Here is a 210,125-nt window from a genome sequence, read left to right on the forward strand (position 1 = left end):
ATCTATATATTCTCCTTCTTTTACTGGAGGGACCTGCACTCCCAGTTCCGCCCGTGGTTTGAGGCTAATTTAAATGCATTCTTCCTTAAAAGACTGAAGTCAGTATAAGGAATGAGGGCAGTCTCATTTCCCAAACCTCCCTTAGTTATGAAGGACGTTACCGGTCTCACCCGGGTCTTTCTGGGCACCGTCTTCAATAGACATCAGGGAAAACTGCTGGGTCGAGGCTGGGTTAAGCTTCTGTGTTGGGTCCATGGAGATCTGGCGCGGCTCTAGAGTCCTCCGAGAGCTTTGGGTCCGAGTAGGAAGTTGATGCTAAAGGTCCTCAAACAGCTATGAGATAGTCTGGAAAGAAACCACAGCCCAGAAAGAGTACAAAAATCTGCACTCCAACCAGCAGTGGTGAAAGAGAGAACTGGTCAAAGGTTTAGGCCTGCCTTCTTACTAAACTACTGATAAACCAATCCACGGGGCTGTTTTTATGTAAATGATCCCATGATTGAAGGAATTAGGTGAGTGAACGTAGATTGACCTGCAAGATAATTCTTTATCTGCCCTGCAGGAAAATAGTCATACCCTCTGTTAAGTCTGCTGGAAAGGTTATGAAAAGTCTCTTTTTTGTGTGTGATTGTGTCTCACTAAATTTATCTGAAAAATCGGTTTTTAAAAAAAATTTTACTTCCAGGAATGGCTACTGGTTTGTGAACTGGTCTTCGTGTCCCAGTGCAGAGAGGAAAATATCAGTTTTCCCCCAACTAAGTTAATTGAGAAAGCTCCCTTAAAATTTTCCTTGACTAACTCATCTTAAACCTCTGGAGCCAGTTTGTTTGTTAGTAAGAGAAAGTAGTGGGAAAAGAAACAAATGGTTGTTATAAACAATTTAATAGCTTGATATTTTAGGGCATGTATTTTGGATCTGTAATCTTATCTTATATAGACTTAATTTAATTGCATTTAACGTTTCTGAGCAAAAAAATTAAATTAATAAATTGCTCCCCCACCCCCAGTCCCATATTTGAATGAGTTCTGGCAAAAATCAACTGCTGATTATCTGCAGGAGGTGAGGGCAAGTTCCCAGCTGCCCCAACTATTCTTTTTCTTTTCTCCTATTTGATGTGCACCAGTCCCTCCTATTTCCCCCATAGCTTGAAACTGAGAAAATACTCAAAGGCAATTTTGTCTGGTTTTGATAAAAAGCAAAGCTGAAGCTATAATCAGCAAATATTTTTGTAGGTGATGAAGTCGCTATCCTTTATACAAGTGGTTTTTGAAAGTGTGTTCTTCCTAGATGGCTTCACGTGAATTTTACCAAGCATTCAAGGAAGAATTTGTTCCAATCCTGCTCAAACCCTTCAAAAAAATTGAAGAGGAGGGAAGGCTACCTAACTCATTCTATGAAGTCAACATCACGCTCATACCAAAGCCAGACAAAGATACTACAAGAAAAGAAAATTACAGACGAAGCTCTCTAATGAATATGGATGCAAAAATCCTCAACAAAATACTTGTGAATAGAATCCAGCAGCACATTAAAAGAATTATACTACAGCAAAGCTACTAGAGCTGTAAATGAATACAGCAAACTGTAGAGCTATGCTCCAGTAGCCTTGTTTCTTGAGGATGACTGTGTGAAGATACAATGTTTTCAATGTGACTGTGATTGTAAAAACCTTGTGTCTGATGTTCCCTTTATCTAGGTATGGACAGATGAGTAAAAAATATGGATGAAAAAAATAAATAACAGGGGGAACAAAGGCTAAAATATATTGGGTAGATGGAAACACCCTGTAAGGGGGATGGTATATATGAGGTTTTTCTTTTTTTTTCTGGAGTGATGCAAATGTTCTAAAAAATGATCGTGGTGATGAATATACAACTATGGGATGATATTGTGAGCCACTGATTGTATACCATGTATAGAATGTTTGTATGTTAAGAATGTGTTTGTGTGTTTTGTTAATAAAAATATTAAAAAAAAAAGTGTGGTCTCCAGTTAGGTTACCTGGGGGTGGGAGGGGGTGGTGGAGTGTGTGTGCATAGGGGGAGGGGGTGTTGAGTTGGTGAACAACTGTTTGAGTTGATGAAAAAAGCCTGGGATAAAAGATACTAGTGATAATGGCATAATATTGTGGATGTAATTGATATCACTAAATAAGTGGTTGAAAGGGGAAGTTAAATAGTTAAAATGAGAAATTTTGTTATACATGTTACCATAATAAAACTTTTTTTAAAAGTGTGCTCTCTACACAAGCAACATCTACATCATCTGGTAATTTGTAAAATACGTAATTCTACTGAATCCAAGTCTCTGGTGGTGGAGCCCAGTCATCACCATTTTAACAAGCCTCTACCTGACTCTAATTTGTGCTGAAGTCTGAGCGGGCATGCTTTATGGTACTATTAACTACCTACTCCTGTTCTGTTCTCAACTCCTCTTCCTTCTGCACTAGTATCTGAGGAGACTCCCATTAGAGAAGCAAGGGCAGGAATTAAAGGGAGATAAAAACAGCAAAAGGTGTAAAATAGACTTTCATTCAAGAAATTCAGGTTTAAGAAAGAGGTGATAGGACCATAACTATGGGAAGGTATGGTAGTCGATGGCAGTTTCCATTGGCTTAAACATGGGAGGGGCTGAGCCAAAAGAGAGATGAGATGGCTGAGAGAACATAATCCCTAAATACACTTTAAAAACTGGGGTCCAGAGCCAGGCTTATGCCAGTGGACGTATTCTTCCCTATGTTTCAGAACACTGAAGTGAACTTGCAGTACAGGAGAGGGGAAGTTCAATAGCCTCTCAGGTTATTTTTTTATGCCAAAGTGAGAGGATTTTTCTCCACCTCCAATAAAAAAAGTGGTGACTACAAATAGCTGGGTTCAATTGAGATTATGATTTTAATGAGGGGGTAGGATAAAATGACAATGGGAGGTGGGAGTAGAACAGGTGATGCTGTTATCGGATTAATGCATATTGATTACCTGCTTAGTCACAGAACGTGTGTAAGAAAATGGCGGACGGCTATAGGTAACTTGTTGGCGAATGCCTAAGCTACTGCGCATGTGAAGCAGGCCCATTTTGGTTAGATCTAGTCTCGGTTATCAAGGTAATTTTAAATTTTGGGGTGGATTTGTTCTGGGTTGACCCAGGACCCTTCATCAACAAACACTGGGGGCTATCTTTAGTAATTGCAAGACTCCAAAGGCTAAGGTTGAAAAACTGGATGGCTGGGTCAAATGAATGCTAGTCACAAGGTTTTTACAACCACAGGGCAGAAGATAAGGGCTATGCAATCATTGTCAGAGATCAAGGAAGCTGGATTGCAATTTAGAGATTTCAGGAATTTCCCTCTTCGACTCCAGTATACCAGAAAGCAAAAAGTTTTATCATTTAAAACTGAATCATCATATTATGATTCAGTAATCAAAATCATCCCTTAAATCCTGATTTCTGAGCTACAGTTTCCCAATTTTGCTGCAGACTGGAATCCCTTGAGGATCTCTAAAAACAAACTGATGCTGGTTCCCACCCAGCCAGTATTTAATCAGTATAGGGAGTAGACTGGACAATGGAATTTAGAAAAAGCTCCCCAGGCAGTTCTTCTATGCAGCAAAGTATGGAAACCACTGGAGCAGAGTATGAGGAAATGGAAGTAGATGAAGAAATGGAACATGAAATTTAATTGTATGATATTGTAGGGGCCAATAATAGGAAACATTTATGGAGGTCCTACCAGGCAGTGTTCTGAGTGAGTGTTCTGCGTGTATTGTATCTCTTGCATCATTTAACCCTCATAATCTTATAAGTGCTATTATCAGCATTTTACAAATAAGAAAGAGTTAAAAGTTTAACTTGCTTGTCAATCCCCAAATTACAATTAACAATAAACACAAGATGAATATTTAAAATAATTAAAGCATGTTTCTATTTGGCATGCTCTTTCTTTATAATATGAAGAGGAGACAAAAAAGTCAGAATAACAGAATGAAGCAACTTGAAAAAAAAAGAACAGGTCTATACAAGAACACTTCAAGAAAACTATTGTTAGGTTAAGAAATCCACCAACTCTGTGATTGTGAAAACCTTGTGTCTGATGCTCCTTTTATCTACCGTATCAACAGAAGAGTAGAACATATGGAATGAAAAGAAATAGGGGGAACAAATGTTAAAATAAATTTAGTTTGAAATGCTAGTGATAAATGAAAGCGAGGGGTAAGGGGTATGGTATGTATAATCTTTTTTTTCTCTGCTATCGTTTTATTTCTTTTTCTGTTGTCTTTTTATTTCTTTTTCTAAATCGATGCAAATGTTCTAAGAAATGATGAATATGCAACTATGTGATGATATTAAGAATTACTGATTATATATGTAGAATGGAATGATATCTTAATGTTTTGTTTGTTAATTTTTTTAAATTAATAAATAAAAAAAACTTAACATAAAAAAAAAGAAACCCACCAACCTCTTAGGAAAACCAGTGGATTATTTTAAGTTAAAGAACCACAGTGTAAATAGGTGATTCAAAGAGTTTGTGTCTGCAGAGTCGGGGATCTGATTCTTGTCCAGAATTCGATACCCCTAAGCTTTTCTATTCCAGGTTTATATAGTCTTGGGTAGATTGGGGCTGGGTGTTTTACATAAAACTAGCATTATTTGCATCTATAATTATCTGTTGACTATTAATTAATAAACATGTCCCTAGAGTTATATAATCCTATGTTGATTACATACTATTTCATACATTGTATGTTCAAAAATGGCAGAAAGTTTCCACCTCTGGGTGTGTTTTTTACTATGTTAATAAGGTAACCTTAAGAACAATTTGGGGGCTTCAGCACCTGTGCTTGCAACTGGTTAAATCTAGTGTCTCTCCTTGACCAGAGAAGCAGAATGCAGTTAACTGTAAGTGCAAAATGTTGGCCTGAGTATAAGTTTTAAATTTATGTAATTTATATATATCTTATTAGTTTTGAATGCTGGGCTCTTGGTTTCCTTTGTTCCATAGCTTTTGCTGGCTACTAACTTCCTCCATGTAATTGTAACAGGTTTTTGTAACCCTAATAAATCCACTGTCATCCTTTACAACTATTCCAACAACCCCCCCTTTTCTTCAGAACGAATGAAAAGTCTGTCAATTTACGGTTGCAGAGGGATGGCAGTCTTGAGACTTCTGTAACTTATTCTGGCTGAGTTAGGATGGAGATGCAGGGAAGAGGGAGCAGGTTGGAGAGTGAAGATCCAGTTGCCCAGGGCTGAAACTTGCACGTGAATAAATTTTGGAGACACATTGTTAAGGGTGGGACAGCAGTGCAGAGCAGGATAATGAGGATGAGAGGCCCAACGAAGGGCAGAAGCCACTTAGCAAGCTGGGTATCCAGGAAGTAGTGATTGATAAAGGTTTACTAAAGGTTATATAGTTTTGGCTCTTTGCTTTAAGTCGTTGAGTGATTCCTGAACCACTCCAGCCTAAATACCAAAGATTCCAGGGAGTTACAAGCTGACACCAGTGTTCTAGGAGCAAAGAATGTTGGATAGGTGTTTTGCAGGGGAAAACACAGCTAACAGTTGGTGATGTTTTGTGTTCACTGAGTTCTTTGGAGGGTGGGGATTAAAGAGGAGTGAGGAATTTGTGGGGTAAAGAAGAACAGTGAGTAAACAACAACAAAAACCTCTGGGTACTGAATTGGCTCACCAGATAAAGGCTTTCTTTTTTTTTTTTTTTGTATGCTGTATGGCAGGGTCACATTTCCTTATTTTTCCATGTGAATATCCCATTACTGCAGCTCCATTCGCTGAATTTTTATTTGGTTTTTGTTTGTGTTGCTTGCTTGTTTGTTTTTTTGGGAAGTGCATGGACCGGAAATCAGATCCAGGTCTCCCTCACAATAGAAGAGAATTCTACCACAAACTACCCTTGCACCCCAATAAAGGCTTTCTTTTGAACTATTTTAGCCATTCTAAGGGTTTAGTAATATATTATGATTTTTTTTTCTTTTTTCTTTTTGCAGGAATTTTGCGGTCTGCTGTGGTCCACAGCTTCACTGAAGTATAGCAGACTCACAGCTTGACACCCTGTAACTTGGGGAGAGTGAGTAGTTAATAAAACATAGTAGGGGCCTTTCCACTTAAGTTTAGTCTGTTCCTCTGGCAGGCCTTGTTTCCAAGTATTTAACAGAACCCAGTCTCCTGCTTGAATGTATGCAGAGGAATATCAGCTGGAAAGACAAGCCTCAGATTGCTAAACTGACAGAGCACTTTGAGGGTTTTATTAAATTCTAGGGCCCACTTATGGAGGGCCTCTTCTATAGACAAGGGCACAGGGCATGGTTCTTTGCATCCACTTAGAAAGAGACTCCTATGCATTAATTCAAAGAGGCTTAAGCCCAAGCCACTGCATGGGCTCACTCTGATCTTGAGAAGTGCCATGGGCAAAGCTTGAGTCCATGACATGTGGGCTTCTTGGCAAATTTTGCTGATGGTTGTCTTTAAGGGATGGTTCATGTGTTCCACTTTTCCTGAAGACTGGGGCCCCATGCAGCACAAAGTCTCTGCTTGTTTTCAAGAGGGGAGCTAAGCTCCTGCACTATTTTGGAGATAAATGCAGGTCGATTGTCTGACTGGAGAGAAGCAGGTGGCCCAGACTTTGGGATGATTTCTTGTAGAAGAAGTTTACAAACAGTGGCATACCTTCCTTCCAGCCAGGGAAGGCTTCAGCCCATCAGGTAAAGGTGTCCAAGAAAACTAGAAGATACTTGAAATTCCCTTGGGCTCTTGGCATTATGGTGAAGTCAATTTGCTAATCTTTGACAAGGCAGATTCCTCCATATTGAATTGTAGAGGGAGGTTTTTGCACTCATTGTGAGGATTGTTTTGTTGGCACTTTTGGCAAAAGAGGGCGGCATGGAAGACAGCTTGGGTTAGATGAGCCCAGTAACTGTTCTTGAGACGAATTTTGTAAGTGCTTTAGCTCTAATGTGAATGGTTTCATGGTACCACTTTATGATGGCCCAAACAAGTTTCTCAGGGAGCAGGGTCTTGTTTTCAGCCTCGCTGTGAGATTTTCGGGTATAACACCAGTTTTCAGCTTGGCAAATTTCTAGGTTGAGTATTCAAGTTTGAATATATCTTGGAGTTTCTGTGTACAAGAGGGTACATTTTATGTCTGTGGTATGCAGTTCTTGCAGCTGCCTTGGTGGCTAACTTGGTCTCTTGATTTATTGAGGCAATGTATGCATCTCCTTTCTGATGTCCTTGGCAATGGATGACTGCAGACGGAGTTGGCAGTATAACAACTCTGAGTAAATGTGCAATTTCTTCTGGGAGTTTTAGAGTCTTTGCTACTTGCAGTAAGCAGCCCATGTTCTTTCCAGTTGGCTTTGTGTGCATGGAGGATGAGGAAGGCATATTTAGGGTCTGTATAGATATAGCTCACTCCCCTTTACTTTTTCCAGGGCCTGAATTAGGGCCAGTAGCTCTGTCTTTTGGGCTGAGGTGGCTAATGTAAGGATGTAAGTTTCAATGATTTTTCCAGCTGTTATGAGAGCATAGTCAGCTTTCTGCTCCCTTTTCTCCAAAAAGATACTACCATCAGTGATAATCTCTAGTTCAGGGATTGATAGTGGTGTATCTAATAAATTCTCTCTGGCTGAGAACTTTCTAGACAAGACTTCCAGGCAATCATGAGAGGATTTAGAGCATCTGGGTCTCATAGTAGTGAGGCAGGATTTAAAGGAGGCAAAATTTACATTTTTGGTTCTGAGTTATTAAGTAAGAAGGCTTGGTACTGAGCTTTTCCTCCCATTAGGGTGAAGACTTTGTGAGGGAAATGAATTATCATGGGTTCCTCAAGAGGAAGTTTTTCTACTTATGAATCAGGCTGCAGATGGCAGCCTCAACTCTTAAGGAAGGGGGCCAACATTTTTCAGTGTTATTTAAATTTTTGGAGAAGTAAGCAACCTGTCCAAGATCAGGACCCAGCTTTTATGTGAGGACATTTAGGGCTACACCCTTCTTTCATGTACAAACAGATCAAAAGTTTTTTCAGACCTGGGAAGCTCAGGACCTGTGCACTTATCAGCACTTCTTTTTGTTTTTGTAGGGCGTTTCTGCATTTTGCTATTCAATTGAGGGGCTCTGTGTCCTCACCCTGTAAGGCATGATATAGGGGTTGTGCAATAAGCCCAAAGCTAGGAATCTAAATTCTGCAGAATCCAAACATGCCTAAAACACCTGTAATTACCGTCTAGTCTTGGGTGGTGCAATGTGGATGATTGCTTGAACCTGATTTTCTATTAGAGAAGTCTCCCTTGTTCTATTAATAAAACCCAAGTAGTTCCTTTTTTCTTGCCTTCCATGCTTTATTTTTGAAACTTTGTATTTGAGCTCAGCTAAACAGTATCCTTTTCATATATATCCTTGGTGGGACTGGCAATAAGGATGTCATCAACATTTTGCAAATATGTCCTTTTAGCTAAGCATGTTCCTGCAAGTCTTTGCTTAGCGGCTGGCCAAAATGAGTGGGGGAATTTTTAAACCCCTGGGGTAGAACTGTACAAGTTTATTGTTTCTTTTGTCCCATGGTAGGTTTCTCCCACTGGAAAGCAAAGAGGGGCTGACTTTCTTTACTTTAGAGGGTTGCAAAAGAAAGCATCTTTTAAATCTAGTACTGAAAACCAGAATTAGCAAGGTGTATTAGTCAGGTTTCTCTAGAGAAACAGAACCAACAAGAGATATCTGTAAATATGAGATTTACAAAGGTGTCTCATGCAACCATGGAAATGGAAGAGTACAAAATCCATAGGGCAAGCTGTGAAGCTGGCAACTCCAATGAAGGGTCTGGATGAACTCCACAGAAGAGGTTTTCTGGTTAAAGAAGCAGTGAAAAAGTCTCCCTGCTTCCTTAAAAGTCTTCAACTGATTGGATTATTTCATTGTGGGAGACAGGCCTTAGCTGATCGCAGATATGATCAACCACAGATGTAATCAACTGACTGATGATTTAATATACCAGCCTTCTGTTTTATCAACCAGCCAAAAAATACCCTTGCAGCGATGGTCAGGCTGATGCTTCCCTGAGCAGGCAAGTGGGCATGCTAGCACTGTTTGCATCTATAATTATCTGTTGACTATTAATTAATGAGCATGTCCCTAGGGTTATGTAATCCTATGTTGACTACATACTATTTCATACATTCCATGTTCAAAAATGGCAGAAAGTCTCCACCTCTCTTATCATGTCAATAAGGTAGGGGTCACCTTAAGGACAATTATGGGGCTTCTGCACCTGTGCTTGCAACTGGAAGAATCCATCTTTCTGCTTGACCAGAGAAGCAGAATGCAGTTAATTACAAGTGAAAGATGTTGGCCATATTATTTATTTATTTTTTGTCTTTGTTTCCTAACTCATCTGTGCATATACTAGATAAAATATACTAGATAAAATCACATGGTCACACCGTGAAAGCTATATACTTATACAATCATCTTCAAGAATCAAGGCTACCAGAGCCATGTTTCTTGAAGATGATTGTATAATGATACAGCTTTCACAACGTGACTGTGTGATTGTGAAAACCTTGTGTCTGATGCTCCTTTTATCTACCTTGTCAACAGATGAGAGGAACATATGGAATAAAAATAAATAATAGGGGGAACAAATGTTAAAATAAATTTAGATTGAAATGCTAGTGATCAATGAAAGGGAGGGGTAAGGGGTATGGTATGTATGAATTTTTTTCAGTTGTCTTTTTATTTCTTTTTCTGAATTGATGCAAATGTTTTAAGAAATGATCATGAAGATGAATATGCAACTATGTGATGATATTGTGAATTACTGATTATATATGCAGAACAGAATGATCATAAGTTAAGAATGTTTGTATTTGTTTGTTATTATATATATTTTTAATTTAAAAATTAATAGAAAAGAAGAAAAGAATCAAGGCTACTGGATTACAGTTCAACAGTTTCAGGTATTTCCTTCTAGCTACTCCACTACACCAAAAATTGAAAGGGGATATCTATATACTGCATAAGAATCACCTCCAGAATGACCTCTCAGCTCTATTTGAAATCTCTCAACCACAAAAACTTTATTTTATTTCATTTGACTTCCCCCTTTTGGTCAAGAAGACTTTCTCAATTCCATGATGTCAGGCTCAGGCTCATCCCCAGGAGTCATGTCCCATGTAAGGGAAGGGCAGTGAGCTCACCTGCAGAGTTGGTTTAGAGAGAGAGGTCACATCTGAGCAACAAAAGAATTTGTCTGGGGGTGACTCTCAGACATAATCATAGTAGGCTTAGCTTCTCCTTTTCAAGAATAAGTTTCATAAGGGCAACCCCCACAGTATTCCACCTGTGGAATACTTGAAAGAATATTGAGTATTCCACAGGTGGGGAAGTCTAATATTTCCAAATTTTTCTCTAGTACCCTGAGGGGATTTTGCAAATACTTTTTAATCTTCTGCCCAGATTATGCTGGGTTTTCATGTGTTTTTTTTTTTTCTTCAGAAAAGTGCCTGTCCAGTTCTTTTACCCATTTTAAAATTAGGTTGTTTGTCTTTTTGTTGTTGAGTTGTAAGATTTCTTTATATATTCTAAATATTAAATCTTTATCTGATATGTGGTTTCTGAATATTGTCTCCCATTGCATAGACTGCCTTTATACTTTCCTGACAAAGTCCTTTGATGCACAAAAGTGTTCAATTTTGAGTAGATCCTATTTATGAATTTCTTCTTTCATTGCTTTTGCTTTGAGTGTAAGGTCTAGGAAACCACCTCCTCCTATCACAAGATTTATGAGATTTCCCTACATTTTCTTTTAAAAGTTTTATGGTCTTAGCTCTAATGTTTAGGTGTTTGATTTATTTTGAGTTAATTTTTGTATAAGGTGTGAGATAGGAGTCCTCTTTCATTCTTTTAGACATAGATATCAAGTTCTCCAAACACCATTTATTGAAGAGACTTCTCTATCACAGTTGAATTGACTTCACTGCTTATCAAAGATCAATTTTCCATAGAAGAGAGGGTGTATTTATGAGCACTCAATTCTATTCCATTGATCAGTATATTTATCTTTATGCCAGTACCATGCTGTTTGACTACTCTAGTGTTTTTATCAAGAAAGGATGCTGAAGTAGGCTGAGCCCCCACCCTTGGGGTTTGTTCATATGAACTTAACCCCACAAAGAATAGGCTAAGCCTACTTTAAAATTAGGCCTAACAGTCACCCCCAAAAGAACCTGTTTTGTTGCTCAGATGTCACCTCTCTCTCTCTCAGTCAACATGACAAGGAAACTCACTGCCCTCCCCCTCTCTACATGGACCTTCCTGGCAATGTGGGATGGAGATCCTGGAATGAGCTGGGACTCAGCACCAAGGGATTGAGAAAACCTTCTCGACCAAAAGGGGAAAGAGAGAAATGAGACAAAATAAAGTGTCAATGGCTGAGAGATTTCAAACAGAGTTGAGGGGTTATCCTGGAGGTTATTCTTACACATTAAATAGACATCACCTTTTTTGTTAAGGTATAATGGAGAGGTTGGAGGGAACTGCCTGAGGATGTGGAACTGTGTTCCAGTAGCCATGTTTCTTGAAGATGATTGAATAATGACATAGCTTTAGCAATGTGACTGTGTGATTGTGAAAATGTGTCTGATGCTTCCTTTATCTACCTTATGGACAGATGAGTAGAACATGTGGATTAAATATAGATAAATAATAGGGAGAACAAATGTTAAAATAAATTTAGTAGATTGAAACGCTAGTGATCAATCAAAGGAGGGGTAACGGTTATGGTATGTATGAATTTTTTTTCTGTTGTCTTTTTATTTCTTTTTCTGAATTGATACAAATGTTCTAAGGAATGATCATGATGATGAATATACAACTATGTGATAAAAAAGAATGTTCATATTGTATGTTGATTGGTTTTATTAATAAAAATTAAAAATAAAAGTATATCCCCCCCAAAAAAATGCCTTTTCTGCATCAACTGAGATGATTAGGTGTTTTTTTCCCTCATTCTGTTAATATGGTGTATGACATTAATTGATTTTCTTATGTTGAACCACCACTGCACACCTGCAATAAATCTCACTTGATCATGGTGTACAAAAAATAAAATAAAATAAAGGATGCTGAATTTTTCCAAATACCTTTTCTGCATCAATCTAGATTATTGTGTGGGTTTCCATCATTAATGCACAGATGAGACGTATTACATTAATTCAATTTCTTGTGTTGAACCACCCTTCTACACCTGGGATAAAAACTCACTTTGTCATGATATATATAATTGTTTTAATGTGCTGCTGAATTCAATTTGCAAGTATTTTATTGAGGATTTTTGCATCTATATTCATTAAAGAAATTGTTCTGTAATTTTCCTTTCTTGTAGTATCTTTGGCTTTTGTATTAGGGTCATGTTGGCTTCATAGAATGAGTTAGGTACCTTTCCCTCTTCTTGGATTTACTTGGAGAGTTTGAGCAGATTTGGTACAAATTCTTGAATGTCTGGTAGAGTTCACATGAGCCATCTGATCCTGGGCATTTCTTTTTGGGGAGTTTTTTGATGACTGATTCAATCTCTTTACTTGTGATTGGTTTATTGAGGTTTTCTATTTCTTCTCGAGTCAAAGTTGATTGTTCATACTTTTCTAGGAATTGTTGATTTCATCTAAGTTATCTAGTTTGTTAGCATATGGTTATTCATATTACCCTCTCATTATCTCCTTTATTTCTGCAGGGTCAGTAGTTATGTTCCCCTTCCCATTTCTTATTTTATTTATTTACATCCTCTCTCATTGTTTCTTTGTTAGCCTAGCTAAGAGTCCACCTATTCTATTGATTTTCTCAAAGAACCAACTTCTGGTTTTATTGATTCTCTCTATTGTTTTCACATTCTTAATTTCATTTATTTCTGCTCCAATCTTTGTTATTTCTTTTCTTCTGCTTGTTTTGGGGTTAATATGCTGTTCTTTCTTTAGTTTCTCCAGGTGAGCAGTTAATTCCTCAATTTTTGCTCATTCTTCTTTTTTAATATAGACATTTAGGGATATAAATTCCCTCTCAGCACTGCGTTTGTTGCATCCCATAATTTCTGATATGTTGTGTTCTTGTTTTCATTTGCCTTGTGATGTTTACTGATTTCTCTCATAATTTCTTTCTTTACCCACTGGTTGCTTAAGTGTGTGAATTTAGTCTTTGTAAATTTGTGAGTTTTCCAGGCTTCCACTTGTTATTTTACTCTTTTTTTTTTTTTTTAACATGGGGCAGGCACTGGGATAAGAACCCGGGTCTCTGGCATTGCCGATGAGAGCTCTGCCTCCTGGGTAGCTTCATAAAATAGGAAGCCAAAAGAGAAAGCTAGCAGATAATGCCTTGCTTGCCATGTGCCCTTCCAGCTAAGAGAGAAACTGTGACTGTGTCACAGAGGGAGAAACCTTCTCACTTGAGAGAGAAACCCTGAACTTCGTTGGCCTTCTTGAACCAAGGTATCTTTCCCTGGATGCCTTTGATTGGACATTTCTAGAGACTTGTTGTAATTGGGACATTTTCTTGGCCTTAGAACTGTAAACTAGCAATTTATTAATTTCCCCTTTTTTAAAGCCATTCCGTTTCTGGTATATTGCATTCCAGCAGCCAGCAAACTAGAACAGGGACTTTCTCCTAATCTACGATATCTAAGAACAAGTCTATAACTTATACTGCTTGCCACCTTGATTCAAGAGTTTCACTGACATACCAGGATTATCTTCCTATTGACAGTTTGCCAGGTAAATACAGTCTTGCCTTTGAGTGGCTGTTTCCTTCACTTCAGCCAAGTGGATGGCACCCACTGAGATTCAGTATCAAGTTTATTAATTAACCTAAGCAACTCCTAATAGGCCTTATTAAGACCTAAATTTAGAATTGCTGTATGGAAGTAGTGGCCATTGTTCTGCTCCATCTCTCTAGTTTTCTCAGTGCTTTCTTTCAACTTTATAGGTTTTGGATTCTTGCTCTTTGGCCAATAATGCCCAAAGTCTTTCTTATAAGGAGGGTGCAATGAAGATAGTATGATTTCAAGCTGAATTCCATAGGGTCCTCAACGACTGTGTTCAAAGACTTAAAATTCATATTTTGCCAGAGTTGATCACTTGCTGTACAGAATCTATGCTAGTTCCATATACATTTTTCTCAAATTCACATTTGAGAAACACATTCATGAACTTTCCAGATGTTACATCTACCTTGAATGCTTGCCTTGAAACACAGTGGTAGTCTCTTTCAGCTACTTTCATGGTCTCTCCTACTTCAAGTTGTATGAGGAACTACAGATGCAAGGCAGTCTTTTTTTTGTTGTTCATGAGTTTGATATAACTCATCCTGGCCACAATTCTGTGGACCAGTTAAGATGGTAGCTCTTTTCCTACTTGCTGGTTGATGATAAAGCGACATTTCTTCATAAGTTAAGATCTCCTCATTGTCATAGTCATCATTTTCACTGACATTATATAAAATTTTTTCCTCTTGCTTTTATTTTTCCTTGCACACCACAGTCTTCCTGATTTTTCTGGCTCCTTTTCTTCTATGGTTTGTTTCATGGCTTCCCTTTGCTGCTGAAAGCTTTTCCCTGGAACCAGCCTAGATAGAGGCTGATTCTCTTCATCCCCTTCTCTGTAGGCTTGCCACCAATTTGGATCTTCTCGACTAATCACATGACATATATCCCTTTTTTGAAAAGATGAGCTAACTCTCGACATGGAATATATGAGTCATCTGAGGGGTCATAGTCAAAATGAGCTTTTACATGGATCAATTTCTTTGGCAGGAGGTAGCTTAATCTGTTGATTGAGAATCAGAACAAATATCAAAGCACCATGTATATCAGATAAGTGAAAAACCTCACTGATGTCTTTTCCCTGAATTTCAATGCCATTTATCTCCAGAACTATATCTCCTTCATGTAACAGACCACTTTTCTGTGCAGCACCTCCTTTTACTACCTGACTAATTTTAACAGAATTAATTCAATTGTGAACTGTACCACCCAGTGGGAAAACATGAGCCTTTTTATATGAACTATCTTTACAATTTCTCCTCTGATACTGGCCAGTACTTTCATAAACTCTCTCATCTGTAGTGGGATCTAGCTGCATTTCTTGTTCAGCAACCTTATTGTGGGCCAATAAAAGTGCCTGAACATGTGAGTCATTCAGCAAAGCAGTTCTTTTCTTCCTTCTGATGGATTGGCTTCAAAACAGTTTGTACTCAGATTAAGTTTCCATCTAAAATTATACAACTGGTTTCAGAGCTGGAGTTCTGCAGCATTTCTACATACAGCAACTGTTGTCCAAGGTCTTGTGCATTGGAGATAAGAGGAAATGGAGGGCTGGCCTTGTTCATGTATACTGTCATAGCATTATGTATCTAAAATGTATTCTGGAAATATTTATTTTGCACAAGTTGTAAAAGCAGTGAAATATCCTCCTGGCTCTGAGAATCTCCTAAAGTATGTTGGAAATGTTTAAGTGAAGAAAACAAGTTTTCCACTTCCAATATTTTCACAGCATAATGAGAACTTTATAAGACAATTCCTTTCTCTGTATCAAAAACAGTAGTCTATTCCAGTTTTTGGAGGAATTTGGAATAGTTTCTTAAGTCTCATAGAAGAATCGAGGTCAACTTTTTGTTTTTTCCCTTCTTCCTGTTACCTACGCCTCATATCTTCCTGTTGTTGCTGAATATGCTGCAACTATGTACTTTAATGTACAAGCATCATCCTGGTGCTCAAATCTCCTGGGCAGTCAACAACAATCTCTCAGTGCTTCTGATGTTTCTATTAGGCAAATTAGAAAGGCCATTTCTACTGTTTTTCTTTGGGTTTTCACAAAATTCAGACTTTCTTAGTCTCTGCACCATGGTGGCACCTGAACACTGTAGAAGCGACAACCATCTGACATTCCTCAAAATGCCAGGTCCTTGGGCAGTGCAATGGTGGCTCAGTGGCAGAATTTTTGCCTGTCATGCCAGAGACCTGGGTTTGATTCCCAGAGCCTACCAATGCCAAAACAAAAACAAAAACAAAACAGAAAAAACAGATCCTTGTAGCAGATTCTGATGAGATTTTGTACTGTCAATGACATTGAATTGCATTTGTATTGTTCCTGAAATGGTTTAAAGCTGTTGTGATATTGTGATGGAATGAATGTACTTTGTATATGGAAAAAACGTCTTTTTTGGGGTTGAGAGGATGGAATGTGCTGATTTGAAAATATTATGTACTCCAGAAAAGAAAAGTTTTAATCTTGATCCAATTTTGTGAGGGCAGCCATTTCTTTTCATCATGAGTCAATATTTTAGGGTGGAAATTTTTTTTTTTTTTCACATGAACAGGCACCAGGAATTGAACCTGGGTCTCTGGCATGGCAGGTGAGCACTCTATCTGTTGAGCTACTGTGGCCTGCTGTGGGGTGGAAAATTTGATTAGATTTTCCCCATGGAGATGTGGCACACTCTATTCTGGGTGTGGCCTTTTTTATTAAAAGTTTTCTGTAAATATTTTGTTTGTTTTCCATATTCCTTAAATCAGAAAGAAGCATCTTGTAATAAAAATGATAGTGAATTCTTTTCTTCAAGTCCATGTTGACATGTAACCAGTCTCCCCATCTTCCAAGCTCTGCTTCCCTTTGTACAGACTGGACCCTCACTTCAGGACACTTGGGGAGTTTGAATGTATGACTGCAGATCATTAATATTAGTCTTCTTAGCAATTTATAAATATATTACACAGCAAAGAAGGACTTTAATGATAAATTCAACCAGTGATAATGAGCAGGTATGGCATTTTGATTGGATGAAGATGTGATTCCACCCATCCCAGGTGGGTCTTGATTGGTTTATTAGAATCCTTTAAATATATATATATATATATATTTTGGAGATTGCTTAGAAGAGAGACACAGATGTTTGGAGTGCTTAGAGCCCAGCAGATGTTGCCATGAGCTGTTAAGCAAGCCAGAACCTGGAGAGACCCAAGTGAAGCTAACAGATGAAAGCCAGTCCCAGAGAAGCAAAACGAGGAACCCCTACAGGAACAGAGGTTGAAAGCAGCTGAGTCCAGGAGCAAGGGACCAGCAGATACCAGCCACATGCCATCCTAGCTGATAGAGCTGTTCCAACCCCACTGGCCTTTCTTGAATTAAGGTATGTTTTCCTGGATGCCTTAGTTTGGACATTTTCATAGGCTTAGAACAGTTAACTTGCAACTTACTAAATTCCCTATATAAAAGTCACTCCATTTCTGGTATATTGTATTCTGGCAGCTTAACAAATGAATACACCCCCCCCCCCCTCACCAAACAGAAAATCTAAACTTCTCCTTAACTGTCATCCCTCTTCTCAATTATTTACCCCTGATATTGCTGTGGTACTGTTGATGTCTTCCTGTTAACTAAAGCCATTGCATGTAATAATAATCCCCCACACCCCTCTATTATTTACTCCTTATACAAGATTCATACCTTTGAAGTAGTTCATGCAAGAAATTATTTATATTTGTGGTGTTAATCAATGGGATACATGGCTCTATACAATCCCTTTCAATCATATTCACCTTCATTATGGCAACAGTACTTATAACCCCGCTAATGAACTACCATCACTTCTATCCATTCCCTTACATCTAAGTTCAACCTCATTAGCTACCTTCACCCATCTCTAGCTTCTTTGTATCTCTAGGTCCCCTATATCCTACATTATAAGCCTATGAGTTTACCTTTACCAAGGTCATACTAGTGAAACCAAACAATACGTATCCTTTTGTTTAGTCTGGCTTATTTCACTCAGCATTATGTCCTCAAGTTTTATCCATGTTGTCATATGCTTCAGGATCTCATTTTATCTTACTGCTTCATAATATTCCATCAAAGGTGTATACCACATTTTGTTTGTCCTTTTGTCTGTTGCGGGGCACTTGGATTTTTTCCATCTCTTGGTATTTGTAAGTAATGCTGCTGTGAACAGTGGTGTGCAAATATCTGTTCATGTTAACTGGGTATATATCAAGTAGTGGTATTGCCAGGTCATAGGGTAACTTGATATTTAATTTTCTGAGAACTGCCAAACTGTCTTCCACAGTGGCTGTACATTATACATTCTCACCAGCAGTGAATAAGTTCAATTTCTCCACATCCTCTCCAACATTTTTAGTTTTCTGTTTGTTTAATAGCAGCCATTCATATAGGTGTGAAGTGATAACTCATTATATTCTTTTTTTTTAACTTTTTAAAATTGTATATTATAACATATATACAAAGCAAAGAAATAAACAAACAATAGTTCTCAAAGCACTCTTCAACAAGTGGTTACAGAACAGATCCCAGAGTTTGTCATGGGCTACCATATGATCCTCTCAGACTTTTCCTTCTAGCTGCTCCAGAATACAGGAGGCTAAAGGGCTTAAATACTTTTTTGTCATCATAATCGACCTTTTTCCTTCTTTTTTTGTGAAAAATAACATATATACAAGCAGGCTATAAATTTCAAAACACAGCACCACAATTAGTTGTAGAATATATTTCAGACTTTGACATGGGTCACAATTTCACAATTTTAGGTTTTTACTTCTAGCTGCTCTAAAATACTAGAGACTAAAAGAGATATCAATTTAATGATTCAGCATTTATATTCATTTGTTAAGTCCTATCTTCTATGTATGATTCCACCATCACCTTTGATCTTTCCATACCTCTCTTTAGGGTTGTTTGGGCTATGGCTATTTTAAATTTTTGATATTGGAAGGGTCTGTCACTAATATGGGGTAGGGGGATGGAACTATCTGATGTTCTAGAGAGGCTGGGCTAGGTTTCAGGACTTATCTGGACCAGGAACCCATCTGGAGGTTGTAGGTTTCTGGAAAGTTACTCTAGTGCATGGAACCCTTGTGGAATCTTATATATTGCCCTAAGTGTTCTTTAGGATTGGCTGGAATGGTCCTGGTTGGGGGTTAGCAGGTTATGATAGGTAACTTGCATAAGAGTAACCTCCAGAGTAGCCTCTTGACTCTATTTGAACTCTCTCTGCCACTGATACTTTATTAATTACACTTCTTTTCCCCCTTTTAGTCAACATGTAGTTGTTGATCCCATGGTGCCAGGTCTGGATTCATCCCTGGGAGTCATCTCCCACATCACCAAGGAGACTTTCATCCCTGGATGTCATATCCCTCGTAGGGGGGAGGGCAATGATTTCACTTTCAGAGTTGGGCTTAGAGAGATGGAGGCCACATCTGAGCAACAACAGAGGTCCTCCAGAAGTAACTATTAGGCATGCCTATAGGTAGTCTAAGCTTCTCCGCTATATATATAAGCTTCACCAAGAGTAAGCTTCATGATTGAAGGCATGGCGTACATCATTTGCCAATCTACTCCTCCATCAGTGCATCCTTCAGCTACCTGCATTCATCAGGAATCATGTAGAAGGCCCAAAGTCCACAGTCCAACAACATTCTCAATTTTAGATAATTTCAATGTTTCCAAGAGACAGAAAACCAATAAACACAACCTCAACAAATAGGAAATATAAACCTCCTCTCAACTCTTGTCCCTCACCCCATTATTCACCTCTGCTGTTGCTGTGGTAGTGCTGATGGTTTACTTTTGAACATAACTCATAGCATGCAATAGCATTTTCCCCCCTGTACCCTGGACTTAAACATCTTTATACAAGAATCATATCTTTGAAGCAATTCTTATGAGAACTCATTCATTTTTCTAGTGTGAATCAGTGGGACACGTAGGTCTATACAACCCCTTTCAATCTTCTTGTTCATCTTCAATATAGTGATATTACTTCTAGATCCACTAGAGAATCACCTTCGCTCCTATCTATTCCCATTGATTGGAATTCAACCTCATTAGCTAATGGTTCACCCATCTTTAGCTTCTGTGCATCTCTAAGTTCCCTATATTCTGTATTATAAGCCTCTGATTATACCTTTATGCTGGTCATAAAAGTGGAATCATATATTTATCCTTTTGTGTCTGGCTAATTTCAAATGACTGATTGAATCTCTTTACTTGTGATTGGTTTGTTGAGATCTTCTATTTCTTCCTAGTCAGTGTAGCTTGTTTGTGTGTCTCCAGGAATCTGTCCATTTCTTCTAAATTGTCTAGTTTGTTGGCGTAGACAACTGTATGAACAGTTTAGTTGTTCATAGTATCCTCTTATGATTTCTTTTATTTCTTTAGGCTCTGTGGTAACACACCCCTTTTCATTTCTGATTTTGTTTATTTGCATCCTCTCTCTATTTTGTCTTTTTATTTTTGAGGCTTCAATATTTTATTTGTTTTATTTTAAGTGATTTCAATTACAGCATTTGAAAGAGATGCTATAATTCCACACAAAATGGAAGACTCTAAAATGTATCCATTAAACGGCAACAAAATAGAGTTGTGAGAATACAACAGAAGTCTAATTTAGATTCCAAGTGTTGTCACCATATGATTACAGTCACAGAGACTCTGAAGCTCCTGGAAGCTATTTAGTAGTAGCTATTTAGTAGTTGCATAAAACCACAACATGAGAAGGAATTAAGTCCTGAATTATTGTCTTTATCACATCCACCCTTTTTGCCCCAAATGACACAAAGAAACAGCTACCATACCCTGCAGACTACTTTTGGTGTAAAAGATGTGGTGGACTGGGGTAGAAACAGGTCACGAAAATCTGCCTAAAAAAGTCCTTGGAGATGAATTTGTATGCACCATCAAGCAATGAGCCTCTCCACAACCGAAATCACAATTTAATTCATTTATTCAGTAGGAGTTTACAAACTGCCTACACATTATAGCCTCCATTTGCAGCCATTTCTAGATAAAAAAGAAACCTGACATCTCTAGAACACTAAGTTCCCCCAAAGTCTACAGCTTAAGTGACTTTTATTGGAATTGGGTTTCTTCTGTAATTCTGAAAGAATAACACTTTAAAGCTGAATCATCTTTAAACCTGAAGGTCTAACATGGTATTTAGCAGTACTTGCATCCCAGACACACAGCATTAAAAGGTACGCTAAATTCTGAAGTTAGCTGTGCTACAAAATAGTTTAAAAGTAAATGATTGCGTAGTATTCATTTATGATTGAAATTCCAGTCCTAAACTAAGCTTGTGGCCACCCGTATTGATGTTCTTGTATCCAGCAGAGCTGACAGCATCAATTTTTTAAATTTAAAATATGTGTTTTATTGCAGATGCATATTATTTAAAATACATGCTTAAAAACACATATTAGTAAAACAATACATTACTTTAGATTGTATTACTCTTCCCACTGCCACAGCCCAAGAAGCGATTTTTTTTCCCAAACGTTCCACATATCTTGAACATTAGTGAGTTCATGGGTCACTTGACGCAGTTTTCCAGAACCTGTCACCTGCCTGGAGTACTTTTTTTTTTTTTTTAATTTTTTTGAAAAATAATTTGACAAGAAAGAAACACAAACATTCTTAACATAGATCATTCCATTCTACATATATAATCAGTAATTCACAATATCATCACATCATTGCGTACTCATCATCATCATCGTTTCTTAGAACATTTGCATCAATTCAGAAAAAGAAATAAAAAGGCAACAGAAAAAAAAATTATACATACCATACCCCTTACGCTTCCCTTTCATTGATCACTAGCATTTCAAACTAAATTTATTTTAACATTTGCTCCCCCTATTATTTATTTTTATTCCATATGTTCTACTCATCTGTTGACAAGGTAGATAAAAGGAGCATCAGACACAAGGTTTTCACAATCACACAGTCACATTGTGAACGCTATATCATTATACAATCATCATCAAGAAACATGGCTACTGGAACACAGCTCTACATTTTCAGGCAGTTCCCTCCAGCCTCTCCACTACATCTTGAATAACAAGATGATATCTACTTAATGCATAAGAATAACCTCTAGAATAACCTCTCAACTCAGTTTGGAATCTCTCAGTCATTGACACTTTGTCTCATTTCACTCTTCCCATTTTTGGTCAAGAAGGTTTTCTCAATCCCTTGATGCTGAGTCTCGGCTCATTCTAGGGTTTTTCTGAATTCCTTGATGCTGAGTCTCAGCTCATTCTGGGATTTCTGTCCCACATTGCCAGGAAGATCCACACCCTGCAGTCATGTCCCACGTAGAGAGGGGGAGGGCAGTGAATTCTCTTGCTGTGTTGGCTGGAGAGAGAGGCCACATCCGAGCAACAAAAGAGGTTCTCTTGGGGGTGACTCTTAGGCCTAATTTTAAGTAGGTTTGACCTATCCTTTGTGGGGTTAAGTTTCATATGAACAAACCCCAGGATAGCTTTGGTTGTCCACACTGCTTGTGAGAATATCAAGAATTCAACTAAGGGAGATTGAATTTTCCCCCGTTCTCACCATTCCCTGAAGGGGACTTTGCAAATACTTTTTTATTCACTGATCAGATCACTCTGGGATTTATCGAGGCATCACTCTGGATAAACCAACAAAATCTCATGTCCTACTCAAGGTTCCATGTACTTATGGTGTTCAATTAAGCTATCTACAGAAGTTATATTAGGAAATGCTCTAGTAAAAATATAAATTTTGACAGCATCAATTTGATACCTTTAGGGTCTGAGTGTATCCTAAACCTATCAGGCTGGAGTTGTTCACTTTAGCTGAGAAGCATGCATCACGGTTGATCTGATTCTTGGCCACTATTCCAAATGCGTGTTACTATTTCCTGCCATCCAGGCAAGATTGACAGCAGTCTCCAACTTCTTGTTCACATTCTGGTGAATGGAGCCACCAAACTCCTGTCATTCACATTAGTGTGAAGCTGGAATTCATCAGTCTTGTACCCAACTGCAAACTAGAGATGTGTCACTGGGGATTTTGCAGTCTCAAAATTCATCTGGTAGCCAGATAGTAGCCCTCATAACCCAGCATCAGAGCACTCAGATTAAAGGCCCAGCAGTGTCAAAATCCATGTCACATCCCAGGTTGATGTGCTTGTTTGTACCTTGTCTTGATTTTAGCATTTTTTTCCCCAATGTTAAGTGGGAAGGATGAATCAAAGATCAGCTTCAATCAACGTGCGAGCTGATTTTCCACCATAATCTCAGTGCCTGGTGCGTTGTCAGTGTTTCATTTCTCTGTAAATGTCAGACCATATTCAGTCCATGGGCACTTGGTTTCCAGACTGTCCATCACTTTGGTGGTCTCAGTGTTGGCTGAGCCTGAGCTTGTAAATTCCAATCCATTCTCAGATTTTGTTTTCAAATCCAGTTTTATTAAACCAAATCCATAGCCCTGAATGAAAACATCTCTGGCAGATTTTCCAAGATCAACATATGTAGGAAGCACAGCTATTTTCTGCTTCTGTGCAATTATAGATGTGCAGCTGTCTGCAACATCTACCTCATGTGCTTTCAAATACAGGTCTCTAGGCTGCGCATGAGGCAGGGTGCAGTCTGACCTAGGCAAGGCAACCAGCCCTCAGAGACAGTAGCTATGAGCTCCGCGGTGGCTATGGCAAGGGCTGTGGAGTGTTTCATTATAGTCTCGATTTGCATTTCCCTTATACCTAATGAAGATGAGCGAGCATCTCTTCATGTGCTTTTTAGTCATTTATATTTGCTCTTTGGAAAAATGTCTATTCATATCTTTTGCCCATTTTATAATTGGGTCATTTATTCTTTTGTTTTTGAATTGTATGGTTTCTTTATTTATGCAGGATAGCAAACCCTTTTCAATAGGTGGTTTCCAGATATCTTCTCCCATTGAGTTGGCTGCCTCTTCATCTATTCACAAAGTCCTTTCAGGCATAAAAGTATTTGATTTTTTTTCTTTATATAAACAGTTTATTTACTGTAAACAACAGCAAAGACAAAACACCGTAGAAACACAAAAGAAGGGCAGAAATGAGGGGCTGGCTGGCTTTGGCTCTGAGGCTCATAAGCAACACAACCTAGGCTCTGAAGAGAGTAAACAAATGTGGGGGAGTGGAGAGTGATTTTCCTCATAGCCAGCCAGAGGCTAAGAATAGCGCTAAACTTCCGGAAACATGCCTGCATTACAGAGCAAGGAAACTAGCTCGTAGGAGATTTATCCAAGTATAAACGTTCATAGTTTTACAGCAGCTGAAATACTGATATCAATATTAAAATAAAAGCAGGTCATTTTTGTTCCACCAATAATAAATTGCTGTAACACCAATTACACAATTGGTATTATTGTGCAAAACCAATAATACACAAGCCTGAAAGAAAAGACACTGTAAGAAAAACTGGGGCATGTCAGCTAATGGATAGTGGACCACCAGTTGCAAAAATGAGGTGGCACCTCTGTACCCTCAGGGACTAGGACTTGCATAGAACAGCATTAGATTTGCAAAAAATGTTGGAAACAAGTTCTTGCCAAACCAATCCCTTCCTCTTGACAATGCCACCAGGTCACTGTTTATGAGAGTGCAAACTTCTTGGCTTGTGCTGGGATACTTTTTCCATATTCCATTCTGTTTTGGCAGTAAATTGTGTATGCCTCTGCTTGATCTGGGTCCTGGATATTTGGTTCATTTAGAAATTCTTGTATTCCCGTTTAATTGTGATGGTTGGCCTCCAATCCTTGTCTTCTTCTAGGATAAATGGATACAACATGCCTGAAGGATACATATTCAGGTGAAATAGCGCCTTTTCATATATACGTTTCTGTGAAGAGGATGGGTAATCATCTTTGAAAAGCACTGTAATTTAAATAAGCCTCCTTCCCACGGAGTCCCTTTGTTTCCTGGGATGGCTGATTCCCAGTTCACCAGGTTCTTGGGGTCCTTGATCAGCACTGCAATGAAGCCAAATGGGTGGGCTTTCCTCTGAGGTTTCTGCTCCTGGGCAAGTCTGCTAAGCGTGATCCCAGACATATTCAAAGTCCCCCAGATGGCCATTGCTAGGTGAGCATAGCAGACTAGGCAAAGGAGCAAAGTCCCTTTGTCTCAGGACTTCCTTCTAGAACCCATTCCACCCAGCCCGAGCAGCTCCAAGAATCCCAGCCAGAGCATTTGATTTTGAAGAGATCTCATTTATCTATTTTTTTTCCTTTCATTGCTTGGGTTTTGAATGTAACGTTTAAGGAGCTACCTCCTACTATTAGGTCTTAAAGATGTTTCCTTATATTTTCTTCTAGTAGTTTTATGGTCCTGATGCTTATATTTAGGTCTTTGACGCACTTTGAGTTAATTTTTATATAGGGTGTATTTAGAATCTTTCTAAATTCTAAAGAATCTTTCATTCTTTTGGCTATTGATATCTAGTTCTCCCATGCCCATTTATTGAAAACACTATTCTGTCCCAGTTCAATGGATTTGGAGGACTTGTCTAAGTTGACCATAGATTCGATGTTCTATTGCCACACTTTGATTTGATTTTGATTTTTTTTTTATTCTATTCCATTGGTCAATTCTTCTGTCTTTGTGCCAGTACCGTACTGTTTTGACTACTAGGGATTTATAATAAGCTTTGAAGTCAAGAAGTATTAGTACTATTTTCAGGATATTTTTAGCTATTCAAAGTCTCCTTCCCTTCCAAATAAATCTGATAACTAGGTTTTCCAAGTCTTCAAAGAAGGTTGTTGGAATTTTGGTTGGTATTGCATTGAATCTGTAGATCAATTTGGGTAAAATTGACATCTTAACTATATTCAACCTTCCTATCCATGAACAGGGTATGTCTTTCCACCTATTTAGATCTTCATTGTTTTCTTTTAGCAATGTGTCCTAATTTCCTGGGTACAGATCCTTTATATTCCTGGTTAAGTTTATTGCTAGATACTTGATTCTTTTTTTAAAAATTTATTTATTAATTAAAAAATTAAGAAACAAAATAAAATATCAGCATACATAATCAGTAATTCACAATATCATCACTTAGTTGCATATTCAACATTTCTTAGAACATTTGCATTAATTCAGAAAAAGAAATAAAAAGACAATAGAAAAAGAAATAAAACGAACACAGGAAAGAAAAAAAAAGATTATACCTATCATACCCCTAAGCCCTTGCTTTCATTGATCACTAGCATTTCAAACTAAATTTATTTAATCATTTGTTCCCCCTATTATTTATTTTTATTCCATATGTTCTACTCATCTGTTGACAAGGTAGATAAAAGGAGCATCAGACACAAGCTTTTCACAATCACACAGTCACATTGTGACAGCTGTATCATTATTCAATCATCCTCAAGAAACATGGCGACTGGAACACAGATCTACATTTTCAGGCAGTTCCCTCCAGCCTCTCCATTACATCTTGTATAACAAGATGATATCTACTTGATGCGTAAGAATAACCTCCAGGATAACCTCTTGACTCTGTTTGGAATCTCTCAGCCATTGACACTTTGTCTCATTTCCCTCTTCCCCCTTTTGGTCGAGAAGGTTTTCTCAATCCCTTGATTCTAAATCTCAGCTCATTCTAGGGTTTATCTCAATCCCTAGGGTTTAGACTCAATGCTGAGTCTCAGCTCATTCCAAGATCTCTGTCCCACGTTGCCAGGAAGGTCCACACCCCTGGGAGTTATGTCCCACATGGAGAGGGGTAGGGAGGTGAGACTGCTCATTGCGATACTTGATTCTTTTAATCACTGGTTTGAATGGAATTTTTTCCATAATTGTCTCAGTTAGGTCATTACCAGTGTATAGAAACAGTTTTGATTTTTTTTTGTACATTAATCTTGTATCTCACCATTTTGCTGAATTTGTTTATTAGCTCAGGTAGCTTTGTCATAGATTTCTCAGGTTTTTCCAAATATAGGATCATGTCATCTGCAAATAATGAAAGTTTTACTTTTTGCTCTCTGACTTGAATGACTTTTATTTCTATTTCCTGCTCATTGCTCTAGCTAGAACTTCTAGCACAATGTTGAATAATGGTGATGACAGAGGGCATTCTTGTCTCATTCCTGATCTTAAGGGGAAGTTTTCAGTCTCTCACCATTGAGTATAATGCTGGCTATGGGTTTTTCACACATGCCCTTTATCATATTGAGGAAGTTTCCTTTGATTCCTATCTTTTGAGGTGTTTTAATCAGAAAAGGATGCTGAATTTTGTCAAATGGTTTTCAGCATCAACAGAGATGATCATGTGATTTTTCCATTTTGATTTGTTAATGTGCTATATTACATTCATTGATTTTCTAGTGTTGAACCACCCTTGCTTTCCTGGTCTAACCCCCCACCCCTACCCCCTTGGTCATGGTATATAATTCTTCTAATGTGTTGTTGGATTTAATTTGCTACTATATTGTTGAGAAATTTGCATCTATATTCATTAGAGAGATTGTCCTGGGCTTTGGTATAAAAATGATGTTAGCTTCATAAAATGAGTTAGTGTTCCTCTTTCATCAATTTTTTGGAAGAGTTCGAGCAGGATTGGTATTAGTTCTTTCTGGAATGTTTGGAAAAGAAAAAAAACTCCCTTGTGAAGCCATCTGGCTCTGGGCTTTTCTTTGTAGGAAGATTTTTCATGACTGATTAAATCTCTTTACTTGTGACTGGTTTGTTGAAATCTATTTCGTCTTGAGTCAGTGTAGCTTGTTTGTGTTTCTAGGAATTTGTCCATTTCCTCTAAGCTGTCTAATTTGTTGGCATATAGTTGTTCATAGTATCCTGTTATGATTGTTTTTATTTCTTCAGAGTCCATGGTAAATGAACCCCCTCTCATTTATGATTTTATTTATTTGCATCCTCTTTCTTTTTTTCTTTGTCTGCCTAGCTAGGGGTCCATCAATTTTACTGATTTTTCTCAAAGAACCAACTTTTGGTTTTATTGATTCTTTCTATTGTGTTATTATTGTTGTTGTTCTCCAGTTCATGTAATTCTGCTTTAATCTTTTTTATTTATTTCTCTTCTATTTGCTTTGTGTTAGTTTGCTGTTCTTTCTCTATTTCCTCCAGTTAAGCAGTTAAGTCCTTGATTTTTGCTCTTTCTTCTTTTTAATTTAGGTATTTAGGGCAATAAACTTCCTCTCAATGAATCTTAAGGACTGTATGTTGAATGAAATATCAGAAACAGAAAGACAAATATTATTATGCTTCACTCATGTGAACTAACTGTAATATTAAAAACTCAGTGGATTGAAGTTGAGAGCATGGGTTATCAGGCTGGGCCTATTGTAAAGGGTCCTCGATCAATTGTAAGTTCTTATAGCAGTCACATATATTCAGGACTTTTAACTGTTATTTCTAAATTCTGAGATACTGAGCTGTTTGTTTATAACCTGGTTGTTCCCAGAAGCTTCAGATTTATGTGACACCTGAGACTCAGAGTTAGAGCTCTGAAGCTATGTAAGTCAGCAGTACCCCATAAAGGAACTGTTTAAAAAGCTAAAAAAGGGGGTGGGTCACAGTGGCTCACGGTGGCTCAGCAGGTAAGAATGCTTGCTTGCCAAGCCTGAGGACCCAGGTTCAATTCCCGGTTCCTGCCCATGTTAAAAAAAAAAAGACTGAAAAAGGGATCTCACTTCAAGTAGAGATATGAATGAAGCTGATCTGAATAGGACTAAGGTAAATCAGAATTCAGGGTATAAGATGATATTGTCCATATTCTAAAACTTCTTTGTGAGACCAAAGGGAGAGATGTTTATTTGGTGCAAAATGTATATTTTGGAGAGCACATTACCTAGTTTCACTTGTATGGTTAGTTTATTTGAGCACCATAATTACATGGAATCTTGAATAAGGTATGAGATCTTGTTGGCTTGTCCAGGTTTGTGTGATGCCCTAATATATCCCAGGGGAATTTGGGCAGAGAATAAAAAAGTATTTGCAAAGTCCCCTTGGAGGACTTGGGAGAAAGGAGGAAATGTTAAACTTCCCCATCTGGGGAATTTCAGATATTCTCGCAGGCAGTGGGGACAACCAATTCAATAGGCTGAGCCCTCAATCTTCGTGTTCACACCTATGAAATGTATTCCTACAAAGGATAGGGTAAGCCTGCTTCTGATTATGCCTAGGAGTCATCCCCAGAGAGCCTCTCTTGTTGCTCAGATGTGGCCTCTCTCTCTCTAAGTCAACTTGGCAGGTGAACTCACTGCCTTCCCCCCTACATGAGACATGACTCCCAGGGGTGTAAATCTCCCTGACAACTCGAGACAGAAATCCTGGGATAAGCTGGGGCCTGGCATCATGGAATTGAGAATGCCTTCTTGACAAAAAGGGAAGAGAAAAATGAGACAAAATAAAGTCTTAGTGGCTGAGAGATTTCAAACAGAGTCCAGAGGTTATCCTGGAGGTTTTTTTTATGCATTATATAGATATCTCTTTTTAGTTTATTGTTTATTGGAGTGGCTGGACAGAAGTATCTGAAACTGTTGAGCTGTGTTCCAGTAGTCTTGATTTTGAAGATGATTATGTAATGATATAATTTTTCAATGTGACTGTGTGATTGTGAAAACCTTGTGTCTGATGCTCCTTTTATCCAGGGTACGGACAGATGAGTAGAAAAATACTGATAAAAATAAATAAACAATAGGGGGAAAGGGGTAAAATAAATTGGGTAGGTGGAAATACTAGTGGTCAATGAGAGGGAGCGGTAAGGGGTATGGGGTGTATGAGTTTTTTCTTTTTATTTCTTTTTTGGAGTAATGCAAATGTTCTAAAAATGATCAAGGTGAAGAATAAACCACTATGTGATAATATTGTGAGCCACTGATTGTACACCATGTAAGGAATGTATCTGTGTGAAGATTTGTCAATAGAAATATTTTTTAAAAATCACATCATCCTGGCAGAAGGAGAATTGGGGTATGTAGTCTCTGGTGGAGCTACCACTTCCCAATCATAACTTTATAGTTTTCTATCCTTTATTCAGATCTCTATCCAAATTATCCCTTAATAATTTGATACTTCTTGACCATGGAATCTATTATATAGTCACCATGTATCTGATTATGCTCATTTAGGATTATTAGTTTGATACATCACTGCCTGGCATATTATACAGAAATTTATTTGTCTGTTATCTCTACCACCACCATAAGGCAGGAAGTTTATTTGCTCACTGCTTAGTTCCCATCTCTAGAACAGTGGATTTCATTTTTAATGATTTATGAATATTCTGAATTAAATAATAGAAAAATTAAAAGATATTTTTGCCTACTATAGTAAAATTTAGAAAAGTACACATCCTACATAAAAACAAAATATTCCACATAAAAGTATATACCAAAACAAAAACAACTATATACTAAGAGAGAAATCTTACTTTTAGTTTGATGTATACACAGAGGTAACATTGATGTACATTTTATATTTTTTATAAGGAAAATAATAGAGATCTTTCATTCTTTTAATGCCTAAACTAATAAATATAATTGGAATTTTTATAAAAGTGAGAGTGTTGATGGATTATGGATTTTGGGCATTATACATGATGCCTAATGAATGCAAGTGGCTGAAGGATGCACTGAATGAAAACTAGATTGGCAAATGATGATGTATACATATGACTGAATATTGTGCTGCTACAAAAAGGAACAAAGTCATGAGGCATGCAATGATGTAAATGAACCTGTGGGAGATTTGGTGAGCAAAATAAGTCAGAAAGAACAATTATTGCATGGTCTCCTTTAGAAAATGCTTATAAGAAAACAGAGGCCTAGATTGTAAACTCTTATAGCACTGATAAATTGGTAATTATTATTTCTAGATAAGCCTGTTTATAAGATATTTTTTAAAAAGGCTTTTGTATCAAACAATGTATTCATACAAAACTAAAGTTTAGTTTTCTCTCTGTTAAAATATCAGAATAATGTAGATTGTTAGTCTGCTCTTAATCAAAACTTTTTCAAAAAAAGTTTTCTTAATCATCTGAGTACTTTGTCTAGAAAACAAAAATTTTACATCAAAATACTATCCTTATCTTTATTTCAAAAGATAAGTTTTCTAACTTTAAAGGGAAAAATTGTTTGCAGGATGTTCTTTCACCTTGTACAAGTAAGGTGCTAAAATAGTTTGACGTATTGCATAGAAGGCGTTTAAGAAGTATTACAATGGTTAAAAGAGATTTTCTATCCTGTCAACAAAATTTCTATGGGCACAATGTTATTAATACATTTAAAGACTGTATGAAAATTCCTTGTCAATGACTTGGCAATGTTCTGGCTGTCCATGTTATAGCCTAACACCAATGTGTATGATGTTATACAGTGGTATGATGTTGTTAGTCATGGTTTTAGTTATTTTTAGAAAAAGGCTACAGTGCTAGGCATGCAACGTGCGATCAGATGGCTTATCGGCCCCAAAATCCGTCTCCCTGAACTGCTGTAATTCTGATAGTTTATAGTACCAAAAGATGGGCAAGTTTTAGGATAATGAGCAAAATGATTCCAGATGATATAATTAGAGGTGAGTTAATTTGGGGGCATGCTCAGATTGATTACATGCTTAGTCACGGAACATATGTAGAAAATGTCAGCCTTAATATGATGATGGGCATGATTTTTAGTATTATAATGGGAGTTATAATGAGGTATAGGGGACTTACAGGTTAGTCTAAGCTATTGTGCATGACAAGTGGGCCCATTTTGATCAGATTCAGCTTCAGTTATCAAGATAACTGTGGGCTTGGGGGGGGATGGTGAGTTCTGGGCTGACCTAGGACCCTTCACTAACAGACATCAGGGACTATCTTTAGTGATCACAAGACCCTAAAGTTGAAAAACTGAATAAAAGGGCACAAGTGAAGGTTAGTCACAAGGTTTTTACAGTCACAGGGGTTCAAGATAAAGGCTATACAATCATTATCAGAGAGGAAGGCAGCCGGATTACAATTTAGAGATTTCAGGTATTTCCCTCTGTCTACTCCAATATACCAGAAAGCAAAAAGGAATATCTATATAATGGTTCAGCAATCAAAATCATCCCTTAAATCCTAATTTCTCAGTTAAAACAGATTCATAAGAGTACCGACCTTGCAGATGGTAAGTGGCAGGAAATGAAGGTAGATGGATTCCAGACAAAGAAAGTCCTTAACTGCCAAGCTAAAGAAGTTATATTTTATCCTGTAAGTGATGGGAAGCTATTGCATATTAGATACAATATGTTGTTTTTTTCTTTGGGGGAAACACGTTCTTATAATAGGCAATATAACATAACGTGTAACAATAAAGTTCTTGTTCTCAAAAAACTTGAAAATAGTCGGGTGACAAGCAAGCTAATTCTTCCATAGGATTTGAAAACCTTGTAATAGTTTGGTCAAAAACAAAAATGAAACAGAAATTGATAAATGCTGCCATACCTTAATGTGTCAAATACCTCCATGCTTTTTCACATGTACTTCCCTCAGCTTTGAATGCCTGATTGTCTGACTGAAAAATGTCTGCTTAAACTTTGAAACTGTCTCTTCTGTGAACATTTTGTGTGCTTATACTGTGGCAGGCTTTGTGCTGAGCACTGTAAACAGATCTTCTCTTCAGATTCCCATGGTTAAATTAGACCAGTTTTTATTCTCAGTCGAGAGGGTAAGTGACTTGCCCAATGTCATACAGCTAATAAATGACTGAACCAGGATTAACCCAGTCTGACTCTTGTCTTTTAATCGGGAAGGGCAAAGTCAGATAAACAAAATTCAGTCTCTCTTAGAGCTGAAAATAGTTGGGGAGTGTAGATTAACTTCCTTGGAAAGTTTCTCCTTTCCTTGATTTTTTTCCGATATCAATGTGGATTACCTCTAGTAGGAAGCAATTTATATATTTGTCTAATTAGACTATGAATTTTAAGGCTATGAATTATTCATTACTGTACTCTATACATGTAGATGCACAATAAAGTTTGTTAAATGAATAAAGGTGTGTCTCCTTTCTATTCTGTCTCTGAGAAACCCTAGGTTTTTGTGGAGTTGAATGTCCACGCTTTGGTAATCTGCGTTTCATGAACTTTTTCTGGAAGAGAAGGGAAGAAGAAAAAAAAGTGTTATGTTTTGTCACATCCAATTGCCTTTGAGGGACTGGGAAGAGAGCAATTCACACTTGATTATCTTAAATAAGATAAATTAGCAGTCCCAGAATTGCTGGGCAGTCTGGCGCTAGAATTCTACCAAGCTTGACCTGTGAGCTTGCTTTCACCTCACAGACCATGCTATCCTTCCTTCCAGGCTCGGCTCTTAGCCTCCTGCTAACTCTGGCATTGGGACAGCCATTTCAATTTCAGGAACATGTCTTTCTCCAATTTCTGGGACTAGACAAGTTGCCTTCACCACAGAGGTTCCAGCCGGTGCCTTACATCTTGAGGAAAATTTTCCAAGTTCAAGAAGCAGCAGCAGCCGCTGGGGTCTCCCAAGACTTTTGCTATGTAAAGGAGCTGGGTGTCCGTGGGAATGTATTCCGACTTCTCCCAGACCAAGGTAAGGAAGTTCGAGTGTTTTCCAGAGAAAAGTCTGGAAATGGGGTTTGTGGAGAAAGGAAAGAAGGGAAGTAACAGTTACTGAGTAGCTTGTAAAAGAACCTCTGCTGGGTATTTGATGTATTTTATCTCATTTAATTCCTACCACATTCCTGAGAGAAAGGCAGATATTCTTACCAAGTTTTTAAAGATAAGGAAATTAAGACTCAGATTAGATACTTATGTAATCTATTCAAGATCAAAGGGCATTGTGTGAAGTTAGAATTTAAAATAGGTTTTTCTGAATCCACTACTTTGTGCTGCCCTTTAGATGGAAAGGGTAAGGGTAGAATTAGGGTTCAGTTTCCCACTTTTCAGCCCACAACATACACATCCAGGTATCTGGATGGCAAGCAGGGGATGATAATTGTGACATCAGTTTCCCATGAGTTCTGCTTTCCTTCATCATAGTTCCCATGTTTTTGTTGGCTAGAAAAGGCTATTTTTGATTTGTGAATACTAAGGATAATATGTCATTTTTATACCCTTTATGTGAGCATTTGAGTGAATGGATTTCAATAGTTCTCCAAACTCTCCAATATCACTCAGGACACTGGTTAAAAATAGGTTCCGCAGCCCGGTTCCTGCCCCCCACTCTCCTACCCAATTCTTATTCAAAGTCTGAGATGTGAGTAGACAATCTGCATTTCTATACAGCCTTCCAGGTGGCTCAGCTGTAGAATGGAGAGTCCTATTTGATTGGTTTTACTGCAATTGGAGAGAAGATTTGGATATCTAGTGAATAAGCATTTATTGGATATCTACTATGTGCTTGGAATTGCCCACTGCCTATCACCTTGAGAATACAGAGATTAAAGTCCACCTTGAAGAGTTTATAGAAAGGAGATAGCTATTGTGCTCAGTGTAATGAGAAGCTCTGGAGGCCTTAGGGTGGGGGTGGGTGGGTGGGTGGGAGGGTGAGGGAACATTCCTGGAAGTAGGTTAAGAGGTAGAGGTGCAGTGTGAAGTGCTTTTTGAAGAGTTTTCCATGGAGAGAGTAGAGGTCAGACCTGAGGATACAAGTTTAGGGAATACTTCCCCCACCCCGTGGAAATAACTTTGATCATTGTCCTACAAAATCATATAGAAGAACATGACCTCACCATTCTCCTTCCCTAACATTATCCCTAGGGAAAAACACCATTAAGAACTAGTAATGTATACTCTCTCAGATTTTTATTCTTTTTGTATATATAATATAACCTTGGAACATTTTTGCAGAATTAGGATCATATTATACATACTCCCTTTTCACCCTGTATATCGTGACCTCTCCTATGTCCGAGCAAATAGTCAACATCCTTATTTTAATGATTGCATGATATTCCATTGCATGAATGGACTGTAATTTGTGTAACTAGTGCCCTGTTTATGAGCATAGACATAGTATAAGTAGTGCCCATTTTTTTGCACTAAAATCATTTCCTGAGGATAAATTCTTAGAAAGGGGTTGTTGGCTCAAAGAGTAGGCAGATTTAAACTTTTGATATATAGCAAATGCTCTTTAAAAGACTGTACCAATTTACATCCCCACCAGGAGAATTCTCACTTCCCTACAACTTAGAGAGTGATTTTTTAAAAAGTAGAAACTTATTGAAGTATGCCATGCATTCAAAAAAGTTCATAGATTATAGAGAGCAACTCTGAATTTTCAGAGTAACCAGCTTCCAGGTCAGGAAACAGAACATGATCACCAGAGGATCCCTCATGCCCCCTTCTGGGTTGTCACTACTCCACAAAGGTTAACCCCTCTTCTGAGATCTAACATTACCTATTTGTCTCATTTTGCCTGTTTTTGAACTTTATGTAAATGGACACATGGAATGTATACATAGAGGTTTATCTATGTGTGTGTATTTTTGTAGTCCATTCATTCTCATTGCTTTATGGTACTCCATTCTAAAATACATTATGATTTATTTATACCAGCTACTCTTGCAGGCCGTTTGAGTGACAAGCTTTTTTTTTAAACATGGGCAGGTACTCAGAATCGAACCCAGGTCTCCAGCATGGCAGGTGAGAACTCTGCCTGCTGAGCCACTGTGGCTCACCCTCAGTGACAACACTTTAACCTTTAATAAAGGGGCATGCATTTTCAAATAAGAAATGAGTCGTTTTTATTTTTCAAGTAGTTGCCTATTCATTTGGACCATTTTTCTATTGAAGATTCAACTTTTTCTTAATGATGTGTAAGTTCTCTTTTTACTTATTTTAAAGAGCTCTTTATAATGTGTTTTAACTCAATCTATTACAAGTATTTTCAGTTCTTTCTTTCTTATTTTTTTTCATGGTATTTTTTTGAATGTAGAAGTTTTTTATTTTAATGCTGTCAAACCTGTGGATTATTTCTTTTTTGGCTTTTGGGTTTTCTTGCATGCCTAAAGAATGTGGTTCAGTAATATGGGTAAAAAGGAGGACCAATATATTAGAATTAGAAACCACAAAGAGGAGAGGATCAACTGTTTTCAGGGACCTTACCTCAAGGGTGAGGACTATAAAAACATCCCCGCATTTGACAGTTAGCCAACCTTGAAGAAGACAGTTTCCATGGAGTAGTAAGGGTAAAGGGGTTGGAAAGTAACAGAGGAGTACATGGTAAGAAGTGAAGACAGCAAATATAGACTGATCTTTTTAAAAAGACTGGCAGTACTATGATTACTTTCCAGAAGTCTACAGCCTCCTCATGGGTTCCTGAAACCCAGAGGGACCAGCCTCTCTAGAACATTAACTAGTTCCATCCCTCTACCCATATTATTGACAGACCTCTTCAATATGAAAAAGTTAGAATGGGCATGGCTCAAATAACCCTAAAGAGTGGAAGAAAGATCAAAGGAGATAGTGGCCTTATACAGAGAAAATGAGTATGATTCCTGAATCATTATATTGATATTTCTCTAAGTCTCCAGTATCTTGGAGCAGCTAGAAGGAAAAACCTAAAATTGTGGAATTGTAACCCATACCAAGCCTTGAAATCTGTTCTACAACTAATTGATATGGTGTGTTTTGAAATTTATTGCTTTTTTGTATATATGTTATTTTCATAATTAAAAAAAAAGACTGGCAATGAAAAGAAAATGAGAGATGATATAGTGTGCTTGAAGAGGAAACTGTAATGTTAAAGGCTTTAAAAATGGCTTTATTGAGGAATGTAGTTTGCATCCGATAAAATATACACATTTCAAGTGTACAGTTTGCGTTCTAACAACTGTATATAACCACGTAACCACCATCACCAGTAAGATATGAAACTATTTCCATCAACCCCAAAGTTGACCTTTTATACTTTCCCAGTCATTCCCCCCAGCCTCCAGACAACCACTGATCTACTTTCTGTCTTTTTAGCTTCATTTTTCCTTTCTAGAATTTCTTATAAATGGAATCATATAGTGTGCCACTTCGTTACCAGTTTACTTCCTCAATAGCTGTGCTATTGGAGCTTGGGCCTTTAAATCTTCTTTTACCAGCTGTCATGATAAATTTTTTCAGTAGAGGGCACTAGAGAGGCATTGCACAAGAAGGGGGTTTGCTTCCAGAGAGCTCTTCCTGCAGACTCCTGCCTGCAGGGCACCGAGGGGCAGTTTCTCTAGCATCCAGCTCCTGCAGTGTATGGCATTAGTGGCATCCTGCAGCCAGCAAGACCCCTCACCTTGAACTGTTTTCCCCAGCATCCAAGAGGATGGATTCCCACCAGGTTTCAGAGGGTGGATTTTTTTAAAAACTTTTTTTATTGTATAATATAACATATATACAAAGAAAAGATAGAAAAAAGCAATAGTTTTCAAAGCACTCTTCAACAAGTAGTTACGGGACAGACCCCAGAGTTTGTCATGGGCTACCATACCATCCTCTCAGATTTTTCTTTCTAGCTGATCCAGAATAGAGGGTGCTAAAAGGAATAATTTTTTTTTTTTGTCATCACAATTGACATTTCTTCATTTTGTGTGTGAAAAAAAAATCTATGCAATAAATTTCAAAACACAACATAATTACTTGTAGAACAAATATCAGAGTTTCATACGGGTTACAATTCCACAGTTTTAAGTTTTTTCTTCTAGCTGCTCTAAGATACTGGAGACTAAAAGAGATACCAATTTAATGATTCAGTAATCATACTTGTTCGTTAAACTCTACCTTCTCTGTATAACACCACAATCACCTTCGTTCTTTCTGTTCCACTCTTTAAGAGTATTCGGGCTATGGCCACTCTAACTTTTTCATGTTGGAAAGGGCTGTCAATAATATGGGGTAGGTGAGTCATCACTCTTGGAGTTTGTTCATTGAAACGTAATCCCACAAAGGATAGGCTAAGCCTACTTAAAATAAGGTCTAAGAGTCAACCTCAGAAAACCTCTTTTGTTGCTCAGATGTGGTCTCTCCCTCTCAGCCAACACAGCAATCAAACTCACTGCCCTCCCCCTCTCTACATGGGACATGACTCCTGGGTATGTGGACCTTCCTGGCAGCATGGGACAGAAATCCTGGAAAGAGCTGAGGCTCAGCATCAAGGAATTGAGAAAAACTTCTCCACCAAAAAGGGAAAGAGCGAAATAGAGACAAAATAAAGTGTCAATGGCTGAGAGATTCCAAACAGAGTTGAGAGGTTATCTTGGAAGTTATTCTTATGCATTATATAGATATCATCTTTTTAGTTAAGGTATAATGGAGAGGCTGGAGGGAATTGCCTGAAAATGTTGAGCTATTTTCCAGTAGCCATGTTTCTTGAAGATGATTGTATAATGATACACTTTTAAATGTGACTGTGTGATTGTGAAAACCTTGTGTCTGATGCTCCATTTATCTACTTTATTAACAGATGAGTAAAACATATGGATTAAAAATAAATAAATAATAGGGGGAACAAGTGATAAATTTAGTAAATTGAAATGCTGGTGATCGATGAGGGGTAAGGGGAGGGGGTATGGGATGTATGAATTTTTTTCTTTTTATTTCTTTTTCTGGATTGATGCAAATGTTCTGAGAGGTGATCATGGTGATGAATACAAAACTATGTAATGATAATGTGAGTTATTGTTTATATATCAAGAATGGAATGATCATATGGTTCATATTTATATGTTGTTATGTTTTAAAAAATTAAAAATTAAAAAAATAATAATATTGGGTAGAGAGATGGAACTAGCTGATGTTCTAGAGAGGCTGGCCCTCTAGGTTTCAGGACTTAGCTGTTCCAGGGACCTATCTGGAGATTGTAGGTTTCTGGAAAGTTATCCTAGTATATGGAACCTTTGCAGAATCTTATGTATTGCCCTAGGTGTTCTTTAAGATTAGCTGGAATGGTTTTGGTTGGGGTTTGGCAAGTTATGATAGGTAGCAATGTCTAACTGAAGCTTGCATAAGAGCCACCTCCAGAGAAGCCTCTTGACTCTATCTGAACTCTCTCAGCCACTGATGCTTTGTTAGTTACACTTCTATTCCCTTTTTTGGTCAGGATGGAGACTTTTACCCTGGATGTCACATCCCATGTAGAGGGGAGGGCGAGACCAGAGGGTGGATTTTTAGCAAGTTCTGCTGGCTAAAATAGCGCAGCAAGGATGCCTTTGCCCTTTGGTGAGCCAAAGCTGTGCCCTGTCCAGGGAGGTTTGGATCTGATCCTGGGGCTGTCATTTTTTCAGATCTGGGGGGTAGTGACTGCTCTTCTTATGTATCTCCCATTTCTATACCCCTTAGAGTTCTCTTAACTTCTTAGTAGCCAATCCTGCATCACTTCAATACCCTGTTGTAGTTAATAATTCTCTATATTAAACTTTCCCTGTTCAAATTTCTGTGTGGTTTCAGTTTCATGATTAGACCCTGATGTGCTCCTAGCACCTAGTTTCTTTCCCTCAACATAATGTCTGTGCTATTCATCCATGTTGTTGCATATATCATAATTCATAGATTTTAACTGTTGAGTAGTAGTCTACTAAGCAGATAAGCCACAAGCAGATAAATGTTGAAATACATTTATAAAAACTAAGCAGTTTATCCATTCATCATGATGAACCTTTAGGCTGTTTCCAGTTTGGGGCTATCATAAATAAAGCTGCTATGAACATCCATATACAAGTCTTAGTGTGAACATACATTTTCATTTCTCCTGGTAAATACCTAGGAGTATAAGTCTTAAGATAGGTGGTAATTATATATTTACCTTATAGGAAATTTCCCAACAGTTTTTCAGTGTGATTGTGCCATTTTATATTTCTGTTAACATCTGCCAGCATGTGGTATTGTCCATCTTTTTAAGGATAGAATGGCTTCCCTTTCATACTTTCAGAAGATTTTCCTCTACCTGACATTTTCCTTATTAATTTTAATTCTTTGCTCTTAAACTACAGTGCCAGTGTTGTTTTTAACCTGGCAGCCTGCACAGGCCATGACAGGCTTAGGGTCCCTTTCCCCTTCCCCTCCCCAGTGTTAGCCCTGCCCAGGGAGCCCAAGAACTGTGGCCTGGGTAGTTGGTCTCCTGGGGATAGAGGAGTCAGTGGTGGCAGCAGCTGTAGTCCTCAAAGTCTTTTTGATTTTTTTAAAATGAGGCCTGAGAATGAGGAGGCACTGTGGTGGGATGATCAGAAGGCTTGGGCTGGGTTCTGATTTCTCTCCTAGCTGAATGAGCTTAGAAAATCCCTACTGAGAGTGGAGCCATCCTACCAGACAAAACAGTGGCATTACACAAAAAAATTTCTTTGTGGAGAAAGTAGAAATTGAAGGTCCTCCTAGAGGAAGAGGGGAGGTGTGAAAATCCAGGTAGGGAAGTTAGCTACGAAAAATATACAACTTCAAAGGTACAGGGAAAAGAGGTCTCTGGAGAAGCCAAAGAATCATGTTATACCTCTATAATCAGGGGACGGGAGAGAAAATATACAGAGATCCAGGGATGGAAATTGTTGACATCGACAGCTGTGGGCCTTAGATAAGGAATCACCTAAGTTTAAAAAGTACAGCAGTCCTGGAGGTCCAGTCTAGCCTCTGGATGACAGGAGTTTGTATTGAAGTGAATCTGAGTGGTTGGATTTTGGCCAGCCTTGCCCAGGGAGTTTTATTTTATTTATTTTTTTGCATGGGCAAGCACCAGGAATTGAGCCCAGGCCTCTGGCATAGCAGGCGAGAACTCTGCCTGCTGAGCCACTGTGGCCCGCTGCTAGTTTGGTAATCTTTTGAAACTGATAAACCCCTTCTTCAGAATAAAGACTTACATGCATTAAATAAAATGTTTAGGATTTCAAGGGAAACCAATTAAATGTTGAAATACATTTATAAAAATATTTTTAAAACAAATGTATATATGGTAATGTGTGTGACTTTTTATTAATGCCATAAATAACAAGATCAAGGGCAGAGACAATTGTAACTATTGTAAGTTCAAAGTAGTGTGAATGTGTCATTTTTTGAGCATGTCACTTTAAGATATTTATAACAACTTAATGTGATATGAATATATCTATTACTCATTGATGACAGTGTCACAGGTCCTGATAATATTACTGGATTTATCACCTGTATTCATAATTAAAAGGAATGCAAATTTTATTTAGAATTTAGCAAAAATAAAGATATAATTTTTTTTCCCATCCAAGTTTATGGGCCTTTAAATTTTTCCAGGACCCCTTGGGGACTTGTAGAGGGGCTGGGAAAACAATTCTTCCCAAATGGTAGGGTTTGAGAATAATTGATAATTCTTCACCCTTATTTTGTATATGTGGATATTTAACACTTATATAGAGAGATATTAAGTAGATATTAAGTAATACAATGACTCGTATCTATCTGCTCCCATCTAGGTTTCTTTCTTCATACCAAGAAGCATTCCCAGACCTCCTCTTGCCTACAGAAGCAACTGTACTTTAACTTGTCTGCCATCAAAGAAAAGGACCAGTTAACAATGGCCCAACTGAACCTGGACTTGGGGCCCAACACTTATTATGACCTGGGACCAGAACTGGAATTGTCTCTGTCTCTGGTTCAGAAACTCTCCGAGTGGGGCAAGCCCAACAACCCTAAGCCAGGTAAACTCTTTGCATTGCAGTCAGTGCCAGGGCCTCAAGGTGCCCTTCGCTTCAACTTGCTGGATGTGGCTAGGGATTGGCATATCAACCCCCAGAAGAACTTGGGTTTGTTCCTGGAGATACTTGTCAAAGAAGACAGAGATGCTGAGGTGAACTTTCAGCTTAGAGACACCTGTGCCAGGCTAAGCCAATCCCTTCGTGCTTCCTTGCTGGTGGTGACCCTCAATCCTGAGCAGTGTCACCCTTCTCGAAAAAGGAGGGCAGCCGTCCGTTCCCCTGCGGTTTCTTGCAGGAACCTCTGCCATCGTCATCAGCTGTACATCAACTTCAGGGACCTGGGATGGGACAAGTGGATCATTGCCCCAAGGGGGTTCATGGCAAATTACTGCCATGGAGAGTGTCCTTTCTCACTGACCACCTCTCTCAACAGCTCCAATTATGCTTTCATGCAAGCTCTGATGAATGCAGCTGACCGAGAGATCCCTCAGGCAGTCTGCATCCCCACCAAGCTGTCCCCCATTTCCATGCTCTATCAGGACAATGATGACAACGTCATTCTAAGGCACTATGAGGATATGGTGGTTGATGAGTGTGGGTGTGGGTAGGCTACCGGAAATTAGAATAGAAGTGTTCTTCTAGTACAACTAGCCTTTTGGTTTAGGACCTCTCGGACCCAAAATATCAAAATGTCAATTTACTTGTCTTCTTGGAATATCCAGAGTTGAGAATACTATGATTAATGATTTTCATAATTAAACACACACACATACACACAAAACACATTTTTGAGCCTTAATAATCTTAGTTAATTTCTGCTATAACCTACTCATTGTGCACATGGCAATATATGAGACTTCAGAAGGAAACTGGCTTTTATTGATGACTTGTTATAAGCCAGGCATTATTCTGTTTACAAACATTATTTCACTGTTCTTTGAGGTAGGTGCTATACGTTCTTTACAGATGAAGACACTGAGGTTCAGAGAAGCTAAGTAATTTCTGGAAGGATACTAGCTCTCCCTATTCATCTATTGATGCTGTTACTTTAAAAAAAACATTTTGAGAAATACGACAACATAGAAAAGTACAATAAAATATTACCCAATATTATACTTTTCTACATTTCCTCCTAGTCTTTATTCATATTATATAATTTCTGATAGTTTAGGTCACACATATGTCGCATATAATTTTGTATCTTTTTTCACTTAACATTACATCACAGGACTTTTTTTCAAGTCACCAACATCTACATAGTCAGTGACTCTACTAGATACCACTGTTTAGGTTCACCACAATTTATTTAAGAGACTTTAACATTGGAAACTTATGTTGTTTGCAATTTTTCAGGATGTAATAGTGTTGTAATAACTCTTCATTCATATACTGTTGCCCATATTTTGTTTTACTCTTTTAGAAACATTTCATGCACGGAATTACAAAGTCAAAGTATATAATTACTATAAGATATGTTGATATTAAAACATAAGTTAGAATGCAAATTATATATAAGATACATTGATAGTAAAACAAACAGATTTTGAGGGGTTATGTTTCATATGAACAAACCCCCAGATTGAGGGTTCCACCTATTGCTTTGGTTGTCCCCACTGCTTGTGAGAATATCAAGAATTCTCCACTTGGGGAAGTTGAGTTTTCCCCCTTTCTCGCCATTGCCCCAAGGGGACTTTGCAAATACTTTTTATTCACTGTTCAAATCACTCTGGGATTTATCAGGGGATCACTCTGGACAAACCTACAAAATTTCATGCCCTCCTCAAGGTTCCATGTACTTATGGTATTCAGTTAAGCTGTCCACATAAGTTATAGTAGGAAATGTACTAGTCAAAACATAAATTTTATATCAAATAAACATTTTTTGCTTTAGTCTTACACATAAGTTAAAGTTTTAGAATATTAATTACCATCTATTTTCAACACCCTGCAGTATTGGCATTCCTTTGTTCTTCCTCATGCAAAAACATTTTTAAATTAAAAAACATTTAGTCGCTATCATTATACACTCTACGCATTCCTAGATTATACCATCTCAGTCTTTATACATCAAGAATGGAATGATCATATGGTAAGAATGTTTGTGTTTGTATGTTTTATGTTGAATAAAAAAATATATATTATAGGGTTGAATACAAAAGTAACATGGGCTTCAAATATAAAAACCTAAACTTTGTAGAATGCTTTGGGTTTACTTGGAGGTATGAGAGTTTTTACTTCTGTTGGCAGAACTAAAGTGGAAAGGTTTGTTGATCACTGCTCTTTTTTAGTCCTTCTCTAACTCCAGTTATCATTACCTCAAAATCAAATTCATCCATATTAATCATATTGTTACAACTTTTAGCCTGATTTTTTTTACTTATTATTTAACTATATTACAAATATATGTGAGCACCCTGCCTAGTTCCCTTCCTCATCATTTCAATGAAACCCCCACCCTGAATTTGTTGTGTCTTTCCCATTCATTTCTTTATACTTTTACTACATGTTTGTATCCATAAATAGTATAAAGTAATGTTCCACAATTATATAAATGTCATATAAACAATGCTGGAAACTCAAGTATATATTGCAATTGTTTTTTTTTCTTTCTCAATTTATTATTTTTGAGATTCATACAGGTTGACAAGTATAGATATAACTTATCTATTTTTCACTGCTGAATAATAAGCCATTACATGCATATTCTTGATATAGCTATTGTGTTATTAGACACTCAGTATATTCAAAGAAACTGCTACAATCATTCCTGTAAAATGAACACAAAATCTCTTTGCCTAAGATCTTTATCTATAGCTAATCCTTCATTACAAAGTAATAGTAAATATGGGAAATCTGTAAAGAGAATGAAGAAGAGTTTACAGAGCTTACCGTTACTCTGAATGTGCCTCTTTGAATGCAAGCAGGGGTCTGGTTCTTAAAAATCACTCGCCTTCTCTCTCTCCAGCCAACACAACAAGCAAACTCACTGCCCTCCCCCTGTCTATGTGGGACATGACTCCCAGGGGTGTGGACCTTCCTGGCAACATGGGACAGAAATCCTAGAATGAGCTGAGACTCAGCATCAAGGGATTGAAAAAACCCCTAGAATAAGCTGAGACTCAGCATCAAGTCGTTGAGAAAACCTTCTCGACCAAAAGGGAGAAGAGTGAAATGAGACAAAATAAAGTGTCAGTGGCTGAGAGATTCCAAACAGAGTCGAGAGGTTATCCTGAAGGTTATTCTTACGCATTAAGAAGACATCACCTTGTTCAAGATGTAATGGAGAGGCTGGAGGGAACTGCCTGAAAATGTAGAGCTGTGTTCCAGTAGCCATGTTTCTTGAGGATGATTGTATAATGATATAGCTTTCACAATGTGACTGTGTGATTGTGTAAACCTTGTGTCTGATGCTCTTTTTCACATGGGCAGGCACCGGGTATTGAACCCGGGTCCTCTGGCATGGCAGGCAATCATTCTTGCCTGCTGAGCCACCATGGCCCACCCTCTGATGCTCCTTTTATCTACCTTGTCAACAGACGAGTAAAACATATGGAATAAAAATGAATAATAGGGGGAACAAATGCTAAAATAAATTTAGTTTGAAATGCTAGTGATCAATGAAAGGGAGGGGTAAGGGGTATGGTGTGTATGAACTTTTTTCTGTTGTCTTTTTATTTCTTTTTCTGAATTGATGCAAATGTTCTAAGAAATGATCATGATGAATATGCAACTATGTGATGATATTGTGAATTACTGATTATATGTGTAGAACGGAATGATCATAAATTAAGAATGTTTGTTATATTTAAAAAAATGTAAAAATTAATTTTAAAAAATCCTAACTGAACCACTTACTACATATTTTAAGTGATTTGGGGCAAATGAAAGCCTTCTAATCTCTCCAAATTTTGCTGTTAAATGACCTGGCACACTGGGAATACTCAATAAATGGGAGTTGGTTTTGTCACAAAAATATTATAGTCATAATAATAAAGTATTATTGCTATAACAAAATGTCCAAAAAAAAAATCACTCACCTTGTCAAGTACATCATTTGACTAAGAAACTTTTAGTGAGCTTTTACTGAGTTCAGTGAGACATCAAGACTTGGGATAAATCATTTGGAAACAAATTAAAGGAGCAATCAGGATGAAACCAACAATAATAATCCACATCACTATGTTTACAAGGCATTTTCAGATTGTATTTGCTGAAGAAAGAGCTCAGAAACTGATGTCATGGAAGAAACGTAGGTGGTTCTATGGCAAAGGTGGCGAGCTTTGGTGGGGTCCCTGTGGCCCCAGCCCTGGCCTCTTTCTTACAAGCTCAGGTTTTTTGATAGTGCACTGAGACTTGAAATGAGGGAGTCTGACAAGCATGAACAAAATTCCTAAAACTTCATCTGTATACAAATTTACAATAAGCAGCCAAGAGAAGAGGGCATCCAGCATACACCTTTGATAGAAAAGTGCACGTGGAAATGAAGTTATCTGAATGTCTACTGGGAAATCACAGGAAGGGAATTAGTTGAATGCTCTAAATGTCAATTTTTATTAACCTTCAGGTCTGGATATTGGGGCAATTCTAGTCAGTTCAGACTATATTTATACTATTGACATTCTTCCATCAGGTTACAATAAGCTTGATTTGGATCCTGGCTTTCTTATTTATAATGTTACTTGTCCAGTCTGTGTCCATGAGACTATAAGCTGCTCATGTTGATTGGGTGATCCCGAACATTACAAGTCATCTGCTAGGAGAGCTCATTTCTGAGGTAAATTATCTCCAAGGTTTTGTTTTATGTCCTTCAACAGGTATTATTTATGTCTGTTACATTGCCAGTTATGAGAATCAAATAAATGTGACTTTTATCACAGAGCTTAAAATCTAACATATTTGACTATAGTATACTATATACTATTTGAATATGCACAAATGAAAAAAATTAGCACGCACTCCAAAGTATGCATAATTAATTATTACAACACATCCACAGGAACTACTATATTATTATGCATATTTGAAAATGTTCATTATTGTTTTATTTTAGATTAAATAATTATAAACAGAGGTTCTAATATTTTCTTTCTGCATCACAGTGTGACGATTGTGGTAGACTGAGCTATGTACTCTATTACACAGAGCAACAACCACAATTCCTGAATGTGCATTTGATAAATTTACTTCAACTGAATTGTTATTGCCAGATTTCCTTAGTCAAATAAATAGATTTCGATTTGGGGGCCTATGTGTTTTACACCATTATATCCTTAAATAATGATTACCATTTAAAAATATAGCTGTTTTTTTCTTTCAGTAGCTCTGTGGTTGGCAGATTCCTTCAGCTAAGTTGATCAGATTATTTCCTAAGACTATTATCAAGTACAAGGCTAGAGAGGAGCATGTGTCACTGGCTTATTGGCTTTAGGAGCCCACATTACAGTATTTCTTAAGTAGAACCTTACATGTCTGTTAGAACCATTCTGTGAATAGGCAGAATATATGCCCTGGTCAGAGAGCAAAAAAGTACTTACAAAGTTCCCTTGGGGGACTGGAAAGAAAGGAGGAAATATTAAACCTGCCCATCTGGGGAATTCCTGATATTCTTGCAAGCAGTGGGGACAACCAACTCAGTAGGCTGAGCCCTTGAGTTGGGGGTTCACCCCTATGAAACGTATTCCTGCAAAGGACAGGCTAAGCCTACTTAAAATTAGGCTTAAGGGTCACTCCCAGAGAACCTCTTTTGTTGCTTAGATGTGGCCTGGCCTCTCTCTCTAAGACACCTCAGCATGTGAACTCACTGCCTTCCCGCTTATGTGGGACATAACTCCCAGAGGTCTAAATCTCCCTGGCAACATGAGACAGAAATCCTGAGATGAGATGAGCCAGGACCTGGAATCATGGGATAGAGAAAGCCATCTTGACCAAAAAGGGGAAAAGAGAAATAAGACAAAACTTCAGTAGCTGAGAGATTTCAAACAGTCAAGAGTTTATCTTGGAGGTGATTCTTATGTGTTATACAGATACCCCTTTTTAGTTTTTGGTGTATTGGAGTGGCTAGAGGGAAGTACCTGAAACTGCTGAACTGTATTTCAGTAGCCTTAATTCTTGAAGAATACTGTATAATTAGCTTTTACAATGTGATCTGTGATTGTGAAAATCTTGTGTCTGATGCTCCATTTATACAAGGTATGAGCAGATGAGTAAAAAAAAATAAGGAAAAATAAATAGATAAATAATGGGGGGGATAAGGAGTAAAAAGAATTGGGTAGATTGAAATACTAGTGGTCAATGAGAGGGAGAGATAAGGGTATGGGATGTATGAGTTTTTTCATTTTTCTTTTTATTTCTTTTTCTGGAGTGATGTAAATGTTCTAACAATGATCATGATGAGGAATGCACAACTATGTGATAATGTTGTGATCCACTGATTGTATACTGTGGATGGACCAAATGTTTGTGAAGATTTCTCAATAAAAATATGAAAAAAAAAAAAAAAGAAGAATATATGCCCCGGAAGTGACAATGTATGCTGTAATTTGGGCAAGATTGGGCAAGGTTGGACTCATTGCAAAATATAAATAAAGTATGCACAGATGTGTATAGCATAGCTATTTCACAGCATTTTAAGACTCATGATCTTATTTAATGGCAGGGCTGTTCACTCACACATGCACCAGTTTGATCAGAAGTTTCATCATCAATTTTATTTATTTCAATTCAATTTGACATTCATTGAGTAAAAATGGTGCTTTCCAAAACCAGGTTAGGACTAATTAGTGTTTGTTTTAAAATAAGAAAAGGGACATAAATATCAGGAACAATCAAGAATTATTTAAGGGTTATTCTCTCACCTCTTTATTTTCTACTCAAAATAATAATAATGCAGTGCTCTGCCTGGCACCAATAACCTTCACTGGACCACTTCCTCTCTCCTGAGGGAGAGAATGCTCGGCAAGGCCTGTCCTGTCAATGGACCCTCGAGTCAGGCTGCCCAGCTGGTCTCTGCAAAGCCCTGGCCTGAGAGATGGGCCCATGACATCTGCCCCTCCAAGATGGAGTAGCATGGGGGAGACCAGTTCTTGCTAGGAGGGTTGGGATGCTCCCAGCTCTGGCAGGGTGGCAGGGACCTGCCTCTCTGCCAGCTCCACACTCAGACTCCCGTGAGCCCTTGGGCCTGGACTGCACAAAGTAAAGACGCTCTGGAGGATGGCACCTCTCCATGGTCTCAGCTACATAGACAAATGTAACACAGGACAAACAGAACCACCTGAAGTACTCTCCTGGCTGGGAGCACAGCCCTTGGGGGCCACCAGCACACACTGTCCAAGTCTCACCACTTGGCACACTGGGCTGCCGTGGGGGAAAAAGCCAGCTGGGTTTCCATCAGGAAAGGACCTCCAGTCAAAATCACTGTCCCTTGGCCCCCCATACTCCCCACAGATCAGCAACTGACCACTTCTAGCCCCAGAGTGAGGCCTCTGTCCCCAGGGAGCTCATACCAGTTGCTTTAACCCTGGTTGCCTTTTCTTGCCCTTCCTGGCTGAGTAGCACCCCATCTGTCCAGGAGGACCCTTTCCTCCACCTCTCCCAGGCTCCTTGAGGGCTCCCAGCCCACCCTTCCCAGAAGCCCACAGGGTCCTAGGAGACCCAGCACAAAGATGTCTGCAGGCCTTGACCGCAGACCTGAGCATCCAGGGCAGGGTCAAGGCCCTTCCTGCTTGCCATGGCCAGGAGGGCACACTTGGTGACCAATTCTCAAAAGAAAAGAGATAAACAGAACCAACCCATCTCTGCGGGCATCTCCTCTGTGCCAGGCAACAGCACAGGGATGTGTGCACCAAAGGCCACCACTGGCCTGTGAGAATGCACACCCAGAACCCACAGACATGCCCATTGGGTGACCATCAACCCCACAGCAGGGGAAGCACAAGCAAGCCACAGCTGTCCTTCTCACACAGAAACTTCCCAACATCTTACTGCCAGGAAAAAAATGAGTTGTAGAAAAGCACACACTCTGAGACGCATGCATTATTTAAAGGTACTTGACAAATCAGTTCTTGTGCTCACACCTGGAAAAGGAGGGCTGCCCAGCTGCTCACAGAGGGGCCTCGTGGCCGGGGGGTAGGGGAGGGTCTGGGATCTGCTCTGTTTCCAAACTGTGAGAAATGACAATGTGCGCTCAGGGGACTCACATGCTCTTCAAAAACTGTCATGAGGAGACAAGAGGTGGGTCCTCAGGCCCGGTCCTTGAGGGTGTACAGGGCTGCCAGGCAGCCGGCTGGGGAGCAGAGGGGAGACAGACCCCAAGGTCGGGCCCACGGTCCTGCCCTCACTCACCTCCCCCCCAAACCCCCAGATGAGGCCGCATGCCCTGGGACCTGCCCTTTGCCCCTATGGCCCTCCTGTCTGACCCCGCCCTAGTACCGCAGTGGCCGCCCCTCAGCTCCTCTGTAAAAGAGTTAGTGAAGCTTCTTCACATGTAGTGAATTGTGCTAAACATACTCACGTGCTGGAAGCCTGGCCTGGAGCACTGACAGAGGCACGGGTGGAGGAGGTGCCTGCAGGGGGTCCCTGCAGCAGCAGCCAGGACAGCATGGGGTGTGGCAGGGCCGTCCTGCCACCAACAGGCTGGGAGCCCCTGTCTCTGCCTCACTTCATAAAAAGGGGTGCGAAGGTCTGTCTGGCCTTTGTCCAGAGAGGAGCACCTCCAAGAGAGGTGTTGAGAAAGTTGAGACAGCCAGGACTCTGGCTGCAGCGGCTCTAAGAGAGCTAAAGCAGCTGGTCCCTGGGAAGCCAGGAGGAGCAAACCACTGACCTGCAAGAGGCAAAGCTGCTGAGAAGGCCCACACAGACCAGGGGGCCATCACCAGGCCGGGCCGGGAGGTTTTACCGTCCTGTCGTCCATAAGCACAGCCTCGGCAGCCCTCCCGCCGTGGAACTCATGCTCCTTGCTCCCGGGCAGGGGGATAGGGGGCAGGGGGGGCGAGCCCAATGGGGCACGGCGACGGCCTGAACTATACCCCTGTCCCAAGGTCGCGGGGTGCCGCAGAGCCGGGGAGAGAGGCCCCTGAAGTGCCGGCCTCCCTAACTTCCTAATTAGGAAGCCTCATCCCCTGAGGAAGAAACTGAGGCCGGGTGTCTCCTTCCAGGCCCGCGGCTTGTCTTTCAGGTCAAAACACCAACAATCAGGAGAGGAGGAGAAAGACGGAAGCTATTTTCTTAAGCACCTGCCATGTGGTTGGTCCTGTGTCAGGAACATGATTACCCCGTTATCTAACCTAGTTCCAACAATTGCTTTTCAAGGCAGATGATGGAAGCCCTTTTTTGTTTTGTTTTGTTTTGTTTTTTCTTTTTTTAGCAGCAATTTTATTGATATATATATATACCATTCAATCCATCAAAAGTGTACAATCAGTGGCTTTTAGTATAATCATTCATCACCACAATCAATTTTAGAACATTTTATTTTTCCAAAAAGAAAAATCACATACCCCTTAGCAGTCACTTCTTCATCACTCTTTCTCCAACCATACAACTATTAATCTAATTCTATCTCCTTTTTATATGTACATTTTATAACAACGGAATCATTCAATATGTAGTACTTTGCCAGCTGGTTTCTTTCACTTAGCATAATATTAATTTAAATTATTGCAATTTTTAAAAATAGAGTAGTTGTAGGTTTAAATAAAAGTCATGTAAAAAATACAGTGTTCCCTTATACCCCCCTATTGTTGACTGGAAACCCCTCTTATAAGGCAAGTTCCATAGGAGCTCAGCAAAAGTAAGCAACTTTGCCTGACTCTAACTTTGGTCTATCAACTGCAGAGAAAGAGGTTTGCAAAACATTGATGGAGAACTCATTATATAAAGAGTTCTTACAAATTAATAACAAAAGGACCAACAGAATAATAAACGTAAATAGAAATTGCATGGGAAGGAAATTAAAATTGTTCGCAGGAAAACAACAATATTAAGCACTGCAACTATTAACAGTCTGGTTTCTGTACTTGCCTTGTGAGTGGAATCCATTGAAATCTAAATTTTTTGGCTTTTGAGGAGAGTTTTGAAAAAAAGCAGTAATCTGCTTCAATGGGACAAGGACATATTCTATTGGCTTTATCACTATTTTGCGGGCAGAAGAAAACAACACAACTTAGTCATTTTACAGTTGTGGAGGGCAAAAGTGGACTAAAATGAAAGCAGGACAGCCTTCCTTCTGGAAATTCTCAGGGAGAATCTGTTTGCATGCTTTTTATTATTATTATTTCTATTACAGAAGTTTTGGGTTTACAGAACAATTATGCATAAACCACAGGACTCCCATACCCCTCCCCACAACCCACACCTGCATTGGTGAGGAAGAATAGTTATAATTGATTATGGCACTTTTAAAAAAAAATTCTACTATTTTTTAACAGTAATTACATTTTTTTTACAACTGATGAAATATTATTAAAGTAATACTATTAATATTTATGTAGAAGTTTTTTTCCCTCATATTCCCAGCCTATTTTTTCTCCCATGCATGTTTTGTTTTTCATTACTCATCTACCCATACCCTGAATAAGGGGGCTGTCAGTCACATGGATTTTACAATCACACAGTCGCAAGATAAAGGCTATATAGTTATGCAATCATTTTCAGAGATCAAGGTTAATGGATTACAGTTCAACAATTTCAGGTATTTCCTTCTGGCTGTTCTATTATTCTAGAAACTAAAATGAAATATCTATATGAGTCAATAGTCATAATCATTGTTAAATCCTAATTTCTCAGTTACACCCCTCCCTCCCATGTGATCTTTCTCTCACTCTTCAGGCATATCTGGGCAATGACCATTCTAACTTCTTCATGCTAAAAAGGGGTGTTGACATTATGGGGTAGAGGAATGAAAGTGGTTCATGTTCTTGGAGATCCTGGGATCTCTGGGTTTCAGAGCTTATAGGAGCCATCTGGAGGCTTCAAGTTTCTGAAAAAATGAACTTAATAGGTAATTACAGGGTCTTAGACAGAGCCCAAGGTATTCTTTAGGGTTTTCAATTCTGTTGTTTGGGGGTTGGTATACCACGGCAATTTGCAGTATCTAGCTGAAGCTTGCCTCAGTGTAACCCTCAGAATGACCTCTTGACTCTATTTGAACTCTTAGCCACCAAAACCTTATTTTGCTACATTTCTTTACCCACTTTTGGTCAAAAAGGCATTGCCAGTCCCCACAGGACTGTGAGGACTAAGAAGTTGGTGGCTCGAGAATGACCCAGGGTTCAGGAGACAGAACCCAATAGCAATAGTGAAGGGTTGTACCATTTAATCTTTCAAGGGGGATAAAAAGCAGAAGCGGACTTGGCCATATGCTTAACTTTTAACTTCAGAAAAGAAGAGAGAACACCAAAGACCTGTACACTAAATACTTGACTCAGAGGCCAAAGTTCTTATGACTTTGCATCTCCCAGTGCCCCTCCCCTTCCCAATGGGTTTGGGGCAAAGAGCAAATAAGAGGAAGTTAGAAATAGGTGAATAACAGCTAAAGGGCAAGGCCCTAGAGACCCCCCACCCCCACCCCAAGTCACAGCGAAGATTTCCAGATTACAGAAAAAGGTTAATTCTCTCTTGTTCTTCCACTCTTCTCTCCAACAAAGAAAGACAGGTCCGTCTTAACCTTAATTTTAAGGAAAAGGAAAGGTTACTAAATTCAGATGTCATGAGGGAAGAACTTTGTAATTGCATTACCTACCCCCCCCCCCCCAGAGAGCTACACTACAGGATTAATGTTATTTGCATCAGATGCTTTCTTATCAACCAAATTCCCCTCTTAATCTGCTACGTATTCATATAGTCCAGATACCTAGTAACTCAGGAATGAATCATCCTCTGTCCAAGCAGGTGGCAGTGGGCACACCTGAAGAAACAAAGTTCAGGTATGTTGTAGCAGGAACAGTCAGGGGAAGCAGTCCAGAGACAGAACACCATGACCTCTGAGACAGGTAAAATGGATCAGGGGCCTGGAAAGCTCCATATTCATGAATAGTGTAAAGACTGTTTGTGTGGAGAATGCAAGATGTCACTATTAGGGTGGTATATGGGAACTCTGTATATTATGCATGATTTTTCTGTAAACCTACAACTTCTTTAATTAAAAAAAAGTGCATGTGGGGGTTTGCAGTATTCTGCTTGTGCTTGTTTCCTTAGATGTTTTCCAACTTTCCTATTATTAATATGTTAAAATTATTCTTAAGCAACATTTATTATGTTGATGATCTATTCACATCACCAAATGATTTTGAGCCGATTGCACTAAATCAATGCTTATTTCACCATGATTTTAAAAATCAAGTACTGTTTAAATAACAGTTTAAGATCACAGAAGTGATAGCTTAAGGACATACTTACTGATAAATTAATTTTACAGTTATTTAGTTATCTAGTGTTATAGAAATTCCTGGGCATGTGAGATCCTTTCTGACTGTGGAAAGAAATGATTTTTAGGTGAGGTGGAATTTGAGTTTGCTCCTAAAGGAAGGGTAGGATTTGGATTGGCAAAGAGGAAAAGGCGATTCTAGGGTTCATTCAATTGCATTGACCAAAAACCCTGAGAGAATTTACAGAGACTTGTGTTTTGGAATATAATGGGTAAATTGGTTAGCCTAGAGAAGAAAGCTTGTGGAAATAGTCTGCAATAAGATTAGAAAGCAAATATGAAGTGATATTCTAGAGGGCCTTGAATGCCAGGCAAAGGAAATTGAAGATTTTCTGAAAGATAACCTCCAGATTCTCACAATGGAGAATTTGAGAGTAGCACAGAGATATGATTAAAATGGTCTGTTAGACAAATTCAGCATTGGATGAGTTTTATAGACTGAAAGGAGAAAAGATTGAAAGCTACTGTAGTAGGGTAAGCATGGCAGGGGGTAATGTAGATGTCAGTTTTTGGATATTTTTTTCCCTCCATATTTTCTCCGACTATTAAACTTTCTTTGGGAGTGGTGTGTTTGGGAAAGACCAGATTACATTATTTAGTGGCAATATCTGGTTCGATGAATCCCTGGACCTTCCTTCAAGGTGGTTTGATTTATCCCTTTATCCCTCCTGTATCACGCAGCTAGTGGCCTCATCTTGCATTCTGGGGCAAGTGTGGATCAGCCTAGGTGGTAAGCATATAGCTCACTCCTCTTCCTGAAGTTCTCCCTGCTGATTCACCTCCTTCATCAACATCACTTTCTCTCATGGGTAAGCCTCTGTTTCCACAAGGCCTTGAGTGAGTGGATCAGCAGATTCAAAGGCCCAATTTCGATGAAAGTCTAAGAAGTGCCCATTGCAAGGTGCCGGCCATCCATTCCATCCTCCTCCCTCTCAGTGCTCTAACTATTTTTAGGGTGAGAGATTTATTCTTCAGGTCACCCTTTGCATAAGGTTTTCTACTCTGCCCTCTTTCTTAGATATCTGATAATTTCTCTTTTTAGTTTCTCACCCCAGCTAGAATCGTTTTCCATCTACAGGATAAATGCCATGCATGCCACCCTCTGTCATCTCTCTATCATCCAGTTCCTATCACAAACAGACTTCACACACATGGAGCTGGGTAAAGCACCTCCTGTTTTGGAGGAAGTGTCTACCAGACATTGTGACTTTTCTTGGTTCAAAATAGTACCGAAGACATTAAAGTCGCAGTGCACACAGACTAGGGGCTTTCAGAACCTATGAAAATGTTTTGAGACCTGAAAAACAGACAAGACAAAACATGATGGCTCAAAAATGAAACACTTTTTTTTTTTTATCTGTATAATCACCACCAAGAAAAACTTGATACACGCTACTCTAGAAATGCCAGTAACCTCCATGGTATAATCACACTTCTATCATTGCATAACATATTGCATTAGATTTTCTGTCTATTATAATTATCTGTTTAACCTAATTTCACAATTTACCAGCTATATGGCCTTGTGTGAATTTTTATCCTTTCTAAGCCTTAGTTTCCTCATCAATGAAATAAGGATAATAACACCACCAATTTCAAAGGGTAATTGTAAAGAGTAAATGAAATAATGCCTGTAAGATTGTCAGAACAATGTCTGGCATATAGACAATGCTCAATAAATGTCTTATAAACAAAACAAAGGGCACCTAAGCTTTGACCAAGATGCATTGGAGGTTTGGCATCTCCTTAGAACCACTTCACTCTCAGAGGTAGGAACAAACTTTGCATTTCTCTGATTAACTGAGAAGGGATTTCTTGTGGGGAACCTTATGCCCTCCATCTCAAACTTCATGTATCTCTGCTTCTTTGGATAAGAGGGATTGGTGCCGATAACTGTGCCTCTCTGTTTATGGGCTTTCTTTTCTGCCTCCCCAGAAGAACTTTAGCTTCCGAATAAGCAGGGCCAAATATTTAAGTTGTGTTGCCAAAATAAAGGCCCATGTTCCCCAGAATGAAACAAATGAGTAGCATTTCTGCTCTCCAAGCTTTGGAATTCTGAATCCAGGCCTAGTCAGTGCCTCTTTCACAGCTGGCGCAACACCAAGACCTGAGAGGCCTGGGTCTCTGAAATATGGTACTGTTACTTGAATCATCCCCATACTCTCCAATGTCTTCCATTACACTTAGAATAAAGTCCATGGTTCGTCTCCTACCAACAAACATCTTAATCATTCTGACTTAGCCATGCAACCTCCCAACCCTTCCTTGAACATGCTAAGATCTTTGCACCTCAGGATCTTTGAACTTACCATTCTCTCTGCTTGGAATGCTCTTTCCTTTATGTCCACATGTTCTGCTCCATCATTTTACATTCAGGTCTCTATTTTTTTTTTTTTTTAATTTTTTTTAATTTTTGGGGAGTGCATGGTCCGGGAATCAATCCTGGGTCTCCTGCATGGAATCAAGTCTCTACTTAAATATGCTTCTTCAACGAAACCTTCCCTGACCACCCTCTCCAGTATAATACCCCCACCCTCTCCTTCATCTTTTATTCCCTTCCAATACTTCACTTTTATTAACCTTTGTTGTTATGAACTTTATATTATATATGTATTTATTTTTTATTTTCTCTCTCCCCCTTTAGAATATAGGCTCCACTTATTTTGCTCATTTATACTTAGTAGGTTCTCAATTAATGTTTGTTGAAAGGTTAAATAAATGACAGCCCCTCACCACCACCCCAAATACAGACTGCCGTTTGCCAAATTCCAAAGGTAACTGACCTATTTGCTGGTTGCTGGGATCCTCTTCTTACCTGTTTTGGTATTATGCTCCTATGCTGATAGAGAACTGATGGGCACAGCAGCCAACCAGGGCTCTTGGCTATTTTAGGGAGTCTTCTGACTAAAAGAGGGACAGGATTATTCCTTTTCACTTCTCATAGATCTGAAGTTCAGAAGTCCAAGATTAAGGTGTGGGCAGGCCTGCACTCCCACCATAGGTACTAGAGGAGAGACTTCCAGGCATCTTCTAGCATTGGGTGGCTCCTGGCATTCCTTGGCTTATGACTCTATAACTCCAATCTCTGCCTCAGTCTTCACTTGGCCTTATTCCCTCTGTGTCTCTGTGTGTTCTCTCCTCTCCTGATAAGGACAGCAGTCACATTGGATTTAGGGACCACCCTCATCCAGAACCCTGGAAGATGAGATCAAAGTGACAAATGGGTTCCCTGAACATTTCACTAATAGCTATAAAAACATGTCATTTAAAGAGAAAAGAGTAATAGTAAGACTATGACATAGAAGTCGTTTTAACTAATTACATTTGCAATGACCCTATTTCCAAATAAGGACACACCGGGGACTTCCAGGTAGACATAAATTTTTTGTATCAACTAACATGTTTCAGGCAGCATGATATGGTCTGGAAAAATATATACATAATCCCTATCCAACATAATTTATAATCCAGTATTACTCCAATCATAATATGGCATGATGACTATGGTGGGGGGAGGGGGTGTGAGGGAGCTATGGAAACACATAGAAAGTACACCTGGAAGTCTCTGAGAAGTGACTTTCCCATGTACTTAGTCATTCTTGTAGAAGCCCTACAGAGGGTTTTCTGGTTTGGGATTAGGCACCTGGGCGAATAGATTTGAGCAGCGCTCTTAAAATCCTGCTTTGCTAAGATGCATTTTCTGACATAGGTGGCAGGTTTGGAAGAAAAGAGCACTTTTTTTCAACAGCTCAATTTGATTTGGGTGCGATTTGACATAATCATCTCTTGGTCAACAGGTACTTCAACTGGAGATGCCACCTTGAGGTAAGAACGATGCTATCAAAGTCCCCTTGGGGGATGGGGGAGAAGGGAGAAAATATTCAACTTCTCATTTGGAGAATTTCTGATATTCTCGCAAATAGAGGGGACAAAAAATCAGTAGGCCGAGTCCTCGATCTTCGGATTTACCCCTATGAAACTTATTCCTGCAAAGGATAAGCTAAACCTATTCAAAATTATAAGAAGAGTCACCCCCAGAGAATCTCTTTTGTTGTTCAGATATGGCCTCGCTCTCTCTAAACTAACTCGGCAGAACTCACTGCCCTCCCCCCAGGGGTGTAACTCTGCTTGGCAAAATAAGACAGAACTCCTGGGATTTGCCGGGACCCGGCATCATGGTATTTAGAAAGCCTTCTTGACCAAAAGGGGGAAGAGTGAAATGAGGCAAAATCAAGTTTCAGTGGCTGAGAGATTTCAGAGTCAAGAGATTATCTTGGGGGTTATTCTTATGCATTATATAGATATCCCTTTTTAGTTTAGGGTGTTTTGGAGTAGCTAGAAGGCAGTACCTGAAACTACTGAACTGTGTTACAGTAGCATTGATTCTTGAAAATGATTGTATAATGGTATAGCTTTTACAGTGTGACTGTGAAAACCTTGTGTCTGATGCTTCTTTTATCCAGGGTATGTACAGGTGTGTAAAAAATATGGATAATAAATAAATAAATGATAGGAGGGATTAAGGGGTAAAATAAAGTGGGTAAATGGAAATACTAGTGGGCAATGAGAAGGAGGGGTAAAGGGTATGGGATGTATGAGTTTCTTCTTTTTATTTCCTTTTGCCTTCTCCAACTTCACTGTCTATGATTACCACTTCCTTCATCTTTGCTCCTATGCCTTTTGGTTTCTCTTTGAATAAAGTATCTTCTAGTATACTTCTATGTCATAGTCTTACTATTACTCTTTTCTCTTTAAATGACATGTTTCTATAGCTATTAATGAAATGTTCAGGGAACCCATTTGTCACTTTGATCTCATCTTCCTATTTTACAATCTACCAATTTTACTGACATATCATTAGAGCAAGGAGACCATTTTTGAGGGGTATATTATTTCATTTGAGTGGAAGGATTAATATATGTAATAAAAAATGTGATACTTTAGGGATAAGTGGGAACTACAAGGAGGTAATAAGTTTATGACATAACCATTTTGCGAAGAGTCTGTAGCACAATCCTGAGTTTTCCCTGAACTACAGCTTTGCAACACAGAGAGAGCCATCAAGAGCGATTTGAATTTTTTCCCTCATGCAAAATTTTTAAAAAGATTATAATATGGAAGAATCCTGAGACTAAATAATTCTCTTCTTAGACTTGACAGTAGAATCTTGTTGATGATTTAACACCTGCAAAAATCCAGTTGGAATGATGAAGATTAAGGATTGGGGCATGGCTCCTCTAAGTGTGAGAGAGAAAGATTAGAATTTAATGAGAAACCTCTAAAAGAGAAACAGGGATATACTAATACCAGAACTGAAGACTAAAAAACAGTGGTTTTTATATACAGTGGTATATAGAGAATGGTACCCAATAACTCAACTGGGAAAAACTTCTTCACCAACTTTGTGAGAAAAACTGATCATTCAAATAGACCTCTCCAGGCAACTTTGAAACAGAATAGAAAAAATGTTCACTGAGATACCATGATTTAGGCTTTCCTGGTAGAAAAGGAGAGCATGAAATGGTTTCTTAGTACCCTCTAAAGATCACATGATGACATGGGGGTGCTTTTTATATTTCAGGAGAAGGATCCAACCGTGGGAATTTGAAGTCTTCTTCGACCCCAGAGAGCTCCGTAAAGAGGCCTGTCTGCTCTACGAAATCAAGTGGGGCAGGAGCCGTAAGATCTGGCGAAACTCAGGCCAAAACACCTCTAAGCATGTTGAAGTTAACTTTATAGAAAAGTTTAGTTCAGAAAGACAATGTTGCCCATCTGTCAGCTGCTGCATCACCTGGTTCTTGTCCTGGAGTCCCTGTTGGGAATGCTCCAAGGCAATTAGAGAATTTTTGAGTCAGTACCCGAACATCACTCTGGTTATTTATGTAGCAAGGCTTTTTTACCACATGGATCAACAGAACCGGCAAGGAATCAGGGACCTCATTAACAGCGGTGTGTCTATCCAGATTATGACATCTTCAGGTAAAAACAGTAAACAGTAAACAATCTCTGTTTCTAAGTCAGAATTGATGATCCCAGACTGGATGTCTCACAAGTAAAAGTCCATATAATGTAAGAAAAGACCAGATGTGAAATTCATGGCGAAGGTAATATGACTCCTTTTTCCACTCTTACCACTATGGCCTCTCAGCCATCTTCTAATGAATTGCTCTGTTCTACTTAGGGATTCTGGGGAAGTCTACCTTATCTCCAACAGCAAATTGTCCAGAAAGTTATATACATGATTATTTTTAAGTGGAGGATCTCTTTAAATAACTTAATCCTGTGCTTACTTGTTGAGTGAATCAAGATCTGTGTTTTCCTTAGAGTATGGTCATTGCTGGAGGAATTTTGTCAACTATTTACCTGGGGAAGAAGCTCACTGGCCAAGATATCCCCCTCTGTGGATGATGATGTATGCACTGGAACTCCACTGCATAATCCTAGTGAGTTACTTTAAAGGTCAAAGATTCTTCTGCAAAAAAGAAGAGAATTTTGACACCTACTCTACCCACCATCTCTTTCCCATTTAAAGTGAGGTTTGGTTATTAAACTAGGGATTCATAAAGGAAATGTGAGAACAAGACAATCTCTTTGTGGAATAAGCAGGAGAAGGGAATGCATAAGCTGGTCTAAGACATATGTGGTTCCCATTTTAATTCCATGTTATTATTATTGTTCAACATGTACTGACTCTACAGTATTTCAGATTTCCTCTTTTCCCTTATTGGTGTGTGTCATCCAATTTAAGAAATGCAGGTGTCTCATTTGGATTCTCTTGAAAGTAATCCATTGGTCTTCCAAGTGATGTTTTAAAGTGTTTGTGTTAATAACAGTACTAACCAAAATATTACCATAACTTCTTTTTTATTCTAGAGTCTTCCACCCTGTTTAAAGATTTCAAGAAGATGCCAGCGTCAGCTTACATTTTTCAGTCTTAATTTTCAAAACTGCCATCACCAAATGATTCTACCCCATACCCTTTTTGCTATGGGGATGATACAACCTTCTGTGACTTGGAGATGAAAAGAATGATTTCTTGTATGCTCTGTTCCAAGAACAGGCAATCATGGCCCACTGAAGAGTGAGTACCATTAGGAATCGGGAAATTTTCACAAGCTGCAGTATCAAGGACTGTATTAGTTATCTATTGCCATATATAAAATTACCCCAAACTTTGTGAATTAAAAGAGCAATAAATTTTTTTTTAATCTCTCTGGGTTTCTGTGGGTCAGGATTTCAGGGGCAATTTAGCTGTGCATTCCTAATTCAAGGTCTCCCCGGACATCTCCTGGCAGTCAAGATGTCTGCTAAGGTTACAATCATCTGAAGGTTTGACCGAGGCTAGTGGATATGTTTCCTATATAGCACACTCACTTGGCTGGCATGTTAGAGCTGTGGGTCAGTGGGAGGTCTCAGTTTCTCGGCATGTAGACCTCTCCTTGGAGCTGCATATCTGTCTTTATGACATGATAGTTGGCATCTTACAGAGTGAGTGGTCCAAGACCAAGGTGGAAATTGCAGTGTCTTTTCTGACTTTCCCTGGAATTATACTTTGTCTCCTTACTATATTCTATTGGTCACACATGCCAACCATGATTTGGTTTGGAGAGGGAACTACACAAAATCTTGAACCCAGGAGGTGAGAATCATTGGGGATTATCTTGGAGGGACTTTGGCACTGTTTCCACATATACAAAGTTACATGGAGCCAGTTTCTAAGAAACAGCTACAGGGAAACAAAGTGCAAAGTAGCAGCTATTATTATTTCTGAATCATAAGATTTGATAGAAGATTTATTAGTTAGTATTTATTAGATAATTTGCTGCTGTAATAGCAACATCAAAATTTTAGCAGCTTAACACAGGCAAAAAGACTAATGTTCACATGCTGGTCTGATGGAAGTTGGGTTGCATGCCCCATGTAGTTATTCAGGAACTCAAATTCCTTCCACCTAGTGATGCCACCGTCTCCTGTGGCCCCTGAGTCCCTACCAGATTCTCTGCATTCAGCCAGCACATGGGAAACAGAGAGAACATGGAGCAGTGTGAAAGAATGTTGTTAGAGACAAGAATGGGGAATGGCAAGTGCCACTTCTTTCCCCATCCTATTAAAAATAGACAAAAATAAGTCATGGAACTCCACCAAACTATAATATAGCCTGAGAAACAGAGTCCAGCTGGATGCCTAGGGAGAAATGAAAATGGGGTCTGGTGAACACATGGTGTGCCTGCCACAATGAAGAAACTTGGAAACTGAAGTTAGGCAGCTTTTCCAAGGTGAGATAGAGAATACTATGGTGGGAATGGAGCTGAAAATCTTTGTGCACTTTTCTTTTCCCGAGTATTCAGGATATGCCAGGAACCAATATATCATTAATTTTCACAATGGAGTCAGATTGGTTTTGTTATTTGCCTGGCTTGCCCTTCCTGGATTGAATGGTGCCAGTCTCTTTCTGGGACAAAAATAGGCCCTGGGACTTTATTAAGTGTCCAGATGGAGTCTATGAGGTTTAACTGCAGTGAAGGATACCATTTATCAACGTTCTTATAAAAAAACATATTAGGAAAAAAAACCTCTCAAAAATAATAGAGTTTCTCTTATGAGCTGATATGTGGGACAATGTAAAAATTCTCATTTAGTTTGATTCTCAGGATGCTGAGAGCTATGTTTTATGTTCATCTGTAGCCTTTCCATATATTGATCATATTCTTCCATATTCCTGTTACCTCCTGTCATTTTATTCTTGTTTTAAATTATTTTGTTAACCTTAGCCATTAAATTCATGATCTAGGGAGTTATACAGATAAATCATAATTATGTGATTGATAAGTAATGCAAGAACTATGTGAGAAATAAAGTTATGAAGCAATATAGAAAGGTCCTAAAATAGAAATAAATAACTCATTAAATAATTATATGCCTGGGATAATCATATATTTAGAAGAAGGATAAGTTTGAGTCAACTTTAAATTCTGTGGTAGATGAAATTTTTCTCAACCTCTTCAACTTTTCTCTGGCCCAATTCTGATGCCTTCACTTTCTATGAGCCTCTCACATTTTCTCCTCCCATCAAACTGATACTTCCAGTCTCCCACCATCTTATAGCTCTGCTTTATATTAAATCCCCTAGATTTGCCTAAATCCTCTTTATATCCCCAGTGCCCATCTTAGTGGCTAATGTAGGACCTGCTTATCCATAGAAGTTACTTTAAAAATGGTGAAAATACACATTACTTAGAGTTATTAAAGGCAGCATGGAATGCTGCAAGGAACACTGTCATTATGTTAGAGGACTGAAAGATGTATCTACCCCAGAAAAACATGTTCTTTAAATCTAATCCATCCCTGTGGGTGTGAACCCATTGTAAGTAGGACCTTTTGATCAGGCTGCTTCAGTCAAGGTGAGACCCACCTCTTTTAGGATGGGTCATAATCCTATTACCAGAGTCCTTTATAAGACAGTGAAATTCAGACAAAAAGTGAAAAAGCCACAGAAGCAAGAAGCAGAAATGAGTGAAACTTAGAAGAGAAGGGAGAGAACAGAAGACACTTCCATGTGCATCGCCGTGAGACAGAAGAGCCAAGGATCACTGGCAGCAGGTTTTCAGGAAGTAAGCATTGCCTTGATGATGTCTTGATTTGGGTACTTTCCTGGCCACAAAAATGTAAGCTATTTATGAAGCTTATTTATCTTAGCATAAAAGCTTAACCTACCTACAATTATGCCTAAGAGTTACTTCCAGAGGACAACTTCTGTTGCTCAGATGTTGCCTCTCTCTTTCTAAGCCCAACTTTACAAGTGAAATCATTACCTTTCATGGGATATAACATCCAGGGGTGAAAGTCTCCTTGGCAACCTGGAATATAACTCTCAGAGCTGAATCTGGCCCTGGCGCTGTGTAACTGATGATGACCTCCGGACAAAAAAAGGGGGAAAAGAAGTGTGACAAAAGATGTCAGTGGCTGAGAAGTTCAAATGGAGTTTAAAGGCTACTCTGGAGGCTACTCTTATGCAAGCTTCAGTTGCCTATCATAGTTTGCCAAACTCCGACCAAAACCATTCCTACAGATGCTAGGGATAGATGAAAGCGAGGGGTGAGGCGTATGGTATGTATAATCTTTTTTTCCTGTTATCGTTTTATTTCTTTTTCTGTTGTCTTTTTATTTCTTTTTCTAAATCAATGCAAATGTTCTAAGAAATGATGAATATGCAACTATGTGATGATATTGAGACTTGCTGATGGTATATGTAGAATGGAATGATATGTTAATATTTTTGTTTGTTGTTAATTTTTTTTAATTAATAAATGAAAAAAATTAAAAAACAAAACAAAACATTCCTACCAACCCTAAAGAATACCTAGAACTTTATATGAGATTCTATAAAGGTTCCATGCACTGGAATTACTTTCCAGAAACCTACAACTTCCAGATGGGTTCCTAGACCAGATAAGCCCTAAAATGCAGAGAAGCCAGGCTCCAGGATATCAACTGTTTCTATCCGCATATCCACATTATCAAAAGCCCCTTCCAACATGAAAAAGTTAGAATGGGCCTAGCTCAAATAACCCTAAAAAGTGGGAAGAAAATCAAAGGAGATGGTGGAGTAATACAGAGAAGGTAGAGTTTAACAAATGAGCATGATTGCTGAATCATCATATTGATATTTCTGTTAGTCTCCAGTGTCTTGGAGCAGCTAGTAGTAAAAACTAAAATTGTGGAATTGTAACCCATACCGAACTCTGAAATCTGTTCTAGAACTAATTGTTGTAGTATGCTTTGACAGTTGTTGTTTTTTTTTTGTACATATGTTATTTTTCACAAAAAAGAAGAAAAAAGTCAATTGTAATGATGAATGCACACATATATGATAATACTGTGAGCCATTGATCATACACTTTGGATGATTACATGGTATGTGAATATATAATGTATGTCAATAAAATGGCTTTAAAAATATAAGCTAATAAATTCCTATTGTTTAAGTCAACCCATTTCATGATATTAAACTTTCCCATCTGGGGAATTCCTGATATTTTTGCAAGCAGTAGGGACAACCATCTTGAGCCTCACCCCTATGAAATGTATTCCTGAAAAGGAGAAACTAAGCTTACTTATAATTATACCTAAGAGTTACCCCCAGACAACCTCTTTTGTTGCCCAGATGTGGCCTCTCTCTCTGAGTCAACTTGGCAGATGAACTCACTGCCTCCCAACTAGTTGGGACATGACTCTGAGGGATATAAATCTCCCTGGCAATATGGAACAGGACTTCCGGGATGAGCCAGAACCTGGCATCATAGTACTGAGAAAGCTTTCTTGACTAAAAGGGAGAAGAGAGAAATGAGACAAAATAAAGTTTCAGTGGCTAAGAGATTTCAAACAGAGTCAAGAGGTTTTCCTGGAAGTTTTTCTTATACATTATATAGATATCCCTTTTTAATTTATGGTGTTTTGGAGTGGCTAGAGGGAAGTACCTGAAACTGTGTTCTAGGAACCTTGATTCTTAAAGATGATTGTATAACATATAGCTTTTTCAATGTGACCATGTGATTGTGAAAACCTTGTGTCTGATGTTTCTTTTATCCAGGGTATGGACAGGTGAGTAAAAAAAATAGGGATAAAAAATAAATAAATAATAGGGGAGGATAAAGGGTGAAAACGTGGGTTGATTTAAATACTAGTGGTCAAACAGAGGGAGGGGTAAGGCATATGGGATGTATGAGTTTTTTCATTTTTCTTTTTATTTCTTTTTCTGTAGTGATGCAAATGTTCTAAAATGATTATAGTGAGGAATACACAACTATGTGATGATATGTGAGCCGTTGGTTGCATACTATGAATGGACTATATGTGTGTGAAGATTTCTCAATAAAAATGATTTTTAAAAGCTCAGTTTGATGGTGAGCCAGCCGCATGCGGAGGAACGAGGAAGCTGCTCTGTTGTGACAGAGGCCGAGCTGCGAGGCCCAATAAGTCAAGGCTCCCTGAAAGAACAGTAAGCCACCCCTGTGGTTCATCATCATGCCCTCTGACCTGGCCAAGAAGAAGGCAGCCAAAAAGATGGAAGATGCCAAAGCGCAACAGCAGCTCAGAAAGGGGCATGAAGAAAATAGAGATGTTGACACAGAATCACAAGTGGCAGAGGGAAAAAATGAGGAGGCCAATTGCAGAGAGACAACAGAAGTGGATTTGCTGACCAAGATGTTAGAGGACTTTGAAATGAAAAAAGTGAGCTGTTACTGGTGTCCTAGCCTCTCACAACAACAGTATTGATGTCCACATTATCAACCTCTCACTCACCTTTCACGGTCAAGAGCTGGAATTAAACTCAGGCCACTGCTATGGTCTTATTGGCTTAAATGGAATTGGAAAGTCTATGCTGCTTTCTGCTATTGGGAAACGTGAAATGCCCATCCCTGAGCACATTGACATCTACCATTTGACTCGGGAGATGCCCCCTAGTGACAAGACACCCTTGCAGTGTGTGATGGAAGTTGATACAGAGAGGGCCATACTGGAGAAGGAGGCTGAGCAGCTGGCTCACCAGGATGTGGAATGTGAGAAATTAATGGAGCTATATGAGCACCCGGAAGAGCTGGATGGTGACGAGGCAGAGATGAGGGCTTCACAGATCTTGCACGGACTGCGTTTCACACCTGCCATGCAGCGCAAGAAGCTAAATGACTTCAGGGGAGGCTGGAGGATGAGGGTTGCCCTTGCCAGAGCCCTCTTTATTTGACCTTTCATGCTGCATCTGGACAAGCCAACCAACTACTTGGACCTAGGTGCTTGTGTGTGGTTGGAAGAACTCAAGACTTTTAAGTGCATCATGGTCCTCATCTCCCATTCCCAAGATTTTCTGAAAGGTGTCTCTATCAACATCATTCACAAGCACAAGAAACTGAAGTATTTATTATACGGGTAATTATGATCAGTATGTGAAGATGTGACTGGAGCTGGAGGAGAACCAGATGAAGAGGTTTCACTGGGAGCAAGATCAGATAGCTCACTTGAAGAACTACATTGCTAAGTTTGGTCATAGCAGTGCCAAGCTGGCCCAACAGTCCCAGAGCAAGGGAAAAAGTGCTACAGAAAATGATGGCATCAGGACTGACAGAGAAGGTCTTGAGCAACAAGACACTGTCATTTTATTTCCCACAATGTGGCAAGATCCCTCCACTGTCATTATGGTACAAAGCATGAGCTTCAAGTATAAAAAGATGGGCCTTGCATTTACAACAATCTAGAATTTGTTATTGACCTTGATATATGAGTGGCTCTTGTAGGGCCCAGTGGAGCAGGAAAATCAACTCTTTTGAATCTGCTAACTGGAGAGCTGCTATCCACAGACAGGGTGATACAAAAATACTCTCATATCAAGATAGGGCATTACCATCACATTTACAAGAGCTGCTGTACTTAGATCTGTTGCCTTTGGAGTGCATGAAGAAATGCTACCATGAGATCAAAGAGAAGGAAGAAACAAGGAAGATCCTTGGGCGATATGGTCTCACCGGGAAACAGCAGGTGAGCCCAATCTGGAACCTTTCACATGAGCAGAACTGCCAAGTGTGTCTGGCCTGGCTGGCCCGGCAAAACCCCACATACTCTTCCTGGATAAGCCCACCAACCACCTAGATATTGAGACCACTGATGCACTGGCAGATGTCATCATGAGTTTGAGGATGGCATGATTCTAGTCAGCCATGATTCCAGGCTCATTCAACAGGTTGCATGGGAAATTTGGGTCTGTGAGAAGCAGATAATCACCAAGTGGCCTGGAGACATCCTGGCCTACGAGGACCACCTCAAGTCCAAACTGGCAGATGAGGAGCCCCAGCTCACCAAGAGGACCCACAATATGTGAGCCCTCTGCCCAGGCTTGGGTCAGGAGCTCCATCTGGGGACTAACAGCTGCTATCCTGACCAGCTGCCCAGGACAGGATCCTGGGGCTACACTTCTGCATTGCTACAATATTGCCTCCCCATAGCCTCTCTTCCTACTCCCCTCAACCTGTCTTAGCTACCCTATATTATTTTATCTACAGCTGGACAGTACTTGTCCATTTCCTATTTTCCTTCCAGTTACTTTTGTCCAAGTCTGGACTCAGTCCCTTGCTGACTACCTTACTTGGATAGTGATGTAGCCGGAAGTACTTGAGGGTTAGCCCAAGGGCCCAAGCCCTGGATCTGGCCCATAAGGAGCTTAGGATCTTCATTTTCTGGGTTCTGGTGATGTTGGAGAAATATTCCCAGCCCCACCATCACCATTCCTTTCTGCTTCTGGTTTGGAGCTGAGGACCAGGGTGTTAGGCCTGGTCGGTTTTTTAATAATTATTAAACAATGTAACATCTACAAAGTGTCTAGTAAAGAAAGAAGAAGCAAAAAACCAAGCAAACAAAATCAGCTTGAGAATAGGAGAATAACAATAAAGAAAATAAAACACATAGGAAGGAAAACTCTTTCTGTGGAGATGATACAGGTTTGAAATATTAATGAAAGCTGCAAAAGTTTGATTCAGGTCTGTTGTAGCTGCCAAAGTTTTGGAGCTATGTGTTTTATGGAAACATGTAGGGATCCAGGGCCTGACATTATCCATGTTTTATGGAACCAGGTGTAGGGATCTAGGGCCTGGAATTCCTCTCAATAGAGCATTCCACTCCACACTGAGAGCAGGCCATTGCATGTAGCCACCTACGTGACCAGGACAGATATGAAAAGTCATCAGACCACCTCAGGGGGGAAAGAATGTACAAATGTCATCATAAACAAGGCATTGAAACTCCCCTCCCTGATCACTGCTGATAAAAAGCCTCCAAATACTGGTCACCCTGCCGCAACTCTGCCTTTTCCTAAACCCTTATAAACCCTTCTACTCTTCCATCCCCTTTGTAGGGCACTGACTTCCATTTTTCTACTGGCTACCATAGGGAAGAATCCTCTCTATTCCTAAACCCTAATGAAAATTCATGTCTAACTCCATGCCTGGTGAATTCTTCGGTCTTTCGGCTACCCCAACACAAGCCCTTCATCCTCTGCTTCTAAACTCCATGAAATTCAATCCAAGCCCTTTAACGGCTAGGTTAGAACCCCAGGGAACACATGCGCATTATGCATGTTTAATGGAAATCAGGAAATATAACAACCATTTGAATGGCTGGAATAAAGTTTGTTTCTTTAATAGACAAATATTCCACTCTTATCACACTCCCTGCAGTTATGGTTTGGCAAATCGCTCTGCCATCAACTGGAGTAGGCAAACACTGAGGTAATTCCAGCACCCAGGAAAGTAAAATCCCACTGAATTCAGTGGAAGATAGATGGATATCATCACAATTACCTGAGATATTAGGGGAATTGGGATTACAGCTGTCCTGCAGTAAAATGTGTAATTTTCTCCCATGAAGACAACCAAAATCTAACTTATTCTCAAAACCTAACTCTAAAATGACGTTACTTAATTCTTATGACCTTTTCAGTATCTTCTGGGTTTCTGCTTATTTGCTCAGATTGAATTTCATGGAGTTTAGAATCAAAGGATGTAAATTTACAGACTTGAATGCATCCACCCAGTGTCCAGCGATCTGGATAAGAAAAAGGTTCACTCTAAGGCATATCCACAGAATTTCAAACACAGATTTATTTATTTATTTTTTTAGAATCTTAACAGCTTCCTGGGGGGAAGGGTGGAGTCATACAAAAGATTGCTATCAGACTCCTCAAAAGCAACATTGAACCTAGAAGACATGTGGCCAGTATCTGATGGAAAATGTTTTTCAGCTTCAACTTCTATAGTCAGCCAATCTTATTTAGTGTGAGTGAGGAATAAAGACATTTTCAACATGCAAGTTCTCAAATAAATTATTTCCCATGCATCCTATCTCTACTCAGAAAGCTACTGGAGAGTTTGCTATACCAAAATGAAGGACTAAAGCAAAAAAAAAAAATCCTAGAATCCAGGACACAAATGATTCAATACAGAAGGAAAAAAAAAAATCCCCAGGATGATAGTGAAGAGGATCCCAGGACAATAATATTGAGCAGTAAACTCAGAAAGTAATCATTCATTGTAGAGCAAGAGGATAGAGAGACTCAGAATGAATGTATACAAGGAAAAAAAAATTTCCAGATTCCTCACATTCGTGCCAGCACTGGGTAAGATCAACCTCTTAAAATCTTTAACAATCCGGTGAGTGAAAAATGATACAGTAATTTCAACTTCTTTAAATATTAGTGGGATTCAGCATTTTGTGTGTGTGCCTATTGAGTCTTTTTTAGGTCTACTGGAATTGCTGATGGTTAATTGGGTTTAAAGTTTTGCCAGATGGGAACAATGAAAAGGCAAAAAAGCCCTTATCCTGAATTGGATAAGAAGAAAAATGAAGAAAGGAGAGGGCTGGTGAGTTGGGGGAAATTAGAAAGGTCAATGAACCAGAAATCTTTTTTTTCTTTTGCCAAAGAGAGAAAAAGTTTATTATTAGATGCAGGAAATCAGATGTCATATTGGCCCAAAATCTGTCTCTCTGAACTGCATAATTCTGACTGTTTTATTAGAGAAAAAAGATGGGTAGGACTTAGGATAATGAGCACAGTGGCCCCAGATGATGTAGAAGTGCTCTGTTTATTGAGCATGTGCAGATTGATTACATGCTTAGTCACAGAACGTATGTAAGAAAATGGGGGCCTTAATATGATGATGGGCATGGTTTTTAGTATTATAATGACATATAAGTGACTTGGAGGTTAAAGGCTGAGCTACTACACATGTCAGGCAGGCCCACTTTGGTTATATCCAGTCTTGGTTTTCAAGATGACTTTGGATTTGGGGTGGGTTAGTTCTGAGCTGACCCAGGACCCTTCACCAACAAACATGAAAGGCTGTCTTTAGTGGTCACAAGACTCTAAAGTTGAAAAACCGGACAAATGGGTACAAACGAAGGTTAGTCACAAGGTTTTTACAATCACAGGGGCAGAAGGTTAGTCACAAGGTTTTTACAATCACAGGGACTAGACAGTCATTACTGGAGACCAAGGCAGCTGTATTACAATGTAGAGATTTCACGTATTTCCCTCTGTCTACTCCAATATACCAGAAAGCAAAAAGGAATATCTACATAATGATTCAGTAACCAAAATCATCCCTTAAATCCTGATTTCTCACGAACTACAAATCTTGAAAACGTCATTAACTAACTACAATGGGGGTAGTTGAACAATAAAGCTGAAAGAGGAGTCTGTTATGGTCAGCAAACAAGATGCTTAACCATTTAGAAAGCAGAGTAGCTATAGTTGATAACAACGTCAATGGTGTAGCCAGGGCAGTCTGTGGCTAAGGTAAAGTGGAACCATGGAAATGAGGAGGTCAAATAACTGAAAGGTAAGTCCCATTAATGGTTTTAATTTTCAGAATGCTCTTGATGTTCTCATATGCTTTTCCTACTAAATGAAATTTAGAATAATTTTATGGAGTAAAAGGTCTACAGAATTTTCAAAATGTCATGAATAAAAGTCTAAATGCCAGATGAAAAAGGCAACCCTTCCTATGCCCTGCTCTCACATATCCTGTCTTCCCAGCTAAGTGTCTCAAAATACTAGTCTATACACATTGTTCTACATCCTTATCTTCTTCTCAACTCCATTAGAAATCCTTTACTGAGGATATTGATGGGCTGTCTTCAATCTTTATCTTCCTTTACCTGTTTGCAGCATTCGCAGGTTAGGCTATATTATTATTATTATTATTTGCATGGGCAGGCACTGGGAAACAAACTCGGGTCTCCGGCATGGCAGGTGAGAACTCTGCATGCTGAGCCACCATGGCCCTAGGCCATATTATTATTATTATTATTTTAATTTTTATTAATTAAAAAAAAATTAACTAACACAACATTTAGAAGTCATTCCATTCTACATATGCAATCAGTAATTCTTAATATCATCACAGATGTATGATCATCATTTCTTAGTACATTTGCATCGATTTAGAAAAAGAAATAGCAAGACAACAGAAAAAGAAATAAAATGATAATATAGAGAAAAAATAAAAATAAAAAATACAAAAAATATATATAAAAACAAACAAACAAACAAAAACCTATAGCTCAGATGCAGCTTCATTCAGTGTTTTAACATAATTACATTACAATTAGGTAGTATTGTGCTGTCCATTTTTGAGTTTTTGTATCTAGTCCTGTTGCACAGTCTGTATCCCTTCAGCTCCAATTGCCCATTATCTTACCCTGTTTCTAACTCCTGATGGTCTCTGTTACCAATGACATATTCCAAGTTTATTCTCTAATGTCGGTTCACATCAGTGGGACCATACAGTATTTGTCCTTTAGTTTTTGTAGGACATATTATTTTTGAAACTCTTTGCCATCCATCACATATTGTATCCTGGACCTCTTCTTAGTTTTCTTCACGAACTTTTCTTATTCTGTCCTCCCCTAAAACACAAGCTGCCGATTATTTATTCATTCAAGAGATTGAGTAAGCCAACTTTTTGTGTGTGTGCAGTTTTCTCTCTCTTTCTGTATTCATTCCTTTTATGAAGGACTCCAGTAAGAGGCTTAAGTCCCATCCTAAATGAGGTGGGTCACACCTTAGCTGAAGTAGCTTCATCGAAAGGTCCTACCTACAATGAGTTCACACTCACAAGAATGAATTAGATTTAAGAACATGATTTTCTGGGGTACATACAGTTTCAAACTATCACAGATGTCGTCCAGCACACTCTGGTAGAGAAAAGAACAGGAGTAAAACCACCAGACCACTCAAATTCTAGCTCTTTACTTCCTGCTGTGTGAGCTTGGGCAAGTTATTTCATCTGTTTATGCTTCAGTTACTGCATCTGTAAAACAGAAATAAGAAAGTGCTTACATCAGAGAATTATGAGAATCAAATGGTTCCGAGGTACTTGGTATATAAGAAGCACTCAATAGCTGATATCTATTATTTTTCATTTATTTCAGATCTAGGTGAAAATGTCAGAAAGAATCCTGACATTTTTTTCTGAGCTCCAAATTTATAGATCAAGTGAGTTCTCCTACTATACTGTGGGTGCATATAAATATGGAACTTTCAATGTAGTTAGAGGAAGCAGACTATAAACAAATATGGGCAATCAAAGTTTATATATACTGGGCTGAATGGGGAGAAATAGTAAAAAATAGCAAACACATTTATGGTACTCATGTACCTGGTCCTGTTATACATGTTTCATGTGTGTACACTCATTTACGCTTCATAACAGCCCCTTTGTGTAGATATTATTGTTATCTTACTTTACAAATGAGAAAGCTGAGGCATGGGGGTTCAAATGATTTGACTGAAGTCATATGGATCTAAAGTTTTAAACATTCTGCCTCTAATGTTTGTGTTCATTGTCACTTCACTATAATGCCTCACTAAAGAAGAAGCAGTCATTTGTGACAAAAAGAGCATTTCTTTACAAGTTTCTTTATATATCAGATTTATTTCCCTCCAGATCTTTACAATTCAAAACTATCCCCTGGAGGAAACAGGCCATGGACCACTGTGCTGCCAGTTGATATAAAGCAATATGTCCTCTCATTATACTTGGAATCAACACCCTAATTGTAACTTGTGGTAGGGAGCAGCCCTAGGGTGGCCTGCTCACCTCTTCTTGGGGCCCACAAATACATTTTATGCTCAAGACTTGGTGTGTCAGCCTGGCAAGTTAAACACAAACTCCCTGAAGAAGGAGACTGCTGGTACATTCCTTCCCCTATTTTCCTGAGCTTATGTAAATCTTCACTGGAGACAGTCAGACTCTGGTGGGAGTGTTTTATGACATCCAGCTCCAATCCCCAAACACAAGAGAGGGGTGTTGTGCCTAGAACATCTCCCTGCACTGGCCACAGATTGAGACCCACTGGCCATGGGAAACCAACACAAGCTAGTGGAGCTGACCTTGCTCTGTCTCACCAGAGCTTGTATGAGTCGTATTTTGCTGGCGACCCTGACACCTGTATTGGAGTGGGCTGCTTTCTCTTTAGGTGTGTATCCTGACCGACATAACTTGTTTCTTATTTGATATTTTAAAATATCTGGTCCTCCATCGTGAAATAAATATTCCTCACTTTAAAGTATAAAATGAGTTTTCTGAGACAATCTCTGTGAGCCTGCTTCACTAATTACTAAAGAGTAAACAAATACCATGGCAGCCAAGGACAAGAGCTGGAGACAGAGGAACCAAAATACAGGAGTCATTTCTTGAATACCTACCTTCTTATCCCCAGGACAAGTGAACACATACCTATGTGTACATGTGACAGACCTGGATGATGGGTTTTGACCTGCTCACATGAATCACATAATTTTTACAGACCATAATAAGGAGTATGCTATTTATGTTTCTAAATGGTAATAATGGTTATTTAGCTTCACTGACTGCTTGCTGAAAGCTGGCATCCTCTCCAATTGGCCAAGAGAGTGTTTCTCAAAATGAAGTTCATCAATTCTCAGAGATAAACAACCACCATTCATATGAGAATATACCGGATCAACTGTCATAACATAAAATTATGGGACAGCTGAGTGATCCTGGGATACACAGCAATGTTGAAATTCTCTGTGCGAATGTCCATTGCTATATAAATTATTGCCATATTTCTTCTGTAGTGTATATTTATGAAATTTCATTTTTGCATGAAAAATGTGAAAACATTTTATTAAGAATAGTCATTGGAAAATTTTTTAGTTAGAAAAAAGTGTAGGAATTTATACTAGAAGTAGATGATCACCACAGGCTCCGTCTATTTTTACCTTTCTATCATTGACTGATTTTGTATTCTTAAGACCCTTGTGGAACATCATCCATCTCTGTGACAGCCTTTGCAAACTTCCATAATTCACTGATTTCAATGTAGTTTATCTTCCTGACTTAAATTCTGATTCACATCTCATCTATAAGAAAGGGTACACAAAGCTCTCCTGGGACTTAAAGCAGAATAAAGAAATCAGCCATGGCCCATGGCAACTTTAAAACCCTCGGGGCAGATGTTATTTGATTAACACTCAGATGTGGTTATTTGTGCTGTGCAGATTTCATGGTCCAATGGTTAGACCAACTTGCTATGCGTCAAGCTGGTCAGCCTTCATGCTTATTTCCCAAGCCTATGACTTCATAAGATCTGCCCTGAGGTGGTCGTATCTCTACAGCTAGTCCCTCTGGATCCTAGTAATAACATCTTCTTTTAGGCCAAGGAAGGGTGACAGCCCCTGAGCTGCTACTAGCTCTGGGACATTTCACTATTTCATTTTGGTTTCCTTAAATCCTGCCCTTATCTTTGTAAATAGCTCTTTTATTGAACTCCTCTCAAATTTTCTAGGCAGAATATGCCATCTGCTCCTGCCAGGATTTTAAATGTTCTATAAAATTAATAGGAAACATATTATTGTTTTGCCCAGATTATGTAGGCATTCATAATATATGGCAATTATCTAAGGACCTGTATGTGGACGCTTGTGTTAATGTTATCATAACTTAAATAACTGGGAGGTAAGCAGACACCACTCCCTCAACTTGGACACTAAATGGAATTTAACCTAGGTGCAACTTTTGAGTACTACACAATGGAGTGCCAGCACCCAGAATCTTTGTTTGAATCTCACCTCCTTCCCATTGCACCAAGTATTAGAGATGGCCAAGGAGTCAGAGAAAGACTAGTGCTCACTCAAGTGTCTTTTAAGATCTATAGGCCTTATGGCAGTTCTTTTGGGGATCCTACCTCACATCACATTGGTTGCCTGCTGTTCTAGTTTGCTAGCTGCTGGAATGCAATATACCAGAATCAGAATGGCTTTTAAAAAGGGGAATTTAATACGTTGCTAGTTTACAGTTTTTTATTTTTTTTTTTTTTTATTTTTTTTTAAATTTTTTTATTAATCAAAAAAAAGAAAAGAAATTAACACAACATTTAGAAATCATTCCATTCTACAAATGCACTCAGTAATTCTTAGTATCATCACATAGATGTATGATCATCATTTCTTAGTACATTTGCATCGATTTAGGAAAAGAACTAGCAAAACAGCAGAAAAAGATATAGAATGTTAATATAGAGAAGAGAATTAAAATAATAATACTAATAATATATATATATATATATATAAAGGAAAAAGAAAAAACAAAAACAAAAGATACAAACACACAAACAAACAAACAAAAAACCATATTTCAGGTGCAGCTTCATTCAGTGTTCCAACCTAGTTACATTACACCTAGGTATTATTGTGCTGTCCATTTTTGAGTTTTTGTATCTAGTCCTGTTGCACAGTCTGTATCCCTTCAGCTCCAATTGCCCATTATCTTACCCTGTTTCTAACTCCTGCTGGTCTCTGTTAACAATGATATATTCCAAGCTGATTCTCGAATGTCGGTTCACATCAGTGGGACCTTACAGTATTTGTCCTTTAGTTTTGGGCTAGACTCACTCAGCATAATGTTCTCTAGGTCCATCCATGTTATTACATGCTTCATAAGTTTAGTCTGTCTTAAAGCTGCATAATATTCCATCGTAGGTATACGCCACAGTTTGTTTAGCCACTCGTCTGTTGATGAACATTTTGGCTGTTTCCATCTCTTTGCAATTGTAGATAATGCTGCTATAAACACTGGTGTGCAAATGTCCGTCTGTGTCTTTGCCCTTAAGTCCCTTGAGTAGATACCTAGCAGTGGTATTGCTGGGTCGTAATCCATTCTGCCATTCTATGTCTTTTGATTGGGAAATTCAGTCCATTAACTTTTAGTATTATTACTGTTTGGATAATATTTTCCTCTACCATTTTGGCTTTTGTATTATATATATCATATCTGATTTTCCTTCTTTCTACACTTTACTCCATACCTCTCTCTTCTGTCTTTTCATATCTGACTCTAGTGCTCCCTTTAGTATTTCTTGCAGAGCTGGTCTCTTGGTCACAAATTCTCTCAGTGACTTTTTGTCTATAAATGTTTTAATTTCTCCTTCATTTTTGAAGGACAATTTTGCTGGATATAGGAGTCTTGGTTGGCAGTTTTTCTCTTTTAGTAATTTAAATATATCATCCCACTGTCTTCTAGCTTCCATGGTTTCTGCTGAGAAATCTACACATAGTCTTATTGGGTTTCCCTTGTATGTGACAGATTGTTTTTCTCTTGCTGCTTTCAAGATCCTCTCTTTCTCTTTGACCTCTGACATTCTAACTAGTAAGTGTCTTGGAGAACGCCTATTTGGGTCTATTCTCTTTGGGGTGCGCTGCACTTCTTGGATCTGCAAATTTAGGTCTTTCATAAGAGTTGGGAAATTTTCAGTGATAATTTCTTCCATTAGTTTTTCTCCTCCTTTTCCCTTCTCTTCTCCTTCTGGGACACCCACAACACGTATATTTGTGCGCTTCATATTGTCATTCAGTTCCCTGATCCCCTGCTCAAGTTTTTCCATTCTTTTCCCTATAGTTTCTGTTTCTTTTTGGGATTCAGATGTTCCATCCTCCAGTTCACTAATTGTAGCTTCTGTCTCTTTAGATCTACCATTGTAGGTATCCATTGTTTTTTCCATTTTTTCTTCTTTGTCCTTCACTCCCATAAGTTCTGTGATTTGTTTTTTCAGATTTTCTATTTCTTCTTTTTGTTCAGCCCATGTCTTCTTCATGTCCTCCCTCAATTTATTGATTTGGTTTTTGAAGAATTTTTCCATTTCTGTTCGTATATTCAGCATTAGTTGTCTCAGCTCCTGTATCTCATTTGAACTATTGGTTTGTTCCTTTGACTGGGCCATATCTTCAATTTTCCGAGCGTCATCCATTATTTTCTGCTGGTGTCTGGGCATTTGATCAGATTTCCCTGGGTGTGGGACCCAGCTGGTTGAAAGCTTTTTCTGTGAAATCTCTGGGCTCTGTTTTTCTTTTCCTGCCCAGTAGGTGGCGCTCGTGGCGCTTGTCTGTCTGCACGGCAGTCGGCCCGGGAAACCGCGCGTGGAGGTGGGGGTCGCTGGCCGCCGCGGCTTGGGAGAGTGCCGGTCCCAATTGCCCAGCTGGCCCGAAACGCCAAGCGTGACTGGAGGGCCCCGCTATCCAATGTTCCCAGTCAGACTGGGGAGCCACGTGCGTGGAGGGGACCCCAGTCACCAGCCGCCCCGGCCGGGAAAACGTGCGCCCCTCGGGTATCTCACCGCAGCAGATTCTCCCTGCCTGTTCAGCTGTTCCAGAATGGGGTACGCTGTCTTTTTGGTCTCTGTCGTGACTCCGGGAGCTGTTTCGTATTGTTTCTGTTTCTTTAGTTGCTTTTCTGGAGGAGGAACTAAGACCCGTGCGTCTTACTAAGCCGCCATCTTCTCCGCATCTACTTACATATTTTTGACACAAGGTGGGGCTATGGCCATGCCTTGAGGCATGACTTTCCACTGATATCTTTTCATGGGCTCCCAAAAATTAACGGACAGGAGGCTAAATGCAAATCGCGGTTGATCCGCAGGATGCAGAGGAACAAGGCGTTAGCAGCGAGGCAGGTTCCCTCGTGGCGTCCTCTTTCACTTTTCCTTTCTTCTTGCCGGCCTTCGCATCGGCGTTCTTCACGGAGCCCCTCGTGTTCTGGTCCCTGTTCGGGCGCCAAATGACCCGTCCTGCAGGCCTATTGAACTAGGACCTGAAAGAGGGAGTGAGAATTGGGGGACAAGAGGCGCGAGAGATGGAGACAAGACAGGGCTCTAATCAAGTCTCGTTTACTGAGGGTAAGTCCAGGGTAATTATACCAAGGGAGGGGAAGTGGGTATGCCGCTAGTTTACAGTTTTAAGGCTGATAAAATGTCCAATTAAAACAAGTATCTATAGAAATGTCCAATCAAAGGCATCCAGGGAAAGATACCTTGGTTCAAGAAGGCCAGTGATATTCAAGGTTTCTCTCTCATCTGGAAAGGCACATGGCGAACGCAGTTAGTTTCTCTCTCAGCTGGAAGGGCACATGGTGAGCAAGGCATCATCTGCTACTTTCTCGCCTGGCTTCCTGTTTCATGAAGCTCCCCGGGAGGCATTTTCCTTCTTCATCTCCAAAGGTCACTGGCTTGTGGGCTCTCTGCTCTCAAAGCTATGTTATTCTTCTCTGAGCTCTCTGAATCTCTCATTCTCTAAAATATTTCCTCTTTAATAGGACTCCAATAAACCAATCAAGACCCACCCAAATTAATTGGAGCTGATGGGATACAGACTGTGCAATAGGACTAGATAAAAAAACTCAAAAAATGGACAGCACAATAATACCTAATTGTAAAGTAATCATGTTAAAACTCTGAATGAAGCTGCATCCGAGCTATAGGTTTTTGTTTTGTTTTGTTTTGTTTTGTTCTTACTATTATTACTTTTATTTTTTTTCTCTATATTAACATTCTATATCTTTTTCGGTTATATTGCTAGTTCTTCTAAACCGATGCAAATGTACTAAGAAACGATGATCATGCATCTATGTGATGATGTTAAGAATTACTGATTGCATATGTAGAATGGTATGATTTCTAAAAAAAAAAAAATGGACAGCACAATACTACCTAATTGTAATGTAATTATGTTAAAACACTGAATGAAGCTGCATCTGAGCTATAGTTGTTTTTTTTCTTATATATTTTTGTATTTTTTATTTTTATTTTTATATTTTCTCTATATTATCATTTTATTTCTTTTTCTGTTGTCTTGCTATTTCTTTTTCTAAATCGATGCATATGTACTAAGAAATGATGATCATACATCTATGTGATGATATTAAGAATTACTGATTGCATATGTAGAATGGAATGATTTCTAAAAAAAAAAAAAAAAAAGAGGGGACCATTTTGGAAAAAGCTTCAGAGCCATGAGAGCCACCAGAACTGACAGAGCCAACAGTACTGACAGAGGCCTGGGGAAGCCATTGAAGAGAACGCTAGCAGATATCATCATGTGTCTTTCCAGTTGGGAGAGAAACCCTGAACATCACTGGCCTTCTTAAACCAAAGTATCTTTCCCTGGATGCCTCAGATTGGATATTTCTATAGCCTTGCTTTAATTTGGACATTTTCATGGCCTTAGCACTGTAAACTTGCAACTTAATTCCCCCTTTTAAAAGCCATTACATTTCTGGTATATTACATTTTGGCAGCTTGCAAACTAAAACAGTCCTTATATCCATGACAATAAATGATCATTGTCTTGAAAAAAAAAAAAAAGACCCACCCAAATGGGTGGAAACATGTCATCACCTAATCCAGTTTAACAACCACTCTTGACTAAATCACATCTTCCAGGGAGATGATCTGATTACAGTTTCAAATATACAGTATTGAATAGGGATTATTCTACCTTTATGAAGTGGGATTTTGATTAAAACATGGCTTTTCTAGGGGGGCATACATCCTTTCAAACCAGCACACCTACATTCATATCCAACATTAAATTTACATATGAGTTTAATAACACTTAAATGTTTTGTTTTGACAACATTTAATTAAATGTTTATCTACTTTGGTTTTGCAGGAATTTGGTAATGGTAACCTGGGCATTTGGGAGGTGTTTGTTTTAGGTTTCAATAGTTTTTGGCCCTTGAAGACCTCATAGGTCCTAATGTGGCTCAAACTTCAGGTTTCAACCTAGTTTATCAAATTGCCTAATGTCTCTGATTCTATCTTCATACTGCTCTTCAACTTTGGTGGGTATCTCACCACCTTTCCACTCAGTAAACACCAGACAAATTTACAGTTGACTAATGGACTCTAATCCCCTGACTACTCCAATACTAGGCGCCAACTGAGCTGATCTACCAAATAATATGCCCTGCCCTTCATGAACCAGCAGTTTCGTACTTGTGGCCACCCAGGGAAGTGAAGCCATGGCCTGGTCCCAAGCAATATCAGTAAAATTAATTTTTGATGAATTTGATCTTATAACCTAGCCTAACATGCTAAAACAGTCAATCAAAAAAAGATGTATATTGAGGGTCTATTATGTTTCAGATGTAATCTTCTAAAATAATAATAGACAAAACATAAAATGAAACAATTTAAATTCTATATTTCTTTTCTATCATACAGTCAAATTTCATGGAACAACAGTTTCTGATTGTTGCTATCCATCTTCAGTTCCTTACCACCCATTTATTCTCTTTTTTTTCCTTATTCATTTCTTTACTTAAACGTTTACTGTTGTAACATATATACAACATAATATTTTAACCACTTATAAGTATACAATTCAGTGGTGTTAATTTCATTCACAATTGTTGTGCTACCATTACCACCATCCATTACCAAAACTTTTCCATCTACCCAAACATAAACTTGGTACCCATTAAACATTAGCTCTCCATTCCCTACCGCATCCCTACCCCTGGTATGCTATAATCTTCTTTTTATTTCTATGAATTTTTATATTCTAATTATTTCATATCATTGAGTTTATAGATTTGTCCTTTGGTGTTTGGCTTATTTCACTCAACATGATGTCATCAAATTTCATCCATGTTGTAGCATGTATTTGCACCTCATTCCTTTTATAGCTGAATAATATTCCATAGTATATATATACCACTTTTTGTTTTATTAGCTTCTCTATTGATCAATAATTGGATTTCTTCTGCCTTTTGGCTATTGTGAGTAATGTTGCTATGAACACTGGTGTACAAGTTATCTGTTTGAATCTCTGTTCTCAGCTTTGGGCTGTACACCTAGTAATTGAATTGTATTCATTTATTCTTCAACCCTCTGCATTCACCTTTCCACTGAAACCCTTATTATTTACTTCCATATTGCCAAATTCAATTGATACTTTTTATTTTATCTCCTCTTATCATTCTCTTCTTCTTTATCACTATTTATACTACTCTCTTGGTTTCTCTTTTCTTTCTGAGAGAATGTCTCTTTCAGGACTCCTTCTTGAATTCTTCTTTCTTCCACACCTTAAATATCTGTACTGCTCAGTCCTTTATTCCTCTATTCACTCTGCCCCTTGAAGAACCTCATATATATGCATAGATTCATTTAGTGAAAAATAAGGTCGATGATTACTAAATCTATTTTTTCCAACCCAAACCTCTCCATATAGTTATTTACCTGTCTTAAAATGTCCCAAAGTAGACTCATTGTCTTAATTACTCTGTTCATTTTTTCTCTCTGGTGATTGTGATCACCATTAAGCCATTATTCAATTGGAAACTGCTAGTTTTCTGGCTGCTAAAAGAAATGCCATGCAATGGGTTAACGTAAACAATAGGAATCTATTGGCTGACAGTTTTCAGGACAGAAGTCCAAAATTGAGGCATCAGCAAGCCAATGCTCTCTCCCTTAAAGTGTGGCTTTCTGGGGAAAGCTGCCGGAGAAACTTGAGGTTCATTGACTTTTCTGTCATGTGGTAATGTTTTCTCTTTTGTCTTCTGGGTTCTGTCAACTTCTGGCTTTTAGTTTCTGTGGTTTCTCTCTCCCTGTCCAATTCTCATTGCTATAAGGACGTCAGCCAATATTGGACTAAGGCCCACCTTCCTTCAGTTTGTGCACACTTTAATAACATCTTCAGAGGTCTTATTTACAAATGGGTTCGCATTCATAGTGTTACCGGACAAAAACAGTAGATTCTTTTGCCCGATGCACTCATATGACCAATTCCTTAGACACCAGGGTTTTAAAGAGAAAAAAAAAGTTTATTTCTAGCTCCATAGCAGGAGCTCAGATGACCTATTTGCCCCAAATCTGTCTCCCTAACTAACGTAATTCTGATAGTTTTATAGAATTAAAAAATGGGCAGGTTTAAGATAATGAGCATAGTGGCCCCAGCTGATGTAATTAGAGGTGATCTAATTATTAAGCATGTGCCAATTGTTTACACGCTTAGTCACAGACTGTATGTAAGAAAATGGCAAACAATATGAAGTTGGGTGTGATTTTTAGTATTATAATGAGGTATAGGTAACTTGTAGGTAAAAGTTTAACCTACTGCATATGTCAGGCAGGCTCACTTTGGTTATATACAGTCTTGATTTTCAAGGTAACTTTGGACATGGGGTGGGTTAGTTCTGGACTGACCCAGGACCCTTCATTAACAAACACTAGAGGCTATCTTTAGTGGTCATAAGACTCTAAAGTTGAAAAACTGGATAAATGGCTACAAGTGAAAGCTAGTCACAAGATTTTTACAATCACATGGGGCAGAAGATAAGGTCTATACAATCATTATCAGAGATAAAGGCAGCTAGATTACCATTTAGAGATTTCAGGTATTTCCCTTTGTCTACTCCAAGATACTGGAAGGCAAAAAAGGAATATTTATATAATGATTCAGTAATCAAAAACCATCTCTTAAATCCTAATTTCTCTGGTACAACAGGACCAAGGGTTAACACCTGAGCATGTCTTTTGGGGGGACATGATTTCATCCTCCACAGAAACCTAGAGCAATCAATTCTAATCTTTTCCTCACTGTGCACAATTGATCAGACAAAGGTAGATGCTACCTGCCTAGTATTAACAAGCTTATTCATGAGTGCAGAACCTGCCTTAGTCAAAGCCTTCACTCCTTTTGTCCAGGCCTAACTGCAATATATTTTCAGAAATCTTCCAGCCTTCAGTTGATCCTCTCCAATCCCTCTCCATATATATTTATGAATTGCAAGTTTGATCAATCTACTGCTCCTTTAAAAAAAAATCCTTTCACATATTCTACAGAGCCTTGAGTTTAAAGATCTAAGTGAGGGTCTTTTGTGATAAAGTCCTTACTGCTGGAGATCAACTTTTCTTTCTACTCTCCCCTTCTGCCCCCACCACAGTTGGTTCCCGTGTCTTGAATCTTCTGCACTACTTCCAGCCTCTCAATCTTCAAACATGCTATTTTCTCTGCTAAGTATATCTTTACCCCTTTTTACTTTTACAAAGTTCTTTAAAATTAAACTCAAGAGGACTGGGAAGGGGCCTGAGGGGGTTCTTCTGGGATGTTAGTAATGTTTTATTTCTTGATCTTAGGGTTTGTCATACAAGATGTTCATTTCTGGAAATTTGTTCAGTTGTCATATGACTGACAAATAGTAGTTCCAGCAAAGATCTGTGATACATAAATGAAAAGCTCCTCTCTCCGTGCTTGAGGGAGGTAGGGCTAGCCTCACCAGCCAGTGACCAGAAAATGGGATTAGATTCCACAAAAGTTGTTCTATACAGTTCTGCTCCTACTGAAACCAGGGGACTGAGCTAAACCTGAGTAGGGGAGAACTGAAATTTAAATTCTGGGGATAGACATAAGTATCAAAGTATAGAACAACAGAGATGAAAACTGAGATAAAGATCCCTGAAGGCTAGAGATTAGAGCACAGACTCAGAAGAAGTCTTCCAGCACAGAGAGAACAGAAACTAAAGGGATTCTGGGCTTAATATGGTGACAAACACAAGCCCGTATTGGGCTTTGAGTTTGCTGTCAGGCACGTGTTTATGAGTCACTCTGGCTTATGGGACCAGGGGCAGAGTGGAAGTCAGTTAGGCAAGGGGCTGGAGCCACTGTGTGAGACACAGGGCCTTGGACACAAGATATTCTCAATGATAACTGTTGTCCAAGAGCAAAGTTCTGCTCAGTGTAGAAATTCTGGTTTGCTTTTAATTCTCTCTCCCTTTGCAGTGCCCATATTTCGTCCTTCATTTCTTTAATTTTTTTAATGGACTGTCTCCTACTTCTCACTTCTAATTCATTCTCACTGGTACCATCCTAGTGGTAACATATTTTGCACAGTCTAAAAGATTAGTTGGGCCAATCAAAATGACCCACTTTGGGGAAACAAATACAATTTTTAAAAAGTCAGTTAGCCATAAGAATTAAGCCAAAAATAGAAGGAGAAGAGGGGCAACCCTGGTAGGTTGTAAATAAATTACAGAGCAGAAACTTTGGGTATGCAATGGAAGCTGGTCAATGAAAGAGGTGGTGGACAGAGGAAACTCTTGGAGAGAAAAGGAAACACTAAGGGAAATAGAAGTCATGCGGTTCCTGAAAAAGAAACAAAAAAACCATCATTCACTAGAACCATCTCAGTTTCTGACATTTCTCCAGCTACTGTCTAATTTGCCCTTTTTATGGCTAAATTGAGGTCTGTTATTTGCAACTAAATGAGCTGTACTAAGATCATATAAAAACATCAGAGTTAGATGGACTTAAGTTTAAATCTTTCATTTACCACTTAAGAGCTGTAAGACTCTTAAGATAAACTTGAGATTTCATTGTAGTGACTGCAAGAGGTTAAGATCGTAAATCTACCAACACTATGACAAGCATATATATAGTCTGAGCTCTAAATTTTTAACTCTCTGTGATGGTTTTATATGTCAGCTTGGTTAGGCTGCAGTCCTGTTATTCAATCAAATAGTAATCTAGGTGTTATCATGAAGGCAAAAGTACTAAGTCAGTTGACTTTAAGTTAGGGAGATTCTCCTAGATAACATGGGTGGGCCTTATTCAATCAGTTGAAAGGCTTTAAGAGCAGAACTGAAGGTTCCCTAAAGAAATTTTGCCTGTGGACTGCAGCTTCAGCTTGTGCTGTAGAGTTCTAGCCTGATTTCTTCCCGACAGCCAAACCTACGAGTTCAGATTTGCTAGCTTCTACAATAATGTAAGTAATTTCTTTACTATATACTCTTACTGGCTCTGGTTTTCTAGATGAATCCTGCTCTGTCTTTCCTGCAAATCATCCAACCCTCAAAAGTCACTGATGGAGTCAGGACTAAAACCACTTGAGGCCATCCTGACCACGGTTATTTCCACAGTCATGGAATGCTGTAAGTTGAGGGTCCTACACGCATAGTTTTATGGTTATTGTTATAGATTATTGCACAAAGAAAGAGATAATTTACTCAAAGAAAGACTACTTGCTAGGCTTATTCTACTGGAATTTTTTTTAAGTCTTTGAAGTTATGGGATATTCCATGTTAGTAAGTAAACACCAGAGAATGTAAGATAATGAAATTCTTATTGTCTTAGTTAAATAATATTATTTAATTTTAATTATTTAAAAGCTACAAGTTACACCTTTTTTTTATAGATGTATATATGGAGTGCAAAGTAAAAGTTCCTTTTCCTCCGCTGTCTTCCTCTCCCACTTTTCTCCCAGGAGATAAGATAACTATGGCTAACTGAGCATGTATGTGTATGCGTGTTTGTATGTATAAATATACATATCCCTATATACACAGTACATGAGAAAGCATAAATGAGATCAAACTATAGAAATTGTTTTACAACACAAATTTTCTCACTAGTTAAGGAATCACCAGTTATCCATTTTAGCCAAGTGTTTGGTATTTTATATGTGGCATAGTGACCTTGTTTTTGTCAGTGCTTAGGAAAAATTGTGAAGTGTCTTTCTTCCTCTCGTTTCATTATGGTCTTAGAGAAAACTTGTCTGTGTTCTGAGATTTTTGTGTCCAACTGGGAAATAATATGATTTAGCTGAGTGTCAGGCCAGCTTCGACTGTCAGGGCTGCTCTTTTCTTTTCTTTTTTTCTTTCTCAGGGGTTGGTAGAGAAGACAGAGAAAAGCGAATACAAGAGATAATTAGAGCCCAAAGAGCACGCAGCAGGCTACAAAAGCGTGATATCTGTGGTGATTTCTAGGTTTCTGTTCTGTTAAGGGGAAGGATGGCAATTCGCTAAGATGGTACCAGCTTTGTCGTATCTTCTAATTTAATCCTTAACAAAATATGTGCAAAGGTAATGTACCATACAGATATTACAGATTGGATATTTGGGCTTTATTCCTTGTCCATTGGTTAAAGGCTAAATACTTTGTTCATTGTCACATGGAAACATGATGCAAATTCAGATTTGCCTAACTCCAAGTGGAAATCTTATAAAAGAAAACTTTTGTAAAAAAATTTAGATAAATTAAGCTAACATTTACATAATATAAAATTCTCCATTTTAACCATTTTAAAGTGTACAGTTCATTGGTTTTTAGTACCTTCAAAATGTTGTGCAGCCATCACCATCTAATTCCAGAACATTTTCATCGCCTAAAAAGGAAAACTATACCTATTAAACAGCCATTCCACCTTATTCTTTTCCTAGTCTCCTGCCAAATAGTAATCTAGTTTCTGTCTCTATGGATTTGCTTGTTCTGGACATTTCATATAAATGGAATCATACAATATGTGGCTTTTTGTGTTGCTTCTTTCACTTAACGTGTTTCACTTAACATCAATGTTATAGCATAATTTTTTTAAACTTTTTTTATTGTATAGTATAACATATATACCAAGCAAAGAAAGAAAAAAAGGCAGTAGTTTTCAAAGCACTGTTCAACAAGTAATTACAGGACAGATCCCAGAGTTTAGTATAATTCCTTTTTATGGCTGAATAACATTCCATTGTATGACTATATTGCATTTTGTTTATCCATTCATCAGTTGATGGATAGTCAGGTGTTCCCATTTTGGGATGGAATAATGCTGTTATGAATATTCATGTATAAAATTTCACTTGCACATATGGTTTCAATTCTCTTGGCTATATACCCAGATGTGGAATTGCTGGACACTCAATTCTAGTCCATATCTAATTTTACCTTTAGATAAACTATTTTTGGATTAATCTATTGCATATTTTATCCCCAAAACTTCTGAAATTTATTTATTAATTCAATTGGTTGAAATGAGACAGAGCCAAATTTGTTGGGGGGGGGCGAGAATTTACTAAAAACCAGGAGAATAGTAGCCTCATAGCAATATTTTTAAGATATTGTCACTGTTATGAAGAGACTATGTTTCAATTATGCCCTCTGCTATTAGAATCATTTCTAAAGGTATGCATTTATGAGACATTAGGAATCCATCTCATTATACCAGAAAAGGAATTATGATAACAAAAATATGATTAGACACTATATAACATAATAAAATATGAACACATAAACTAGGGATTTTTAATATTTACTCTTTCAAAATGTACAATAAGATTATAACAGTATAGCTGTGGGTACATTGGTGGTTCAGTGGTAGAATGCTCCCCTGTAATGTGGAGACCTAGGTTTGACTCCTAGCCTACGCACCCAAAAAAAACCCAGACAAACAACAAACAATACAGCTATGACTACTACTTTTCATGTGGATCTATTTCTCTGCATTGCAAGAGTTGCTAGCTAATCATTGTACAGGGATGTGGTTATTCTATATTCTCTTATGGTGAAGGATGGTCATTAGGGGCAAATTGGCAAGGTACTCTCTGCCATTCATTTTGCAGGATAAAACACTGTTTCCTTGCAATGATCTCTTATCCTTTCCTCCCTAATAGTCTATTTTGTCACAATTTCTTTGAGAGACTCATCATACATACATAGAAAAGATAGAAAACCTTTCAGTTGGCATTATTAAGGTTAAAGGACCCATCATAGAAAATAGGTTTTTCTCATCTCAACATTCAACATTCAAGCAACTCTCTTCCAAGCATTTATTTATAGTTGTGGTTGTTTCTAAAATATGGACTTTAAAAAGGATCTGTTTCCAGAGGATTTATTACTTAAGGCATCAACTCATTGTTAGAGTGTCTTCTTCACAGCCTTCATCCATTTTAAGATCCTTTATTAAAATAGCCTGAAAGTGGTCATTGTCTATTTCATAACAAAAACAAACAAAAAACATTTATATACATACACACAAAAAACCATTCCTCAGACTATTAATTTGTAGCACAGGCTTGGATAGTAATGCTTTGGAGAGATAGTTTAGAGTTACAATTGCCAGATTCTCTCATTAGGAGGTTCCATAGATCATGGTCTGATGGGAGAGTTTACTTGAAATCAAGCCCCAAAGAAAAAGAGTAAGAAAATCTATGATTAATACCATCGAAAACTAATGGCTCAAATAAGAAAGGATACTTATTTTAAAAACATCTGATGTTCTCACCATGCTTTTAACGATTTACCTTCCGTTCTCACCCTGCCTCAGAGGTATAAGAGAACCTTTAGGATGCTCCCAGGCCCTGCAGTTCTGTGGCTTCCCAATAGGAGATGTTTTTGCATTCCAAACTGCACCAGTTGTAACATTAAATAGGTGGACCTGTGTTCCTTCTCTATTTTCAACACATATTTTTAGAAAAAGACATATAAAAATATTTTTTTCTCTAAACTCAAAGAAAGTGAGAGTTGAAGAAAAACAGAGAAGACTGGGAAGATTGCTCTTCCATCCACTGTCTTCAACAGGGTGTCTCAGTGCATGTGTCCGTCTTTAGGGGTTGGCATCAAAGTCCCAACGTACGAAATGCGTCTCGCAAGTCGTCAACTTCATATAGGGGCTGTGAAGAAAGAGAAATAGAGTGTATGGCTTCACAATGGAATGTGGGGGTGGGACTTTTAAACAGTAGGTATTTTTATGACATGTTGGAATGTGTTTTGAAAGAAGATAAGGTGGGAGGGAGTAGGAAGAGGAAATACAAGAGGAAGGAATTGTGACCAGGAAAGAAGCACAATCCTGGGGACAGACTAACAAAAAGAAGGCATGTGAAGCAATGAAAGAAAGAGGGGGGAACAGAAGGGATTTAGCAGAGGTCTGAGGATGAAACAAAAGAAGGGCGACTGATTTGCAGGGGAGAAAATGAAGGCAAAGAAGACAAAGAGAAAAGTTTTCATCAGAAGAGTAACTGAGGAGGAATGATGAAGGAATAGAATATAGTAAGAAGCTCCAGTTAAAGTCTGTGTATAGGGAAAGAAAATGTGAAGCTGGGAAACCCCTTACCAAGAGAATGCGACGAAGCTGTCTGGACAGACGAACTGAATTTTCATGTAGCCCCTCCCAGGCCTTGAAAGTCCTTTCATGATTTGCCACAAAAGTATTCCAGCAATAAAAATAATCTTAAAAAAGAAATGGTAGAAGATAGTTCAGATCATGAAAATCAAACGGGGGGGGGGGGAACCCTAGCATTCCTCCCCCCTTAAAAAACAGGTACAAATTCCATTTTATTTTTATTGTAAGCACAGTATTAACTTATTAAAGGCAATTTTGATGAAAGAAATATGTCTCCCCTAATGCTAACACTACTTTTTCCATGGATGGAAATCACTTCTCCGTTCCCAGTCTAATGCATGCATAGATTGATTACAGGGAATTTTACATGCTGTATCCTATTTTCATTTATCATTTTAACAAAAACTTACTACCTTGCTGTTAAATATTCTTCACAAATATCATCTCTTACTGACTACATAATATTGTACCATATCCTGGCCGCTTTTTAATTCTCATTTCTCCAGGGTCTTGTCTCCATACCATTGATTCTTTTCCTCCAATATTAGCTGATAGCTTTGACTCCAGATGTGAACCAGTACCCTCCTGCAATTCTTTTGTACTGAATTTCTCCAGTGATTTGTTCTCTGCCTAATGGTGGCTACTTCGCTGAGCCCCTGCAGATAGGTCCCCCTTCCCACCTTTGAAAGTCATGATGGCGATTTGGACCCCCGCACGGTGCAGCCGCCGCAAACCCTCTGGCTCAGCCTTGCGATCCTCGCAGAAGTAGAGGCGCGCCGTGAAGATCCTCAGACTGAGGTTGGGGTTCCCTCTCAGAAAGTCGGCCACGTGCCGGGCACAGTCATAGCAGGGGCTCCAGGAGGTGAACCAGGTGACACGGTAGCACCGGCCGGGGTCCAGGTCCCAGTCTGAGATGTAGCGAAGAAACAACAATTCCACGTGGCACCCGGACTGGGGAGACATTGAGCATTCGGCTGGTGTTTATTCACTGTGGTTCTGGTAACTGCACACTTAATTCATCTCCTTCCCACATTGATTTTTGGGGGGACATTTGCTGTGATGGTCCTTTTGTTACAGAGAGGTAAGGCAAGTAACTTGTCCAGAAAAGCACAGCTAGTAAGTGTTAAGCTGAGGGTCTCAGCCCTGCAGAATGGAGTAAGGCTTATGATTTTGGGTGAATGGAGAGGATGAGTTTTGGAGGACATGGCTTCACACTAGCTCAGTAGAGATTTCATTTGTGTTTGTAAAGTTACTTTTTTACGCCTTTGGGGAGAAGGAAAATGACTCCGACATGCCTGTTGATGTAACATTGTGGAATTACACCCCACACACTGGGGAGGGGGTGTGGGAGTTGGGTAGTGGTAGGTGATCGACAATTTGTGAGAAGTGGTTGGGAAGACACAAAGGGAAATAGATTATGGCAAGGCACAGAGGTGTGTGTTGTAAGAGATATTATACACTGCTATGGGCTAATAGCAATGAAATAATATTGGCTCAAAATAGGACCTCTGCAATTGTACTAATTGTGAGTTTTCTGGAATTCTATTCTGGATGTACTCATTGGCCTATGAACTATGCAACCAGGAGAGAACAGAAATTATTCTGAGTTACTGTTGATTTTTCCTAGATTCTTTTTTAATTTTCAAAAATTGTAATGGCACAATTTGTTTTATTATATTTGACATCTAGCACCACCCCTCCCTCACCACCAGTTCAAATGTTCTCAGCATTGTTTTCTTCCTTGATCTCAAGGGAAATTCAGCTGCTGGGAAAATGGGAGGCAAGCTGAGGGCAGTCGTCATTGAAGCAAACTGAGGTGTTAGGATGTCTACCATGCTCAGTGAGGACATTAAATGACATCCCTTGGTGTGTGTCCAGTATAGGTGCATGGACATGTTTAAAAAAAAAGGATTTAGGGACCTAGTGGAGACAGCTGAAAGTAGAACGGTCAGCAAGTGGCTCTAAAAGCCTTTAGGGTTGGGCTTCATCTGTGCAGGTAAACTTTAATTGATACCTTGTTGCGAAGGTGACCAAAGTCCAGCGAAAAGGAGGTAGCACTATCTCGCCGCTTTACCACATAGCACAGGTAGGTCTCATGTCTACCCTTGGCCCAGCGAACATTTTTGAAGTGGTAAAGAAACTTCCTCTGTTTCATCAGGAGGCTGCAGTAAGAGAAGGGAGAAGATAAAGTAGTGCATCCAGTTCATTCTTGGATCTTCCTGGCTTACCTTTATATCTTTTTTGTCCATATCTACTTGAGCCAAATCAGAGCTGATGGTGAAGATGCTCTTGATTCCTTTGCTGAATACCTTAGAGCCACTGAGCTTGGAAGTCAATGTGAACACTTTTTCCTGCTTATAAATAAGACTTATTGAGAGCTACTCAGCAAGAATTTCCAACTCGTATTAAACTCCCATGACAGCTTTCTCCCGTGGCTGCCTTATAGATGCTGATAACTTGCAATTTACAACCCCCCAACTTGCTCCTTAGTCCTAAAATTATATTTTTGGATTTCTCCTCCAATCCTTACCAAAATGTTCCACATGTACCTCAAACCTAACATGGCCCAACAATATTCCTAAACTGCCTCCTGTCCTAAATGATCTCTCTTCCTCACTTCTCATATTCATCATTCAAATTCACTGATTCACAGCCTCAAATATTCCTTCCATTTGCACCTTCTCTGTTCTCTGTTTCAGTTCAAGCCCTCATCTTCTTTCACTTTCTCTGTTGTGGTGGCCTCTTAACTCTCATCTTGCCTCTAATGCCCCCATAATAACATTCTCCATGCTGTCATCAGAGTGATCCTACAAAAACCACGTGACTGTATCATTCTCATGCAGAAAAATCCCTGCTGATCCTCTTCTGCCCACAGAATAAAACCCAAACTCCTTATCAAGGTCTTCAGGCTGGTTTTTACAGATGGTCTTCCCTCAAGCTATATTTCTAGCCCTGTTTCCCAGTACCTTCTTCCCTACCTTTCCCCACTGCTGCAGGCCCCCCGTGCGGCAGTCCCCTGGTCTAGGCACCTTTCCCTCAGCTTTTGCTTTCCAGTTGCCTGGACACTGCTTTTGCATATCCCTCTGGCTGCATTGCTCCTCTACCTTTCTCCCCTGGGAAAACCTACATGTTCTTTAAAATCTAATCCCAACTTCAGCTCCTAGGAAGATCCTTCTCATCACTGCTATCCCAAAATCTCTAGCTAAAAACTTAACAATAACAACCCCAAAACCCTCTAATTATACATTGTCAGCTTATCATTGTCATAGCAATATGTCTTTTGCTATCAATTGAGTGCTGACACACCTGTCTCCCCTCACTTGACTTTCTGCTCTTTGAGACAGAGAGTATCACCTTATGAATATATATTTAAGATTTTATTGTAGGAACACATAACAAAATTTCCCATTTCAGCCACTTTCAACTATACAATTTAGTCAAGTTAGTTATATTCACAATATTGTGCCACCACTCCCACCATCTATTACCAAAACTTTTTCGTCATACCAAACAGAAACTTTGTGCTCATTAGGCATTAACTGTCCACTTCCTTCCTCCTCCTCTCCTAGTCCTGGTTATTTGTAAGCTACCTTCTGTCTCTAAGAATCTGCATATTCTAGTTGTTTTATATAAGTGAAATTATACAATATTTGTCTTTTGTGTCTATCTTATATCACTCAATGAAATGTCTTTAAGGTTATGAATATTCTTAAAGTTTAATATATTTAATTACTGTTACATTTGAATAGTACAGAAAAGTAAAAATTTTAAATTTAGACTATCACACATAGTACCACTATTTGGTGACAATTACTGGTAAAATTCTGATACTCTTCCCTCTAGTCTTTTTATAGGTATGTATTTACATGATTTCAATTATATTGATAAATGTAATTTTGTATTCTGCTTCTTTTTTTACTTAACAATGTAACCTAAATAATTTGTCATATTATTCATGCTCAGGGACTGATTTCTGTTCCACTCTTTCCCAGCACAGTGTCTTGTATATCATAAACACTAAAATGAATTAAAAGTTTTGGAAGTACTCTATGCTGGTCCAAATCTGTTTAAAGAAATTAAGAATAACATTACAGTTTTAAGCATAGTAACACCAGCTATATACTAGTGTGATTACTTAAGCATGAGTTGTGTCTCTGCCCTTTGTCATTTTCAGAAATGTATTTGCTTAACATGTGGGATCAGCGTTGCAATTTCATGGCATCGGGAAGAAGTGCAAAAAATTTATAAAGCAAAAGCATGGTAAGGAATTTGAATGCAGTTTGCTGGCAAGAAATTGAAGCTCTTCACTTACGATCATTATTATTTTTGCATTGCGGTATAAACAGTAAACTTCGTGTATTTAAAATGAGAAATGAAAACACCCCAAACTGCTACCACAATCAGTATACAGACCTTTCCAGTTCACTCTCCCCCCACCCCCTGCAATCAATTCTCTTTCCCTCATATCACTCATCTGTTTTCTGTAACTAGATTAGTTTTCATTGGCTAGAATGTCATGTAAATCATACATTATCTACTGATCTACTCTTTCTTGTCTTATGCTATTTCACTCAGTATAAGACACAAGGTTCACTCATGTTGTTATGAGTACCAGCAATTTTTTCCTTTTAAGTGCAGAGTAGTATTCCATTACACGAATATAACACATTGTGTTTATCCATTCACCTGTTGATGGACATTTGGATTGTTTCCAGTTTGAGATTATTGTGAATAAAGCTGCTTTGAACATTAGTGTACCAGTCTTTGTGTGGATGGATATATATTGAGAACTGACATTTTCATAACTAGATATAGGTGATAGTCTTTGACTTTAAAGATCAACTACCAAAACGTCAACTTGATTGAATAAACAAGAAGGACAATGGCTCTTTATAGCTTTTTCAATTCAAAGGCCTCTTCTCACACACATGAAGCTTATTAGAAAATACCTTAAACTCTGAAACAAAATTGAATTTATTGCCAGTATATATAATATACATATCAAATAGTATAAAAATGAGTCAACCATATTGTTCCCTTCTTTAAATTTAAAAAATTGCATCTTTGGTAGGAATCTAAAATAGATACTCACAAAAATCTAATAATAGTTTGCTTTATTTTAAAATGATAATTTATGGTAATCTCCATAGCTCTACCACAATTACTATGAACTATATTACATAATTAGCATTTAATAACCCTTAGCATATATAATTAGCTGAATAGATAATAGATGCATGATAAATGCTCTAGAGAGAGAATAAAATAAACATATTCTCTCTTTGGGGCCCAGTCAGTTTTAAACAGATTAATCATCATCTTTAACAATAAATCAGTTATACATCTAACCTACCCTCCTGGGCTGTATGGATGAGAAAGGGAGAGCAAATATATATCTTTTTTATTGCAGGAAAGGGGAGAACCTGTTAGCATAAAGAAGAGAAAGGTTCCTGGGAGTATAGAAAAGGGCATGACCTAGCTAAAGCAATTCAGATGGACTTTACTTCCTACCCTGCACGAAAATGCAATAGTTCCTTGCTTTTTCTGTCCCAGGTAACCAGGCACAGGGAAAGGAATTTCGTGATCGTGATCTGTTATTTTTCTTGCTTCTCCTCTAGCTAGTACCCTGCTGCCAGCTCCCCATTTGTCTCAGTGGAGATGTAAGATGTTTCTCTTCTGGGTACAAAGGATTTTACAGAGACAGTTTTTCAGGCCCTCATGTTGACAGCTGCTCTGGACAGCTGTGTTCCCTGAGGCAGAACAAGAGCTGCATCCCCAGCAATGCAAACCAGAGACAAATGGGTTAAAAATAATCCTGACATTCATCTCCACTGCAGTGCACCATCGCTATTGAGTTCTGCAGACAGCATTTTCTTTAATGATAATGATAGATTTCCCTTTTCTCCTGTTGAATTTCATCTTTCTCCTTTTTTGGTCTTTCTCTGAATTTTGACTACTGATTTTACTGTGGCTTTGTATTTCATCATGTGCAAGGATCTCCACTGGTCCCTCCACCTCTGACCACAGAGGATTGTTGACTTATACCTCACATTCATTTTTAAAATAACCGCCAAACAAAAAAAGATGTCATTTGTAGTGAAGAGATATTCAACAGTGCTTACTCTCAAGAAAACCTTCTGAAGAACAAGTTTATATTCTATGTAAAAGCATTAAATTGAAATAAAGTATGTGGATTAGGTATGATTCTTATATATTTTAGTAATCAGAAAAGTAGGAATAGACTAAATTCTACAATAAAATTTAAATTATCATAATTTATAGGTGGACAAACTGAAAAGCTTACAGAATCCTCATTTATAAAATGAGTTAGGCCATGTGTACGCAAATTCAAAGTCTGGTTAAAAAGTTAAAATGCCTAGAGGTCTGGCTTCCAACATTAAATCACCTATTTGAAACTTTTTCTCTATTATAAATCATAATGACTTTCAGGCAACTAATTTTGAATGTTTGTTATTTTCAAAAAAAAAAAACAAACTTTCTTACTATGTAACTAAATTTTTCTGTAAAGTTTCCCTAGGAAACTGTCTTCAAGTGGTTTGATTTTTGAAATGTGTACAAAATTGTTTTACAATTACCATGACTGTGTGTAGTATAGTATTACTTTTACTTTTTCATGATATGAGTCTTTAAACATTTGCTTTGCTGATATTACCATAAACCACTTGTAACCAAGTCAAGTCAGTATATGCTGCATAAAAGTTCTTTTGCAACACAGAAAAGAGAGTCACTTGGAGAAGCACTGAGAATTAGGTTGAGAGCAAGGCAGGTTTGAACAGTAATGAGACAGATCCAGAAAAATAAACATGTATTTTAAACAAGCAGATTGTGTCAGTCAGATAGAGAAACAAGAGAAAGGGTTAGCTGCCAATTCATTCCACAGATACTCTCTGAGAGAAAAGCTGGTAAAACCAACCACCCAGGACACGCGAGGAGACTGACCCTTTACCTGTCCATAGCAGTTTCCAGAGTGGCTCTCTTGACTCCCTGAAAGTCTTAGGCCAAGGAAAGCTTGCCTCAAGCACTGCTGCTTCAGTGTCTCTGTCAGATTTGCCCACATTCAAATCTGAGTTTATCCCTTTGGGCTCCTCCCCTCCCCACAGCACTGCCACCACCAGGTACCACAGAGCACCTTCCCCCTGATTTGGGTCCCGTGAAGATGGGAGGGGTTGTCAGGGGCAGAGCCACACGGGGTAGATGACTGAGGGCAGCTCTGCTTAATGCCTAGGTTCTCCTAAGACTATTTCTTTAAAAATCCAGTCCATCCTCCATAGGTATCAAAGATCCAGAGACAGTGGATACTACTTAAATTGCCATCATGGTAACAAATCATATCTTTAACTTTAAAAGCATGATGATGATGATGATGATGATGATGATGATGTTCATTTGAATAACAGCTTGTGTTCTGTGAACTAAAAGAATCCATTAACTCATTTAATTAGGCAATATCTATGGATCTGTATAGAGACAAGCACTAACAGCCACTGCTTTAATGCTGAGCAAGTAAACACAATCAGTTACAGGACCTACGACCCAGAAATTTTGCCTCCCAGATCACTGATTTTTTTCTTTTGGATTGCACTACCACAATTGCTAGAAGACTAGATGTTTGTACTAAAGAATGATTTTTGCCCAAGTTATCGATTCCACAAGATCATATTTTTATTTTGAAGTCAGAAGCAACAAAATCCCAAACAATACAAAAGTGCATATCACACCAGACAGATTCAATATCTAAATTGAACTTGTAAATAGGCTGGACTTTTCAAATAAGAGGCTTTAGTTCCTGCCCCAATGCAACTGGTATATTAAAGATTTTCCTTCTCCCTTCTACCCCACCCCTTAAGCATTGCATAGAATTTTAGTACCTACTATATGCCAGAAACTGCCTGGTATTGGGGATGCAATGATGAGCAAAGCAGCCTTTGTTCCTGCCCTCTTCCTTCTTCGGATTTAAATACCAATGATATGCTGATGATTCCCAAATCCATATTTCTAGCTTTGACCTCTCTCTTGAACTTGAGATGAATGTGTTCAGCTTCCCTCTCAGCATCTGCATGTCTGATGGTAATCTCATACCTTTCTGATGGGATGTCTGATGGGAATCTCATACCTGTCTGATGGGATGTCTGATGGGAATCTCATACCTGTCTGATGGGATGTCTGTTGGGATGTCTGTCTAACACTGAGGCCCTATTTTCTACCCCCGTACCCAACTACTCTTCTTGCCCCTTCCCCATCTCAGGAATGGCAGTGTCATTCTTCCAACTGTTCAAGCCCCAAACTTTGCGTTCACCCTTGACTTCTCTTTCTTTCATGTCCTAGTCTTCTCTTTCCTTTGCAGCCATTAACAAATCCTGTTAACTCTACTTTCAAAATTTACCCAGTAACTGCCATTTGTCATCATCTCTAGGTCTAGAAAGCCGGGTTATTGCATTAGCCTCCCAGCTGTCCTTCTCATCTCCATCCTTCAGCCTACTCTCTACAAAGTGGTCCAGTAGTCCTTCTGAAACACTGCAGGTCATGTCACTGTTAGAACTCTCCAGTGGCTCCCCTTCTCTGAGTATAAGACAACATCCTTGCAGTAGCTTACAAGACCCTATACCATCTGTCCCTCTCTGACCTCATCTCCTACTCTCCCTTGCATAGACAATGAATACACACTCCTGCCTCTGTCTTTGCACTTGCTCTTCTTCCTGCCTAGAATTCTCTTCCTCCATACATCCTTATGCTTGATTTCCTCATTTATTTTATGAATACCTCTTTCTGGTTGACACTTTGTTGATCACCATATCCAAGATTGCATCTGAATCTTATCATCCTGAAACTTTTTATCCCCTTTCCCTAACTGATCTCTCTAGAATCTGCCATTCAAAATACACTGTAGTGATTTGGAGCTGTATGTACCTCAGAAAATTAAAAAAAAAACATGTTCTTAAACTTAACCCATTCCTGTGGGTATGAACTCATTAAAGTAGGAATTTTGATGAAGCTACTCAATTAAGGTGGGGCCCAACTCAATCAGGATAGGTCTTAATCCTATCATTGGAGTTCTTTATGAGCAGAATAAAATTCAGACATAGAGCCAGGGAAAGCAGGAAGCTGAAGGACAACAGAACCTAGAAGAGAAGGAATAGGCCAGGAGAGGCTACCATGTACATTGCCATTTGAAAGAGAAGCCCAGGACCAAGGATCACTGGTGGCCCGCTCCAAAATCCAATCTTTACAAACAACACATTGTCATAATGACACCTTGATTTGGACTTCTCTTAGCCTCAGAACAATAAGCCAATAAACACTCATTTTTTAAGCCAACCCATTGCATGATATTTGCTTTGACAACCAAGAAACAAAATCATGCACTATTTTACCTATCTGTCTTGTCTTAGGTCCATGAGAGGAAAGAATTTTTTTCCATTGTGGTACCCTCAATGCTTAGTACAGCGTTGGCACATAATAGACATCTCAAAAAATGTGCTGATTAGTTAATAAGGCTCTGGTGGAACGTATATCCCAGTGGGAAATATGCAATAATCAAGTCACCAGACATGTAAAAATACAATAAAAACTGTGATGCTTGCTATGAAAAGTATACATCATATAATAAGAGGTTCTTCTTGTTCTAAGATTATTTGGTGATAGAGCTATGGAAAAAGGTGTCTCTGTGCTTCTTCTCAACACGCCACGTCCTCACTCTGAAACTTTCAGACCACACCCTTTGTTAAAGCTGCTCTAAACCATCGAAGTTTAGATTATTTTATTCACTCTTCTCTTTGCTTTCTCTTTCCCTTCTTCCGTCTCTACCCCATCAGTTATGATACCTCAAGGGAAATTTCTAAAGTATGTTTATTCAGCTAAAATTTTTGAGTCATAAGCACTTTAAATATCAAAGTAAACCTGTTGAAAACAATCTGGCAATTCTTCAGAAAGTTAAGTATAGAATTACCATGTGAACTAGCAATCACACTTCTAGGTTTATCCTCAAAAGAACTGAAAAGAACTGAAAACAGGACTCAGATATTTTCACATCCATGTTCATAGCAGCATTATTCACAATTGCCAAAAGATGAGGAAGCAACCCAACTATCCATCAACAGATGAATGGATAAACACAAGGTACTATATGCATACGATGGAATATTTTTCAGCCACAAAAAGGAACAAAATTCTGATACATGCAACAACATGGATGAACCCTGAAGACATTATGTTGAATGAAATAAGCCAGACACAAAAGGATAAATATTGCATGACCTCACTGACATGAAATAATTAAAACGCATAAATTCATAGAGCCAGAAACTTGAATGCAAGTTACCAGGGGCAGGAGTGGGGGTGGAGGTGGGGGATGCTTAATTGGTATAGAGTTTTTTGGGGGGGGTAATAGAAAAGTTTTTATAATGGATGGCAGTGATGGATGGCAGTGATGGCAACCCAATATTGTAAATGCAATAGAAACCATTTGATTATTTATTTGAATGTGGTTGAGGGGAAATTGTATATATGTTGCAGGAATAGAAATTTTTAGGATAATCAATAGGACTATACAACATCAACATTGAATCTTAATGTAAACTATGGACTATATATAGTTAATAGTATAATTATGGTAATATTGTTTCATAAATTTTAACAAAGGTATCACACTAGTGCAAAATGTTGAAAATAAGGAAAAGCATGTGTGTGATGGAGTGGTATATGGGAACTCTATTTTCTATATGATTTTTCTTAAACCTCTCAAATAAAAATTTAAAACCATAATTTGAATTTAAAAAAAAGCAGAGCAAGCACATTTTGGAAAGCTCATGTTATGCTTATGTTGCCTGCTTCTATGAATTGCACTTTCTTTTTTTTTTACCACACCCAGCATTTATCCACAAGCAACATTTATTGTCATTTCAAGCACACTCCTCTTTACTTTGCTGTGGATACCTAGTTAAGTGTTCAATGCTTGGTGTGATGCTACTTCACTCCCACGGTCCCTCTAGGAATGTGTGATTTAATGTGGTGCCTCACTTCTGTTTACAATGCCACCTCCTGATTCTAATATACAACCACACCATGTTATAAAGGTATATCCTATTTTGCTGAAGTGTTGTAGAAACCCAAATAGAATAATACATGTGAGAGAAGCCATATATCTATATCTATATATATATGTATATATATATATGTATATTCATAGGTTAATTATGATTTATTGTTCAAGAGAAACCATGAGATTATTACTCTGTTTAGAAAGCATGGATCCTTGCAAAAACATCCCAATCTGTGGTCATCTATCCTCGATTTAGATCTTTAGGAATATAGGGCATGTATCACCTACTTTGTGTCGTTAGAGAGGAACCGAAATAGAATCACCACAGAAAGAAGTCATCAAAAGCTTCGTGGTGGAGGCAGTATTTCATTGAGACCTTGATGAATGGGTGAAATTTGAATAGAAGGATGGGGCTGAAGATTCCTAGAGGACAGTAAGATGTAATTAAGCCAGCATGGTCTTTGACAACTGGAGACGTGTACCTTAGATCCAGCTCTTGCACACACTCAGTGCATGACATTGGGAGAGAAATCTCTCCTCACAATGCTGTCCTGAGGGTTTCTAATATACCTACCGTGTGTGAATAAGAAAGCACAGTGACTGGAATCTGCAAAGTGCTTGATGAAGGTGACAAACAGCATGAGCTGTGGGGACCTGCCTCACATGTTTTAGTAGCGATGAAAGGTTTAGTTGGTTTGAGTGCTGGCTCATGACAAAGCAATGATGACCGAGAAAACTGAGCTGTTATTCATATTTCACATAACCTCCTTAGGAAAAAATTTCTAACAAAATCGAGTAGAATAACTTACATAATGGCTTTGCTACTAAAAGACTTGATTTATCCAGTATAAGAAAATACTTGAATTCTCAGAAAGCTATATTCCCTGTTAACCTTTTCCTTTTTAAAGGAAGGAAATTACGTCTTTTATTACAATAGTATTTTTCATTCCTGCGGATTTGGAGTTAGAGATTGAAAAAAAACAATCTTAGGGGCTTTCATTCAACACTACCCTCTCCCCTCACCAACTTCTAATGAAAAACCACTGTACAATCTGGTCAGTTTATTTTTAACGAAAACAACATGAGTTGGAAATTTTGCTTCTGAGCTGAGCAAAGTTTTGGACATCTGGACCTCACCACTTGCTAATCTTCACCACGAGAAGCACAGAGCAAAGTTTCATTATGGCCAGTCTCTGAAGCCTGAGGCCCCTTGGAAAGTCTCCAGGGTATACATTCCTGTGTCTGAGAGCAAGATGCTCAGACAATGACTTCCCAGGCCACTATTTTTGAACACCAGATAGATTGTTCAATATGATACTTTGTTGTTTTTAAGAGCCCCAAAATGGCTCCGCGTGGGTGAAAGTGTGGTTTTTGGAGTACTTTCAACTTCTGCATTTCCTGATTTTTGTTTTTCTCAGTTTACTGCCTGCCATGTGCTGAAGTTCTCTAGGTTATCTAGAAGTTGAAGGACAGGTCTTTAAACATATACAGGAATCACTTATTCAACTTTTGGGGCGCAGTTGCCCAGGACTCATTGAGGATGAGAGAATGATAAAGTATTTATTAAAAGTCTAGACTAGGCTATGAGTTTAAGAAAAAAAAATTGTTTTTGATAGGAGAACTAAGTAAACTTATTGGTCACTCGAAAAACTGTGGAATAATGGGAATAGTTTTGAAATCAAACAAATACAGATTTTTAGCCATCTTCGCCATTTCCTAGCAAAGTGCCTTTGAGTATGCTGCCTCAGTTTTCTCCACATGCAAAATGTGAACAAATAATAGTAATATTAGCTAACCTCTATTGTGTAACTTACTTTATGCTAGGTTCTGTGCTAAGCATGTTGAATATATCGTCTCATTTAAGTCAAAGATAGGTGCTATTATCCCAATTTTCAGACTTGAACAACAATGTTGTGAAGCTGAAGCAACTATCCTGAAGGATTTTTAAAGATAATGTAAGCAAATGACTCAGCAACGTTACCTAATTCATGGAAGATACTTTACAAAGAGTAACTTTTTATATTCATAAATTGATATGCTTAGATGTAAAGATATTTTTAAAACATAAGTTGTGCCCATTCACAACTTATCCTCCCATGGCACGAAATTCTTCTAAGTAATAAAATGTGAGTGAGCAGACCTGAGGTTCTCACACTTGGTGTGAATGGGTGTATTAAAATCGCAAAGCGCAATGTTCAATTCCGACAGATTTTGATCCAGTAAACTGGAGTGCTGCCTAGGACTCTGCCTTTTTGATAAGCATTCCAGTAATTTCAAAGCAGGTGGTCAGCCTGGAATAATTGTTTGAACAAATATTGGACAAGAAGACCTATAAAGTTTCTCCCAGCTCTAAAATTCTTTCATTGTGATTTATTTGGGCGGGGGGCGGGGGGCGGGGGCAGGTGGTGGTCCATGGTCTGGGAATTAAACCCAGGTCTCCCACATGGCAGGCGAGCATTCTACCACTGAACCACCCATGCACCCCGTTGTGTGATTTTGTGTGTGTATATGTGTGCATGTGTGATTTCATATACATTGAAAAATGTGTGTTTGCTTGCCTTTTTTTTTTTTTTTTTTTTGGTGTGCTTCTCTTCAGCTACCACTGTCCTCTTCCTTGGATCTTTTTCCTGACTTCCTACCTCAAGACCTCCCACAAAACTTATTACTCCCCAGTGAGGTGTTGGATCATAAGGTTAAACATTTATCCAGGATTTTGCATTTTGACAAAATTCTCTTGGAACTGAAAACTTTTAAGGCCCAAATGAATCAAGCTTGAAAAGAAAAGAACGTTTGTTTTGGAAGGTCTAGTCCAATCTTTCACATCTTTCATAAAGGAACCTGGGAGGTTTCATAGTCAGAAGCACTGCCCAAGCTGTGTGGGGAGCTGCTGAGTGAATGTGCAACCATACACGTCCACCTTTGCAGGGTTAGGTGCAGGCAGCAGCAACCTTTGCATATTTCCTTTGTAGAACTTATCATGCAAAAATGAAATTGTTCATATGATTTTTTTTTCCTTATCAGAGTTTCATCTACTTGAGGGCAGAAACTGTCCTGTTGATCTCTACTACTGCCCAACAGGACATAATAGTTGGTAAAGAGAAGATTGCTTGCTTTTTTTTTTTTAACACTTTTATTCACACACTGTAAAATCCATTCTAATGATACAATTAGCGGCTCTCTGTATAATCACGTAGTTATGCATTCACCACTGCAATCAATATGAGAAAAATCCCATTTCTAATGAAAAAAAAAAATCCCATACCCTTCCCTTATATCCCTCCATTACTGGCGTTTAGCTTTGGTGTAATGCCTTTGTTACAATTAAAGAAAGAATATTCAATGTTACTATTAACTACAGACCTTAGTTTACATTAATTGTATTTTTTCCCAAATACTACCCCTTATTAACACCTTGTTATAGTGACATACACTTATTCTAGTTCATGTATAAACTTTATTATATTTGTTCAATTAACCACTGTCATGGTCTATTCTGGGTTTTGCTAAGTTATACAGTCCCAGTTATCCTCTAGCTTGCCTTCTTAGGGTAGACAAAACCCTATTCTTCCTCTTTCAGCCATATTCATACTCAACTTTGTTCATTATACTTACAATATTGTGCTAACATCACACAATATTGTGATATCCATTTCCGAACCTTTACAGTCTTATTAAACCTTCTGTACTCCTTAAGCATCAACTGCCCAATCTCTGCTCTTTTTCTATCTCCCAATAGCCTATGCTTTCGCATTTAACTCTGCTTGCTCACTGTAGTGAGTTCATATTAGTGAGGCCATACTGTATTTATCCTTTTGTTTCTGGATTTCGCTCAACATAATGTTCTCATGGTTCATCCACATTATTGCATGCATCATGACTTCATTCTGTTTTACACTGCATAATATTCCATCATATGTATATTCCACAGTTTGTTTATCCACTTGTCAGCTGATGGACACTTGGGCTGTTTCCATCTTTTGGCGATCATGAATCACACTGCTATAAACATTAGTGTGAAAATGTCTATTCATATTCCTGCTTTAGGTTCTTCTGAGTATTTACCTAGTAACGAGATTGCTGGATTATATGGCAATTCTAAACTTAGCTTTCCGAGGAATCCCAAATCTGCCTTCAGCATGGCTACACCATGTTAGTGAATGAGTGTCCCTATTTCTCCACATCCTCTCCAGCGGTTATAGTTTTCTGTTGTTGTTGTTTTTTTATAACAGCTGTAGGTGTGAAATGGTATCTCATTGTAGTTTTGATTTGCATTTCCCTAATAGCTAGTGAAGTTGAGCATCTTTCCATATACTTTTTAGCCATTTGTATTTCTTCTTTGGAAAAGTGTCTATCCATGTCTTTGGTTGCTTACATTTTTTAAGAAAATATTTTTATTGAGAAATCTTCACACAAATACATTCCATACATAGTGTACAATCAATAACTTGCAATATCATCAATAGTTGTGTATTCATCACCGTGGTCATTTTTTAAAACATTTGCATCACTCAGAAAAATAATTAAAAAGGAAAAAGAAAAATGTCATACTTAGATATACCTTACCCCGCTCTCTAGTTAACCATTAGTATTTCCCAATTTATTTTACCCTTTGTCCCCCCCTATTATTTATTCTTTATTTTTACCCTTTTTTTTTTAAACTCATCTGTCTATACTCTGGATAAAAGGAGCATCAGACACAAGGCTTTCACAATCACACAGTCACGCTGTAAACCTTATATCTTTATACAATCATCTTCAAGAATCAAAGCTATTGGAACAAAGCTCAACAGTTGCAGGTAGTTCTCTCCAGCCACTCCAATGCACCATAAACTAAAAAGGGATATCTGTATAATGCATAAGAATAACCTCCAGAACAACCTCTGGACTTTGTTTTTGAAATCTCTCCACCACTGAAACTTTGTCTCATTTCTCTCTTCCCCCATTTTGTCAAGTAGCCTTTCTCAACTCCTTGATGATGGGTTCTGGCTCATCTTGGGACTTTTGTCAGGGAGATTTAAACACCTGGGAGTCATAGGGTGGGAGGGCAGTGAGTTCACTTGTTGAGTTGGCTTAGAGAAAGAGGCCACATCTGGATTGTTTGCTTTTTAACACATTGAAATGCCAGGGGAAATGAGATCTTTCAAATAATACGGAACTCTTCAGAGGCCTTTTTCCTCTCTGTAGGTAGGTGCATTTCCAAAGACCAAATTTCTCATCATTTGCCCATTGATGCAATATAAGGAATTTGGTTCCAGTAACTGGTGGAGATTATCTTCACAAAAATAGCTCATAAGTGGAGACAGGCAAGTTCCAAAGAAAGAATAGCATGTTAGAAATGATGTGTTATCTGTAGAATTGCTATTATCCACTCTAATGACATTCCCATTTAAATAATCCCTGCCAGTTATTGGAATTGGATCACCCTCTATGCTAGGAAATCCTGGGACCATATTGGCAAATTCCTCCTTTTTGGTTCTCTTTGTTTAGAGTCTCTACTGATCATTGCCTTTACTTTGTAATAAACATTCTGTTATAGCTAAATTTCAACCCATCTTGATGTAATTAAAATTCAGTATCCTTGATGACACTTAAGAAACAACTACTTGACGTCCAGCTAATTGACAAATAATTTAGGAATCTGTTTGAGAATGGTTTCCGCCTCACCTGACTCCTCTTCTCTCCCCACCTGCACACTGGCTAAAGGTACCAATAAGGATCTTTTCATATTTTGATACCAGAGGAGGATAGGAAGAGTCAGCCACATCAGCACAATTAGATAAAACACCATTAACGCATTCTGTTCGCTGCAACACTTTGCTGAATTTATTCAACATAATCCTGCCTCCCACACATATTGGTTACTATAAGAGGTTCCTTCACGGAGGTATGGCTGCAACATAAAAAGTGAAATCAGAATGATTCCTATTTTGACAGTTATCCTGGATCTGTTCTGAAATTAGTTATTTATGCCCCATACAGGTAACCTTAAACAGCCCGATTAACTGTCAGGGACTGAACAGCCCTAAAAGGATGTGTGATTGGGGTGTTCTCTCTTTTTGCTTAAGCAGGGGAGAAATCCACACGTAAGGGCAGCAATGGTGATATGTGCCTTGGGACTGAGGAAAAGGGAGAATAGACAACAGGAGTGGGAAGAAAGAACCCACGATTAAATAAGAAGTTCACTTGACTGAAAGTTAGGGAGCAGGTACTTATGGGAGATTTGAAGGTAGGGAGGGAAGGGTCTCTTTGTCCCCGAACAAGAGGAAACACCAATAAATGTGTAGCATAATTTAGACCATTACTTTATTATCAAAAATAAAACCCAAGCCTATGTAAATAAATGTATGTATAGTCATCATGATAGGAGGCAAAAAATGTTATCCAAAGCAGAAAGAAAAGTTAAGTAATAAAGTGACTCTAATTTCATTGAGTGTAGAAACCATGTCTCAACTTTGTATCCCCACCACTGGTCTAGGCACCAGGGAGGGTTCAAACGTTTGGTGACTGGAGGATAATGACTCATACTTAACATGATGCCAAGTACTATTCTAATCACCTTACATATATTCATTTAATCTGTAGAGCCCTGTAGGATTCATACCATTGAAATCCTCCTTCTACAGGTGAGGAAACAGGTTTAGATCACAGTGGTAGAGCCAGAATTTGAACCCCTAGCTCTGAAGTTTGGCTCTGACCAATAGGTTGTATTTCCTGAAAGAATAAACTAGGGAAACCATGGCAAAAAGACATACTGACTCTTTAGTCTTTGAGAAGAGGAACCTCTTTGGCATTTCTTGTGTTCTTGCTTCTGATCAGATTCATAGCTGACAGCCACCAGCTGAACCTCCGTAGAATTCTGGAGTTGCTGAGTTCCTGGGTGGTGTATGTAGTGTGTGAAAGCAAAACAGACACCTGCACGTGCTTTGATTTTGAATAAGCAATCACATCAAATTCTTCAGATAGTGGGCAAAAAAGCATCTGCACCCCAAGATAAGCAAACAAGCAGGGTCTACATACCACTACATCTAAGTCTCTAAAATAATTTTTTTTTCTGTGGAAAACAACTGTATCCCTGACTTTGGCAATGTGATGTCTGAAGGTAACTAATGACTTTTAAGAATATGATAATCATGTGAAAAAATTGCTCTTTTCCAACCGCGAGCAGACTAATTGTAAATTTGATGATCTTGGTAGCCTTATTTTTATTGCATTTTTAATTTTTTGTTGTGTATATATATTTTTAGGTTTTCTAAAGTCAAGACTCCCTCTTTGGAAAGCAAGTTAGCTACTTTTGTTTTCTAAACGCCTGTCTCTGAGTTTCCCTTTTGCAGTGAATGAGCATTAAACTAAGTTTCAGAATTCACACATCCAGGCAGGGTTTTGTTGCACCCAACTTTGTGAACTCAGCCAGATCTCTCCACTCTCTAAACATTGTTCTCTGACAAATATGAATACTTGTGCTGCTTTGCTCCCATGGTCTCTCTGAGAATGATATATAATGTTTATAAAAAAGGAGTTTATATAAAAATAAAATATAAAAGTACTTTGAAAAGTATAAAGTACATGATGTAGATGGTATTGTCTTCCATATCTCCCCAGTCACTGGAGAACCAGCCAGGCTCATCTTATTTTGTTAAAAGGGAAAGAGAGGAAGGGCCAGCCTACTTACGGCAGTTGGGATGAAGCCAGCCAGCTTAGGAGAAAGAATGTCTTTTAGTCTTATTATATTTTAACAGCTACCTAATTGGCAGGCACAGGTGCTAAGGGTTTTGAATACATTGATCCTGTCCATTCTCAGAACCACCCCATAAACCAGGTACACTACTGCCAGTTTATAGCCGAGAAGTATATGCTCAGGATTACACACGTCAGGATTGGCACCGAGACAATATAGTATAGAATTTCTATACTATTCTATACAATAGTATAGAAATACAATTCTTCTATATGCAAATGAACAGGATGATATAAATGTAGGTTTTATTAAGCCTGGAAGCATTTTGGTTTAGGGCTGTAAATGCCCCATTCCTACCTGATATAATATTTTAAAATTCCTGCAAGGCAAGAGAGAAATTACTCCTGTTTAGAACATCAGGGCACAATGTCATTCTTTCTGTGTACATGTACTTTAAGGGGGATAAGGCAACAAAAGTAAGGATTTATCAACTATACTAGATCAGATCTTTCTATTTCACTTTCTATCAGATATAGGCAAGGAATGAGCCACCATACTAACAAGCACAGTTGTTACAGATTATCTTCCAAGATCCTCTCAGTAACAGAGGATCTATTGTTCATGATTTAATATGAACATTTTGGAAGTATTTTTTGTTTTCAATACCTATTGATTTTGATTTTATGATAACACATTTTCAAAAGCTTATTTAGTATTTATGCTACTTTATTTCTCTCCCCCTAGAAGATCTCATCCATTTTGAAGAATGAATGAGTATAGAGATACAATTTGATACAATTGGAAGACAGGTCTTTTTGTGCAATTCTCATTAACCTTTCACTGTAATTCCTAATACTTGACCATCAGGAGCAGAATAACATATTAAGACATGATATATAATGGGTCACATTTGGGTCACAATTGATTCCACAATGCTCATCAATCTCCTAAATATAATTCAGGTTATTTTACCTTAAGATGATTTCATTAAACTGGTTTAAAATTCATTACTTTTTTGGGGGTGGTGGGGGTGGGAATCACACAAATGTATGAAATTATCCTGAAATCAATCCCTATATATATTATTGCATAAATTTAATAGTGTAGTCCATAAAGCTATGTAGTACAGATGCATGTCTAGGTAAAACATAGAAGAAACGAAAGGGGAGAGAAAGAGAAGAACCCCAGAGAAAGGGGGGAAAAAAGTGATTGGGCAAATTGAAAATTGAAAAAAAAATTATCAGCTATCAAAAAAACAATTGAGAGTTTGAGGTGAAGAGAAACTCAATTTGTCAACAGGAAGCTATGGTTTCTGCACCTCTATTTATATAAACAACATTTGCTTTTTCCATCTTGGGTTCTGCCCAGAAATTGGTGTCTGACTGCTGCTTCTGGTTTTGCTTGACTGGTTTTTAGAAAAAAAAAAAGAAATTTAAACTGTGGCCACCTGTTTTTCTCCACTACAGGGAAACCTCAGCAAGTCACTTTCCCTGATGTCTGACTGCTAAAAATGCTAAGAGATAAAGATCTCAACTTTTATTGGAGCATTGGATTGTGGAACAAATCTTTGGCTTCCCAAGTGAACTATAATTATACTCCTCCAGTGTGCTCCTGATGGATTTCCATTCTGTCCTATAAATTTCCAGGTTTATCAGGACCCCTTAACCATACTTTCCAAATCCCCTTCTCCCATACAGATGTGTGGCTTCCCATCTTCTGACCTTCCGGTTCTCCTGCCCCATGTGAATCTGTCTTCACTCTCTTACCTCCTTATTCCCCTTGTATGGTGCTCTTCTTGTTTGCACCCTCTAGTCAGGTGTAAATGATCTAAACACCCTACTTTTGCCATGAGCACCCTGAAGTGGAGTAGGGAGGAGCTTGTGACTAGTACATATACTGTCTGATGTCATTCAAAGGAAGGCCCAGGAGTAGGGAGACCAGCTGGGGGTTGCACATTTGCTTGTGAGTCAAAATAATACTAAGAGAAAGTGTACATGGAACTCTAGAGAGAATAGTTTCCAGAATTTGTTCATTCGAAGAGAAAGGAGAATTTTATTTTTCAGTCATAAGCATGGAAAGTGGAAAAATTTGGCTCAGGGCAGGATCAACTCATTTTGGGAAGAGAAAGCAAGGGTGAGTCCTTTGGGTAGGTAGATGAAGCTTTTTCTACTATATGATTTCAAGGTACCAAGAAAGGTTTCAATCTCAAAAATGGCCTAACCATACTTTTACCAAGTCCTTATATTTCAACATAGAAAATCCATTATTTTGGTTTAAAGAACGATAAATAACCAGACTACAGGCAACTCTCTTCTGAGAAAGAAATTGGAAAAAAAAATTTTCAAATGTTTAATTTGCTGTTAATTATATTCACAATGTTATGCATCATCGCTCCTATCCATTACTAAAACTTTTTAAAGCTCTGAATTATATATTTGAATGTGTTTAGGTTATATATATGGTTCTAGAATAAAAATTAAAAAATAAATCCATGGAACTGCATAACACAAACAGTGAAGCCTAAGTTAAAGCATGGACCATAGTTAATAGTGCAATTATAAAAATATGCTTTCATTAAAAAAAATTAATTTCCATTATACACACTACTGGGATTGAGATGCCCTCTGGTGGGAATGCCACCTCGTTTAATATGCAATTGGAGAGTCAAGCCCATAAAAAGATTCCTGGAAACCCTGCACCTATGAGTTTTCCCTGCATTTAATATGACTGTTTATATATGAGTACACGATTCTAGAGACTGTGGAGCAGAGTTTACATGCTTTGGACTTTTAAATTAGTAGTTTTCTTTAATCCAAAGTGTAAATCACATTAAACTTAATTGTTCCTCCACAGCAGGTGTCTGATCATCATGTAGCTAGTTTTTCCAGCAATAGGAAAGGAATCCCCACCCTTATAGAGTGGGACTCTGTCATATGTAATTAGTTGTCTTAAAGTCCCCTTAGTTCCTATTTGAATTCCATTCACTTTTATAGAAAGTTATTGAGTTATTCTAAGCAAAAGTGTCCATAATATATAATTTGTAATTTATTACAATGGCATTTTATTCTATGACATTGTGGATTCATGTCCTATTAAGGATATTTCTTCCCCCTATAAAGCAGACACAGGTCGTTGTGAATTAGAGTGCATCTGTGCTCCAAGGAATGTGAATAATGCATTTAAGTCTAGAGATCACGGAATTAAAAGAAATCTTAGAACCAATACAAATTTAATCTTCTCATTTTAAAGATGGGGAAATTAACCCAGGGCCTAAAGAGGGCAAGTGACTTATCAGAGGCCACATGGTTACTGCTAGAGCCAGGATAAGAATGTGGGTTTTCTAAATGTCATGTTTTATCTGTTCTTTCTTATTAACCATTAGGTAAACTTTCTGCCTACATATTAAAAGTGAGATCTGAATTCTCTTCTTAGGCCCAAATTTAGGGTATTCCAGAAGTAATCTACACAATAGTCTCTACAGATTGTGGTGAGGGTTGAGGAAGAAAGAAGTAACAACTCAAGCAAACTCAGCCCAGTGGTATAGTTTCATATTCAGTTGTCTAATTTGCTTTGTGTAGATGGGTTAAACTCCAGTACCATCAAACATGAATTTGTGGATGAGACCTACTTTCCAGCCCTACTTCTAGATTGGACAAGTGCATGAAAAATTTGATAAGGAATCATAGGTTCAAATTCTGTACCCGGCATACACATCTCTCTTTAGCTCCAGCTTCTGAGGATTTTATATGTCCTGGATTTTTTTTTTGGAGAATTTTCTAGTACCATAAAAATTACCATGACCTGTCTCAGAAAGAAGACTCCCAGGCAAACACTAAGACAATCTAGCAAAATAGTAAAATAAGAGTAAAGAAGAGCACATAAATGAATGGGGAGTTCATCTAGGAAACTTGGGAAAAATAAATGAATGGTTAGTCAAAACAGACAGTGGTATTTTCTTCCACCCTAATCTCTTTCTCATACAGATTCAAAAGGTAAAGATTATTAAACAGAAGTCCAAACTCCTCTAAAACTGAACGTAAAATATTTGTATGTTAAGCCACATGGTCATCATTTGTTCACTGTGCCTGTGATATTGGGAAGCAGCAAAAATTTGCAAAATAATAAGGATCAGTCTGAGTCAAAAATCAGGGCGTAGGGGCAAAAGGTGATTTTGAAAAGGATTGGGTTAAGAAGCATTAACGTCTATGAGTTAGTTTACAATGTTACCTGGGCAAGAAAGAATTCCCTTTTTCTAGAGCATTCCTTTCCTCCCACCCATACATTCATTCCTTGCTCTTCCTTGATGATCACAGACCATTGGGTCTCTGCAAATCCACATTTTCACAGGGAGGAAGTCGGAAGTAGTTGGAGCGTCGGAGTCGCCTTGGGGGCAGACCAGCCATCTGCCGGCAAAGCTCATCTAGAAAAGAAGCAGAGCAAGGGATGAGAATACAGAAACATAACAAGGGCTCATGTTTGAAGGGGGAAAGACTTTGCAGACTGGTAATGAAAAGATTGATAAGAAATAGATTTGGGTTAGCATCCCAGCTCTGCCACTTACTGCTTATTTACCTCTCCTTAACTTTTCTGAATTTTACTATCTCCTGTAAAGTAAGCCTTAAAATACTTACTTCAACAGTGTAGTTGTGATCATTAAAATGAACTAATAGACACCAAGTACCTAGCATGGTATATGAAAGATAGCAGGTGGTAAGTAAATGTTAGGTTCCTTTATAATCTAGCTTCCAGTTCTTCTAATCATGGAACTACTGAATAGAAAAAAACGAGGTTCAGTCATTCAATACACATTTATGTGTTTACTAGGTGCAAACAGCTAACTTTAGTAACTCCCCTGAGACACTTCAGTGCCTAGAGTCCCGAATACTCATCCTCAATCTCAAGGTGCTTCCCTTGCAGGTGGCTTACACAGAGCCAAGGGGAATAAGCAGAAAGTTTCCTTCTGCGAAGTTAACTACAGCTCTTACTCAGGACCTCACACAGTGAGCACACAGTGAGCTGGTGAGTCAGAAGTGACTGTGTCTGTGGTTCTTTCGCCAACCATAATCATCATTTGGGTTGGCTGTGGGTAAAGTTGAGAAGTATGTCTGTTCCCACCAGGCAGGGTTTATAACCACTCATACTTTGGACCCTTGTAATTGCCTTTTGCTCTTGTGAAGTCTTATCTTCCTCAACCTCTCAAATTTCATAAGAAGTACTCTAAATGGTTATAATTGGTGGACTATGTTTATAAGGTAGCCAATTTCTAAATGTCCATTCTATTTTTACGTATAGGTCCTATTCAAACTTTAGTGTCTCCAAATTAGTAGCTTTTTCTTTTTCTTTTTAGTTATGAACATAGTTGCTGACTAGCAGTCTTTTTCTGTAATGGCTGACTTGGGTTTTTCACCTAGAACCCCAGTAAATGATCTCCAAAGCAGCCAGAATGCCAGAAAGCCTATTTGTATAGGAGAGGTTAGGGGTTACAATCTAGTTTGAAATGGATCTAAGACATTTTCCATGGTATTTTCTGTATATGAGCACAATGCTTTCCTTTCATTAATTTGGGGGATAACAGGGTGAGGCACGGGTCAATGGAGCTAACAGGGTAGACTAAAGCCCTCCTCCAAAGCCAGACCTAGGCTCTGTCCCTACTTCATAGTGGTGGATCCATTAGCACAGTGTCCCAGTATACCTCTCTATCCCTTCCCACTAACCACCCAGATATCATCTTACCTTTCATAGCCTCATGTTCTTTACAGACAAGGCGAGAACATATCTCCTTGTTGATGATGTACATACGTCGCAAACTGCCGCAGCCCCAGTGTCATGGTAGGGAGACAGAAACAGGCATTGAGAGGGAGAACTAACCTCAGCCTAGGATGTCTCTTCAACTCCCGTATTCCTCCCTTTTCCCAATTGGTTCACCCCCATTTGGACTTCCTTTTTGGATTTTTATTCCCCAGAGAAGTATAGGGTCTCCTTAGCAATGCTTTGCACACTCCTTCAGCTAGAGTTAAGTTTAACATCCCTCCCCTTTATGTGTTCTACCTTTGTAGCTGGGATTTTTGCTTCAACCCCTTTTCACTAGGTAGTAAATACAATATGCCAGCATTTTGATCTCACAACCCCCCTCCTCCAGCCCACACCTTCCCTTGTTTTCTAGCATCTAGTCTTGTTAGTCACGCTACTCTCTGTATTCAACCAGATTCCAGGTCCTAATAGACATCTTCAGGAAGAGCTAGAAAGATTTAGGCTTAAAACTTCTGCTCTGTCAAAGACTGAAGTTCCTCTAGTGGGTACTCATTAGCTACTCATATGAAAACACTGCATGAAACATGTTCTCTGGGTATTTTGGGGTCCCTTACCTGGTGAAGCATGACTGATGAATGCATTGCTTGACTGGCTGATGTACAGAGTAGAGTCTTGTGCAAGGAAATTTCTCATCCCGGCATTCTGAAGAAGCCCGACACGAAAAAACAGGGAAGACCCAATAGAAGAGGCATAAACCAAGGTTAAACCAAAGGGAGGGAGGAAATAGGATTGGGAAAAAAAAAGAGTAGTATCTACAGAGGATCACTGTAAATTGGAGCATATCCTTCCTACAGAGTAGGAAAAAAATTGGCTAAAATGAAATTTAGATGTCTCCCTACCTGGAAGCAGAAGTCTGATAAAATAATCTGAGACCTCTTCTAATAAAAAGTCCTTCTAGGATTTTCCAGGAAGTAATACAAAACATCAAATTCAAATGCTGATGATTGGATTTGGAGGGTGTGAATTCTTAGATGGGTCACTATATAAGGGAAAGTTGTTTTTAGCAATGACATCCATGGTAATATCCAGTCAAACTGATTTGCAGTCAAATTGATTTCATCTTCCAACCCATAAGCATCAAATAGAGTCACAAACAGCACGTCTTCCAGAGGGCTGGGGTCCCATCTCCTTCCCATGACTTTTAGGAGAGGAGCTCATAAAGAAAACAGGGAAGTGAAAATACTCTTTGAGAAAAAAATGGAAGTAAACTCAATATCAAGTATTCTCCAATCCTCCAAGGAATAAGAGATAAGGAAAAAACAAAAAAGATATGAAGTCACAGAAAGAAGAAAAAGCTTAAAGAAAAGACATGCAGGAGGTAATCATTACCTGTGGAGGTGTTTTTATCATTGGGTGAAGCTGAAAGGCAGACATTTTGTTCAGTTATTAATAGCTCCAGAAGTCATTACCTCTGTGTCTGTCATGTTGCCTCATTCAGAACCCACTTGGGGCTCCATGAATAGGGAACAAGTGACTTAATAACTTAGCAGTTTCTAAAAGAACCTGTTTTGAGCCACAAAATTGAAGAAATAAAGGAGGTAGGATGCTTTTCCCCCTTCTCCAGGAAATTCATTGTACTGTAAGCATCTTTGTCTTGTTGAGAAGGAGCCAATTTAATAGGAACACAAGACAGATGGCCATATACCTAGAAGGGTTTCATCCTATCGCTATTACCCTGTAGGAGATCCTCCCTCAAAAGAAAAACTCTTCTCTGTAGATTAGGTACATCATCAAGGGTTCATTGATTAAATATGTTGGGTAAGGGATAGTGAAGGTTAAAGCTATAGCCAAACCTAAGCTAAAAATGGGCAAGTTAAAAATGGGCCTAGTTTGTAGAAAAGGGAACAGGTCAAGGAGTTAGGTGAGTGATTGAGGGAATAGACTAATCAAGAGTTACCTAGGAAAATGTCATTGGAAGAGTTGCTAACAGATAGGATACTAGGAAGTAGATGAGGTGATCTCATCTAGTCCATGATTTTAATTACAGATTTATATGCTGATTTTATATATATATATATACCAGATCTCTCCCCAAAGCTCCAAATTTATAAATTCAACTGCTTTTAATGAAAGAGTTCTTGGATTTTTTAAAGATCTGTCAAGTTCAATGCATCTTAAATTGACTAGATCATCCCTAGATTATCCTTCGCTTCATCAGTTCAAATTCTTTTAGTGAACAGTACCACCATCTACTCAGTAGCCACATCCAGAAATCTGGCCATCATCTCAACAATCCCCTCTTCCTGAGGGTCCACATTCAATTTTCACTGCCTCTACCTTTATTCAGACCATCATCTTTTATTGGGACTATTTCATCAGCCTTTCGTTGTTTTTCTTGGTTCCAACTTAGCCTGGCTAAATTCATTCTCCACACTGCCAAGGCACAAATCTGATTAGAACCTACCCCTGCATAGCACCTTTCTACTTGGCTTTCATTTCCACCCTAACCCTTTGCTAGTATTATTTACTTCACCTGAAAAGTTCTTCCCTCTTCTATTCACCTTGTCAACTTGTCCTTAGGAGGCAGTTTAGTCAATGTGCCCTCCAGGAAAAGCCTTTCCTAATTCCTTAAAGTTGAATATAGTGGAAGCCTCTTTCTATGTGCTTCCATAGCTTCCTTTGCTTTCCCTGATTGTAGCATTTTGTGACACTGTTCACTTGTCTACTACGCAAAAAAGACCAGTGGAAGAAAATGAGTTTTGTTCACCTTTATGTCCCTGCTAGCTAGTCTAATGCCTGCCGCATAGCAGGCTTTCAATAAATATTGTTAAAATAATCTACTTTTTCTACTTTCTCACATCTCCCCACTTGTAAGCTTTTCTCTAGCCATTACAATCAGTTTCCCCAACATGCCAAAGCTCTATTTTACCTTCATATCTTTGACCATTTTATTCACTCTGGCTGGAATGCCCATCCCCCCGTGACTGTGGGCTTAGACCAGTTCTTTTTTTGAGAGTCACTGAGTTCAAATATTACTTCTAGAAAGTTTTCTTTTATCTTCCCAAACATATATTTGTCTCTCGCTTGCCCCACCCACTCTTGAAATCTTTGAAAGAAAGACCATATCTTGGTATGTGGTATATCAAACTTCTAGCACAGTTCTGCATGTTTAGGGTTCAAATGTCATCTATCTGTAGCCCTATCTGTTTAGGGTCTTTCACCAACTGCACTGCCTTCCATAATGGGTTCTAGGGAAAGCCTAGAATGGATCTGGCAGTCCTGGGACCCCAGGACTGAACTCACCCAGGTCAGCTGTGGAAGGCTCGATGTCAGCCAGAACTGAAAGGCACAAAAAAGCACAAAAAATTAATTGAAGTTAATTGTGAATATTTATTGAAAAATATTGCTTCTATTGACATTATACTAATTTTTGGAAACCTTTATTATGCGGACCCTATTTTAGCTATTAATCCACTTTGTTTCTTTTTCTTAGATGGCTACCAGGCATATCTTTCTTTATATCCCATCATCACTGAACACCCCTTTATCCCTTTCCCAGATATAAAATTATCAGATTAATTCCTGAGCTGTGAATGTTAGCAAGAATCATGCCATTTCTTCAGAATTGCAGTAAAACTTACCTGTTTCATCGGTAGAGGGCTCATTCACCAGATCTGAAAAGATATGAAACAGGGAATGAAAATGCGGATAGTAAACATGGCAAAGGCAAGCAGAATAAAGAAATGATTATTTAAAAGGACATAAGAAAAATTGAAGTCAAAGAATGACTTTTGGGCAAATATAAGGATCTACCACAGAAAGAACTGGCAGAAATAATAAGAGTAGGTGATATATATAAGATGGAACACAAAGCTCTGCATGAACTCAGAGAGCCCATCAATCTCTTTTTCAGTCTGTATTTTTCCTTGTATGGAAAACACCCTTAAACCTTTTATCCCCAATGAGAAAACAAACAAGTTGACAAAAGAAGGTGGCTCACTAGGATCTTCTGTGAATGTTTCTGGAGTCACTTGAGTCACATCATCTGAAAAAAAAATCCAGAAAATCTTTTCTGAGCAATCCCTGCTTTCTCACACGTTTGCACTTCTAATAAATGAAACTGTATAAGCACAGCATCCAGCACACACCTGGTATCCCACAATTATTCTTCCTTGCTTGCTTCCCCATCCTAATTCTTTTTTCCTTATAACACTACACTTTCCTGCTTCCATCATTTTGCTGCTAACAATCCTAGCGTAGAATATCCTCTTTCCTCTGCATGCCTAATTTGGTGGGAAAAAATGAAGTCCATGCCCATCGGGCCTCCTCAGACATCCCCTTCTCAAAGACACCTCGGATAAGCATTGCACTGCAAGAATTCACGGTGTATTCTCTGATGAGAGTTTGGAAAACTCAGGAAACTCTCAATATCTCTTGATTTCTTCATATTATTACAGCTCACTCGATAAACCATTATAAGTTATCCTTTAGTAAATTTATGTTCTTTCATTGTACTAATAAATAATAATGACCATAGCTAATTTGGGATTATTTATGATGTGCAGGCACTGTCTGAAACAGTTTATCTATATTAACTTACTTAATTCTCCTAAGGTCCCATTTTGCTTTGTTTCTTTTTTTCACTTGTTTTAAAAATATTTTTATTGAGAAATGTCCACGCACATATAGCCCATCCATAGTATGCAATCAGTGGCTCACAATATCATCATATAGTTGTGCATTCATCACCATGATCATTTTTTAGAACATTTATATTGATGGTTTCTTGATGCTTAGTGGGAGGCATGATGAAGAGAGGAAAATGGAAATACTAATGTAGGTAGAGAATGTTTTGCAGTTGATCATCAAAAAATAAAGGCAGGAGGTAAAGAAAAATAAAAGTGGTTCAGGTTTTAAGGTGGAATCTATTAGGATAAACCAAGACAAATATCTGAAACTGTACATATAAGCCCTTCTAAAAATAATTATCTCTACCTTAAAAAGCAATACAACAAAGCAGTGTTTACATTTAAATAATTAGTGAATATTTTATCTTAATTACCCTTCAATGAAGGCTGCTTATATTCATAATCTATTTTATCCACTAGGTGTCAGTATATTCACATACTTTGCTTTGACTTTTTTTGTTGAAAATTTCAGATTCTAAATGTCAGCTTTAAATCTGAGGAGAATAAATATTTTATGAAGCATGTCAGAGTTATTGATAAATATAAGAGAGGTGAAATACAAATAAAGCATTTGTAGGAGTTTCCCCTGCTTACTTCACCCTCCCCACCCCCTTTATAAATTCCAGATAGAAATTCATCAGCTCTGACAAAAGAGCCTCTTTTCTTTTCATATTCTGTATATACTTCCTTCTTTCAGAACAAAATTTGATAAAAAGAATCCAAGTGATAGATATCCACACATGTCCAATCCCACAGGGCATATAAAACCATTGACCTGAGGCATTCCAGAGAGAAGCGGAATCTCGCTAGGGTGTAGCCCAATCCTGCCCTGTTCCCTTTCCCCAGAAGCCTTGCTATATTCCAGCTCAACAACTTACAGAAGCAGAGGAGTGAAGCAATGGGAGACAGAGTGTCCTAGCTTCTCGGGATTTCAGGGCCAAGGACTGCTTTTCTGCATTTACGCCAGTTTACCTACCCTTTCCATGAGCTACCACCTATAAATGCTTTATCTAGGATTCACAGAACATACTCTGAAAAGGAATCTTAAGGAGACATTTTCATCATATTTCATAATTCTGCAAAAAAAGGAAGCATCTCTGACTGGACTTTAACCTTTCCAGAAAAATAAATTCAGATTTTTAGTTTTTCTTGTGTTGAAATCTGATTAGCTTCAGGAACTCAAGGGATCAGACATCTTTTAACAACACTAGGGGAAAATGTTTTTATTATATTTTTATCTTCTGTACCTGAACCCACAGTTAGAAACAGTTATCGTGTTATGTATGCCCCAATTTACACATACATTAAACTGAAACTATTTTTATAAAATAATCCTTTACTCTTGCAATGTGCATGTAATATACTCTGATATTTTTATTTTAATGTACTCTGATTCATTACAAAAACAGCATTCGTGACCCAATAAATTGATATATGACCTATTAATGCATTGCAGTGCTCTCATGGGTTGAAAGCAAGAGTTAAGTTATAATTATGTTGCATTTTTGGAGGAAGGGTGGAGTTCTACAAGGTTTCCTTCATTAAACTAAAGGAAGTGGTCCTCTAGGAGCCAAAGCTTTTGGCTTCTGTCCAGTTGTGTCACAATTTCACTTTATTACTGAAATGACTTACTCTGTCTTTGTATTTTAGTTTTTCTGCTGCTACACGGGTAGAAAAATGCTTTCTGCAAAGATTAGTGAGCATTTTCTGAGTTTAGAGATGCATATATGACAGTAGAGGCAAGCAATGAGCACGAGAGGTGTTCTTGGGAAAGGTGTTTCAGCGGATTAAAAAAAAAAAGACAGGAAAATTTTATGAATGGGGGGATAAATGGATTGTGGAAACCAAAGTGGATCTTATTTCCTAAACCTTAGCAATCTAACTCTGTGTCACACCACAGATTCTTTAAGTCTGACGCTTTGTCCGGGTTATCTTGATTAAGAACCCCAACAGAGCCCAAACTCAAGGGTTCACTTACCTCCTCGCTGAGCAGTGACCCCTAGGGTTATCCAGTCTGTACCAAGGGAAGAAGAAAAGGGATTGATTTACTCCAGATCCAGACCCATTACTTTTTTATGGAATGAACCAGAACATAATGGAAAAAATAGTTGTGCTTTCTCTTTCTGTGTTTTTTACCCCTTTATAGCTCAAGACAAAATTACTTAGATTATTAGTACTCCACACAAACCTGGTTGGAATACAAGCCCCACAAAAAGACAAGAAATCCCTGAGAATAAAGTCCTGCTCTGCTACGCCCTAACTCAGGATGTCCTTTTCCCCTCATTCCCAAGCAGCAGAGTAATAGGGTCATTTCCACAGAGAGAACCAGCAGCCTCTCTAGTGTGTGCTGTTCTGCTATCCCCACAGCTCTCCCACCAGCTACGCTACTGAATGAGGTAGGAGAACTGTGTTCTTGCAGTCTGTATGTGGTAGAATGAGAAAAAAAAAAGTAGGTTTTCTTAATATCTGAGATCCACTTTCTGTGGCCAATCTTGTAACTAGTTTCTGTGAAATCTGTGATCATTTTCTTCTCATGTGTAGGTATGGCATATATATTTTGTGTGCATACTAGTCGAAGTGTTTGTCAGGTGTTAGTGTAAATATACCCACTGTTTTTCTTCAGGATTTAAATTTGGTCCAGTTTCTTAATAGGTAGACTTTATGTGTTTGTATGCATTTGCATATTAGCTCTCCTATGTTTACTTGTGTATGTGTGGCTCTTGTTCATTATGCATTTGTGTGTCTCCCCTTAATCTTACCTTATTTTCATAACCTTCAGAATACCTTTCCCAAGTCTAAGGCCATCTCTATTAACATTCCTGCCTTTTCTTCTTTGACACAAAATTTATTCACTTCTTGTTTTTGAAAGCAATTCTAGAGCTCAACCCTAAGCATCTCTCTTCCCATTTTCCCTGCAACCTCTTTCCAGCCTGTCATCTAACACACACATTTCCACCCACAGGTAGCAGCAGAGCTGACATTTTAGGAAAAAAAAGAATAAAGATAAGGACTTACCAGAGGGAAGAATGAGCACAGTGAGAAACAACAGCATCTTGGGTCCCAAGAGGAGCATGTCTAATAGGGACAGTGGGTAGAGTAGACAGTGTAAGACATATTAGCATTTCAGTTCCAGGGAAGGGTGCCTCTAACTAGGTCTCTGACTCTTTGTCTTCCCAGGAATCTTCCTGCTTTCACCTTCTGACTCAAACCCTTTCTCTTTTCTTCTCCTCTTTCACCTGCCATTTATTTCTACCTCAAATTTGATTCTTGCATTATTCTTTTCATTCCTCTTTTCCGCTACATTAGAGGCATTTTTATATTCTCAGCAGTCTGGTCTTGTCCCTACCCTGTGGCCTTTTACTTCTAGAGTCTAATCTTCTTTTTTGCTATCTTCTGCCCACTTTGGTGTCTCTTCTTTTTTGAAGTACATGGATAATTGAGGGAGAGGGAAATCTGCTCAGTTTTAATCAGTGACTTTCCCCATTTTCCCTTTCCTATCTGCCAACATGCAAATGCAGGCATGCAAACACACACACACACACCCCTCTGTCTATTTAGAGTTTTATACAAACTACTCACTATCTGTGCTTCTCTGCTCTTTTCACCGAACCTTTGGCTGCTTGAATGTGTCTCTCTCCTTCTCACACTCTCTCTACTTTGGCTAGAGAATAAGATGAATAGGGCCACTCCCAGGAAAGGACTTCAAATTTGGCCTAATCTGAAATAGTGAGGGAGAGAGAGAAAGCCAGGCTAGAGGAATAGAATGCAGTTACAATCAAGATGGAATGGGAAAGGGACTGAGGATTTACAGTTACTCACACCCTCATTCCAAAGCTTATGACCACACTGCTGAGATCTTGCTGCTCCCTGCAAGTGTTGGTCCAAGCTCATGTATGCCTTTGTGCCAACACCCTAATTTCCCTCTCAAAATCTGTCCCTAGCTTCTTTTCCCTTGAGTTCCTTCTTACCTAAGCAGTGTGTTCTACTGCACACCCCTAGATAGTTTCTGTCTCTCTGGCTATCTTCCACATTTGAATCGTTTCTCCACCCCCCTTTCTCATTTTGTTTTTCAATATTCATCTCTTCAACAAATTCCTCTGTCTCTATATTTCTCTTTCTTCTTTCTTGATCTTTCTTAATCTACAAACTCAGACTTTTCTCAGTTTCTCCCACATTGGATTCCTGCTTAATCCCATGTCCAAGCAAACAGATATACCACATGAGTTTTTTCTAAGAGGAAGGCTGGTGGTCTCAGGGTTAGGGAAAGCTGAGAAATATAGTATCCTCAGAAACCTTCTCAAATGTATGGCAGCTCCATGGAGGGAATAACCAACTTTATTCTGCTTTTGATGTTTGTTTAAGCTTATGCTGAGCATCTTGGTTTCTGAAATCCTAACAACAAAATGCCATCAGAAACTCAAAACTGGGGGCCAAATTCATTCTACTTGCCTTCTTTTCTTTTAGTACTTTACCTCAGATCATGTGACAGACAACACTTTCCCTGATCCAGGAGTTTTAAAGACTGTATTTGCTCTTATTCATAGAGACCCTAGGGGTTAGACCACTAAAACTGAAACTTTGGAGGGAGCAAATTGAATTAGAGGCTCTCAAGTCTGAAGAATGGTTGATTTTATGTTCAATAGAAATGGGCAAATTTCGAGTTATCGGTTTGCTGGCTTAGTCTACATTGCGTATTTAAATAATGGGCAGAATTAGAAAAGAGTACAAGTAGTCAAATAGCAGGTAGTATTAATAGATTACAGACTGAAAGAAAGATAAAGAGTGAATAAGAGATAGATAGAAGAAAGGGAGGGAAGAGTTAGGGAGGGAGAGTGTGGAAGGAAGGAAGCTAGCTGTCCAGTTGGGCAAAAGGGATGGCAATGGACACAGTCAGAAACATCCCTTCATAAGTAAGCCCAGTTTCCTCTGAGGGAGCTAGAAGTGTCCCATCTCTGAGATACGTGGAAGCTGGTCAGTCCTCAGAACAAAGAACACAAAACATAGCCTTTCCTGATTTGCCTGGCCCACGATTCTTTCTTCTTCCATGCACTCCACTGTGAGACGGCAGAGGCTGGAAAACAGATGTCATTCTAGTCTGGAGAGAGTCAGGGAAAGAAAAGGCAGGAATGGGAGGAGGGGGGAAGGCAGATGAAAAGCCTTATTTTTAAGGCAGGGCACAGAATAGAGCCGAGAGTAATAATCATGTTTTCCATGAAGTTCAGACAGATGGAGAAACTGAACTCAGGCCAGTCATTTGGCAGAGAGAGTGCTGACCTCAACCGCGCTGGCCTCGCTGGAGACTATGGTTTGGGAAAGCTGCCTCCCCAGGCAGTGGGAGGGTGTGCTCTCCTGGGGTGCGCAGGATGGAGTCTGAAGTTAGGAGCAGTGAAAATGAGAACAGAATGTTCAGAGCAAGACAGAAGGAGAGGACAGGGAAGGAGCACCCCTCAGAAGGAAAGGGGAGTAGCCAGACAGGAAGTGGTGGGAGAGCAGGAACAACCATATATTGTTGTTGGGCAAAGACTTTCAAGAATGCAGTTTGTTTCAAGGTAGTTTGATTAATTTCTTCCTTGTGGCAACTGCAGTGGCCTCTTTCTTTTAGCACAGCTCCCTGTTTATGTCCGGAGCCCCAGGCCTGGAGATCCTCAATTGGGTCATTTGGTCAGCCTCCCTTCTATTACATCATCAGTTTATCATCTCTTAATCAGTTAGCCGTATCAGCACGAATGGTCAGAATTGGTGTAATGTAGAAATGTAAGCCCATAATTTTCTGAGGTTCTCCCTGACACTGGAGAGGAACTCTTTGGCCAGCAGTCCATACTTCCGTCCTACCCAGACTGGATCTACACAGAATGTGGTAGACAACACATTGTCCGGCAGTAGAAAAGCCTGCCCTGAGATTGACCAGCAGGCCCAGAAATGACTTCTGTGTTTGGGTTACTGAGGAAATTTTTAGTTTTCGAAAGATCCCTAATCAGTGGAAGATGGGTAAAGTATGAAGAAAGAGAAGGAAGACAGAGAGGCAAGACAGCAGGCTGGCTTCATTCATCTGTTTATTGGCCTGTAAAGAATACACCCATTAGCTGAAGGCCTCTGGGCAAATGTACAGAAACATTGTTACTACAGTCCAAACCAACTAAATTAAACCCAGGGGCTAAACCCACACACAAATTCCCATAAAAGGAAGGAAGGGAAGAGGGTTATATGAGGTGGGGAGGGAGGAAGGGAGAGGGAGCAATGTGCGTAGAGGAGTGAAGCAATCAAATAACAGCCAAACTTAAGATGGACTTAACCGTAAGACTTAAGAGCCAGGACACATATATCCTCAGAAAATTGGGCTAGGAGAAACTTCCCACTTCTCAGTAAACCCAACTTATAGTATATGCCCATGCCTCTGTGCATTGCATTTTCTGTTCCCTGCAAATAAATGCCTATTTGTCCATTAGAACCCAGGTTATAAATCGTCTCCTCCCAGAAGCCTTTTTCTGGTCCTTTCTACCCCTAAAGAGTTCATTGTTTCCTCTCCTTCTTTGTATAATTATATCATCAAGTTTATTAAACTTTCTTTTACATATCTTTCAGCCTTATTAGGCTGAGTTTCTGTCTTTTTTTCACACACCATAAAATCTAGCCACAGTGTCCAAGCAACGGCTCCCAGTGTAATCACAGAGCTGTGCTTACATTGCCACACTCAGTTTTAGAACATTTTCATAGCTCCAAAAAGAAAAACTTCATGCCCCTTATACCCACTATGGTATGGTACCTTTGTTACAATTGATGGAAGAATATTAAGCTATTACTGTTAACTATGGTCCATAGTTTGAATTAGGTGCATTTTCCCCCATATACCACCCTATTAGTAACACCTTGTAGTTGTGGCATATGTTTGTTCAATTCATGAAATAATGTTCTTGTATTTGTACTACTATAAGGTGAATTTCCTGATGGCCAAAGCTAGGTCTGACCAACATAGTGGCTAGCACTAAGTACTGGTGAACTGAATTGAGTTGAGGTGAAGATTTGATATAGTGACTTCCCATTTCCAAGATACAAACATTCAAAAGCTGAGTGAAATGCAGAGGGGTGCTAATCAGTCTGAGGATATGAGTGAGTGGACAAGTAATAAATGTTGAAGTGTTGTGAGAGGGGGGTAGATGGAAAAGAAATAGGTCACCCCAACACATAGAAACAGGGCAACACTATTCCAAGAACAAAGGATACTTCAGGGTTACCATGTTGGCCTTAGAAAAATTGACAAGTATTGCAAATAGTATGACTTCTATTGCTTAGAAGACAAGGAGTTTAATCCTCAGAGCTTACTTACTTCCTCTAGAGCTTTGTGAATTAATACTAATTAATAAAGGCTTTTTTTTCAATTTCTAAAAAAAGAGCAAAGGATGCAATGTCAGCGCATGCAAACAAATGCAATTCATAACTACCATAATTACTGCTGCTGTCTTATTGTTTTGTTTTCTGTGAATTTTGGCTTTACACTGTTACATCCATACTTTCTTGACCAAGCAGATATAAAATGGTTGATCCAGGTTCAGGGATCTGTTAAAGTTTCTGAAAACATTTGGTTATACACAAACCAAAACAAGTACTAGAAATTCATTTGCGGAAGGGAAATCTCCACCTTCCTATTCCACCTGCCAAAAGAAGACGATGGATGACGATGACTATGATGACAGCAAAACTCTAGAATTTTTATAAAAGAAAAAAAATTGCAAGTAAAAGTAACTATTAATAAAACGAATATAATTTTAGTTAGAACATTGTATAATGTACTTTTATTATAATTTTAATTTTAAAGTTAATTAGTACATTAAAAATTAACGTACTTTTAATGTTCTCGGCATTAAAAAGGGCCCAGTGAGCTCCACTTTCTGGTCTTTACCCAGTTGTTTAATTCCTCCCTTAAATATGGGCTGGAAGACTCCTAAGCAAATAGAATGCAGCAGAGATTATGTGGTGTAACTTCCAGATTAAGCTACAAAAGACTACAGCTTCCATCTTGCTCTGGAAAAAAATTAAAAAACAACCAAAAAAACAGCTGCTGTGTTGTAAGCTATAGTGGAAAGGAACTGATGTCTCTAGCCAACAGCCAACAATCTGAGGCAAGTCACAAACCACATGAAAATTGATACAATTATATTAATATGAAATACCATAACAAAGGGTTATTATATATTAGCTGCTAATAGAAACAATAAGATAGCTAATGCATATGGAAGATTTGCCACATGGTAGGCACTGTGTTAAGTATGATTATGCCACTTTAATTCTACATCTCCTTTTGAAATGAGTACATTCATAGGAAAGCAGAAATAAAAGGAAGGAGTGAATTGGAAAAAAAAAGAGGATACAGGAAAAGGAGCAGAAGAGAAGTAAGAGACACAGAGAAGAAGGAAAAAGGGAAGGAGGCACAAAGAGGAAGCAAATGATAGAGACAGAGAAAGAGAAAATATGTAGAAATCATAGAATCACCCTTTAATATGCACTGTGAGTCAGACCTTTACACCATCTAGTATTACAACTCATTTGAAATGTAGAAAACCCAGTTAGTAAGAAAAAACTAAAGAAATTCAAGTAATTCTGCCTGGAGAGGAGAAAGCTGAAGTTGACGATTTTGATGTTTGTATTTACCACTTCCAAAAAGTCAGAACAGAAAAAAAAAAAAAAGAATTCATTTCAGAACTGAATTCAAATTATATCTTAGAATGTAATTCCCTGATTTAGGATAGCTATGGAAATTCTTCCTTTGGAGATAGACAGACTTTTATCCCAGTGACTTGGTGTTGATATATTTCTAGAGGTAGGATGGTGGATTAGATGATTAATATGGGTTGGATCTGAGTCACATCATCGGGAAATTAGAATTCATTTATTCTGTGGGGTCACCTGCATCTCTTGCATTTTCTGGTACAAAAGTGAGGGGAGACTATGAGAACTGTCCCAAGAAGTTTGATGGGCAGTACAGCACTACATCATCAAATGTTATTTATTGATTTATTATAAATCTATGATACTTTTCCTCTTGAAGATCCTTCTTCCCAATACAAAGACTTATTATTTTCATGATGTCTGTGTGACTAGGCAGCAATTTTGCTTTATTTGGTGTTGGATGGGGCACAGATATGGGTGAGAGATCAAAAATATCCTCACCAGAAAATTCAACTTCCCCAAGTTGAAGTCTTGATATTCTCATAAGCTGTGGGACAATCAAAGCAATAGTCTGAGCCCCCAATGTTGGGGTTTGTTCATATGAAACTTAACCCCACAAAGGATAGGTCAAGCTTAATTTAAAATTAGGCCTAAGAGTCACCCCAAGAGAACCTCTTCTGTTGCTCAGATGTGGCTTCTCTCTCCAGCCAACACAACAAGCAAACTCACTGCCCTCCCCCTGTCTACATGGGACATGACTCCCAGGTGTGTGGACCTTCGTGGCAACGTGGGATAGAAATCCTAGAATGGGCTGAGACTCAGCATCAAGGGATTGAGAAAACCTTCTCAACCAAAGGCAGAAAAGCGAAATGAGACTAAATAAAGTGTCAATGGCTGAGAGATTCCAAACAGAGTTGAGAGGTTATCCTGGAAGTTATTCTTAAGCATTAAATAGATATCACCCTGTTAGTCAAGATGTAATGGAGAGGCTGGAGGGAACTGCCTGAAAATGTAGAGCTGTGCTCCAGTAGCCATGTTTCTTGAAGATGATTGTATAATGATACAGCTTTCACAGTGTGACTGTGTGATTGTGAAAACCTTGTGTCGGATGCTCCTTTTATCTACCTTATCAACAGGTGAGTAAAACATATGGAGTAAAAATAAATAATAGGGGGAACAAATGTTAAAATAAATTTAGATTGAAATGCTAGTGATCAATGAAAGGGAGGGGTAAGGGGTATGGTATACATGAATTTTTTTGTCTTTTTATTTTTTCTGAATTGATGCAAATGTTCTAAGAAAGGATCATGATGATGAATATACAACTATGTGATGATATTATGAATTACTGATTATATATGTAGAACGGAATGATCACAATAAAAAAAATATGGCAAAAAAAAAAATGCCCTCACCAAATGGCTAGCAGCAGGTGCTAGGTGTTCTCCGAGGAGTCGGAAGGGGTTGCATCAGAGAAGTTCGATGGTCTCTCCACCTGACTCATTTGGGCTTCCCGCAGCACTGGCTACTGAAAGAAGAGGCATTCTAGGAAGCGAAAGTAGATTTCGCAGAACTCTTACGACTCAGCATCCATCCTTCCTGTTCTACCGGTCAAAATAAGTCACGGGGTCAGTTCAAATTAAATGCAGGGGAAATAGACTCCACCTCTTAGTGAGAGGAGTGGCAAAGAGTGAGAAGCCCTCTTTCATCAACCACTGTGCCCCTAAAGTTAAACTGAATATTTTCAAAAGTCTAGGGTAAGTGCCAAGCCAGGAATATTTATATTTGCCCTTTCCCTGGAGCCTAATTCACCTCTCTCCACAGTTCTAAAATAAATAACCTGTCAGACTAAGGCCCTCTTCGTTGCTCAATATCACAGACACAGCACACTTATTTTCTTGTTTTCTGTGGGATGGGCTCCTAACCCTCCTTTTTGCAATGTACTTCCCTTGGCATCTTGACATCACATTTCTTCATTTTCTCTTGGCTCCTCTCCAGTGTTCTTTTACATTTAAATGTTGCTGGCTATCAAGGTTCTGGCCCTGGTCACTTCTCTTCGTGCCATACTCTCTCCCTGATTAATCATATCCACTCCCATGTCTTCATTTACCATGCATTGAATGCACAGGATGTCTAAAAACTTGCATAGATCTTATGCTCCAAGATCTATACCTCAGTCTGACTTATCTATCCACTGAACTTAGTTTCTTCAATTTCTTTTCTCTCACCTTGAGTCTCAACATGTGTACATGCACCCATTTTGTCCAAAAATCCTTTTGATGGTAGCTCATCAATATCTTTCAAATCCATCCATTCTGTCCATTATTTCATTACCATTTTAGTTCAGTCCAATCATTAATCTAATAGAGTCCTAATTGGTTTCCCATTCTGATGTTTTCCCACCCCCATTCATAATACAAAACAGCCAGATTAGTCTTTCTAAAGCACTAATCTGATTAAGTCATCCCCTGGCTTAAAACATTTTAAAGACTACTTAGGATATGGATGGAATTCCTTAGCATTACATACATAAATGGCTCTTATTAATAGTTTTATTTCTAATCACCAGTATTCCAGCCCACCCAGCCGGACACTTTTGCAACTAGCAGTTCTGTGAACACTCCAAGCTCTTCCATTTCTAAGTTGTTTCACGTTACACTCTGGGACCTGTTCACTATAGTAATTTCATTTTCACAAATTTCTACTCATCCTTTATATACTTAGTTTGGTCAATATCTTCTTTGGATTATTTTCTTGAGTGTCTCCCTCATTTCCATGTGGACTTTGGTGGAAAGATGCTTTGTTCACCGTTTTATGCCCCACACTAATTAGACATCTTGTGCATCAAAAGATGTACTGAATTTAAAGCTGGAGAAATCTTAGGTTTTATGAGCGTGGAGGAGAAAGGTTGTATTTCCTAAACGTGGACGAGAGAGGGCAGCAGATAACCTCTAGACCAGTCTTGCTGTCTCATTGTTTTCCATCCATCCCACTTATTTTTCCAACCTCTGTTGTGTAGTTCCTATAGGAAGAATACTGAGCTACGTTTGAGAGGATGGAAGACTCCTAATGACACAGAACTGTACTTCTCTTATAGTTCTCTAAGCGCCAGTATTGTTAATTGAGAGATTAATCAGTCCCAGTTCCTACATTAAGGAGTCAAGAGTTCATTGGGAAAGAGAATCTTAACTCAGTGTTTCTCAACAAGCTTTCTACCCCAACATATGAAGAAACAAATGATCTGACCAATTTTATCAGTAAGTTGTTAGGATGACAGCTTTGGGGTATAAATAAAGTTGGATATCAGAAACTTAGAATCTTCTGAAAGGTTAATGTTTGTTTTTGTACCACACCCCCCCACACACACTCTACCCCAGAAAATTCTCGGATAGGGGAGGTACTTATCCCATTTAAGCTATATAGTGTGACAGATGCATATATAGATGCATATAAAAAAAATGCAGTCAACTCAATGCAGATTTACAGAGGACTCCACAGAGGAATTGTGCGTAGTCAGCAGTTATTGAACTTTAGTTATCAAAATCATGCAATGAAGATTCTTGGGCTACTTCCTTTGGGATTTCTATTTCTGTGATGGGTACAAGAATCTGCACTTTGCAGCCACCTCTAGGTGAATCTGATTCAGATGGTCTTAATAAATCATGCTTTCCCACTTTATGCAAGAGTTTCTCATACTCAGGCATGCATCAGAATCCCCTGGGGGCAGGGTTGCCAGATAAAACACAAGATGCTCAGTTAAATTTGAATTTCAAATAAACAATGAATAATTTTTAATTGTAAATGTCTCAAATGCTGAGATAATTGAAGCAAATCATCTGTTTATCTGAAATTCAAATTTAACTGGGTGTCCTCTATTTTTATTTGCTAAAGCTGGCAACACACCTGGGGTGCAGATTACTGGGCCCTATTCCCTAGACTTTATGATTCAGTAGGTAGGGATGGGGCCTGATAATTTCCATTTCTAACAAGTTCCCAGGAAATGCCCATGTGGCTGGTCAAAAGACTATACTTTGAGCACCACTCCTTTACAGTTTATATGAACTTTCTCTGTGTACCTAAACACCATCAGTATCATAATCTTTAATGACCATATAATATCCCATTGTATGATGTAACATGTTAAACAGAACGGTTGTTTAATATTTTCAGACTGTTTATGTTTTTTTCTGTTATCAACAATGGTGTTACAAACATTCTTGTACGTATAGTTTATTTTCCATTGCCCTTAAATATATTATTGAAACATATAAAACATAAATTGCCATTTCAACAGTTTTAAGTGTACAGTTGCATGGCATTAATTACATTTGCAGTGTTGTGTTGCTATCATCATGAACCATTGCCAAAGCATTTTCATAACTCCAGTGGAAACTCCTTACTCATTAAGCAATAACTCCCCCATTCTTCCCTATCTCTGGCCCCTGGTAACCTGTAAATCTAACTTCTATCTCTATGAATTTGCTTATTCTATGTATTTCATATCAGTAGAATCATATAATTGTACTTTTGTGTCTGGCTTCTTTCATTTAGCATAATCTTTTGGCTTTGTGAATAATGCTGCTGACAACATTGGTGTAAGGGTATCTAAGTCTCTGTTTCAATCCCTTTGGGTATAAATCTAAAAGTGGAATTGCTAGGTCATATGGTAATTCTGAGGATCTACCTAAATGTTTTCCATAGCAGCTTCACCATTTTACATTCCCACCAGTACTGCGTGAGAGTTCCAATCCCAGCTCTGCATGCTCCTCATTTATTCCACCTCCTCGCCAGCAAAATAGATCCCTGCTGGCCAGTGTGGAATAGTATCACTTTGTGGTTTTGATTTGCATTTCCTTAATGTCTAATAATGAGGAAGATATTTTCATGTGCTTATTGGCCATTTGTATATCTTTGGAGAAATGTCTATTCAAGTCCTTTGCCTATTTTTAAATTAGATTTTTATAGTATATTCAGATATTAAACCCTTACTAGATGCATGATTTCCAAGTATTTTCTCCTATTCCGTAGGTTTCACCTTCTTTTTCTTTTTTTTTTTTTTTAGCATGGGCAGGCACTGGGAATCGAACCCGGGTCTCTGGCATGGCAGGCAAGGACTCTACCTGCTGAGCCACTGTGGCCCGCCCAAAATTGTATTTTTTATTTCTGTGTCCCCAAGGCTGAAGCATTTCACATGAGCCCATCTTTCCTAATTCAGTTATGTCCTCTAAAGAGCCTCAGCTTTGTCCAAAGTGGTCCTGAGAGAGTTTTTTTTTCTTTTATATGGGTAGGCACTGGGAATCGAACCTGTGTCTGCAGCATGGCAGGCGAGAACTCTGCCACTGAGCCACCGTTACACTGCCCGGTTTCACCTTCTTGATAATGTCTTTTAATGCACACAAGTTTTTAATTTTGATGAGGACGACTTCATCTATTTTTTTCTTTTGTTGCTTGTGCTTATGGTTTCATATTCTAAAGCTCCATTGCCTAATATAAAGTCCTGAAGATATTTCCTTATGTTTCTACTAAAAGTCTTGTGCTTTTTTTTTTAAAGTTATTACCTATTTTGAGTTTTTTTCACATTAAAAACAGCATATATTTTATTTTCAAGCACACGATAAATACCAAACTTATCCAATGACAACTGTATCCTCTTTGGATTCTTCTCATGTGGAATTGGGTATGTTGGAAGCAAATTGTTTCCAGTAAAATTTCTGGTGATCAGGAATCAAAGCACAGTAGCCCTAAAGGTGATAGCTTTGTAGCCAACATACTCAGTATCAAGACATATTTTACTTTCAAAAGTAAAGGATAAATATTTTACCATCCTTTAATCAGTAAAGTACTTTACTCTGGAATGATCCATGTTGACTGCTTAATTCTGTTCACACACAATTCCCTTGATGTGAAATGAGGTACTGTCTATAAAACATGCAGTTTTGAATGGACTTTGCAATATTGGTAATATTCAAGGATGAAACAGTAGAATTATACAACTTAAATGAAAAGAAAGTCAAGTTCCAGAAATTTTTATTGTTTGAATAACAGAACACAAAACGACAGAGAAGTCCCCAAGAAAATGTTTCACTGGCCCTTTGGTCCTTCAACTTCTAGGCACTTATTAGATTTCCTTTTTATGATATCAGACATTTATTTTGATCACAAATGCAATTCAATTGTGAATAATTAAATGTATTTTTTTTTAAATGCTGCTCTTGCTCACTATGATCCTTTAAATAGGAAAAAAGTGTTAAATGTCTCTCCATAGCCTATTTGGCCATAGTTGTCCACCTATGGCTTTAAAAATCATGACTCTAACTTGGTCTTTCTAGATCTTTCTTGAAATACAGCTCATTCTTTTTCTTTTTTTGGTCGGGGGCGGGGGTGGTGGTGGTGCATAGTTCGGGAATCGAAACCGGGTCTCCCACATGAAAGCTGGGCATTCTAACCACCAAACTACCTGTGCACCCTCTACAGCTCATTGTGTTAAAGAAATTCTGGAGGACCAGTCCTATTGATATTGTCGATAGTCTCCAAAAGGTGAGGATAGTAACTGGGTTGAAAGCAACTGGGAGGGATCTTCAGCAAACTGAGGACCATTGGGAAACTGTGTAGAGGCAAATCTTGTCAACAAGATGGCAGCTCCTTCGATTAAAACTGGGAGAATGCCACCCATTGCAGCAGACCCAACCATGGCCACTGGTTCATTTCTTGGCTGCCAGTGTGGGTCCTGTTAAGGCGCCACTTGTGATGGAATTCCAGGGATCTTCTTTCCCTCTGACTTGAACCATCCTGCAGTCATCATGGAAAACAGACCTCCTCAAACTGCAAAGCTACCTTCCAACTGTGGAGCCCTGGTTTTACTAGCCATCAAACTCCCTCACAGTCTGTGGTTTACTCCTACTGGAGAATTGCAAAAAGCTTTGATAGCTTGAAAGATACCACCACCTGTGGCACCTATGACCCCACCACAGTCATCCACAATTCGCCAGGGGCAAGTTTCCTGTGTGTACTCCCCCATCTTGACTCATTTTGAGTTTTTTATATGGTACGAAGGAGGGATCCAATTTTCATTCTTTTGCATATGGATATCCAGTTTTCCCAGACTATTCTTTCCCCCTTGAATAGATTTGGCCCTTTGTCAAAAATCAGCTGGAAATAGATGTAGGTGGGTATATTTTTGAATTCCCAATCCTATCTCATTGATCTATATGTCCATTCTCATGCCAGAACAAAACTGTTTTGTTCCTGTAGCTTTGTAGTAACTGTGAGTCCTCCAGCTTTGTTCTTCTTTTTCAAGCTGCTTTTTGCTATTTGGGGCCCGTGCTCTTCCATATGCATTTGATGATTTGCATTTTCATTTCTGCAAAATGGCTGCTGGTATTTTGAATAGGGCTGACTGAGTCTGTAAGCTGCTTCAGGTAGTAGTGACATTTAACAATTCCAATCCAGGAACACAGGGATTTTTGTTGGAACTCTGTCTTCTAGAATCCTGGGTGGGTAATAGTCTGACAGTCAGGTTCTTATTCCTTTTGAGTATTCATTATCTTGCTTTTTTTTTTCTTTTCCATGTTGTTTATAAAGCATCTTAAAGAAGTAGAACTGACTGATTGGGCTATTCATTATATTGGAGGTATAGAAGACGATATACATGATTTTGAGGTTTCAAATCTAATGAATCTAATTTAATGGGTTGCACTGGACAACCTGAGTGGGAGCTACTCCTGAGACAACCATGTGTAGGTGTCCAGTGAGTTTAGAACTTAAGAAAATTCTTCCTTGTGTTTGAAAGTTCAAAAAGACAACTTGTTAATTGAATCTGTGAGAGTGAATGAAATCACCAAAGGAGAATTTCTATTTTGATAAGAGAAAATAGACTTCATCAATTTTATTGATTCTTAATAAGGGCCCTCAAATCAAGGGTACCTGGGATTTCAGAACCTCCAAACTAAATCAACGCCGGTCTGCTCTTGAAAAGAAATCCATCACTGAACAAAAACACAATAATTGACTGTTGCTAAGAAAACTCTTGTTCTTTTAAATCAAGTTGGCTCTCTCTCATACCTTATTTAACCTAAAGCAATTCAAATCCACATGCTCTTTCAAATACCGGTGATAGTGAATGGTTCTGAGAAAAACACCGAGTCCCATGCATAACAGTATGATTCTAGGTACGCCAATGTGAGGATAGTTTTAGAAGGACCTCTTTCTCTGTGTTTTTGTTCTTTCATGTTTTAATAGCAATTCTATGTAGGCATGGCATGTTCCTGAATAAGTGTAATATTACCATTCTGTACACTTTACAGTTGAGGTGACTAAGACTTGGAGAGGATTGGTTTAAAGGACACAATGCTAGTTAGTGATCAGTATTCAGGATTCCAGACTCAGTCCAGTGCCTTTCTGAGATGCCACGTTGCTTCTTTGGCATGGATTTAGCTCAGTGCTCTAGAAACAGCGGGTACTTTCCAAAATTATGTGGTCTGGAAAATAAGACTGTGAGCAGAGTCCAGGATTATTCTATGGACCTGTTGCTGTCTACTATGCATGCAGAGTGACATATGTAATATAAGTATCTATTCATAATCCCTGTGCATTTTTCCCTGTGCTTAGTAATAAGTGCTCAATGACAAGAGACAACTGGAAAGCTTAATTAGGGGCACAGGCAGCTATAGTATTTATATATTTCGGAGATTTTGTCTCTTCAACATGTACTTTCTCTACAAGCATCCCTAAATACTTGCAAATTAGTAGTTTAAATTAGTATTTTAAATCTCCCTGGTAAAAGATATTTGTGATGAGTATCTAGTTTGTCCTTTTTTTTTTTTTAAAGGAAATTTCAAATGTACAGTCTTCCAGTAACTTTTTCTAAGAATCTTCTCTTACTTCTGGGGTCACCCAGTAATACAAAGCTCAAGAACTGTTAGAACTTATCTTTCATACTTGTACCTGTTTCTTCATTTCTCCATTTATACCCATACCTCTTGCTCCATTTCCTTTCTTCTTTCTTTAAACTTTTATTATTGTGAAAAATAACATATATACAAAAAAGCAATAAATTTCCAAATACATTTTAACAAGTAGTTATACAACAGATTTTAAAGTTTAATATGGGTTACAGTTCCACGATTTTTCATTTTTTCTTGTAGCTACTTCAAGACACTGGAGACCAAAAGAAATATCAATATATTGATTCAGCAGTCATATTCATTTGTTAAATCCTATCCTCTCAATTATACTCTTCCTTCTCTTTTTTTCTTTGTGAAAAATAACATATATACAAAAAAGCAATAAATTTCTAAGTACATTGCAACAATTAGTTGCAGAACTAATTGTTTTGTATGGGTTACAATTCCACAATTTTAGGTTTTTATTTCTAGCTGCTCTAAGGTACTGGAGACTAAAAGAGATATCAATATACTGATCCAGCACTCATACTCATTTATTAAACCCGACCATCTCTATGTAATTCCAGCATCACCTTTGATCTTTCTCTTACTCTTCAGGAAGAAGAGTATTTGGGCTAAGGCCATTCTAACTTTTTCATGTGAGATGGGGCTGTTGATAATATGGGATAGGGAGATGGAACTAGTTGATGTTCTGAAAAGGCTGGCCCCTCTGTATCTGCTGGTCCCTGGCCCAAGACTTATCTGGTCCAGGAACCCATCTAGAGGTTGTAGGTTTTTAGATGTTACCCTAGTGCACGGAACTTTTGTAGACTCTTATATATTGCTGTAGGTATTCTTTAGAATTGGCAGGAATGGTTTTGGTTGGACAAAGTTATGACAAGTAGCAATGTCTAACTGAAGCTTGTGTAAGAATGACCTCCAGAGTAGCCTCTTGACTCTGTTTGAACTCTCTCAGCCACTGATACCTTATTTGTTATACTTCTTTTCCCCCTTTCGGTCAAGATGGCATTGCTGATCCCACAGTGTCAGGGCCAGACTCATCCCTGGGGGTCATCTCCCGTGCTACCAGGGGACTTTCATTCCTGGATGTCATGCCCCATGTGGGGGTGGAGGGCAATGGTTTCACTTCTCAGTTGGACTTAGAGAGAGAAAGGCCACATTTGAGCAACAAAAGAGGTCTTCTGGAGTTGACTCTTAGGCATACCTATAAGGTAGGCTAAACTACTGTGCTATAGACATAAGCTTCACAAGAGCAAGGCTCAAGATCAAGGGCTTGGCCTATTGATTTGGGTGTACCTAATGTTTGACGCAGTACCTGGGATCTCCCTGTTGGTAAAGTTTAATAGTTCCATACTGTTTCTTCCAACCCTCAAGGGACTTTGCCAATATTTTTTGATTATCTGCTTTATACACTCTGGGATGTATCCAGGCATTACATTAAGCTATACAGGATTAAAGGTTCTCATTCTTATTATGGGTTCCCTGTGTTTGGATTGTTTAAATGATCTATCCAGACAGGTTGAGTTAGATTATGTGCTACTGAAAATTTAGGTTCTGGACAAAATAAACCTTTCTTCCTTTGGTTTCAAAATGTAGGTGAAGTTCTAAAATATAGGCAATGTCTTCTTTACCCCTGTATTCTGCATTACCTTAATCCTGACCTGATTGGCTTTGGTCTTATTTCTAAATAACAGGTTATACATATATGAAACAGCCCCCCAAAATCCTGAAATAACAATTATCACTCCCCACTAACTGTGACTGCTATAAGAGCTTACAGTCTAGGCCCCAGTTTTTTATAGGTGTTTTCTAAATGAGATCATACAATATTTGCTTTTTTATTTCTGGCTTATTTTGCCTCACCAAATGTCCCACATGTTCATTCACATCGTTGCATGCCTCACAATTTCATTCCTTTTCGTAGCAGCACAATATCTGATCATATGTATATACCATCGTTCACCAATCTACTTCTCAGTCAGCATGTCTTTCAGCCACCTCCATCTGCTGGGCCTCGTGTAACGTCCAAAGTCAACAGTCCATCGATTTTAGATCATTTTATGTTCCCAAGAGGAAGAGCCAATAAACACACCCTCACCAAACAGAAAATGCAAACCTCCCCCAACTCTTGTCCCTCCCCCCATTATGTACCCCTGGAATTGCTGCTGTACTCCTGATGTTTTCCTGTTAAACATACCCATAGCATGCAATAGCACTTTCCCCTGTACCCAAAATTAATACTCTTTGTACAAGATTCATACCTTTGCAGTAGTTCATGCAAGAATTTATTTATATTTGTAGTGTTAATCAGTGAGATACATGAGACTATTTAACTCCTTTCAATCATGTTCACCTCTAATATGGTAATATTACTTATAGACCCACTAGTGAACCGCTTTCACTTCTATCTATTTGCTTATAATTAAGTTCAACCTCATTAGCTATCTGTTCACCCATCTCAAGCTTCTGTTAATCTCTAGGTCCTCTGTATTCTGTATTATAAGCCTCCGATTTTATCCTTAACATGGTCATAAAAGTGAAAACATCCAGTATCTATCCTTTTGCATCTGGCTTGTTTCATTCAGCATTATTCCTCAGGCTCATCCATCTGGTCATGTGGTTCAGGATGTCATTTCCCTTCTTCCTTCCTCTGCTTCTATGATTTTGTCCTAATTGTCTTTAAAGCAATTTCTTCCAGCACTCTCTCTCCCCTTTCTTTCCCCTTTTTCCCTTTGCTTTGTTTTGTTTTCCCTCCCTTTAGATCTCTTGGCCTTCTCCTTGTGGCTTTCATATCAAAATTTAAATCTGCAGAAATAAATTAGGGTACTAGAGACAAGCCTACACTACTGTGTTCCTGGAGGAGATTCTGTTCTAGCAGTCCTTTCGCTAGAGTAAGTTCCCAGTAAGAGAAAAAAGGAGCTTCAAGAAACAACCATCGCTTTGCCTGAGAATCTGTTGGGGGAGTGCTGGATGGCACTGCAGTTAGGACTTGGAGAACTGCAGGAAAAGGAGGGGAGTCTTTACCAGGCAGCATGAGGGGAGGAGGAAGTGGCAGGCAGTAAGAGCCAGTCAGGAAGAGTTTATGAAAGGGGTGGAGAATGCACTGCCTGCGTATGCTGCCTGCAGGACCTCTCTGCAGACATTGTGTCTTTGTGAGCTGCTGCAGAGGCCACGTGCATGCAGAATGTATGTGAATGTGTGTTGCTTAATCACATGGGTCTGTGTGAACTGCTGACTGCAAGAAACGGGAATTTATTGTTGAAAGGATTTTGCAGTCAGAATGCTTCTTTGTGGTTGTGTGGTATGTGTGACTGACTTTTTGCCAAATGCACTGTTCTGATTCCAGCTCTGAAAGTTTAGTGGAAACCTGGCAGACTAAGCCGACACAACAAAGTCAGAATTTAGAAGGAAAACATGGGGCAACATGAAAAGGGAAACAAGGGAGAGAAGCTGTTCCAATAAGAGAAAAGACAAGGAAAGGAGATTTGGAGAAAGAAGGAATGAGTTAAAAAAGAAGATAAATCATACAAAGAAAGAGGGGGAGCGAAAAGAAAAACAACGCATTCTTCCAGATATAGGCATGTCCTTGGTTCCCCTGGTCCTGGGGTAAAATATTTCTTAGTCTTCTACCCTTATTTCTTTCTAGACCCTTATGTATATCTGTATATAGAGATATTACAGATATATTTTGCTTACATCATGGGAATACAAAATGTTAGTAATTATCCAGAAATTATTTGTTTCTTAGCCAAGAAAAAAAAAATTTTTTTTTATTAAAACAATGTGAATTGCAAGGCCATTGAAACACACCCTATCTTCACATTCCAAAGATGATTATTGTTGTTACTTTATTAACAAAATTTAACAGGGACCATCTACACCTGGAATGAGATATTTAACTTAGTAATGAGAATTCTTCTAGATCTATATTGGGAGTATCCCAGTTTTGCTTTATAGCCAATACACCTAGTACATATTTTTGGTTTTTCTTTCCCATTTTTTTGCTCACTTCATTTTTTTTTTAGCCTAAACAATTAGCAATTTGTATGTCTTCCTCTCAGGTTTTCCTGAACTTGATTAACATTTTCTTTCACTTCTTTCTTTTCCATTCCTTTATGGAAATCATTCTTATTCCTTTTCAGTCACTTCCTCCTCATTTCTTTTTCCGGTGTCTTTGTCTCCAGCAGAGGGGGTCCGATGGTGATGCAGAAACAGGGAATGAGGCCTGGGAGAAAGCAGGCTGGGAGTGGGGGAGGGGGGCATTGGCGCTTCAGCTGTTTCTGCAATCAGCCTATAAAAGGCAGACTGAAAGCCCTCCTGCATATTCTCTTTCTCCAGCCCCAACTGCTCTCCCTCTCAAACGTTCTCTCCACGTCCCCACCTTAAATGCCGCACCACCATCCCCCCTCTTCATGTCTCATGACATCACTCTCCACCAGCTGTGACAGCCAGGGACACTGACCTACTTTTGGTCTATTAAGCACTAAACTCTGTTTTTTCTACTGTTTTGTTCCAACATGTCAGTGGGCCGCTTTTTAAATACCAAAACATTTCACAATCTTCCACAAGATAGTAGTTATAGAGAAAATGCATAGTGATAAAAAGCTACTATGATTTTAGCAATAGCAATAATTATTGAACTTTGTAATTATTTCTTGGCTAATGGACGCTTGAATTCTTTGAAATTGTTCTGAGGCTTCCCGAGTGCAAAGGCCTACAGATTTAGGCCTTTGTCTTCAAATCAGTTCCCTTCCTTTTCATTTTGTCTATTTATTTCTATGTGGCTAATTCTAATGTTTATGTACTATTATTTTGAAATGTTATTGGAGACTTAAGCAAAAACAGCAGAACCGATATCTAAACAAAACTGTATTTACTTAGGCATAGAGAGAAAATGTGGACAAAATCAACTTTATGGTCTTTGGAGGGCTTGGACTGCTTGGATTCAAATCCTGGTTCTGCTACTTGTTAGCTGTGTGATTTCAGACATGTTACTTAGCCGCTGTGCTTCAGTTAGCTCATTTGTAAAAAGAAGCTACTCAAACTCTGTAGGGTTGCTAGGAGGATTAGATGGCTCAATATATGTAAAAGCTCCTTAGGTGTATTATGAGACTGGGGAGATACATAACTATAACTTCCAAATACGTAAATGGTGTTCGTTTTTCTTCATTCACCATTTATTTACTAAGCAGGCTAGTAGGATAGATTCTCAGTCTAAGATGTCTGCTCTATTTGTCCAAGAAAATTCTGAAAAATATGCAAAAAAGATAGGAACCTGTGTATTAGACATTTTGTCATTTCACTGTTTCACTCTCCAGTGATTTTTTTATTGTTAGGATGAAATGCAAATCAAATGGCACTGAAAGAGGAGAAAATCAAGGACAGAAAGGTGGGGAATTCAGGTGGTGTTGATGAGAAGAAAGGTTAAACAGGAAAAGGAGGGGAAATAAATCTAGCTCAATGGCTAATGTTGATGCATAAACAAAGAGGGCAAAAGGTAAGATGTTAACAGAATAGGTATAAACTGCTTTGTGTCTTTGTACCTACTATAAATACATTGATTTAGACTAATGAATGGGGTTTCCTAGTCTAACTTTTTCATTGCGCAGAGGACACCCAAGAAGACCAGGATAATTAGCATGGTGGTAGGCCATTCCTGAATGCATTCATACATTCAGGAATATTCAGATATTTATTGACCATTCAGGGTGTTCTGGTAGCATAGAGACTGATCTGAACAACCCTTGCAGTGGTTTGAATATTATAATTTCTGTGGTTGGACGGCACGGCTACCAGTTATATTTCCCTGGAAGGAGACAGAACTGAGTGTGTGTGTGTGTGTGTGTGTGGTGGGGGGTGGGCATAAATAAGGGAGGCTTATTTATTTTTTTCTTTTTCCTTTATTACATGTTGCTTCCTCTATTCTTTTGTACACCTTCCCTTTTCACATTTACTTGGTCCATTCTTCTTCCTTTCTTCCCAGCTTGATATAGTTTTAAGACACTCTAGTGGATAGACAATCAGATGATCATGAAATGACCACCACTGAATTAATCGATCTTCTCTTTTTGTCAAAGGGCACTAACAATGTTTGCTCATAAATGTTGAGGACTTTAAATAAAGAACATTCTACAAATGGTTATTCCAGTCTCCTTATTGATACTATTCTCAAACTTTCATGGGCACTACAATCAGCTTTTGGCCAATTCAATAAACTTTTCAATAAACAATTCAATAAAAAATAAACAATTCAATAAAAAAGTATGGCTCAAGAAATGCAGTTTTGCAGACTTATTCAGGTCAGAGATGAGGACCAAGGATTCTGTATTTTTGACAGGCATTCCGGGTTAGTCCTAAGTGGTAGAAAAAAAGAAATCTTACTAACAACCAGATGTAATTAAGACGGGGAAACACTTACACTACCCTCTTTCTATTTTTCCTACCAACCTTTTTTCGATTCAGCCAATTTACTGCCTTTCCTTCCTTTCCCACCCCATCTCCTTTGTGTCTGGCATCAGCATTTTGTTAGCATAGTTAGAGAGGCTCTTAGTTTAATGTGCCGAAGGGAGTGGAGGAAAAGGAGGAGGGATGTGGGTGGAGAAAGGCTAGCTCAGAGTTGAGCTATTCTAACTGCGAAGTCTGTTGTTGTCGGGCTGGTTCTAGCCGGCTGGCTCCGGGAGAGGAAGCAGCCGGCGGGAGAGATAGATCTATTGCAGCTGCTGCTACTGTTGCTTATTTGCTAGTGTTGGTTCTGATATAAGAAACCCACCAGCCACATGAATTTTGCAGCCATCACATTAGATACCGTATAAGGAACACTTTTTTCGGTACCGATAACCAGCCTGGATTCAGAGATTAAGTTCCTGTTTATAATTCTCATCTTTACTTCTTTGCGGCCTGTAGTTTTTATCAAATCCCAGCTTGCTTCCCTGTCTTTAAACCCAGGAGGAAAAGATTTGTACCAGATGGTGTCTGCAGAGTACGTAAAGATCTTTGCTTGACATGTAATGTCAGTGCAACTTCTAATTATTGCTGCATGAGTGAGTTATGCTTTTCCAGCCAATGTACATATATATCTATGCACACAAGTAGAATCAGAGACATGCAAGGTTTTTTGGACCCTAACTTTATTGGAGGAGATAATTGTCTTCATCAAACTAGCACTTAAAAAATGCCCTCCCCTGGTATCTTCGTATTATTTTACCAGGAGCTTAAAAGAATGTTTCTTGCTGCAAAGTAAGCTATCACATTCTAACCAGCCAATCTGATTGACTAATTGAAATAGGTAGTTACATACACATTTCAACAATGGCCAAATATAGATAATTTTAACATTGCTGTGTCTAAACCAGTGGTCTTTACCTTGATCGCACAATGGAATCCCCTGGAGCACTTGAAAAGTTACCTATGCCTGGATCCCAATCTCAGATATTCTAATTTAATCTGTATAGGTATGTGTGGTCATCCAGTTTTAAAAGATCCCCAATTGATTCTAATCTGGGAATAAGGGCAAAAATCTGGAGTTATTTTGGTTTAGGCAAAGGACACACTTCAACTCTGTTTCAACTCATAGGATTGGTCATACTCAGGACATAGTCAATTCGTTTAGTGGGTCAATATGTATAATTAGTATTAATTTTCCATGAATAATAATTGCTAATATTTACTGGGCACTTGTATGCTGTGCATTATATTCAAGTTAAGTTGTTAGCTCTTAAAATCTAAGTAGTGTTAATACGATCTTCGTTTTGCTGATGACAAAACAGGCTTTTTTTAAGGTTAAGCAACGTCATGCTGCTAGTAAATAATAAAGCTGGGCTTTCATATCCTATTTATCAGAGTCCAGAGATGATAAAGTCATCTATAGCATGTCTTCCCAAGGAATTTTTCTGACCCTAGGGCCTCCTAAGAATATTAATTTGCTAGTTAAAAATGAATGATGTATGATTAAGACAAGCTATTTATACTTTTGAGCGTATATTGTTACCAAAAGGAGGTCTGAGCCCATACCTGCTTAAACATATTGACTACGAAATCTCAAAGATTATGATTGACTCTAAGTAACAGCATTTCTGGACCTTGATTTCCCAGTCTGGAAATGCTAAAAATAAATTCTCCTTTATTCACTCATAGAAAGTATGAAGTGTGAATTTGATCACTATACATGTTGCGTGAGCTCCAAATGAAAGATGTATAAGTTGTCAACTCATCTTGTCTGAAACTACGAATTTATATCATATTACCTTATATATTTAACATATATAAGGCACTTTTTTCCAACTAGCTTAAGTCAAAAGTTGATTTTGAGGCGTTTTTTTCCAACTAGCTAAGTCAAAAGTTGTACACATTAGAAATTTCTTAGGATGTGTCTGGCACACAGTAGCAGTACATTGAATGGTTAGGTAGGATTGTTTTTTCTAATGGCAAGTTAAGAGTCTAGAACTCCTATCCATAGTCTCAGCAATACAACATACTTTGGGTGGGAGAGGTTGTATACTGTGAGGAAAATTTTATCATGAGCTGGATTCCTTAATAGTGTGATTGAAGGAGTAGGCAATGTATTATTGATCACTGGCTGGGCAGAGCCATGGAAACTTTTCCCTGCATCAGTTTCCCTACATGTATTTTGCCAGGTTCATAGTGTTAATATCTCTGGAATTAAACTTCCCATGATCACAAAATGCTTCTTAGTCTTTGGGTTGAATACTTCATGTCCTAGGAGAATGAATATCAGAAAGGAAATAAATAGCAACATTTTAGTTCTGTAGGCCTTGTCCTCTTTCTTCTAAAGGTAATACATCATATAATGTATATGTTCCTCTAAATGTACCCTCTATGAAAAAGTTCACTATCCTAGGTGATTCTCAGTGTGATAACTTATTAGTAAACACTTAATAGCACTAGCTCTCTGCCTAGCACCGTGTACATTTATTAACTAATTTACTGTTTATAATAACTCAATGAAGTTGATAATTTTAAAATCATTTTTTACAGTTCGGCAAATAAAGGCACAGAGAAGTTAAGTTCTGAAGATCCAAGCCAGGCAGTCTGGCTCCAGAGATTATCACTCTAGGTTATGTTAAATCTCTTAAAGGACTCTCAGTGCCCCGAGGGAATGACAGCCAAAAAAAAAAGGGCAGACTGATAATTAAGTTAATTATATTAGCAATAGATTGAGAAATAAGCGCTGAAAAGAAATTGTTGGCAAGATGAATGAGAAAGCGACATAACCTGTAAAAAGACAAACTAGTTAGGGATCTCTGACGTTAATGAAGTCATTTGGAAATGAATCTTCCAAGTAAGGTAGGACGGGCATCTGCTACCTTTGGTTTTACTTTTTATGATGATCTTCTTAACAGAGTAATAGCTGAACATACGCATATTCTTAGAATATTTTGGACTATAATTTTACTTTATTGTATGTAGTTCTGTAATTCACAAAACGTTTTTAGTTGCCTCATTTCATTCTCATAGCAGCGCTGAACTTTTCCTAACAAAGGTTCGAGGAAGACAACTTGTCCAAGAAGTTACACTGCTTTCTAAGCGGCAGAACTGGCGGTTTGACGCTACCCATCCCTTACCTCTAAACCTGCTTAAAGCCTAGAGAATTTATGGTGTAGTTTTAAAATCTGCCTCACAGTATACAAAGGCATTGTCTTTACTCCATACACGAGTAAGGACCCTATAGATATTAATGATCTTTGTCCCCCAATTTTTGTCTCCAGGGTGGGGGAAGACCACGGTAAGAGAAGATTCTAGGCGATGGCCGAAAGGCTGGGTGGGAGGTGGGTTGGGCTGGCCTGGGCGGAACGCACTGGCGTGGACAAGCATACGGGACGCTGGTGGGCTTGTGTGCGGGTTCAAAGTGCGGATGAATAGGCCCGAGGAGGGACTGTGAGGGCGTACGATGAAAGGGACTAATCTCGCGGTTTCGAGTTGGAAACAAACCTCGTCCCCTGCCCGTTTCCCTTTCTCAGTGCGGACGGTTTGAGGGCGGGTGGGAAGCGCGTCCTCAGAGAGTTCTCGTGCTCCCATTCCCCTCCCTGCGCGCGCGCTCCATCACCTCCCACAGGCCCAGAGGCGGCGATGGCTGCGAGTGCGGACCGGGGGCCGGGAGGGGTGCTCTCCACGCAGGTGTCACATCCGTAGGGCCCGCTTCGGCCCACCCCCCCACGCAGTAGTCACCCCCTGCCCTCCCCGCTGCGGCGTCTGGAGGGCGGGGCGGGGCCGGGCAGTGGGGCGGGGCCGGGCGCGCGGGCGGGTGCTCTGCACGCGGGCTGTCGGCGCGCGGCACCTCGGTCTGGGGAACGCGGGCGGCCTCCGCAGGCGTCGCGCGCGCTGTGTGTGAGCGGGATCGTGCGCGCGCGCGCGACGGCAAGTGAGCGTGAGGGAGTGAGGAGCGGTCGGCTGGGAGTGTGTGTGGGAGTGAGTGTGTGGGGGGGGTAGGGGTGAGGGAGAGCCAGACCGCGAGGCTGTGAGAAAGTGAGCGAGTGTGCGAGGACGCCCGTCCCGGCCGCGGTCGCCGCGGTTGCCGGAGGAGAAAGGAGGCGGCTCCCGGCATCCAGACCCCCTTTCCCCCTCCCCCTCTCCTTCTCCGACTCCGACTCCTGCCGGGCCTTCTGTGTTTCCCTCCGAGGCCTCAGCCGGGCTCCGCCGGCCGAGAGCCAGGAAGGAGCCGCCAGATCCAGGTGAGCGGTAAGATCTTTTCCTTCCCTCTGGAGGTAGGGGCGGGAGGCGGCGGCGCGCTTCCCCCCGAGGGGGTGAGTTCGGCCCAAAGGACTCCTCGACTGGCGGGGCTTGGCCCGGGGAGGGAACGGGGCGGTATGCACCCCGGGCCGGGGGCTTGTGGAGGCCGGTGGTCGCTCGAGTGCCACAGGAGGTGTGGGGAGCGAGTAAGAACCTGGGCTTCGCGTCTGCGCAGGGAGGAGGTCGATATTGCCGTGGGGCGTGTGACTGTGTCGGAGGGAGGCAGCGACCTCGGGGTGAAAATACGCTTTCCCGTTTGTGAGGGTGTGATAACCGTGGAACGCACGTGGGAGTGGAAAATGCGGGTTCTTAACCTGCCCTCAAGAGTATGGCAGTCTCTACCTCTGCTTCTTTCAGACATTCCTGTGGTGCTTCCGAGGGAGGAGAATAAGGTGGTGTTCGTTCTGCAGTTAGTATGTTAATTCCAGGTTTCCTCCTTTTATGTAAATTTTAGAGAGTGTGACAGTCATTCCTCTTTTCCCTTTGACAGTCCTCTGAAAAAGACTGTGGGGGACTAAATGGTTGCTTTTCTTGTATGTTTTTTTTTTAAGCATTTGTCCATGATGCAAATATTAACTCCTTCGGGAAAAAAAAAGAGGGGAGAACTTCCTCAGTTATTCCTTATTACCTCTTATAGCAGATTGTTATCCCAGTATTTTATTTGTGAATAGAAATGAGGTGTTAATTGTGTTCTGTGCGTGGGGTTATTGTACTCGCCATTTTTATGTAACTTTGATATTCTTTCAGTGTGCTGTTATTTTCCCATTAATCACATAAACTTTCCACATCTTTGTGGACTTGGGTTAAATTCTGAATCTTAATCGATGATAAACTATGGACAGCCTAATATAGAAGATTTTTCTTATTTGTGGACTTGTTACGTTTATCATATTTATGCACTGTTCTTAGCTGCTAACCATTAAGATGTTATTTAAATTTTATTTTCCTTTCGTAATATTGAGTGACTTAAAGGCCATTTCTTGTATTTAAAAACAGTTTATTTTTATTCCTGGACCATGCACACACACACACACACACACACACACACACCCCGCAAAAAAAAGAAAAAAAAAAAGGATATGAAAAACAGTTCATTTGAAATAAAACACTCTGAAATTCCCAGGGTGGAGATTGCTAAATTTTGGAGAGTAGATCTCTAATTTAAAACATTAACATTCATATTTACATTGTATGTTATTTGGTTAGTATGTCAAAGGGGAGCAGCCTATTTTGTTTTGAGGTTTATTCCTTTCTTTCTTGGTTAGTGCAATTAATTACTTCTTTCATTTGATTTTTTTTTTATTTAGTTGTTAGCTTGACAACATGGCTGTTGATGTTTTTATCTTTCTGTCTCCTTTTTTCTCTCTTGTCCTCTCTTACCCCCACCAGGTGCTGGAGTCTGCTTGTCAGGGAGGGGGGCAGTCTGTGATTCTGAGAAAAGAGCCAAGAAGGGGAACAGCAAATTCTGTCATACAATCCTCCACTCAGTCAAGAGCTGCTTTTCTCTTCCCACCTTTCTCCCTGCCAGGATGAAGGAGCTGAGCAGCTAACCTGTAAACTATTGGTTACCAGCTAAAATTCCACTTATCTTATTTTCTAGTGAATATTCTTCCCTAATGTTTTCTTAGAGTCTCAATTGAATGCACTCACTTCAGTAGGGAGTGGAGGGGAGAGTGACAAATTATCCCTTTTTCACTCTTCTCATTCCAGAGGAAAATTACCAGCAGAATCTTACAAATCTTCTAGCCCTTTTCAGCCATGTTGGGAAACCCCTGAAGTGGTTATTCTTATTTCTTTCTGCCCAAAGAACACCAACCAAGCCTCAGACATTAGTTTGTTGGGGCACTGGAAGAAACATATCTTTTAAAATATCCCCACTTTCCCCTTTTCCCAGTTTGCATTCACCTGGGATTTGCTGTTGGATAAGACACTAGCTTGATTTCTCAGTACATCTCCCTTCCCTATGAGCCGAGAAGGCTGATTGATCATGAACACAGGAAGGGACTGGGGAGAACAACACAGTGAGTTGTTCCACACTTTGGGAAGCAAGAGTAGATTTTATCTTCCTTTGGGGAGCAGGCATAGAGACCTAAACTGAGTGAAAAATGGGTGGAGGAAGAACTTCTATACCCAAGAACTTCATGTGAAGAGTGAGAGAAAACCAAACATAAAGTAAGGAGGGTGAGTTACATTGTATATTGCTTATTGACAACTGTTTTGGGGGCACTTCAGAGATTTGTAGAGAGACTTTACAAAGAGTATTCTATTCTGCAAGTGGGATTAAGTAATAAGCATATGAGAAAAGAGCTTTTAGCACTTATAATAGTTAATGTTATTTTAAAAGCAGAGAAGGGGATTATGTAGGAACAATGAAAAGTATTTTTCAGTGTTAGCTGTATTGGCATGCGCAATTATTTCAAGAGAAAGTGGAGTATGGAGATTAGGTACAGATGTTGGGGGAATTGTCTTTCATTGCTTGGAATTTTCCTGCTTGTCATATTAAGGCTTGTTAAGAAATAATACAGTATCTCAAAATAATCTGTGCACAACACAGTTTGGATTCACATGCCATTATCTATCTGTATGCATGTTAGATTTTCAGGAAAGGACTTTCTGGCTTTGTGGTAGCTAATGACATGGTGTTATTTTTAATGTTTGCTTTTCCAATGTTTTCCCTCTCAGAATTGGCTTGGAGGACAAAAGCAACAGAGCTGGCCAGCTGTATTCTCTTAAACGCTGGTCTTCATGAACCCATTTGCTTATATCTTTTTTTCCTTTTACTGAAATTAGGGGTTTTGTTTTTTCCCTAACTTTAGTCATAAAGGTAATTATTTCAGGATTGAGTGTATGATGATGTTGGGAGGTAACATTAGGCATCTTTTCTGTTTTTTTTTACTTTATAAGAGAAACTGAAAAAAACAATCTGACAGCTACAATTAGATTTCATGGGGATCCGCAACTGCCTGGTATTTAATTTTGAAGTATTGGTTTTTGGTACTCTGTGATTCAATACAGCAAACTCTTTTTAAATAACGAAATCCTTCTCAGTCCGTTATGAATCAGGTTCTATGTTTGCCACTAGGGTTAACAACAGTGAATAAAACAGATCTAGTTCTTTCTGCCTTCTTGGAGTTTACAGTCTGGCTAATTTCATTGATCCCTGTAACCTTTCACCTGTCTATCAGTTCTCCTGGCAATGATTGGAAGAGCTTACTAGATTCTTGATGAGTACCACTTTGTTAAGTTAGCAAAACAAAAATTTGCTCAGGCACTGGCATGCCTAATTAATTTTACTACCTGTCTTTCGAAAGTGGCAACACATTACAAAGTTGCGACAAAAAAATGGTAGTCCAAACTTTATATTTCTACCCCCTCTTAAATGTTTTTAGTCTGTTTTAGGATCCTTATATTCCATATCTTTTTTCTTTTTTTGTGAAACATAACAATTATAGAGAAAAGCAATGGAGTTCCAAGTACATATTTTTAGTATTTTATTATTTTTTTTTACTTGGGCAGGCTCTGGGAATCACAGGGTTCCAAGGACATTTTAACAAGTAATTATAGAACAGATTTTAAAGTTTAGTATGGGTTACAGTTCCACGATTTTTTTTCCTTCTAGTTGCTACAAGACATTGGAGACCAACAGAAATGATAATATAATGATTCAGCAGTAATATTTATTTGTTAAATCCTATCTTTGTTATACTCCTCTTTAAATAATATATATGTAAAAGCAATAAATTTCAAAGTATGTTGCAACAGTTAGTTGTAGAACAGATCAGAGTTTGGTATGGGTTACAATTTCACAATTTTATGTTTTTATTTCTATCTGCCCTAAGGTACTGGAGGCTTAATTCCATATTTTTTATAAAAAAGTTCTTTTCCCCCTTCTGATACTAGTGTTGGCTACATATTCTTATGAATTTAGCAATAAGGTTTCCAAAATAGAACACTGAGTCGCTATACAGGATCAGACCACTTCTGTGTTACTGTTCTGCTATCACATCTTTAGCAGCATTGCAGACTGTGATGATTTATCAGAAAACTGCGTCTTGAAAATTCATGCAGGTTTGCTCAAACAGCATCCTTGGAATTCTTCTCTGGTGTTTAGGATTTTCAGTTGCTAGCTTACCCCTTGGCACATGTGATTTGATTAGCAATATCTATAAAGCCTTGAGCATGAGTAAATTAAGTTTCTCAACTCCTTTTCCAAAGTAATTTCTAGAAGGAAAATGCTGAGGGAAGGCCTGACATTTAATCATCTTAACTTTGAGGTATACTGTGCATTGTTTCTCAGGATCTTTTTACAGATTTTGTGGCATGGTTTAAGAGTTACTTAGTATAACTTTCCTTTAAGTGAAATCATCAGAAATTTATTTGAATTCTAAATACAACTTTACTTTTTATTTTAATAGCTTTTGTATGCCACAGCCTGTTTTGGGAATTTTGTGGAAGATGATAATCTTAGTGTGAAGAGAAAGTCCCACTTGTGAACAGTACTTACTTTATAAACAATCCAAACAATACCACTTAGTAACAATACTTGCTGATGTATACAAACCTTGATGCAAGGAATTTTTTTCTATAACTTTTGAGCAAGATTTGGTAAGAGTATAAATGTTGGAATAAGGTTCAGTGCATGTAGTAAAGAATCTCAAAATATCATTGACATGTAGCTCTAATTCACTTAAAAGAGGTAGTAGGCAGTTGAAGGCCTATGCAGTTGTCAGGGGTTCAAGTTCCTTCAGCTTATGGTTGTGCTTTTCCTAGGGTTGCCCCCTGTTCTTACAATTTAGATAGTTGCAAGATCTGTTGCCATAACTTCCATATTCCAATTAGCAAGATGGAGAAAAGGCTAAGTAAGGAAGAGTATACCTTTCTTATGTATGCTTCCTAGAAGTTGTGATGCAGTACACTCAGATCTCATTTGGCTGAATTTAATTAAATGGCTACATGCACCTGCAAGAAAGCCTGGGGGAGACAGTCTTTTAGTTACATCACATGTGCTTAGCTAAATAGCAAGTATTTTATTATTACTAAGAAAGAAGTGGAAAATGAATATTGGGAAGCAAATGTGTGACTTTAGACAAGTTATCTAACCTCTCTGTGTTGTGATAGTTCCCAGATGCAGACAATAATAACTCAAAGGAATGGTTGTGAGGTTTGAATGAGAAAATCCAAATTATTTAACACAGTATCTGGTACATTCTTAAAATGTGAATTCATTTTCTTTATCCAGATTGCCTTTGATGCTATGTTTAAATATAGTAGAAAAGAGTACAAAGAAATCAGAAAACCTGAATTCCAGTCCCTATTTGGTTATGTCTTTCTTTAGAATGGGGAAGATACTTATCTATGTTCCTCACAGAATTATTATATACAGATTCAATCAGAAAATAGATGTGGAAAATGTTTAAACAGTCACTTTTTCTGTTTATTTTAAACAGAAAAAAAGAGATCATTTTTCTTCAGTCTTTTGAAAGAGGGACCATATTGAGTTGGGACAGGAAAGTGATTATACCCTCATTTTCCACCCACAATCGTGTACGTTATCATGTATCTTATATATAGCTGTCTGTTATATTTTTTTCACGGCTATTGGAGGTGAAAGTTATCAGGAGAAGGTTAGAGGGATTGTGCCATGATAGCTTTAGAAAAATATGTTTTCTCTGTTTTTGAGCTATACCGTTTGAGAATAAAGAGAAGACTATGGGCTGTCATACATTCTTTCCTGTCACTGCTTAAGCCATCTTTGATTAATACCTAGCCTCCTGCTTCTACTTTGATAGCACTCTAGGCTACCTTCAGGTTAATGTGGTAAAGAAAATGGTGTTTTATAAACTCAGAACACTTAATGCAGAGTGAACAGCATAGCTAAAAGATGAAATTGTATAGGAATTATCTATATGGACTTTCTTTTGTGATCATTTACTCCAGAACATAATTAGTGGATTCTGGGGTAATGGGGCTAACTATTATTATTTGATCATTATCAATTTTTTATTGTTTGAGATTCTTCTTTTTCATCTTATTCATTTCTTGTATCGTTAGTTAAAAGTGCCAGTGGGTCATTCTTGTTTTCCCCATCCTTACTGATGTCCTTTTCCCTTTACCCTTACTCCTCTTCTTGGTTTTTTTCAGTCTTTATCAGATAAAGTCTGGTAGACTTTTGGGTAGAATAAGAGAAAGGAAAGGGAAAACTAATCATGCATGTCCAAAATTATGTTTTTGGTTTGTTGTTTTTTTTTGTGGGGGGGATTGAAAATAATTGGAAGTATTAGAACTCATTGAAAAAATGCCTGGATATGCAGATCTTGGTTAAAAAAAACCCTGAAGCATAAAGTTGGTATTGAGGTGTACAATTTTATTGTCAGTTAATAGGATATTGCGTGATATGGAGGAAATTCATTGGTCTTAGAATCAGAACATGTCTTGAATTCCAGGCTGTTCTGCTTACAATTTTTTTAAACTTTAAGAAGTCTCTTAATTTCTCTTAAACGCAGTTTACTAATCTGTAAAATGACTGTAATACCTGAGTTATAATTGGAATAGGATATATAGACATGCTCATTAAATTAGTCATTCCTCTATTTGAATTTTGATATCATGCAGTTAAATATTTACAAACATCGGGGGTTTTTTTTATGTGGCATTTAATATCTTAGAAATGCTAGGTTCTAAGGATACATAGACAAGAAGTCCTAATTCCTCTCTGCAGTGCCTTCTTGACTGGGCCTATTTTAAACTTGGATTATAAAGACCAAAAAGAAAAAAGTAAACAACAATAAAAATGTTCATGGCCCCCTGAATATGTTTGTGGACTCTAGTTTGAAAGAAACTGCCTTATATTGGACTTATTCTGTGAACATGGCTTTCAACTACGACTTAAACCTACATAAAAAGAAATGATCATCTACACAATAACATAGAATTTAAGAATTCATCTTAATAGCTCTGGCAACCCTAGTTAAGAAAATCCATGCAAACCCTGCATTACAATATAGTATAATAATGACTAGGTAATGTAGACCCATAGGGGAAAAATGACCTCAAGACTCAGAGGTACATATTTTAAGAAAAAGGAAACATGAGAAAATATATGTTCAGAAATTTGAAAGTAAGAAAGAATGGAGAGTAGAAAATTAGTTTGTATGGTTTTTATAGTATTTCAGGTATCATAATGAATATTCTGGAGATGGAAAGAAGGGCAGGGTTGAGGTGTGTACAGTGTGTGTTAAGTAGGAGGGAGAGATAGAAGTCAGGAACAATTCCCAAATTTCTGGATTCAGTGCATGGTGGTGACATTAATTAGTATGAGTAGAATAGGTGATGAAAGATAAATAAATAACAAGTTCAAATTTTTGTGTGCTCAATATAAGGCAGTGTGAATGACAAGGATGCCTGTTAGGCAATTGAAATGAAGTCTTAGAACTTTTAGTTTGAAAGAGACATTTGATGGATCAATGATATATTCAGGTTTTAATGATTATTGTTGAAACTGAATGTGGATGACATTTCTAGAAAGGGGAGAAAATGGGCTTAAAAATTCGGGGGTTTTATGTCTAGCTTAGTATGGGAACCATCAGGAGAAGAGTTATTGAAAGAAACCGAGGAGTGCCTAAAACTTAAGATATACAAATTTGTTCTTTTTCTCCACAAGCCTACTCCAATATAGATGATACCATTACAGTGCATATTTATAAAAATTGCCAGATGGAGTTTGTATATTAGTATACAACAATGTTTTCTTCACTATTTCAGCCTTCTGAGTTTATATAATGTGGCTTACTTGGAAGAGTAATACTACTACTTACTAATGGTAAGAGGTACCTTAGTAGTTCCAGGTGGTAGATTGTGATTTTTGCTTTTTCCTTACTAGAGTATTTACCATTGGGTAAATAAATACCATACAAGAAAAATGAGGTGAGAGAAAAGGTCTCCTCATGTGTTCATTTGAACATTTCTTCTCTTATTCTAATGTAATTAAAAAAAATTATCCATTTATCATTCTGCAGGAAAGAATAGATTGAAATATATTTTTTATATATACATTTGGAAATTCTAAATATTCATAATGCATTTTGAGGTTTTGAATCCAAATATTGAACATTTTGTTTGTTGAGGAATCTTGAGCTGATAAAACTACTAAGCTTTGGATCCCAGGAATGTTTGCTTGAAAAATTGTCGGGTAGAAAAATTAAATTCTTCTCAGAATTGTTCTATTATGGGGATTAACACCAAAAGTTGGGGGAAGTAATCAAAGTAGTACATTCAAAGTAGTACAAATTTGTTCATTTCCCAAGTCAGAGACTGAACGAAGCACTTTATTTTTGAATATATCATTCCCAACATTTCAAGTAACCTTACCTAGATTATTTGATGTTTCCTGTTGGTGTGTCTGTCCAGAAGCTTGCAGGGAAAGATTTTCTCTTTTTTCTTTATCAGTTTATGGGAAAAAAGAAAAGTAGACGTTTTAGTATTATGTTTTAAAGAAACAGTAAGAACATTTATAAGAGCTTGTGGTCCTGAAATGAACATTTTAGTGAATAGACATAGGTCATTATTTTTTCCTCACTTAAATCTTTATACCACATGTTGCTCACCTACTAATACAGGTATTACTACCTCACTTTTTCTATATAGTTATAAATATATTTATAATAAAATATACATACATGTAGCAAAGTGAGGAAGGAGAATTGAATATGAAACTACAGATATAAGAATTAACGTAATTGGGATTTCTAGTGTTTGGAGGAAGATAGGGATATATTGTTGATTATTGGAATCTCATCTATTTTATATTAAGGGTTTTGAATTTTGGGGGAAAATAAATCAGTGAAAAGTAGATGATCAAATAAAAATAGATGATCCATGAAAGAATGTTCTTGATAATAAATAATATAGGGACTATCACTGAAAATTTCTGCTAGTAAGTGACCACTGTAATTATTAAGGTGCAGTACCTGCTGAAATGGTGAAATCTTATTTTAGGAAAGATTGCTACTTTCCATATTTCTAGAGGTATGAATTGGTTTTTTATTTGAACGAAAGGGTAGGAGACGTTAAAACTATTTGTCTATACTTGTTTGTGTAGTTAGTATATAATCAAAACATTTATTTTTGTGAAAGCCAAAAGTTAAGTAGATTTCTCTGTTTACTACCTTGTACATATATTTTCTCTTCCATCTTGATAGAGTTCACGTTCAAGAGGAAATAATCCAGGAAAAGAAAGAACACACAGGGCAAGATGTGTAGCTCCGTGGCTGCCAAGTTGTGGTTTTTGACAGATCGTCGCATCAGGGAAGATTATCCCCAGAAAGAAATCTTACGAGCACTGAAGGCCAAATGTTGTGAGGAGGAACTGGACTTCAGGGCCGTGGTGATGGATGAGATGGTACTGACAGTCGAGCAGGGGAACCTGGGTAAGACTATACTGAATTATCTTGTATTTTTATTTAGAGAAAGGTATATGGTGAATCTGTACGTTTTAGGAATAATTAAGGAAAAGGAGTCTTTATTTTCTAAGTATTATCTAATCTTACATTCTAATATATTTTATGTAAGAAACAAACACTAGTATTTATTAAACTCAATATTATAGTATTTAGGAAACCATTGGGAGGGAAGTGAAAGATGATCTAGTAATGTTCTTCTATTTTTTACTATCTTCTTGTTTTTAATACTTTGTTTATAAAGTGCTCCTATTACTAAATTAATCATAACCCATGTGTGATTCTTTATTTATAAAATAATAATAACAGTTTTTTTTTTTTTTTTTTTGCGTGGGAAGAGAGTCCTAATGATTTGGCTTCATTGGTGATAAATGTTTCTTGTATTTCATATTCTGTCTCAGGGTTACAAGATATCCTAGAAAAGTATAGATATTTTTTAGGACTGACTTCAAGAATCTCTAAATCTATTGCTTTAGAAAGTTATGAATTAGCATAACTAAATTGATCATTTCTTTTAGAGAGTATTGTATGGTGGTCTGTAAGGAGAATTTTTGATTGGCTTTCAGAAAACCCTTCATAATTCAGTGACATTTTTGACTGGAGTCATAATGAAGCCATTTGATTTCTAAAGAGCTATGGTTATTGTGAGAATTAGTATTATGCAATAGATAAGTACAATAGATAAGTACAAAGGGGATCTGATATTGTAGGATGATTTCATAGTTAGTTGATAAATCCAGACTCTTGCCTGATCAATTACTTTAGAAATATTTCTAAATTGTAATAACTACCTTGATAAGAGCAGTGCTCTTTATTTTCAGTCCAGTTGTTTTTCTGATATTTGTACATAGTTCTTACATCTGAATCTGGTTATTTAGCTTCAGAAAATCTGGGATAGAATTTGTTTCATTCTTTCATTAAATATCATTTGAACACTTATGTGCTAATTACTATGTGCAGAATTAGACATGGCCCCCACACCCTACATTAAACAAATGATAACATCTGTAAATGTTCAATTATTATAACTATGTTAAGTTATGAATGAAAAGAATACATGCCACTATTGTATCCATCCTGCACTTGTTACAAATACCTCTGATCAAATGAAGGCAAGTCATTTCTCTAAAATTCAGTTTCTGTGTTACGCTTTTTCAACTTAAATTTTTTCAATTTAATTGCATGTACAAATGTTGTTGAAAGTGGAGTCAGAAATTCAGGCACTTTGTTGTGTTAGGAGCCATGCTGTTGAAGCCTGTATGAGAGACAGAAAAGCCAATATAGCATATTTGCTCATTCAGCACCACTCCCACAGGCTTCTGGTTCCTGTTTATTAGAGACTGGAAAACCAAAGACTGTTTTTCCAAGAGTCCTCTGCCGATAGGCTTCTCTGTGTGAGCTAGCTTCTGTCAAGCACACGTACTAGTATAAGATTTGGGAGGTGGAGATGGGCATCTCCATTTTTAAAAGTATCACAGGTTGAGAAAGATCTAGGATTGAAAACTACACTGCTCTTGTTTTTTTTTTTCTCAGTTGCTTACTGCACAGTTTCACTTAGTTCTCAACTGGCATTTTCATGCCAATCTCCCAAAATTGGAGTTACTTTTCCCCCCTAAAACTATCTTATCTCAGCTTTTCTGTCTGTTTGTGGCACCACCTTTCTTCCATTGGCCTGACTTATATGTTTGTCTTTCTTCCCTGGCCATTTCTGATCTTCATTGAGCACCAGTTTTTTCATGTTAACATTCTTTAAAAACCCTTCAGAAGCTCACTACTCCACTAATCCCCTTAACAGTAAATTTAGTTTTCTCTTTATTGATAAAATGTATTAAGCATCTCCTGTGTATCAAGGCATTTTTATTTTGTGGGGTAGGGTGGAGGAGCATTACATAGTCCTAGGTCTCCCATATGGCAGGTGAGCATTCTACCACAGAGTTACCTGTGTGCCTCCATTTCTAGTATTTTTGGCATTTTGCATATCTTATATTAATCTCAGATCATTTTTTGTGGAAGGTAACATTACCTTATTTCTGATGAAACAGATTTTTTTTCACAGATTGTAAACCCCGTTCTAACCTATTTCTGGTTCACTTTGATGTACATGCTGTTGCTTCTTGATAAGATGGCTTATTCAACATTGTCTCCCATTAGTCCTTATTCTTTTAATTAGTATATTCAGTGTTGAAGCTTAGGGTCACTTTTGCTATTATTGTTTCTTTATCTTTCCTCACATGTGTTACTCTGAATGCCATCTTTTATTCCTTGGTCTTACCACACCTCCTTCATGAAGTTCTACCTGACTACTGCCAATGTCAACTTTCCACTTTCACACCACCATATGATACTTTCTGATTGAAATGATCAATTTAATTATGCTAAATTGACTTGATTCTTATGGGACACAACTTTATTCTTAATTAAAAAGTCATTTTTTCCTCCATTTTTTCCTGGATTTATTTTAAATTTTATCTTTTCAATTTCTCAAGTGCAGAGGACTGTTTCATTTTACAGTCTCTTGGCAAGATATGGGGCACATAAATACCTATTTAACGAATCACCATATGTTAAATGTCCATTGTTTGTAGCATGGTTAACCATGTTAACCACAATGAGATTCCAGGAATGACTATAATCCTTTTGGAGCACTCGCTCCAAAATATATATACTTGTATTGTTGTGCTATTATATATCAGCATGGTATTGGACAGTCCACCATTTGCCTGGTGTCCTTGGGCTACAACAAAGGATTTTTCTTGTTCATTTCTTAATATTTTTAACAGTATTGCCTTGGGTTTTTAGCTTCTGCCCTAAATGACCTTCACTCTCTTCCGGCAGCAAGGCCTCTCACCCCACAGCCAACCCACTCTGGTCAAATTACTATGCCAGCTAACTTGTGGCAGAGGTGGGAATGGGAGCAGCCCTAGACAAAACTGATTCAGACTTCCACTGTTGATGCCCGTATTCTAGCAGATTTTTCATTAATAAGTGTGTCTAAATTTGTTGTTTGTCTTTGGTCAGTTTCTAGAGCTCTGAAGAATAATTTTAACCAAATTTGTCCAGTTTTTTACTCTTTTTTTGGGGGGGTGGGGGTAAGGAATCGTCAACTTGTTCATACAGCATAGCTGTAAGTACCTGTTCTTGTAAAGAATTACATTATGACTTTTTAAAAAAAAATTGTATAATATATACACAAAGGAAAGAAAGAAAAAAGCAATAGTTTTCAAAGCACCATTCAACAAGTAGTTACAGGACAGACCCCAGAGTTTGTTATGGGCCACCGTATGATCTTCAGATTTTTCCTCCTAGCTGCTCCAGAATATAGGAGACTAGAAGGAATACATAATTTTTTATCATCACAATTGACTTTTTCTTTCTTTTTTGTGAAAAATAACATATATACAAAAAAGGAATAAATTTCAAAGAACTGCACCACAATTAGTTGCAGAACATATTTCAGAATTTGGCAGGGGTTACAATTCTGCAATTTTACTTTTTTCTTTTTTGTTAATATTTTTATTGACAAAACAGCATACAGAAAGAAGCATTCTTAATATACAAACATTCCATACGTGGTGTATAATCAGTATAACTCACAGTGTCATCACATAGTAATATGTTCATCACCATGATCATTTTTTAGAACATTTGCATCAGTCCAGAAAAAAAAAACTTACATGTACCATACCACTAACCCTCCTTCTCACTTGATCACTAGTATTTCCATCTACCCAATATATTTTAACCTTTGTTCCCACTACTGTTTATTTGTTTATTCATATTTTTTATTAATCTGTCCATACTCTAAATAAAGGGAACATCAGACACAAAGTTTTTACAGTCACACAGTCACGTAAATGTTATGTCTTTATACAATCATCTTTAAGAAACAAGGCTACTGGAGAACAGCTCTACAGTTTCAGGTGCTTCCCTTTAGGTACTCACACCATAAACTGAAAAGGGATATCTATATAATGCATAAGAACAACCTCCAGGATAACCCCTCGACTGTTTGAAATCTCTTATGCACTGACACTTTGTTTTGTCTCATTTCTTTCTTCCCCCTTTCAGTCAAGAAGTTTTTCTCAATCTCTTGATGCTGAGTCCTAGCTTGTTCTAGGATTTCTGTCCCACGTTGCCAGTGAGGTTTACACCCCTGGAAGTCATGTCCCATGTAGAGAGGAAGAGGGCAGTGAGTTTGCTGAGAGAGAGAGAGAGAGACCACATCTGAGCAATGAAAGAGGTTCTCTGGGGGGGGGGGGGGGGGCGGTGATCCTATCTTTTCTGTATAACTCCATTACCTGTGATCTTTCTATCTGTCCCTTTAGGGGTGTTTGGGCTATGGCCATTCTAACTTTTTCATGTTGGAAGGGTCTGTCAATAATATTGAGTAGTGAAACGGCACTATCTGATGTTCTGGAGAGGCTGGGCCTTCTAGGTTTCAGGGCTTATCTGTTTCAAGGATGCATCTGGAGGTTGTAGGTTTCTGGAAAGTTACCGTAGTTATGGAACTTTTGTAGAATCTTATATATTGCATTAGGTGTCTTTTAGAATTGGCTGAAATGGTTTTGGTTGGGGTTTGGCAAATTACCATATGTAGCAATCTCTAACTGAAGCTTGTGTAAGAGTGACCTCCATAATAGCCTCTCGACTCTGAACTTTCTTAGCCACTGATGCTTTATTGTTACACTTCTTTCCCCCCTTTTGGTCAGAATGAAATTGTTGATCCCACGATGCCAGAGCCAGACTCACTCGGAGGTCATCTCCCGTGCTGCCAGGGAGACTTTCATCCCTGGATCTGAATACCTTGTCCCACATAGGAAGGAGGGAATGATTCCACTTAACAGAGTTGGGCTTAGAGAAAGTGAGGCCATATCTGAACAACAAAAGCGGTCCTCCAGAAGTAACTCTTAGGCATACCTATAGGCTAAACTTCTCCACTGTCTACATAAACTTCACAAGAGTAAGCCTCAAGATCAGGGACTTGGCCTATTAATTTGGGGTGTCTCTTATGTTTGACACAGTATCAGGGAATTCCCTGATGGTAAAGTTTAATAGTTCCATATTTTTTCTCCCATCCCTTAAGGGACTTTGCTAATGCTTTTTGATTATCTGCTTAATATACTTGTGCTGGTTTGAAAGGATGTATGTCCCCTGGGAAAGCCATGTTTTAATCTAAATCCCATTTCGTAAAGGTAGAATAATCCCTATTTAATACTGTGTGTTTGAAACTGTAATCAGATCATCTCCCTGGATGATGTGATTTAATCGAGTGGTTGTTAAGCTGGATTAGGTGACAACATGTCTCCACCCATTTGGGTGGGTCTTGATAAGTTTCTGGAGTCCTATAAAAGAGGAAACATTTTGGAGAATGAAGGAGATGCGGAGAGAGCAGAGAATGCTTCAGCACCAGGAAGCAGAGAGTCCACCAGCCAGCAACCTTTGGAGATGAAGAAGGAAAATGCCTCATGGGGAGTTTCATGAAACAGGAAGCCAGGAGAAGAAGCTAGCAGATGATGCCGTGTTCGCCATGTGCCCTTCCAGATGAGAGAGGAACCCTGACCGTGTTTACCATGTGCCCTTCCAGATGAGACAGAAACAGTGACTGTGTTTGCCATGTGCCTTTCCAGAATGAGAGAGAAACCCTGAACATCATCGGCCTTGAATCAAGGTTTCTTTCCCTGGATGCCTTAGATTGGACATTTCTATAGACTTGTTATAATTGGTACATTTTCTCGGCCTTAGAACTGTAAACTAGCAGCTTATTAAATTCCCCCTTTTAAAAGCCATTCTGTTTCTGGAATGTTACACTCTGGCAGCTAGCAAACTAGAACAATACTCTAGGATGTATCCAGGTATTACATTAAGCTATACAGGATTAAAGGACCTCTTTTTTTATTCTGAGCTCACTGTGTTTCAAAGTTGTTCAAATGAGCTAAACAGATAGATTATGTGCTATAGAAAATTTAGGTTCCAGACTAAATAAACCTTTCTTCCTTTGGTCTCAAAGAATATGTGTGGTTCTAAAATACAGACAATGTTTTCCTTACCCCTATGATCTCAATTACTTTACCTCTGACCTGATCGGCTTCGTTCTCATCTCTAAATACCAGGTTATATATATATATAAAAGAGCCTCTCAGAATCCAGAGATAAAAATTACCACTGGACTAAATGTGTCTAAGAGCTTACAATCTAGGCCCCATATTTTCTTATAAGCATTTTCTGAAGGAGACCATACCATAGGTGCTCTTTTGGTTCTCATTTATTTTGCCTCACTAAATGTCCCACATGTTCATTCACATTGTTTCATACCTCATGACTTTGTTCCTTTTTATAGCAGCACAACATTCCATCATATGATGCACCATTGTTCACTAGTCTTACTTCTCAGTCGATGCATCGTTTCAGCCACCTGCATTCATTAGGCGTCACGTATAATGCCCAAGGACCACAGTCTATCAACACTCGCAATTTTAGATAATTTCATTGTTCCCAAGAGAAAGATAACCAATAAAAGAAAACACCCTCACCAAATAGGAAGTCTAAACCTCCTCTTAAATCTTGTCCCCTCCCCCCATTATTCCTCTGCTGTTGCTGTGGTAGTGCTGATGTTTTCCTTTTAAACATATCCCATAGCCTTCAATAGCAGTTTTCTCCCCTGTACTCTGGACTTAAACGCCCTTTGTATACGAATCATGCCTTTGATGTAGTTCTTGCAAGAACTGATTTATGTTTCTAGTGTTCGTCAGTGGGACACATAGGTCTATATAACCTCCTTCAATCTTGTTCATCTGCAATGTGGTGATATTACTTACAGAGCCACTAGAGAACTACCTTCATGTCTGTCTGTTCCCTTACATTGGAGTTCAACCTTATTAGCTAACTGTTCACCCATCTCTACCTTTTATGTATTGCTAAGTCCCCTATATTCCTTATTATAAGGCTCTGATTTTACCATTACCATGGTCATAAAAGTAGAATCATATGGTATCTATCCTTTTGTGTCTGGCTTATTTCACTCAGCATTATGTCCTCAAGGTTCATCCGTCTGGTCACGTGCTTCAGGATGTCATTTCATCTTACTGCTGCATAATATTCCATTGTATGTATATACTGCATTTTGTTGATCCACTCATCTGTTGATGGGCAATTGGTTTGTTTCCGTCTTTTGCTGATTGTGAATAATGCTGCTGGAAACATCGGTGTGCAAATGTCTGTTTATATCCTTGCTTTCAGTTTTTCTGGGTATAGACCAAGTAGTGCTATTGCTGAGTCATAGGGCAACTTGGTATTTACTTTCCTAAGGAGCCGCCATAGTTCTCCACTAGTGACTGCGCCATTATACATTCTCACCAGCAGTACAAATTGTCCCAATTTTTTTACATCCTCTCCAACATTTATAGTTTCCTGTTTGGTAAATAGCAGCTGTTCTTTTTTTTTTTTTTAATTAGTTACTTTTTTATTAGAGAACTCGTAGATTTACATAAAAATCATGCATGTATACAGAGTTATCATACATCCCCGTATAATTAACAACTTGGGTTTGTGGGGAGTACTTGTTACAAGTGATGAAAGAATTTTATTATAATCGAACTGTTAACCATAGTCTGTGGTTTACTTAAAAATTCCCTGTTAGTGTTGCACAGTTCAATGTGGGTTTTTTTTTTGAGAAGAGAGAACTTTTTATTTGGTACATTTCTTAAACAACACAAACATATTACTCCCCAAATCCAGAAATATAGGGTGAAACTTTTGACAAACATTTAGAGATTTAGTGTTATTACTGTTGAAAATGAGTCTTGGCCTAAGACGTGTTTTGTTAAGGGGTTGCTTGGACATGTCTGTGGAAACATGTGCAGAATCACATATAGTATGCTTTCATATCCTTTTTAAATGGATAATATTAAATAAGTAGAGTACATGTTTCATTTGATATTAGGAGGACACATTATATTTTTGGTACAAAAATTAATCTGGAAACAGAGCTTTAGGACTTAACAGCATTTGCTCCATGCCTTCCATTTTAATGAAAAGGAAACCGTCTAAGAGATAGCCACTTACTCAGTTTGGAGGAATAAAATCTCATTTTTCAGAAAAAATCCCAGTTCAGTGCATTTTTCACATAGTGATCATCACCTTTGGTAGGTTAATTTGCCAGAGGTCATCTTGAACCTTTTTCCTAGTCTCATAAATTCTCAGTAGTTGAAGTCAACTACTAATCTGTTTCTTAACAGGAATGGTAATAATACCTGCCATGGTTTGAAGCTGTATGTACTGCAGAAAAACAGGTTCTTAAAGTTAATCCATGCCTGTGGGTGTGAACCCATTGTAAGTAGGACCGTTAGATGAGTTTACTTCAGTTAGGGTGTGACCCAGCCAGATCAGGATGGGTCTTAATTCTATTACTGGGGTTCTTTATAAGCTGGTTGAAATTCAGACATAGAGACAGAAAGCCATAGGAAGCAAGAAGCTAAAACAGAATCCAAAAGAGAAGGAAGAGACCGGGAGATGCTGCCCATGTGACAGGAACCAAGGATCACTGGCAGCCAGTCCTAGAACACCATTCTGCAAGGAGAAAGTATTGCTTTGAAGATGCCTTGATTTGGACATATTCCTGGCCTCAAAACCATTAGGGAATAAATTCCCATTGTTTAGCCCAACCCTTTTCATGGTACTTAAGCAGCTTAAGAAACTAAACCAATACCTATACAAATAATGACATTGTATGCTAAGCTTCTTAAGAGTAGGCACTTAAATTGTTCCCCAACCTCTCATTTGTGGTATGAGTCATCTTATTGCCATTCTTAGTCTTTGGGAGCTTATCACGCCTTCTATCATTTGAATTGTGTGATAGGTTTTCATTAGAAATAGGGGAAAAATATATCAGTGTTAATATGTTAACAGCACAAGTGAAAAACATAAATTTTTAAAAAATGGATTTAATTTTTCTAATAAATGTCGTTTTAAGAAATTTGAGAATAACAGATAAGAACAGAAAGGAAATATTTTCCATAATTTTAATACCTCGAGAAGGTAATTGTTAAACTTAGGATGTTCATTCTTCTAGTCTTAATTGTATTCAGACATACTTGTTTGAATATTCATAAACTTGAAAAATTCATTGCACAAATTTTAATGGCTTTGTTGTATTACATTATATAGTTGTACTATAACAGTATATAGGATTAGTTGTAAAGAGCATAGGCTCTAGAACCAGACTGCTTGGATTTAAATGATCTGTAACTCACTAGCTATGGACCTCTTGGGCTAGTAATTTGACTTGTGTTGGTCCTTTTTTCATGTATAATGGAAACACCTTTATATGAATTATAAAAATCAAAGAAGTTAATAAATGCAGCATGCTTGAGATAGTAACTGACATCGTAAGCCTCAATGTTAGTTACTTTTTTCATACTTTAACCAATAGTTTATCATTAGACATTTAGGTTGCTTCCGGTTTTTTGTTTTTCTTTTACTGTCAAATAATCTGCTGTGGATTTTTATATTTTTGTTAACATTGCTGATTTTTATTTCCTTAAAGTAGATTTCTGAAACATAAATTCCATGTTTGTTTTTTTTTGTATGAATGTTGCCAGAGAAAGAGTGTATGATTTACATTCCCACTAACAGGAAATTAGTGACTCTTTCCTCTACTTCCTTACATATTACACATATAAAAATCTTGCTCAGTCTCATAGTCAAAAAATAATATGAACTTTTTAAATACCTCCAAGGAATAAAGTTTGTATTTGTATTGAATATGACTTCCTTTAGTAGTACTAATTACGGGTTTCAAAAGGCATAGATATTTTTTCATGGTTGCTATTTGGTTTATATATGGTCATGCTTTACTTCACATAGTATGAGATAGTTCAGTATTCTTTCCATTAATTAGCTCAACACAGAGGAACTAAGAAGGAGTTAACCTTTAATCCAAATTATTTTATAAAACCAGAGACATTTATTATTTAAAGTAAGAAGCATCTTACTGCCAGATGGAGAAACAAATGCCAGGAGGCAAATGAATTATGCCTTCTCTGTTCCATAACTCCTTTGGAATTAGTTCTTTGTAGTCATTTTATGAGACTAACTAAATATAGAATACATTAAGGAACCAGAAATTCACTTCACGGGAGAACCAGGAGTGTGAGGTTGTTCATTATATCTGTCATCCTCTGGGCTATATTCCTTAAACTACATCTTATAGGGAATAAGAAAAACTGCCCTAATTGCCTGTTTGGGCACAGGAAATCTGGAGGTCAAATAAAAATGTTTGTTTTTCTGGTCAAAGAACTGCAGAATGTCTGGTAGTGATGTTAGCTGTGGACTATTGCTGTGTACTAGATCTGCTATTTATTAACCAGGTTAAAATTGTTTTTTTAATTGCAAATACCAAGAGAGGGCAAGCCTGAAAACATAGTGAAGTATTGTTGAGTAGAGGAGATGCCTAATTAGCTGTTGATAGGTAGCAGTGAAAGATGTTGATTTATTTATATATTGGACTTTTTTGTTTAATATTTAAATATAGATCAAATTAGTTTATATAAGTATTAAAAACTGATTATTGATAATCCTAGGATATTCTTTGATTATGGAAAGAAAATATAGGATATAAATCAGACCTCAAAGAGTCTTAATAAGAAGTTTTGTGGGGTGGTTATTGGTTTCATTATTGTCTAGTCTATTAATCTTTTCAATAGAATGTAGTTGTTATAGCTGAAAGATTTCTTCTTACTCATTTCATATAGTGAAATCAAATATCTGTATTTTTTTAAGATAAATGTATAATTTAATGGATAAAAGAATGAACATTCAATAAATAAGGCTGAGATAATTAGATCATTATTCAGAAAAAAAAGGTCACCTTGAGTTAAACTTTTGATGTTTAAAAATTTAGCCTCCAACAAGATAATACACAATAGAATTTCCCATTTAACAACTTACATGTGTACAATAATACACAATCGAATTTCCCATTTAACAACTTACATGTGTACAATTCAGTAATGCCAATTACATCCACAATATTGTGTCACCATCCATTAGCAAAATCAGTTTTATCTCCCCAAACAGAAAGTCTGTATCCATTAAGTATATAACTCTGCCCCTTTTTACTTACTTCGTTCAATATGATATCTTCTGAGTTCATCCATGTCGTCGCATGTGTCAGAATGTCATTCCTTTGTTTTGTTGATGGGCACAGGTTGTTTCCTCCTTTTTGGCTATTAATTGATTTTTTTTTTGATACATGATCCAGAATCGAATCCAGGTTTCTGACATGGAAGCCAAGCATTATACCACCAGAACCACCTGTCCAACCCATGATTGATTTTTAAATGTTAAACTTTGAATTTTTAGAAAAAACCCAACTTGCTTATGATTTTATATTATTGTAGTATATTGTTGGATTTAATTTTTTGATAGTTTAGGATTTTTTACACTTAAGTTCGTGAGTGAGGTTGACTTGTAATTTACCTTTCCTGGAATGTCATTGTCAGTTTCTGATAAGTTATGACAATCCCCATAAAACAGACTGGAAAGGTTTCTGTTTTTGTGTTTGTTTCTCTCTGTTTCTGGAAGATTTGTGTTACTGCTTTCATAAGTGGTTGGTAGAATTCACCTTTGAAAACTGTCTGGTTCTAGAGTTTTCTTAGTGGAAAGTTTTTTAATTAATGGATTAATTTTCTTTAATTACTGAATTATTCAGATTATATATACCTTGTGGTAGTTTTGATAAATTATTTTACTAGGGATTTTTGTATATTCCAAGGTTGTTCATAAAGTCCATTATCTTTTTTTTTTTGCAGACTTTTTCAATTAGAGAAGTTGTGGTTTTACAGAAAAATCACAAATAAAATACAGGATTCCCTTATACCACTCTGTTACTAACACCTGTCTTTGTACATTGTATGTCTATGGCCATACCACCCTGAACGCACCTGATGTCATCAGATCTTGAAAGCTAAGCAGGGTTCGGGCCTGGTTAGTGCCTGGATAGGATTCCATTATCTTTTCAATGTCTGCGGAATGACCCCATTCTCATTCTTGACATGATTTGTGCTTTTTTTTCCCTTGATCAGTCTTACCAGGGATTCAACAAATTTATTAGTCTTTTCCAGACCAGTCTAGCTTAATTGGTCTTATCTATTAATGTTTCTTCTCTTTTTCTTTGATTTCTGTTATCTTTAGTCTTCTTTACACGTTCTTGTGGTTTTGGGGTATTAATATGGTTTGATTTACCCTGATGTTTAGATTGACTAGTTTTTCTTCAGCATTTATAGGGGCAGTTCCATTAAAGGCAATATAATTTGTTATATTAGTTTTAAACCTCAGCTTTGTTTCTTAAAAGCTGTGAGACCTTGGCCACTTTGATTCATCCAGTAAATAATAGTTGAGCATCTCCTGTATGCCAGGTGGTATTCTGAGCACCAGTGAATATAGTTGGAAACAAGTCCCTTAGGCTTGTGGAACTTACTTGCTAGTTACTTAGCTCTCGGTTTCCCATCAGCCAAAGTGGATGATGTATAATGATAAGGATAATTAAGAATTTTTGAGTGCTTACTACATACCAGGCAGTTCTTCAAGTAATGTTCACCAAGTTAATTCTCACTATGATAAAGAAGCTACTCCTATTGCCATTTTTACAAATGAAGAAACTGAAACATATAGAGGTTCATCAACTTTCCTGGGGTTACACAGCTGTTAAGTGGCAGAGTTGGTGTTTGACCCAGGGGTGAGATTGTATTTACATGTCAGAGAATCCTGCAAAAATCTACTCCCTATTTTTGCCTTTGCTATCCTCTCTCATTATCTCTTGCTATCTGGGGTCTAAATGAAACATGAGAGGCAAAACCTATATATATATATTTATATCCTCCTTTCTACATCACTTTCTTAAGAATGTTCAATATTCATATGGCTTGATATAGTTTTCCCCTTTTTTGTTATGCATTCCATAGCTTTTTATTTATATTCGGGAAGTTCTAGCCATCATGAAGTTATATAAGCTGTCTTGCTTGCCAGTGTTGGGTATGAACAGATTGATATAAACATTTGACCTTAACTTGGAGTCACTGTTAAAAAAAAATTGTCGGGGGCTAAAATTTTTTGCTTATCTTCAAAAAGCTTTGATTCTTCTTTCCCCTCGTCTTTGGTAATCTGTTGCTGTAAGACTGCAATCAATTTTTATGGCTGGTTTCATTAGCAGTGACTTTAAAGATTACAGTTTTATGAGAGAAGAAAATGTAATAATGGAGACATAACATTTTTATTTCTAAATCACATTAAAATAGCAGTAAGTGGGCGGGCCAGGGTGGCTCAGCAGGTAAGAATGCTTGCCTGCCAAGCCCGAGGACCCGGGTTTGATTCCTGGTGCTTGCCCATGTAAAAAAAAAAAAATAGCAGTAAGAGGGAAAAAACCTTCATAAATAGATTCCATGCTAAACTAAAAAAATAGAAGTATATTTTCTTTCTGGTAATGCTGAACTGTTTATGCATCAAATGATAAATACACCAGTTAAGTTTGATTGTATTGGAGAAGGGGATAAAGAAATCAGTTTGTACATTGCATTGCTGGTTGAACAGTGTACCACATACGCGCCAAACTGCTCACCCCACTACTATGTGTGTTAGCGTGTTCACTGTGAGCAAGAGAGCAGTTAATCAGTGCTGGTAGATATTAAGCACATAATTATGTGCCAGTCATCACTTAAGTCCTTTACATGAATATTTTTTTTTTCATGTGTGACCTCAAAACCTTTTGGATGGGGCTAGGACTTTATCAAAAGGTGTGTTAAAAGCGAGTACCCAGCAAATGTTTTTGTTTCTCAAATTTTTAAACACTCTTATTTGCTTAATTTTCTTTCAAGTTGTTGAAAAACTTTTTTTCATCTGCAGTGTGTGGCTTCAATGAATATTTCAACAAGCTGTATTTATATTCAATAACAGTTTAAAAAGAGTGAATAAATTCCGTATTATATTTTATGTAATGATTATTGAAAATTCTACAGGGAACCACAACAGTGAAAGACTTGTTTTTTATAGTATTAAAAAACAGTGATTATGCAGTCACATACATAAATGAAAAATTTGAAAGAGTAACTGATGGATATATGCGTGTGAGGAATGCAGGGGCCCGGAATCAAACCTGGGTCTCATGCATGGCAGGTCAGCATTTTTTTTTTGAATAATTCTCTTACTTCTTCATATCCAGCAAATGTGTTTGAATGATTAAAAGGATGAATAGATATCTGGATGAGCCTCTTAAGAGGATCTTGCTTTTTGGATTTCAGATACTGGTTTCTTTCAGTTAAAAAAAAAATACATTTAAAAAAAGAGGCTAGCCAGTCATATTACTTTGAGTAAGAGATGGCTTTTAAAACAGGAGCAGCCATAATCTGTTGATTGTTTGCTTGCTTTCTATTTTCCGCTTTCTCCTTTCTGTTTCATGTTCTTTTTTTAAGCACATGACTGTCAGCTGCAATGCGGCAATGCTCAGTGATAATGAGGTGAGCTATTAGAGCAGTCCTCCTTTTGTTTCTTGCAGTACTGCTGATGAGAGATCTGAGAAAGGAATTCTCTTGGTTCCTCATTATTCCCCAAAGAGCCTATCTTTGAAGATAAAAATTTTGACTCTCCCTGTGATTAATAGGTAGACAATACTGGGAAATGAGATGTTAAGTAATTAAAGGGAATAAAGGATTGATGAGGATGTGAAAAAAAATATTTTGTAGAAAACACAAAATGTATCTTGTTAGGAAGCAGTTAAGTAGATGTGAAAGGCACGTGAAAAATGTTTTTGATGTTTGATAATTGAGTCTTATGAGTGCTTAGCCAGCCTTGATAAAGACTTTTTAATGTTTTGTGTAACTTTCTTGAGAATTTTCTGACCCTTGGTACCATAAATTTTCATTATTAATTGTCCTATTCTCTTCCAAATTTAGTTAATTACTTTTGTGACCTGGTGGAGAAAACATGCCAGTGATTTAGAAAAAAGAGTCCGATAGATATACATGAAGACTAATTTGCGTTTATAATAGCCATCACTTTTGTGTGACCCCAATTCTCTTGAAGAAATATTTTAGTAGTTAATGTCCTGGGGCAGATTAATTGGAAAATAGATTTATAGTGATTTAAAATATACAATATTGTCTGGTCATTTTGAAGATTTGACTTGTGAGATTTTACATGTTAAAAATACCATTTTTTTGTGTGGTGATTCATATGTTTTGTAAGTTAAGGATTGAATCATTTTTGTGGACTGCTAACCTGAAGAACATTTTTGTTCATGTGAATTTTCTGGGAGTAGGCAATTCAGAAATTCTGACTCTCTTACACTGCCTCCTTGTTTTTCCAATTTGATTTCATCCTCTGAGAAACAACATGTGAGAAGTTTGGTCCTAAATGTCATTTTAATGATTATTTTAGTCTGTGTTTCTTTTCTGTCTCCTCCTCTTCAAGATGAACTAATGTAAATAATTTTATTGTAGTAATGCTTGAAACATAAGTGGCAAGGGGAATAGTAAAGGGTTTTTTGTTTTTTGTTTTTTTTTAGGTGAAGGGAAAGATGAGAAAACATAAAAATAGAGTGGAAAGCTGAACATCACAGAAAGGAGATTCTGAACTAGGAATGACCAGCTTCAGTTTTCTTTCTTTTTTTTTTTTTTTAACTTTTTTTATTAATTAAAAAAAATTAACAAAACATTTAGATATCATTCCATTCTACATATACAATCAGTAATTCTTAATATCATCACATAGTTGCATATTCATCATTTCTTAGTACATTTGCATCAATTTAGAAAAAGAAATAAAAAGACAACAGAAAAAGAAATAAAATGATAATAGAGAAAAAAAAGACTATACATACCATACCCCTTACCCCTCGCTTTCATTTACCACTATTTCAAACTGAATTTATTTTGACATTTGTTCCCCCTATTATTTATTTTTATTCCATATGTTCTACTCTTCTGTTGATATGGTAGATAAAAGGAGCATCAGACATAAGGTTTTCACATTCACAGAGTCTCATGTGAAAGCTGTATCATTGTTCAGTCATCATCAAGAAACGTGGCTGCTGGAACACAGCACTACATTTTCAGGCAATTCCCTCCAGCCTCTCCACTGCATCTTGAACAACAAGGTGATATCTACTTAATGCATAAGAATAACCTCCAGGATAACCTCTCGACTCTGTTTGGAATCTCTCAGCCATTTGACACTTTGTCTCATTTTACTCTTCCCCCTTTTTTTTGAGAAGATTCTCTCAATCCCTTGATGTTAATTCTCAGTTCATTCTAGGGTTTTTCTCAGTCCCTTGATGCTGAGTCTCAGCTCATTCCAGGATCTCTGTCCCACCTTGCCAGGAAGGTCCACACCCCTGGGAGTCATGTCCCATGCAGAGAGGGGGAGGGTGGTGAGACTGCTCATCATATTGGCTGGAGAGAGAGGCCACGTCTGAGTAACAAAAGAGGCTCTCCTGGGGGTGACTCTTAGGCCTAAATTTTAAGTAGACTTGACCTATCCTTTGTGGGGTTTAAGTTTCATGTGAACAAACCCCAAGACTGGGGGCTCCGCCTATAGCTTTGGGTGTCCACACTGCTTGTGAGAATATCAAGAATTCAACTTGGGGAAGTTGAATTTCTCCCCACTCTCACCATTTCCCAAAGGGGGCTTGCAAATACTTTCCAGTCACTGATCAAATCATTCTGGGATTCATTGGGGGATCACTCTGGACAAACCAACAAAATCTCATGTGCTACCTGAGATTCCAAGTACTTATGACATTCAATCAAACTATCTACATGAGTTATATTAGGAAATGCTCTAGTCAAAATATAAATTTTGTACCAAATAAACATTTTTTGCCTTAGTCTCACACATAAGGTGACATTTTAAAGTATTAATTATCATCTGTTTTCAGTACCCTGCAATAATGACATTCCTTTGTTCTTCCTCCAGCTTCAGTTTTCTTTAGAGAATATTCAGGAATTTGATGTGATGTCTTGGTTCCTGTCTCCTTCCCCCAAACTTTTTTTAAAAAATTTTTTATTAATAAAACAGCATACAAGCACATACATTTTTTAGTATATATAAATTTTTTAATTACTTTTTAAATTTAAAAAAATAAACATTCTTAACTTACGATCATTCTGTTCTACATATATAATCAGTAATTCACAATATCATCACATAGTTGCATATTCATCATCATGATCATTTCTTGGAATATTTGCATCAATTCAGAAACAGAAATAAAAAGACAACAGAAAAAAATTCATGCATACCATACCGCTTCCTCCTCCCTTTCATTTGATCACTAGCATTTCAATCTAAATTTATTTTAACATTTGTTCCCCCTATTATTTATTTTTATTCCATGTTTTACTCATCTGTTGATAAGGGAGATAAAAGGAGCATCAGACACAAGGTTTTTACAATCACACTGTCATATTGTGGAAACTATATCATTATACAATCATTTTCAAGAAACATGGTTGCTGGAACACAACTCTACATTTTCAAGCAGTTCCCTCCAGCCTCTCCATTGCATCTTGACTAACAAGGTGATATCTGTTTAATGCGTAAGAATAACCTCCAGGATAACCTTTCGACTCTGTTTGGAATTTCTCAGCCATTGACATTTTATTTTGTCTCATTTCACTCTTCCCCCTTTTGGTCAAGAAGATTTTCTCAATCCCTTGATGCTGAGTCTCAGCTCATTCTAGGGTTTTTCTCAATCCCCTTGATGCTGAGTCTCAGCTAATTCTAGGATTTCTGTCCCACGTAGACAGGGGGAGGGCAGTGAGTTTGCTTGTGTTGGCTGAGAGAGGGAGGCCACATCTGAGCAGCAAAAGAGGTTCTCTTGGGGGTGACTCTTAGGCCTAATTTTAAGTAGGTTTGACCTATCCTTTGCGCAGTGAAGTTTCAGAACAGACCCCAAGATTGGGGGCTCAGCCTATTGCTTTGGTTGTCCCCACTGCTTGTGAGAATATCAAGAATTCAACTTAGGGAAGTTGAATTTTCCCCCTTTCTCACCATTCCCCAAAGAGGACTTTGCAAATATTTTTTTATTCACTGTTCAAATCATTCTGGGATTTGTTAGGGCATCACTCTAGACAAACAAAATCTCATGCCCTACTCAAGGTTCCATGTACTTATGGTATTCAATTAAGTTGTCTACATAAATTCTATTAGGAAATGCACTAGTCAAAATATAAATTTTGTACCAAATAAACATTTTTTGCTTTAGTCGCACACATAGTTAAAATTTTAAAATATTAATTACCATCTATTTTCAACACCGTGTAGTAATGACATTCCTTTGTTCTTCCTCATGCAAAAACATTTTTAAAATTTGTACATTTAGTCACATCATTATACACTCTAGGCATTCCTAGATTGTACCATCTCAGTCTTTATCGTCTATCTTTCTTTCTGATTTCATTTGTGCCCCCAGCCCTCCTTCCTCTATCATTCTCACATTCAGCTTTAATATAATTGTATTACAGTTAGATAGCATTGACAAGCACATACATTCTTAACATACAAACATTCCATGCATGGTGTATAATCATTGATTCACAATGTCATCACACAGTTGGATATTCGTCACCATGATCATTTTTTAGAACATTTACATCACTCCAGACAAAAACAAAAACAAAAAAACTCATGCATACCATACACCTTACCCCTCCCTCTCATTGACCATTTTCCATCTACCAATATGTTCTAGTTTGCTAGCTACCAGAATGCAATATACCAGAAATGGAGGGGCTTTTAAAAAGGGGAATTTAATAAGTTGCTAATTTACAGTTCTATGGGGTGTCCCAATTAAAACAAGTCTATAGATATGTCCAGTCGAAGGCATTCAGGGAAAGATACCTTGGTTCAGGAAGGCCAAAGTTCAAGGTTTCTCTCTCAAGTGAAAAGGCACATGGCGAACACAGTCACGGTTTCTCTCTGTTGGAAGGGTACATGGCAAGCGCAGCTTCATCTAACTTTCATTTCTGGGTTCTGGTTTCATGAAGCTCCCCGGGAGGTGTTTTCCTTCTTCATCTCCAAAGGTTCCTGGCTTGTGGACTGTCTGCTTTGTGGTGCTGCAGCATTCTCTGCTCTCTCGGATTCTCTTTCATTCTCCAAAATGTTTCTTCTTTTGTAGGACTCCAGAAACTTATCAAGACCCCCCACCCAAATGGGTGGAGACTCGTCATCACCTAATCCAGTTTAACAACCACCCTTGATTAAATCACACCTCCAGGAAGATGATCTGATTACAGTTTCAAACATATAGTATTGAATAGGGATTATCCTCCTGTCTTTATGAAATGGGATTTTGATTAAAACATGGCTTTTCTAGAGTACATGAATCTTTTCAAACCAGCACACAATATATATATGTATCTTAATTTTAACATATGTTCCCCCTATTATTTATTTATTCTTATCCATGTTTTACTCATCTGTCCATACCATACATAAAAGGAGCATCAGACACAAGGTTTTCACAATCACACAGTCACGTTGTGAAAGCTATATCATTATATAATCATCTTCAAGAAATATGGCTAGTGGAACACAGCTCTACAGTTTCAGGTACTTCCCCTCTTGCCTCTCTAATACATCTTAAACTAAAAAGGGGATATCTGTAATGCATAAGACTAACCTGCAGGATAACCTCTTGACTCTGTTTGAAATCTCTCAGGCACTGACATTTTATTTTGTCTCATTTCTCTCTTCCCCTTTTCGGTCGAGGAGTTTTTCTCACTCTCTGATACTGAGTCCCAGCTCATTCTAGGATTTCTGTCCCATGTTTCCAGGGAGGTTTACACCCCTGGTAGTCATGTCCCACATAGGGAGGGATAGTGCAGTGAGTTTGCTTGCCATGTTGGCTGAGAGAGAGGCCACATCTCAGCAATAAAAGAGGTTCTCTGAGGGTGACTCTTAGGCCTGTTTGTAGGTAGGCTTAGTCTGTCCTTTGCAGGGATAAGTTTCATGTGAACAACCCCCAAGATTGAGGGCTCACCCTATTATTTGGATAATGATTTGGATGTCCCCACTGCTTGCGAGAATATCAGGAATTCTCCAGATGGGGAAGTTGAATTTTTCCCCTTTCTTGCCATTCCTTCAAGGGGACTTTGCAAATACTTTTTTATTCACTGTTCGAATCACTCTGGGATTTATTGGAACATCACTCTTGATGAACCTACAGAATCTCATGCCTTTTTCAAGGTTCTATGTACTTAACAATATTCAATTAAACTGTCCATTTAAGTTATATTAGGAAATGTACTAGTCAAAATATGAATTTTGTACCAAATAAACATTTTTTGCTTTTGTCTCATTTAAAATATTAATTACCATCTATTTTCAATACCCTACAATATTGACATTCCTTTGTTCTTCCTCATGCAAAACATTTTTTAATTTGTGCATTTAGTCACTATCATTGTACACTCTGTACAAGGCATATGTATACATATACATTTATACATATACATTGTATACATTGTATAAATATATGAATAGCTATATACTTGCTACCTGGATTGTTTAGTAATAATCTTTTCTCCTTTGTGTCTCTTTCCTATGCTATATATAGATATTTCACATGTATTTACATAGATTTTGTTAGGGTAAGGGGTGTAACTTTCAAATTAAGTAGCTTATCCTAATGTTTCTTCACCCCTAAATACATCAATATGTGAATCCAAAATATAAGGACACTGACCTATATAATCCAGAACTATTTTAGCATAGCTATGAGAATTAACTCCCTAATATCTCATATATGCTCGAGTCAGATTTTCGCAGTTAATCTCAAAATGTCTTTTTCAGTAATATTTTCAAACCAGATCTGTTAAGATTCATGAGTTGTTTTTAGATGTTATGTCTTAGTCTTTAAATCTAGAACATTTTTATTTCTTCAATGACATCAACTTTTTGACGTAATTAGGACAATTGTCTTAAATATGTCTCATATTCTGGATTTCTCTGATAGTTTCTTTGTGGTGTCTGCCTCCTGAAGTTTCTTGTGAATTGGCATTACTAGATCCAGATTACCCATTTTTAGCATCATTAATGATTCACTTATTTTATTAGAGTTTGGAAACTGATGATTTTCTAATTTTAGTATTCTTTCTACATTTTTTACTTGGCATTTTTCTCTAAAGAAGGGTTTTTTCCTACTGCTAATGAGCTGTAGTTCTTCCTGCAAAGGTGAAATAAATGCAATCTTTCCTCTATACCAGTTTTTAAGGGTAGAAAGTTGTCTAATAGTCCCCTCCAAAGGTATCATGAAATGTTTTCATTATTTCCCCTCTATTTGAGTATTCTTATGGATTCATGGACTTTTTTGTCTTCACTATGTTATCATTTTATTTCTCATGGTTACATTATCTCAAATTTGGCTAGTAGGTGCTCTTCCGGATTGGATTCTATGTCTTTGTGTCACATCTCCATTAGTCTGAATAATACTTTGATTTTTGGCACAAAGATTGTATGAGTTGTTAATTGTGTAAAACCAGCACCTTTATTTGAAACTTTTAGTTAAAATTACAAAAGTTTTGAAAAAATTCCAGAGGTCTTGAAAAATCTTCCAGAAACTAGAGGGTAGATTCAATACAATGGTGTTAACTGTACAACAACTTCCCCGCCCCACTTCCCATTTCTTTTCTAAGGTTAACTTATCATTGTCTCTTCCTGCTTGATAATACACTTAATCCCAAACTTATATTCAAAATATTTATACTGAAATCTTTTAGTATAAAACAAAACAAGATGAACAGTTTCATAAATTGAGCTTTAAGATGCTCACTAAAAAAGGACTCTGCATATGAGAAAGTGGGGATGCTTAGCTTCGCCTTTGAGTTATAGCACATTCATTTGGAATATATGAGTGTAGTGAAATTCTGGGAAAAGTTCTTTACACATTCATGTGCATTCGTATTCTGAAAACAGGCACCAAAGAGAAGACGTGTTCCTTTTATTTCAATTTTATGTTTATTTCAGTTCTCTTCCTGATTGCTCAAGCTTTTCTCAAAATTCAGTCATTTTTTTTCTTTCGTTTAACAAATTTGGACATTCTCTCTTTTCAACTTTTTTTGTATAACATATATGCAAAGCAAAGAAAGAAAAAAGCAATAATTTTCAAAGCACTCTTCAGCAAGTAGTTACAGGGCAGATCCCAGAGTTTGTTATGGGCTACCATCCCACCATCTCAGATTTTTCCTTCTGGCTGCTCCAGAATAAAGGAGGCTAGAAGGAATAAATATATTTTTTTATCATCACGATGGACTTTTTTTCCTTTTCTGTCAAAAATAACGTATACAGAGAAGCAATACATTTCAAAGCACATTGCAGCAATTAGTTGTAGAACAGATTTCAGAGTTTGACATGGGTTTACAATTCTGCAATTTTAGGTTTTTACTTCTAGCTGCTCTAAGATACTGGAAATTTACCAATTTAATAATTCAGCAATTATGTTCACTTGTTAAACCCTACCTTCTCTGCCATCATCTTTGATCTTTCTGCCCTGCTCTTCAGGAGTATTTGGGCTGTGGTCATTCCAACTTTTTTATGCTGGAATGGCTGTCAGTAGTATGGGGTATGGAAATGTAACTAGCTGATTTTCTGGAGAGGCTGGGCGCTCTAGGTTTTAGCACTTATCTGGTCCATGGACCCATCTGGAGGTTATAGGTTTCTGGAAAGTTACCCTAGTGCATGGAAACTTTGAACATTCTCTCTTGACAAAGTTTGTAAACTTTTCTCATTTTTTCTTACTCATATTTACATTAGATTTTCCTTGTTTTTTTTTTTTTACTTTTTCCTCAGGTTTTCCATACTACTCCGTACCTGTCAAATATTGGTCCTTTATCACATTCTTCCCTTTTTTTTCCCAGCACGTATATCCCCACTTTAACTATTACTTTTCTGCTGATTCTCATAAATAAATACACACACACCACTAACACAGGCCACACCACCAGCATGAATCATGTATACACATACATACATACATACATTTCCATCCCATCTTTAACTATTATGGAGTTCTATTTTGACCTCCTGGTATCATACAAATCTTTAGTATCTAGTTCCAAACTTAGTATCTTGCCCCAAACTGATCTCACTTTTCAGCTTTCCCATTTTTTATGTTCTAGTGTCAAAAATTTTAACCCTCATTGTGATCACTAAGGGTTTTTTTTTTGTTTTGTTCTATGTTTTCTTCAGATGTGCCTCTTTAGGCAAGCTGTTGCCAGAAGTCTAACAAAGTAGGAAGTACAGGACTGCAGAAAGCTGCTGCTGATTTCAAGATGCCTGTAGCAGCTAAGTGAATGATTGTGAGGAGAATGCTTTAAGCCACGGGTAAAACCTCACAATGGCTTTATGTTGACAACCGTCTACCTACCCACAGCTGTTCCTAGAGAATAATGGCTTATATATGTCTCTTTCACTGTCAAAATTTGTGTAATTGCTACCCCTTGGTAGATTCACAAATGGAAGCCTGCTGGCAGAGGAGTAGGGAAGGCAGAGTTCTGGCCTCTCCTGTAATGGAAAGAGATTAAGAGTTCGGGATACTGTAGAGTGTCATCAGGCAATATCCAGTACATGTCCCCAGTTCTCTCAGTAAGAACAGATAGAAATTTTTTAGCCCAAACTTTGTAGGTTTCCTTTATCTGATACTTATCCGACCCATCTTACTTTTACATTTCTCAGTAGAAATTTGCAGTTGAGGCATACATATTGTTTTCTTTTCTCTGTGTCTTGACTCCTGGTACTCCCTTACATCTGAAGTGTCCACTTTTTTCTTTAAATATGCACATATTTCTCAAGGCTTATTCCCTGACTTTGCAATTAACTCTGTTTCTACCATAATAATTTTAGCTTTCACTGAACTTTCCTATATCGTAACTTGTGTTTAATGGGTACTACCTTAAATATTAATACAGCATCTGCCTCTCCCACTAGAATTAGAGTTCCTTGAGAGCAAAGGACCTTACCATCTGTTCTAGTTTACTAGCTGCTGGAATGCAATATACCAGAAACGGAATGACTTTAAAAGGGGAGTTTAATAAGTTGCAAATTTACAATTCTAAAGCTGAGAAAATGGGAAAGATACCTTGATTCAAGAAGACCAATGAAGTTCAGGGTTTCTCTTTCAAGTTAGAAGGCACATGGTGAGCACAGTCAGGGTTTCTCTGTCAGCTGGAAAGGCACATGGCAAACACAGCTTCATCAGCTAGCTTTCTCTCCTGGCATCCTGTTTCATGAAGCTCCCCGAGAGGTGTTTCCCTTCTTTTTTTAATTAATTAATGGAAAAAAAGAAATTAACCCAACATTTAGAAATCATACCATTCTACATATGCAATCAGTAATTCTTAACATCGTCACATAGATGCATGATCATCGTTTCTTAGTACATTTGCATCGGTTTAGAAGAACTAGCAACACAACAGAAAAAGATATAGAATGTTAATATAGAGAAAAGAAATAAAAGTAATAATAATAGTAACAAACAAACAAACAAACAAAAACCCTATAGCTCAGATGCAGCTTCATTCAGTGTTTTAACATGATTACTTTACAATTAGGTATTATTGTGCTGTCCATTTTTGAGTTTTTGTATCTAGTCCTGTTGCACAGTCTGTATCCCTTCAGCTCCAATTACCCATTATCTTACCCTGTTTCTAACTCCTGCTGGGCTCTGTTACCAATGACATATTCCAAGTTTATTCTCGAATGTCCGTTCACATCAGTGGGACCATACAGTATTTGTCCTTTAGTTTTTGGCTAGACTCACTCAGCATAATGTTCTCTAGGTCCATCCATGTTATTACATGCTTCATAAGTTTATCCTGTCTTAAAGCTGCATAATATTCCATTGTATGTATATACCACAGTTTGTTTAGACATTCTTCTGTTGATGGAGATTTTGGCTGTTTCCATCTCTTTGCAATTGTAAATAACGCTGCTATAAACATTGGTGTGCAAATGTCCGTTTGTGTCTTTGCCCTTAAGTCCTTCGAGTAGATACCCAGCAATGGTATTGCTGGGTCGTATGGCAATTCTATATTCAGCTTTTTGAGGAACCGCCAAACTGCCTTCCACAGTGGTTGCACCATTTGACATTCCCACCAACAGTGGATAAGTGTGCCTCTTTCACCGCATCCTCTCCAGCACTTGTCATTTTCTGTTTTGTTGATAATGGCCATTCTGGTGGGTGTGAGATGATATCTCATTGTGGTTTTGATTTGCATTTCTCTAATGGCCAGGGATATTGAGCATCTCTTCATGTGCCTTTTGGCCATTTGTATTTCCTCTTCTGGTAGGTGTCTGTTCACGTCTTTTTCCCATTTTGTAATTGGGTTGGCTGTCTTTTTGTTGTTGAGTTGAACAATCTCTTTATAAATTCTGGATACTAGACCTTTATCTGATATGTCATTTCCAAATATTGTCTCCCATTGTGTAGGCTGTCTTTCTACTTTCTTGATGAAGTTCTTTGATGCACGAAAGTGTTTAATTTTGAGGAGCTCCCATTTATTTATTTCCTTCTTCAGTGCTCTTGCTTTAGGTTTAAGGTCCATAAAACCGCCTCCAATTGTAAGTTTCATAAGATATCTCCCTACATTTTCTTCTAACTGTTTTATGGTCTTAGACCTAATGTTTAGATCTTTGATCCATTTTAAGTTAACTTTTGTATAAGGTGTGAGATATGGGTCTTCTTTTATTCTTTTGCGTATGGATATCCAGTTCTCTAGGCACCATTTATTGAAGAGACTGTTCTGTCCCAGGATCAAATGTCCATAGATGAGAGGGTCTATATCTGAGCACTCTATTTGATTCCATTGGTCGATATATCTATCTTTATGCCAATACCATGCTGTTTTGACCACTGTGGCTTCATAATATGCCTTAAAGTCCAGCAGCGCGAGACCTTCAGTTTCGTTTTTTTTCCTCAAGATGTTTTTAGCAATTCGGGGCACCCTGCCCTTTCAGATAAATTTGCTTATTGGTTTTTCTATTTCTGAAAAATAAGTTGTTGGGATTTTGATTGGTATTGCATTGAATCTGTAGATCAATTTAGGTAGGATTGACATCTTAACTATATTTAGTCTTCCAATCCATGAACACTGTATAGGTTTTTTGTCTCTTTAGTTAAATTTATTCCTAGGTATTTTATTCTTTTAGTTGCAATTGTAAATGGGATTCGTTTCTTGATTTCCCCCTCCGCTTGTTCATTGCTAGTGTATAGAAATGCTACAGATTTTTGAATGTTGATCTTGTAACCTGCTACTTTGCTGTACTCATTTATTAGCTCTAGTAGTTTTGTTGTGGATTTTTCCGGGTTTTCGACGTATAGTATCATATCGTCTGCAAACAGTGATAGTTTTACTTCTTCCTTTCCAATTTTGATGCCTTGTATTTCTTTTTCTTGTCTAATTGCTCTGGCTAGAACTTCCAACAGAATGTTGAATAATAGTGGTGATAGTGGACATCCTTGTCTTGTTCCCAATCTTAGGGGGAAAGTTTTCAATTTTTCCCCATTGAGGATAATATTAACTGTGGGTTTTTCATATATTCCCTCTATCATTTTAAGGAAGTTCCCTTGTATTCCTATCTTTTGAAGTGTTTTCAGCAGGAAAGGATGTTGAATCTTGTCAAACGCCTTCTCTGCATCAATTGAGATGATCATGTGATTTTTCTGCTTTGATTTGTTGATATGGTGTATTACATTAATTGATTTTCTTATGTTGAACCATCCTTGCATATCTGGGATGAATCCTACTTGGTCATGATGTATAATTCTTTTAATGTGTTGTTGGATACGATTTGCTAGAATTTTATCGAGGATTTTTGCATCTATATTTATTAGAGCGATTGGTCTGTAGTTTTCTTTTTTTGTAATATCTTTGCCTGGTTTTGGTATGAGGGTGATATTGGCTTCATAGAATGAATTAGGTAGTTTTCCCTCCACTTCGATTTTTTTGAAGAGTTTGAGGAGAGTTGGTACTAATTCTTTCTGGAATGTTTGATAGAATTCACATGTGAAGCCGTCTGGTCCTGGACTTTTCTTTTTAGGAAGCTTTTGAATGACTGATTCAATTTCTTTATTGTGATTGGTTTGTTGAGGTCATCTATTTCTTCTTGAGTCAAAGTTGGTTGTTCATGTCTTTCCAGGAACCCGTCCATTTCCTCTAAATTGTTGTATTTATTAGCGTAAAGTTGTTCATAGTATCCTGTTATTATCTCCTTTATTTCTGTGAGGTCAGTAGTTATGTCTCCTCTTCCATTTCTGATCTTATTTATTTGCATCCTCTCTCTTCTTCTTTTTGTCAATCTTGCTAAGGGCCCATCAATCTTATTGATTTTCTCATAGAACCAACTTCTGGTCTTATTGATTTTCTCTATTGTTTTCAATTTCATTTATTTCTGCTCTAATCTTTGTTATTTCTTTCCGTTTGCTTGCTTTGGGATTAGTTTGCTGTTCTTTCTCCAATTCTTCCAAGTGGACAGTTAATTCCTGAATTTTTGCCTTTTCTTCTTTTCTGATATAGGCATTTAGGGCAATAAATTTCCCTCTTAGCACAGCCTTTGCTGCGTCCCATAAGTTTTGATATGTTGTGTTTTCATTTCCATTCGCCTCGAGGCATTTACTAATTTCTCTTGCAATTTCTTCTTTGACCCACTTGTTGTTTAAGAGTGTGTTGTTGAGCCTCCACGTATTTGTGAATTTTCGGGCACTCCGCCTATTATTGATTTCCAACTTCATTCCTTTATGATCAGAGAAAGTGTTGTGTATGATTTCAATCTTTTTAAATTTGTTAAGACTAGCTTTGTGACCCAGCATATGGTCTATCTTTGAGAATGATCCATGAGCACCTGAGAAAAAGGTGTATCCTGCTGTTGTGGGATGTAATGTCCTATAAATGTCTGTTAAGTCTAACTCATTTATAGTAATATTCAGATTCTCTATTTCTTTATTGATCCTCTGTCTAGATGTTCTGTCCATTGATGAGAGTGGTGAATTGAAGTCTCCAACTATTATGGTATATGTCTCTATTTCCCTTTTCAGTGTTTGCAGTGTATTCCTCAGGTATTTTGGGGCATTCTGGTTTGGTGCGTAAATATTTATGATTGTTATGTCTTCTTGTTTAATTGTTCCTTTTATTAGTATATAGTGTCCTTCTTTGTCTCTTTTAACTGTTTTACATTTGAAGTCTAATTTGTTGGATATTAGTATAGCCACTCCTGCTCTTTTCTGGTTGTTATTTGCATGAAATATCTTTTCCCAACCTTTCACTTTCAACCTATGTTTATCTTTGGGTCTAAGATGTGTTTCCTATAGACAGCATATAGAAGGATCCTGTTTTTTAATCCATTCTGCCAGTCTATGTCTTTTGATTGGGGAATTCAGTCCATTAACATTTGGTGTTATTACTCTTTGGATAATATTTTCCTCTACCATTTTGCCTTTAGTATTATATATATCATATCTGACTTTCCTTCTTTCTACACTCTTCTCCATACCTCTCTCTTCTGTCTTTTCGTATCTGACTCTAGTGCGCCCTTTAGTATTTCTTGCAGAGCTGGTCTCTTGGTCACAAATTCTCTTAGTGACTTTTTGTCTAAGAATGTTTTAACTTCTCCCTCATTTTTGAAGGACAGTTTTGCTGGATATAGGAGTCTTGGTTGGCAGTTTTTCTCTTTTAGTAATTTAAATATATCATCCCACTGTCTTCTAGCTTCCATGGTTTCTGCTGAGAAATCTACACATAGTCTTATTGGGTTTCCCTTGTATGTGATGGATTGTTTTTCTCTTGCTGCTTTCAAGATCCTCTCTTTCTCTTTGACCTCTGACATTCCAACTAGTAAGTGTCTTGGAGAACGCCTATTTGGGTCTAATCTCTTTGGGGTGCGCTTCACTTCTTGGATCTGTAATTTTAGGTCTTTCATAAGAGTTGGGAAATTTTCAGTGATAATTTCTTCCATTAGTTTTTCTCCTCCTTTTCCCTTCTCTTCTCCTTCTGGGACACCCACAACACGTATATTTGTGTGCTTCATATTGTCCTTGAGTTCCCTGATATCCTGTTCAAATTTTTCCATTCTTTTCCCGATAGTTTCTGTTTCTTTTTGGAATTCAGATGTTCCATCCTCCAGATCACTAATTCTATCTTCTGTTTCTTTAAATCTATCATTGTAGGTATCCGTTGTTTTTTCCATCTTTTCTACTTTATCCTTCACTTCCATAAGTTCAGTGATTTGTTTTTTCAGTTTTTCTATTCTTTTTGTTCAGCCCATGTCTTCTTCATGTCCTCCCTCAATTTATTGATTTGGTTTTTGAAGAGGTTTTCCATTTCTGTTCGTATATTCAGCATTAGTTGTCTCAGTTCCTGTATCTCATTTGAACTATTGGTTTGTTCCTTTGACTGTGCCATATTTTCAATTTTCTGAGCGTGATCCGTTATCTTCTGCTGGCGTCTGGGCATTTAGTCAGATTTCCCTGGGTGTTGGACCCAACAGATTGAAAGATTTTTCTGTGAAATCTCTGGGTTCTGTTTTTCTTATCCTGCCCAGTAGGTGGCGCTCGTGGCACACGTTTGTCTGCGGGTCCCAGCAGTAAAAGGTGCTGTGAGTCCTTTAGCTTTGGAAAACTCTCGCTGTGGGGGAGGTTCGCCAGCCGAAGCGGCTTGGGAGAGAGCCAGCCGGCCGCCGCAGCCCAGGAGAGCGCCCGTCCGAATTTCCTAGTTGACCCGGGGTGCCAAGCGTGGCGGGAGGGCGCCAGCCGCCGCAGCCCGGGAGAGTGCACCGTTCCCAGCCGAACCGGGGAGTCACGTGTTTCGAAGGGACCCCCCCGGTCACTGTTCTCCGTGGTCTGGGGATATCCGATCCAATTTTCTCAGTTGGTCCGGGGGGCCTCGCATGGTGGGGACGCCAGCTGCCGCGGCTTGAAGGGACCGCCTGCCCAATTCTTCCAGCTGGCCTGGGAAGGAGGAATGGAGGGACTCCGGCTGCTTACCGCCCGCCCGGGAAAGCCCACGCCCCTTGGCGATCTCACCGGAGCGGGTTCTCCCAGCCAGTCAACCGTTCCAGGATGGCGTACGCTGTCTTTTTTATCTCTGTCGTGGCTCCGGGAGCTGTTCTGTATCGTTTCTACTCCCCTAGTAGCTGTTCTGGAGGAGGAAAGGTAAGGGTGGCCAGGCTGTCGACGGTGGCGGAGGAGCCGGTGAAGACGGAAGAGGGCGCGGTGGTGGTTGGAGAGCTGCTGGAGTAGGAGGAGAAAGGGAAGGATAAGATGGTGGATGGAGCGCCGCCGGAGCAGAAGGGGAAAGAGAAGGGCAAGATGGCGGCGGGAGCGCCGCCGGCGGATAAAGAGGAAGAGGAGGGCTAGATGGCGGCGGGAGCGCGGGCGGAGAAAGAGGCAGAGGAGGGCTAGATGGCGGCAGGACTGCCGGCGGAGAAGGGGAAGAGGAGGGCTAGATGGCGGCGGGAGCCCCGGTGGAGAAGGGGGAAGAGGAGGGCTGGATGGCGGCGGGAGCACCGGCGGAGAAAGAGGAAGAGGAGGGTTGGATGGCGGCGGGAGCGCCGGCGGAGAAAGAGGAAGAGGAGGGCTAGATGGCGGCGGGAGCGCCGGCGGTGAAAGAGGAAGAGGAGGGCTGGATGGCGGCGGGAGCGCTGGCGGAGAAAGAGGAAGAGGAGTGCTAGATGTCGGCGGGAGCTCCGGCAGAGAAATGGGAAGAGGAGGGCTGGATGGTGGTGGGAGCGCCGGCGGAGAAAGAGCGTGTTTCCCTTCTTCATCTCCAAAGATAGCTGGCTGGCTGGTGGCCTCTCTGCTTCTCGTGACTGTGTTGTTCTCTGCTCTCTCTGAATTTCCCACATTCTCCAAAGTGCTTCCTCTTTTATAGGATTCCAGTAAAACTAATCAAGATCCACCCGAATGGGTGGAGACATGTCTTCACCTAATCCAGTTTAATAACCACTCTTGATTGAATTACATCTCCAGGGGGGTGATCTAATTATACTTTCAGGCATGCAGTGCGGAATAGGGATTAGAAGTGGCTGCCTTTCACGAAATAGGATTTTGATTAAAACATGGCTTTTCTAGGGTACATATATCCTTTCAGACCAGCACACCGTTTTAATAATTTATTTCCAACAGTTAGAAAATAATTTGACATATAACAATTACTTTATTGATTGAATGAATGTCCATCAGTTAAAAATGAAATAAACCTGTGTGTGTACCAACTAGAAGGATGTCCATGGTATAATTTTATGCAGTGTTATATAAAATAAATATATAAAATCGCATTTTTCTAAAATTAATTATTTTCCTATATACTTAGATAACAGTAGGGAAAAGTACATGCTATTAAATAGTGCGTACATAGGATGCTAGATAGAGGGTGAATATTACATATTTTTGTATTAAATATTTTTAAGAAGGATATACACTTTTTAAAAGAAAATATGTTTTAAGGAGCAACTCAGATATTTTATTCCTGCATTATTTGGGGCTTCCCTAAATATAATAGTTTTGGATAAAAGTTCAAGAACCTTCTCATTAAAAAAATATATTTTTTCCATTATAAAGACATGTCTTTTAAAAAAATTCAGCAAATAGAGAGTTGCAGAGAGCACAAAGTTAAAGCTTCCCTCACCTTCTTCCTTTCTTTTCTTACCTAGCCATCTAGTCACACTTGGAGGAAGCCAATTGTTTTGTTTACCCTTTCAGACATTTTCTATATATGTATAAACACAAATAAAACTTATTTTCCAATTTGCTTTTTTAAAAAAACAACATTATATTTGAACACTTCTATATTTGAACATTTTTGTATGCTATTTTATTTATTTTTTTATATATTCTGAAAAACAAACATATAAACTTATACAAAAAAGCAATACATTTCAAAGTACACGGCAACAATTATTTCAGAGTTTAGTATGGGTTACAGTTCCACAATTTCAGGTTTTTATTTCTAGCTGCTCCAAGATTCTGGAGACTAAAAGAAATATCATTATAATGACTCAGCAATCATACTCATTTGTTGAATCCTATGTTCTCTGTTATAACTATACTTTTTCCTTTGATCTTTGTCCAATTTTTAGGGGTGTTTGAACTCTGCTCATTCTAACTTTTTCGTGTTGGAAAGAGCTGTTGATATATATGGAATAGGAGGATAGAACTAGTTGATGTTCTGGAGAGGCTGGTCCTTCTGGGTTTCAGGACTTACCTGGTTTAGGAACCCAACTGAGGTTGTAAGTTTTTGGAAAGTAATCCTAGTACATGAAACCTTCGTAGACTCATATAAAGCCCTAGGTGATCTTTAGAGTTGGCAGGAATGGTTTTGGTTGGGGTTTGGCAACTATAATAAATAGCAGAATAGCCTCTTGGCTCAATTCTTTGAACTCTCAGCCTCTGATATACCATATTTGTTACAATTCTTTCCCCCTTTTGGTCAGGAAGGCATTGTCGATCCTATGGTGCCAGGGAGTCATATCCCTCATCCCTGGTAGTCATATCCTATGTTTCTAGGGAGAGTTTCGTTCCTGAATGTCATGTCCCATGTAGGTGGGAGGGAGTGATTGTACTTGCAGAGTTGGGCTTAGAGAGGTAGAGTATATGCCATTCTTTTTAAAGGCTGTGTGTGTATTGGCATGCACCATAATTTATTTAACTAGCGCAGAGAATTTTTCTAATCAAGTTTTCCTACAGAAGAATATAATTTAAGGAGGAATCTCTTCCCATCCCAGTCAAATGTTGACAATTCTAGTGCATTTAATTTCATTACCCAAAGTTATAGTATGTTTCTGTTCCTCAACTTTATTGTATATTCCTTTTTAATGATGCTGGGTTCATATCTATATACTGCAGGTCTACGGATCAATGGAGAAGTAATCACTGCCTACCCCCAGGTGGTGGTAGTAAGAGTACCAACCCCTTGGGTGCAAAGTGATAGTGACATCACCGTTTTGCGTCATCTAGAGAAGATGGGATGCCGGTTGATGAACCGACCTCAAGCCATTCTGAACTGTGTTAATAAGTTCTGGACATTTCAGGAGTTGGCTGGCCATGGTGTTCCTCTGCCAGATACTTTCTCTTATGGTGAGTTTACTCATAATAATAATTGCCTAAGTTTTAAAGCACTTATAGTTTGAGAGCCATACTAACCTAATAGGATTGTATAGTACAAGGACATTTATGAACATGAATCTTAATGCTTGTTTCCATGACATGGGGTAGAATGGAATTAGCAGACTTTTTCTGTGAAGGGTTAGATAGTACATATGTTAGGATTTGTAGGCCATAAATTCTCTATCATGACTCTGCTGTTGTAGTATGAAAGCTGCTATAGACAATATGTAAATAAATGGGTGTGGCTGTGTCCCAGTAAACTTTATTTCAAAAATAGGCAGTGGACCAAATCTGGCCCACAGGCTGTTGTTTACCAACCCGTGATTAAAAGATAATAGAATTTGAGATATCTCCCTTTACTTTCTTATTTGTATTACCAGTTTCATGATATATCTTCTAAAATAACATCACTTTCTAGAAAATGAGTACCTTAAATCAGTGTTTTTAAAGTTATCTGTGGTAAAGGACCATTTTTTTAAAAAGGATAATACTGCTCTGAGCCACTATTCTGGTTAAAATACAATAGAAGCGGGGTGCAAGGGTGGTTCAGTGGTAGAATTCTGGCCTGCCATGTGGGAGACCCAGGTTCGATTCCCAGCCCTTGCACTTCCCAAACAAACGAGCAAATGAAAGAAAAAAAAGAAACAAACAAAAATTCAACAAATGGTGCTGCAATAATGGGATACTCACACGGAAAAGAATGAAATGTGTTCCGCCACCTGCAAATAGCATGCAAAAGAAAAATACAATAAGAGCATCAAAGCAATGTGAAATTGCTCTAGAAGTTTCTAGTGCTTACTCTGTTCTATTTATCTGGTAACATATAAATAAAAAACAGGTTGCGGACGGGCACAGAAACAGGACCATGCTCTGAGTGGCTCTGCTATAAACAATTTTATGATAATGTAGTTCTTGTGCTTCCATTTCTTCTCATTTGGAGAAGAGTGCACTTACTCTATATCAGTATAGAGTTTTCCATTAAAGGAATTTGTTTGAATAAATATCCAGTAGAATGTTTGGAGATTTAATGAGGCATTAGAAATCCCTGGCTTCTTTATATTTTTAAAATTTTGAAGAAGGGCTCTCCCCAAGTCTGTATGTAGTGTATGTGGATACAGTTGCCATTTTTAGCAAGATGTAGAAGAAGAGGCATTATGGTTCTACAGTTCTGATTAAGAGAATATAAAGAAGATAAAATATTCCATTTGTTCTAATGTTGAAGGTTTAAATTTTTAGGGCTTAATCATCTTAATTTCTTTAATTGTAAGTTTGTGATACAGCATTTGTTTAATGAACTTTTTCCTGACTTAGTGTTTCTGTGTCATCATGCTGATTTTTACAATTCCCATCCATTTTTGTTCTCATTTTGCTACTGTATCATTTATTCCTGGGCAGTAAAAAACAGTAATAATCACGAGCACTGAGTAGCTCCGTGCTTTAATTAACAGAGATAAAATTGGCAACATGTTTTGTTTGGTAATAGAGAAGTGTGTGTGTGTGTGTGTGTGTGTGTGTGTGTATGTGTATGCAAGCAGCATCTTTTTAGAGTCATTCTTCAATTACTTAATGCAACCAGGAAATTGACTGTATGAAGTAGATTTTAAGCATCTGTTATTTGCGTGGTATAGGAATAAAAGCATGAAAAATGTTAAGGAATCCAGAAAGTTTGTTTAGCTCTAAGATACTTAACTTTTTTTAAAGTTGGATATCAGTATATGTATAGTTTATGGTAGCCATTATCCAATTTAAACCATGTAGTGGTTTTAAACAGACATTCAATTGTACTTCCGGTTTATTTGTTTTCTCCAAGAAAAACATTATTTGGTCATCAGGGTCTTACCTTGTCCCACCCTCTAATCATTGCCTGTCTTTAGGGTAGATAAGATTTATCACAAAACATCTCTGTTGCCATTCTTAATATATCTTTTGCTTAAACCAGGTGGCCATGAAAATTTTGCTAAAATGATTGATGAAGCAGAAGTACTGGAGTTCCCAATGGTAGTGAAGAATACACGGGGTCATAGAGGTGTGTATGAGTTGCTGCTATGGCACAATTTTGAAATTACCCGTGGGAATTAGTAAGAGTGCTCATATAAAATAGATATTTTTTGCTTCATCAGATAAAAGCAGTCGTTTGTATTTTTCTTTTTATTTGCTTGTGATTATTGACTAAATAGTAGTCTTGTTAATTGTGAAGTCATTTATAGCTTTTGAAACAGGAATTTTGAAGAACAATTAGAAGAAGATTGTAGATATATGGTACCTAAGGCTTATGGAAGGCTACTGTGAGTTGTCCAGTTTGGTTGGAAGCTATTTCTATTCTTTTAGTAGTTATCATAGAAGATTTATTTTTAATTTTTTAATTTTTATTGAGAAGTCTTCACACACATACATTCCATACATGGTATGCAATCAGTGGCTTATAGTATGATCACATAGTTGTGTATTCTTCACCATGATCATTTTTAGAACATTTGCATCACTCCAGAAAAAGAAATAAAAAAAAAGGAATCCATACATTCCATACCCCTTACCCCTCCTTCTCATTGACCCATAGTATTTCAGTCTACCCAATTTTTGTCCCTTATCTCTGTCTATTATTTCTTTTTTTTAATCCTTTATTTTTCACTCATCTGTCCATACCCTATATAAAAGGGCCATCAAACACAAGGTTTTCAAACACAATCACACAGTCATGTTGTAAAAGCTGTATATTTATACAGTCTTCTTCAAGAATCAAGGCTACTGGAACACAGTTCAACAATTTCAGGTACTTCCCTCTACTCCAATTTATCATAAACTAAAAGGGAATATCTGTATAATGTGTAAGAATTATATAGTCAGTATAACCTCCTGACTCTGTTTGAAATATCTCAGCTACTGTAACTTTATTTTGTCTCATTTCTTTCTCTTCCCTTTTGGTCAGGAAGGCTTTTTCTTTCTTGTGATGCCAGTTCATGGCTGAACCCCAGGAGTTGGGTCCCACGGTTGCCAGGGAGATTTACACTCCTGGGAGTCATGTCCCATGTAGGGAAGAGAGTGGTGAGTTCACCTGCTGAATTGGCTTAGAGAAAAGACTGCATCTGAGCAACAAAAGAGATTCTCTGGGGGTGACTCTTAGACATAATTCTCAGCAGCCTTAGCCTCTCATTTGCTTAAATAAGCTTCGTAGGGGTGAGCCCCAAGATTGAGGGCTCAGCCTATTGAATTGGTTGTCCCACTGCTTGCAAGAATATAGGGAATTCCCCAGATGGTGAAGTTTTAATATTTCCTCCTTTCCCCTCAGTTCCCCAAGGGGACTTTGCATATACTTTTTATTCTCTTCCCAGATTACTGTGGGATATTTCAAGGCATCACACTAACCTGTACAAACCAACAAGATCTCATGCCCTATTCAAGAGTCCATGTAATTTAACTTAGGTAATGTGCCATCCAAAATATAAATTTTACACCAAATAAACATCTCTCCCTTTGATCTTGCACAGAGATTTAAATAAGTAAAGTTTTAGTAAGTTTCTTGGACACAAAATCAATATGCACAAACAAATTGCATATCGGTACATGAAAAACATAATTAGAAAATAAAATGTTTAAAGAGATTTAAAATGACATCAAAGTATATAAGGTGACTAGGAATAATAAAGACATGGAAGAAGTTATGAAATTATAAAATTATAATTTAAAATTTTATTGAAAGACATTGAAGAAGACCCAATAAAATGGCGACTCCTACCATATTCATGAATTGAGGAACTCACTTTTTTTTTTTTACCTTTTGAATTGTATAATGTATTACAAAGCAAAGAAAGAAAAAAGCAATAGTTTTCAAAGCATTCTTCAACAAGTAGTTACAGGACAGATCTCAGAGTTTGTCATGCACTACCATACTATCATCTCAAATTTTTCCTTCTAGCTGTTCCAGGCTAGAAGGAGTATTTATATTTTTTATCGTCACTTTTTTTTCTTTTTTGTGAAAAATAACATATATACAAAAAAGCAATAAATTTCAAAGCACATTGCAACAATTAGTTGTAAAACAGATTTCATAGTTTGGTATGGGTTACAATTCCACAATTTTAGGTTTTTACACCTAGCTGTTCTAAGATACTGTAGACTAAAAGAAGTATCAATATAATAATTTAGCAATCATACTCATTTGTTAAACCCTACCTTCTCTGTATAACTCTGCCATCGCCTTTAATCTTTCTTTATTGGTATTTGGGCTTTTCTGTTCTACATTTTTCATGTAGGAAGGGGCTGTCAATGATAATGGGTAGGGAGCTAGCTGATGTTCTAGAAAGGCTGGCCCCTCTAGGTTTCAGGATTTATGTGGAGGTTGTAGGTTTCTGGAAAGTTACCCTAGTGCATGAACCTGTGTAGAATCTTATATATTACCCTAAGTGTTCTTTAGGATTTGCTGGAATGGGTTTGGTTGGGGTTTGCCAAGTTACAGGTAGTAAAGTCTAACTGAAGTTTGTGTTAAAGTGACCTCCAGAGTAGCCTCTTGACTCTATTTGAACTCTCTCAGCCACTGAAATATTATTTGTTACACTTCTTTTCCCCCTTTTGGTCAGAATGGCATTGTTGATCCCACAGTGCCAGGGGCACACTCATCCCTGGGAGTCAACTCCCACATTGTCAGGGAGACTTTCATCCCTTGATGTCATGTCCCATGTAGTGGGGAGGGCAATGATTTCAGTTGAAGAGTTGGACTTAGAGTGAGGCTACATCTGAGCAACAAATGAGGTTCCCTGGAGGTGACTCTTAGGCACACCAATAGGTAGGCTAAGCTTTTCTAGTACATATAAGCTTCACAAGAGCAAGCCTCAAGAGCAAGGGCTTGGCCTATTGATTTGGGTGTCCCTAATGTTTGACACAGTATCTGGGGTTTCCCCAGTGGTAAAGTTTAATAGTTCCATATTTTTTCTCCCATCCCTCAAGGAACTTTGCCAGTAAATTTTGATGATCTGGTCAATGTATTCTGGGATATATCCAAGCATTACATTAAGCAATACAGGATTAAAGGCTCTCATTTTTATTCTGGGGTGCCTGTGTTTGAATTGTTTAAATGATCTATCCAGACAGGTCGAGTTAGATTATGTGCTATAGAAAATTTAGGTTCTGGATAAAATTAACCTTTCTTCCTTTGGTCTCAAAGAATAGGTAAGGTTCTAAGATAATAGACAAGGTCTTTCTTAGCCCTGTGTTCTGAACTACCTTAATCTTGATTTGATCACCTTCGTTCTTATCTCTGAATACCAGGTTATACATATATAAAACAGTCTCTAAAAATCCAGAAATAATCACTCTGGACAAAATGTTACTGCTACAAGAGCTTACAATCTCAGCCCCTGTTTAAGAACTCACTATTGAGTAGCACAACTTTCTTTGTGATAGAAATGTTTTATTTTTCCCTTATCAAATATATGATGACTTTTGAACACTTATATATGTCTAGTGTGAATGAGAAATAGAATTTTAAATTTTATGTGCTTTCAGATAACTTATATTCAAGTAGCTGAATGCAGTTAATAGCTACCATATTTGACAGTACAGGAATAGATATTACTTCCTTAGGTTGATCTTTAGATTGAATAAAATACCATTTTAAAAATCTCAAGTGTTTCTGAAGATTTTGATAAACTGATTCTAAAATTTTACATGGAAGAGCAAAGTGTCAAGAATAAGACCCCTCTCGAGAAAAAATGGAGTGATTTCCCTTATTAGTTATCAGAAATTACTATGAAACCTCGTTATTCAAGACCACATGGTATTTGTGTAGGTTAAGGCATATAGGTCATAAATGGTGCTGAAACAATATTGGGATAAAAGAAACGAAATTTTATTCAGCTTTACATTATTTTGTATAAAATTATTTCCAAGTGACTTGAAGACTTTAATGTATAAGGGAAAATTATAAAACTTTTAGAAGACAGTATATGACAATATCTTTTTTTTTTTTAACATGGGCAGGCACCGGGAATCGAACCCGGGTCCTTGGGCATGGCAGGTGAGCATTCTTGCCTGCTGAGCCACCGTGGCCTGTCCGACAATATCTTAATGACCTCAAATTAAGAAAGGATTTCCTAAGGCATAAATGTGTAAACCATAAAAGAAAAAATTTCCTGAGTATAAATACAGCAAATGTTTATGACCTTGATAGGTTTGGCTGGATCAGATTAATCTGGGGCTGTTGAGTGGAATGTTTATATCTGGCTTTCTAGTATGTCAGCCAATGAGTCTTAGGGGCTCCTAGAGCAAATGCTCCAGTGAACAAAGCAGAAGTTGCATGATCTATGATCTAGCTTCAGAAGTCATATGGAATACCAGTTGTTTGAAGCAGTCAAAGCTGTTCCACACTCAAGGGGAAAGGACATACACCATCACCTCTTGATAGGAGGGATGTCAAAAATTTTATAACCATGTTTTAAGGGAGCCACGGCCTTTGGCATAAGAATAGATAAATAGAGCAATGGCACATATTGGAGAATCTAGAAATAAAGTATATAATATTCTACTGTGTTATCATATATTAATAGTATATTATATACCTTTCGGTATATAACAGACATATAATACATATATATATACACACACACACACATACACACAGTATAAAATACATGAGTTTTGCTGATAAATAAGGTTAGCATTATTGGCTAACCTGGAGGAATAAAACTCCTAGACTCCTACCTCACAGCATACCGAAATAAATTCTAGATTTCCTTTTTGTTTTTTCAATTTTTATTTATTTATTTATTAAACTTAACCACATACAAACACAAACATTCTTACCATATGATTATTCTATCATCAGATAGTTGTATATTCATTATCATGATCATTTCTTAGAACATTTGCATCAATTCAGAAAAAGAAAAAGAAAACAGAAAAAAATTCATACATACCATGCCCCTTAACCCTCTTTCATTGATCACTAGCATTGGAATCTACTAAATTTATTTTAACATTTCTTCCCTCTATTATTTATTTATTTTTAATCCATATGTTTTACTTGTCTGTTGATAAGATAGATGAATGGAGCATCAGACACAAGGTTTTTACAATCACACAGTCACATTGTGAACGCTATATTATACAATCATCTTCAAGAAACATGGCTACAGGAACACAACTCTACATTTTCAGGCAGTTTCCTCTAGCCTCTCCATTACACCTTAACTAAAAAGGTGATAGCTATATAATGTGTAAGAATAACTTCCAATATAACCTCTCGACTGTTTGGAATCTCTCAGCCATTCACACTTTATTTTGTCTTATTTTTCTCTTCCCCCTTTTGGTCGAGAAGGGTTTCTCAATTCCTTGATGCTGAGTCCCAGCTTATTCTAGAATTTCTGTCCCACGTTGCCAGGAAGGTCCACACCCCTGAGGGTCATGTCCCATGTAGACAAGGGGAAGGCAGTGAGTTTGCTTGTCTTGTTGGCTGAGGGAGAGAGGCCACATCTGAGCACCAAAAGAGGCTCTCTTGGGGGTGACTCTTAGGCCCATAAATTCTAGATTTTCATAAGAATATGGGGACTGAGGGAGTGGTAGAAGGTGATTAATAACTTCTTTATACAGTTTGCATTTTTACACTAATTACGTATCATAAGTATGTATTATTTTGGTTAACAAATTTGTAATAAAATTTTATAAGAAATAAACTGTGATTCGTTCTGAAAAAGCTTTTTGTCTGATTGAAGAGGATGCAGGTAAAAAATGCTGACTGTACAATTTTTCATTCTTTTCCGATTATAGGCAAAGCTGTTTTCTTGGCTCGAGATAAGCATCATTTGGCTGATCTAAGCCATCTCATTCGTCACGAAGCTCCATACCTGTTCCAGAAGTATGTTAAAGAGTCCCATGGACGGGATGTACGGGTCATTGTTGTAGGAGGCCGTGTGGTTGGCACCATGTTACGTTGTTCAACAGATGGAAGGATGCAAAGCAACTGCTCACTAGGTAAAAACAATGCAGTTTTCTTTCTAGTAGTACAGCTTGCCCAGTGATCTTTTGTCTGTACCTTTAAGTTTTTTTTACTCAGTAAGTTGAAAAATATGTTGTTTTTCACATGAAAATATGATTTTAGATCTACCATCAGTATAATTAGCACTGCTTTTTGAGTTTTCTTAATAATAGAGTTGGATTCATGTATAAGAGTCTCTCTATGGTAAACCTAGTTTGTGCATAGCTGGAGTCCCTTTAAACTGTGGCCTAACCCATTTTACTTGTAACTCTCAACAAACAAGGTTACTGGTCTTCGTCGACGTAAATAAGTATTTTCTAAGATGTTGAAGTTCTTCAGAACGTAGTTTATGGATTTTTTTCTCTTCTCTAAATCACTGTCTTAGTAATATTACTCTTCTTATGGTTTTATGCTTATTATTTTCAAATTTATGTCTTCTACTTACATTTTCTCTCTGAACTCCAGATTCTTGTATACTCAGTATCTTCCACATATATGTCTAATAGACCTTTCAGTCTTGATTAATATGTTCAAAACTGAATTTGTTCTCTAACTTTCCGATGTGTTCCTTCTACAGTTTTCTCCCTATCATTAATGGCATCTTTCTAATTTAGGCCAAAATTCTTTGAATCATCCTTGATCTCTTTCAAGTTTTTAATGGCTAGTAAGACCCCCATTAATTTCACTTCCACCCTGTCTTCAAACCAATTTTATCTGGAAGCTCAGCTATGGTTTTGCATCCTTTTGATGGTTACCTTCTCTTCCCCTATGCTCATAATCAAACGTGTGTTCTGTGTATTCCGGGAGAAGGTAAAAGACAGTTTTATCTGATACTGTTTTTTTCTACTTCCCATCATAATATCAAGCCTCTGAAATACTGTCACTTTCCCTTATTGCCCTTTATTCTCCCTTGTCTTCAATGAGAAGATTAAAACAATTTTATTTCCTTCCCTACACCTCCTTATTCATTTATTCAGAGTAAGAAGAGCAAATTAAATTTCAATAAACAAAAGAAATAATAAAAATTAGAGCAAAGTTCTATGAAAATAAAACCAAGAAAATCATAGAGAAAAATCAACAAAAGCAAAAGCGATTCTCTGAAATGTCAATAAAATTAATAAACCTCTAGTGAGTCTGTCAAGAAAAAAAAGAAGACCAATATGCTAATATCAGAAATGGAAGAGGATTATCACTGCTGATCACAAGAATAATAAAGGAATATTATAAACAACTCCATACCTGTAAATTTGATAACTTAGATGAAATGAACCAATTGTTTGAAAGATAAAATCTGCAAAAACTCACACAAGTAGAACTAGATCATCTTAATAAGTCTGTATCTATTAAATTATTTCCAAAACAAATTCCTGGTTTGTAAAACCATTCATAGGGTTTCACTGGTGAATTCTACCAAACATTAAGGAAAAAATAATTCCAATTCTCTACATTTTCTTTCAGCAGATAAAAGCAGAGAGGACACCTTCCTCACTCAGTTCTTTGGTGACCAGCATTATCTTAATACCAAAACCAGAGAAAGACATTATAAGAGAGTAAAGGTACAGGCCATTATCTCCCATGTACATAAGTGTAACAAGTCCTCAAGAAAATATTGAAACCAGCAATGCATATAAAAATTATATAACACATTCTAGGTATGCAAATCTGGTTCACCATTTGAAAATGTAATTTATCATACCAAAAGGCTAAAGATGAAAAATCAAGTCATACCAAAAGTATTTCACAAAGTCCAATACCCATTTATGGTTAAAAACCTCTCAGCAAAGTAGGAAAGGAATTTCCTCAACTGCGTAAAGCACAGCTACAAAAAACCTACAGCTAACATCATACTTGATGGTAAGAAACTAGATGCTTTCCCTTAAGATCAGGAATTGGCAAGGATGTCCACTCTTTCTATTTTTCTTCAACATGGTACTGGAAGTCCTAAGTAATATAAGACGACAAGAAAAGGAAATAAAAATTACACAGATATGGAAGGAAAAAATAAAATTGTTTTTGTGGGTGGATAGCATGATTGTGCAGAAAACCCCAAAGAATTAACAAAAAACTCCTGGAACCAATATATTATTGTATTAGTGATTATAGCAAAGTTGGAGGATGCAAGAGTAATATACAAAAGTCAGTTGCTAAAAAAAAAAAAAGACAAAAAATATTCCTGTATGCTAGCAATGAAAAACTGGAATTCAAAGTTAAAATACACCATGATATATATTAGCTCTAAGAATACTTACACTTATACCTAATAAAAAAAAATAAGATGTATATAAAGAAAACTACAAAACTCTCATGAAAGAAATTGAAGAGGATCTAAAATAAATGGAGAGATATTCCATGTTCATGGATAGGAAAGCTCAGTACTGCTAAGCTGTCAGTTGTTCCCAACTTGATCTATAGATTCAATGCAATTCTGATCACACTCTCAGCGCGTTATTTTTTGGACACTGGCAAACTGATTGTAAAGTTTTTATGGAAAGTCAAAAGACCTAAAACAGCCAACATAAAATTGAAGAAGAACAAAGTTGAGGACTCCATCCAGCTTCAGGGCTTACCATACAGTTATCAAGACAATATGATATTGGTGAAAGAGTAGACAGATCAGTGGAACAGAATGGAGAACCCAGAAATAGACTCATTCATCATACGTAGTCAACTGGTCTTTGACAAAGAGCAAGGGCAATTCAGTGGCAATTCAAAGGCAGTTTAATTTTTAAGAAATGGTGCTGCAACAACTGAACATCTATATGCAGATAAATGAATCTAGATACTGACCTTACAGCTTTCACAAAAATTAATTTAAAATGGATCATTGACTTAAATAATGTAAAAATATAAAACTTATAGAAGATAACATAGGAGACAGTCTAGGTAACTTTGGGTTGGGCAGTGACTTAGATATGACACCAAAAGAGGAAATTAAGATTATTTAGTGATAGTTTTTTCAGTTTTTAAATTAAAGTGAGCTTTTTGTTGTTGTTAGATGGAGGTTTCTAATTTTTATGCAATTCTATTCTTTTTAAAAAAACTTTTTTTTGCCTTTGTGTTCATAAAATGAATGAAGTTAGACATCTTGGTCAGATGTAATGTGTGTTATGACATTTTCATCTTGTTTTAGGTTTCTGGAAGTTAGTAAAATAAAATGATTTACTGTTAAAAATTAGGAAATATTCTTGTAAGCGTATTGCACAGCTTCACAATTATAGAAAAGTACATGTTTTGACATTTCCCAAAGTTCAGTTTTCCATGAAATGAGAAGCATTAGAATTATATTAGTGCTGTTATTGGTACCAAAGAACTTAATGTTGGGTATAGATAGGAAGTCTCAAGGAGTGGAAGTGACTAGAACTAAGTCATCAGTTTTTTGAGAGATTGGGTAGAGAGGGGATTCCTAATTAAGAAAACCTGGACTTGGGCAGGCCACAGTGGCTCAGCAGGTAGAGTTCTCACCTGTCATGCCGGAGACCCAGGTTCGATTCCCGGTGCCTGCCCATGTTAAAAAAAAAAAAAAGAAAAAAAAGAAAACCTGGACTTCTCAGTTGTACACTAGAATGACACCTTTGTTTTCACTAGTGATTTAGAGGCTTAGCCTTGGAGGCCAGCTTTAGTATTATTCCCCAAATTTATCATTTTGGTAACTTTCTATCTTGTTTCTTTTTTGACAGGTGGTGTGGGGATGATGTGCTCATTGAGTGAACAAGGGAAGCAGCTAGCTATCCAGGTGTCTAATATCCTGGGAATGGATGTGTGTGGCATTGACCTGTTGATGAAAGATGACGGCTCCTTCTGTGTCTGCGAGGCCAATGCAAATGTAGGTTTCATCGCCTTTGATAAGGCTTGTAATCTAGATGTAGCTGGTATCATAGCGGAATATGCCGCCTCCCTTCTGCCCTCTGGCCGGCTCACCCGGCGTATATCCCTGCTCTCCGTGGTATCCTCAGCCAGTGAGACTAGTGAGCCGGAGCTGGGTCCCCCAGCCAGCACTGCTGTCGACAACATGAGCGCAAGTTCCAGCTCTGTCGACAGTGACCCTGAAAGCACGGAGCGGGAGCTGCCCACCAAGCTCCCAGGGGGCCTGTTCAACATGAACCAGCTGCTAGCCAATGAAATCAAACTCCTGGTGGAGTGACTCCACTGGTAAATAATTAACCAACAAAACCCTTGTAAAACTTACATTCTTTTTCTTTATTTTAACCAACTTGCAATGCTGTTCATGGAAAATGCTCAGGAACATGAGAGAAAATTGAGTAGGATTAGTTAGGAGTGAAAGGGGAGATAGATTAAGACCTCTGCTATTAAAATGTTACTAAGTTTCATTTACAGTTCTTACAGATCTAGTTTTAATCTTATGAATCTAGAGGCAGAAGAGGTAGGATATAGTAAAATGTCATGCTCTCATAGTTCTCCTTTTAAATTTATATGTTGAAAAATTTGTAGCTCTTGGGCCACGAGAAACATATAAATTTTTTTCATAGTCCCTTGCTGTTGTTTTTATGCAGTATAAATTTCAGAGTTGCATAATTTCACATTGTGTCACAAAGGTTTATAATGGGTGAAGAAATAAGCTGCCTAAATTACAGGAATTTTTTATATAATTCTGAGACTTCTGTTATTTCCATATTAACTAGCAGCTTTCTGTTCATAGTTGTTTATAAAATCTTGAGGGGCTCTTTTATTTGCCCTCCTTGGATGGGAGGGCAAAGTGAATATGACCTAATAAAGGCTTTTTAATGACAAAATTTTGGCATGTTTTTGCATGATGAAAGGGGAATGAACAGTATTGCAATGTCTGGTATACAAAATAGCATTTATTCCAATGTAGATAAAATTACACTAGTTTAAAATATGTGCATTGACTTGTATTTGTTAGTGTTTTAGTCTTTTTGAAAGATATATGCTATGTTAATGTTTTTTTTTTTTTTAATACATGCTAGTCCATCATTCCTTGCTCTGCCTGCATTTTTAACAATGGCCAAAGTGAAGAAAATGATACCTTTTTTGTTAACAAGACACTGACTCAAAACATGTGCATTTAAAGCCTTTTATTTTTTCCTTTTTTCTGTTGATGGTTGGTCATTTAAAGATAAGAATAAGGAAAAATATTGGGGTGGGTGGGGAGGGCAAATCAAGGGCCTATAAGTATAAAGCCGAAGTGATGTCAGCATTATATATTTGCATTTTTCACAATTTAGGAGGGAGTATTTATGTGTGTGTGTGTGTGTGTGTGTGTGTGTGTGTGTGTGTGTGTGTGTGTGTGCATGCATGCATGTGTATGTGTTTTGCTTTTTGTTTATACCAACCACTCAAAATGTTAGATCTTGGAAAATGGAGCATGATCGGAAACATGGTTTTTGAGTAAAAAACAAACAGATGAGTTGTTTATAACAAGATTCCGCAGGGGTAGAGGTACCCACCAGAAGACAAAAGGAGAGGGGGGAGTTGATGCTTTCTAGACCTTTTTTGTGTATATGTATGTTGTTTGGTTTTTTCCTTTGGTCTATACTGTTCAGTGTATGAGTTTTTTTGTTTTTTTGTGTTTTTTTTTAAGGCTATATGCTTTTCTTCAACGCTTCTCCTTTTATTCATAGGATCTAGGGCAGGTTGGGCTGAACCATTTTTATTGGGGATTTATTTAGAATTATTGAGTCTCCTATAGCCCTATTCTTAAGCCTTCAATATTCTCTACTCTTTAATCCTTTACTTTCTGAATTTATAAAGCTCCTCAAATTGCATATAATATGAGCCTTTAAAACATGGATAAAACTATCCCAGTAATGGGTTTGGAAGGTGTGTTAGAAATGGAGATGCTGCAGTACTCAATGTCATTTTTTAAACAGCAAGTTCCATCTCCCTGCAATCCTCAGAAGCTTTTACCCAAGCCCTTTCTTGCCTCTCCAGTGTTATTTTCCTTCAGATGGACGTTAAACTTAATTTCTTGGACACTACTAGAGAGACTTCAAGGCAATGACAAAAGATCAGTATTAAACAGCTCTAACAAAGGTTTGATCATGCTTACTTGTACAGTTTTCCCCCGTTTTAAAAAGGAATGTAATAATTGTTTTTTTCCATAGAATTAAATAATATTAAAATTGAGTGAAAGGTTGATTGTTGATGAATAGAATAGTACCTCTAATCTGTGCAGTGTTTCATTTCACCTCAGAAAAGGATACATAAGAGGAGTTTCTCATTGATATTAGGATACTCTAATTCTAAAAGAATTTAACTTGAGCAGGGTTATGGGGAATTCACATAACTAAGTACCTCTGAATCATTAACACAAAGAAATACTTGGCACTTTCACTGCATAACATAATTTGGGGTATTTATACTGTTTGGTATAGAGAAATAAGGGAAATAGAAAGAGCTGCTCATTCATATGTTTGTGTAGCGATCTGGTTACCCCATATATTACGATTCATATATTTTAATAGTTACATCACATGTATGTAGATCAATGCACTTTTAAGTACAGATTGAACAAGCTCTGATGAATATCTCAGGGTTTGTGTTGGTGTGGGGTAAGGGGCTAGAAAAAAATATAGTTAGTTATTTTTAACCCCACCAAATTAACCAACTTGATTATAAGAAATACCTGAAATTATTTTACCTTTAGTTTACTGATCATTTATCCTTCTTTTGTCCATTCACACTGTAGTCAAACAGCTTTATTAACCTACTTATGGATTGTACACTCACATGTTAGAATGAAAAGGGCAGTAATGGTCATCTTAGACTTTAAAAACATGGATGTCTTTTTGCATTCCCTCAAAAATAAAGGTAAAGAATAAGAAATACATCATTTTGGAAAAACCCAGTGAAACAGCAGCAGATATTTAAGTGAAAGTTAAATTTATTTTCAAAATTGTTTAATAACCTTGTATCATCTTCATTGCTATTTTAAAAGGTAAAAATGCATTTATCAAATATGTATAACATTATACCAAAATCTTAATTTTGTAAAATTTTTGTGTATTGTTAAAATTGTAATTGTAATAAGTTGTATTTTAAAAGTAATTTTCTGATATTCTCATGTCACCTGTGATGAAAACTGGCTTTATATATATATGTGTGTGTGTACATATATATACATACATATAAGTATGAACTATTCCATTTAAAATTTTAAGTAGTTTTTTTTTTCTTTTTTGATGACTGTAATTGATCATTTCTACTGGCTTTTTCTCCACTGAACTTTGAAATCTTTCTGTATATACTATGAATAAGAAACCTCCTTGGAACATTAGAAAAAAATCCAACAAGAGACTTGCTGACGTCAAGCACTTTATCAGACTGAGAAGGTATAGAAGGTACTGGAAACAGTCATCGACTTTCAAAATCATCCCTTCTTTTTCTCAAGGAGAATACAATGGAAAAACCACATTCCCTTCACTGAATCCCCATTTTGGGGTCTGGGGGGCTTAGAGAGACATTGTGAAATCAAATATTGTGTTATATTTTTCTCCTGGCTCACTCTTTTTGAGAAGGTTTATGGGCTATATGGCTGGTGAGACACGATCCCCTCCTAAGAAAATGTAGGTGCTCAGACAGGTAACCTCTGCTGCTACTGTTTTTATTTGTTTGTTTGTTTGTTTAATTTCATTTAAAATTTGTTTTTTTTGTACTAGGATTTTTTTTAATGCAATATATTGTAGGATTTATAACCAGGTTCACTGCTTTCCTTTTTTTATTTTTTTTTCTTAAACAACAAAAAATTTCATTTAAAGTACATTTAGGCGCCTTTGAAGCTTGGATTTTGGAATGTTTCAGTAGTGGACAGAAATCTACTGTTGGAATCTTCTAGTCTTCCAGGTTTAATTTGAAATGTTTTTAGTTTTGTTTTGGATTTTTGTGTGGTATTTTATTTCTTTTGTACCAGTGCCCTTTTGCCATGCTGTTCTGGGGTGGCTGCCTAACTCTAGTGAAAATTCTATTTATGAAAGTTTGGCTTTTTAAATTCCTTAATGTTTGCATTTAAAAAATTGTTTTTAAAGAAACATTCTAACTGCTTGCACTGTTACTGTTCTTTGCCAGCCTTTTCAGGAGCCAAAAAAACAAAAACAAACAAACAAAAAAATACCCAGAGAAAAAACTTTCCTTCTTCCCCCTTCCTGATGATGAGTGAGAAGTATTGAGAACTTTCGGGGTCAGTGCCCTTCTAAACTCCCCTTCCCCCAATAATGCAGCTGTATAATGAATGGTAAATGCAGCGCTTTGGATTCAGGCACAGCCCCGGGCTGCTTGCAGGTAATTTGACTCTTCTTTCTTTCCATCCCAAGGCTAACTTTATTTTTCTTTTAATTTCTTTTCTTTATATACTTCGAAGACAACCTTGGTTTTACAATAACTCTTATTTTAAAAAATAATATGTAAATATACCTAGCAAATAATTTGATTGAAAAAGTTATGGGGGTAGAGTTTTGATTTGGTCGGGCTGAACTCAGGACCTTCTTTGGGGATTTTGTTTTAGTCATTTAGATAATTCCACTCCTTGCATATATGTCTGTAATTATTTCAGAGTATGACTTTTGGCTTTTTATTTTGGGTTTGTTTGTTTCTTCCATTTTGCTACTCTGGCTTAAGCTTTTTCAGGGGTTGGTGTTCCGAATACACAGTGAGCTCACAGTATAAAGACACCAATTAGGAGTTGACAGGTATGGAAAACTAGAGTTTTGAAAAGGTAAAATTAGGTTTTAGGTTATATGTTTGGTAAAAACTCACCATAGCACTAATTCAGCTGACTTTAGTGCTTCTCTTTTTGTGACATTGTAAAAGTGAAAGGGAATGATGAGACATAGATTTTGGTTATTTTAGGAATAATGTGATTTCAGAAGTAATCATTTTAGCATTTTTGAGATGCTAGCTCTAACAAAGATAAATTTGAGCAATTTGAGATTATCATAAAATCATGGTTTAAATATTCAAAAATCAGAAGTTGGAACAGAATGAAGGATGTTTCTGAAGCACAAGATGGTTAAGCAGATAAACTGAGGCCATAAAACAAGTTAGTGGCAGGACTAGGACTAAAATTTGTACATTTTAGTAGTTAATAAGGTTTTCCTTCTTCTCCCTCCCTAATCCACCTACCCATTTCTCTTTTATCCTTCCTGAAGGTTTAGGTATAATATGAGCTACTATAATTTGGCGGCATAATTCTCTTTCTAATATGTAGTAGTAGGGGCCTTTTTAGGATATACTCCAGCATAATTTTATCCTATGGCTTTAGTTGTCCTATCCAAAGAGAATGTCACGTCCAGTAAATCACTAGTTAGTGAATCAGGAATCCTGACTTGTACCACTGTTTCTACAGCTGAAGGCATGTAATGGGTTATTAACATGTTCTGTACTTCAGTTCACTAATAAAAGATGAAGACAGTCAAAAATTTTCAGATGAAAATACTTAACCTGTTGAAGGGAAATTTAGAGAGGAATCCCAAGTGCCCTCCTGCATTTATGATGTATATTAAACAATTCTGGATCAAGAGAACCTTGTTCTTTTGCTGATAGGAATGGCCAGTATGAGAATGTATAGACTATGTGACTGCATAGATCTTGGAGAGTTGGATAACCTCCATTCTGCTGCCTCTATTAAATATGATAGATTTGTTATAAATGATCTTGCTTTCAGATTTCACAATAATCATACTTTTTAGATGGGCCGTATATAGCATATATACATGGCTGCTATTGTGGGGTTTGGAACATGAGGGGTAGGGTGAACTGTTGTTGTTTTAGGTTTCAGTCAGACAGACATCCCTGTGCCCCAGTTCCCAGAAGCACAGCAGGCCTCTAGGAGCATCCGTGGGAACGGCGCAGTCCTGACATCACCAACTCTCCTGCTCAGGCTCATCCCATTTACAGAGGTCAAAGGGTGGGGCTTGAGATTGGGGGAAGGAATGAGAAAGAAAGTAGAAACAATGTCACAGCAGTGTCACTGTTGACTAGCCTTTTATCATTATGTTGTCAGTGTTTGTTTTATTCCTGAGTTTTATCTTTACATGGCAAAACTACATATTTTCGTATCTTCATTTTGGGATAAAGGTAGTGGGTGGGTGGAACAAAAACAAGCCATTACTCTTATTATTCTATTCCTTAGTAGCTAATACAAAATTAAATTTGAAACCTAGACCCCAGTGACAAACAGGATGGGAATATAAATGAATCTGAAGATTTTAACAAATAGAAAACATGTATGTGGTGGTAATTGCCATTCAGTTCTCTTGTAACCGCTATACATTTGTCACTCTGTTCCCTTCCCCTCTCCCCCTCACCCATTCTTTTGTGTGTATATGCAGTTTGAGGAAATGTACATTCATGGCCAGTTCTTTTTAAAAGACTTAATGAATTAATTTTTGTGAGGAATATACACAATGCACAATGCTTATTTGGGCATACAAATGCTACCCTATTTTAAATGTAGGTGGCGTGTGTGTTCGTGTTTTAATGTATTCAGAGTCATTGGGCAATAAGCAGTCCAGAACATTGAAAACTCAAGCAGGTAAAGCATCTAACACCCTTAGTTTCTAGAATTACTTTTAAAAATTCTTTTATATTGCTGCATCTTCTACAGTTCTTTGGCATTGACCTCAGATTTTACTGAAGTTGTAGAATACCTAGCCAAAACTAAGTTAGTGATAGGTGATGAAGGAAGCTAAAAAAGAAAAGAAAATGCAACTGCTGAGTGTCTAAAATCTTTACACTTAAAAAAATTTTCCCAGCCTAGCATAAACATTGATCATACATTGTTTGATTTTCTGTGATTGGGATTTTTGTTGTTTTGAATTTAGGGGTGGAGGTGGGAGGAGACATTAAGAAGTTGATACAGGTGTGTAAATATGAATATTAAACAAAATTCTTTATGTTTAATCTGAATAGTAAGCAAGAACTTTTTCTATATACTCTTCTGCTGCAGCAGAGAAATAAAGTGGTAGGTGGCAGCAGAAGAAGGAATTATTCAGACTGATGGCTACTGACTGAAAATCTGCATAGCTGAAGAGATAGAACATGAGATACCAAGTGAAACAAGGGGAGCAAAAATGGAAACAGAGCTCAGAGTCTTGGATTTTGGTTCTTAAGTGGTGAGTTGTTTTCAACTATGGTAAAAGTGTGTTTTGAATCTGATAATAGTGTCTTATGAGCCATTGTGCTGTTTAATCACGAATACCCATACCCCCTTGCCTCATTGAATTTGTCCGAAGTGATGTACTCTCATTCTTTGAAAACAAAAATTGTACCTAAAATTAGGGTTTTCTCCCGACTACATTGATATATGTGAACCTTAATGATGGCAAAAATTTTGCTGACAATAAATCTGAGTTTTAAATAATCTGCGATAAAGATGAAATATACATTGTTAACCATTTTGCAGAAATTAAGGGCTCTTAGTCTTTTACTGGGAATGCTGGAGGGACAACAACAATATAATGTAATTTGAAAAAATGGGGGAAAAAAAGATTTCTTAGGCAGGCTGTCCCTTCTGTTACTGTGTATGCTTTTCAGTTCCTGTTCACCTTTCTCTTTTGTTTAACTGTCTCTGCTTTTCCTTTCTTCCTTTCTCTGGTTGTGCTTCTGCCTCCCTGACTTTTTATCGCTTTCTGACCTCAGTTTCTCTATGTACTTAAAGCTCTCGTTCAGTCCCTCTGAATTGTACTTGTGTTGCCATCTTTCATGCCATCTGCCTGCCTTTTTTTTTCTTAGTGTGTGGATGTACATGTGTGCATGTCTCCTTCTCTGTCCCTCTTTCCTTCTCATTTGCATTCTCTACATCTGTATCTGCTTGTATAAGGGAACTCTGTTTTGCCTTTAGATAATGTGAAGTAGATACCAACATTGTGCTTCTCTACACAATTAGAATTATACTAGGCTATGTAGAAGGAATTAAATGATATTTTAAAGTCCCCTAGAATTAAAGAATGTACATTTCAATTCCTAAATTTGTAATAAGATACAGACCTATTTACTCAATGTTTGTTGATGTTTATTTTACCCCATAGTCTCTTTATAATTTGTGGCAACCACACTATTTAAAATCACTTCGATGGAAAGGACAGTTCTTTATCTATCTAGATTTTTAACTTCAAATTTACTCTAATTTTTAAAGTCTCTACAAAATCAAAATGAGCCAAGCAGTATTTTACAGATGTATGTACTAGGGGAAATAAATTTTTTTGTTTTTCAGGTTGAGGTTAAAACTTAATTAAGGTTAAAATCTTCAATCTTTTTTTCTAGATTATATATGTGAGCATTTTAGAAATATTTTTATTAACACTCTTAAAAGTAGCATGCTAATAATTCTTTTCAGGTTTTACAAATGGTAAAAACGGGTACCCAGAGGAAAGATTATTTAAAGAAAGGGAATGCTGATTCCTGCTAAAATCTATAATAACAGATTGAGCTACTGACCCTCAAAGGCCTGCCATGGAAGTTTAGAATTTTTAAGATTAAAAGTTTAGCCTTTAATAAAATCTTGAGGGTGGGCCACGGTGGCTCAGCA

At 37.9% G+C, this 210,125-nt stretch overlaps 6 protein-coding genes and 5 pseudogenes across 17 annotated transcripts in view; 4 read left to right on the forward strand and 7 right to left on the reverse strand.

Moving 5' to 3' along the window:
- LOC143689759 (developmental pluripotency-associated protein 3-like) overlaps window positions 1–403 on the reverse strand; it is a 2,879-nt gene extending 2,476 nt beyond the window's left edge. The window contains exon 1 of the mRNA XM_077167907.1: window positions 171–403. Within this exon, the coding sequence (XP_077024022.1) occupies window positions 171–255 (85 nt within the window). The 5' untranslated portion in view covers window positions 256–403. The remainder of the gene's footprint in view (window positions 1–170) is intronic.
- Window positions 404–13,805: 13,402 nt separating this feature from the next.
- LOC143690490 (protein PALS1 pseudogene) lies at window positions 13,806–15,939 on the reverse strand (annotated as a pseudogene).
- A 6,663-nt stretch (window positions 15,940–22,602) lies between these two features.
- Window positions 22,603–23,604, reverse strand: LOC143690491 (non-selective voltage-gated ion channel VDAC1 pseudogene; annotated as a pseudogene).
- An 846-nt stretch (window positions 23,605–24,450) lies between these two features.
- On the reverse strand, window positions 24,451–24,907 carry LOC143689760 (SUMO-conjugating enzyme UBC9 pseudogene; annotated as a pseudogene).
- An 8,211-nt stretch (window positions 24,908–33,118) lies between these two features.
- GDF3 (growth differentiation factor 3) lies at window positions 33,119–42,214 on the forward strand. Its single transcript, XM_077167909.1, has 2 exons — window positions 33,119–33,386; window positions 41,206–42,214. The coding sequence occupies exons 1-2, from the start codon at window positions 33,119–33,121 to the stop codon at window positions 42,033–42,035; spliced, it is 1,098 nt and encodes a 365-aa protein (XP_077024024.1). The 3' UTR covers window positions 42,036–42,214.
- Window positions 42,215–53,347: 11,133 nt separating this feature from the next.
- Window positions 53,348–61,116, forward strand: APOBEC1 (apolipoprotein B mRNA editing enzyme catalytic subunit 1). Its single transcript, XM_077167910.1, has 5 exons — window positions 53,348–53,414; window positions 57,646–57,673; window positions 59,430–59,827; window positions 60,173–60,291; window positions 60,722–61,116. The coding sequence occupies exons 1-5, from the start codon at window positions 53,399–53,401 to the stop codon at window positions 60,869–60,871; spliced, it is 711 nt and encodes a 236-aa protein (XP_077024025.1). The 5' UTR covers window positions 53,348–53,398; the 3' UTR covers window positions 60,872–61,116.
- Window positions 61,117–65,842: 4,726 nt separating this feature from the next.
- On the forward strand, window positions 65,843–67,869 carry LOC143689763 (ATP-binding cassette sub-family F member 2 pseudogene; annotated as a pseudogene).
- A 19,886-nt stretch (window positions 67,870–87,755) lies between these two features.
- AICDA (activation induced cytidine deaminase) lies at window positions 87,756–96,634 on the reverse strand. Its single transcript, XM_077167911.1, has 5 exons — window positions 96,542–96,634; window positions 91,589–91,736; window positions 90,255–90,525; window positions 89,566–89,681; window positions 87,756–89,125 (listed from the first exon to the last, which is right to left on the reverse strand). Exons 1-5 carry the CDS (start codon window positions 96,547–96,549, stop codon window positions 89,072–89,074), a joined length of 597 nt encoding a protein of 198 aa, XP_077024026.1. The 5' UTR covers window positions 96,550–96,634; the 3' UTR covers window positions 87,756–89,071.
- A 13,985-nt stretch (window positions 96,635–110,619) lies between these two features.
- MFAP5 (microfibril associated protein 5) lies at window positions 110,620–122,538 on the reverse strand. Its single transcript, XM_077169954.1, has 10 exons — window positions 122,327–122,538; window positions 121,763–121,822; window positions 120,726–120,761; window positions 118,060–118,104; window positions 117,701–117,733; window positions 117,363–117,398; window positions 115,449–115,478; window positions 114,674–114,761; window positions 114,042–114,115; window positions 110,620–112,728 (listed from the first exon to the last, which is right to left on the reverse strand). The coding sequence occupies exons 2-10, from the start codon at window positions 121,818–121,820 to the stop codon at window positions 112,616–112,618; spliced, it is 513 nt and encodes a 170-aa protein (XP_077026069.1). The 5' UTR covers window positions 121,821–121,822; window positions 122,327–122,538; the 3' UTR covers window positions 110,620–112,615.
- RIMKLB (ribosomal modification protein rimK like family member B) lies at window positions 121,061–208,707 on the forward strand. Of its 12 annotated transcripts, none has more exons than XR_013179527.1 (9): window positions 146,602–147,002; window positions 156,258–156,485; window positions 189,397–189,627; window positions 191,597–191,683; window positions 197,416–197,619; window positions 201,301–201,446; window positions 204,860–205,879; window positions 207,368–208,130; window positions 208,545–208,707. XR_013179527.1 is itself a non-coding variant. In XM_077169950.1 (7 exons), the coding sequence occupies exons 2-6, from the start codon at window positions 156,311–156,313 to the stop codon at window positions 201,762–201,764; spliced, it is 1,161 nt and encodes a 386-aa protein (XP_077026065.1). In that variant the 5' UTR covers window positions 146,602–147,002; window positions 156,258–156,310; the 3' UTR covers window positions 201,765–201,772; window positions 205,667–205,729. The 12 variants fall into 12 exon arrangements, 5 of the variants coding, with proteins under 5 accessions (XP_077026068.1, XP_077026065.1, XP_077026067.1 ...); XR_013179524.1 differs by having other exon boundaries at window positions 207,368–207,495; window positions 208,053–208,707; XR_013179528.1 differs by having other exon boundaries at window positions 207,368–207,495.
- LOC143689765 (mitochondrial import inner membrane translocase subunit Tim17-A pseudogene) lies at window positions 133,920–134,583 on the reverse strand (annotated as a pseudogene).
- Window positions 208,708–210,125: the final 1,418 nt, after the last annotated feature.

The sequence above is a fragment of the Tamandua tetradactyla genome, chromosome 7 (assembly GCF_023851605.1).
Source record: "Tamandua tetradactyla isolate mTamTet1 chromosome 7, mTamTet1.pri, whole genome shotgun sequence".
Classification (NCBI taxonomy): domain Eukaryota; kingdom Metazoa; phylum Chordata; class Mammalia; order Pilosa; family Myrmecophagidae; genus Tamandua; species Tamandua tetradactyla.

Coding starts and splice junctions, on each gene's coding strand:
- GDF3 (XM_077167909.1), top strand. CDS start 33,119: ATGCTATCCTTCCTTCCAGGCTCGGCTCTTAGCCTCCTGCTAACTCTG. Junction 33,387..41,205: donor CCGACTTCTCCCAGACCAAG/GTAAGGAAGTTC, acceptor GCTCCCATCTAG/GTTTCTTTCTTCATACCAAG.
- APOBEC1 (XM_077167910.1), top strand. Junction 57,674..59,429: donor ACTGGAGATGCCACCTTGAG/GTAAGAACGATG, acceptor TTTATATTTCAG/GAGAAGGATCCAACCGTGGG. Junction 59,828..60,172: donor CCAGATTATGACATCTTCAG/GTAAAAACAGTA, acceptor TGTTTTCCTTAG/AGTATGGTCATTGCTGGAGG.
- AICDA (XM_077167911.1), bottom strand. Junction 89,682..90,254: donor CGCCATCATGACTTTCAAAG/GTGGGAAGGGGG, acceptor TTCTTTTTTAAG/ATTATTTTTATTGCTGGAAT. Junction 89,126..89,565: donor AGCTTCGTCGCATTCTCTTG/GTAAGGGGTTTC, acceptor CTTTCTTCACAG/CCCCTATATGAAGTTGACGA.
- MFAP5 (XM_077169954.1), bottom strand. CDS start 121,820: ATGCTCCTCTTGGGACCCAAGATGCTGTTGTTTCTCACTGTGCTCATT. Junction 115,479..117,362: donor GCCTTCCACAGCTGACCTGG/GTGAGTTCAGTC, acceptor TCTGCCTTTCAG/CTTCACCCAATGATAAAAAC. Junction 114,116..114,673: donor CATCAGTCATGCTTCACCAG/GTAAGGGACCCC, acceptor GGGCTGCGGCAG/TTTGCGACGTATGTACATCA.
- RIMKLB (XM_077169953.1), top strand. CDS start 156,311: ATGTGTAGCTCCGTGGCTGCCAAGTTGTGGTTTTTGACAGATCGTCGC. Junction 156,486..189,396: donor AGTCGAGCAGGGGAACCTGG/GTAAGACTATAC, acceptor TATATACTGCAG/GTCTACGGATCAATGGAGAA. Junction 191,684..197,415: donor GAATACACGGGGTCATAGAG/GTGTGTATGAGT, acceptor TTCCGATTATAG/GCAAAGCTGTTTTCTTGGCT.